Consider the following 288,358-nt stretch of genomic DNA (forward strand, 5'->3'; position numbering starts at 1 on the left):
GTGGTGCGGAACCTACGTACCGTACTCTTATGGGGAGGGAGGATGCCAGGAAATTTGCGAATGAATCGAAAGTGGCATTCTCTATAAGAAGAACGCTTCGCATAGCACAACACGCTGTTCTACTGTGTACCGTACATCCCTCCTAGTTTTCCTACAGAAACTACGCTATTTTAAAGCGAACACAATGGACACGCTACCAATAACACAGATGTTAAACTGAAGTATTGCTGTGAAGCAATGGTTATCGCTATCGGTACCGTACTGCAGTAGATCATCTTAGCCGGTCACGAAGCAATATATCACTCGACAAATGAGTCACCCGGCCGCGCTACCGTCTTCCCCTGACACACGGAACAAGCTATAAAATTGGCCCTGTATTATTCCCCTTTTGAATTAATAAAATACATTATCGAAATGAAAGGTGAAACCATCCCATACACATATACAGAACCAGACCTAAAGAAACAAAAATTATAATCCATTTGGTATCAACAGAAGGGCCATATCTCTGTCACAAAACAAGAAAGGCATAATCTTGTTAATATGACTGTTATTCAGTCAAATGCAGGAGAGACTTGGATTATAGATTACCGTATTGATCTGAAGCATTTATGGTAGTTACTTGATGAATATCCATATCTTGGTCATCATCCATACATCTCCATTATAGACTGTTATGCCGTTCAGTGTTCACTCTGCAAGCCTCTGTGAATTTACTAAATGCCTTCACAGTCCTCTATTTGTAACAAGTTCGGTTCTTTACCTCCATATCATGTTCATAATTAATCTAACCATCATCATATTGGTCTCCCTCTACCTCTCCTACCCTCCATGATCAAATCCATTAGTCTCCTAGGTAATCTATCATCATCCATTTCCCTCACATGACCCAACCACCGAAGCCAGTTTATGTGTTCAACTTCATCAATCGAATCGGTTCCTAACTTAATTTTCATCTCATCATTCTGAGTGCCTCTTGCCATTGTTCCCACATGTTTGTACCAGCGATCATTCTCACTAGTTTCATGTCTGTTACTTCTAACTTATGAAAAAGATATCCTGAGTCCACCCAGTTTTCACTCCTGTACAGCCAGGTTGGCCTAAAAACAGAACAATATAAAGATAGTTTCTTCTTTCTTACAGAATACTGTTGATCGCAACTGCAAGCTCACTGCAATAGCTTTGCTGCACCTTCATTCAATCTCACCATACTGCACAACCTAAATACTTCAAATGAACTACCTCTTCCAGTTTTGTATTTCCAATCTGGCATTCAATTCTCTCAGGTTTCATCCCTACTCACATCACTTTAGTCTTGAAAATTATAATTTTCATATCATACTTGCTGCACCAATTGTCTAATTCCAAGATATTCGATTGCTGGCTTTCAGCACAGACTACCATAAGACCAAGTCATCAGCACATGCCAGACCACATTTCCACCTAACTGAATCCCTACATGCCACTTCATAGCTTTCTGTAGATGATCCAGGTAAACTACGAACAACAAAGGTGAAAAACTCACAGCCTTTTCTAATGGCTGTAAGTACCTTGAGCGAAGAATTCACCCTGTTGTCAGTTCTCACTGTAACCCAAATGTCATTATAAATATGTTTTTGATTACTCTCACAATCCCACAATCTCTTAGTACGGCGAACATCTTTTTCTTCATACGCCTTTCTGAACAGCACCTTCGAGGTCTGAAAACACACAGAATTTCAACCACTGATCGTACCCTCCTTTCCAAAAAGCTAGTGAACACCTAGCCTGGTATACTGTACTTCTTCTTGTATCACTTTTTCCACACCTGTGGGGGGTGCAAACTGTGTTGCTCATGGGGACTTGGTCCTCCTTTACGGCCCGATGCCCTTCATGACGCCAACTCTATATGGAGGGATTTAATCACTGTTGTGTGTTTCTGTGCTGGTTGGTAGTGTGGTGTGTTGTGTGTTTCTGTGCTGGTTGGTAGTGTGGTGTGTTGTGTGTTTCTGTGCTGGTTGGTAGTGTGGTGTGTTGTGTGTTTCTGTGCTGGTTGGTAGTGTGGTGTGAAGAGGAGAGTGCTGGGACAAACACAAACACCCAGTCTCCGAGCCAGAATGATTAATCAGACTCGATTAAAATCCTTGACCTGGGCAGGAATCAAATCAGGGACCCTCTGAACTGAAGGCGTCAATGTTGACCTTTCAGCCAAGGAGCGGGACTAGCCTGGTATACAGATCAATGGAATACAGTTGTTGCAATCCTTCCTGTTGCCCCGCTTATAGAGAGGTACAGTTACTGTTTTCATCCAATCAGAAGGTACCTTAACAACTTTCAAAATTAATGCTATTTAGGGCCCGGATGTTGATGACCTAAAATTATTGAAAAATGACCTGTAGAATGCCCCTAAAATTCTCTTAAACTGACCTCAAGTTTTAAAAGTTTACGTAATAAAAATTATAAATTTCTTAATAATTGTCTTAGACAGATAATGAATACATGGTTGGAATATCTGTATTATATGAGCACTGCACAAAATACTTCAGGAACTGTACTCTGTTGTGTATAGCATTTTATTTTATATTTTATTGGAATATGTGACATTCATGTTTAGTCTAAGTAATGTTTTACATTGTACAATCATTATTGAGTAAGCAGGTTCATCAGCAGATAACCTAATTAACAGGTCTAAACCGGCCCCGTGTTTTAATGTGATTGAAATACTTTAGACACTTTATATAATAAAGTATTGATTAGGAGGAAAACTCTCATTCTTTATACTTGTGTGATCCTCCCAAATCTAACATATTTAATTATTGCAGAATACACTGAATTGTCACTAAGCATCGGCTCTGAATACTCAGAAAAAAGATGACCTTTCATCAAAATCTGGGCCCTACTCATTATGATGTAACCCTTCCTGCTTACCGGATAGAGTGGTGTTCAGTGAGCTCTCACCAGCGTTGTCTATCCATGTAGGTCTCTCCCTCCATGATGACCCTCCGGTCCCCTCCTCTTCTCTCTCCACCCTTGTTTGGGACCACGCTCCCAAGGTACCGGTACCGGTACTTGAATTCTTATACTGTTGTAATGTATCAATGATCTGCATGTAGGGCTGTCACCCAGGTGGCAGATTCCCTATCGATAGCTTGTTTTTTAAAGGTTTTCAAAGAACTGGAAATTATTTTAACCTTTCCCTTGATAAATGATTCGAATTCATAATTAGTCATTCTATGAGTTAATAATAAATGTCCCTCAAGACGTATTTGGCAACCAGTTTTGTCTCTATTCATTTTCATGGCAATGGTTTTGGTTTATCTTACTTTTAGTCTACCCATTTGATGAGCTGGTCTTGTACCTCCTTTTCTGCATCCCACAAATACCTACATCATCAGCAGACACCAAGGCATTTAACTCTCCAATTAGTTCTTTTTTCAAGTCTTTCTTTAGAGCATCTGACTGTCACAAACAGTAGATATGAAAGAGCACTTCCCTGTTGTATTCCTCAAGTTGTCTCAAACCATTCTGAATGATTGTCAGCAATTCTGTTGCAACAGTAGCATTTATTGTATAACATTTTGATCTTGCCAGTAAGGTAGTCTGGTACGGCTAGTTTTTCTAGGCTTCTCCAGATGACATCTCTTGGAACGCTGTAAAGAGCCTTTTCCAAATCCAAGAAGACCACAAATAGAATTTTATCCTGTACTTCTCCACGAGCACTTCTGTGAGATCTAAAGCCATATTGTTCTTCCTCTCAAATAGGCTCTAATATGGTTGAGAGTGTAGCTTCCCATGGGCGACCTGTGTGTCTGGGTGTCTGAAAATGAGACAGGGAGGGGGTGAAACCTGGTGTCGGCACGTAGCCTACTCCTGTTGAATAACACCAAGGCATCTGCTCAAAGCTTTACATCCCATCCGACGGACGAATTACTATCAACAGCGTCACATGCCCTCCCTCCATATAAACACTGGAGGGAGGTTTGGAATTGTATACCACCACCTCCCATATCCTGCTGGCTAACATTCTGATGGTGAATGGGACCCGAACTGACTAGCCAGGCTGTCAACGATGATGGCCACCAGGCAGGCTGTTACTTCATCCATTATAAGAATCTTCCAGCTGGCTTTGATTTACCCCGCAAGACATGGGTAGCCCTCAACAGAGTCCGTAGTAACCACGGGAGATGTGGTTCAATGATGTTTAAATGGGGTATGAGATCTTCCCCAGCCTGTGACTGTGGGGCAGTTAAACAGACTATCGACCATATCGTCACCGAATGCATTGGAAGGGCATTCGCTGGATCTAGCCAGGACTTTGTGGTGGCTTCTGCTGAGGCCATACAATGGCTAGAGAATTTGGATCTAAATCTTTGAACCCTTTTGCTTGCATGATTGTTTTCAATGTTATGTGTATATCTTATAATTATGTATATAATGGTTTGTGCTTACTGTTCATTTATATTTAATCTTTGTATTGTTTCGTGTACGTTACCATACGCTAATAATAATAATAATACCACTCTTCATCTGGTGTAGTTTTGTGCGTCTGGATGTAATCAGTACATCATTCCCAGTTATTCCTGACCAATCACCAGATTCTGGCTTTATTGGTCAATTTAAGAGGTTATCAAAATGTACTTTGATGACATTCCTGACGTCTTGCACATGCCTTGCTCTCTGTCCATCAGCAGTCTCTATAGCCCTAATGTCTTCCTGGCCATTTCTCTTACTTTTCACAATGCCATATAACATCATCATATTTCTAGAAAATAGATCTCAGAGAGTTAGAGTAGGTGAAGCTTTGTCTGACCCTGTAATAGTTGAGAGGGGAGTTCCTTAGGGCAGTGTTATCGGACCTTTGTGTTTTCTTATATATATAAATGATATGAGTAAAGGAGTGGAATCGGATGTAAGGCTTTTTGCGGATGATGTTATTCTCTATAGAGTGATAAATAAGTTACAAGATTGCGAGCAACTGCAACGTGACCTCGAAAATATTGTGAGATGGACAGCAGGCAATGGTATGTCGATAAACGGGGCTAAAAGTCAGGTTGTGAGTTTCACAAATAGGAAAAGTCCTCTCAGTTTTAATTACTGCGTTGATGGGGTGAAAGTTCCTTTTGGGGATCATTGTAAGTATCTAGGTGTTAATATAAGGAAAGATCTTCATTGGGGTAATCACATAAATGGGATTGTAAATAAAGGGTACCGATCTCTGCACATGGTTATGAGGGTGTTTAGGGGTTGTAGTAAGGATGTAAAGGAGAGTGCATATAAGTCTCTGGTAAGACCCCAACTAGAGTATGGTTCCAGTGTATGGGTCCCTCACCAGGATTACCCGATTCAAGAACTGGAAAAAATCCAAAGAAAAGCAGCTCGATTTGTTCTGGGTGATTTCCGACAAAAGAGTAGCGTTACAAAAATGTTGCAATGTTTGGGTTGGGAAGAATTGAGAGAAAGAAGAAGAGCTGCTCGACTGAGTGGTATGTTCCGAGCTGTCAGCGGAGAGATGGCGTGGAATGACATTAGTAGACGAATAGGTTTGAATGGAGTCTATAAAAGTAGGAAAGATCACAATATGAAGATAAAGTTGGAATTCAAGAGGACAAACTGGGGCAAATATTCATTTATAGGAAGGGGAGTTAGGGATTGGAATAACTTACCAAGGGAGATGTTCAATAAATTTCCAATTTCTTTGAAATCATTTCGGAAAAGGCTAGGAAAGCAACAGATAGGGAATCTGTCACCTGGGCGACTGCCCTAAATGCAGATCAGTATTGATTGATTGAAGCATGATATTACCTTTAGAGCCTTCCTCCAGTTTGTGTGTAAATTCATCTCAGCATTTTTTTTTTTCCTCACAAACAATTCATTTGATCTGTAATTTTATTTCTTGTTCACGTTTCTTCATTGTGATTCAGTTACTGAGTTTAGCTCTATCCCCGTCACACCTGCCTGCATTTCCCTTCTTTACAAGGGCGCCCATGCCCGGGGGCAAGGCAAAAATCTAATGTAGACAGGTGTTTTTCTTTCAAGAAAATGATTTAAAAGTTGGTATTACGTGGAATTGGTAGTACCGCCCCCCGCCAACAGGCATAGGATGCCGTGGGTGTTATTCTACAAGTCGCCATTCATCTTTCAAAATATTAAAAATACTACATAACCCCAGGTCTAGGCCCCCCTTACAAACTGTCATATGGGCGCCCATGCTTCTTTATTGCCTCCTTTACTTGGTTGTTCCACCATGAAGTTCTCTTTACATTAACAGTACTCTAGTGTGTGTTTCACCACATAGCTCGACAGCACTGCATATAGACCATTCTTCATTACCATTGGTAGTTTATTTTTTTCCTCTCTTGAACTGTTACTTGCTATTCCATTCCTCTAGTTTCCAGTTCTTAATCTTAGGTTTCCTTCTCCTACTTGTTGAAAACTACAAAATCGGCTAGAATTTATAAGATTTCTGGGGATATACTAAAGAAAATTGGTTAGGATTTAGTGCCATATCCGAAGTACTTATTTGATTATTGTTCGCATGAAGGAGCTATACCAAATGAATGGAGAGTTGCTATAGTAGCCCCTATGCGTAAAGGAAAGGGTGATAGACATAAAGCTGAAAATTACACGCCAGTCAGTTTGACATGCATTGCATGTAAGCTTTGGGAAGGCATTTTTTCTGATTATATTAGACATGTTTGCGAAATTAATAACTGGTTCGATAGAAGGCAGTTCGAGTTTAGGAAAGGTTACGCCACTGAAGCTCAACTTGAAGGATTCTAGCAAGGTACAGCAGATATTTTGGATTCAGGAGGGCAAATGGTCTGTATCGTGATTGACCTGTCTACAGCATTTTATAGGGTGGATCAATGGGAGATGACCGGCAAAAATGTGTGCAAGTGGACTTGACAAAAAAGTGACTGAATGGGTTGCTATATTTCTAGAGAATAGATCTCAGAGAATTGGAGTAGGCGAGACTTTATCTGACCCTGTTATAATTAAGGGGGGAATTCTTGAAGGCAGTATTATTGGACCTTTATGTTTTCTTATATAAATATATATGAATGATCAGTAAAGAAGTGGAATCAGAGATAAGGATTTGGAGGATGATGTTATTCTAAATAGAGTAATAAATAGGTTAAAGATTGTGAGCAACTGCAAAATGACTTCGATAATGTTGTGAGATGGACAGCAGGCAATGGTAAGATGATAAACGGGGTAAAATGTCAGGTTGTGAGTTTCACAAACAAGAAAAGTCTTCTCAGTTTTAATTACTGCGGTGGTAGGTTGAAATTTCCTTTTGGGGATTATAGTAAGTGTTAATATAAGGAAAGATCTTCATTGGGGTAATCACATAAATGGGATTGAAAATATAGGCTATATCTATGGGAATATCTATGTAAATCTATGGGAATCAACATGTATATCATAAGTGGTATGCTCTGAACTGTCAGCGGAGAGATGGCGTGGAATGACATTAGTAGACGAATAAGTTTGAGTGGTGTCTTTGAAAGTAAGAAAGATCATAATATGAAGATAAAGTTGGAATTCAAGAGGACAAATTGGGGCAAATATTCGTTGATAGGAAAGGGAGTTAGGGATTGGAATAACTTACCAAGGGAGATGTTCAATAAATTTCCAATTTCTTTGAAATTATTTAAAAAAATGCTAGGAAATAACAGATAGGGAATCTGCCACCTGGGCGACTGCCCTAAATGCAGATCAGTATTGATTGATTGATTGATTGATCACTTTCAAGACATTCACTTGGAAAGACTTTGATATCTAGCACTTTAGCTCCGCTACCAACGTCCTTAATAATCAGAGATTTTGATTTGCCATCCCAGCTGTATCTGGTCACCTTATGACTTTCTTTCTTCTGGAACCATGTTAAGAGTTTGTTTCTCAAGCATAGGTCAAGTAAAAGTTCTCCTTCCATACCCGAATGATTTCATGTTTGCCTCGTATACTGTTCTTTCTGTTCCTAACTGGGCATTACACTCCCGTATCATTATGAGGTTCCCTTCATCGATGTTGTCTTCCAATTGCTGTAGGAAATTTATCTTTTCTTCTTCACTACAGCCTTGTTGGGGAGCGTAGACCTGAACAATTGTAAGATATTCTTCATTTAAAAAACCTTTAATTTATTGTAATTAATCTTTCAATAACATATGTTACATCAGAAATATGTCACAACCCTTCCATTTTGTTTCACTCAGGCCTGAGATCGTTAGATGCCTGTGGTCCATCATATCAGTGATTTCATTGACTTTATTGGTCACGGTTAATATACTCAAGTCATAATTAATTCCAAATGTATCAGAAATGTTGGCCGCAGTCTGTGTTGTACTATTCTTTCCTCTCCGAAAACCGAAAAAGTAGTTAATTTCCGAGGCTCGTTTTTGTGTTTTCCATTTAGCGCTGCCACCCAGGTGGCAGATTCCCTATCAATTTTTCTTAAAAGTTCTCAAAGAACTTGGAAATTTATCAAACATTTAAAAACATTTGAAAGCAATCCATTTTATTTTCCTCCTCTGCGACTTGCTGGGTCTACCACAATCGAGGAATTCTCTGTCAGCGAGAACTCCTCTAGCCTTTAGTAGTCCTCTACTTCATCTACAAGGTAGCAGATTCATTTAGTGCACTCTTATTAATCCCCGAGTAATGGGCTGCCTCTTCCATCATCTCCACTATACCGAAGTCCATCTTCTCCACTGCAGATGTCGTAGAGGTTTTCATTCTTAACGGTCAGCTGGAACCTTACGAGATGCTACACACCGCGTCAGTGTGATCTTGGACTCACGTCGGCAGTAGAGCTGCCTCAAAGAGGGTCTCTACCCGCTACCCGTAATGCTATTACTCTGTGTAGCAATTTCATCCCAGCCTTCCCACTCCATTTCAAATTTTCAGCTCTAATTTCATCTATTCTTGCTGCTTTATGACAACGGAGTTTATTTATCATCCTTTGCAACTCCTTAAGCGTCATTGTACTAACCCTGTATGCCACCTGAACCAGTCTATTGCCTGTAACCCTTCAATAATCGTATCCATGTACTTCTGTCCAATTTCCTTGTCCAGGAGTTTCTCTGTTCTTGTTCGTCTGGGGACAGATTTTACTTTCTCTATTCTAGGACTAGAGGTACTTACTGTACAGTATAGAATCAAAATCTCAAAAAAGCTATTATTACCGCACTTAAGTTGGTTGACTGTCAACCTTTAACTCTCTATCGAAATTCGCTCAATGAGCATAAAAAACTTACCACTTTGTAGCATTTTTTCAGTTTCGATGTCTATACACCCCCCGCGCCACTATATCCCACAAACCCAGGTAAATTTTGTTGTCTGCACTTTTTTGCCTCCCCCCCCCCCAATCGCCGCTACTGGGTATGAGTGACGCTAGTAATGCCATTCGTTATGCAGCCAGTCCCTGTTATGTATGATGTGAAAATGTTGCTCATAGGGTCAGCTGGTGTATCATTTTCAGCAGGCTTGACAGAATGATATTTAATAGATTTAATAGGAATTCCTGACTCGGTGAGGAAAGCAACTGGAAACTAAAAATCTCACTTCTCATTTCCCTAGTACAACGCTTCAGTGACATCTAGGCCGTGTGTGATGGCTGACGGAGGAGCTATTAGGGGTTGGACCATGCTTCAGTCTGAATACTCAATAGACATGGATATTAAAACAGCTCTAGAGTTCTTCCTCGTTACTCTCCTCTGTTCTCCAGGTTAGAAGTGGCTGTCAAAGTCATCTGTTCCATAGGTTAAAGGTAGCCTATTTTTCAAGCACAGAATTAAGAGGACCGGGCGAGTTGGCCATGCGCGTAGAGGCGCGAGTCTGTGAGCTTGCATCCGGGAGATAGTAGGTTCGAATCCCACTATCGGCAGCCCTGAATATGGTTTTCCGTGGTTTCCCATTTTCACACCCGGCAAAAGCTGGGGCTGTACTTTAATTAAGGCCACGGCCGCTTCCTTCCAACTCCTAGGCCTTTCCTATCCCATCGTCGCCATAAGACCTATCTGTGTCGGTGCGACGTAAAGCCCCTAGCAAAAAATAAAAAGAATTAAGAGGAGCCCCGCTGTGCTGTGTTTGCCCCAAGAACTCTGAACGACTAGGGACAAACAACATTATATTAAACCACAATACAACAGACCATCGGCGCAGCAGCTCAGATTCCAGTTCTGAGGGTATGAGATGGGTATTATGGCGACGAGGGAATAGGAAAGTGCTAGTGGCTTTAAATCGCACCAGCACAGATAGGTCTTATGGCGACGATAGGATAGAAAAGGACTAGAAGTTGGAAGGATGCGGCTGTAGCCTTAATTTAGGTACAGCCCCAGAATTTGCCTGGTGTGAAAATGGGAAACCACGGAAAACCATCTTCAGGGCTGCCGACAGTGGGATTCGAACCCACTATCTCTCGAATACAAGCTCAAAGCTGCTTGCCCCTAACCACACGCCTAACTCGCCCGGTAATGGCCTTATTCATGGTACAGCCCTAGCTTTTGCCTGGTGTGAAAACGAGAAACCACGAAAAATAATCATCAGCGCTGCCGACACTGGAGTTCGAACCCACTATTTCCTGAATGCGAACCGCGCACTACGTGACCTAGACTGTACAACTAAATACGCGGTAAAACCATCTGCAGAGTTGCTGAGAGTGGAATTCAAACCCACGATCTCCCTAATGAAAGTTTACAGCTAAGTGACCCAAAACTCAAATACAAATATCTAAGGAGTTGTTCAATACAAATTGCGGCAGACCTGGTTACAAAAGCCGCAGATGTCCTCATGCTGACCGTCTAATAATTCTTCTTTGTCGTTTAGGCCTACTGAGGACCACGGGGCTCGTATCTACTCTTGGGTAAAGTTGTTGCTTTCTTCTTCTTCCAATACTCCTTCATTTGCTGACTATGAGCCAGCTTTCTCTCCTCGGTCCACTTAGTTCCTGTAGTCTTCTTACTTGTAAGGGACGTTGGGAAAACTCCGTGTCGGATGGCTTGACGGAACAGTATTCGGTCATGAGTTTGTCCCGGTGGGATATCTAGTTGTTCCATATCTGACTTAACTGACGTGATCCATTTGTTCTTAGAAGCCTTGCCTCTTCCTGTTACTGTGAATATCCTGTTGGTGAGTCTTTCGGAATCCAGACGGGCCAAGTGTCCATAAAAGGTCAGGCGCCTTTTCCTTATAGACGTGACGATGTCCTCCTGGTGTTCATACAGTTCATTTTTATGGCGGATTCTGTAAGTGCCTCCTTCCTCTCTGATTGGTCCTAATATCCTCCTCAGAGGATCTTCCTCTCTTTTAACTCCAGCTTTCTGAGTGGGCCCTTCCTAGCCATTACAAGGCACTAAGAAGCATACAGAACAGATGGTTTGACTACCGAGTTGTAGTGTCTGAGCTTGAGGTTCTTGGAGAGGCACTTAGATGAATAGATACTACGACACGAGTGATAAGCCCTTTCAAACTTGGTACATCTGGCATCTATGGCTGGGTTCTCGCTCTGATTCGCAGAGATCCATTCTCCCAAGTACTTAACCGCAGGTACTTTTCGTATGGTAGCGTCTGTGAGAGGAATTGTAGTAGGGGTCTCCTTGATATTGGTCATAAATTCAGTCTTCTGGATGCTGATTTTCAGACCAGTCTTAACTGCTACACAATAAAGACTCTGTAAGTTGTAGGTAGACTCCTCTATATTGTTTGCCAGTAGAATGAGGTCATCGGCAAAGGCAAGGCACGGGACAATGAGGTTGTCTCTCTTGTACCCAAGCTTCAGTCCAGCTCCCGGTGGTAGCATAGTTCTCCATTCTCTAATGATCTTTTCCAGGACACAGTTAAAGAGAATGCAGGAGAGACCATCACCCTGTCTAACTCCTGTTCTGATTGGAAAGCTTTCAGATAGTTCACCTCTGAACCTGACCTTGGACGTCGTGTTCCTCAGAGTGGCTTGAATCAATCGTAGGGTCTTCCCATACAGACCAAGTTCCCATAGTATGGAGAAAAGGGTGTCTCTGTCCGCAGAGTCATAAGCTTTCTGAAAATCTACTAGGACCACCACCCAGGGATGTCCACCTCGGCTTTTGTAATTGAGAACTGTTTTAAGATTGTGTATCTGTTCTGGACAAGATCTAGTCTTACGGAAACCAGCTTGGTATTCACCTAACTGTGAGTCTAGCTGTGTGGTGACTCTATTAAGCAGGGCTACAGAGAGGATCTTGTAGGTAATTTGTAACAAAGAAATACCTCTATAATTGTTGAGATCTGTCTTACTTCCCTTCTTGTGGAGGGGGTGAATCACGGCAGACGTCCATCCTTCGGGTAGGGACTCTGTTGTCCATATGTCCTTTATGATTTGATGGATGCTCTGCAAAGACTGGTCATCTGCATGTTTCCACATCTCGGCAACTATGCCGTCTTCACCTGAAGCCTTGTTGTTCTTGAGACCAGCGATGATGTCCTTTATTTCTTCTCTCGTAGGTGGTTGAGAATCAGGGTTCCTGTGTGAAGGCTCATGGAAAATAAGCTTTTCTTTAGGTTCCTCTGCGTTTAGTAGCTTCTGGAAATAATCTGCAAGAGTTTTGGTGCACTCTTTATTGTTCAGTTGAAGTTTTCCATCTGGCCCGTGGAGGATGAGGGTAGGAGCTGTGTACTGGGTCGTTTGCTTCTTAAGTCCTTTGTACAGGTCTCTTGAGTTGTTTCTCTGAAAATTATTTTCAGCCTCTTGCATTAGGCTCCTGAGGTAATTTCTCTTGGCACTGCGGATGGTGTTAGCTGTAGCTTTTCTTTGCATGAGGAAGGCTTCATAATTGGCTTCAGTTTTTTGTTGGTTCCACCTAGTCCAGGCTTTACGCCTTTCTTCTATAGCCTCATCACACTTTGAACTCCACCATGGGTGTTTGCCTTTGCTTGATGAGGCAGGGATAGTTTCTTGAGCGGCATCCAGCAACGCCTTTTGTAAGGCAGGCCATCCTTCTTTCTCTGTATTCTTCCTGAGGGTATCCTGAAAATCACAATCCTCATCGTGCAGTCGCAGAGTGTTGAACCTGGGTATCTTACGACTACTTTGGAGAGTTGGTGTTTTTCTAAAGGGTTGCATATTAATCTTAACAAGTGAAAGGTAGTGATCAGAATCTATGTTGGCTCCTCGTAATACCTTGACGTTCTGTATGTCCGTATGATGTTGCCGTGCTATAGCAACATGGTCTAACTGGAATTCACCAAGCATAGGATTTGGACTCCTCCATGTTTTGGCCTTTCTTGGTAGATGTTTGAAGGCTGTTGATTTCAGGACTAAGTTGTACTTGTCACAGAGTTCAATGAGACGTTCTCCATTTCTGTTTGTTCTCTTATGGGCTGGATAATGGCCTACTATCTTCCGGTACTTCCACTCCTTACCGACTTGTGCATTGAAGTCTCCCATGAGTATGATGGAATGGTGGGAAGGGATCATATCTAGAGTTTCTTCTAAGGTGGCCCAGCATTGTTCTACATTTTCCAGGTTTGAACGGTTGTGTCATTCGTGGGTGAGTGGAAATTTACGATTGTGTATGCTCTATTACGAGACCTGAAGGATAACGCGGAGGTCCTTCCGTTAGGTGAAGTGAAATCTAAAATATGGTCAACCATCTTGTGGTGTACCGCGAACCCAGTACCAAATTGTGGAAGTATCTTGATAACTCTTTCACCAGGTTTCCCCTTGTAGATTCTGTACACTCCGGACTCTATTGTATCCTCGTCGGTAAACCGAGTCTCTTGTAGCGCTGCTATCATAACCTTGTACTTTTCCAGCACGTCAAGCGTTTGTTTGAGCTTACCTACCTTCAGTAGGGAATTAATATTTATTGTAGCAAAGTACTCGATGTTTCTCTTTGGTTGTCGTTTAGCAGAATTAGATAGAAGTGGGAAGCATGAAGGTGCAGGTTCCCCAGAATCCGATGACCTGCTTGCCCCAGACTGTGTGGGGGTGGATTGTTTACCACCTGGGGTACATTTCTGAATATTCTTTGTCTCCATGTTTCGAGTATTACGAGAGTCGTAATGGTGGTTACCTAAAAGGTAACGGGTTTTTAACTATCAAGGTTGTAAGCCTTGAAGCCACCAGCACTGATCGGCTCACCGACCCAGTTTCCCGCTGGGATTGGTTACCCAACCTTCCACTGGGTTGCTCCGTTTAACAGGGACACCTCTTGTAGGTTACATGCTGGAGTTGGAGTGAAAGAGTCTAAGTTGGGTTCTCTTGCTAAACCCAATATGTTATAGTTGCAGATGACAAGCAACGACGCGTTTCACTCCCATTTGCCCAGAGCCATGTGATGACAAAAGCCACATGGACTCCTCCCAGGTTAATTCCTGGGACCGACCGTCTAATAATAATAATAATAATAATAATAATAATAATAATAATAATAATAATAATAATAATAATAATAATAATAATAATAATAATAATAATCTGTGTATATAAAAGCGAATGTGTCTTTGTCCCATATGTGTTCCTACACCATTCATCCGATTGCGATGAACCGTTGGTGAGTTGTTGTGCGCATGCCTGAGAAAGTTTCTGATTCAGACACTCTTAGCACCCCTAGGGGTTGGGGGGTGGTGGGAAGGGCTGAGTTATCAAAATAATCAAAAATAGTGTCGAATCCATAGTTTTTGGTGTTGCTGAAATGAATAATGACTCTCCAGATATCGTTTATGTGCAAGTTCAGCCCCTATCGGCCTTTTGAAGCGTGGGGGGGGGGGTAGAGGGTGAGAAGGGGTGAAAAAGAAAATGTTCAAAATGACAGAGATTGCAGATGAATGTGTTTATGTTCCAGAATAGCTCTCAATTAAACTTGGTAAAAATATGTCTTACTATCGAGAAGAAAATGCGTGAAGGCAAGAAATCCTAGCAACCATAGGGGAGGAGATAACATATGATAATAAATAGAAACGACTGGTATTAGTGTCGAATCCATTATTTTTGTGGTCACTGAGAGGAACTGTAACACTCTGGATGCCGTTTAAGTCAAATTTCATCCCCAATCGGAATGGGGGTTAGAAGGGGTGAAAAAGAAAATGTCCAACATGACAGAGATTACAGATGTAAGTGTGTTCCAACACAGCTCTCAACCAAACTTGGTACACATAAGACTTACTATCTGGAAAGAAAGTACTTGGGGGTAAGGGGGAGGGGAAGAAAGTAAGAAAACGACCATATATTAATGTAGAATCCAAGGTTATCGGGGTCGCTAAGATGATATCACTTTAGTCCAAGTTCGGTCCCCATAGGCATGGGGGTGAGAAGGGGTGAAAATAAAAGTAAAATAATGTACTTCATACAATTTACTTAAAAACGATGTGTATTACTAAATTTAAAAAAGTAAATACATGGTTCAAAAACATCTAACGGTTAAATTAATAAACGCAGGCAGAAGCTGGGGTACGTGCTAGTAATAATAACGTGAGGATGCTATTGGTTTTATGTCCCACTAACTACTTGCACGGTTTTCGGGACGGCAAGGAGCCGGAATTTTGTCCCGCAGAGTTATTTTACGTGCCAGTAAATATACTGACACGAGGCTGACGTATTTGAGCACTGAGCTACTCAACCCGGCGGCTTTTTTTTCTTTAACCCGGCAGTGGTATCGCTATGAAATGTTTCGTGAGTGGTATCGTGGGGTATGTGGTACCCACTTAAACAATTTACTGTACAACACATTTAATGAACAACAAAGATATTATGAATAGTACACAGTGTCACTAGGATCTTCTTGAATTGACACAAAACAACAGAAACAAGAACCATCTCATTGTAACAGAGTAACAATGTCTTATAAAATATGTCACAATTCATACAAGGGAAAATTCAGCTCACACTTCCTCTTCTCCCACGACCTGAATACACTGTACACACATGGGCTTTATGTGTTCCATACACAAGGAAACATCACACTTAACACACCTATAACGGGATTTTCGGTCCTTGCCTCGTGGGCAGTAGTGACAGCGCCGCATTCCTGAGGTCTTCTTCGCTGCCGGTTCTCCTGCACTTGGCGTATTGGAACTACTGCTCTTGACTTTACTGGCTAATTCCCGCGGCAGATTCGTCAATTGTTGTCGTTTCTGAATCTGTCCTTGAAGGAGCTGCAGGGAAAGGTTCTTCAAAAATATCCTTCTTACAACTTCTTGTTTAGAGTTGGCCTCAAATACAATCTTTGCATTTACTCCTGCTACGTTCAGCATTGAGAAAAATACTGTGAGAGGCCATCTTCTGCTGTTTCTTGCAACATTATATGTTGCTGATAGTTCATCAACAACATCTACACCACCTTTAGTTGTGTTGTAGAATGTATTCATTTCAGGTTTGGCTTTCTCTCCTGTCGAAGCATCGATACTGGCATCGTGGTGCATTGTAGACTACATGAGTACAACTTTACCCTTTTTGGCTACATATGACACCAGTGCTGTGTTGCCTGAAAATCCAAACATACTTGAATATTCACGTCTATTACTTGTACTGAGGAAGTCAGGAGGGATTTCTCTCTTGTTACGCCGTAATGTTCCTACCAAAATTACTCTGTGCTTTTCTAGTAATGTCTGAGCTAAGCTGTAGCTTGTAAACCAATTGTCAGTGCTCAGATTCCTTCCTGAATTTGATATAGGGATTATCATGCGCTCGACCAGGTCTTGGACCTTGTTGCTCTGCTGGAATGGGCCTTTTGGTTGCTCGCCCACATATATTTCAAGCTTTGCGGTGTAAAACATCCTTGCGTCTACTAATGCAAATACCTTTATGCCATATTTGGCAGGTTTATTAGGCATATAGACCCGAAATGGGCAGTGTCCTCTGAAAGCCTCAACCTTCTCATCCAGTGTTACATACTCTCCCAAGGAATAGTGTTTTTCACAATTGGCAACAAAAGTTTCGAAAACTCACGAATATGGGTCATTTTATCCATTTCTTTTCTAGCAGCCCTTATTACAGGATCATCAAATCTCAGTTGGCGAAGCAAAAATCGGAAACGGTTTAGGCTCATGACAGACCTGAAAATTTCTATGCCTGTTCCATCAGTTGCCCACAGTTCTTCTAGATTTACATGATTGGCCCTCTTTGTACCAGCTAGATAGAGAATACCGAAAACTGCCATTATTTCACATTCATCTGTATCTCGCGTGACCGATTGACATGTACAATAATTCTGTCTCTGATTGAGTATTCTCTTATTAGTGCAGATTACAATTTTTTGCATTATATCTGCCGACATAAAAAGTGAGAAACATTCTAATGGTGTTTTCGCCCTTTTCGCATCTCCTACAACCCCTGGTAAGTGAGTTACAATATTGTGCCTACGCGTTCAAACGTTAGGTTGGGGGCACTCTTTTTTCCATTTCGTAATACCATCTTTCCCTAGAAAATAGTTTGTAGAATTATCTTCACGTTCGATTTCTGACTCGACACCGTCCAGTTCTGATTCACTGTCATGGTCACTAGTATATACAAAATCCGCATCATTGTCTGAATCGGAATCAACTGCTTCCTCCTCCTCTTCCAACCACTTCGCAATTCTGTTTGCATGATCAGCACGGAGATCCATCTGCAAGTTTTGAAATGAAAAAGAAGTGATAACTGAGCGCGATATCAGGGGCGATAAGTGAGTAAAGTTATTGAATGATACAAATGAGGATGTGGTTTTATTTTGGAACTCCGTTTTGGTCAAATATATTGTGTGAAATTCACTAAACCCTTACCTTGCATTTGTCCTGTTTTACGGACGCGAGTGGTATCGTGGGGTGTGAGATACCCGGCACACGTTCAGACTAGTCACAAAGAAAGCTCACTTGAAACTAATTCCCGGAAGTACGATTCATATGCTCTCAAGGTCGCTGCCTGCAGCTATACAAGTTTTGATTCTAGCAGCTCCCACCCTCTGTGAGAAACAAATGAAACTATGTCCACCTGGGTATGTCACACCCCACGATACCACTGCCAGGTTAAATAACTACTTAAGGGAACCGAATACCAACCTACAAAAAGGAATCTCCACCCATGTAGGCCTAACTTATCTAAAGAGAAACTGTGGATTTTAACAAGTTCATATAGGCTACCCCAACTTATAATTTAATTTAATACATAGCATATTATACACATGCATCCTAAAGCATTAATTAGGATTAAAAATTAAACTAAATAGGACTACGTAATATGTTTATTCGTTGTTATGGGTAAAAGACGTTGCCCATTCGTGACATTTTGCATATTGGCATCACCCCATAAACGCAGTAATTAAACCTGAGAGGACTTTTCCTATTTGTGAAACTCACAACTTTACTTTTTTCATCGGGTTTTTGCTTTTTCAGATTGAGGCTCGCAAATCAGCTGTTTTCAATCAGTAATGGCTACTATACCCCACTCAGATCGAGCAGGCAGTAACCCCACTATATCCGATCCCACCTTCAACGCCTACGCCCCTTCCTAATCAACACCAATAACCGAACACTGCCGAACCTTACCACGTGTAAAGCCCACCAGGTAAACGTCTGTATTGATAGTTAATAGTGCAGTAGTTAGCTGGAGGTAAATAAATTATACCGGGTTTGTATTTATACGGTCGAGGAACAACACACTGGTTATAAATTGGTGAGGAGCCCTATTCACTATTTCCGGTTTCGTTTCGAAGTGGTTGGCTTGTTGTTAATTAATGTTCAAATTAATTTGTTTTGCACTGTGTATCTCGGACATACTGCAGCTTTTTGTGCAGATTTATTCTGTGGATTGTGCTGTTTCACATAAGATTTTCTACTTCAGGTAATTGCAGTTTCGTACGTTTTACACCGCGTCCAAAGAAGTCTCAGTCTTGTAAATCTCCATAAGGAACTTTAAACACGTACTTTACGAGATAGAAACTAAGGTAAGCTTTATTGTTCAGTTCGTATTTAAACATAAAAGATCATCGGCAAGATAATTCTGATTTTCGGCCAAATGTAGGCTGTCTACATTAAATATATCTCAGCTACCATTCTAAGTGATAAAACATGCAAGTTTATTTTCCAACATGGTACCGAATTGATTTTGAATAGCCTGCTCATGCGCTGTAGTATACACTGGCACCAAAAAAGTATTGGCACACCTACAATTATATACAAATTCCACACTAATAACGTTGATTAAAATGTACAGTAGTAAATATAAGGTTCTTTGAGTAGCCTATAATTGGTTTCTCACAACAAAAATACATATCTACGAAACAAAATCAGTTGCTCTGCACATCAAAAAAGTATTGGCACACCTATACACAAATGAAGCTAAAGTCTCTGTAATTCACATAACTCAAGTCTTGTAGCCTGTGTGCATACCGTTGGCACTGATGACAGCTTGTAGACATCTTGGCATGGAGGGAACCATGTTGCGAGTTATCTCTCCTGAGATTTTTGACCATTCCTCCAAGAACACCGTCTGAAGCCCGCGCTTCCCCGTAGAACGACATTTTCAAACTTGTGATTCCAAAGGTGCTCTATTGGGTTAAGATCAGGGCTCTGTGTGAAGTGAAAACTCCTCATGGTGCATTATAGTAACCACTCCTGCTTTCGCAGAGCCGTATGTTTAGGGTCGTTGTCTTGTTGAAAGTAAAAGATGCCATGAAGACCCAGTTTCTGGGCACTGCTACATTAGTGGCCTCACAACACATCGGCATATTTACGATGATCCATGACACCTTCAATAATTGCCAAGAACCAACACCAGAAGTTCCCATGCATCCCCAAAGTACCATGCTTCCTCCCCCGTGTGTTACTGTTGGTAGGGCATGTTGTGATTGGAGCTCAGTATTTGGTTTGCACCACACTTCTATATTTCCATCAGATCCAAACAAGTTAAACTTGGTTTCATCAGAAAATATCACAGAATTCCAAAATTCAATCGATTTATTGAAATAAACTTTGGTGAACTGGAAGTGTTTTCTTCAGTTAACTTACAAGATAAATGGTATCTTTCTGGGAGATCTCACATGAATATCAGCTGTGTTCAAAACATTCCTAATACCTTGAGAAATGACCTTTTTGTTGGAAGTTGACTGGATGTCCGATACAATCGACCTTGCATTTTAAAGGGCTCTTTCAGTGTAAGACGAACTATGCTCCGACACTCCCCACATGTAAGAACACTTAGATGCCTAGATCTGCATTTATTGTCTGTTGTACCAGTCTCTTGAAACTTCTTGATGATTGCCTGCACTGCTGAATAAGTAAGAGAAAATTCTTTACCAATTTCACAGTAACTTTTACCCTGCAAATGCAAGAATACCACCTTGGTGCAGAACAACAGGGAATGCTCCGTCACCTTCGGATTCATCATGGCAAGAGAATGACCCTTACAATGGCGTCAGGCAAGCGACTGATCTGTTTGTCAACTCCGATTTCACAAATCTGGTACGTACGGTGCTGTCTGTAAAGCTCAATAACAAACAACGTAGTGTGCCAATACTTTTTTGAGAGGAATTAAACCGTAATGTAACAGAATACATGTGCTCTTGTTGTGTTTAGAAAATAGTTTAATATACAAATTATTTCCTTTATTTAGTAAGGGTTAATGGTATACATATAATGTTCCTAGTATTTGTAAAATTGTATTAGATGCGAAGAAGTATCTGTGCCAATGCTTTTTGGTGGCAGTGTACATGCTGTTCCAACAGAAATTCAGAACTGCTTCTGAACTGTGAGCTCTCAATTCATGCTGTTCTACTTCATTCAGAACCATTTCAGAGGCAATGCCAGCAGTGCGTGTTCAATACCAGGGACTGCTTGTTCTATACATGCACATTTGATTCGACCAGTAAATGGTGTGATTACATGCCGTACTTCTCATTGGAACAGTGATTTTTAAGGCTTTAAAACAATTCGTAGAAGGTGTTTATACAGTTCACAAATGCATTTACTAATTTCAACACACCATTGTTAACAGTCAGTTCTGGAAGCATTCTGATTCATGTATGCTCATTAAAGTAATTTTGATAGTGTTCATAGCCAGTTTGGAACTGTTGTAACGAAGGAGTTCATAACCAGTTTGAAGCTTTTTGTTGTAATGGACATACAGTATATATTGTAGCAAAATCAGTATTGATTGCAACTTTTTGGATAAAGTAGCCAATGAGTACCTGGCTATCCTGTATCAAATAATTTGTTTAATCAATAAGGAATCTGGCTAAACTACTACTGAATTCAACATATTGTATGTTATCTCTTAAAGGGGCTGCTAGCCCGTGAGTAATGTGCGTTGAGAGAAGTCCTACGGCTATATCTGTGTAAGAAACTGGCTTATTAAAATACGTGTGGCACAGGGCTTACCCACAATTGTCATTAACATCCAGGATAATTTGCAAGTGTTATTAATAAGACTGGGTTCACCACTTATTATCTGAAGGTTTGTGGTTTGAAAACAAAACTGAATGTACTATATCAGAACATTCCTAATAGTGACTTTCAAATTTTATATTGTATCTGAATCACCACTGGACTCTAGTGTAAAGAGAGTGAGTTTTATATTGAGCAGTACAAAAGTTACACAGCCAATATAGCTAGTGGAGGGACAGGGCGTGGTAATTGTGTCTTCACAGTGGCTAAAAGCGGATCATTTTCCCTGCAAGTTGAGCAAGAAAAGATTAGTTTTGAAGATTTGTTTGTAGAATGTCTTTTTTTTGTTACAGTTCACTTTACTTTGCACTGACACAGATATCACTCATGGTAATGATGGGATAGGAAAGGGCTAGGAGTGCGAAGGAAGTCAGAGCCCTAGATACTGTTTTCTGTATTTCCCATTTTCACACCAAAGAAATGCTGGGACTCTACCTCATTCAAGACCAGATTCACTTGCTTTGCACTCCTAGCCTTAATGCCATAAGTCCTATCGGTGTCAGTATGATATAAACAAATCATGAAAAAAGAAGGTACATCAAACCAGTCATTAGACTCCCAGTGTAGTGGGTGATATGTAAGTTGCATAGTCACAGGCTTTTCACATGTGGTGTGCAAATGAATCCCATTCCTTGGGTGTGGGATGTTCTTTCATTGAAAATGTTTATCCCTGAGGTTCAGTTTCCAGGTAAAACTGGAGGTCCTGTGGCTATGAACACAATTTCATGTCACCTAAAATTACAGGCTTGACTACAAAACAGCAATAATACTTTGGTTTATTTTCCGGGTTGAAATGTGTTGCTGTTGTCTGTACATCACGTACAGTTTGCCAAAGTTTTGAGTACATTGCAGTATTCTTTGTCTAGGCGACTGAAATACCCGTACTCCATCCGAAGTAGTCAGTCTCCAAGGCAGCAGTCACAAGTATAAGTGTGGCCCTGACCTTGGTCTATTATATGCTAGCCTTCCTGGCTGACATAAACCTCTGGCTGTCTCGTGAGAATTCTGGGAGGTATGTGTAACAGCCTGGTAGTGGGGGCTTAGGCGCGCTGTTATGTAATTGGGGTTTCGGCCTGTGTGTTTACATAACAGCGCGGGCAATCCCCCACTACCTGGCTTTTACACATACCTTCCAGAATTCTCACGAGACAGCCAGAGGCTTATGTCAGCCAGAAATGCTAGGATATAAAAGACTAAGGTCAGGGCCACTCTTGCAGTTGTGACTGCTGCCTGGAAGACTGACTCATCACTATTTCAGTCGCCTTGGCAAAGAATACTGCAATGTATTTGAAACATCGGCAAACTGCATGGGATGTATTGCCAACAACACGGTTCAACCCGGAAATATAAACTAAATAATTCTTCACACCATGGAAGCTTCACCTCTAAGATAGCAATAATAGTGTTTGTTGGTCATGTTTTAGTGCAAGGTCTGTGGAAATAATCTACATCCCAAAGCTGTCTATACCTTCGCACACTATTTAAAATGGATTTGGAAATAAAGGTCAAAGAGGAACCAATCTTCTTTGAGGAAACTTCAATTACTTCATGCGTAAGTATCATTCCAGGTAACTATATAGTGATTACAATCAAACCCTTAGCAGTCATCTGAATTTCACTGGTTAAATAACTCTACTTGTAACTGATGTTCAGGAGATATATGAGAATCGTGCTGTCTACTCATCTTTTCTACAGATTAAAAATGTTTTATAACATTGATGTTCAACTTTGATAATTTGATTGTCCACTGTCACAATACTCTTAAATCTTTATGAAGTGTTGCTTTTGAGATTGCACAGGTGGATAAATCTAGGGGAGTACTATACGTATTTGCTGTTAGGGTGAGGAATTTACAGGGCACATGTGGATAGTGAGATGGTTAAATATTCCATTGAAATGAAGTGAAAAGTAATCTTATACTGCATTTAAAAACCAGTTAATGGCAAGATAGTTACCACTATTTTTCCACCATGATATTACAACACTGATATCACCTGACCTGATTGTGTGGCTGTAGGTACTGCAGCAGCTTTATTTATTATTTTTTAATGATATATGTTCAGGGCATCGACCTATAGAAATCTTTTGCCAATACTTGCACCATGTAATATGAACCTGCGTGTAATTGGAATGGAGGAAGTGTGGAGTGTTGAATGTGAGGAAAGGAACGTTAAGGATGACACAAACACCCAGTCTCCAGGACAGGTATATTAAACATTTACAATGAAAAACCCCTGACCCAGCAGGGAATCAAAACTGGGACCATCCGGTGACAGGCGGACACGTTGCCCCTTAAATCATGGGGCCAGCTTTATTAATGTTCTATGAAATCTAGCATAACTGAAGGAATGTTGTAACAACCTTATTATTGTTATCTTTTTAGAAACAATTTCCCGCAGGATTTCATTAATTTCGTTTAGGAGCAAGTCTAGAGGTTTAGAGTGATTGGGCAGGCCATTATGTTAATATGATAAAAGAATTGTAGTAAATATTAGTTCAGCTACAGTGCTATCCCTTAGACCTCTGAATGGGTGAAGTGCCCTGCCATGTTTACAGACCAAAAACCTAACATAACCTAGATATGGTGTAATTACATACTGTAAAGCTGTTTAGTTAAATGATCAATCGTTATTTTCGCCATAATTACATCGGAGTCTGTTAATACGAATGCCATGAGGGGAATAAATATAAATTTTCTGATATCCGTTCAACTCTGCACTAGTTGGAGAAGAAACTGGTAGGACAGGATAAATTGACATGGAAAGCTGCATCATTCTAGTCCATGGACTGATGAACCATGCATATTAGTAATGACTGTAATCTATATTTATAAACTGTAACAACTGTGCATCTGCATATTTATTATTGTGGCAGCATTTTCTTTTAATTATCCATTTCAGATGTAATAATGATACCTAAATATTTTTAGCTTATGGGTCTTGCCTTTCTTTTTGTTGTTGTTTGAGTTTTTGTAACTGAAAAATACTGGATGTATATGAACCCACATTTAGAATCCTCTTATCCATGGATTGTTTTTAGGTTCAATATCATTTCAGCATCCTTGAATTAACTGGAGATTTATGTGAAGACTTAAACAGTGATTTTACTCTGCCAAAAAATATACATGGCAACCTAATTTGAAATCTACCAACCTTACTGGAAATCTATTTGTAAAACTTTCTGCTCATGTACACTATTTTTGATAGAAGGATTAATGATGGAGATATCTTTTCAGTATGCCTTACAGTCTTAATTCCTAAAGCACATAGCCTGTGAGAAACTTTCTTTCTACCTGAGAGGAACTTCACATTTATTGTAAATCACTTAGATTTAATCAGTTTTTATATTCACATGAAACAGTAAACGTGCCACCAGACAACACAGCATCACACTCATCATATTAATTATCCTGAATAATTTTCTCAGTCATAGAACACAGTCTTTCTTCTGCTACTTTGCTGTGTCATATATTACTTGCAATCCCTATTGTTTCTCAACTTCTGTGTCAAGAGAGCAATGATGTTGGTGAAATTGTTTTTAAGGAATAGGAAAGGATCATAGATATACTCCATTATCATAAAGCAGCAGGAATAAATGTAATTAGACCTGAAATTGCGAAGTATAGTGGGAAGGAAGGGTTGGAAAGCCTTCATAAAATAAGTTTATCATGGAGTGTTAATAAGGTACCTTCAGATTGGATGGAAGCTGTAATTGCACCTACCTATAAGCAGGCAAAGTGGAAGGATTGCAACGATTATCAACGTATCTTAATAATCACTATACCAGGCAAGGTGGGATCAGGATAACTTATTCAAAATTTAGAAGTAACAGACATGAAAGTAGCAAGAATGATTGCTGGTAAAAACAGGTGGGAACAATGGCAGGAGGGTACTTGTTATTAAGAAATAAGCCTAAATTAGGAATGAACCCTATGGATTGAGCTGTAGTCTTGAGGCGTTGGTGGGTATTATGTGAGGCGAATGGAGCAAGATAGGTTAACTAGGAGAATGATGGTGTTGGTCATGGAGGGTAAGAGGAATACAGGGAGACCAAGGTGGTGATGATTAGACTCAGTTTCTAATGATATAAAGATAAGACATGTAGAACTAGTTGGAAATGGGGGATTATTGTGGTGATTAGTACATTCACAGAGGCTTGCTGACTGAACACCAAAAAGTATAACAGTCTATAATGAATGTGCATGTATGTATGTATCTATTCCTTTTCATAATGTGCTCATGGATAACAATTGCATTAGCGCAGTGTCCTTGTTTGCCACTGTTGGCAGCATGGTCTGAAGTTATCTGGAAGATATCTCTGTTCTTTATGCAGTACAAAATACTAAATGCATTCTTACATAAAATCATCAGTTTATTGCCTTATTACAAGATACTCAAAAATGCTACCTGATTTGATTGTTGGTTCACTTTTAGTTTACTCCTTGATGGTGATTTTTGATCAGTCAGCCCCATTAAGGAAGAGTCTTGCTATTAGAATAAAGAATGAAACAAAATTTTCATGCAATGGTCCTTCTCATCTAAATTTTTCCATTCAGAATATTGATGATGATAATAAACAGGCAAGAAGTGGACTGATGAAAGAAAGGAGGCTCACAGAACGAGAATGTGTGAATACTGGGGAAGAATTAAAGCTCAAGGATGCAAACGGTTGAAATAACATGGTCCACAGCAGGCTAAAACGAAGAAGGAAGGAGAATAATTGTGGCTGTTGCAAATTTTTTGAACTGACTCCTATAGAAAAACATGAATTTCTAAGCACTGTGGCAAAGAACAATAACTGCATCATATCTTCCATATTGTGCAATTCAACCATAATGATAAGTAAAGGATGTGTTTCATGTAGGCTCATTACACTGCACCACTCCACATGTGTCAGTGCTTGTGCACTACAAAATAATTATACCTTTATTGGGCTCTATTGGCTCCTCATATACAATACAAGATTAAAATTGCATTAGTGCAGTCTGTGTTTTTGCTCATTGTATCAGCGAAGTGACCTGGAAGTTTGTGTTGATTAGGAGCATGTAATAAAGTCTTGTAGGTATATAATTCAGTAACGCCAGTGCGGATATGAAGCTGATATTATGTAACACTGCAAAAGACGCAAATACTGCACATATTTAATTGATTTAGAGGTATATTTTACACACTATTAAGTTAAAAGAAGATATATGATGGTTCAACCATTCAGTACTATTAAAGTAAGAAATGCCGGGCTGAGTGGCTCAAACGGTTAAGGCGCTGGCCTTCTAACCCCAACTTGGCTGGTTCGATCCTGGCTCAGTCCGGTGTTATTTGAAGGTGCTCAAATATGACAGACCCGTGTCAGTAGATTTTTTGGCACGTAAAAGAACTCCTGCGGGACCAAATTCCAGCACCTCAGCATCTCCGAAGACCTTAAAAAAGTAGTTAGTGGGACGTAAAATAAATAACATTATTATTATTAAATAAGAAATGTAATTTTTGCACTCCTACATAATTATAATTGGTACTGGTTTTGACCATTATTCTTGGCCATCATCAGCCAATCGCAAATAAGTATAAAAGACAATGCTCAGATAAATAAAATGTGAAGTTTAAAAAATTCCATCAGTTGCTGTTTGTGAAGCACTAAAGCACTTTAGGGAGCACTGTGTGTTGAAATTTCAGCCAATTGCAAATGAGTATACAAGGCAAACAAAAAGCAAAGGCAAAACAGGTAAACAAAATGTGAAGTTTAAAAAATTCCATCAGATGCTGTCTAAGAAGCACCATAACAATTTCGGGAGCACTGTGTATTGGAAATTCAATGTTATGAAGAAGTCTAGGATCAAATATGTATTTTCAGTTGTAGTTCACGAAGTACACACATGTCTTGCTACTCTTCAAGAACTTGCTCCATACTACATTTACGTATTTGATCTACGGCTTCTTCATGATTTTGGAACTATCAACAAGCAGTGCTGATCCCAAAAATCATATAGGGTCATACGGCTGTGAGCTTGTATTGGGGAAGTAGTGGGTCAAACTCACTGTTGGCAGCCCTGAAGATCATTTTCCATGGTTTCCTGTTTTCATGCCAGGCAAATGCTGGGGCTGCACCTTAATTAAGGCCATAATCACTTGCAATATCCCTGTCAGTGGACCATTTGTACTCGTGCCTTCACAAGGAACACTGATGTCAGGCACACAGAGGCCCTCTATGACATTGTAGATAACCTATTGGAATAATTGTTTGTATTTTCTGTGTTATTTAGGGCTTATGTCCTTGATGACTTCCATATGAGGTGGCCTGCCCTAATCCATCTCTGGTGAGATACTGTGTGCTCAATACCTGTTGTCTTCTGGATTTGCCCAGAACAAGTTTGTCACTTGTATTTTGGGTCTCAGTCTCATCCTTGCCTCTTACAATATGAAAGTGACTGAAGTATGAGCAGTATGGGTAACACCATTCCTAATACTGCCAGATCCTATAGGAAAATTTGTGAAATAGTTGGTCTGTGTGCACAGTTCAGTGTGAGCATGAAAGACTGGTAAGTAATAGCACTGTCTGGCTGGAAGAGGAAAGCAATGGATAACTGCCTTACTCTTCATTTCCTTAGTTTGCCTCCTCAGTGACACCTAGCTCTCTATGGCAGCTGATGGTAAAGCTGTTGAAGTCCTACTCTGCCTTCAGGCTGAGCACTTCATATACAAGAGGAAATATGGAAGCTACATTTTCCTGCTGAGTTTTATTTCCTGGTACAGGATGTGAAACATAACAGTGATAAATTATGAAGTTCTTAATATTTCAGAATTGGTTTATTTATAATGAGCAGATTATTTGTATGTCTGTACATATTTGTGTTCATTCAGTGTTATTTTGGAAGGTTAGACATTAAATAATTGTTCTACTCTTCAAAAATAACTCTGAGCATTCAAACATGACATGCCTCCACTTCTGAAGGTCCCTTAGTTGTCGTGATTTTATGGATACTCGACATAAAGATTTTCTGACAGGTGATAATGATGTTTTGAAACTGAAACTGTCGCATTTACTAGCAAATGATGAATTGTTAACACTCATGTATAAATACATTTCTGGATATTTCTTAACTGTTCCACAGGACAATTACAAAATTATATCAGAAGAGATGCATTTGAAAGAAGAACCAAAATCAGAGTTAGCAGTGCCAAGAGAAACACAGGTAAACACATTTGAATTAATCTGATATTTTGAAGACTTTTTCTGATAATGAAAATTGTAACAAACTTCTGAATAGACTTCATTGAGCAATTCATCATTTTAAAGCAGATATTTTGCAGATCCTTGGAAAGATGTATAGGGAGATTTCCAATATTTTGAAACGATTTTCATATTTTCTTCATGTAGTTCAAAATATTATGCTAGGTAATACATAGCAGCTATTATTGTTCAAACTCCCTCCACTGCATTTCATCTGGCGGCTGGTTTCTTCACTGTTACCGCTGCTACCTTATCCTAACCACATTTAGCCTATGAGCATGGCTATCTTCCTTTTGTCATGTGCCAAAAAGCTCCAACCCATTCTTCAAAATATTGATCCGAGATGTCCGTCTTCTTCTAAGTCTTCTTTTGCCTAATTTTTTTCCTCAAAACATTACTCATAACAGATTGTCCATTTTAGGAGTCCTCATAATGTGATACATGTGTTTCAGACTCATGAGTTAAATTGTCTTGATAAGTTGAGGTCGACAGATGGTTGTTTGTGGCACCCCACTCTCCAGCATTTGATTTCAGCACAATTGTCATATGTTACTCCCTCGATATACCATAATTTTTCAACCTGTCAGCCTGTATATTGTACATGAGAAAAATTTCTAACGGTGTAGGTTACTTTTTTACATTGCTTTTGTTGTGTTGAGGTCAAAGTCACAATCTTTGGGTACAGCTTTTGCAAATTGTGGGGAATACTCATTTAAGTGCAGGACACAAAGTCACTGTATAAGAAGGTGACAAGGACTAGGTTCAAGCATACATAGGAGGGTATAAGTCAGGATATTGTATAATGTATGCCTTATGAAACATACAATCTCATCATAAATTATAGTATTCCTGTTAAGAAGCCTTTCACAAATACTTCCAATAATTACACACGTAACTGCACATTACACATAACTCGGTATGTTAATCACTTGATGGAAGACTATGGATCATTCACTGTCACTATATCTAGTCATACTAAAGCTCTTAGAGAGTGCCCCTCCCACTGCTTCATCATATTATGTATCCATGCCTATTTCACTTCTGCTGGGAGTGTCTGTGATTTTGTTATGAGTTTCTCTTGTGGTTTCAGTATTGTTTCCATTACTGTCACTATTTCAGTCCATTTCACTTCCCACGTTTCTGTTTACCGTGGTCCAATAAACCTTTGCATGAAATTACTGATCTTCAAATTTATTTACGTGCTCACAAATTTTAATTCCAGTCCTCATTTGTATTAGAAGCAATTTGTTCACCATAAATTATAGTGATGCTTCCATTCTGAACACCACATTTTGTTCAAAAATGCCATTCTGGACACTTGCCCATATCAACTTAATGGGACTCAATTCTGCGTGATATGGAGAAAGGTGTAATACAGTATGACCATGTTTGGCTTAAAGACAGTCTATTTTATAAGTGCACTTGACTGGCTTTTTCATCATGCTTAATGAATATAACCAGGTTCTCAGCATGTCTTCTTGGAAACGAATTGCAGTCTCTGTTAACCAGGACACAATTTCTCAATTGTTATTGTTTGAGAGTCATAAGTCCAAAGATTGGTTTGATGCAGCTATTCATGTGCCCCTATCCTGTGGTGTCCTATTCATCTCTAGATAACTACTACATACTACATCTGCTCTGATCTGCTTGTCATATTCATATCGTCTTCTACCCCTACTGTTCATACTGACTACACTTCCCTCAAAAACCAACTGAACATGTCCTGGGTGTCTTAAGATATGTCCAATCATTCTATCTCTTCTTGTCAAATTTAGCCAAATTGATCTCTCACCAATTTCATTCTGTATCTCTTCGTTCATGATTCGGTCTTTCCAGCTCATTTACAACATTCATATTTATCCCTATATTTCAGGAGATTCTACCATTCTTTCCTGAACTAGTTATCGTCCATGTTAGTCTTCCGTACACCACCATGCTGCAGACATATATGTTCAGAAACAACTATGTAATCCGTTTATCACTGTTCGAAAGGTGCAAATTTGTTTTCTGAAGTAAGGCCTTCCTTGCTTGTGCTAGCCTGCAGTCTGCATTTTATATTCTCATTACTTCTGCTGTCATTAGTTTATTTACTACCCAAGTAACAATAATCATCTACTACCTTTAGAAGTTCATTTCCTAATCTAATCTTTCCTACATCAGCTGACTTCGTTCTACTGCACTCCATTACTTTCCTTTGGGATTTATTTATTTTGATCTTATACTCCTTCCTTAAGACTCTGTCTGTAACATTCAACTGTTTCTCCAGATCTTCTGCAAACTGAGATAAAATAACAATATCATGAGCAAACTTCAGAGATTTTATTTCTTCTCCTTTGATTGCGATACCCTTTCCAAATTCCTCTTTGATTTTCTTTACTGCCTCTTACTTCTATATGAATGTTTTAAAGGAGGGGGGACATCCAGTCCTGCCTCACTCCCATGTGGAATACTGCTGCTTTCTGAAGGTCTTCGATTCTTATCACAGAGGCAGATTTTTGTGCAGATTGTAAATTAAACTTCTTTCTGGGTATCTGATAATGAATGCCTTTTGTTGTTCTACGGACACTATGTATGTATGCTTGTCCTCCTTAATTCAATCCTCTAAAATCAGATGTAAAGTCAGGATTGCCTCACGTGTTATTACATTTCCTGTATAGCCAAATTGATGTCCTCCAACTCAGTGTGAAATTGTCTTTCCATACAAAACTAATAGTGCGATAGTTTTCACACTTGTCAGCACCACTTTCGTGGGAATAGATATAACATCATTTGTCCTAAAATTGTATGGCAGTTCTCCTTTTCAATGCAAGTTGCACATTAAAGGGAATAACCTCACCATGCTAGTTTCCCTTGAGATGGTCAGTATTTCTGAGGATATGTCATCAGTTCCTGGTGCCTTGTTTATTCTTAGGTCTTTCAAAACTTCTCAAATTCTGACCTCAAAATTAGGACTCCCGTTTCATCAGCATCTTATTTTTCCAGAACCCTATCATCTACTTCTTTACCTTGATACTGGTGCTGGGTATGATCCTGCTATATTTCTGCTTTGTCTTTTTTTAAATCTGAGCTCTTGTTGAGGGGATTTGTTTGGATACAGTGGGAAAGATGCACATACGAAATGAGCCCAACCGTTGGACTGCAGTTTCATAGGATTATCAGCAAGCTGTTGCCTATGTTCCTCCATATCCAATCCATGGCCCATCACTACTCTTTCTTATGTAGTTTTCCTTTCCCCAACGACTTCCTTGATTTTCCTGCACGCAGTTTCTACCTTTCCTAGGACCTTGCATTTCTCTTTCAGCCTTTCTTCCAAAGATGGTTTTCTGTATTTTTCTACTTTTAAACCACGCAAATTCTCAAACTATACTTTTATTAACCCATTGGAACCTGACTAACATGCTGGGGCAGAAACCCGTGTCGTAATTTTGTATATTGAGGATTACATCTCAGGTTCATGAACTGTTTCTCGTGAATCGTCATGAAGCAGCTCTCCAGATGGAGTAGCCACCTCACTTCTGACAGTATTTTATGACTTTGGAGGGCCTAGAGGATGTTTCTTCCTTTCCCTTGAAAATGTCCCCATACATTTGCCGGAAGCTGCAGGTTTCTGTATTGATTGGGCGTTCTTTCTTTTGTGGTCCTAGGCAGGGGAGCAACATTCTGCCACAGTCGCTCGGCAAATGCTGTTTAATGCAGCCATCATGAATACAATGTATGTATTGACGATAGCCTTAATCAATAGATACAGCATTATCTTTTTATAACCCTTGATAGTATATCACGTTATGGGGAAACTTGCAAGGACTTGATCTTGATGATATACTGCATTAATTTTCCGGTTGTATCTTCGAATACCCTTGGGGTTTTTCACTACTTCCTCTCCTCCACCTCATTTTTTTTTTTAAATTTTCACATCAAAGTCCAAGTCCTTATCAACAGTTGAAAGTAAATGCACATTCTTTCTGTCTTTCCATTTTATGGCAAGAATACTATTAGCTGTCATACTAATAGCTTCACCTTTCGTCAGTTTTACTCTGTGGGACTCTGGAGGCCTGTTCTTTCCATTACAGCATACGGTACCCACAGCATGAATTCCATTCTCCAACAAGGTGTTAAAAAGTTCAGGAGAAACGTACCAGTTATCAACATAAAATATATGAGCTTGGTTCGAGTTAGCTTCCATTAGTTCTAACACTGCTGCTTTTTTCCTGGAATAACACCCTGTTTGCCTTGTCTGGTATATATTTTGAACTGGGAATGGTATCCAGAAGCACTTTCACTGAGTTTATAAATTTCAGTAACAAACTTGGCTTTTCTGGAAGGATTCTACTGCACAAATGGGAGTCCTAGAAATTTCATAACACTGTAATCAATGCCTGTATCTGTGTCAAGATTGTGAATATTCTGAAACTTTGTTTGCAAATAAGAAATAACTGGTGTGATTTTTCTTAGACGCTCATTCGGATCTGTAAACATGTCATCAGAGAAGTGCAGAAATCATGAAATTTGACAGAACAGTTCAAATGTCATAGTCTCTGAAAATATTTTACTTTCTGAACATTTCTTTTACACCAGCACAACTTGAGTTTAGGTCTTCTTACCCGACTCATGAGAATCATCAGAAAAAATATGCTTTTATCTCTTGAACCATGCAAGGATACCATTTACTGTTACATTTCAGATTTTTTCTCATCCAATTATTTGTCCATTTCTTACCCAACTCATGAGAATCATCAGAAAAAATATGCTTTTATCTCTTCAACCATGCAAGGATACCATTTACTGTTACATTTAAGATTTTTTCTCATCAAATTATTTGCCCAGAAAGCAGCATAGTCATTGGTTCCTATCGCAATCATTTCCCAGAACTCATCCCCAAGAATTTCTCAACACACATCTATTACACTCTTCTCAAAACAATGGCACTGAAACCAGAAACACCTGAGGATGGAATTGATTTTGATCTATTGGAAATGTTTTGTCATTTTCCATGTGGAAAATCTGTCTCGTAAAGCAGTCACGCCACCTCGGTCTTCGTTTACATCATTAATGCTGTCGTCATCACTAGAATCATTTTCCCTAACACTATCATAATTAGTTGTTGAAATAGCATAGTTTTGTGAAGAAAAATCATTCTCATTATCATTTTCTAACCACTTGAAAATATCTACATAATCATCAGCCATGTTTGTTTACTAACAAGCGCATAGCATTTCGTTTTTCATACAGTATACTGTTGTCTGGGAACTGTGGATTCCATTTACACTAGTGTCCAAAAGTTTAGCATAAGTTACGAGTAAGCAGGGCAACAGGAAATAGACCGCAAATCGAATACATATGCACCTATTCAAAGATATAAACTACAATACAATTCATATAAGATGAGTAAGATGTTTTCCAACAATCGGGAAAGGCTCGTATCAGAGCCAATCATTATAATTATTTCTGTAAACATAGAAGGATTATCAGCGTGTAAAGAGACTTATTACACAACCTTTGTTGTATCCAGAAATGTGATTTATTATATGTTCAGGTAACACACAGGGACATTCATCAACGGCGCTCTAAGATCCGGGGAATGAAATTAATGGCCGGAAGACCTCACGGCCAGTACGGTAGTGCCATCTTCGCCAAGCCAGATCTTAAGATTCTTACGACTTCCATCATAGAGCAAAATAACATTGAAATAAATACTGTAAAAGTTATTTTCTTCTGTTTACAAGCCTTCCCATGAGTTATTCTCATTTAATCCTGCTAATTTCAGCAGTCGGAAACCATCTGTTATTGTTGGTTTTTCAATAGTCATAGCACTGTTTGGGGCTATTCTCAAGATGATTCAAATTGAGGTGCCGTAGCAGAGTAGGTAGAACTTCATCGACTATCCTTCATCCATGATAATATACTTCCTCCATCAGTTAATAGTGGTAGATGACAACGTGGATACAACCCTGATCTTATTTTTGTGAGCGAGAAATTAGCTAATCAAGGCATAAATTCAATTTGTACACAGGTTCCTTACACACAACACCGCCCAGTTATGTGTCAGTTGTTACCAGCAATCTGCCCACACACTGTGCACTTCAGGGGAAGGTATAATTTCAAGAAGGCAGACCACAATGCTTGATGAGAGGATTAGAACAATTGAGTCCATTCCAGAGGCATATGAAGAGTTCTTGGAAGTCGTCCAGTATTGCTCCAGAAAAGCCATTCCCAGAGGATGTAGGACCAGTTACATTCAAGGTCTTGCCTCTGAAACATGCACTTTGGTGAAGGAATATTGAGACCTTTTCAAAATAGATCCTTTCAGTGACAAAACTATCCACAGCGGAGAGCTTGTTATTTCCTCCATTTCAGAATCCAAACATAACCAATGGATTAAGTTAATGGAAGAGCTGGATATGGGAAGAAACAGTTACAACATGTGGAGTTTACTTAGACACCTCAGTAATGATACAACTATGACCTTAGTACGTAGTAACCTTTCTGCAAATCAAATAGCTAGTCAGCTCGTGGAGAGTGGCAAATCAAATAAAGCTGGGAGAGGATCAAAACAAAAAGAAGAAAAGCCGACTAATCAGGGAAACAGCATTCTCTCTAACCAGTTTGCTATGGAAGATCTACATAGAGCGCTGAATAAATGCAAAAATGGTAAGTCTTGATGATATTTGTATTGAGCAACTCAAAATATTTGGTTCTATCAGTAAGCAATGGCTCTTGGATTTATTCAACAACTGCATCAAATACTGCAAGATTTCTAAACTCTGGAGAAATGCAAGAGTTATAGCAGTACTTAAACCTGAGAAGAACGCAAGTGGTCCGAAGAACTACCGACCAATCTCTTTATTGTGCCATTTATACAAAATCTTAGAAAGAATGATTCTGGTCAAACTATCTGAACTGATGGACCCACTACTCATACGAGAACAAGCTGGCTTTCGATCAGGGAGAATTTGTACTTCCCAAGTACTGCACCTCACACAATATATCGAAGACAGTTATGAAACCAACAAAGTCACTGGAGTAGTTTTTGTTGTCTTGACATCAGCCTACCATACAGTTAATCACCATATACTGCTTCGTAAAGTGCACAGTCGAACAAAGGACTACAAACTCACCCAAATTATTGAGTGCTTTCTACAGAAGTTTTTTCTTCAATTCCAAGGCCAGAGGAGTAGATGGAGGAACTTAAGGAATGGCCTTCCACAACGGAGTGTGCTAGCTCGTACAGGGAGTGTGCACGGCCTCTCTTAGCGCCTCTAGCGGAAGAAATCGGTAACGTTTCGGTGACCTTGTCTTGAGCGGTCAATCCAGGCTGTGTAACTGTGGTAGTAGTACTGTATCAAAACGCCTAAGTCAAATAGAAACTGTTGTGCAGTGAACTGCCACAACACACACAAAGAAACACGCATGGTAAAGGAATCACATTTCACACATTTTCCTGGTCGTCAATGGGAATCGGACAGACGCAGGAAGTCTATTTCGGCTGTACGAAGAATAAATTAAGTACAGTACCTTATTTCATTTGTGACGTAAATCACACACTTCATATCACATATTTCAAACATACCAGGTATGCCCATTCAAGAACACGTTCAATTAAGTACACTTTGAAATAGTACATTTCATTTCAAGTATGCATTGCAGCAGGTTCGTGCGTTTACATTCATGTCCTTCCATGTGCACGTGTCTTGACTACGCCGAATATTTATAATAATAATAATAATAATAATAATGTTCATAATGTTTTCCCGCATTTCAGTGCAGATGGAATTCCATGGGAACCCACAAAATGCTCCGTCATTTGCAGTGAACATTTTGTTGGAGGAAAGCCAAGTAATATTGAAAATCATCCATCATATATACCAAATGTGTTTCATGAGAGCTATAAAGAAAAAACCGAAAAGTGATGCGATGGATCCCAGTTTGAAAGGGCGAGTAAAGGAATGAAATGCTCAAATATGCAAACTTCTTCTAATCAGGAAACTCATGAATTTATTGTGAAAAGTGAGTGTGAAAACTACATAAGTCGGTGCAAGCAGCATTTCAGATTGAAAAAACGACATTCAAATTCACTTGTGTTTTTAGTGGGATTGATGTAGGCACACAGTGCAACTCAAGCACAGTACCTCTAAGTATTTCGGAGAAGGTGGATAAAAGTTGTGGTCCCAACACCTCCCTGGACATATGGAGAGGATTTCATGGATACCAGAGCATAAAAAGTGAGGCACAATTGAAGGATTTAAGAAATGTTTCATTTATAACATTGAATTTTTTATTTTCTTTCTTTGTTTCTAAAGTGTATATAATTATGATGTTGTTTACTCTTTTTAAAGAAAATGAAATTGGCATGAAAATGAAACTGCCTTGGCAGTCATATTTGGTGTACATCGCACTTCTGCTGCGCGAATATTTTTTACTGCTCTCGGAGTAGTCAAGAAACGCACTTCTAATTTTATTTTCTGGCCTATAAACTATCCGTGAAAAATACTTTGCTTCGGTTTTTAAAACATTTATCCTGGCGTGCGAGTTATAATAGACTGCACAGAAATGAAATCAGAAACACCAGCAAGACAATAGATGTGAGATGTTACATGTATTATTCCTTCAAACATTCATCACCTTCACTTAGAAACTATATCAAGTATTTCTTCTGTTGTTAGCGTAATATGAGAAGTCACTGGAAACAATCTCTCCAGAAGTGAACACTGTGGAATCGTCTTGAAGTTGAAGCAACTCGTTCATGAGTTTATTAAAATTTGTTCTTATGCCAATACTGACGCTATTGTAGCATGACTCTTCATACAAATATTTAGCTACCGATTCAGACTCTGTTTTCAGCTCCGCTCTAATCATTTCAGTCCAAGGCAAATTATCTACAGCTGTTTTTCCTAGTTCATCGATGGTAATAACAGCACCCTTGTCAGTTCTCGCCCACTTCTTGGGAAATAGATCTTCAGCCTTCTTCCCTTTCGCATATTTTACGGACCCCAGAAGATATAAATCTACACGAGCATTTAAATTTATTACATAATTAACAGCGATAATATTAGATACCAGATGTTTTCGAATTTGGTTTCCTCCATTCTTGTGGCAAATTTGTCTTACTAAATCCTGAATCCTGTCCTCCGTTACCAGCCATACAGTCGCAGTTTGATTCAATACTGTTTCGTTGATTGTCAAGCTGTAATAGAAATTCAAAGTATTACAGACTTCACTGAATCACATAAAATTAAATTATAAAATACAATACTGTATGTTTAACAATAATGAGCTAACGAAATTACCTCAATTGTAACCTTCTCGTCTGTCTTTTGTGACGAAGCCAATAAGTGTTCAACTGGAAACAGTTCGTCTTTCTCCAACTTGTAACACATGACCACTGTTAACTAGTTTCTGCGCTTTATTCACTGTTGATTTGCGACTATTTTGGAAGTGTATATACTCAAACCCATATTGTATTACAACTTCCATAGCACTACTTCATACCTTGACAACAAGATGCAACGACATTTTTTGCCGTAACTATGACACAAGTCTTCACTTCAGCGGAACGCACTCTCACCGTATTAATTCTCGGAACTCCACCAGAGCGCTCTGTTACCAGTACCGTGCACGCTCCCTATACTCTTCAACATCTACACCAATGATCAGCCTCGCACATAAGGGACAAGGAGCTTTATTTATGCCGATGATATCACTCTGGCAGCTCAAGAGGAAACATTTGAATTTGCAGAAGAGAAGCTTTTCCAAATTATATGTGGTTATTACCAAGAGAACCAACTAAAGCCAAACCCATCAAAAACACAAGTCTGTGCTTTCCACCTTAAAAATTGACAGACAGCAAGGAAATTGCAAGCGATTTGGGATGGTAAAATATTGGAACACGGCTTCACTCCCAAATATCTAGGCGTAGCTCTTGACCGAACACTAACCTATAGAACACACTGTCTGAACAACAAAAGGAAAGTATTTGCAAGGAATAATATTATCTGGAAATTATCAGGTTCAACATGGGGAGCGCATCCTCTCCTTTTAAGAACTTCAGCAATAGCTCTCCGTTATTCAGCAGCAGAATAGGCCTGCCCTGTCTGATGTAGATCTAGTCATGCTAATCAATTGGATGTTGCCTTAAATGAGACCTGCAGACTTATTACAGGATGTTTGAGATCTACACCTCTTGATAAAGTTTATTGTCTAGCAGGTATCCCACCTGTAGATATTTGCCATGAGTGTGCATCCAGAGTGGAGAAATCTAAAGCGCTGAACCTGACGACCCATAATTTATATAGGTACCAACCAGCAACCCAATGGCTTAGGTTAAGGGAATGTTTTCTCCATACAACTGAAAGCCTTACTGATCCACCATCGAATATCGGAGTGAATTCATGGCGTTCCAGATCCAGCCACCTTGCAGAATGGATGACGCCTTCTAAAGGACTTCCTTCAGGACACGAGCGGAGCTGGTCAACATGGAAGACGCTCAACAGGTTGCGTTCAGGGGTTGGAAGAACAAAGACCAACATGAGAAAGTGGGGTTTTGTCTGTGACACCACTCTATGTGAATGTGGTGAAGAACAGACAATGAGCCATCTTCTTGTTTGTAACTTGTGTCCAACTACTTGCTCTCTCTGGAATGTGATCAACACTACCGAGGAAGCATGTGAATTAGCCGCATATTGATCACACCACATTTAATTAAATTTGTATTTATGTAGAGCTTAATCACATTGTTACCTGCCATCATCAGATTTGTAATACACAGTACCCGATCACGTTACAAACCACTACCACACTGTTCATAGGACCCACCTTAAACAACTCCTCCCTCAACCCGCTCCTCCCCCTCTCCTTACCAGACATAACCTACCTCACTAAACTCTACCCGTCACTATTAGTCCATAACATCTCATAAAATGTAGCTTGTCAACACGCTGTCCCAGGTGAGCCATATATACTATATATTACATACACTTTAGCTTGTCCAGGTCCAATATACTTTAATACTTATAATGCCTTTGTTTTGATTTCACTTTACGCTGTTTCATATCCTTCCGATTGAACTGGGAAATTTTACTTCACCTGTGTTACATCAGAAGAGAAGATGGAAGAACAAGCAATTTCCATTAACTGTTTCTTACTTTATAATTTTATTAGTACTTCATTGTATAATTTTAACGAACACAGCAAGCCTTTCGATGCAACGAATGTAATGGGCAGGGAACGGATTTATATGTAAATACATATCTCTTTAGGAAGCTAATATTAATTATATATTGCATTATCTTTACGAATCATGACGTGTGGATTTGAAAAATGGAGTATTCATTTTACATATTTAGGAGTTTAGCACATACATTCCATATTCTTCGTCATTAATAACCAATGTAGTCCATATTTCGGCTAAAAAGTATTAAATTTTATAAAACTAGCAGTCCTCTCAATAATGGAGAAAAATTAAAAATCTATATTAAAAGAATTAATATTTTAAGTAGTGTGCAGGTCATTATCACACCTGTCCACATCTGGGCTGATAGAATAAGCTGGTAAGCAGTGCGAAGAAAGAGAGAGGGTGAGCTCGGAAGTGGTGGTGATCAGCCGGTCAGTACTGTGACTATCTGAATCACACAGCACTGATAAGCTGCATTACATAACATCGACTGTGTCTGTACCATAATTTCGTAACTAGGGAAATCTCATTCATCGACGAGGTGCTAGTGGTTTCCGGATTAGTTCGTGATTCAGGCATTCCCTTTGATTGCTTCATAACCCCATCTAGTTCACTACCAGTTATTCACTTTTTGAATTAGCAGTGAGACGGATCGTAGTGTTTTTGTACATTCAGTGTGTGTAGTTGTATATTGATATTCATTGAAGACATTAACGTTGTTACAATATGCCTAAAGTAGCTCAGTCAACGAGTTTAAAACTGAAAAGTTACATATCAGAATTTAAAGAAGATGGTTTATCAACTGACATTAAGATATTATTTTGTAATTTGTGTCATTGTACAGTGACATCTACTCAAAACTTCCTTGTGCAACAGCACGTTTCAAGCAGTAAACCCCAGGCTAACAAACAACGAGATTCCAAGCAGAGACAGTTGTTTCTGACACAACCAGTAACTCCCAGTGTAACGTCCGAGTTCAACACCGATCTCTGCCGTGCTGTCATCTCTGCTCACGCACGTCTCTTCAAGCTGAATAATCAGTGCTTCAGGGAATTCCTTGAGAAATGTACTAAACGATCCATCCCAGATGAGTCAACGTTCAGGAAAACGTTCCGTCCAGCCATATACGCTGAAACTGTTTGGAATGTACCGTACCCAGGGGTAAATACCCTCTAGGACGATGCCTCCATTCCTGTATGAACATCCGACTAACTCAGGGTTGGGCAGAGTGTGGGTTGGTTGTCGATTGGGTCAGGATAAAAGTCGAAGTTCTACACTAAAATAGCAATCAATGACAGGAAATGGAGGTATAACACGAATGAGAAACAATCATAGGGGGTAAGATGGATTTATTAACAAATATCCCAGGTCATATCACATGAAAATAATTAAATGAAGAAAAAATAAGAATAATTTGTAAAAAAAATGAACTCAAATTATTAGAAATAAGTCGAAATTAGAACGTTAATTGAATGATCATACAAATTTGACATTAAAAAAAACAAGTTCAACAAAGAACATTTATATAAATCAAGACTGAGTTTCTTCTTATAGTCCAATGTTCATATGGTATGGCAACAAGTGTACGCAAACACTGACATGTGGTATTTCCGTATGGAGTTTCACACTATCGCATCCCAACGATACGGTTTCAAAAGTTAAGTTAATCCCGAGAGTCATCAAACTATTTCCGTAAAATAAAAGTTACATAATAAAGAAAAGTTACGACTAAAAGAAAAATTATTAAGACGCACTGGATGCTATGTAAGTTATGCAAAATACTAGGGGCAAATCCTACACTGTATTTACAACAATTCAAATAATCAAACTAACCATATATATATATATATATATATCGGATATCGAGTAAAATCTTAAATGCTACACTGATTCTAATGTGAATCCCGGTTCACTGCAAAAGATCTAGACAGAACTAGATAAACCAACAATATTTCAGCATTCGAGCTGTTCCCTTTTAAAACAACGAGACAAGGTATACAATCACAAATAACGATGTAAAACATCATCCTGTAAGGGAAAAACATATGAATAACCCTTGATATCATGAAGAAAGCAATGGGCAACCTTGCCTCCTTCTGCTGCGTTTGAGCGCTCAACAGCGCGGTCATCCGTCATGTACTTCCGGGTAGATTACGAGCTGAAAGGAAATATTGAACTCCACTATGCTAAAGATTGGATTTTGTCTCCCGAGGCCGCCACAAGGAAATACTGTCTCCTTCACACTTACAGATAAACACAGGCCAGAAATCAGCTTGCCATGAGATAACGCCTTTCATCGGCTACACGGAAACTCACGTATATTCATTCCTTCTTAGCATGCTTGGGCCATTTAACAACATCAGACTCAATAGTCTGGAATTAACACTAGGCAGGCACACACATCTGCACAATACTCTTTATCTTGTCAGGCATACTATCAGCCTGCACCAATACATTATAATTCAGCATGCAATTTTTATCTCATTATTTCTCATGAATCCCACTGGCCTTTCCACATAATGAGACGCAGTTCGTGTCCTTGGCAGACCATCAGGCAAACAGAATCCAACTTAACTTCAAAGATCATATTTTAACAACGGCGTTCTGCAGCTCCTTCAATCAGCTTCTGTAAAACCATGCATCATGCAAAATAGCTATACCTGTCTCTCTGAATAACCGAAATAAAATGAACTAATACGTGTTTAACGTTGTATAAAAATGAACCTGTCCATCTAGCCCTTCTAGCATATATTTAAGGAAAACTCGGAATATCCTACGCTAAATAACATACACAAATAAACAACAACTGATCCAATCAATCCCTCATTTTCCGAAACATCTAATCATAAAGCAAAATGAAAATCAAATAATCATGCATTATTCTCGTATCCGAAACTATCATAGTAACAAAATTAAACAAACACACGCCGTCAGGCTTACTTTACATGAAAATTAAAAATCCTATCTACACTGCCCTAGTACCTTATCATAATTTACATATCATGCCATAAATAACACATGCGCCTTACTGTATTTTACATGACGACTCTCGAGATACCAGGATAGCAGCTTACATCCCCACTGATTTAGGGATCTACACCATGTTAATCACAGCATTAACATGTGGGAATGCACTTCCTTCCTCTGCAGGCGTATCCATCATCTTGCTGGAAAATAATTCATTGGAACACAGAAGACTATAGTTGATAATATCTTTGCTGCTTAATGCTGCGAGCCAAAATACCCTTTCCCTTTACAAGATCAGCTAAACACACTGATTCACATATATATTACACACTTCACTTAAAGGGTAAAAATACAGTTTGAAAAGCAGCGCACGGTTCGTTACGGAAGTTCCACGTGAAACGCGCCCGTCGCGGAATAGTGAAACAATAGCACGTTTCCACTACACTTGTTACTCAGCGGTCACTAAACACCGTCTTTATCAATTGAAAATAAACTCTGCCAAAATTATACTATTCCATTTACTCAAGTACAGTAAAATATAGCAACTGCACAATTTAAAGTATCATTGAGAACCAGTTACTATTACTGGAATAACACCACGTTAATCACGATCACCAATCAAAGTTTGTGCTTCCGCACTATCCAAGCATTTAACACAGAGTGACGCTCTCCAGAGCTTGGGTTACTGAGGAGGCTTCGGTGACGCCATTAATACTGGGGTTCCCGGGTGTCTGAACCAACCACCAATCAGAGAGTTCGTCATATATGATAACACAATACTTATTGTGATATATTTGCAAAACACAGATCAAACACTAGCAAATCTCTTCCACCAATTTTTATATTACATTTCCAAATATATCTGACTTCTGAAACTGTGGAAAACCGATTTCCTACAGAAACTGACTTTATCAACTGAGCACGTTGGTCATCCTGGAATTAAGATTTGGCGCGGTGTGGCCTCCAGGTTTGCCAAATCCTTAAGTTCCCATTGGCTGAAATATCTTGCTTGGTCAGCATCTAATACACGTGTCGATCCTTGCCAGCGCTTGGGTACGCTATCCTTTCTCACGGTCATACGGAAATATGAAGCAATATCCAGCGACTTACTGACTTGCTCAACATCCGGTATCAACTATCTTGGGATACGATGCTTTTACATGTTAGACTGTAACTTTTATGAATAAATTTTACATATCGGGTCAAATAATATTCTAATTATTATTATGGGCCGGCAGGATACGGCTCAATACGGTCCAGTTTGGGTTTCCATTGATGAGACAACGGACAAAGAATGCAGGCTAATTGGCAATGTAATCATTGGTTTGTTAAGTGAAGATTATTGTAAACGGATTCTCTTGCACTGTGATGTTCTAGAAAAGTGCGATAACAAAACTATAGCAAAACTGTTCAGTGAGGCTCTGGCCACATGGCATTAAGTATAATAAAGTGTTACTATTTATTAGCGATGCCGCACCTTATACGATAAAAGCCGAAGAAGCATTATGTGTTGTAAATCCTAAGATGACTCATTTAACATGTGTAGCACTTGCCTTTCATCGTGTGGCAGAAGTGGTAAGAGGCAGTTACCCCAAAGTAAATTTATTGATTTCCTCAGTGAAAAAAGTTTTTCTCAAAGCCCACAGGAAAGTTCATTTTTTTGAAAGAAATGTATCCAGAGATTCCATCGCCGCCTAAGCCGATTCTAACTAGGTGGGGCACGTCGTTGCAAGCGGTTGAATGTTATGTTGAATATATAGACTATATTAAGAACGTTCTGCATGCAATGGACTCCGAAGATGCAGCCTTATTTGAAGCCGCGAAAACAGTTGTCTGCGATACAAGTGTGAGAAATGACGTATCTTAAATTCAGTATAATTTTTCATGCATCACAAAAACACTGAAAAGTCTCCAAAACTTGCATCTCTCACTTTCTGGAAGTTGTGAAACTGTGAATAAAACTGTGGAACAACTAAATCGTGGTACAGGTAAAGTTGCAGATTTAGCAAACATGAAGAAGGCCACTGTACTTTCAAAGAACCCTGGATATGAAGAAATGATAAAGGTTTTTGCAATGCTGTGTGGAGATTTATGTGTAAAATTAACATTGGATTTAACCCCAGCAGATATTGTTAAGTTGAATTATGGCCCCATTACTTCCTCCGATGTTGAACGCAGTTTCAGTCAATATAAATCTGTCCTTAGAGATAATAGGAGAAGATTCACTTTCCAGCACTTAAAAGAACATTTTGTAATCCATTGTTTAACAACAGAGAAGAAAAGATTGTGTGTTCTTCAAATATATTAAAATTAGAAGTGCAACATTATGTTGCATGTTGATATAATTTTTTTTAGCTTTTTTGAACTTTGATATTAAATAGAAATTAATGTTGTATGTGTAATTTTAAGTCCATATATAATTCCATATTTCAATAGAATAACTAAATATATATGTACATATTTCAATAATTAGTACATATAAATCCGTTCCCTGGTAATGGGATATACTAACGCATATTTCTACAAGTTTTTTACATGAACAGGGGGTTATCAACTAAAATTACGTTTTCACTTTGAAGAAATTTGAAAAACAAGTGTCTTAAAAGACGGAAAATTTATCGCCAAAGATTCAAATGCGTTTCAAGAGACTTTAATACGTCGATAACATGTCAAAACTTTTAAATATTTTATTGTTAAAACGATGTGTGTATTTATGTATCATAACGTCAATTTTAATGCTCATGTCCTCCCTCAGTTGTGTGGTTAATGTATTTTATGGCTGATGATGATATTTAAATGTCGAAACTGGTACCGTTATTAAATAAATATTGTAAATAATATCTTATACAACGCGTAATTAATATTGAAGAGGTTGAACTTATCTCTGTGATATGCACCTGCCAACCGTACGTGTTCGCTCTGTATATGAAAGCTTTGACTAGCGGCGTAACGGCGAGGTGCCTCAGTCGTGTTTGTCCTGTTATAGTGTGCAGAGTGTTGTGAACGTGACAACATAATGGCACAACAATGCCATTTGGACCCCGTTTTGCAGGGTAGAATACTCGGTCGACTGGAAACAGGCCAGACACAGACCGAGGTCGCCGTATCCTGGAATGTGCCATAAAGTGTCATTTCCAGGCTTTTGAGACGATTAAGAGACTCAGGAGATGTTAGTCGTAGGCCAGCACCAGGTCGACCAAGGGTAACCACCCCACAGCACGACCGATATCTGGCCTTAACCGCCCGACGAAATACGAATGCATCTGCAAGACAATTGTTGGGGGGCTTTCAGCTGTCTCACAGGCTGCTGTTTCCTAGCAAACTGTGTACTGGAGGCTCAAATCAGCAGCCTTGTTCACGCGACGTCCAGCGGTGTGCGTCCCGCTCATTCCGGCACAGAGACGGGCCCGTTTACTGTGGAGCCGTTAACAACGAAACTGGACCATGAATGAATGGAGGCATGTGCTCTTCACAGATGAATCTCACTTCAGTTTGCAGAATGATTCCCGTCGCACATTAATCTCTAGAGAACCGGGTAGGCGATAAAACCACAGGAACATTGTAGAACAGGACCAGTATGGTGGTGGTGGCGTCATGGTGTGGGGCGGCATCATATTGAATGGACATATGGACCTGCGCATCTTCGTGGGTGGTCCGAGGAACACTGTTAACACTTTGAGAGACAAGGATGATGTACTGAGACCACATGTTCGACTCTTCAGAGGTGCGGTTGGTCCAGACTTCCTCTTAATGGATGATAATGCCCGACCGCACCGCGTTGCTCTGGTGGATGAATTTCTGGCTGGGTAAGACATTCATCGCATGGGCTGGCCAGCGAGTTCTGTGGATCTGAATCCTATAGAACATGCCTGGGATTCATTTCGCCTCCCCAATGCATCCCGTCAGCCTCCACCAATGACCCTTCACGACCTTTGGATTGCCCTTTCAGAGGAATGGGATCGATTTCAACAAGAGCTCTTGGACCATCTGATAGAGAGCATGCCATGTCGCTGCGAAGCATGTGTGGCCATTAGGGGTAACCATACACCCTATTAACAGCTTATTTTTTGTGGAAGACATAGCGAAGTTTTGTTAGTAGCTATCACAGCCAATCTGAAACTGGTTTTTTGGACATGTTGTGTGACATGGTGTGCAATTCAGCTTCCGTTAGTTCAGCAATCCGTCTGACATTCCTATCAGGCGGTATGGCCTCGTTTAGTGATTATGCCTAACTTTTGGACACTAGTGTAGAAGTTTCACTGAACTTCAAGAAGTAATCTACATGCGGCGCAAGACTTATCACTTGCTAGCAACTAAAACTACAAACGTTTATAGGTTGGTACGGACCAGTTCCGTATGTCGGTGTTCGGTCCAAATTGGCGGCGTAAGGAACTGTTCAATGAGTTAATGCCAAGGCTGCTTCCTTCCCACTCCTAGCCTACTCCTACCACATCATTGCCATAAGACCTATCTGTGCTGGCGCATCATTTAGCAAGTTTGAAAATAGAAACTTTTTGGACATATACGAGGGTTGGAACTTTAATAGTAGCAAATATTCAATTACAACTCATGCAAAAGATATGAATGTTATACCATGATTTACTGTCCTTAAGAGCAGTCAACAGCATTGTGTGCATCTTGTTACCAACAATGTGGACATCATAGGATATCTATTGCATCGCCTGTTATGTTGATAGTTCGAATGGAACAGTTTACTGCCTGACCAATCTCTGAAACAGTTCTGGAGCAAATGCCCTGAAGTGGTTCCTTCATATTGTGAATCAAGTCAAAGTCACAACGGCTTATAGTATACGGTACAGCAATTCCCTGCCCCATCGACCGAACAAATCAGCCACGTTTGCAATGTATTCGGCCGTGCGTTGTCGTGGAAAATAATGGGAAATATGCATTGATGATATGTTGTGGGGGAACATAGTGCATTAGGATAAGACCAGCACAGTCATACATGATTATAACGTTTACATGCCTGGGGTTCTCACGAATTCTCAATCTTCTTGGCTTCCCGTAATGATGCCATTATTTAGATCAGCATTTCAGCTGTGGCTCATACCGTTTAGCCCATGTCTCATCCAGCATTACGATATTGTACAAGTAAGCCTCTTCTTCGTACTTACAGTACTCCAAATGGTTACGAGCAGCATCGTATCGTAATCATTTCTGCATTTCCGTTAAATCACGCTGAACCCATTTTGATGAAATTTTTCTCATGCCCAGGTGTTCCTTCTAATATGAAGCAATGTCATATTGGCTAACCTGGTGTCGCGGGCCAGCTCACATACCAAATGACCGACCAGTGTCCATTAACACGGCAAGAGCATGCACTTCTCCTTCACTGACACTAGGATGACCTGGCTGACACGCGTCTGCACCTGATTGGCGTCCTTCGTTAAAGGCTATGCACTTTCGCTGCAAGCTTGTAGAAGACCTTAAGCACACTCTAGTGCTGTACGACCTCTGGCACAATCAATGTTGATCCAATTCCATTGTTCCTGTTTCTAAAACATCGTGACGCCACTGACTTAGATTGCCAGCTAACCCAAGGCTGTGTTCATTATGCCAGTTTACATGGGTGTGATATGAGAAGGTATGCTCTGAGGTAAGGTAGGTATACAACTAACGTGTTGTACCAGTAAATAGAGCCCGACTTTTTCATTTAATTTAAGATGGCATGAAGTATCTCTCAGCTAGGGGTTGGTACAGGAGGAAGGGTCCTATCTACAAGAAAACTTGAAAATTTACTACAGAATGAAGTTTTATTAAGATAAATTCATGTTGACTTGCATATCACCTTAATGTAGATATATGCCGTCTTCAACATCGCCTATCAGGTAACCCGTACTCCCAGGTCACCATGCGTAACTGCACGGGAACTCGTTCTGCAGGCCACTCTCGCTACGATGAAATAAAGCTAGTACACCCACGTCGGTCTGACATGGGATCGAACTCGAGCATCTGAAGTTATAGGCGGTCTTCGACGATGTTGTGGAGTAATCACTCGTCACTTTATTCACACGAGTGTCTCAATTTCACAGCCCCTGACACATTTATTTGGCATCACTGTTTAACTTAATATTGTCGTGATATGCAGTCGATCTCTACTAATCCCTTGTAGATAGAATTTAAATATTCATTAAAGATGCGGATAGCATATACTTCAGAAATAAATAAATCACAGTTCATGAACATAAGTTAAGAAAAATAATGGAACTGAAGATTTTTCACACATTAGGCACAGTTCGTGGTGGCTTTCCACTTAAATATTGTCGCACTTGATACTTAAATAAATGACTGCTCAGGAGATTATCCAAAGACACTGCTGTCAGCCACGCACTAATAAATTATTAAACACTGTTAGGAAGTAATGAGGTTAGCAACTATCATGCACAGTTCGTGGTTGCTTTCCAGTAAACTATGGGCGCACTTGACATAAAATGAAATATGCGACTGCTCAACAGTTTATCCAAAGACACTGCTGTCAGCCACGCACTAATTATTAAACACTTTGAAGACAGAAATAATGTTAGCAAGTACTATATAGTACTATACTATATACTATATACACAGTTTGAATTATCATTCAGAATTAATCACTTGTGTCGAAGCACACGAGTATGCATTTTTATAATCGGTAATCAATTGCATTTATGGTAGTGAAAATGTTTAAACACTTTCGTGAACACTCCTACGTAATCAAGAAATTAAGCTGAGTTTTTGGAAAATTCCACAGTTAATAATATAACGCAGTAGCGTGTAACGTTGAAATCCATAACACATGTTCGGAGACTAAGTTCCACAACGGTAACGTAGTAAGAAACCAAGTTCCACAATCATAAAGACCTGTCACATCTCGAAGTTTCTACACGCGTATAGATTCTAAATTCAACTCGACTATCAGAACCTACGTCCACTGTAATACTTGTTACAGTTTGGAGTTTCAACACGCGCACAGATTCTAAGTTCAACTCAACTGACAGAATGTAAGTCCACTATAAAGACTTTGTATAATTTGAATATATACTTGTCCCGACGAACAGCAATGATGCGGCGTGGGCTGCAAGCTGTGACTGAGTGATTTGGATCTATCCAGCCCGCCTTATATTCGGTTTGTGCTCCTACGTCATTAGATATCGTGGTATGTATGAAGTGGAATAGTTCGAGGATCCCTCTACAGATTTGCTTGAAACTCAGAATTAGACACGGTTCATGATCCTGTACAAAATGTCGTATCTCTCGAGTAGATTCGATCATGATCACAGGAGTTTTGAAAATCTCCAAGTCGAAAATTTGAGGTGTGACGTTTTCTTCTGGAACACGCCAGTCCATGCCGGGCAACACGTGGCATGTCCGGCGCGTAGCCTATCTTGCTCCTCCATCTACATCACTCACACACCTATAGCTCGCAGTAAATACCAAGCTCGCAGTAAATACCTTGCGTGATGATTAAACAATATTGCTCTCAAAACATACGGCATGTACCGCTCGTAACCCATACAGTGTACTGTCAGTGACACTATTAGATTCCATTTCATGGCGTCCTTCCTGCAATGTTGTCACTCTTAACGTTTCAACTATCTTATCTCCCATACTTCAGTTCGCCTTCATTTTCTACAGCTAATTAAACATCATTTCTGTCTTCATCCACCTGTGGCCTACTTAATCTTCATATAACCAGTCCATTGAAAATATTTTATGGATATTTCTGGAGAATCGCCTGTTTCAAGCATATTTCATCTCATGAAGTTAATATAGATTGTTTTTAAAGCTTTGTTGTTGTGAAAAAATGGTTGCCTTTCCGGTATAAAATATTACATTAAAGTCAATAAAATTCTACATGTGATCCGTGGCATATCCGCAGATGCAGCCGATCCTGAAGAGACTCATCTATGATGAATTGAGCCTTGAGGTTTTCCAGGGAAGTGTTACCCATGTGCTTTGGAGCCTTGATTTTCTTGCAGCATTTGCTACACAGGACAATGGGAGTTTCTTCTCTTTCGCTGGTTGTTGGTTTGAAAATATACGGCATTAGTTATGATCTTTCAACTGTATTTAGTAAGGTTTAGATTGATGAATTCATTTCAATATTGCTCTATTGAAGAAATAATCAATGACATTTAACTACATTGAATCCTTTCACCTTTGTTAGAACAGTGAAAGGTTGACTTATGAGGAAACGATGTGTAAAGTTTCTCTCTTTCCAAAAATCTGAGAGAGAACATTAAACTGACATTGCATACAAAGTCAAGTGTAGACTACTTCAGTTGAATGATCATTTAAAGAAAGGTTAGGCTGTTCTGGTCATGAATATGAAATATACGAGGTAGTTTTAAACTCTCTGAACAGAGTCCTTTTAAGACGAAGCCAAAACCTGTGGCTCTGTATCTCTGATGAATACTACCCTGTCATGCGTCCCCTGCTCATCCTGATGGCCTGCAGTTTATAAGTCGGTGTGTGGTGACCAAATCAAATTTTCTTCGCCATTATTCTTGGCTTTCTAGGCGAACGACTCTACCTCTCTATCAATTAACAACTTCTTTGTTCTCAGACAGCCTGACTGGACATGCAACTAGCCGTCATATTCTGATAGTAATCTCTGACTTGTCTAGCATTGAATTGTAAAATCTGAATGTTAATATTGTAAGTGTATGTTAATAAAGCCTTCAGATTGTTTATAGTCAATGAAAAGTCCATCAACTGACTGTTGTACGAACTTGAACATGGTAGGCAAGAGATCGACCTTTCTCAGGTTAACATCAGACAGTCAGAGTCATCCATGGGAACATGAGAAACAAACACGTGACCAGTCATTTAAGAACACATAAGAGGATGAACATGATGACAGGAGTTGTAGGAAGCTAAGAAAGAAATTGCAGAGATTACTGTCATCCGTCAAGTGTTTCTTCTTCTTTTGCTCCCTCTTCCAATGCTGTCCTCTTTATCTTGTTATGATTTCCTTTTCTTGTTCCTGTTCTTCATATAATATTGACTTGCCACTTGTTTCCTTGTTTCCTTTTTACACCGGGAGAAAAATTTTATATTTTTATTGTGCAACTATGCCATTTATTTTGTCAGCTATGTCATGTCTATTTATAAATTTTTACTCTAGTTATCTGTTTACTCTACATTTCTTACTTTGTTTTGTATATTTGTTCATTACAGCCTTCCAGCGATATTAAGAATGAAGTAACTGTAGATGAACACACAGTAGGTCAGTTGGTTGCTTGTTTCAAAGAAGAAGACAAGTAAGTACTGTTTAGCTTAATTTGATTTTACACCCCTAATCCTCGACATTATGGATTTTGCTATTTATATGTTGAATAGCTCCTTCTGCAGACAAGACGTGGAGTGAAGTCCTCGATATCCCAATATGTTGGGTTCATGGCGAACACAGGTCCATCCAGATCATTCTCGAATTCTGTCTCTTGTACTTCACTCATGGTTTGAACTTGTTGGTTTGATCATGGCTCGTGAGAAATTTCCACAAAGTCTGCCTGTTGTATCTAGTGATCAGCAGGCCGCCTAGTTGGCACCATCAACAAATTATTAAAAAAATTAATTTAAAACACCAAACTACATAAGGCATACAGACTGACGTGGAATTACTACAACAAAAGAGTCATATCGCGTAATGCAAAATTACGACACTACAAGACAGTTGTATTGCCCGAAGCTTTATATGCCTCAGAAACCATATGCTTAGGTGGTCACTCTAAAATTACAGAAATTGAAAAGCAGGAGCGGAAAATTCTCAGGAAAATTTATGGTCCTACGAGAGAAAATGGAATGTGGATTAAGAGGAAAACAGCGGACCTCTACTCCTTCACCGACAGGTTTACTGATGCTGTACGGAAAAGGCGCCTTAATTTCTATGGCCATATCTACAGAATGAACAGCGACAGACTAACTATAAGATTATTCAAAGTAATCAACTCAAAGAAGGTCAAAATAAAATGGCTAGAAGAAACTAAGGCGGACCTCCAAGAAATAAATATTACAGACGACATCATGGAAAATCGTGGAGCTTTTAGAGCCAAAGTAGCTAATCATAAATTTAGGGAGAAACCAAAAAAGACAACTGGTAGGAAGTGGTCGACAGAACGCAAGATGCAACACAGTGCATTCATGAAGAGATTTTGGGAGGATAAGAAGGCACAAACCATCAAACCAACTATCAAGTTCAAACGCGCTCTATGAATGGGCATAACGAAGGAAGAAGAAGAAGAAAACACCACCTAATCGATACTTTATTTCTTATTTTTTGCCCAATTATAAAAAATCATATACAGAACATGTTTCGACCACTTATTGGTCATTTCAGCTGTCTTTAAATAGCTTAGATGAAACAATTTGATTAGTAAGTAGGTTAAAATCTTAAAGTATCGATTAGGTGGTGTTTTAAATTAATTTGTTTAATAATTTTTTATTGAATTCATCGATGTGGTCATGAAGTGGACAGTTTGTAATACGAATGCTAACTAGCAAGAAATAGTGCAAACATCTATCAAAAACTAGAGATGAAACTTCCAAAAGTAAGTGAAGACATAACATTTCTTAAAGAATGCCTCAACCTGATTCCAAAATTTTTAAAATGGACTCACTAAACAACATATGTACTGTATTCCAAATTACAACACAAATAAAAATCAACCATCTTTGGATTAAAAGAGAAATCAAATTTATATACAGAAAGAACTTCCTTAAAAGGGAACTTTATTGCTGGGCTGAGTGGCTCAGACAGTTAAGGCGCTGGCCTTCTAACCCCAACTTGGCAGGTTCGATCCTGGCTCAGTCCGATGGTACTTGAAGGTGCTCAGATACGACAGCCCCGTGTCGGTAGATTTACTGGCACGTAAAAGAACTCCTGCGGGACTAAATTCCGGCACCTCGGCGTCTCCGAAGACCTTAAAAAGTAGTTAGTGGGACGTCAAACAAATATTATTATTATTATTATTATTATTATTATTATTATTATTATTATTATTATTATTATTATTATTGTTATTATTAGGGAACTTTATTTAGCGCACCTTTCAGCTTCAACAAACCTAGTACTGCTAGAATGGCATTCTGTACAAAAATACAGTAGAGATAAAATAGAGAGTCTAATGAAAAAGAAACAGTTCACATTAAATAAGAAACTAGAAAATCTAAAAAACAATGCTCCAGCAAAACAAAATACACCACAGCTTAAGGCACCCTTTAATAATGATAGACTCCCACCTCCTGTCAAAAATTTGTCGAACACGACCTTCACAGAAAAAGAATGACAAATGTTAAGAGAAGGACCAAATCACAATTCGCATAGTATCAATAAAAGTCAAGAACTAACTCAAACATTAGTAGAAATGGAAACAGCCAAACAGACCCTACCAATCAATATTGAAAATGATCTAAGGTATGAAGCTAGGAAAAAAATCCCTCGGTAACTAAAGGACTAGAATCGAATTCCGACAATTCAAAGATAGAGAACTTCAACGTAAAATTAGACAAATTAATGTTGTAATGAAAGCCAATAATGGAGAAACAGTTGTAATAATAAAAAAACCGAATTCATTAAGAAAATAAACTTTTTTCAATAACAACCAATTTAAGGTCATTGGAAAGACACCACCCTAAAAGTACAAAGAAACTTGAAAGGACTACTAAAGCAAAGTAACTTCCTCTTAAACAGCCAAGAAATACAGAAGCACATAAATATGAACCCAGGACTTCCCAGAGCAAGGGTTATGCCTAAACTACATACAAAATGACATACTTATTAGACCGGTAATTAACTTTCCGAAAAGTCCACATACAAAACCTCTCAATTCACTCTTAAATTTTAAAATCAAAATTGCATCTTTTACACCAAAACATCGATAAAACACTCCAAGGAGTTTTGCAAGGCTGTTAAAGACTTAAAATAAACTTCTTCCCATGCACCAAGTTATTTTGACATTAAATATATGTATACTAAATTTCCCATAAAATACACCATTAAGATTATAAGAAGGAACCTCTTGGAACAGAAACTAATTAGTAAACCGGAAATAGAAAATTGTATGATTATCCTGGAATTCGTACTGAACCATAATTTCATTTCTTTCTATAATAGAATATATCAGCAAAATGGGCTCCATATGCGAACTCCGGCTTCAGGGATTTGGCTAATATATACCTCGATTACCTAGAACACACTCAGATTGTAGGCCACATTAAAGGACTAGATCTCTGGCTACGATATGTTGATGATACTTATGCCATAATAAATAAAGAACAGTCACAACATTGTAAGTACTTTGAATAACTTAGGCCCAAACATTAAATTTATGATGAATATTGAATTTTCACGACCGCATTGTAATCGAAACAGACTTTCAACGTATTAGGTCGTGTTACGTACATGTAGTACATGTTGAAGAGATGTTAAGTACAGAACAAAAGTGGCCAGCCGGACACCAGTGGGATCCAAACCCACAACCTCCCGACTTCGTGTCGGTTGCTCTACCAATTGAGCTATGGTGGCCTAGGCCATCTTTGTTCTGTTTGAATGGATCTGAGCTACAGGTCTGGCACTGCTGCTGTTGAAAGTCTGTTTCGATTAAATTTACAGTAGAAGAGGAAGAAGAAGAAGAAGAAGAAGGCATACTCAATTTTCAAGACATCCAAACAATCCAGGAAAACAACCAGTTCCATTTTAGAATACACAGAAAACCCACTTTTACACCGACCAAACTACATAGCGACTCCTTACATACTATTTCACAAAAGAAACTCTCTTTTGTAAACAGGGCCTTTGAAATTCCATGAAAAAAAAAAGCAATCCCTTTTTAACAGTTATAGTTTGAAGTACATCAATAAAATCATTACTAAGTGCAAATATCAACAACAAATAAAACTAAAGAGGCAATCAGAGAAAGTGAAGTGGTACGTCAAATTCATCTTTAATAACCCGAGGATTTACGAGATAACGAACTTGTATAAGAAACACAACATCAAAGTAGCATACTGAACTAACAAGGACATGAAACATAGGTTATTCAATCATAATGAGATCAATAAATTTAAGGAGGACGAATTTCAGGAGTGAGGCATTTATAAGTTAATATGCAATCGGTGTAAAAAAAACATATGTAGGACAGTTAGGGAGAAGCTTTACAATTAGATATCAGGAGCATGTTAATGCAGAGAAGTACAGGACGTTCTTTGCTATGGGAGCTCATATGAAAGAGGCAAGCCATAAATTCACTAACATTAAGCAAGATCTTCAAATCATTAGAAGGATTATAAAGGAAGTCTCATGAACAACCTAGAAAATATCCACATTTTGTCGACAAATTAGAAAATAAAGAACGAAATTTAAACGGAATGAATGACCAAAATAACCTCCTACATGAGCATATAAGTAAATACGTAGAATGGGTAAACAGTAGTATAATTGGACAGTTCTGCGGCCACCACCCCCACCGGCTCCCAGAGGCCACCTCCACCACCACCACAGCCAGAGGCCTCCCAGATGCCTCCTCCACCACCACCACAGCCAGAGGCCTCCCCGAGGCCTCCTCCACCACCACCACAGCCAGAGGCCTCCCAGAGGTCTCCTCCACCACCCGCGGGAAATTTGAATTTGTAAACAAAGCCACGTGCTTTTTGACAGCTGTCATCGACAACAACGCATCGCTAACCTCACTGCTGCCATCTTGACGGGCCTAAACCTCAGTGGTACCAACTTAACCTAACTAGCGCGAGATTTGAATTGGTTAACAAATCCACGTGTTTTTTGACAGCCACGTGCTTTTTGACAGACAACAACGCATCGCTAACCTCAGTACTGCCATCTTGACGGGCCTAAACCTCAGTAGTACAAACTTAACCTAACTAGCGCGTAGTAAACAAAGCCACGTGCTTTTTTGACAGCTGTTATCCGCCATCATTAAACTACAGAGCACTGTGCTGCCCTCTTTATCGCAGTAGCTGCAAATTCGTCACCTGTCATCGGCAGTGCTGCCATCTTGGCGGGCCTAAACCTTAGTGCTACCAACTTAACCTCACTAGCGCGAGATTTGAATCGGTAAACAAATCCACGTGCTTTTTTTGACAGCTGTCATCCACCATCTTTAATCTATAGAGCACAGTGCTGCCCTCTTTAGCTACTTACCTTTGAAATGTGGTGGCGGATAATTTGAAAAATGCTTTTTGACAGCAGCCATCTTTGAGCACCGTGCTGCCCTCTTTAGCTAGATACCTTTGAAATGTGGTGGCAGACAATTCCACGTGACAGCAGCCATCTTTAATCAAGAGAGCACCGTGCTGCCCTCTATGTGGTTGCGGCAATTTGAAAAATTCTACATGCTCTTGTTTGGAAACAAACTCACGCGCTTTTTTGACAGCCGTCATCCGCCATCTTTAATCAACAGAGCACAGTGCTGCCCTCTTTAGCTAGATACCTTTGAAATGTGGTGGCGGCAAATTCCACGTGCTCTTGTTTGGAAACAAAGCCATGTGCTTTTTTGACAGATGTCATCCGCCATCTTTAATCAACAGAGCACCGTGCTGCTATCATGCGGGCAATTTCGTCAGCTGTCATCCGCCATCTTTAATCCACAGAACACCGTGCTGCCCTCTTTATGGCTACTACCTTAAGCACGTAGTAGCGGGCAATTTGAAAAGTTCTGTTAGCTATCATCCGCCATCTTTAATCAAGAGAGCACCGTGCTGCCATCTTTAGCTAGATACCTTTGAAATGTGGTGGCAGCAAATTGAAAAATTTCACGTGCTCTTGTTTGGAAACGAACTCACGTGCTTTCTTAATTTTTTCCTCAATTTAGCGGTCCCTTTCACGAAGTTTGTTTCTAATGTTGGCTAGGTAATGTACTGATCTAATTTGTCGAAAGCTTTAGAAAAATATGTGTATATTACGTCGACCTGTTCTTGATTATTCAAAACGGCATACACATATTGTATAAATTTCAATAGATTAGTCTAGTTGATCTACCTGTCAAAAAACCATGCTCATTAATATGTATACCAACCCTCACATGATTAAATATACGCGTGTACATTATTTGCTCAAATACTTTAGCCAATGCGCATAAAATACAAACAGGGCGATAGTTTTCAATATTTTTACTGTGGCCACATTTAAAACTGGACACACTTTCGCTATCTTCCATACATTTGGAAAGGTTTGCGTTTTTACCACAATGTTATATAAGATTCGTAAGGGGAAATCTAACGCATTCAAACACGCTTTCAGTAGGTACGGTAGTATTCCATCAACACCACATGGCCTGCTAGGTTTTAACTTTTTAATAGCCAACATATATTCCTTTTCATTCACGAATTCTAGAGATAACGGATAATTAACATATAAATCAGATGTGTCAGGAATATCGTAGGTTGCTGGAGGTTTCGAATATACCGATCCAAAAAAGTTTGCAAAGCCATCAGCTATAGTTTTGTTATTATTAAGTAAGATATTGTTAAATTTCATGCCCTGTTGTAAACTTTCCTTTGTGCTTCTTTTGCATTTCATATAGCTCCAGGACTGATTGACATCGCTTTGGATATTCTCTTCAAATCTAGATATATAATTCTTATACGATTTATTGTTCATATATTTCGTTACTCTCCTTAACTGGCTAAATATTACCCTACTATACTCTGAATATTTCCCTGGCATTCAGTGGATTTTCTACAGTTTCAGTTTATTTATTGTGTCTTTAGAAAACCATGGAGTTTTTTCTTTGTGTGAATATTCTTCATTGGTACCGTTTCAAAAAATACGGAGTGTACCTGAGCATAAAAACACTCAACAGCCTGGTCAGCGTTTGTAAATTCTACAATCTTAGGCCAATCCATTTGCTCAAACATTTTATACATTTGAAAGAAATTAGCCCCTATAAAGTCAAATAAATGCTTAGATTGTTTAGGTTGTTGTGAAAGATGGCTATGCTCTCTGTTTAATAGTAGTGTGACCACAATTTGAGGATGATAACGATCCTCCTTAACTAAGGGGAACTCATCTCTATGTACTGTTAATGTGTTAACATTCGTAATAATAAGATCAAGTGTATTTCCGTTTGCATTAAAAGTATTATTGACCAAGTGCAACTGATAGAATGATATGAACTCAGCTAGAGATCTATGTCAGGGCCTCTCAAATGCCCAAAATCTCACGCGTGTGAATTAAGGCGCAGAGATCCTGTGCACAGTACATCGGTCCCATTCGGCTTGGCTCGGACCAACGCTTCTTCTCTGGGCTACTCGGCTAAGCTCGGCTCAACTCGGCTCAACTCGGCTGGGATTTGGAGCGCTACAGAGCAAGTGAGGAAGGGGGTGACAGGCGGAGCGAAAGAGAGAGACAGCGCTGTTGCTCCAAATCGAGGAGAGGGGGTCTGCACTCTGGTCAACCAAGCCAAGTCGTCTTTTGCATGCACTCTGAGAGGCAGGTCCAAAATTTACAAGATTACTTTGCTCGCCAGGAATTAATGTCAAAGTCGCCAGCTATAATAAGATCTAAATTTAAAAATGACCTTATTAACTTCAAACAGCCTATAGAAGTACAAATATGTTTCCAATTTGGATGCAGGTGAAAAATACACTGACATGATTACATAACTGTGACCATTAAATATAATTTTTACAAAACTACCTCAGTATCACCAAAATCTAGCGCTATTTTTGTTGATACTATAGAACATTTAACAGCTATTAATGCCCCTCCTTCGTTCTTTGTTCCTATACGATCCTTTCTATACACATTAAAATCCCTACTAAATAGTTCGCTGTTAGCAAAATGAGCTTGTAACCATATTTCCCGTAATCAACATAATGTCGTACTCTCATTCACTATTGTTAATATAAAACTCCAAAATTTTACTGTTTAACCCTCTTACTTTCTGGTAGTAAATATTAATTACATTTAAATCATTTTTCTGAAAATACAATAGCTACACAGTCTCATTTAATCCATTCACATCGTCATGGGGTTTTAGATTAAACACCTGCCGGTCACCCTATCTTTTTGGAGTTTAATATTGCCTTCATGATCTAGCCATAGAAAAGTATAATTTCTCTCCTTAATTTTTCGAGCTTGTCCAAGGATCTTTTTTGTAGGGACATCAAACCGGTTTATATACACCGTCTCGTACTCATACAATCCGAGATGAGACGCATTAAAATCCCTTTTAATCGTGTGTTTTTGAATGAGTTCATTCTTGACACTACGGTGTAAAAACTTCACTGCAATGGCACCTGAAGCTTGATGAAATTGCCTCTTCAATCTATGACATGCACCAATCGATTCATTCTTGATCTCCACATTTAATACTCGACCTACAGGTTTAACAATTTCATAAATATCCTCATTAATCCGTTATATACCTAAAATTTCAACAGTGTTACGACGACCATACTGACCGAGTTCATCTAACTGTAGTTGTTTGTCCTTTAGTTGCTTCTTAAGATTTAAATTTTCTTCTCTCAATTTCTCCATGTTCTCCATGCATTGATTTATTACTTCTGACTGTTAAAAAAAAAATGTTGCATTCTCATCCAACTTTTCGTGAGCTAACTCCAAACTTTTGCTTAACTCTCGCTCAACCTCTACACTTGATTTCTTAACCTCTGCAATTTCTTCCTTCACCTCAAGTAAGAGCTGATAGATGTACCCAATAGATTGCGTTGTTGCTAGTTCCAAGGTATGTACACTATTTCGAGTTTCCTTTTCACAACGAGCACACTTTCAAACTTGAATTTCAGATTTTAAGAAATTTGATACAACGTCTCGTATACTAACACATTTGCAATGGAACCAACCATGACAGTTACTACTCTGAATGTTAGGATTTATATCTTGCCTAGAAACAGCCTTCTGACATGCTACGCAAGAGCTCATGGTGGTGAGGAATGGTATCACGATCGATATAGAAATCGATTGTGTAGGCTCAGGATAACTCCACTTCACTACTCTTAGGAAATATGTTCAAGTTTGTAGCACTTCACCTCAGTGTTAATATACACAGATTCGCCCCCAAATGACTTAAAACTAACCGGTAATACATCACTAATTAAGATCTAATAACAATCTAATACGTACATCAGTTTTTCACAGTTTCACTTCGTTATTCAATTTATGTACAACCATAATCACAAAATATTGAGAAGCACTACCGTCATACACCCTCTATTCAGCCATAACCATGTTGCCATATCTAGTTTGTATAGAATTAATTAGGCTGAGAAAATGTCATCTAATTCTCAATATCTTACAAACACCCATCCATCTTCCAGATTTGGTAAACTGGCTAGGTGAGGGGTAAGACTGTTGAAAACTGCGTGGTCATCAGCAATGAGCAGTCGGTAATGAGCAAGGGTCAGTTATGCATGACTTAATGAGCAGGGTCTAATAAGCAATCGCAAATGATCAGGGGGCAATTGAACAAGGGCATGTTAGCAGTTACTATTGAGTGTGGGCTAATGAGCAGTGACTGAAAAGTGTGTATTAATGAGGTGTGCATTACAAGTTTATTTGTACATTTTATGCAGCTATCTCCTTACAACTCAGCCAAGTTTTTATTTATGAATATTTGTACAAAAGCCTGTACAAAAACTTGAAAACTCAAGATCGACCAAAAATGATTAGAAATGTTACGTTTTACATCTTTAGTTATGTAGCATTTTTCAATAAAAAGACTACTAACGCTGTTATACAAGAATAACATTTTCCCCCTAAACGACCATTTTACCTAGCCTGCTATTTCGGGTGTCTCTCTTGCTTTATCCAGGCTTGAGACCTGCTCTACAGATAGAGTTGGAGATAACACCCTAAGAGATGTAGGTTATTGAAGAGTCTGCAACATTATAGTGTACTGTATGCTACAGAAAAAAGAAAGGTACTGTACTGACTGTATGTAAAATCTATTACATTACCCACACAATGTAATTCTTGCTCAATTTTTAGAATCTCTGCTTCATGCTTTGTGTAATGACAATCTTGATCCGCTCTTATCTGTTACAAGTGTTCTACGGGTAGGTTGGGATCTTGCATCTACATACGGAAACAGAGGCTTGTTAATGTTCCGGACTACGTGCAGACACTTGATATGTAGAAAACTGTATTTATCTTGCTTTGTTGATAAAAAGGAGTTGGGGCCTTCTCGGACGTCTTGTTTTTCATTGCCTTCTTCATTTTGTACCGCATCCTTTTGCTCTCCTTCTTTAGATGTTTGCACTGCAATACAAAATAAAATTAAAAACTCCGATTGTAAATACCATTCAGATTATCTTTTTCTTCCTCTTCTTTATCTTGCCTCTCTTCCTCCTGAGATGTGAGCATAGGAACGGAACTTGTTGTAAATCTAGACAATGAAGTAGAGTTTGAAATGTTGTTAAAGGTTTACTATTCATAAATAATAATTATCTGGTAGAATACTTTTGAGATCTTTAAACTTCTTTCTCGTTGGAGTCTCACTACAAACTTCTTCATGATGTTTGCCGTTGGAAGGATTGTAGAACAGTCTCTTACTGGGTTTGCACCGAAAAATTGCACTACGCGACTTCTTGTTGTAACCCCCAGAGGAAGGTTCTTCTACAATCTTTGCAAATATAAAATATTTTGAAACCGTATGCCTAGGTGACTAACTGTGGTTGTTACAGCAAGGGGTTTATTATTTAAGGTTAGAAAGTTTTGTAAGTGGGACGGTATCTACATTTACGATTAGGAAAAATATACATTTTTTGCTGACATTAATTTTGATTTGTCATAGACTGAGCCATTGTTCGAGTTCATTTAAGTTGGTTTTGTGACGGGGTTGCAAGGATCAGTTATTGGATTCCACAGCCAGTATTGCTATTTGTTCAGCAAACTGACACAATGAAAGTGGGGGTATAGGTTGGGTAATATTGATACAAAGGACATATAAAAGTGGTGACTGGGATACCTTGTTGTACTCCTGATTTAATTGGAGAGGTATAGGTGAATGTGTTTTGGATACTGATTTTGGCTAGGAAATTGGTGATTGTCATTGGAACTGGAAGATGATGGAATTTATATATCAGTCCGTTGAAAGGCAGTCTCAACATCAAGAATGGTAAGGGCTGCGCATATTTTTGTAGGTAAATATTTTGTGATGGATACATAGATATGAAAGACATGGTCATACATGGAGTGCTGAGGACAGAAACTGGCGTGATACTGAGGTATGAGACGTAGGGGGTCGAGATAGGTGTGTATACAGTGAGCTAAGATGATTTCTAAGATTTTAGAACACTCTATTAGAAGATTCGTGGGTCTATATGAAGTTCATTGTGATAGTAGCTTTTGGGGTTTTCAAAATGACAAATTTTTGGTATGTACCCAATTTGGGGGAGGGGTGGGGAAGATTCCTGTATGGAGAATTATGGTGTTTACTTCATTTTGGAGTTGTAGGAAGGGATGTGGAGCTTCTTTTATATGTCGGTAAGTAATTTGATCTAGTCTAGGGGCAGTGTTCTTTTTGGTCCTGAGTGCGTCTTTTATATCTTAGACTGTAATAGGAGCATTTAGGGGATGTTGGGAGTCAAGAACTGAATATTCCGATATTGCATCGTGGTCAGCGTGGTAGATATTGAGATCGGAAGATGGTGAGAAAATTACTTTATAATGATCTGCAGAAATGTCAGTCATTGTTTTGTTTTCACTGAGTGCAGATTTGTTATGCATTATTAGGTAATAGGGGTGGAATTGCTTTGCTTGTCTGTAAATTGAAGCTATTTTGGTTCCACCTTTTCAAAACTAATTTATTGATGTGAATTATATCATATGCGGTTCATAAAAAAGTGGTACTAGTTTCGACACTAATTACGTGTCATCATCAGCCAGTGATCATTTAAACAAAATACAAACATCCAAAAAGCAGTATCAAACTCAAGGCACACTTACAGTAGTGATTAAAAATTGGTTAAAATTTTGGTACCAAAATTTGGAACGAGATTACGGTAAAAGTAAAATTCTTTAATATGTAAGGTGAGAAACTCAGTTGTTAAGTCCGTACACACAGGAGAGATGATTCAGCTTGAAGCATATAAGTCATTAAATGTTTGTACCTTTGTCCTCTTAAAATAAAATTGCAAAACATATGTCATTCATATGAAGAATAACTCTTGTTTGTATAATGTGTGGCATTCGTCAGTCTTAACTCAGGTGGTTCCACAGAAAATACCATGGTCATATGAAGATCTTATTTTGAAACCATGCTTGATTCCCAGTTCGATATGGGACCATGGAAACCTGATGAAAGAATGAGAAAATGATAGCCAAATTGGTCATGTTGGAATTACAAACGTGGAAGGAAGAGTAGAAAAAGGTTCGAACTCTTCTCTTCCTGAATATTTGGGTCACAAGATCGAAGGTATGCCTTGTAATGTTCATGGGAATATTTTAGTGTTTGGAGTGCTCAGGGAGACAGGGGACGTTTGTATAGATGGAAGGTGTGGTGAGGAATGTGGAGTCGATTGACAATAGTTAGTGGGGATTATAATTTCTGAACTTTATCTTGTAATTCATGCTGTGAGGTAGGTGTTACAGTATTGCATATTATGTCTGATATTGTTTGTCTGTATGATACCCAATAGTTTCGTGTATACCGTATAACATTTGGGGATGTTGGTCATGTTGCTATGGGTTTGTTAGTACATTTTTATGGTTAGAAAGGCAGGGACATGGTCATTTCCCATTGAAGGCAGCATGGTGATGTCACACTTCATTGCTAGGTTAGAGCTGGGGATCAGAAATTCAGGGCTCGTATTTGATGTAGGGCGGGTTGGGGAAGGAAAGAGTAAGTATATCATGTAATAGTTGATCGTAAATGGCTCGTTGTGATGTGTATATGAAGTATTCTTAAAATCTGTGATCGTGTTGTAAATACTGTATTTACGATCAGTATTTCCTAAAAATTTCTGAGGTGCGGATAGCCAAAGCTATATAAAATGTAGCTAAAGCCATTAATTGATTTCCAATAGTGATTTCTATTTTTAAGTTTTCAGATAGATATTCCAGACGTGCCAAGTCTCCCGATTTGAGCGGGAGACTCCCGATTTTTCATCGTTCCTCCCGATCTCCCGATCGCCGGGTCCGATCTCCCGATTTTCAGAGCAATATCCGTAATTTTCGTATTATTTTAAACTCCCGCGTATTTCCTCGTTCTATCGATATATGGCTGAGTATGGCTGGTCGATAGTAGTTCTAATAATGAAACCAGATGGCAGTACGGGGCACGGTGGCTAGTCATGTGCTGCTCTTTGATCTATAATACAGTCATTCTCTTTGCAAGCGAGTCAAGCGAGTAACATTCTCTTTGGAGTAACCTAACCTCAGAAGTAGCACACCATAGTTGTTTTACCCGTAGAAGTGCTCGTGTTGTGCCTTAATATTTGTTTTGGCCAAAATGTCAAAAAAGAAATATGATGCAGTGTTTAAAAGTGCTTATAGGGAAGAGTTTCCGTGTTTGAGCGAATCCAGAAAGGGACCAACGTTCACATTCTGTACTGTATGTAGGTGTGAATTTTCAGTTGCACATGGCGGGAAATGCGATATACTCAAGCATATGCAAACGAAAAAACATAAGGAGAGTGTCCAGTGTGTAGAAAGAAACCAGAAACTGAACTTTTCATGTAAAAACCAAGATGTAAATCCTGTGACGAATGCCGAGGCGTTATTTACGTCATTTATAGTAGAACATAACCTGCCTGTAAATTGTGCCGATCACGCCGGGCCTTTGTTTCGCAAAATGTTTCCTGATTCGGAAATCGCTAAACGATATGGGTGTGCTAGAACGAAAACAGCGGCTATCATTACAGAAATGTGCATGGAAGAAAGGAAGAAAATTGTATCACATTTGCAGGTGAATGCATTTTCTGTTGCTACTGATGGTAGCAATAAAAGCGACTTGAAGATATATCCCATTGTTGTAACATTTTTTAGGCCTGAACTCAATGAAATTCAGAGTTGTCTACTCTCTGTGCCTAATTTAGAAGGGGATGCTACTGGAGCTAACATTGCCAATCTTTTGCTCTCAACTTTTCGGGAATTCTGCATTCCATTAAAAAACTGCCTAGCTCTTGGTGCTGATAATGCTCCAGTAATGGTAGGATTAAAGAATGGTGTGGCATGATGTTTGAAGCGGGAAAATGGTAACATAATCATCGTAGGCTGCTCTTGTCACCTAATTAATCTTGCTGCCGAGAAGGGTGCGGCGTGCTTGCCCGTAAATGTAGATGAAAGTATAATTGATATATTTTAATATCTGGAAAGGAGTGCAAAGAGGAAAGAAAAGTTCAGAGAATTTCAGACTTTACACAACACTGAGATCAGGAAAATTCTGAAGCATGTGCCTACTCGATGGTTATCACTAAGAAGGTGTTTAGATAGGATTTTGCTTCAGTGGGACCCTTTGGTTACATTATTCAGGAGCGAAATTGTGAGTAAGGATTCTCAGATGGGAACTTTGAAGACTTACAAAATTCCTAAGCTCAGTTTAAGTGCAGATGTGTCTTGTTTGTCTGAAAACATTAAGGAATGTCATAACATTTCACCTCACTCCTCAGTTAAAAGGAAAACCCAGTCATCAGTTTCACTAAAAAAAATGAAACTACTGATCACACTAAGAGCCATTCATTGTCACGTGAAGAACGACTTTTCATGTTCCTTTCATCAAATTTACATAAATCTTTTTGCCATTTTCTCTCAAGTGTTATGGATATCTTTGAGAATCCAAACGTAGTTCTTCAGTCAAGTATGCCGCACATCCACTTATTGAGGTGAGTTTTGGAGGAACTATTGAAGAATGTGATGGCAAGGTTTGTGAAACCAGACGTTATTAAAAGATCCTCCTCTCTCCTTGATGTAGATTATCATACTCCAGCAAATCAAAAGGATGATTGCGATTTGATGATAGGGAACTCTGCGTTTGTTTTAGTGAACACCTTGAAGTCTGAGGAAAAGTGCGTATTCTTTAAGTCTGTTAGAAAGTGTTTCTCTGCATCGTGTGACTACATGGTTCACAAATTTCCATTCAAAGATGAAGTTTTAATTAATGCAGAAGTTGCAAATATTTCTGCTATAAGTAAGGCATCATTTTCTAGCCTTAGATTTTTCATTAACAAGTGTCCGAACATTTTGACTAGTGAAACGGAACATTTGGATAAAGAAACTGATATTCTGCACTCCCAGTTCTGTAACTTTCAGCTCGAAGAAACAGACCTGGCAAAAGGAAGAATTGATGCTCAATGGGCATTGGTAGGTCAGATGAAATCAGCTGATGGTGTACTTAAATATGACAGACTCTCTAAAGTGATGCTTGCTATTTTATCAATTCCACATAGCAATGCAGAATGTGAAAGGATTTTTAGCAGAGTCACAAAGACAAAAACACAGTTCAGATCCTTACTGTCTGAACAAACTTTGGAGAAACTTTTAACCTTGAAATCAGTTCAGCAAGGCAAGTGCTTTGAGCAAAAATTTAGTTCCGAGTTTCTGAAGAGGGCTAAGTCAGCTACTGGTGTGTTGAACAACAATTAGTCATAATGTGAGTGATCACCATGTTGAAGGATGAGAAGTCACATGTTTCTACAGTTCAGGTATGTCCAGTATTTAGTATTCACATGTAAATGATGAAAAAAATATATATGGGCAAATAGAATTGTTAATGTATTGAATTATAATGAATTTGTACATGTTTTGCCATCAGTGATGTGTCGTAATACGTCGCGATTCGCTGCGAAATTTCTCCTGATTTTTCACATTTGAAAGTTGGCATGTCTGATATTCCTTTAAAGAATGATAATGTTGTTCTGAAGGGATGGATTTATGAGTACCAATTGCTACCCCTCCGTGACATCTATTGGGCAGCAGTCACTTGACCCTTAAAAACACACATCAATGTAATAAACATTCATTTACTACAACAGCGGACTAGGATCGAGGAGAAATAACGCACACTGCACTTACGTTCCAGAGAAGTTCCGTCGAAGTGAGTCTGGAAAATCAATTGCGCCGCTAGCTGGATCTGATACAGAACGTCTGGACGTTGGAATGGGACAATATTCTGGAGCTCCATAGTGATGATTTTCAGAATGGTCTCAGTGGAAGTAGGGGATGAGTGGGAGGGGAGGATGGGGCAGGAATGTCAAATGGTGTGATATGTAACACTTTTTCCAGGAGAGTGGGACAGTGTTGATGTTTACCCTCGCATTTAGCTGAGAAAGGTGGATGACCTTCACTGAAAATGTTGCATTTGAGTGATCCCTTTCTCGTGCACGCACTTGAGGTGTGTTGACCACTACAAATCGCACGTACATTTTGAAGAAAGCAGTAGTAGGATGATCATAGAATTGGAAGCGATCGCAGTGTCTGTGCTGTGGTCAAGATATCCAAGAGACCTCCACATCATGTCGCTTCACGTAGATCAGGAAACCATCCCTCAGAAGCTGGTTCATTGTTTCCATAATCCGGGACAGTATACGCATCAGCTACTACTCAATGTCCGTATTGAATTGTGATCACTTATATCTTAATGGTCCACATTTCCGATACTATATAGTCTATACACGTTCCTTAATATAGGATTGAATAGGTGGACCGTTAAAACAGAAGCTCAATTGTAATAGTGATACTGATCAAGAGTCGAATCTCATGATGAACCGATTCTCTTTAAAAAGATTATATCAATCCCAGTTTGCTAAGTGAATATGAGTGTAGTTTTTGTTGTAGTTTCTGGGGTTCAAATCTCTATCTCAGAACTCAGAGATTCAGCGTTTTTTCTTAATGGAGGAGGTGAGGAAGGCACTTATTTTGATCTGAATGGATGGAGTATAAATTTTAACAGCAATTCATTTAGGTCTATTCGATAAAGGTATAAGTTTGATTGTCTGTTAAGAGGTTCTAGAGATAAATCTGAGGTTTACTCAGTTTTGTAACAAAAACGAGTACAGAGTAGGAAGAGGTCATACAAGTAGTATAATGGGAGAGTTCGGCCGCCACCTCCACCTCAGGCTCCCAGTGGCCACCTCCACCTCCACCTCAGCCAGAGGCCTCCCAGTGGCCACCTCCACCTCCACCTCAGCCAGAGGCCTCCCAGATGCCTCCTCCACCTCCCGCGGGAAATTTGAATTTGTAAACAAAGCCACGTGCTTTTTGACAGCTGTCATCGACAACAACGCATCGCTAACCTCAGTACTGCCATCTTGACGGGCCTAAACCTCAGTAGTGCCAACTTAACCTCTCTAGCTCGAGATAAACAAAGCCACGTGTTTTTTGACAGCCACGTGCTTTTTGACAGATTTGTAAACAAAGCCACGTGCTTTTTGACAGCTGTCATCGACAACAACGCATCGCAAACCTCAGTACTGCCATCTTGACGGGCCTAAACCTCAGTAGTGCCAACTTAACCTCACTAGCATGAGGTAAACAAAGCCACGTGTTTTTTGACAGCCACGTGCTTTTTGACAGATTTGTAAACAAAGCCACGTGCTTTTTGACAGACAACAACGCATCGCTAACCTCAGTACTGCCATCTTGACGGGAATAAACCTCAGTAGTGCCAACTTAACCTAACTAGCTCGAGATAAACAAAGCCACGTGCTTTTTGACAGCCACATGCTTTTTGACAGCTGCCATCCGCCATCTTTAAACTACAGAGCGCTGTGCTGCCCTCTTGCGTCACCTGTCATCGGCAGTGCTGCCATCTTGGCGGGCCTAAACCTTAGTGCTACCAACTTAACCTCACTAGCTCGAGATAAACAAATCCACGTGCTTTTTGACAGCCACGTGCTTTTTTGACAGCTGTCATCCGCCATCTTTAATCCATAGAGCACAGTGCTGCCCTCTTTAGCTACTTACCTTTGAAATGTGGTGGCGGATAATTTGAAAAATGCTTTTTGACAGCAGCCATCTTGCATCGCAAACCTCAGTGCTGCCCTCTTTAGCTAGATACCTGTGGAAGCAGACAATTCCACGTGACAGCAGCCATCTTTAATCAAGAGAGCACCGTGCTGCCCTCTATGTGGTGGCGGCAAATTGAAAAATTCCACGTGCTCTTGTTTGGAAACAAACTCACGTGCTTTTTTGACAGCTACCATCCACCATCTTTAATCAACAGAGCACAGTGCTGTACTCTTTAGCTAGATACCTTTGAAATGTGGTGGCGGCAATTTGAAAAATTCTATGTGCTCTTGTTGGGAAACAAAGCCACGTGCTTTTTTGACAGCTGTCATCCGCCATCTTTAATCAATAGAGCACCGTGCTGCTATCATGCGGGCAATTTCATCACCTATCACCCGCCATCTTTAATCTACAGAACACCGTGCTGCCCTCTTTATGGCTACTACCTTAAGCATGTAGTAGCGGGCAATTTGAAAAGTTCTGTTAGCTATCATCCGCCATCTTTAATCAAGAGAGCACCGTGCTGCCATCTTTATCTAGATACCTTTGAAATGTGGTGGCGGCAAATTGAAAAATTCCACATGCTCTTGTTTGGAAACAAACTCACGTGCTTTTTGACAGCTACCATCCGCCATCTTTAATCAACAGAGCATAGTGCTGCCCTCTTTAGTTTGAAATGTGGTGGCGGCAAATTCCACATGCTCTTGTTTGGTAAACATAGCCACGTGCTTTTTTGACAGCTATCATCCGCCATCTTTAATCCAGAGAGCACCGTGCTGCCCTCTTTATCGCAGTAGATGTAAATTCGTCACCTGTCATACGCAGTGCTGCTATCTTTAGCTAGATACCTTTGAAATGTGGTGGTGGATAATTTAAAAAGAAAAATTCTACAGCAGTCCTCTCTCGACGCTAATTGCATAAGATGGCGGCTATACATGACTCCTTAAGGGTGCTTACGCAAGATGGCTGCTATACACAGGTTCTTATGAGACGCCCTTGGGATGCTTGCGCAAGATGGTGGTTATACAAGGCTCCTTATGAGACACCCTAGCGATGCTTGCGCAAGATGGCGGTTGCTCTTATGAGGCGGCTTAAGGGTCCTTGCACAAGATGGCTAGAGACGCCCTAAGGATGCTTGCGCAAGATGGCGGACACAAGATGGCGGCTATACACGTCTCCTTATGAGACGCCTTAAGGGTGCTTGCGCAAGATGGCTGCTGCTCTTAGCTTAGAGGCTAACGTGTCGTCCTAGTTCGATTCATTAAATTTAGGGCTTAAATGCAAAATGTTAAATATCTCGAAAGCAGTGCACCGTAGAGCAAAACGGACAAAATTTTTCTGCCTAATACCTAGGTTCGCAGTATGAGGAACAAGAAAATCATAGTCTAATGATGGGATCAACGGTTCGGTTCCTACTTAGGCCCTTTGGCATTTGCTCTGTTTTAGCTTGTATTGAAGCGAGTCTTCGTAACATGATCAGGTTTAGCTATGGTAGAGAGTATAACGTGCCGTGCAGGTTCGATTCATTAAATTTGGAGGCTTAAATGCAAAATGTTAAATATCTCGAAAACGATGCATCGTAGAGCAAAACGGACAAAATTTTTCCGCCTAATACGTAGGTTCGTAGTATCAGGAACAAGAAAAAACATAGTCTAATGATGAGATCAACGGTTCGATTCCTACTTAAGCCCATTGCCATTCGCAGCTATCTATTTCTACAAGATGGTGGCTGCTCTTATGAGAAACAAGATGCCTTGAGACGTCCTAGGGATGCTTACGCAAGATGGCAGACACAAAATGGTGACTATACATAGCTCCTTATGAGACGGCCTAGGGGTGCTCGCACAAGATGGCGGCTACTCTTATGAAGAAAGCTAGCTTAGAGGCTACTGCGCAAGATAACAGCTGCTGTTATGCATGTGGTGGAGGGCAATTTGAAATTCTATGTGCTTAATCAACAGAGCACCCTGCTGCCCTCTTTAGCTGAAATGTGGTGGTGGATAATTTGAAAAACTCTTTTGACAGCTATCATCTTTAAAAACAATGGCGACTATACATAGGCTGTTAAGGTCTTATCATTCTCCTCCTCCTCCTCCTCCTCCTCCTCCTCCTCCCCCTCCTCCTTCTCTACCTCCTTCTCCGCCTCTTATGTCAAGGCATAGCTTTATATCGAACAAGTTTAAACCTGCATCGCGAAGGCAAGCGTGTGCAGCGATAACATTATTGTGCATGTTTAGACTTTCGAAACATAAGAAGAGTAGAATCAAACGCTGTACTCGATACGACATGTGATCAGAACATTGATTGATGCGTTCAGAAACACAAAATAAGTGATCAAGACTAGAATCGAACAATGTACTCAATACATCATGTGTTTAGAATATGTCAGGGGATACGCTTGTTCTAAGAAGATCAGATTGAAACATAACAAGACTAGAATAGAACACTGTAATCGATGTTGTTAACTTCAACATGTGATCAGAACATTGATTGATGTGTTCAGAACACAAAATAAGTGATCATGACTAGAATCGAACACTGTACTCGATACAACATGTGATCAGAACATTGATCGATTTGTTCAGAACACGAAATAAGTGATCAAGACTAGAATCGAACACTGTACTCAATACAACATGTGTTTAGAACATGTTAGGGGGTACCCTTGTTCTAAGAAGATCAGAATGAAACATAACAAGACTAGAATCGAACACTGTAATCGATGTTGTTAACCTCAACATATGATCAGAACATTGTTTGATGTGTTCAGAGCAAAAGTACAATTTTGATGATTTGCTTAGTGTAAAATCAAAAACTATGGAAACACACTGTGCACATATCGCGTAGCTAACTCGCTCAGTAAGCAATATTGCAAAACTACAACTTCAATGATTTGCATAGTGTAAAAATCAAAAACACACTGTACCCATACTGCGCAGCTAACTCGCTCGGTAAACGATATAGCCAAAGTATAACTTCAAATTATTTACCTTCCATCATTCGTCTTGTGTGTAAAAATCAGTCGAACAAGTTATCGCATAAACATGGCTGAAAAAAATCGTGATAGGGTATGGAACCCAGGGGTTACATCTTATCAGAAGGGCAAAAAGGATGAAAGGACTCTTCCTCCTCCTTACCGCACATTCCTTAAAGGGCTAATTGGCTGAAGGGCTAATGGGCTAAAGGGCTAATGGGCTAAAGGGCTAATGGGCTAAAGGGCTAAAGGAGCAACAACCTCGTCGATCGCTATCAGCAAGAACGCTTGTACTTTGTTAAGTGTAGAAAATTAATCTTTATTTGTAAATGGTTTCATGTTCAGAACAAGGAATGGAAAATCCCCGAGGTGCGATGAGTTACGTTTTTCGAACTAGTGTTTGGAACACTGAACTTTTCAAGATGATAGCAGAGAGTTTAGCAATGTTCTGTTGTTGGATTTTAAATTCCGCGCTACAACATGCATAAGGTGGTAGCCTCGAGGTTTACCGCCGTAAAGATCGCAAGAGTGAGGTTAACAATGTTCTGTTGTTGGATTTTAAATTCCGCGCTACAACATGCATAAGGTGGTAGCCTTGAGGTTTACCGCCGTAAAGATGGCAAGAGTGAGGTTAACAATGTTCTGCTGTTGGATTTTAAATTCCGCGCTATAACATGCATAAGGTGGCAGCCTTGAGGTTTACCGCCGTAAAGATGGCAGCAGTGAGGTTAGCGACGCTCTATTGTCCTTCAAAGTGAGGTTAGGGTTCGTCAAGAAGACAGCTGTCAAAAAAGCACGTGGCTATGTTTACCAAACAAGAGCACGTGGTCGTGACGTCACGGTCACGTAATCAATCCTTAGCTCGACGTCGTTAAGAGCAGTATTAGGGTTAGCTATGCTTAAAAGTCTTAGGAACAGAGCAGCAGTATGAATTGCTATGTTTCAAAGCGTGTACACATGACCTATCGATTTTACATGCATCGACCATCGAACTAAACTTCATCCGCTAGATCGTGCTGCTATCTTAGCATGACTTTAAAGTACAATGAATAGCCATGTTTCAAAGCGTGTACACATCACCTATCGATTTTGCACACATCGACTCTCGTACTAAACTTCTTCCGCTAGATTGTGCTGCTATCTTAGCATAACCTATACGCGGGACCTTAAGGTACAAAGAATAGCCATGTTTCAAAGCGTGTACACATTACCTATCGACTTTGCATGCAACAAATATCGTACTAAACTTCTTCCGCTAGGTTGTGCTATCTTAGCATAACTTATACACATGAACTTAAAGTACAAAGAATAGCCATTTTTCAAAGCGTGTACACATTACTTATTGATTTTGCATGCATCAAATATCGTACTAAATTTCTTCCGCTAGATTGTGCTGCTATCTTAGCATAACCTATACCCATGAACTTAAAGTATAATGAATAGTCATGTTTCAAAGCGTGTACACATCAACTATCTAATTTGCATGTATCGACTCTCGTACTAAACTTCTGCAGGTAGATTGTGCTGCTATCTCAGCATAACTAAGACGCATGAACTTAAGGAACAAAGAAGAGCTATGTCTCAAAACGTGTACACATTACCTATCGATTTTGCAAGCATCGACTCTCGTACTAAACTTCTTCCGCTAGATTGTGCTGCTATCTTAGCGTAACCTATACGCATGACCTTAAGGTACAAAGAATAGCCATGTTTCAAAGCGTGTACACATTACCTATCGACTTTGCATGCAACAAATATCGTACTAAACTTCTTCCGCTAGGTTGTGCTGCTATCTTAGCATAACTTATACACATGAACTTAAAGTACGAAGAATAGCCATGTTTCAAAGCGTGTACACATTACTTATTGATTTTGCATGCATCGAATCTCGTACTAAATTTCTTCCGCTAGATTGTGCTGCTATCTTAGCATAACCTATACCCATGAACTTAAAGTACAATGAATAGTCATGTTTTAAAGCGTGTACGCATCAACTATCGATTTTGCATGTATCGACTCTCGTGCAAAACTTCTTCAGGTAGATTGTGCTGCTATCTTAGCATAACTAAGACGCATGAACTTAAAGTACAAAGAATAGCCTTGTTTCAAAGCGTGTACACATTACCTAATGATTTTGCAAGCATCGACTCTCGTACTAAACTTCTTCCACTAGATTGTGCTAAAATCGTGTAAGTGTGCTGCTATCTTAGCATAACCTATCGATTTTACATGCATCGACTATCGTACTAGACTTCTTCCGCTAGAGCATGTAGCAATCGCTTTTGTGTATCCCAAACCCCTGTGCACGAACTTAAAGCATAAAGATGAGCTATGTTCTAAAGCGTGTACACATCACCTATCGATAATGTATGTATCGAATATCGTACTAAACTTCTCCTGCTAGAGCGTACGAGTATCGCTTGTGCGTGCACGAACTTAAAGCATAAAGAATAGCAATGTATAAAAATCTTGTAAACAAAGCAGCAGCATTACGTATAGTCAAGATTAAATGCGTGCACACATCATGTATCCATGATGCACACAGTACTAAACTTATTCCATTAGAATGTACAAAGTTCGCATGTGTTTGTACTGCTATCTTAGCATAGCCTATGTGCATGAACTTAAAGCATAAAGAATAGTTATATGTAAAAAATCTTGTGAACATAGCAGAGTGTTAACTACGTAGGTGTAGACATTGAACATTACATGCTGAGGCAACATACTACGTGACCGTGACGTCACGACCACGTGCTCTTGTTTGGTAAACATAGCCACGTGCTTTTTTGACAGCTGTCTTCTTGACGAACCCTAACCTCACTTTGAAGGACAATAGAGCGTCGCTAACCTCACTGCTGCCATCTTTACGGCGGTAAACCTCAAGGCTGCCACCTTATGCATGTTATAGCGCGGAATTTAAAATCCAACAGCAGAACATTGTTAACCTCACTCTTGCCATCTTTACGGCGGTAAACCTCAAGGCTACCACCTTATGCATGTTGTAGCGCGGAATTTAAAATCCAACAACAGAACATTGTTAACCTCACTCTTGCCATCTTTACGGCGGTAAACCTCAAGGCTACCACCTTATGCATGTTGTAGCGCGGAATTTAAAATCCAACAACAGAACATTGCTAAACTCTCTGCTATCATCCTGAAAAGTTCAGTGTTCCAAACACTAGTTCGAAAAACGTAACTCATCGCACCTCGGGGATTTTCCATTCCTTGTTCTGAACATGAAACCATTTACAAATAAAGATTAATTTTCTACACTTAACAAAATACAAGCGTTCTTGCTGATAGCGATCGACGAGGTTGTTGCTCCTTTAGCCCTTTAGCCCATTAGCCCTTTAGCCCTTTAGCCCATTAGCCCTTCAGCCAATTAGCCCTTCAAGGAATGTGCGGTAAGGAGGAGGAAGAGTCCTTTCATCCTTTTTGCCCTTCTGATAAGATGTAACCCCTGGGTTCCATACCCTATCACGATTTTTTTTCAGCCATGTTTATGCGATAACTTGTTCGACTGATTTTTACACACAAGACGAATGATGGAAGGTAAATAATTTGAAGTTATACTTTGGCTATATCGTTTACCGAGCGAGTTAGCTGCGCAGTATGGGTACAGTGTGTTTTTGATTTTTACACTATGCAAATCATTGAAGTTGTAGTTTTGCAATATTGCTTACTGAGCGAGTTAGCTACGCGATATGTGCACAGTGTGTTTCCATAGTTTTTGATTTTACACTAAGCAAATCATCAAAATTGTACTTTTGCTCTGAACACATCAAACAATGTTCTGATCATATGTTGAGGTTAACAACATCGATTACAGTGTTCGATTCTAGTCTTGTTATGTTTCATTCTGATCTTCTAAGAACAAGGGTACCCCCTAACATGTTCTAAACACATGTTGTATTGAGTACAGTGTTCGATTCTAGTCTTGATCACTTATTTCGTGTTCTGAACACATCGATCAATGTTCTGATCACATGTTGTATCGAGTACAGTGTTCGATTCTAGTCATGATCACTTATTTTGTGTTCTGAACACATCAATCAATGTTCTGATCACATGTTGAAGTTAACAACATCGATTACAGTGTTCTATTCTAGTCTTGTTATGTTTCAATCTGATCTTCTTAGAACAAGCGTATCCCCTGACATATTCTAAACACATGATGTATTGAGTACATTGTTCGATTCTAGTCTTGATCACTTATTTTGTTTTTCTGAACGCATCAATCAATGTTCTGATCACATGTCGTATCGAGTACAGCGTTTGATTCTACTCTTCTTATGTTTCGAAAGTCTAAACATGCACAATAATGTTATCGCTGCACACGCTTGCCTTCGCGATGCAGGTTTAAACTTGTTCGATATAAAGCTATGCCTTGACATAAGAGGCGGAGAAGGAGGTAGAGAAGGAGGAGGGGGAGGAGGAGGAGGAGGAGGAGAATGATAAGACCTTAACAGCCTATGTATAGTCGCCATTGTTTTTAAAGATGATAGCTGTCAAAAGAGTTTTTCAAATTATCCACCACCACATTTCAGCTAAAGAGGGCAGCAGGGTGCTCTGTTGATTAAGCACATAGAATTTCAAATTGCCCTCCACCACATGCATAACAGCAGCTGTTATCTTGCGCAGTAGCCTCTAAGCTAGCTTTCTTCATAAGAGTAGCCGCCATCTTGTGCGAGCACCCCTAGGCCGTCTCATAAGGAGCTATGTATAGTCACCATTTTGTGTCTGCCATCTTGCGTAAGCATCCCTAGGACGTCTCAAGGCATCTTGTTTCTCATAAGAGCAGCCACCATCTTGTAGAAATAGATAGCTGCGAATGGCAAAGGGCTTAAGTAGGAATCGAACCGTTGATCTCATCATTAGACTATGTTTTTTCTTGTTCCTGATACTACGAACCTACGTATTAGGCGGAAAAATTTTGTCCGTTTTGCTCTACGATGCATCGTTTTCGAGATATTTAACATTTTGCATTTAAGCATCCAAATTTAATGAATTGAACCTGCACGGCACGTTATACTCTCTACCATAGCTAAACCTGATCATGTTACGAAGACTCGCTTCAATACAAGCTAAAACAGAGCAAATGCCAAAGGGCCTAAGTAGGAACCGAACCGTTGATCCCATCATTAGACTATGATTTTCTTGTTCCTCATACTGCGAACCTAGGTATTAGGCAGAAAAATTTTGTCCGTTTTGCTCTACGGTGCACTGCTTTCGAGATATTTAACATTTTGCATTTAAGCCCTAAATTTAATGAATCGAACTAGCACGACACGTTAGCCTCTAAGCTAAGAGCAGCAGCCATCTTGCGCAAGCACCCTTAAGGCGTCTCATAAGGAGACTTGTATAGCCGCCATCTTGTGTCCGCCATCTTGCGCAAGCATCCTTAGGGCGTCTCTAGCCATCTTGTGCAAGGACCCTTAAGCCGCCTCATAAGAGCAACCGCCATCTTGCGCAAGCATCACTAGGGTGTCTCATAAGGAGCCTTGTATAACCACCATCTTGCGCAAGCATCCCAAGGGCGTCTCATAAGAACCTGTGTATAGCAGCCATCTTGCGTAAGCACCCTTAAGGAGTCATGTATAGCCGCCATCTTATGCAATTAGCGTCGAGAGAGGACTGCTGTAGAATTTTTCTTTTTAAATTATCCACCACCACATTTCAAAGGTATCTAGCTAAAGATAGCAGCACTGCGTATGACAGGTGACGAATTTACATCTACTGCGATAAAGAGGGCAGCACGGTGCTCTCTGGATTAAAGATGGCGGATGATAGCTGTCAAAAAAGCACGTAGCTATGTTTACCAAACAAGAGCATGTGGAATTTGCCGCCACCACATTTCAAACTAAAGAGGGCAGCACTATGCTCTGTTGATTAAAGATGGCGGATGGTAGCTGTCAAAAAGCACGTGAGTTTGTTTCCAAACAAGAGCATGTGGAATTTTCAATTTGCCGCCACAACATTTCAAAGGTATCTAGATAAAGATGGCAGCACGGTGCTCTCTTGATTAAAGATGGCGGATGATAGCTAACAGAACTTTTCAAATTGCCCGCTACTACATGCTTAAGGTAGTAGCCATAAAGAGGGCAGCACGGTGTTCTGTAGATTAAAGATGGCGGGTGATAGGTGATGAAATTGCCCGCATGATAGCAGCACGGTGCTCTATTGATTAAAGATGGCGGATGACAGCTGTCAAAAAAGCACGTGGCTTTGTTTCCCAACAAGAGCACATAGAATTTTTCAAATTGCCGCCACCACATTTCAAAGGTATCTAGCTAAAGAGTACAGCACTGTGCTCTGTTGATTAAAGATGGTGGATGGTAGCTGTCAAAAAAGCACGTGAGTTTGTTTCCAAACAAGAGCACGTGGAATTTTTCAATTTGCCGCCACCACATAGAGGGCAGCACGGTGCTCTCTTGATTAAAGATGGCTGCTGTCACGTGGAATTGTCTGCTACCACAGGTATCTAGCTAAAGAGGGCAGCACTGAGGTTTGCGATGCAAGATGGCTGCTGTCAAAAAGCATTTTTCAAATTATCCGCCACCACATTTCAAAGGTAAGTAGCTAAAGAGGGCAGCACTGTGCTCTATGGATTAAAGATGGCGGATGACAGCTGTCAAAAAAGCACGTGGCTGTCAAAAAGCACGTGGATTTGTTTATCTCGAGCTAGTGAGGTTAAGTTGGTAGCACTAAGGTTTAGGCCCGCCAAGATGGCAGCACTGCCGATGACAGGTGACGCAAGAGGGCAGCACAGCGCTCTGTAGTTTAAAGATGGCGGATGGCAGCTGTCAAAAAGCATGTGGCTGTCAAAAAGCACGTGGCTTTGTTTATCTCGAACTAGTTAGGTTAAGTTGGCACTACTGAGGTTTATTCCCGTCAAGATGGCAGTACTGAGGTTAGCGATGCGTTGTTGTCTGTCAAAAAGCACGTGGCTTTGTTTACAAATCTGTCAAAAAGCACGTGGCTGTCAAAAAACACGTGGCTTTGTTTACCTCATGCTAGTGAGGTTAAGTTGGCACTACTGAGGTTTAGGCCCGTCAAGATGGCAGTACTGAGGTTTGCGATGCGTTGTTGTCGATGACAGCTGTCAAAAAGCACGTGGCTTTGTTTACAAATCTGTCAAAAAGCACGTGGCTGTCAAAAAACACGTGGCTTTGTTTATCTCGAGCTAGTGAGGTTAAGTTGGCACTACTGAGGTTTAGGCCCGTCAAGATGGCAGTACTGAGGTTAGCGATGCGTTGTTGTCGATGGCAGCTGTCAAAAAGCACGTGGCTTTGTTTACAAATTCAAATTTCCCGCGGGAGGTGGAGGAGGCATCTGGGAGGCCTCTGGCTGAGGTGGAGGTGGAGGTGGCCACTGGGAGGCCTCTGGCTGAGGTGGAGGTGGAGGTGGCCACTGGGAGCCTGAGGTGGAGGTGGCGGCCGAACTCTCCCATTATACTATTCATACACTATTCTGTCCATAAGGAGGAGGTCAAGCGCTACTTAGTCTTTGAGGAGAAGGAAGAGTCACATTACAGTGGCGTTATGTTAACCAGCTAGCTATGAAAATGTGAAACTACTTTAAAACAATATTCATAACTGCGGATTCAAACTTACCATCCCTCGGGCGGATATTCTTGGCTATGGGATCTAAAAACATGTAGCAAACTCGCTCCGTGGAGGAGGAAAGCACGCCGAATCCGGTTTGCAAATAGACTGATGCAGCATTGAGCGTTGCGACTCGAAAGTTCTCCTAAAGTTCTTTGTAATCCTACCCTGCATAGTGAAGTCATTATAACATTATCAATCGGATCCACTGATTCTTTTGAATTCATGCTAATTTTTCATCATCATTTTATTTAGATTCTTGTCAATGAATATTTATTGAAGTTTTAATTGTTTTATTTTTTTGCACCTCGTACCAATAGGGTCTGGTTACCAAGCGGGCTGGCCCCTTAAACCAGAATTATGATCATCATCATTGATCTAGTCGGTGACCGTGTTTAGTCCGACTATGTGAGGAAAACCATCGGTTTTCATTGCTTGTGAGTAGTACTGTAATCTGTGGAACACCATTGGTCTGTGTTACCTGTGAATGGTATCACATGCCATGTGTCTATATTACCTGTGATTAGTACAACCATATGAGGAAAATATGGTTCTGCTTTACCATTAATTAATACTATTGCAAGGTTCAGTGACATGGATTTAGGATCCTTTTGGACAACAAGCATTTTCTCTGAAAATAAGCCATTGTGTGTTGGATCCACTGATTGTCTTTGATTCATGGCCATTTTGTCATTGTCATATGTTTTAGATTTTATTTCACAAAACCAACAACAACAACAATTCCTTTAATTGCAAGTGTTGAAAACTTGATAATCATAGCAATTCTAATTGTAGAAAGTTCAAACAAACATTTATTATCGCCGCAAATTTATAAGGGAAAAATAACCTTTCGTATCTATATTTTTGCTTCTCATTTATCTAAATGGTGTAAGCAACACAAGTGCCCTCGGTTCAATGGACCCTACACCTTGTTGGTTTGTAAAAACAAACAATTCCCAATTATATAATTGTTAGAAGGTCTGCAATTGTGCCACCCACTGAAATATTTAGTTAAGTACAGCTTGTGTAGCGGTGAAGAACACTTCAGGGGAGGTTGTACTACTACTTAAAGATTGTTTGGACTGGGAGAGTCATTTGTCCTTAGTGTCTTGTAGTTTTTTTTGCTAGGGGCTTTACGTCGCGCCGACACAGATAGGTCTTATGGCGACGATGGGATAGGAAAGGCCTAGGAGTTGGAAGGAAGCGGCCGTGGCCTTAATTAAGGTACAGCCCCAGCATTTGCCTGGTATGAAAATGGGAAACCACGGAAAACCATTTTCAGGGCTGCCGATAGTGGGATTCGAACCTACTATCTCCCGGATGCAAGCTCACAGCCGCGCGCCTCTACGCGCACGGCCAACTCGCCCGGTGTAGTTTTGTTACAAAGCTTGGCATTTGTACCAAGATTTGATGGCTACCTATATTTGGTATAGGAAATACTGATGAATAGCCTGGATGATCCACATGCAAAATTGTTTTCTTCTCTAATGTATCAGATTAAACATTGATGTTGAACTGTGCAATTGTGAATACAACCACAACCTGACAGAAAATTGATTGTTCCAGTTGGTATATTGCTCGCGATGTCATTTTAAGTGTTAGGATATTTAAGCAGCGTTCTGCTACTTATATCTTGCTAAGAGCTGAAGTCTGCTATGAAATTTTGTCTTCTAGTACCTTGCATAAGAAAGGTTATCTCACCTTGTTAGTTGACCAAATTTGGTTGGGGGTTGTCAGTCACCATCCCTGAGTTTTGTGTTAAGAATTGCGCCACGGTTCGGTGTGCCAGGGGTATAATTCATGATTCTCTTCACACAAAATTGCAAAGGTCTTGGCAGCTTAATGGCAAATTTCCTATTCGCCCTGAAAGCCACCTGTAGCTCATCCTAAGCATAATGCTGTTAAAATGGATGAACACATTGAAAATACGTTTGCTAGAATTCCAGATTTTAACGAGCTGTATTTAATTTTCATGCGTGAATACTGTGAAAAGGGACACACGGAAAATGTACCCCTTGTGACTTCTAACTCATTATGCTTTCATATGCCCCATCATTGTGTGCTAGTCCGACTCCATATCTAAATGGTTAGCCTGCTGACCTTTGGTCACAGGGGTCCCGGGTTCGATTCCCGGCAGGGTTGGGAATTTTAACCACCCTTGTTTTATTTCTCTGGCACTAGAGCTGGGTGTATGTGTCGTCGTCGTCATCATTTTATCCTCATCATGACGCGCAGGTCGCCACCTGGCGAGCCGAACATATCCTCGGTCGGACACTCGCGGCACTAAAAGCCATACGCCATTTCATTTCATTTTGTGCTCAAAGATTTTAGCATCACAACTAAGCCAAGAGTTGAATTTGACAGATGTTGTGAATATTGAAATAGGATAGCTTTGAACTCTTTGTAAATGGCTGACCCTGAAATTTAGCCTTACTTCCTGTCTTTTGTTTTAAGGTTCATAAGTTATATTGTTACTCATTCAGCTGATATTCCTAAGATACTCAAATTTGTGTTAATACATCCTCACCATGGCATGAATCTTCTGATGAAGAGATCAAGGACTACCACCTTACTACTGTTACAAGTTCTGCCCCATTTGTTGCTCTGAGATTTCTGGTTCAACTTGCTGACGAACACGCAGAATCTCACCCTACTGCATATTCTTATTTTTACGCTGATGTGTTGACAGGTTGAAATTTCTGAGGAACTTTAGTCTCTTCCCGGCTTTAGAGTACACAAGTGTGTCACAGAAATTGGACGTCCAATTGTCCAGAAAACCTGGCCAATGTCCCTGTAGATGATAGGGAAATCTTGTCAACAAGTAACCTCACTAAGGATGAAGCTATTAAAGAATTAGGTGTTATTTGGCATCCTAAATGTGATGAGTCTCATTTAAAATAAAGTTGCAGAATGCACGTAAGGAAATCACTAAGTGAAGCATTCTCACAATAATTGCTCCCATATAGGACCCTCTAGAATTGTTTGGATGTGCTGTGCTAAAGTCCAAACTTATCATATATTCTATTTGCAATTGGAAATTATATGGGCTTATGAGTTAGAGCCTTCATCTGATATTATTGAGATTTGTTCTGCTACGTAATGTGATAAGAAGCAATCATGGTACATATATTGTGTTTACTTCAGTTTATTGTATTTGATTTTGTTATCTTAATCATAATATGTAATAACTTTTTTCTGTTTTCAAGATTTGTGAACGTTGCATTATTGAATGGAGGTCCAGAGGGTACATGTAACAGTCGGTGCAAGGTATTGAAAGAAGGAAGTGAGCTAAAGTGCATTTTGCCCACTCATAATGAATGCAACTTACACATGTTCTCTGACTCTGTTCCCATTAGCCAACGGGCTCTCCGTTGTAATGAATGTGGTTCTAACTTTTCTCGTAAGTCGTATCTTCGGCGTCATATGCTCACACATATTGAGCAGCGTCCGTTTTCTTGTATACAATGTGGTATGAAATTTTCTCAGAAGAGGGTACTTGCGCGTCATCTGTTTACACATACCGATCAGCGTCCACACTCATGCAAGCAATGTCGTAAGACGTTCGCAGCGAAGTGGCTTCTCAGGCGCCACCTTGTTATACATAGTGGTGAGCGACCGTATTCCTGTGGTGAGTGTGGTTCTAAGTTTACTCGAAAGTGGGATCTTCGTGAACACCTTGTTAGACATACCGGTGAGCGTCCACATCCCTGCCAGCAATGTGGTAAGAAGTTTTCTCAGAAGTCAAGTCTTCGTCGTCACCTGCTTGCACATACTGGAAGGCAACTACATTCCAAGTGATGAATGTGGTAGAAAGTTTATTGAGAAGTCGTATCTTCGGCAATACCTACGTATGCATTGTGGTGAGCAAGGCAACTATTCAGCAACTCATCCGTATGCATACTAAACAGAGTCCACGTTCTGGTAATGACTCTGCGAAGAATTTTTCTGTAGAAGGGATTTCTTCGACAAGAGCCGTTGACCCATACTCGGTAGAGTCAACATTAATATAATCAATGCGATACTTAGCAAGTCCACTCTGCGAGACACAAGATGTATTTCAGCTCATCGACTGTGTTGAGAACGATGTGTGTATAAAAGTTTTGGTCTATATTATGAGTTGAATTTGCACTTGCTTATGTATATATTACTTTCGTGAAAAAAGAAAGGGTGGTTAGACACGTCCACATCAGTGTGTTCAATGGGGTAATATTTCAACTGAATTGAATATTCTACAACACATTTTAGCACCGGGCGAGTTGGCCGCGCGGTCAGGGGCGCGCAGCTGTGTGCTTGCATCCGGGATATAGTGGGTTCAAATCCCACTGTCGGCAGCCCTGTACATGTTTTTCCGTTGTTTCCCATTTTCACACCAGGCAAATGATGGGGCTGAACCCTAATTAAGGCTACGGACGTTTCCTTCCAACTCGTACCCTTTTCCTATCCCATCGTCGCCATAAGACCTATCCGTGTCGGTGCGACGTAAACCAATAGCAAAAAGATACATTTGTGCGATTAATGGATAGCGTCCACATTTTCGTATTGGATGTGGTAAGAAATTTCTTAAGGAGTGCAAATGGGATATACAGTATCTTACACACACACACACACTGTAATATATGTGATGAACTAATGAAATCATTGATAACCATTTCCATATGAGTAAAATAATCAAAAAATACCTAAGCGCCTTATGCTGGTCGCTATTTGTAATATAATGGTATTAATTTACCATTACAATATTATTAAAATAAAATCAAATATGAATAAAATAATCACCTCACGCATGGGCGTCAAATGAAATCTACCTGAATAAATTATTAACATAATTAAAATAAAATAAATTGATAAAATAATATCTCGAAATGTGCGCATTATAAGCGCCTGAGTTCACCAGAATGGATCCCTCGAATTTTAATAGAGCATGATAATACCTTCTCTCCCAGGGTGTGTACATAAGGCTGTGTACTGGTACATCATCTTCAGGCCTTCTGAAAACGAATTAATAGGTAGGGACTTCAGCCAGCTTCATCAATAACTCAACTGATTCTAAAATAATTAACTATATTCTGACAAATACCGTGATGGGTACCTCACCAACACTCCAAAATATACATAAAATACACTCATAATATAACGTTGGAAGACTCCATATTTACACAATAAGCAACAACAAAAAAGATAGGTAACCAGACGCGAGGACCAAGCATTGAACAAAGCACATATGTAGATAAGTACCCTTCACTGTCTGTGTATGAACACAACTTGCATATTCTCATTATTGGCAGTTGTTATATCACACTGATACTGTGTTCACTGACTTCTTTTGCTAATGGCTTTACATCGCACCGACACACATAGGTCTTATGGCGACGATTTCACTGACTTTAACACTTTGTTTAAAGATACATCACTCGAGCATCACACGCTATTTGTTCCATAACATAAATTGTGGAAATTCTGAAATACAGCACCCCATACCACTCACCAACATATAATACAAAGCTGCCTTAAATGGTACAATACCAGGTGCCTAAGCAATCCACAGTTACTGGTTATTACCATACTTCACAAACACTAAAACCAGGTTCCTACAAGTTACATCTCCTGTCCTCCGCTGTTTAAAGTCAAGTCTTCTCCACCAAAGTTTGAAGTCCAGGCCATTATGAAGCCAAGGCCTGTATGCTTCTCGCCGTTTGATCACATGCCTATATAGACCCCTTACATGATACGTCTAGATTGATCCTGGCAATCCAATCACGTGTAGAATATCTTGTCAAGACCACGCCCCGAAACTCTTCCGGATCTCATGGCATCAACAAGGCCACCTCTTCATACTCAGGGCTATTTACATGACTCAGCGATACTTTCCGACTACAATATCAACAAGGTCACCTCATCGGACTCTGTGATGTTCGCATGACTCATACAAATTTCCGAGATGTAATTAGCACTGTTTCCCATCCGTTTGTACAAAACAGATTACTCGTATCACATGTGGATGTGGATGTGGTAAACGGTTTCGTACTTAATGAACAACTGCTTAAAGACATTTTAGAGCCTCCGTACTCTAGTGGTGAGCGTTTCCCCTGATATCTCGTCTTCAAACACACCTGCCCACGCATATTGCTAGGCAGTTACAAATTTGTGAAGAATGTGTCAGTAAGTAATTCAAGAAATCTAATTTTCGAACGCACAGGGTCACTTATAAGGGGAAACGTTCACACTGGTGTAACCAATGAGCATAAAAGTTTTAGAGAAGAGGCAATTTGGAAAACATCCGGTGAGTCATCTCAAGCAACAGTCACAATGTTGATGTCAATTTGATGGTAAATTTTCTCAAGCGCTCAATAAAACTACATATGCTGACTTGTGGTGTGAAACGGGGACGCGCTTCTGAAGAATTTGGTGGAACCTCCCTCACTCCTGTAACGAGTGTGGTAATTTGTGTAAACACCTCACTCAGTCTCCAGAATAGATGCTTCTGTTTTATAAGTGCGGTAGTGGTCTTCGTACAAGTTTCATCTTAAGAAGAACTCACCCGCTAACACTGCAGAACGATCAAGCCATTTTCATAAATGAATTAAAACATTTTCCCGCAGGAATAATTTACAGACAGACCCGTGTAGCTCACGTTAGTAAGCATCTACATTGATGTTATGTTTGTCGTTTGTTCTTTTTGTAAGTACATTCGTAAAGAACACAAATTTTGACCATATCGGTAACGTCCATGTTCTTATATGGTACTTTTACACGTTATTTTCTGGAATTCTTACATTTAGAGAAGATTTTATAGTACGGCTACACCCTTGTATTCAACGTGCAGATATGTTTATGTCTGAAGTCTGATCTTGTTTGATTATCAAACCCTGACCCAGATTATGTGATAACAAGAAATATTTAATCCAACAGCTTTACATAATTGTTCTGATACCTAGCCCGAATGTTAATGTTACGATGAACGCCCATCCATAGCGATGTATACAATAGTAATTTTTCAGTGGTAAAATCGTCGATGTTTCCAGTCCACTAACGCACTCTTCTCATGTATACAGTGCCATGTTTTTCTAACAGGTCTTTCCTTAAACAACAGCCGGGATGTGTGGCTAAGTAACATTATTGTTATTATTACATAACAGTCTTATCTCTCTCTGGAGAAGTGTCGTGGAAATTTGCTGTGCTTGAAAGTTTGTTTGCCCAATAAGTTCCCCTTAGTGCCCTTCTATATACTTACTGTGGAGTATGGCTGTTCAGATGTTTGATTTGTAGAAATATCTTTAAAAGTGTAATTATGAGAAAACAACAGTGGAAGTAGACCTTTGCTTCGTTGTATGAATAGAATAATATTGTTGCCGCTCAGCGACCTATAGTTGCACACTTTGAGCTCGATGACACTCCAAAATACTGTTATGCACGTGTATTTACGCTATAATAGTGCTCCGTGCACTATTATAGCACCAATTATTAAGTTTTCTGACGTCTATTAAATGTGTAGTCACCTGTATTGTTTGTAATTGTGATGTACAATATCATGAGGGGCGGCACGATGGGCACAAGCAGGTAATTCTTGTTTAAAATGTTATGTTTGAAACGACATAAGAGGAGTAAATACCCCCGTACTGCAGTAGATGAGAATTTCAAATATTAGAGATTTGGAATTCATGTGCATAAAAGCAAGACAAATGCGATGACAACTTGAGATAAATGAGCAATAGAAATTACACACAAGGATATTACTATTTACTTGCCACTAGTCGTACACAATTCATGTATACTACCAGTCACCGCGGGCAGACATTTTAAATGTAATATCATGTCACATAAAATTTACATCATTACATCTGTAATTGATGGTAACTTAAGATATCAAGAGGTAAATTGTAATTCTCAAAGTTATCCAACTTATTTTCCATTTTGTATTTGTTTATAAAGAAGTAAATCAGGATATGTGGTGCAATGGCTATTGAATCTTTTATTACCTCCTAACTGTTTCATAATTTATTCTTTCCCAAGTAGTGTTACATTAATTTTATAATCTCGAATAATTTTGTCGTTGACAATTATTATATTTCCGTTCCATGTAACATTATGTTAGATATTTACCGCCCTTTTTCTTCAAAATACCCTGCATAGCTTTCTGATTACTTGCAAGATGAGGAATGTAGCTGTTAATAGTAAGCTTTCTTACTGTAGTGCTAAGGGTTTTTGTCATACCTTAGTTTTTTCTGGGTAGCTTTCCTTTGGGGAAGAGCTTAAATTAGGTTTAAATACTTCAGTCTTAAAATATTAGTGTGTTTCTGAGTTTCCTTCCACTGAAATTACATTTTCTGCTTGATCATCATGGAATGTTTGATTCGGTTAATGTTACCTTGTTGATACTTGAAGCCTGAGACGTTTTTGATCAGGCAATGAATAGTCTATGACAACATATAAATAACTTTTTCCTTATTAGTTATAATATTTTCTAAACTACAGTAATTTCTAGTCGACTGAACATAAAGCATATACGTCTCTACACTCGCGATTACTAATATTTACTACGCATTAAATAATACTCACTTAGGCAATCTATCAACCATAGGAGGACATGCATTAAACCAATTATATACTAGGTAATTAGGAAACTTAAAATCGCCACAATGAATCATAAGTGATTGGGCTATTTAGTAATTGATCACTTACACTTCTCCCAACTAGCAGGCCGCAGGCAAGTTATGGTACACTTTTACCGCGAGACACTCGATCTCAAGAGCTCCAGCTTTGAAAAAATACCAGCTAGTGTTTGGTGTGCTAAGTTGCCTCAGTGGAATTAGTCCGTCCACTCTTAAACAGATATTAGATAACACCTAATGGTCAGCTGGGGCCGATTACCTTAAATGTTAAGACCCTTTAAATAACAAGTATCATCACCATCATGGTCTTAGTTCGTACGATCGTAAGTACATATTCCTTAGTACAAATTTTATAAGCTTGTCTAGTTCAGCGCCCACATTAACGTTTGCAATTCTTATTGAATCTATTTATAAATCCACTGTTACCACCTCTAGGTTTTCCATATTAATTACTGGATCCTATTCTCTAACCGCTCTGAACGAAGAGTAAAATGTACAACTCACAAAGAGCTCCGACTTCTCGACAGGCGACACGCACTTCTAGCAAAAACTCTGGATACAAGAAAGGTGAAGCATCGCACCCTCATGTTTTGAAGTCACGGCCCCTCAACAGACACTAATAAACACTTCTTTCTGAGGGCAGCCGACTTCCCGTTATTGGTTCGCTGTAATTTCCTAGCTTCTACCACGTTGATAAATTAAAGCATGATTGGGCTTGGTTACATTATTCGATTGCCCAGTACGAAAGAGTTACAAATCAAAATCTATGCTTTTCAGGATAAGAGTATTTGCGGTTTACATCATTGCCTCTCAAAAATTGACGTGTTTCACAATTTTTATAAAAATTGGTGTGTACGCGAATATTACGCGGTTGTTATGATGTAGAAAAGAGTTATAACTCATAAGGCTAGCCTTTTTAATTACGTAAAGCGACGAATTCCAGAACAGTGATAACTGTTGGAAGTGCTTGCTAAAGTGAATTCACCAGATGTGGTGTTGTTACAATTCCCTAGGTAGTAGATGCTAAACTTTGACAGAAAAATCTCAAAAATTCGTTTTTTGAGTTGTTACTCTTTCGTTCTCATTCACCGTAATTGTATCTTGGCTGTTTTTCCTTTTTATTTCGCCCATATCTGGTGCCCGTGCTGGATAGAAATCAGTTGGGTGGGTTTTCCAACGTTGAAGCATCTCATATTTCCCCCCTCACAATTCACAATTGTATTTCCCCGAACAAATTGAACAAGCCTGGATTATTAAATTTCTGTGACGGTCTCGCTTGCGCGTTTCTCTCTCACACAGTTGCGGGCCCTGCTTTTCTACCTCGCTTGAGAAACGGAGCCTTCCCTCGTTGTGGGCTACTGGTTCACGGACTGGTAAACGAAATCGGCGCGATAAAAGCACTCCGTATTAAGTCCTTGGATCGTTGTCTGGTAGGGTTCAATAAATTCATTAAACTTCTATAAATATGACGTAATTTTCTCTTGGTGAATAACGAAATTTGCTCTTTGCTTCCATCCAATTTTAATGCCGCTTATTAGTAAGGGCATCCATATTGAATTGTCCGCGTGGCATGGGGCTCTGATACAACGATGCGAGATACCACCTCATCGTATAGTTACAAGATGAGGCGCTTGGTTTGAAGCTAAGTTGTAATAGACAGAACTTACCAGTAGTATAATGGGAGAGTTCTGGCGCCTCCTCCGCCGCACGCCTCCGCCCGCCTCCTCCTCCGCCGCCGCCTCCGCCGCCGCCGCCCGCGGGAAATTTGAATTTTGGCGGGAAATTTGAATTTTGGCGCGAGATTTGAATTTGTAAACAAAGCCACGTGCTTTTTGACAGCTGTCATCGACAACAACGCATCGCTAACCTCACTGCTGCCATCTTGACGGGCCTAAACCTCACTAGTACCAACTTAACCTAACTAGCGTGAGGTAAACAAAGCCACGTGTTTTTTGACAGCCACGTGCTTTTTGACAGACAACAACGCATCGCTAACTTCAGTACTACCATCTTGACGGGCCTAAACCTCAGTAGTGCCAACTTAACCTCACTAGCGCGAGGTAAACAAAGCCACGTGTTTTTTGACAGCCACGTGCTTTTTGACAGATTTGTAAACAAAGCCACGTGCTTTTTGACAGCTCTCATCAACAACAACGCATCGCAAACCTCAGTACTACCATCTTGACGGGCCTAAACCTTAGTGGTACCAACTTAACCTAACTAGCATGAGGTAAACAAAGCCACGTGTTTTTTTGACAGCCACGTGCTTTTCGACAGATTTGTAAACAAAGCCACGTGCTTTTTGACAGCTGTCATCGACAACAACGCATCGCTAACCCCAGTACTGCCATCTTGACGGGCCTAAACCTCAGTAGTACCAACTTAACCTAACTAGCGCGAGATAAACAAAGCCACGTGCTTTTTGACAGCCACGTGCTTTTTTGACAGCTGTCATCCGCCATCTTTAAACTACAGAGCACCGTGCTGTCCTCTTTCGTCACCTGTCATCGGCAGTGCTGCCATCTTGACGGGCCTAAACCTTAGTGCTACCAACTTAACCTCACTAGCTCGAGATAAACAAATCCACGTGCTTTTTGACAGCTACGTGCTTTTTTGATAGCTGTCATCCGCCATCTTTAATCTATAGAGCACAGTGCTGCCCTCTTTAGCTACTTACCTTTGAAATGTGGTGGCGGATAATTTGAAAAATGCTTTTCGACAAGCAGCCATCTTTAATCCAGAGAGAACAGTGCTGCCCTCTATGTGGTGGCGGCAAATTGAAAAATTCCACGTGCTCTTGTTTGAAAACAAACTCACGTGCTTTTTTGACAGCTGTCATCTGCCATCTTTAATCTATAGAGCACAGTGCTGCCCTCTTTAGTTTGAAATGTGGTGGTGGTAAATTCCACGTGCTCTTGTTTGGAAACAAATCCACGTGCAGCTGTCATCCGCCATCTTTAATCAACAGAGCACTGTGCTACTATCATGCGGGCAATTTCATCACCTGTCATCCGCCATCTTTAATCCACAGAACACCGTGCTGCCCTCTTTATGGCTACTACCTTAAGCACGTAGTAGCGGACAATTTGAAAAGTTCTGTTAGCTATCATCCGCCATCTTTAATCAAGAGAGCACCGTGCTGCCATCTTTAGCTAGATACCTTTGAAATGTGGTGGCGGCAAATTGAAAAATTCCACGTGCTCTTGTTTGGAAACAAACTCACGTGCTTTTTCGACAGCTACCATCCGCCATCTTTAATCAACAGAGCATAGTGCTGCCCTCTTTAGTTTGAAATGTGATGGCGGCAAATTCCACGTGCTCTTGTTTGGTAAACATAGCCATGTGCTTTTTTGACAGCTGTCATCCGCCATCTTTAATACAGAGAGCACCGTGCTGCCCTCTTTATCGTAGTAGATGTAAATTCGTCACCTGTCATCCGCGGTGCTGCCATCTTTAGCTAGATACCTTTGAAAAGTGGTGGCGGATAATTTAAAAAGAAAAATTCTACAGCAGCCCTCTCTCGACGCTAATTGCATAAGATGGTGGCTATACATGACTCCTTAAGGGTGCTTACGCAAGATGGCTGCTATACACAGGTTCTTATGAGACGCCCTTGGGATGCTTGCGCAAGATGGCAGTTATACATGGCTCCTTATGAGATACCCTAGGGATGCTTGCGCAAGATAGCGGCTGATCTTATGGGATGGCTTAAGGGTCCTTGCACAAGATGGCTTGAGACGCCCTAAGGATGCTTGCGCAAGATGGCGGACACAAGATGGCAGCTATACATAACTCCTTATGAGACGCTTTAAGGGTGCTTGCGCAAGATAGTTGCTACTCTTAGCTTAGAGGCTAACGTGTCGTGATAGTTCGATTCATTATATTTAGGGCTTAAATGCAAAATGTTAAATATATCGAAAACGGTGCACCGTAGAGCAAAACGGACAAAATTTTTCTGCCTAATACCTAGGTTCGCAGTATGAGGAACAAGAAAATCATAGTCTAATGATGGGATCAACGGTTCGGTTCCTACTTAGGCCCTTTGGCATTTGCTCTGTTTTAGCTTGTATTGAAGCGAGTCTTCGTAACATGATCAGGTCTAGCTATGGTAGAGAGTATAACGTACCGTGCAGGTTCGATTCATTAAATTTGGAGGCTTAAATGCAAAATGTTAAATATCTCGAAAACGATGCATCGTAGAGCAAAACGGACAAAATTTTTCCGCCTAATACGTAGGTTCGTAGTATCAGGAACAAGAAAAAACATAGTCTAATGATGAGATCAACGGTTCGATTCCTACTTAAGCCCTTTGGCATTCGCAGCTATCTATTTCTACAAGATGGTGGCTGCTCTTATGAGAAACAAGATGCCTTGAGACGTCCTAGGGATGCTTACGCAAGATGGCAGACACAAAATGGTGACTATACATAGCTCCTTATGAGACGGCCTAGGGGTGCTCGCACAAGATGGCGGCTACTCTTATGAAGAAAGCTAGCTTAGAGGCTACTGCGCAAGATAACAGCTGCTGTTATGCATGTGGTGGAGGGCAATTTGAAATTCTATGTGCTTAATCAACAGAGCACCCTGCTGCCCTCTTTAGCTGAAATGTGGTGGTGGATAATTTGAAAAATTCTTTTGACAGCTATCATCTTTAAACAAAGGCGACTATACATAGGCTGTTAAGGCCTCCTCCTCCTCCTCCTCCTCCTCCTCCTCCTCCTCCTCCTCCTCCTCCTCCTCCTCCTCCCCCTCCTCCTTCTCTACCTCCTCCTCCGCCTCTTATGTCAAGGCATAGCTTTATATCGAACAAGTTTAAACCTGCATCGCGAAGGCAAGCGTGTGCAGCGATAACATTATTGTGCATGTTTAGACTTTCGAAACATAAGAAGAGTAGAATCAAACGCTGTACTCGATACGACATGTGATCAGAACATTGATTGATGCGTTCAGAAAAACAAAATAAGTGATCAAGACTAGAATCGAACAATGTACTCAATACATCATGTGTTTAGAATATGTCAGGGGATACGCTTGTTCTAAGAAGATCAGATTGAAACATAACAAGACTAGAATAGAACACTGTAATCGATGTTGTTAACTTCAACATGTGATCAGAACATTGATTGATGTGTTCAGAACACAAAATAAGTGATCATGACTAGAATCGAACACTGTACTCGATACAACATGTGATCAGAACATTGATCGATGTGTTCAGAACACGAAATAAGTGATCAAGACTAGAATCGAACACTGTACTCAATACAACATGTGTTTAGAACATGTTAGGGGGTACCCTTGTTCTAAGAAGATCAGAATGAAACATAACAAGACTAGAATCGAACACTGTAATCGATGTTGTTAACCTCAACATATGATCAGAACATTGTTTGATGTGTTCAGAGCAAAAGTACAATTTTGATGATTTGCGCAGCTAACTTGCTCGGTAAACGATATAGCCAAAGTATATCTTCAAATTATTTACCTTCCATCATTCGTCTTGTGTGTAAAAATCAGTCGAACAAGTTATCGCATAAACATGGCTGAAAAGAAATCGTGATAGGGTATGGAACCCAGGGGTTACATCTTATCAGAAGGGCAAAAAGGATGAAAGGACTCTTCCTCCTCCTTACCGCACATTCCTTGGCTAAAGGGCTAATGGGCTAAAGGGCTAATGGGCTAATGGGCTAAAGGGCTAAAGGGCTAAAGGTGCAACAACCTCATCGATCGCTATCAGCAAGAACGCTTGTACTTTGTTAAGTGTAGAAAATTAATCTTTATTTGTAAATGGTTTTATGTTCAGAACAAGGAATGGAACCTAGGGGTTACGTCTTACCTAATAAAATCCCCGAGGTGCGATGAGTTACGTTTTTCGAACTAGTGTTTGGAACACTGAACTTTTCAAGATGGCAAGAGTGAGGTTAGCAATGTTCTGTTGTTGGATTTTAAATTCCACGCTACAACATGCATAAGGTGGCAGCCCTTGAGGTTTACTCCCGTAAAGATGGCAAGAGTGAGGTTAGCAATGTTCCGTTGTTGGATTTTTAAAATTCCCCGCTATAACATGCAAAAGGTGGCAGCCTTGAGGTTTACCGCCGTAAAGATGGCAGCAGTGAGGTTAGCGACGCTCTATTGTCCTTCAAAGTGAGGTTAGGGTTCATCAAGAAGACAGCTATCAAAAAAGCACGTGGCTATGTTTACCAAACAAGAGCACGTGGCTGTGACGTCACGGTCACGTAATCAATCCTTAGCTCGACGTCGTTAAGAGCAGTATTAGGATTAGCTATTCTTAAAAGTCTTGGGAACAGAGCAGCAGTATGAATTGCCATGTTTCAAAGCGTGTACACATCACCTATCGATTTTACATGCATCGACCATCGTACTAAACTTCATCCGCTAGATCGTGCTGCTATCCTATTATAACCTATACCCATAAAATTAAAGTACAATGAATAGCCATGTTTCAAAGCGTGTACACATCACCTATCGAATTTGCATGCATCGATTCTCGTACTAAACTTCTTCCGCTAGATTGTGCTGCTATCTTAGCATAACCTATACGCGTGACCTTAAGGTACAAAGAATAGCCATGTTTCAAAGCGTGTACACATTACCTATCGACTTTGCATGCAACAAATATCGTACTAAACTTCTTCCGCTAGGTTGTGCTGCTATCTTAGCATAACTTATACACATGAAATTAAAGTACAAAGAATAGCCATGTTTCAAAGCGTGTACACATTACTTATTGATTTTACATTCATCGAATCTCATACTGAACTTCTTCCGCTAGATTGTGCTGGTATCCTAGCATAACCTATACGCATGACCTTAAGGTACAAAGAATAGCCATGTTTCAAAGCGTGTACACATTACCTATCGATTTTGCATGCATTGACTCTCGTACTAAACTCCTTCCGCTAGATCGTGCTGCTATCTTAGCATAACCAATACGCATGACCTTAAAGTACAAAGAATAGCCATTTTTCAAAGTGTGTACACATCACCTATCGATTTTGCATTCAACAAATATTGTACTAAACTTCTTCCGCTAGGTCGTGCTGCTATCTTAGCATAACTTATACACATGAACTTAAAGTACAAAGAATAGCCATGTTTCAAAGCGTGTACACATTACTTATTGATTTTGCATGCATCAAATCTCGTACTAAATTTATTCCGCTAGATTGTGCTGCTATCTTAGCATAACCTATACCAATGAACTTAAAGTACAATGATTAGTCATGTTTCAAAGCGTGTACACATCAACTATCGAATTTGCATGTATCGACTCTCGTACTAAACTTCTGCAGGTAGATTGTGCTGCTATCTTAGCATAACTAAGACGCATGAACTTAAAGTACAAAGAATAGCTATGTCTCAAAGCATGTACACATCACCTATCGATTTTGCATGCAACAAATATTGTACTAAACTTCTTCCGCTAGGTCGTGCTGCTATCTTAGCATAACTTATACACATGAACTTAAAGTACAAAGAATAGCCATGTTTCAAAGCGTGTACACATTACTTATTGATTTTGCATGCATCAAATCTCGTACTAAATTTATTCCGCTAGATTGTGCTGCTATCTTAGCATAACCTATACCAATGAACTTAAAGTACAATGATTAGTCATGTTTCAAAGCGTGTACACATCAACTATCGAATTTGCATGTATCGACTCTCGTACTAAACTTCTGCAGGTAGATTGTGCTGCTATCTTAGCATAACTAAGACGCATGAACTTAAAGTACAAAGAATAGCTATGTCTCAAAGCATGTACACATTATCTGTCGATTTTGCATGCAACAAATATTGTACTAAACTTCTTCCGCTAGATTGTGCTGGTATCTTAGCATAACCTATACGCATGGCCTTAAGGTACAAAGAATAGCCATGTTTCAAAGCGTGTACACATTACCTATCGATTTTGCATGCATTGACTCTCGTACTAAACTTCTTCCGCTAGATTGTGCTGGCATCTTAGCATAACTTATATACATGAACTTAAAAGTACAAAGAATAGCCATGTTTCAAAGCATGTACACATTACCTATGGATTTTGCATGCATTGACTCTCGTACTAATCTCCTCCCGCTAGATTGTGCTGCTATCCTAGCATAACCTATACGCATGACCTTAAAGTAAAAAGAATAGCCATGTTTCAAAGTGTGTACACATCACCTATCGATTTGCATGCAACAAATATCGTACTAAAATCTTCCGCTAGATTGTGCTGCTATCTTAGCATAACTAAGATGCATGAACTGAAAGTACGAAGAATAACCATGTTTTAAAGCGTGTACTCATTACTTATCGATTTTACATACATCGACTCTCGTACTAAACTTCTTGCGCTAGATTGTGCCGCTATCTTAGCATAACCTGTACGCATGAACTTAAAGTACAAATAATAGCCTTGTTTCGAAGCGTTTACACATTACCTAATGATTTTGCACGAAACGACTATCATACTAAACTTTTCCTACTAGATTGTGCTAAAATCATGTAAGTGTGCTGCTATCTTAGCATAACCTCTCGATTTTACATGCATCTACTATCGTACTAGACTTCTTCCGCCAGAGCATGTAGCAATCGCTTTTGTGTATCCCTAACCCATGTGCACGAACTTAAAGCATAAAGATGAGCTATGTTCTAAAGCGTGTACACATCACCTATCGATAATGTATGTATCGAATATCGTACTAAACTTCTCCTGCTAGAGCGTACGAGTATCGCTTGTGCGTGCACGAACTTAAAGCATAAAGAATAGCAATGTATAAAAATCTTGTAAACAAAGCAGCAGCATTACGTATAGTCAAGATTAAATGCGTGCACACATCATGTATCCATGACGCACACAGTACTAAACTTATTCCATTAGAATGTACAAAGTTCGCATGTGTTTGTGCTGCTATCTTAGCATAGCCTATGTGAATGAACTTAAAGCATAAAGAATAGTGATGTATAAACATCTTGTGAACATAGCAGAGTGTTAACTACGTAGGTGTATACATTGAACTTGGCATGCTGAGGCAGCATACTACGTGACCGTGACGTCACGATCACGTGCTCTTGTTTGGTAAACATAGCCACGTGCTTTTTTGACAGCTGTCTTCTTGACGAACCCTAACCTCACTTTGAAGGACAATAGAGCGTCGCTAACCTCACTGCTGCCATCTTTACGGCGGTAAACCTCAAGGCTGCCACCTTTTGCATGTTATAGCGGGGAATTTTAAAAATCCAACAACGGAACATTGCTAACCTCACTCTTGCCATCTTTACGGGAGTAAACCTCAAGGGCTGCCACCTTATGCATGTTGTAGCGTGGAATTTAAAATCCAACAACAGAACATTGCTAACCTCACTCTTGCCATCTTGAAAAGTTCAGTGTTCCAAACACTAGTTCGAAAAACGTAACTCATCGCACCTCGGGGATTTTCCATTCCTTGTTCTGAACATGAAACCATTTACAAATAAAGATTAATTTTCTACACTTAACAAAGTACAAGCGTTCTTGCTGATAGCGATCGACGAGGTTGTTGCTCCTTTAGCCCTTTAGCCCATTAGCCCTTTAGCCCATTAGCCCTTTAGCCCATTAGCCCTTTAGCCCATTAGCCCTTCAAGGAATGTGCGGTAAGGAGGAGGAAGAGTCCTTTCATCCTTTTTGCCCTTCTGATAAGATGTGACCCCTGGGTTCCATACCCTATCACGATTTTTTTTCAGCCATGTTTATGCGATAACTTGTTCGACTGATTTTTACACACAAGACGAATGATGGAAGGTAAATAATTTGAAGTTATACTTTGGCTATATCGTTTACCGAGCGAGTTAGCTGCGCAGTATGGGTACAGTGTGTTTTTGATTTTTACACTATGCAAATCATTGAAGTTGTAGTTTTGCAATATTGCTTACTGAGCGAGTTAGCTACGCGATATGTGCACAGTGTGTTTCCATAGTTTTTGATTTTACACTAAGCAAATCATCAAAATTGTACTTTTGCTCTGAACACATCAAACAATGTTCTGATCATATGTTGAGGTTAACAACATCGATTACAGTGTTCGATTCTAGTCTTGTTATGTTTCATTCTGATCTTCTTAGAACAAGGGTACCCCCAAACATGTTCTAAACACATGTTGTATTGAGTACAGTGTTCGATTCTAGTCTTGATCACTTATTTCGTGTTCTGAACACATTGATCAATGTTCTGATCACATGTTGTATCGAGTACAGTGTTCGATTCTAGTCATGATCACTTATTTTGTGTTCTGAACACATCAATCAATGTTCTGATCACATGTTGAAGTTAACAACATCGATTACAGTGTTCTATTCTAGTCTTGTTATGTGTCAATCTGATCTTCTTAGAACAAGCGTATCCCCTGACATATTCTAAACACATGATGTATTGAGTACATTGTTCGATTCTAGTCTTGATCACTTATTTTGTTTTTCTGAACGCATCAATCAATGTTCTGATCACATGTCGTATCGAGTACAGCGTTTGATTCTACTCTTCTTATGTTTCGAAAGTCTAAACATGCACAATAATGTTATCGCTGCACACGCTTGCCTTCGCGATGCAGGTTTAAACTTGTTCGATATAAAGCTATGCCTTGACATAAGAGGCGGAGGAGGAGGTAGAGAAGGAGGAGGGGGAGGAGGAGGAGGAGGAGGAGGAGGAGGAGGAGAATGATAAGGCCTTAACAGCCTATGTATAGTCGCCTTTGTTTAAAGATGATAGCTGTCAAAAGAATTTTTCAAATTATCCACCACCACATTTCAGCTAAAGAGGGCAGCAGGGTGCTCTGTTGATTAAGCACATAGAATTTCAAATTGCCCTCCACCACATGCATAACAGCAGCTGTTATCTTGCGCAGTAGCCTCTAAGCTAGCTTTCTTCATAACAGTAGCCGCCATCTTGTGCGAGCACCCCTAGGCCGTCTCATAAGGAGCTATGTATAGTCACCATTTTGTGTCTGCCATCTTGCGTAAGCATCCCTAGGACGTCTCAAGGCATCTTGTTTCTCATAAGAGCAGCCACCATCTTGTAGAAATAGATAGCTGCGAATGCCAAAGGGCTTAAGTAGGAATCGAACCGTTGATCTCATCATTAGACTATGTTTTTTCTTGTTCATGATACTACGAACCTACGTATTAGGCGGAAAAATTTTGTCCGTTTTGCTCTACGATGCATCGTTTTCGAGATATTTAACATTTTGCATTTAAGCCTCCAAATTTAATGAATCGAACCTGCACGGTACGTTATACTCTCTACCATAGCTAGACCTGATCATGTTACGAAGACTCGCTTCAATACAAGCTAAAACAGAGCAAATGCCAAAGGGCCTAAGTAGGAACCGAACCGTTGATCCCATCATTAGACTATGATTTTCTTGTTCCTCATACTGCGAACCTAGGTATTAGGCAGAAAAATTTTGTCCGTTTTGCTCTACGGTGCACCGTTTTCGATATATTTAACATTTTGCATTTAAGCCCTAAATTTAATGAATCGAACTATCACGACACGTTAGCCTCTAAGCTAAGAGTAGCAACTATCTTGCGCAAGCACCCTTAAAGCGTCTCATAAGGAGTTATGTATAGCTGCCATCTTGTGTCCGCCATCTTGCGCAAGCATCCTTAGGGCGTCTCAAGCCATCTTGTGCAAGGACCCTTAAGCCATCCCATAAGATCAGCCGCTATCTTGCGCAAGCATCCCTAGGGTATCTCATAAGGAGCCATGTATAACTGCCATCTTGCGCAAGCATCCCAAGGGCGTCTCATAAGAACCTGTGTATAGCAGCCATCTTGCGTAAGCACCCTTAAGGAGTCATGTATAGCCACCATCTTATGCAATTAGCGTCGAGAGAGGGCTGCTGTAGAATTTTTCTTTTTAAATTATCCGCCACCACTTTTCAAAGGTATCTAGCTAAAGATGGCAGCACCGCGGATGACAGGTGACGAATTTACATCTACTACGATAAAGAGGGCAGCACGGTGCTCTCTGTATTAAAGATGGCGGATGACAGCTGTCAAAAAAGCACATGGCTATGTTTACCAAACAAGAGCACGTGGAATTTGCCGCCATCACATTTCAAACTAAAGAGGGCAGCACTATGCTCTGTTGATTAAAGATGGCGGATGGTAGCTGTCGAAAAAGCACGTGAGTTTGTTTCCAAACAAGAGCACGTGGAATTTTTCAATTTGCCGCCACCACATTTCAAAGGTATCTAGCTAAAGATGGCAGCACGGTGCTCTCTTGATTAAAGATGGCGGATGATAGCTAACAGAACTTTTCAAATTGTCCGCTACTACGTGCTTAAGGTAGTAGCCATAAAGAGGGCAGCACGGTGTTCTGTGGATTAAAGATGGCGGATGACAGGTGATGAAATTGCCCGCATGATAGTAGCACAGTGCTCTGTTGATTAAAGATGGCGGATGACAGCTGCACGTGGATTTGTTTCCAAACAAGAGCACGTGGAATTTACCACCACCACATTTCAAACTAAAGAGGGCAGCACTGTGCTCTATAGATTAAAGATGGCAGATGACAGCTGTCAAAAAAGCACGTGAGTTTGTTTTCAAACAAGAGCACGTGGAATTTTTCAATTTGCCGCCACCACATAGAGGGCAGCACTGTTCTCTCTGGATTAAAGATGGCTGCTTGTCGAAAAGCATTTTTCAAATTATCCGCCACCACATTTCAAAGGTAAGTAGCTAAAGAGGGCAGCACTGTGCTCTATAGATTAAAGATGGCGGATGACAGCTATCAAAAAAGCACGTAGCTGTCAAAAAGCACGTGGATTTGTTTATCTCGAGCTAGTGAGGTTAAGTTGGTAGCACTAAGGTTTAGGCCCGTCAGGATGGCAGCACTGCCGATGACAGGTGACGAAAGAGGGCAGCACGGTGCTCTGTAGTTTAAAGATGGCGGATGACAGCTGTCAAAAAAGCACGTGGCTGTCAAAAAGCACGTGGCTTTGTTTATCTCGCGCTAGTTAGGTTAAGTTGGTACTACTGAGGTTTAGGCCCGTCAAGATGGCAGTACTGGGGTTAGCGATGCGTTGTTGTCGATGACAGCTGTCAAAAAGCACGTGGCTTTGTTTACAAATCTGTCGAAAAGCACGTGGCTGTCAAAAAAACACGTGGCTTTGTTTACCTCATGCTAGTTAGGTTAAGTTGGTACCACTAAGGTTTAGGCCCGTCAAGATGGTAGTACTGAGGTTTGCGATGCGTTGTTGTTGATGAGAGCTGTCAAAAAGCACGTGGCTTTGTTTACAAATCTGTCAAAAAGCACGTGGCTGTCAAAAAACACGTGGCTTTGTTTACCTCGCGCTAGTGAGGTTAAGTTGGCACTACTGAGGTTTAGGCCCGTCAAGATGGTAGTACTGAGGTTAGCGAGGCGTTGTTGTCTGTCAAAAAGCACGTGGCTGTCAAAAAACACGTGGCTTTGTTTACCTCACGCTAGTTAGGTTAAGTTGGTACTAGTGAGTTTTAGGCCCGTCAAGATGGCAGCAGTGAGGTTAGCGATGCGTTGTTGTCGATGACAGCTGTCAAAAAGCACGTGGCTTTGTTTACAAATTCAAATCTCGCGCCAAAATTCAAATTTCCCGCCAAAATTCAAATTTCCCGCGGGCGGCGGCGGCGGAGGCGGAGGCGGCGGCGGAGGAGGAGGCGGGCGGAGGCGTGCAGAGGAGGAGGCGCCAGAGCTCTCCCATTATACTACTCTTACCAGTTAAATCTCACAAGTTGTTCACTGAATGCTGGATATACAGCTGCCATTGCAATCGTACAATAGCTGAGTTCAATCCCAGCGTATCAGTAATACATGGAAACGTATGCATGTTTGTTGTGGAAATATGGTGGACAAATTTAAAGATGACATGGAAGATGAAACGAAAGTATTAAAATGTAGGAAAATTTCGAAGAGTATTCATCATCCTGCTCAGCCTGTAGTTACTACATGAGGCAACTGAGTTAAAGCTGTCTTGTATTAGGCAGAACATTACAGTAAAATCACGCAAACTATTTATTCATTAACTTTTGAATATCCAGTTGCCTTTACAAAGGTACAACCCATGGGTTCAGAAAATTTGTATGACAAAGATCGATTATGTATATTTGCCATAACCTATAATGCGACTGGAAACGCCTGGAGTTATAATTAACATAATTGAGTTAGCAGTGAAGAAGTAACACGACACCGGATGTGAACATATTTTGAAGTGTTGTACAATGTGGTCCGTGAAGTGACTAACTCTTAAATTACGGTAATGGACCTTTCACTTTCATAAATTTAATTTGTCTTGATGTTAACACAGCAGATTTCCTTTGTTAACATACCTACGTACGTACTTATAAATCGTAATTCTTCACCATGATGGAGACGATTACAGTGACACAGCTATGAATTCGAGGACCGTGTGTACGAGGACCTTAAGAATGAGATATAAGTGTACTTTATCGAGATATTTCTCCTACTTGCAAAGCTTCTGGAGAGCACTCCCGAGTTCCCTACACTCATCATAGAACACCCAAGTCTCAGTTAACCTGGAATGTTCAGGCATGCTGTCAAGTGATGATTAACAGAGGACGAGTAATTGAACCTTCGATATTTTTCAGTGAAGTTATGAAGGTATCTATCATGTATGTATTAAGCTTTACTATTTAGTTTGGGGTAGCTTTGGGTTGTTGATTAGCAATCCATCACTGCGAGTTAATACGTGTTTTAATTCAAACATTTCAGGTAGCAAGAAAGCAGATCACTCCATCCCACTATAACAGCCAAAACGGCAATGAGAAAATGAATAAACTTATGTACTTTCTACAGCGGGTGTAAATTCCGGCAACTCGGCGCCTCCGAAAACCCTAAACGTAGTTAGTGTGACGTAAAGCCAATGATATTATTAAATTATTTTACTCGGACAAATTGTAGTTGACTCCCGGGGCCCTGAGTTGAGACACCAAGCCTGCGAACATAACAGATCATATCCTAATAGTTGGCGAATCTACCCATAAATATAAACTTTATTCCCGCAATCTTGTGCGAGGAGGTTTGATTACCCGGAAGAACGTATGATTCATCATTTCTCTCTTATAGGATTTTGTGTTAAGTTTCAGTGCCGTGTTTAACATTCAAGCTGACAACTATTGGAAATGTAGTCAGATGTCCGAGGAAAGAACATGAGAGTTTCCGTGAGAATGGATAAAATGAACACTCGTTCTTTTCATCTTGGATTTTGGGATAAAAACCTGCCACTGCATGTTTCATACGGCTACTTTGCATTTATGGTGTGACCAGCTTTTACACTGAGAAATAAGTATGCAATTATTGCTGTCTGGAAAGCAATTCCCAGCGTGATCATTTCCTTGTGTCCTAGAATTTTAAGTCTTGTTTCTAATTTGTTGGTATTAGTTATTAAATTATTCCCTTTCGAACAGTAATTGATGCAATTTCATTTATTTATTTATTTGGGTAAATGGCTCCTCGGAAAAGAAGGCCTGATTGTATCGCTGTCCACAAGAGCTTTCCTCCAGTCGTGATGTATATAGTAGATAATATGTCTATTTTTAAAATAATTAAACTAGCGTTCAAACTTTTTTGATTTGCAAATTGTAATTTCGGCCCTGTTTCAGCATGCACCTCCATAGTAATACCTTTTTTGATCGATAAACTTCTTCATGAAGAGATATTTACTTCTTTGCAGACAGCACGATTGTGTAAACACGCTAATATAGTAAGTTGTGTGTGTGTTTCAAACTGAATACAGTCCGCAAACAGCAAGAGAGTTCATTCTGTAAACGTAATCTGTTATCCAGCTTGTTTATCAAGACGTGCAGACCTTGTCTCCCTTGATCCTGTTTCTACGCCTGTAGGCACCACGTTCTCTTTTGTTATATTGTACTTTGTTGGCTTTGAGAAATGACATACTTGAATTAATGTGGATTTTAAAAACATTCATATTTCGGACAAGCACACGACGGCAGGTCTCTCAAACCAACTGACTCAGTTTGGCACTGCTGCTCGGCTATTTTACTCCCCCATCACATCTGTCACGTTCAGTCTTATCAAACTTGCATCTTTGCTACATACACAGATCAACCGATGTGGTCTTTTTGATCATTAATGTTAGTCTGCCGTGCAGCACCGATGATCATGTGCTGACACTATATTGAAATCTGCAAACAAACGAACGTCCGCTGCCCCTTCATAGTAAGTGGTTCGATAATAAAGAAATGTATGATTATTACTTTGTCCAGAACTATGTGGGAATGGATAGCTTTAGGGAATGTAGAGAGTAATAATAATAATAATAATACACTGGCGGAAAACATTTCCAAACACAATGAAGTTAGGAATGTAGCATACGGAAATGTTGGCAATATATTTGTCAAGGTAACATATTAAATTGATTTTAGGTACAAGACTATATGTTAATATCCGCGCGAGAAAAGTCATCGCAAATATGCAATGTTGGTCCATTAATAATTGGTGTAATCGCCTGAAACGTGAATGCAGGCATGCAAATGTGCATGCATTGTGTCGTACAGGTGCTGGATGTCAGCTTTTGGGTTGGATTTCCATGCCTTTTGAACATGGTCGATCAATTCAGGGACGGTTATTGCCGGTTGTGGGTGACACTGAAGTTGTCGTCAAGTGATGTCCCATACGTGCTCGATTGGGGGCAGATGGGAGGATCCAGCGGCCAAGACAACACCTCGACACCTTGTAGAGCACGTTGGGTTACAACAGCAGCCTGGCGGCGTGCATTATCCTGTTGGAAAACACCCCAGGGAATGCAGTTCACGAGCGCCAGCACAACGGGTCGAATCACGATACGGACGGACGTAAAGTCCTCCCCACGTAAGGCCATACACTATGGGTGCAACCTTACCCTTTCTCCCCTGTAATGTTAAGGTAGTGATTTATAGTTACTTTTCTTGCTGTTGGGCATTTTGCTGTTATTTTTCAGTGCCGGTAACCATACAGTTTAGGGACCCTACTTGTCGATACGACGACTTACATTTACCGTTAATCTGGCACATTTGCAACGTTCAATCACTGTTCTAGCTTGAATTGCGTATTGCCAATGTTTTACTGTTAAAGCCACTAGTGATACATTTGCGAGTACAGTACACTGACTTAGCAAATGTCATGGGATAGTCATCTAATAGCGTGGGGGGCCTCGTCTGGCTCCGCGAACTGCAGTGAGACGCCGTGGAAGTGAGTCGACAAGTCCCTGGTAGCCCTGTGGACGCAGCTGACACCAAATCATTTGCAGAGCGGCCGCCAATGCTGTTCTGTTCGTGGGTTCAGGATCCATGGCACGGAGCCTGCGTTCCAGGACATCCCAGATGTGCTCGATAGGGTTCATATCGGGGCTCATGGGTGGCCATGGCAGTCGTTCGACCTCCGCTGCATGTTCCTGGAACCATTCCCGCTCGACGTGTGAGCGATGTGGCGGCGCGTTATCATCTTGAAACACCGCAGATTCGTCTGGGCGCTGGAAGGCCACAAAAGAGTGGGGATGTCTCCGAGCAGCTCAACATACCGCGTACCATTCAAAGTCTCTTCCAGAACAACTAGGGGGTCATTCCATACCAGAAAAATGCACCCCAGACCATAACAGAGACACCAGCGCCCTCGACCACACCATCGAGGAAGGTGGGATCCATCGCTTCATGTGGTCTGCGCCATACACGGTGCCTCCCATCGGCATGTTGCAGTTGAAATCGTGATTCGTCCGACCATATCACGTTACGCCATTGTTCCAGTGTCCATCCCTGGTGACTGGCGACAAATGGGCGTCGTTGTGCCCGGACGTTGGGTTAACAGTGGCACCCGTATGCGGCGCCGGCTCCCATACCCCACAGAACGCATGTTCCTACGGATTGTCCACTGGGAGACGTGTCTAGCACGGCCTGTGTTGAACTGAGCCGTCATTTGTTGCACGGTTTCCCGTCTGTCACTATTGACAATCCGTGTCAGATGTTGCCCGTCACGATCATCGAGGGTGGCTGGACGGCCGGTCGTTCGTCTGTTGTGGACGGTGACACCCACATTCAACCATTCACGATGCATCCTGGACACGGTTGATCGTATGAAACCAAATTCCCGCACCACTTCCGAAATCGCACTTCGCATCCGTCGGGCACCTACCACCATACCCCGTTCGAACGGTGTCAGCTCACGACGACGTTCCATGTTACACCTGTCACATGCATATCCACTGCTCACAAGGTCTCCTATACAACTGCCCCTGGCACAGGGGTCGTGTGGTGCGCAGACAACACACCTGCGCATCAGTGCTCCGCTATCACATGACATTTGCTCAGTCAGTGTACAGTATATTTAAAGCATATTTTTTTTCTGTGGGATTGTAAATCCATTTGGCTAATGCCAGGTAAGTCGAATAATTGTGATATGTTCGGATAATGCATTTTATAACATAGTTTGTGTGAAATGGTGAACACATCAAGTTTTTAATTACGTTCCTATTTCGTCCCATGCATACGTACAGAATTCGATTGGGATGTCTAAGAAGGAAGAAAAATCTGCAAGAACACCTCCCAAAAGGACAAGAGTTTCACAATTAATTGGGGGTAAGTGTTTATTTAAATTAAATTTTGTTCCTATGATAAGATTCTGACAGTGGGAATCAGTTGACATTGAAAATATTTCGTTTTGAACCTAACCTAACCTATACATGTCTTGTCTCGACGTCAATACGGTTTACAGACCCAGCCTTCGTGTATTGACATACTGCATATGTGTATGTAATATGTTTGCTCATATGTATTAACTTAACGTGGTTTCGTTTCAGATTTCTATTCTGTTAACCAGGTAATATCTGCCACCTGGGTGACTCTCCTAAAGGTAGGTAGGTAGGTAGGTAGGTAGGTAGGTAGGTAGGTAGGTAGGTAGGTAGGTAGGTAGGTAGGTAGGTAGGTAGGTAGGTAGGTAGGTAGGTAGGTAGGTAGGTAGGTAGGTAGGTAGGTAGGTAGGTAGGTAGGTAGGTAGGTAGGTAGGTAGGTAGGTAGGTAGGTAGGTAGGTAGGTAGGTAGGTAGGTAGGTAGGTAGGTAGGTAGGTAGGTAGGTAGGTAGGTAGGTAGGTAGGTAGGTAGGTAGGTAGGTAGGTAGGTAGGTAGGTAGGTAGGTAGGTAGGTAGGTAGGTAGGTAGGTAGGTAGGTAGGTAGGTAGGTAGGTAGGTAGGTAGGTAGGTAGGTAGGTAGGTAGGTAGGTAGGTAGGTAGGTAGGTAGGTAGGTAGGTAGGTAGGTAGGTAGGTAGGTAGGTAGGTAGGTAGGTAGGTAGGTAGGTAGGTAGGTAGGTAGGTAGGTAGGTAGGTAGGTAGGTAGGTAGGTAGGTAGGTAGGTAGGTAGGTAGGTAGGTAGGTAGGTAGGTAGGTAGGTAGGTAGGTAGGTAGGTAGGTAGGTAGGTAGGTAGGTAGGTAGGTAGGTAGGTAGGTAGGTAGGTAGGTAGGTAGGTAGGTAGGTAGGTAGGTAGGTAGGTAGGTAGGTAGGTAGGTAGGTAGGTAGGTAGGTAGGTAGGTAGGTAGGTAGGTAGGTAGGTAGGTAGGTAGGTAGGTAGGTAGGTAGGTAGGTAGGTAGGTAGGTAGGTAGGTAGGTAGGTAGGTAGGTAGGTAGGTAGGTAGGTAGGTAGGTAGGTAGGTAGGTAGGTAGGTAGGTAGGTAGGTAGGTAGGTAGGTAGGTAGGTAGGTAGGTAGGTAGGTAGGTAGGTAGGTAGGTAGGTAGGTAGGTAGGTAGGTAGGTAGGTAGGTAGGTAGGTAGGTAGGTAGGTAGGTAGGTAGGTAGGTAGGTAGGTAGGTAGGTAGGTAGGTAGGTAGGTAGGTAGGTAGGTAGGTAGGTAGGTAGGTAGGTAGGTAGGTAGGTAGGTAGGTAGGTAGGTAGGTAGGTAGGTAGGTAGGTAGGTAGGTAGGTAGGTAGGTAGGTAGGTAGGTAGGTAGGTAGGTAGGTAGGTAGGTAGGTAGGTAGGTAGGTAGGTAGGTAGGTAGGTAGGTAGGTAGGTAGGTAGGTAGGTAGGTAGGTGCGTGCGTGCGTGCGTGCATCTTATCTTAGAGCTTGAGTCTGCAGTTAGGGCAGTGGCAGATTCCCTGACGTTTTCACTGCGTTCCATTAGTGGTTCTTGAATTTGACTTCTCCACTCTTAAGGGGTCTGTTGGTTATGAAAAAAGACGTGTAGTTATTCACTTTAGGGCAACGATTAACTTTAGAGATGCACTTCAATTAAACCAGTGTATGTTCATGTAATATTACTGGATATTGGTATCAGCAAATTACTTGTATTCTAGGTCTATTTATTAGGTTCATTCTGTATTGACATTATCCACCTGAACCAATGTATATCTGACTGTTGCACACCTTCTGAGCTTCCTATTTCTTAGTGCTTGATATAGTGTTCGTAGCATTTACATTTCTTCTAAAGTACTAAGCATGAGTGGTTCTAGTAATATCATTAATACAAGTGATCATGGACTTATAGTCCAGATATACCATATTGATGTTAAATTACTCTATCAATATACTAGATACACTAATACATGATAAATTTTAGCATAGAGTAGTGTAAGTAGCAATTCATTAACTTCATTCACTTCATCCTCAGGTGACTGTTGCATTGTAATTGCTTTCACTTTATATAAGACATCTTTTTCAATCATTCAACAGAAATAACAATTTTTCTTTGTTAATATCCCTGAAGAAGGTGGTTTCATATTTTTTTCATGCTAAAACTCAAAATGTTTACAGGTGCTGATTTGATATTTGCCACAAATTTGAAGAGAAGTCAAAATTATCGTGATGCTAAGAACAGTGAGAAATCTCAGATGTGGGTGGAAACACAATTAATCGTAGGATTAAGAAATATAGGACCCTGTGCATTGTGATGGATAACGTAGCATATCTCTGTAAGCTTTTGGAGCATCAACTGACAATGAAATGGAGGAAGGATCAATTAGTGGTAATTATAATAGACTGAATATTTTCTACTACTGAATTATATTTAATGGTGTTACAGAATTTTATTTTTACTTTTCCTTTAATTTACAATTATGGGTGAGGCACAATTGGGGTGGCTCCACCACAAAACTCAACAAAAGATGAGCTGCAAAGGATGTGTCATATTAATCAATGTCACATAATGAGGTACAGTAGCATCTAAACATAACTTTAAGTAGGTTAATTTTGTTTCATGTATGCATAACAATATTTCTCTTTCTTTAACCATGTATATTGTTCATGAAATTCTGCGCAATGAAGGCCATACTGTGAATGAGTGGAGGACGAAGAAGAAAGAAGAGAAGAAGTTGAGGAGTTAGCTGTACCGTTGTAAGAGCTATTTCATGAGATTGAGGGTTTTCCAACTTTGCTGGAAATTAATACATTTCTAATTGCCCTGTCCTTTCGGATATAACAGCGTTACATTTGAGAATTGTAGGGAAAAGTTACCTTTTTTGGTAAACACAGCTATTTTATGCTGGTACCCCAGTCAAAGTGTACAGTACATGCACCTTTTAGTGATACATTCACACCCTAGTGCTGAATCGGTCGACCTCGGTTATCATCGAGATTCGTATTGGCAACCTTTGAAACACAAACTATGAATCGCTTAAGCATCGCTATGCGACATCTGGCGTACGCTTTACGTACTAGTACTGCTGTTGTTTACACAGCAAAGCCAAACTATAGAATTCATGCTAGGAACAAGATTGGCATCGAGAAATGTTTTATAATGTTAAGTAATGTATGTGTGACACAGTTGTTGGCGTAAGATAATAAATGTTTAGAAAATTCATATTGATCGTTCATACTATCAATTCTATTCAGATTTCGTTTCCATTCAGTTGGCAGTATAACCAGAACCGGGAGAGCTCTCTCCTTACTCTTCACCCCGTACAAAATAATATCGCTAAAAGGTGCGCGGACTATACTACGCCTGGTTCTTATTAAGTGTTATGGTACAGTTACAATAAAAATTAACTTTATTCCTTTCAGAATAACATTAAATCATGTTTCGTCCTCATTGGAGAAAATCTTCAGCCATCAAAGTTCAAAGAAAAGGAAAAAGAACCGGTCGAGTTGCCCCTGCGGTTAGGAGCGCGCAGCTGTGAGCTCGCATCTGGGAGATGTTGTGGGTTCGAACCCCACTGTCGGCAGTCCTGAAGATGGTTTTCCGTGGTTTCCCATTTTCACACCAGGCAAATGCTGGGGCTGTAACTTGATTAAGGCCATGGACGCTTCCTTCCCATTCATAGGCCTTTCCCGTCCCATCGTCGCCATAAAGCAAAATAGGAAAAAAAGAAAAGAGAACAAGGTATATTTAAACTTTGAGAGACACTGAATTTTCTAGGTATCTGGTCCTGTCTATTTGCTCTGATCAAAATTTATCACATTATTACACATGCATCTAGTTTTTTGTAGCATTTTCCTGGTATGAAAATGGGAAACCACTGAAAGCCACTTTCAGGGCTGCCGACATTGGGTTTCAAACCCACTATCTAGCAGATAGTGGATACTGGCCGTACTTAAGCAACTGCAGCTATCGAGCTCGGTGCGTCTAGAATGGTGGTGCTTGGATCACCCGATAGATAAATTTACAACTACACAGTCAATACCGTGTAACTATCCTGTTCCTTACCAACCTCTGTGCTCTTCTCGAATCAAATCACTACTGATCTTCGTTTAGGGCAGTCGCCCAGGTGGCAGATTCCCTATCTGTAGTACAATCGCACTCTTTTTTCCAGTAGTCTCCCATGATGCACCCTGTCAAATGCTTTAGGCAGGTCAATCGCAACACAATCCATTTGACCTCCTGAATCCAAGATATCTGCTATATCTTGCTGGAATCCTACAAGTTGAGCTTCAGTGGAATAACCTTTCCTAAACCCGAACTGCCTTCTATCGAACCAGTTATAAATTTTACAAACATATCTGTTATAATCAGAAAGAATGCCTTCCCAAAGCTTACATGCAACACATATCAAACTTACTGGCCTGTAATTTTCAGCTTTATGTCTATCACCCTTTCCTTTATACACAAGTGCTACTATAACAACTCTCCATTCATTTGGTATAGCTGCTTCAAGCAAACAATGATCAAATAAGTATTTCAGATATGGTACTATACCGCAACCCACTGTCTTTAGTATATATCCCAAAACCTTATCATTTCCAGCTGCTTTTCTAGTTTTCAACGTTTGTAAATATCATTGTTATCATAGGTAAATGTTATACTTCTTTAGTATTAGTCGCCTCCTCTAAACCAATACACTCTATTCAAATAACACCATTGTAAAAACATACAGCATACATAACACACATTCTACATGTATAAAAATGCATTGTGGTGTTAAATTGATATCTATCGTTAATGGACTATAGTTGGAAATTCCTAATATTGTATGTAGTAACACATAAAGTATAGGTTAGTGTTTGTTAAAATACAGTACAATTATCAATCAATTACCTGAAAATAAGTCATAAAATATGTGTTCAGCACTTTTGATGAAGGCTGTGGCTCCTATTAGATTGGGCTAATTTCGAGGGGGAACATTTCTTTGAAGTTTTGAAAGCTGAATGTTGGGCTTGGTTTCATAAAGACATTAAAAATGACGGAGTATCATCGTTAGTCTAGCATCAGCCTGGCTAGCCTGTGTGCCACATTGAGTTGAACTGCATGGTGAAAGAAAGATGTACCATGTGCGTTTATCATGATTTAATGCCGTTCTGAAAGGAATTAATTTAATTTGATTCCCTATCATCTGCATGAACTATGACTTGCCGATACATTTCAGCAATATCTGCAGTGAAGGCAAAGGTATGCGTTCTAAAACTTAGAATGACAGAGTAAAGATCCTCTTGTATTGTCGTTCCAACCATTAATATATCATTCTATGAAATATTGTTAGTTATTTTAGCAGATACAACCCTCGTTTTTGTAAGTGAACTACGAAGCTTAAGAACTGTATGATGGAGTAGATAATAGCTTCCACCTTCATTCCCTGACCTTAACCATGTGCCCCATGGCCTCTTACTCATGAAGAAAGTTGGTACTCGTGCTTAAGTGAGGGCTATGTACCGAAACCCAGTTCTAGTTGAGTTAGTCTTGATATAGCAAGTTTGAAGGAGTTTCCCAGAACCTCAGGTTTCTGCTTGAGGGGTAAGCGAACTATAAATCTACTGTAGCATCCCTAGCGGTATTCTCTGTAAAGTGCCTTTCTGTGGCTCTCTCTTCTCTTGTCATGACTCCAGAACTCTGTAGCTGGGTATCTAACCTATCCTGTGACTTCAAGAAACATGTGATTTGAGTAAGACATTTCTCTTACCTCTGGTGCTAGTGTCCAGCAATAATCCATCCTAGTTCAGTGTCTTTAAGAATTGGACAATCTGGTGATCAAGTTCTCTGACCAAGTTTCAATAATGAAAAATGTTGTGCATTTATTAATAACTCACTGCTGGAAGAACTTGGGGTCAGCAAGTTCCAATGCTCATAACCACTCTACCCCACCAAGTGCCAAAGCCTTTACCTTTCACCCTTCCAATGGCCTTCATGGCTTGTACGGAGATGACTTTACTTACTCCATGGCTCTACGGTCCTTTAAGGACCTTGGCCTCCTTGACCACAGCTCTCCAGTCGTCCCGATCTTCAGCATGCCTACACCACTTCCTGAATCCAACGGTCCTCAGATCAGACTCCACATCCTCCATCCATCTCATCCGGGGATGACCTCCCCTTCTGCCTCGAGGGTGCCGTGTCAGTGCCTTCCGTGGAAGTCTTCCCTCCTCCATCCGCTGCACATGCCCCAGCCATCCAGTTTATTCTCATTTTGACTGAAGTCACCAAGTCCAACTCCTTATACAATAATGTAGTTTCTTCATTTGTTCTGATTCTGTATAAATCTCCCTCCTTCACTGGTCCAAATACCTTCCACAATAATTTCCTTTCCCACACATTTAATCTCACGTCTGTGGCCTCAGTCAATACCCATGCCTCACTCCCATACATAAGTACGGGTTTAATTTTTTTTGTAGAGAGTCAGTTTTAAAATTTTTACTTCCCAGAAGAGGGTACAGTGTTATGTAGGATCTGTTGGCAGCCTTAATACGATGTACAATATCTGTCTCAACTTTATTTTCTGATGTTATTACTGTGCCTAGATATACTGCTTCAAAGGTGTAATCGTCCACTTGGAGTTTTTCGGTGTTCCATCCACTTCTATTCATTACCATATAGGCTATTTAGATTTAGCCTTACTTATCTCTAAACCCAAAGATCTAGCCGCATCTTTCAGCTCCCTTAAGGCAGTTGTAAGTGCCTCGTTACTCCTAGCAATTATCACCACACCATCTTCATAAGCCAAAACTCGGATCAGTCCTATAAATATTACCACCCGGATTAGTAGTTATTGATCTTGCAGCTTTCTCCAGCACTATATTAAATAATACCGGTGATAAGGGATCTCCTTGCCTTAGGCCTTCATCGGTTCTGAAAGATCTTTACAGACTTCCCTGTACTTTTACCTGACTTCTGCTGTTCTCCAGTGTCATCTTAGTCAATTTTATTAACTTCTGTGGGAATTTAAAATACTTCATTGTTTCCAATAATATCGATCTCTTTACTTTGTCACAGGCTTGTTTAAAATATATAAAAATATATAGTCGAACGTTGTATTTGTATGTTTTTTCCAGCGTCATTCCGTGGCGAAAATATGGTCCGTCGTCGATCTTCGAGGTCTGAAACGAGCTTGATACTCCCCTATAATTCTTTCTCCTCTACTACCAACTCTATTTGTTATGGCTGTAGAGAGGATTTCGTACTCTATACTCAGCAAAGATATACCTCGATTTATTTATTTATTTATTTATTTATTTATTTATTTATTTATTTATTTATTTATTTATTTATTTATTTATTTATTTATTTATTTATTTATTTATTTATTTATTTATTTATTTATTTAGCGTATGGCCCATACAATCAAGTTGAGTTCAAATATAAATTATATACATATTTACATAACAAGAAAACAATGAACAAGGAAAGGCTCCCTACAACTGAATGTCAAGATCACTGATCCACTGTATTGCTTCTGGAGTTGCCTTCAGAAAATCCACTTTGCTGCCTGTGTATGCCCGCGTTTCACACTCTCTGACAATATGATGTATGGTTTGTCGTGCAACTCCACAGTCACACGCGGGTGTCAGCAACTTGTTCCATTTAAACAGCATGTCTCTGCATCTGCCATGGCCTGTTCTTATTCTGTTCAGAGCAGACCATGTTTTACGTGGTAGTTGGAATCCACTTGGAAGTTTGGCATTCGAGAACATACTGTGCAGGTGCGTCTCCGTTGCTGCTTCCCATCGTCTTTTCCACTCTGTACTTGGGTTGTAGCCTCTAGCAAACATGTCTAAGGCGTTGCGTCAAGTTGGATGGCGTGAACGTAATCTGTTTTGTTTGATAGTTCGTAGATCTTCATGTACAGGTAGATCGTGGTTCATTAAGATTTTACTGAATTCCTTGATGAGAGCGGTGGATCTGCGTAAATCAGATGGCATTCTTCCAGATAGAAGCGGGAGCCAATGAGTTGGTGTAGATCGAATTGTGCCAGTTATTATGCGCATAGTTGAATTCAATTCAGTATCAATGAGTCTTGTGTGATGACTGTTCATCCATACTGGAGCACAGTACTCAGCACTTGAATATACCAAGCCTAAAGCTCAAGACTGTAAAACGCTTGCCGAAGAACCCCAGGTAGTTCCACAAAGCTTATGAATGATGTTGTTACGTGTTTTCAGTTTCTGTACAGAGCCCGGTCTCTATACTCTTCCTCCTTCTTCTCATCCCTTAACAGCTCTACATTATAGACCTTGCTCTGCACAGCTCTGTTCCTGGGTTCTAATTGCCAGTCTTTCTTGGAACTTTATCTTCACTAGTATGTGATCTGACTCACTATCTGCACCACGTATGCTTCTCACATCCGTAATATTGGAGACATGTCACACATCTATCAGCACATTGTCTATATGGTACTTTGTCAGACCATCCGGTGATATCCATGTCACTTTTTGGATCTCCTTATGGGAAAAACATGTACTCTTAATCACTGCCTGCGTGGCTCCTTCTTATGTATAGGACATGTATTTGCTAGTGTACAGTCCTCTGGCATTTTACCTGTTTCCCATACCTTTTAAATTATATTATGTATTCTCCTCACCAACACTTCTCCAGTTTTACTATTTCTGCAGTTATGAGGTAATTTCCTTGGGGCTGTCAGAAAGTATTGTTTCGAAATGTTTGACCATCGTTCCAGAATTTGTTCTGTCCGAACAATCAGTCTGTCAGTCTCATCCTTAAGCATATTCACTCTAGGTTGATATCCCCTCTTTACTTGTCCAACCCCTTGGAAGAATTTTCTACCTTGTTTATTTTCAAAATTCTTTTACACTTCATCGAATCTCTTCCTTTCTTCTGTTCTTTTCTTGTTCCTTATCAATGTATTTGCTATTCACAGTTTCTCTTTAAAAACTGCCATATAATTTCGAGTGGGTCTCTGTAGCATTCTTTATCGGACCAGATTTCTCTCTTCTAGGAACCTTACCCAATTCTTCGTCATACCATTTAATTCCATTCTGCTTCCTTCTCTCCCCATGTACTTCCTGCGCTGTTGTATTTATTGCTAGCTTGGTTTCTTCCCACATTTTATTGATGTTCACATTCCCGTTTCTGCCCATCTGAAGTTTTCTTTGTAGCCGGTCTCTATACTCTTAATACTCTTCCTCCTTCTTCTCATCTCTTAACAGCTCTACATTATAGACCTTGCTCTACTCAGCTCTGTTCCTGGGTTCTAATTGCCAGTCTTTCTTGGAACTTGATCTTCACTAGTATGTGATCTGACTCACTATCTGCACCACGCATGCTTCTCACATCCGTAATATTGGAGACATATCACACATCTATCAGCACATTCTCTATATGTTTCTTCGTCAGACCATCCTGTGATATCCATGTCTCTTTTTGGATCTCCTTATGGAGAAAACATGTGTTCTTAATCACCAGCTCCTTGCTAAAGGCAAAATCAATCAAATTCCATCCGTTCTCATCGGATTCTTGGTGTTTACTGTGATATCCTGCCACTGGGTGGTTTTATTTCTCTTCGCCTCTTTTGGCATTGTAATCCCCTAGGACAACTTAATATCATATTTGGACAACTTGTCATATACTTCTCACATTCCATGTTCCAGTATATACATATCGTTGCCATTTAGCACGCTTTAGTCATCGAAAGTTTAGGACCGTCTGGTTATCTCTATTTGGTTTCTGAACAATACGTAGTTCTGTGGCGGTGAAGTTGTTAGCCCCCAACCTGGAGGACCAGGGTATCACTCTTAGCCTGGATCATCACTTTAGATCTGTCCGGCTTGTGTGGCCCTACCAGGAGCATATGCTCCCGCCCCAACCTGGAGGACCAGGGTATCACTCTTAGCCTGGATCATCACTTTAGACCTGTCCGGCTTGTGTGGCCCTACCAGGAGCATATGCTCCCGCCGGCGAAGCTCTAAGGATCATTTCAACACGCAAGCCTCCAAAATACACGGTCAAGGTGGTGACACCATCGGGAGGACGGAGATGGCTTTGCTTTTTAAACACAGTACTCATTCATACCCTCTGCTTTGTAATTCAGCTCTTCATGTGTAAATTACTCTATATTTATTTTGTATTCCATACCTTTGTTGTTGTTATTATTATTACTACATATCCCTTAAAATGTAAATTAACTGTTATTTAATCTAGTAAATTATGCTTATTTCATGTATTTCATTGCATATTGATATTGCTATGACAGCATGGTTTCTGTATGATGTAGATACAGTATAAAAGAATTTGTTCCCAAATAGGTTTGTTATACACCCCCCATGGATGAGGGACGCAGGTGAAGAATACACCCACGGTATCTCCTGTCGGTTGTAAGTGGTGACTAAAAGGGGCAACGAAGGGATGATTGTATTAGAACCATGAAACTACTTGTGATTAGTACTATCACGTGGGGAACACCATGGGTCGCCTTTACTTGCGAGTAGCACCACTATGTTGGGTACACAATAGGTTTATGATTAGTAGCAACATAAGGTGAGTGTATAGGTTTACCAGTACCCGTGATTAGTACCATTGTGAGAAACACCACGTGTTTGGGCGTTGCCTGTGATTAGTACCACTATATCAGCGGCACCCTGGGAGGAACACCATGGGAATACCGGCGCCCGTGATGAGTACACCTAGGTGAGAAACACCACAAGTCTGCGTTACTTATACAAAGTAGAATACTTGTGAGTATTACCATAATGTGTTGAACACTGTGAGTTTACACTATATCTTATTAGTACCGCAACATGACAAATACCATGGTTCTACTTTACTAGCGATAAGTACCATAATGAGGGGCCATTGACCTGAATTTTAGACTGCTTTAGATAACACGCATCCTCAGTTCAGGATTGTGCTTTAGAAGTACTCCCTTCGTCAGTGATACTATTGCTTATGATAGTTCCTGAACTGGATCCATTGATCGTTTTAAATTCATATCCATCCATTCATTCTTAATCATCATGTTTCTTTTCATTCTGGTCTTTGGATTGTGAACTTTTAAATTGTCATTGCAATTCGTCTCATTTTGTACCATTAGGGGCTGTTGACCTAGATGTTAGGCCCCTTTAAACAACAAGCATCATCATCATCATCAGTGTTCTGCCAAACGGCAGGTCTTCACATAGCAGCTCTCCGCGCAATCCTGTCTCTTGCCGCCCCTTTTTTCCTCATACTTGTATTCTATATTTATACTGTCCAGCATCTGATATCTTCTCCTTCCTCTTTGTCTTTTTCCATTTACCGTTCCTTCTATAGCATCTATAAGCAAGCAATCTCTCCTCATCCAATGACCGATCCAATTGTGCTTTCTCTTCTTGATTACTTTTAATATATTTCTCTCTTCCCAACTCTTCTCAAGACTTCTTCATTCTTTACTTTTTCTATCCATTGTATACTTTCCATTCTCCTCCAAATCTACATCTCAAATGCTTCCAGTGTTCTTTCGTCTTCTTTTATCAATGTCCAAGTCTCAGCTCCATACAAAGCTTTTCACGAATCGCTTCCTCCATTCTCTATCCATGCCCCCACAAAAAGTCTGCTCTTCTTATTAAATGCTTCCTTCGCAATCGCAGTACAAGTTTTCACCTCATGTCCTCTGTTATTACACTTCCCAATTATTTGAAAGCATCCACCTGTTCTATTATTTCCTGCCCTAACTTTATAGTTGTCTTCACCTTTCTTGTTCTTATCACCATACATTTTGTCTTTTTCTTATTATTTGTCATTCCAAATTCTTCACAGACAGCATTTAGATCTGTTAGCATCGCCATCATAGTTCGTTCACTCTCTGCCTTTATGACCATGTCATCAGCAAATCTGATACATTCTATTCTCCTACCACCAACTTTTACTCCTCATTTTCCATTCATCCATTTCTGGATAATCTCTTCCAAATACATGTTAAAAAGTATGGGGGAGAGGCAGCAGCCTTGTCTTTCTCCCCTTCTAATTGTAGTTTCCTCTGTCATCTCATTCCCTATCTGCACTCTTATCTTCGGCTGTAGATACAGATTCTTGATCAGCCTTCTCTCCTTCCAGTCAATTCCGTTCCTGCTTAGAATGTCCATTAACTTTTTCCACTGTACTCTGTCAAAAGCTTTTTCCAGGTCAATGAGCACAGCATATATTTCTCTTCCTCTTTCAATGTATCTCTCTCCTGTTACGAGATCTTTTTTTTCTCTTACCTGATGATATTTTCTCCGCTCCGATTTGGTGCTCCTTATACTACGCGGCGATACGAACTGTCTGCTTGTCAACATGTCTTACTACTGCTCAGACAGTAGCCTTTCCTTGCGCATCCACCGTGACGTCATCGGCCTCTAGTATGTTCTAGATAGCGCTCCCCTGCCATATATATACTCCCCGTTTACTTCTTTCGCCGATCAGCTGTGATTCAACTTTGTAATAGGCAGTGGGAGCTGGACCTCTGGACGCGGCTGGACCGTGGCGATTTTAACTTACTTCGTGCATCAAAACTGACTGGGTGAGCAGATACCTTTTATTTCTATCTCATTTTCATAAAAGGCCCTATTTTCCTGGTTTGTGCTTTGCCACATGGTGTGGATTCGAACATTAGTCCCTTCAGGACTTATCATAGCCTTGGCGCACTTAACCTTGCAATTAAGACATTATTATTTGGAATGTGGTGGCCAAAGTGCTCTGGACTGGCAATATAATAGTGCTCCCTGAACTTCACGTGTGGTGTGGTGAACTTTGTTTCTCGTCATTTCGTGCTGGGGACTCGGCAGCCTGATCACTGCTCGATTTCCCATCCCTTTGTTCTTATTTCCTTATTTTTCTTTTCCTGCTTTCCTTACCCCCCACTTTCCCCTTTCCCTTGTTAGTACAACTTAATCAGATTGTATGAGAAACACTGGTATATTTCTGGTCTGATAAAACTGTTGTATGTCTCTTGATTACATTTCGAACTTTCTGGTAATTGCCCCTTCCCAGTGCGTGTGCTAATGCTTTGCAGGACAAAATGTTATGCTACCTGTTCGCTCGTTAGTCCAAATGCATCCCTTGTTCCTTTACCTCTCATGAAGCCATACTGTTCCTCAGAGATACAGTTGTCTAGCCTACCATGAAATCTTCTGTTCAGTACTCTCAGTAATACTTTGGCTGCATGTGTGATCAGACTGATGGTTGTAAAATCTTCATATCTCTTTGAATTCTTTTTCTTTTCAATCGGTACCATTACTACTGAAAGAAAACCATCTGGCCATTCGCCGCTTTCATATATCTTATTACAGAGAAATGTTAGCTCTTTCACACCTTTATTTCCAAGACTCTTAAAAAGCTCTACCGGTAATCCATCAATTCCACTTGCTTTGCGAATCTTCATTTATTTCAGAGCTTTTCCTACCTCCCCTTCCAGAATGCTGTATCCTTTTTCATCTTCTATTACTCTTGTCTCATCTTCTATTTCTATACCATTTGTTATTTGATCACACTCATATAGGCACTCGACATACTATTTCCACCTTTCCCTTACTTCTTCAGGTTTATACACCAATGTGCCATTATTTCTTTCTATTTCCATACTGGTCTTGCTTTTCCTCCCTTCAAATACCAGTTTTGAAGCTAATTCATACATCATTTCATATTTCCCTTCCTCTTCTAGTTTCTCTATTTCCTCACATCTCTCTTTCATCCATGTTTTCCTTGCTTGATCTGTTTCTCTCCTTAATTCGTTCTTCAGTTTTCTGTACATTCGTTTCCCTTCCTCAGATCCTACATTCTTCCATTTCCTTCTTTCCTCCATCTTGCTCAGCATTGTATTTGTGACCCATTCTTTCCTTATTCTTGCAGATGTCCTTTTCCCAAATACTTCTTCTGCAGAATCCGTGAGGATTTCTCTCATCATCTTCCATGTCTCATTTGCACTTTCTTCAATAGAACCTCTATTCCATTTTGACATAAATATGTCTTCCAGCTCCTTATCTTTACCACATTCCTTTATAATTTCTAGGTCAAAATATTCTCTTGGTTTACCCTTTCTCACTTTTTTCAACCGCACTTGCATATCTCCCAGCACCAAGTTGTGGTCTGAATCTATATCTGCTCCGGGGTACGCTTTGCATTCTTTAGACAGTTTCTGTACCTGTTCTGTATGATAATATAATCAATTTGATACCACTCCCCATTCAGCCTGGATGTCCATGTGTAACGCCGTCTCTTGTGATGTTCGAACAAGGTGTTCCGAATCACAAGTGAGTTTTCTTTGCAGAAATTAACCAACATTTCTCCCCTGTTTTTCCTGGTACCCAGTCCGAATTTTCCAACTACTTCTCCTTTTCTTCCTTCGCCAACCACAGCATTACAATCCCCCGTTACAATAATGCAGATATTTCCCTTCTCTTTTACCATAAGTTCTTCAATCTTTTCATAGTATTCTACTTCCTCATCCTTGTGTTGGCTTGTTGGCATGTAAACTTGTATTAGAACTGCATCCTCCTCGTCACCCTTTAATCTAATTATCATCAATCTATCATCTATAAGTTATAATCCACCTTTAATATTTTGTTCTTCAGCCGATTTCCTATCATAATTGCCACGCCATTACTACCACCAGTTTCATTTCCTGAATAAAACAACCTGTAGTCTCCACTTTCTACCTCACCACAGCTTCTCCATCTTACTTCACACATTCCTAAGGCGTCCAGTCGATTTTTCTTCATATCCTGTTTCGCATTTTCCATCTTGCCACCTTTTAGCAGTGTTAGAACATTCTATGTTCCAATCCTTATCTTCTCTTCCTTCTACCTAACCTGCTTTGATCTTCCTTTCTCATCTTCCTTCAATTTATCTTTCGTTTGTCCCATTGTTATCCCCTCTCGTAGGTCCGATTGAGGTGAAGTTTTACTTCTTGAATCATTTACACAACGAGCTATACCATGTGTTTCCTGGGAATTATAATGTGGTAGTATCCCGTTACTTTCCACAGAGGCAAGAAGCTGCCCAACCTAATGTGACCGAAGATGTTCACGTCCATTGTAATGGCGCCAACAAGTGCAGACTCCACTTCCTAGGCAACGCTGGTGAGAGCATGCAGAGTGCCCGTCTTTGTCATTGTTTCCATAGCATTGATGGCAAATAAAACAAAATGGGTGGCACTTAGGGCAAATGCAAATACAGTAAATAAATACATCGAGTGTCCCTCTTAGTAGTGTAATCTATGGAATGGAGACAAAACAAGATGACTAACGCCTACGGCATAAAAGGCACATAGACTTATGTTATAAACCAATATAAATAGATCACAAATTCAGCAGACAACATCAACACACACTCAATATATGCCACAGTTTCACAAACACTACCAGAAAGCCGCTAACTAAGCACAGTTCCCCCTCATAAATGGATATATGATGCACTAACATCACACACGATCCTGCGTTTGGCAGCCATCTTAACAGACTAGGGAAGTATATTTTATTAAGATACATAATGTTCTTACATATATGTATAATTGAATGGCCATTTCTTGTAGTGGCATAGCTGTAGAGTAGAATGTATTGTTTCTTTCATAATGAAGTGACGTAAATTTAAACAACTTGAGTGACCTAATGCGACTATCATTTAGTGCCCGGTTACTTGTGATTACGGTTATGTCCGAGGTTATAATATTAAGATCATCTATTATACGTAAGATTTAGCTTTTAAATACGTGTCTTACCGCGAGTTACTCGGAATTTTCTTCACGTTTACGGTGAATGGAGGAATGCAGTGTCTTCATTAGTGAACCATAATTGTATTGCACGAATACTTCGTGAGGTGACTTTATTTTAGTATTTATTTGTAGAAGGTCTTATGCATGATAATACAATACGTGTTGATTGCGTAGTGGCGAATGTTTCGTGGAATTAGTGTTGCGTTGATTGCGATACATTGGTGATGATAAAAGAGATTCTTTGGGAATGCTTGTGAATTCTCTTGGGTAAGTAAGTGTGAATATGTATGATGTGATTGAATATGGTGAATAATAAGGACAGGGTCGTCCATGAAGTGTTTTATGATGAATTAATATTGTTATGGTAAGTGGTTCGTTGAAAAATAGATAATGGGAGTGTGATAAATAATTATTAAGATTTAGCGATGGATTTAAACGCTCGTCATACAATTAAGAACCCAAAATAGGCAAGCAATTGTGTCGTTGTTATTTTTGCGGTGTAAGATGTCCGAAGGTCGAGAGTAGGGTTGTCATATGATCCTCGAAACACTGTTTCGCGACGAGATACGATGCAGATACCATTTAATTTGAGGAAATGGTCACTAATTAGACGTCTTCAACATTTAATAAGCATATATGTGTGAACTGGAAGGTCGGACTTATTGAATTATTGTCACCTGGTAGTGGATTGTATTCTTGCGTAGTTGCTTATAGTATGTTTCCTGTAGATAGTGCGCCTTCAAGAGTTTCTTTCAGGAGGGCAGTGCCGATGGAAGCAGTTACTGTTAATCATTCTTTTGGATCATTAATGATTTTGTAGCGGCTAGATATTGTGTTCTATTTAGGTGGCTGATGCGGATTCCTGGGACATGCTGTTGTTGATTGAGTTATGTCGTTATGAGATTCAATTATTATGTGGGTTTTTTACACTGTGTGCACTTTATGGATACTTATATTGAAACTGGTCACCATTAGAGAACTCAAGTTGGTTAGCAGTTAGGTAATTTCTGAGATAATGGATAAAATGTAGGGTATTTTAAGATTGAAATCTTGGATAAGTGAAGATAAAAGCAAGTGTAGTATTTTAAAAAATTTTGAATGAAATGTTATTCGATCCTATTATTTATTGCGGGCGGACAATTAATGATAAATAATGATGATTTGACTTCAGCAAGTTCTATATTCGTTTCCATCAAATTAGTATTTTCAATCAAGATTTAAACAATGATGGTTTTTAAGTATTTAGCCAACAGAGACTTTCTTTCGTCCATCTAGCTATTATCCAATCATCATACAATGTATTATTATTGTATTAAGTTAGGTTTTGATTTCATTAAATTGGAAAAAGGTCCTTCCAAGAAACTAACATTCGTTTTTCTTATTTTAATGAGATATATTTAGCCTTGCGTAGATTATTGAATACTATTATTACTATGATCATGAACGTCTTGCGTCATATGCTAGTCAAACTGCATAAACAGTAGTTGAATGTCCATGCCCTGGGTGGAGAATTATGCGTCACGACTGACTATAGCCGAGGCTTATCACAAAAACCTACGAACCTTCTATATCCCCGGGCAATGGACGGGTGTAATGTATATATTTACAGAACACATAAGGAAGAAATGAAAACAGAAGTGTGTTTGTACATTTGAAATGACCGATGGAAGTATAACTTTCACTTACCAAATGCACAGAACAAGATACATAAGATGTCTGCGAATTTCACTAGCTGCCGAGTGAAATACATCCACCATCCCGTTGATTTCATTCAGGGAACTTAGGGCCTGCATAAACCAAGAGTTCCTGTGTGATTCCGTTCTGCACCTGGGTAAGTGAGGGGAGACAGCCTGTCGGGTGTTGCGGGAACATGAATTGGTAGCAACTGGAGTAAATTACTGGTACATTTGTGTATGAATCGTGCGTTCACATACCTGCACTTAGTTCTAAGAGACTCAATACACATTTTTGTCGATGACAGCGTGATACACAAATACTTTTACGGATCCATTTTGAGAATCTGATCTGTACTCGCTCTAAGGCATTAACTAAGTATTGTTGTGAGGGCATCCACACTTCAGCGCAGTACTCGAGACTATGTCGTATAAGCGAGAAATACAGGGTTTTCAAAGGGACAACATTTAAAACTCCTGCAATTCCTTTTGAGGAAGCCTAACATTTTAAATGCCTTGTTAACGGCATTTAACACATGCGCATTGACATATAGATCATTTTGATTGCTAAAAATAATAGCATGATCGTTAATTTTATTAACACGCTTCACTTCTTGATCTTTTATATGATAATTGAACACATTTACTTGCGATTTTCCGGTCAAGGATATCGCACTGCACTTTGAAATATTTAGTGTTAAATGCCACTTTTTGCACCAATCACTAATATTATTTATATCAGACTGTAACAATGCACAGTCACACATCTTTTCAATTACCCTGTAAAGTTTAAGGTCATCAGTATAGAGCAGGTAGCTGCTGGAATGGATTTGTGATGGCAGATCATTAACAAATAGAAGGAAACTCTAAGGGCCCAGGAGTGAACCTTACGGAACGCCATACATGCGCTGATAATGACGAGAAAAGATACCCTCGTATTTTGCTGAATACTTCCTGTCGTAAAGATAGCACTTAAACCATTCAAGCAAGCTTCCATGAATGCCATATCCTGACAACTTAGTCAGAAGAGCATTATGCTTCACAGAGTCGAAAGCCTTCGAAAAGTCCATGTACAAAGCATCAACCTGCTTGCAATTGTCCAGAGCGCTAGATATGAAGTGGGAGTACGCAGCAAGATTGGTGGTAGTTGAGCGTTTCTGGACAGAACCGTGCTGGTTAATATTATTTAAACTGCTGACTGCACTGTACAAGGCTTTGTACTTGACTTTCCGCTACTTTGGAAATGAGTGAATGAAGAACTACTCTTCTGTAATTGACAAATACAGGTCTGTCACCTTTCTTAAGGACTGGAATAACATAGCCTTCCATTCGGACAGGAAATTGCCTGTACGAATAGACCGTTTGATTATCGTGGCTAGTGGGGTTGCCAGCTCCTCAGCACACTTATGTAACACAATTCCTGGAATGTGATCTGGACCACATGCCTTATCGTATGTATCGACTTCAAGATGTTGCAGAGTTCCAATGCCGAAGTTACTACTGATGATAAGTTAATTTCCCCTAATTGTTCGGTGTGAGAATTACAGGGAACACTGGGTGGATGGAATGTTTTGAAAGTGTCAGCAAAATTATCCAGAATTTATTTCAGTGAGCTAATTTCCTTGTCTCCATTAATCATCATAGAGAGTAGCCGCCTAGATTTTGATTTGCAATTGATAAATTTCAAAATCTTTGTGGGTGTCTGATAATACACCCCTCAACAGACCCGACATAATCCCTATACTTTATCCCCTGCGTTTCTTTGTATTCCCTTCTTAGCGTCGCGAATTCGATGTAATCTGGGAGAACTGAAGACCTTGCAGCTTGTTTCCTTGCTCTTTCCTTTGCCCGCATTTTGTCTGTAAGTTCGGAATTATACCAAGAGGGAAGATGCCAAGTCTTCATTATGCGGGAATGTACGGCGTCCTGAAGAGCGCTGTGCAGTATGTTATAAAACAAGTCAACTGCAGCATCAAGAGATGGACAGGATTCGAGCAAGTTCCACGGACAGCGAGATAAGATATTTCGTAGATGAGAAAAGTCTGCTTTTGTCCATACGAATAATGCTTTTGTAGTCTGCGGTAAACGAGGAAGACGGGAAATATGAAGTCTGAGCTCAAGCGCGGAATGATCTGATTGTACTAATTATTTTGTAGCTTCACACAGGGGATTATTATTGACTTTTTCAGACACGAAAGCCAGGTCCAATAAGTTATTTACTTGTGTTGAAAAACTGCAAACTTGTCATTTTGTTTTGCTACGCGATTGATTCGAGCCACAGTTTCTCGGAAGTCTGTCAGCCGTACTTTCACCTCGTCCGTGGGCAGGTAACAGCAGACTATGTAAAGCGCTCGCCCAGGGGAAGGGGTTGGCTTTCACAACAACACACTCCCAGTTTCCCGCTAGGTCGGATCGTTGCACTGGCCCGTAAGCAGAGTTCACCTCAATTAAAACCCAACCTCTCTTGCTCCCACTAGTAATGATATTTTGCTTATCTTGGCGGAAAGTAACATAATTGTGGTGCAGTTTGTCACTATTGTCGATTGAAGAGTCGAGCAGTCGTAATGCATGTCACTCAGAGCGACGTTAAAGTCCACGAGTGATTTGTTAAGACGACAGACATTCTGGTGGTAGATGCTAAGGCTGGTATTTACCTCACTATAGACATTCTGGTGGTAGATGCTAAGGCTGGTATTTACCTCACTATAGACATTCTGGTAGTATATGATAAGGCTGGTATTTACCTCACTGCAGACATTCTGGTAGTAGATGCTAAGGCTGGTATTTACCTCACTATAGACATTCTGGTGGTAGATGCTAAGACTGGTATTTACCTCACGACAGACATTGTGGTAGTAGATGCTAAGGCTGGTATTTACCTCACGACAGACATTCTGGTAGTAGATGCTACGGCTGGTATTTACCTCACTACACACATTCTGGTGGTAGATGCTAAGGCTGGTATTTACCTCACTACGGACATTCTGGTAGTAGATGCTAAGGCTGGTATTTACCTCACTACAGACATTCTGGTAGTAGATGCTAAGGCTGGTATTTACCTCACTACAGACATTCTGGTAGTAGATGCTAAGGCTGGTATTTACCTCACTACAGACATTCTGGTAGTAGATGCTACGGCTGGTATTTACCTCACTGCAGACATTCTGGTAGTAGATGCTAAGGCTGGTATTTACCTCACTACAGACATTCTGGTAGTAGATGCTACGGCTGGTATTTAGCTCACTACAGACATGCTGGCGGTAGCGGCTTTTCAGGTGCATCAGGTACAGCCCGGCTGCACTAACATTTCTCAAAACAATTGTCTATCATTTTCTGCATCCCTATATTTTCTGTTTAAAACATATTCGTTGAAAAAAACGAAGAGTGCGCTCTATATGTTGTGATTACTCAACATGCGTAGCGCTCATAGTTAAGCAAGCACCGCTGTTCGCTTCACTAACGAGTGCAGCCCTCTCAATGCTCAAAGCAGTGCGGGCTGACTTGTGACGTGTAACACAACGGTTGCCATGACAACGCTCAGGACTGTCATGAGTACGCATACGGTTGTATTTTGCGTGGTGCAGCCCAGCGAGTCTCTGGGATATTCGGCTGCTTGGCCCGAGCTGGGACGATATTATCCGAACCCAACCGAACGTGTAACCCGCCCTCTCTGCTTAGGTTGAACACATGCGGGCTCCTACAGCATTGCTGCCAATATTGGTATCTCAATCTCACGCTAAAACACAATCAAACAAAGACATATTTACCAGTATATTTTGTCGCGAGAGTTGTGGCTACTGTTACACCAGCTGTAACAAAAAGCTTGTTATAAATTTGAACGTGTGGTGCACGGAGTATTCTTTCATAGTGAAAATAAATGTCCGTTGTTATAATGTGAATCGTGGCCGTGTGGCGGATTAATTGTGAGTGAACTGTAAATAACATAAGCGCATTTGAAGAGCATTTAGTAGCACAGCTCACACGGTGAGCTTTTGGCGTTTTCATAGTTACTATGTGAAGCGTAGAATAATTATTGTCGTATGGATGTTTGGAGAGGAAGTGCGTTTGAAATTCATTAAGGATATAAATATGTAGTATTATAGTATTTAAATCTTTTCTTATAGTGTGAAAGAATAGTATTCCCTCCAAAGCGTGCTTAACATGGAATCCTCTGTGGATTTAGTTTGTATTTTAAGAGAAACTCCGTTTTCGAAATGGAAGGAGGAGGATAACAGAGAAATTTTATCAGTCAATCGTCCCCAGCCAGATCTGACATATCAGAAAATAACAGGTACTGCCTCCGGAAAGATACACACACGAACTTTCCAAGTACCTTGGTATAGTAGTTATCCGCGGTTATGCGGTAGTCATTATTTGCAGAAACACTTTTGTTGGCCTTGTCTTATTGTTGGAGTGAAACAGGGAGTCTGGAATCACACAGGATTTGAAAATATGTCCTGTGCTACTAGGTCTTTCCAAAAGCACGAAGGTTCCCCGGAGCATATAAAAATGCCGTGGGATTTAAAGAACTTGAGAAGAATCAGAATCAAATTGCTGGTGCTTTAAGAAAAATGCTCGTCTATACATCACAAAATTTAATGAGAATGTGAGGCTTAACAGACTTTTCATGCGATTGCAAATCGATGCAATTTTATTTCTTTCTAAGCAGGAAATAACATTTAGAGGCCATGATGAGAGCGGTGACTCCTTAAATAGAGGGAATTTCAAAGAACTGTTGAAACTTCTAGTTTCCAACAGCTCGTTTGAAATGCAGGAGCATTATGCTTCTATAAAGAAAGTTTTTAGCGCAGAATCGAAAACTATACAATGTGAGTTGATAGACTGCATCTATACCTTCATTAGGGATGCTGTGAAAGAAGAAATTTTAGAAACCTCTTTCGTTTCACAGTTCAGGTCCACGATACAACTGATATCACAAAGAAATCGCAGTGTTCGGTGATACTTCGGTATATTATCCACAAAGGTGCGCTAGTTACGCTTTCTTGGTTTTTTGAAGTTAGTTCAAACCGTACGGCGATTACTTTATTCAGCTTGCTGCAGACTGTATTGAGTGAAATTTCCTACAAAACTAAATTGATTGCTCAGTGTTATGACGGAACTAGTGTCGTGGCAGGTCATCTAAATGGTCTTCAAACTTAGGTCAAGGAGGATGCCCCTCAAGCATTATTTGTACATTGTTCGGCACACTGATTAAATCTAGTGGTACAGCAGAGTATTACCAACATATCAGAGTGCCGTCTTTTTTTTTTTTTTTTGCGAGTCTTGGTGGTATTCTTTCATTTATTAATTTATCAGCCAAAAGAACTTTCGTCGCTGATTCAGTAATTGCGAAGCGAATACCATCTCGTGTGGATACACGTTGGTCGTCACATGGGAAACTTTTGAGAGTGGTTGTCGAGGAGTGGGAGGGATTGAAATACATTTTTGAAAGACTCATGTACGATCCTCAGTCAGACGAAGAAACCATTCGCCAATCAGAGGGGTTGTTTAATAACTTTAATAGCTTCCAGTTCACATTTTTATCAATAGTATTCAATGACATTTTGAGCTTGCTAATATATTATTTAACGTGATCCAAAAGAAGTCTCTGGACGTTTAGTTCTGCCTCTCAAAAGTAAGACCCACACGGTAACTGATACCAGGTAAAAGGAATGAAGAAACATTTAATACCAGTTTTCGTACGGCTGAGAAGGAAACCAAAATTGAAGTAAAAAGACATTGTGGTTTAAAAACAGAAAGTGAAATTTTTCTAAACTATCGAGTACTTTATTTTCAGATACTGGAATTAGTCTCCGTAGAGACTGATACAAGATTTCAAGATATGCAGAAGCTCCAATTAAGGGATAGCTCTAAGTTTGAAGAATTTTCTAAAATCCTCCCTCTTGATGGTCTAGAGAACTTAAAAATGTCTTTTCCCACGACATTTGACAAACAAAGGTTAAAAAATGAACTTCAGTTTATCTATTCTGATTCCACCTACAAAAATACCAGTTTGGAGGAAATAATTCTGTCGCTCAATAAAAATGAACTCACGGACGTTTTCAAAGAAGCGTATAAATTATTAATTAATACTTACCATACCGTCTACCAGCTCCTCAGTAGAAAGAAGCTTTTCGTGCCTTAAGCGGATAAAAACCTCCTTAAGGAATTCAACATCGCAGGAGAGGTTGACTGCGCTGGCAACCATATCCCTGGAGAAGTCACTGCTCAGCTACTTGATGGATACAATGCCCTTTTACGATGATATCATTGATACGTTCGCTGCTTCAAAGGACCGAAGAATAGATTTCACGTAAAAGCAATAGACGTTACCGAATGTAATATTTGTTTTTTAGTTAATGTTATAGTTACATTGTGCTTTTTAAAGTAACTGCATGAAAATTACACAGCGGATATTTGTAGACCATTATCATACCAAAAGATCTCCCCGATCCCTTATTTCCTCCTAGCTAGATTATCGAACACACCTATTCAAAATGTAGGCTACACATTTACTGCAGATGCGAGTGCTAGGCTGCACCAAACTTACAACCCACGAGCCGCCACTGCATTCTGGTAGTAGATGCTAAGGCTGGTATTTACCTCACGACAGACATTCTGGTAGTAGATGCTAAGGCTGGTATTTACCTCACTACAGACTTTCTGGTAGTAGATGCTAAGGCTGGTATTTACCTCACTACAGACATTCTGGTAGTAGATGCTAAGGCTGGTATTTACCTCACGACAGACATTCTGGTAGTAGGCTGGTATTTACCTCACTACAGACATTGTGGTAGTAGATGCTAAGGCTGGTATTTACCTCACTACAGACATTCTGGTAGTAGATGCTAAGGCTGGTATTTACCTCACGACAGATATTCTGGTAGTAGATGCTAAGGCTGGTATTTACCCCACTACAGACATTCTGGTAGTAGATGCTAAGGCTGGTATTTACCTCACTACAGACATTCTGGTAGTAGATGCTAAGGCTGGTATTTACCTCACTACAGACATTCTGGTAGTAGATGCTAAGGCTGGTATTTACCTCACTACAGACTTTCTGGTAGTAGATGTTAAGGCTGGTATTTACCTCACTACAGACTTCTGGTAGTAGATGCTAAGGCTGGTATTTACCTAAATACAGACATTCTGGTAGTAGATGCTAAGGCTGGTATTTACCTCACTACAGACATTCTGGTAGTAGATGCTAAGGCTGGTATTTACCTCACGACAGTCCGGCTCCATAGCTAAATGGTTAGCGTGCTGGCCTTTGGTCACAGGGGTCCCGGGTTCGATTCCCGGTAGGGTCGGGAATTTTAACCATCATTGGTTAATTTCACTGGCACTGGGGCTGGGTGTATGTGTCGTCTTCATCATCGTTTCATCCTCATAACGACGCGCAGGTCACCTACGGTGTCAAATCAAAAGACCTGCACCTGGCGAGCCGAACATGTCCTCGGACACTCCCGGCACTAAAAGCCATACGCCATTTCATTTCACCTCACGACAGACATTCTGGTAGTAGATGCTAAGGCTGGTATTTACCTCACTACAGACATCTGGTAGTAGATGCTAAGGCTGGTATTTACCTCACGACAGACATTCTGGTAGTAGGCTGGTATTTACCTCACTACAGACATTCTGGTAGTAGATGCTAAGGCTGGTATTTATCTCACTACAGACATTCTAGTAGTGGATACTAAGGCTGGTATTTACCTCACTACAGACATTCTGGTAGTAGATGCTAAGGCTGGTATTTACCTCACTACAGACATTCTGGTAGAAGATGCTAAGGCTGGTATTTACCTCACTACAGACTTCTGGTAGTAGATGCTAAGGCTGTTATTTACCTCACTACAGACATTCTGGTAGAAGATGCTAAGGCTGGTATTTACCTCACTACAGTCATTCTGGTAGTAGATGTTAAGGCTGGTATTTACCTCACTACAGACATTCTGGTAGAAGATGCTAAGGCTGGTATTTACCTCACTACAGACATTCTGGTAGTAGATGCTAAGGCTGGTATTTACCTCACTACAGACATTCTTGTTGTAGATGCTAAGGCTGGTATTTACCTCACTACAGACATTCTGGTAGTAGATGCTAAGGCTGGTATTTACCTCACTACAGACATTCTGGTAGTGGATGCTAAGGCTGGTATTTACCTTACTACAGACATTCTGGTAGTAGATGCTAAGGCTGTTATTTACCTCACTACAGATATTCTGGTTGTAGATGCTAAGACTAGTATTTACCTCACTACAGACATTCTGGTAGTAGATGCTAAGGCTGGTATTTACCTCACGACAGACATTCTGGTAGTAGATGCTAAGGCTGGTATTTACCTAAATACAGACATTCTGGTAGAAGATGCTAAGGCTGTTATTTACCTCACAACAGACATTCTGGTAGTAGATGCTAAGGCTGGTATTTACCTCACTACAGACATTCTGGTAGAAGATACTAAGGCTGGTATTTACCTCACTACAGACATTCTGGTAGTATATGCTAAGGCTGGTATTTACCTCACTACAGACATTCTGGTAGTAGATGCTAAGGCTGGTATTTACCTCACTACAGACCTTCTGGTTGTAGATGCTAAGGCTGGTATTTACCTCACTACAGACATTCTGGTAGTAGATGCTAAGGCTGGTATTTACCTCACGACAGACATTCTGGTTGGAGATGCTAAGGCTGGTATTTACCTCACTACAGACATTCTGGTAGTAGATGCTAAGGCTAGTATTTACCTCACTACAGATATTCTGGTAGTAGATGCTATGGCTGGTATTTACTTCACTACAGACATTCTGGTGGATCGAATCACGAATGAAGAGTTACTGAATCGAATTGGTGAGAGGAGATCGATTTGGCTAAATTTGACGAGAAGAAGAGATAGAGTGATAGGACACATCTTAAGACACCCAAGACTTGTGCAGTTGGTTTTTGAAGGAAGTGTAGGTGGTAAGAACGATAGGGGTAGACCAAGGTATGAATATGACAAGCAGATTTGAGCAGATGTAGGATGCAGTAGTTACGTAGAAATGAAAAGTTTAGCACAGGATAGGATGGCATGGAGCGCTGCATCAAACCAGTTTATGGACTGATGACTCAAATAAGATGAATACCAAGGAGGGTTCAGAAAAGGTCGCTCAACAGCTGAATAGATCCAAAATCTGAAAACGATCATCAGATATTGTACACTAAGATCCAAGCAGTATGTGTCTGTCTTTGTGGACATTAAGAAAGCGTACGACTCCATTGACCGGGAAGTCCTGCTAAACATCTTAAATTAATTTGGAGTTGATTTGAAACTGCTGGCATTAATTAGAGCCACCCTGACCGATACAAAATCCAAGGTGAAGTTCCACGGTTGTCTCTCGCATTCCTTTGACATCAAAACAGGAGTCCTACAAGGTGATGGGCTATCCCCGATACTCTTCAACTGTGTTCTTGAAAAGATCATCAGAACCTGGCGGGTGAGATTACAGGAAACCAACTACAGTCCATTGAGAATAGGAACCAAATCCAAGGGGATCGCAACAGACTGCTTAGCATTTGCCGATGATATTGCTGTTCTCTCAACCGACATAGAAACCGCTAGAGCTCAAGTTGAAATTTTAAAGGAAATTGCCGAACAAACTGGTTTGCAGATATCGTTTGTGAAAACAGAAGTAATGACTAACATCTAAGAGGCTCCACCAAAACTCCATACTAAATACGGGGATATCACCTGAGTAGACAAATTCAAATACCTGGGTGAGATCATCATGAAAAATAGACTGGACAAAGAAGCACTTCAGGAGCGAGTACGCAAACTGGAAATAGCCTACCAAACATCCCGCACAATCTACAACAAAAAATGCCTTTCCCAAAACACCAAGATACGTCACTATGAAACAGTTCTGAAGCCAGTAGTTCTATATGCAGCCGAAACCCTATCTTTAAATGCCAACAAAGGACTACTTGAAGAACTGGAGAAAAGAGAACGCAAAATTGTGAGAGGAATCTTGGGATCCAAGTACAGAAATGGAATCCATCAAAAGAGATCCAACAAGGAAGTCTACAGCAAAATAGAGAAAATTACTGACACAATCAGGAAAAGACGGGCACGATTTTACGGTCATCTGAAAAGAATGGCAGAATAAAGTTAACTAAAGAAATCTTTCACTTTTTTGATTCAAACCCCAAAACCACAATTCCCTGGTTTAGAAATACCAAAGAAGACCTGCAAATGCTACATATCTCAGCTGAAGACGCCTTTAACAGAGATCTCTTCCGCAAGAAAATATTGACGAACGGGCTAAACCGAGACGAGCAACCGAAGAGAAGACACGGTGCCCCTTGGACAGAGGAGCGTAAGCAGGCCCACTCACAAAGAATGAGGGAAATTTGGGCTCTAAAGGAGGCCAAGTTCAGTATCAAATGCAACAAGACTTAACGTGGTCCTTGATGGCCCCAGCGAATTATATATATGTATAATAACAATAATAAATAATAATAATAATAATAACTGTACGGTTTAATTTCTATTATACGACGAATTGGATCTTTAAATTCAGCCAGTTGATCCCTCCTTCGATGGCTGTCCACGAACGTTACGAGTTATGGACCGGCTGTCGTATTATTTTTCTCCCCTGCAACAACTAATGACGAATTTGTGTATTGTGGTCTGTTTATACACGGAGAGGTTAATTTTCTATTATAGATCCTCTGTGGGCTAGATATAGCCGGACATTATACCCAGTACTTGGGAGTTGTTAGCGGTAATACATCCTTTTGTAAATTCAGCCTATTGTCCTGAATGATAGAAATTAAATTTGTACTACATTAAAATCATCGGTTTTGTTTCGAAGTGTGAGGTAAGTTGTTATATGAGACGCGTATTGGCCAGTTGTACAGCTTATTCCGTTCATTGTGTTAAATATTTTCTTTATTGAGGAATCGTGATTTCTATCATTTTACACTGTGTTCACAACCTCTAACGTATTGTCGGTAATGTTGAAGTTTCAATAATTTACTTTTGCCGAACATACAGATCTCAGCTGAGAACCGTAATAAGTTAATACTAATCTTTCTGTTTCAGCATTCCAGCCTACATTTTTTTATATTTAGTACTTTTGCCCGGTTTCACCAACCTTCGTCAAAATGTCTTGATGATCATCAAATATGACGGTCGATCAAGGTTTGACGATTCGTTAAAATGAGAAGCGTTTCACCAACGCAGATTGGCTTTATTTGAGGCTTCGTCAAATATGACGCTTCGTCAGAATAATATTTCGGTTTCCATGACAAATTAATGTATGTTGGCCTTTCTGATTCGCTCGTAAAACAAAAGAGGGTTAGGAAGCAATATAATTCAGTTCCCGCGAGTTATGTTATGTTTCTCTATTGAATTAACTCATATCTAAAAGTTAGTTATTTAATATTGTTTTGATAACTACTAAGAAGAAATGGACAAGAAAGAAACTTTTAAGAAAAGGGGAGAGAATTTCTCCAAAGAAGAGAAGGCATTAATGGTAAGGTTAGTTGCTGAAAAGAAGGATGTAATAGAAAATAAGCGAACTGATGGTGTGACTGTAAAAGAGAAGGAAAGAGCTTGGGAACAATTAACAGACATGTTTAATGCTAGAGATTTTGTTAAAAAAAGATCTACGAAGCAGCTGAAGTCATTTTATGACAATTTTAAGCGCAGGTCGAAACAACAGAAGGTCCAGGATAAGATCAACATGTATAAAACGGGAGGTGGAGCAGCTGAAACCTCATCATTAGATGAAACCTCTTCTCAACTATTATCTATTATCTGTGAGCAAGTGGAGCCCATTCCTAACGAGTTTGACTGCGACGCTTTCTATATAGATAAAATAGATAATACCGGTCGCGAAGGATGTTGTGGAGATGAAACAAGTGCGACACATAACCTCTCTGCTATGTCGGAGATCACACCTCATGAAGAATCAGTGACGTCAGCTGTTTCTCCGATTCCTGTTTCTACCGAGCAAGTACTGATATCGCAGCTGACACCAGTGTCAACTACTTCGAAGAATCCATGGAGTGCAAGGAATAGGCCCAAATTAAATAAAGTGAAAAAGACAGAAGCTGCCAGAGCCCGTGAGAAACTTTCCGAACTGTCTGAAGAAAGACGAAAACTGTGCAACCTAGAGTTGAAGAACTTAAAAGAAAAACATGATTCAGAAATGCGGCTTCTTGAAATGCAGAAAGAAACTGAACACATGAAACAAGAAAATGAAAAGCTTAAAACATCTGTGTTGCAAGCAAAACTTGCCAAGTATTTGAACAAGTAATTATTTATTAGTAATGTAGTATCGGTAGTATTTAAACTATTTTTTTTATTTTTCTCTCGTCCAATACAAGGGAGTGCTAGAGAACAATAATTTGCATCTCTGCATTATGTGACAAAATACATATCGGTGAAAGTGAATTAACAAAAATTACATTGATGTAGACACAATTTAAATTGCCAGTAAATTGAAAGCAAATTAGTTAAAATGTAATAAAAATAAGTTCATATCATTGTGTAAGAACATTTCATTAAAATGCTCGTGAATTTGTTTGTTTAACTTGACTACTTTCTTAGAGGAAATGAGTTTCGACAATCCTTTCACGAACAGCAGCAGGCGCACCGTCACGAAGAACATCTACCGCATCAAATATAAGATAATTTCTGTCATGAGCTCTTTTCTCTTGCAAATACTCACGAAGCTCTTGATCATCGGGGGGATCCTCCTCTCTAGTTTGTATTGCAATATTGTGAAGAACAGCAGTGGCTACTATGATGGTTAATGCAGTTCTTACTTTTGTTCTTAATCCTAAAGATAGAACAGGAAACCTCCTTTTCCACACCCCATACTGTCTCTCCACAGTGTTTCTTGTCTCCACATGAGCTTTGTTGTAGTTTTCTTGACCTTCAGTCCTTGGATTCAAAAAGGGAGTTAGAAGATAGGGGGCTAAACGGTAACCATTATCACCCAATAAATGCCCTTCTGGTATTCTTCCTGTTTCGAACATCATTCTGATTTCTGAGTTATCAAAAATGAAGCTATCGTGTACCGAGCCGGGCCATCGTGCTACTACATTTCTAATCAGTAGATTCGCGTCAGAAATGGTCTGAACGTTAATGGAAAAATATTGTTTTCTGTTGCGAAACATTTCCGCATTATGACCGCCAGGAGACTGTATTGGTACATGTGTACAGTCAATTGTCCCTATTACACCCGGAAAATTACATATACCATAAAATTCCTGAATAACAGCACGTACTTCATCTGCGCTAGGAAAACAAACATAGTGATGTCTTAAATAGGCGATTGCTTCAGACACATTCTTGATACCGGTATATCTACTTATTGTAGCTTTTGAAACTCCATTTGTATCTCCAATTACTATTTGAAAAGAGCCAGTAGCATAAAAACGGAGTGTCAGAAGCAGTTGCTGGATAGGAGTGAGTGGTCTATTCCTATTAGTGGGATATTCAAGCCTTACTTCAATTTGTTCTAATAATTTCAAAGTCACTTGTTTAGAAAGCCTGTACCTCATAACAAATTTCGAATCGTCCATCGTGTGGAAATGGTCATTTCGTTCCATAATTACTCTTTCAGGTCCAAGATTCTCCAACAGTTCTATATACATAATCTCAGCGTCGAAATTCTCTCCCATTTTGCACTACGAGTTTTAACATATAAATGAGCACAATAATAATTGAAAAGAAAACCGGTTTTTCACTTAGTGCACTCATGTTCTCAAGTAAAATTAAGAGAGGAAAAACATAGAACGACAAATAATTAAGGAGTAGATACAGTACAATATCAATGTCCAGAATAAAACTATCGTATTCCTCCACTTTACAAGGCACTATTTAACAACACTCCAAATGACGACTATTCTCACTTCATATGTATTGCCGATGCGCAATACCGAAGTAATAATCATCCTCCGTTGGAGCTGTAGTCATAAAGTTTGCTGTTGAGATATGCGATATGCAGCGGGCCTTTTCTTGACTTCACTTGTGGTAGCTCACCTCGACTTAACGACAGCAATGTTGTTAGTTATTTATTTCGCCTGATCACACTTCCTTGAATTTACATCAAGTCTGTGACCGTTCGTCAGTTTGACAGGAGTAGATATGTCTAAATTGCAATGAACATTACCATATGTTTACAGCATGGTAGCCATTTTAATTAACTTGAGGATCGTCAAGTGAGTTAACGAACGAAAAACCATTCTTCAAAGTTGAGGAAGGATTTGATGATCATCAGTGAAAATGGATGTTGGAGAAACGTAAAAAGTGGATTTGACGGACCATCAAATATTTGACGATCGTCATCTCCCTTGACGAAGGTTGGTGAAACCGGGCATTTAATTTTTCTTAAATTTTACGCTTACTTAAGCATTAAAAGTGTATACTTCTGTAACTAGCTTTCTACTTGAAAACTCATGGCCTTTGCCTTACAAGTGCCGGCAAGTCATGTGTTGTAACAGTGTACCGTGCAATTAAATTTAGAGGAATGAGGAGCTACGCGGATGATAGTTTCAGAAAGAAATTACAAGATGTAGTGTATAATTTTAATTATTGTGTTAATGTGTTATTTATCTCTGTGTGCGATTTGAGTTTTACTTTACACTGTCGGCTGCGAAAGATGGTATTAGGGTTCGAAATCTTGAGATTTGTTCCGTTTAGGATATCTGGAATATTATCTGAATATGTAAAATTCTTGGTATATACCGGTAAGTGTTGTTATGGAGATTCTTCTGTATCACATCATTAGGTAGCCTACTCCACAACACAGCTGTATCCAGTAATTAGTCCTTATGTTTTATTTATCAGTAGAATGCCTCTCCTTCTAAACATATTTCCTGATAATTATTGGTGTGTAAAATATCTTCTTCAGGGGTGAGTGGCGGTGAGATTGCATGGGTTCGAATTCCGCGATGGGCAGCCCAGAAATTGCTTCCGTGGTTTCCCCATTTTCTCATTAATTAACCTTAATTAACTCTCCTATCTTCCTAACACCGAGCTCGATAGCTGCAGTCGCTTAAGTGCGGCCAGTATCCAGTAATCGGGAGATAGTGGGTTCGAACCCCGCTGTCGGCAGGCCTGAAGATGGTTTTCCGTGGTTTCCCATTTTCACACCAGGCAAATGCTGGGGCTGTACCCCAATTAAGGCCACGGCCGCTTCCTTCCCATTCCTAGGCCTTTCCTATCCGATCGTCGCCATAAGACATGTCTGTGTCGGTGCGACGTAAAGCAAAAAAAAAAAATATCTTCCTAACCTTAGCCCTTTCCCTTCGATATGTTAGTGCACTAAATTCAGGCTCTGGAAACTGTACAAGGCAGTTACTTGCTAGTAAAACCAGTAATATATTAATAGAATAAACAGTGATGGCCAGAACAAGTAAACGTGGCACACTTTAGTTGTGGCCCCTACGTTGCAATATACAAAGTACAATTGATCATAGTTTCCTCAATAGATGTGAAGTCTGTTTCCTGGTAATGAGTAAAAATTTACGCAGTTGGCCACAGGAACGAAGGTCGTATTACATGTGTGAAACATTGTAGTATTCATTGTTAGGGCAGTGTGTTTACTTTTACAGTAAGATATCATTGACTAACAAACATTACTATTGAGTGAAATGAATTTTGTGAGGCATCCCTCAAGGTATTCAACACAGACAAGTTTTGTACCACCTGGGGAACAAAAACCTGCTTAATATTTAAACCAATTGTTTTGCACAGAACTCCTTTCAAGGGGTGCACTGGTAAGCTCCCCTAGGTCGTAAGACATGACATGCACAGACAAATAATGAAAGGACACTTAAGTAAAGGTTGGTGGCATTATTCAATGAAATGAGCTAATAGCAGTGTTGTATAAATTTGTGTCTTCATTTCAACAGATTCCTTTTCTTCATTTTCCATTTCCAGTCTTCTGGGTAGACTTGTGAATGAAGGACATCCTCAGGTGTGTATCTCTCCTTTACCATGTCCATCCACCTCCTTCTGGGCATTCCCTGATGCCTTTCTCCTATTATTTTCTGTGTAAATACTCGCTTTGGAACACTAGCCTGTTCTATTCTCACCATGTGTCCATACCATTTAAGCTTACTGGTCTCTATCTTGTCTTGTGGTTTAGGGATTCCAATTCTCTCCCTGATTTCTGTGTTTCTGATTTTATCCCTTCACGTCTTCCCTGTTATTCATCCAAGGAATTTCATCTTGGCCTGTTGGATTCTGCCTTCATCATGATTTTTTCTTGTTGATGTGTCTGCAGCATATATCAAAATCGGTGTGTAATACGTAGGGTGCAATTTTTTTTTTGCATTCCTCTGGTATGCTCCAGTTTCAGACTATACATCTCACACATTGATAAAACACATTGGCTTGTTCAGTTCTTTTTCCAATTTCATAATTTTTCTCTCCATCTTCTGCTATTTTTCTTCACAAATACTTGAAACTTTCCTCAACATCTAATGGTCTTCCATTTAATTCAATATTTCCAATTTCCTTTCTATTACCTCTTGTCATCACTCTAACCATGAACTTCTCCCCACTTATTTTATTACCATATTCCTCTATCTCCTGATTCCATACAGTAACTTGTTCTTGTACTTCCATTTCATCTTCTCCCCATATTACAAAGTCATCTGTAAAGAGTGAGGCCTTTGCCTCATTGGTTCCCACTTGTGGATTTCATCCATGACTGTAATGAAGTGTAGAGGGGACAATACACATCCTTGTTGAAGTCATGTTTCTACTTTCAACCATTTTGTTTGTCATATAGTTGTCTTCATATTGATTTCTCATTTTTCATTTTTGGCTTTTATAATTAGTTCTCCTCTCCCTGCCTTCTTTTTTAATAGTGCATCGAAGACAACTTGTGGTACACAGCCATATGCCTCCTCAATATCTGTAAATGTCATCACTAAATCCTGCCTAAACTTGCATCTTTTCTACATCACGTTCTTTAGATCAATCGGAATGAAAACCTTAATAACTATGTTTGCGCTGAGGTGAAGGTGAAACATGGAAAATAAATGGTGCCGAGAAAAACAGAGTGGAAGCCTATGAAATGCTGTGTTATCGCAAGTTGTTGAAGATCAGATGAATAGAACAAGTCTCAAATAAAGAGTTAGTGAATCAGCTTGATGAGAGGAGAATGGTTTGAGAGAATTTGATCCTAAGAAGGAAAGTTTTGATAGAACAAATCTCAAGGCACTGGAGCACAGTTCAGAGGATAAAAATGGTAGGAAGTTTCCAAGATATGGACCAAAGAGATCAGAGTGATATGCAAACGAATTAGTCACTGAATTCTTCAAGAAATTTTGTGAATTTCAATCACAATCATCGTATGTTGGATTTTTAGAAAGAAAAGTCAACATGCTGTGGTTTCAGTTCTATATGAAACTGTATATTATATAGCTATAAATAAGAAAAGTTTTAAAGTAAAACCAGGGGACTATGATCTCGATATCGACAGATATGTTAAATTAGATATCCTATGGAGGTGATCATTGTATTAGAAGTCATTTAAAACTGGAGGTCTTTAGCTATGATCATAACATCCGTCATAGAAAACTTGGAAGTCCCATAGGTACGATCACGGTCTCAACAATCATTCAAAATTTTGAGTCTTTTTGGTATAATCATATTGTTGACAGTCATATAGAATTACAAGTTTGTTGCTTAGTCTGTTGACAAATAATATAAGTAGCAATGACAGCAATTAGGAAATATATTTTTCTGGCCTGTGTTTCAGTGTAAGGTCATTGAAAGTAATCAACGATCCCCAGTACCTTCTAACTACTTCAGTGGCAGTGTAAAATGGAGCTGGAAGTAAACATCAAAGAGGAACCAGCCTGGCTTGAAGGAACAAGAAATGCATCACTTGTAAGTCCCATTCCAGATAAATTTATAGAGATCAGAATTTAACCCTTAGTAGCTGAATAAATTTGGTACCACATAACACTGTGTAGTAAAAGGGAAAAGAGCATAGTTGACTACAGCAAAGACTAAACTGCCTCAAGCATCTGTAAATCGCAGTATGTTGTGTGACAATGTTTCATGCTTACTTTGTAACCTTGAAACCTATTGTTGCATCCAATTATATGGCCACCTGGCTGCAATAAATTCTTATTAATAAATTTGGTCAACTCTTAGGAATTACAAACAACAGTAGTCGTGGCATAAGCCCCCAGATTAGAGCCGTTGAGTGGACATTTGGCCTCTAGCATTTGCTAGTGGACGGCAGTGCATTCTTTGTTTGATAGTGGCAAAAAGCTGAATTATTGTTGTGGGCTTGATAGTGAAGGAGCCTAGGTTAGGTCCAGGTAGTGACAAATTTGTGATAGGCATTGTCTCAAGATCGAGTCTTCAGGGCATTTCTTGTGTTAAGTACCCATTGACTGACTCTGTGTTGTTTAATTGTTTACCTCTGTTGTTTATTGAAATTGATTTCTGAGAGGTGTATGGTTATGAATTTATTCTGCATGGTATGGTAATGAAATCTTTGTGGGATTGACATCATTTCCTGTCATATGTCAGCCAATTGCAGTGCTAGTAGTTGCTGAAGTGATGGAAAATGGTGAGTGCTAGATTGAATTAGGTTATGGACAGTAGATCCCTGGCTCGCATGGTGAACATAATGTTCCTCCAAAAAAATTCCAGATAAGATTTGCATCATTTAAACTTCTGTACAATGTCACTAATGTTGGGTGAGCATGTAGTAAATTCTGCCGTGGCCGTTTGCTATGAGTATAGCTCGTCTAAAGGAAACACGCTGATAAAGGCAGAGATGCCGTGGAATTGTTTTGAGAAGAAGCAAGATATTTTCATCATCTTTCCTTGCTTTGTCTGTTGCTACTCTAATCACAGTCCATTGCTATCCTCTGAGTGTGGATTTCAGTTCAGTGGCTCTTCATCTGATAGCTCAGATGGTAAACTGATGACTTGCTAATTTCGTGTTGGCGAGTGTGATTTGGGTTCCGTCTAGAGGTATGTGAAGAAGCTGTATTATCACAGCACATGCCTGTAGTTGTACTAGCATGAAAGTGAATTCCTGCGCATCATTCTGGCACCTCAGAGTCTTCGAAAACCTTGAAAGTTGGAAGAGAGATGTTCAGTGAATAACTGTGACTTGACGGTGATAATTAAAGTCAAAATTCTTTAGTTAATGCACACTATTGTCAGAATAAATGTGTGTTTGTTGAGTTCTAATTTACAGGCACTACAGAAGGTAAAGGTGTGAAAATATCAAGGATGTGAGCATTTTGCTTTGTTATGTTCTGTGTCAAACTTGAACCTGGCATATGAGCGCACTCCTGATGAAGAACTCTAGGTTTGATAGTTCTTATAATGATACTGCTTCAAAGTTGTACAGATCTCAAAATGATGTTAAAGAAATGTGTGCTATTATCGGAAACTGTTGGTGAGTGTGTTAATGTTTGGGTTGGATTAGTCTGTATTGTTTTTCTGTCTGTATCAAATGTACTTTGTTTTAGTGGTCACACCTCTTCTATTTTCCCCTCTGATTAAAATAGAGGATGGTTGGCCCAGTTTACTTTTTTAAAATAATATCCTCCAATACTACTGCTCCACCATTATCATCACATGGTAAAAATTATTACTCCTGTCTTCATTAGTGTAGTTGAATCACATATCTTTCGTCAGTGTTTTTTGAGACTGGATACATCAATCTGCTAAACAGAATGTCAACACAGATATGATTACTCTGGGTTACCCTCACATCTACAAACTGCTGGAATATATTTGTGTTAACGAAAAAGGAGATTTGCCTATGGCATATAAGAGTTAAAATCTGAATGTGATTTCTTTCAAAATAAGTATTTTTCTTAGACATTGAATTCATTTAGAAAGGCAGAATAGTCATTAGCTCATTTTATTTCTCAAATACATGTCTGTGTCTAAGTTACATAGAGAACCATGTCTAAGGGATCTAGAATATATGATATCTGGGAAAATTCAATTTAATGTGACCCTTCATAGTGGGCTCCAACTCTTTGAGGATTTCTGGCACATTAAAATAACTTTTCTTTCCTCTTTGTAGTTATTTTCCTCCCTACTTTGTGCATATTTTTCATCCTTTATTTACATCACCTACTGTTCTCTTTCTTCTATATTGAATAGGTTAAGTCAGTATATTCTAGAATTTTATACTTGAATACACTTTTATTAATAAATTAACTTACATTAGAATGTAAGCTTTTGTTGACACTCCCTCCCCCACCTCCTTTCATACCGACGAGGTTTTATGAATCCATGTGAGATTAAAAGGTCTCGTGAGAGTTCATGGAAGATCTGAAACTGCTGATGTACACTACAACACTGCTGATGGTGTTCTCTTCCCCACAGTTCTTCACAGAACACTGCATACCATACTTGAAGTAGTAAAATGTTTCATTTGTAGTTGCTTTGAGTTTGGGCTATGTCACATCTTTCCCTGCTATATGACTGTGATGAGCCTTCTTCTTGCATGTTCGTTTTTTATTTTCACACTTGCAAGCATTGAAATATGCTGTTTGAAACAGAATTGTATCAATGCAGCATGTAGCCCCTGTGATCTCAGCAAAACCACAATATTTAGAAAACACTGTAGGGAAAGTTTCCATATTGTCAAGTGAAGGGAACTTAATTTGAATTGAATAATTTTCTCTTTTCCTGTAACTCAAATGAGTTCAAAAAGAATTTTAAGAACTTTTGAAGGAAGGAAGAGATTGTACTTTCAAATGAAATTCATTTTGGAATCACAGACATTTGCCACAATTAATTTGATATTAAAACTTCAAAACAGAAGTGAGTCCATTTGTTAACATATTTTTCTGCAAGTCTTACTCAATGAAATGAATAAATTTTGTCTTAGAATTCGGCTATTATTTCGATCACCGTATACCTTTCTCTGTACCTCCTCCATAAGGACCGTTAACCCATTGTGGAATCTCATGCCCTTCTTCCTTATTCCATATCTTTTCCTGGTACAGAGAGGGAAGGATATAGTCGGCTCCCAGTGAATGGCCTCGATTTGTATTGATGTATAGATGGCGCACAAACTTGATTTGGAGCTGCGACATGCAAAGTAATGCAGGTATTAAGTGGAGTTACATGAATAACTATGAACACGAAGTAACATCAACATGGACAGATTTTTTTCCAACACTCGAGCGCAAAATTGATTACACCTTAGTACTTCGTGCTATTGGAGCTTCATCAAACTTTAAATATTTTAAAGTGGTTAATCACTTCACTTTGTTCGTAGCCATTGGAGCACTTAGGCTGAGTATTATTGACCAAAATTCCAAGATAGAATTAACACTCAGATGGTGGTGTCCAGCACACAGTTAAATATTAAAATTGATCAATCCAATGCTGAGATGGAAGAATTAGCTATCCAAGAAATTAACACCAGTGAAAAGATGGAGCCTAGGTTTGTGGAAGGTCAATCCGCTCGAGAGAGGAGGTTTGCTGAAGTAGACAAGACCATTAATAATATGCTCAATGAATCAAATACCAACTTAGAGCAAAGATTCGAGGAAGCAGGTGCATGAATTGAGAAGAGATATTCTGACTCCAGTGGTAAAGTAGAAGCCAAACTCAGTGAATAAAAACCCTATTTCTTGAGAATCTTGAAATTCTCGAGGAAGAAATTAGAGCACAGGATGTAGCACATATAAGATGGTCTGGCATAACCACAGGCTTCATAGCCTGAGCCACGCCATATTAAAAAAAAGTCAATAAATCAATAGAGTCTGTAGATTGTGACATTAGAACAGTTCTTCTATCAGTTCAGTCGTTCGCTTCCGAATGAAAGGAACTCATATCTGAATTTCAAGAATCACACAGCCACATATTGCAAGGTCAGATTAAAATGGCCCAAATTCAGGAAAAATTCAGCGAATCATTTAAGTATGATATTAGTAAAATCAATAGCGAAATACGACTTATTAAAACTACCCAAGGAGAATTTGATAAGCGTTTCACTGGACAGTTAGAAAACACAAATAACAGAAATGTTAATGATCTCTACAAGCTGAAATCAAAACCTGAGACACTGTATTTCAGTCTAAAGTAAAAAGTCTATCTGAAGAGATGACACAAATTAAGCAAAAGGAAAACATATCATTTTCATCAAGCCGTGCTACTTAAAAGGATATGTCATATACAACAACTCTTATTAAGATCCAAGACGACAAACCAACAAAATTTTCCGGACGAGTTGAGTACACAGCCCGGGAAATTTTACGAAACTTTGAAGATTATTTACAGTCTCTAAGTTACTGGAAGGCAGAGTTCTCTCGTGGTTCATCGCATTTAAGAGTAGTTTTGATACCTACGAGGATTTTAAGAAAGCTGTTCTAAACTGTTTTTTGGATACGGAAACCCAACATCTTGTAAAAGTGCAATTATACTCCAGAAAGTATAATTCTTAAGTCAATACGTCCCGATACTGTGATTATCTTCTCATACAACTTAAGAAAATGCAATTTCTGGATGCTCCACTGCCGGATAAAGAGCTTATCCAGATCATGACTTTGCAATTCCCGTCCCATGTACAGGAGATACTTGTAACTGCTAACATGCGGACCATAGAACACTTGGATGCCACAATAAGGAGACCTGACACTGCTAACAACCAGTTAACTCCTAAAGGGGGCAGGACTAAAGATATTTCTACCAATTCTGCCGAGATTAGGACGCCTGATTGAGAGAACGTAAAACCGAGAGAAGAGAGGCGGAATAACACAACCTCTCTCAGTAGGTATCATGGATTTCCAAGACGCCAGAATCGTGGTGAAGTTCCCTATAGGAACAGACCTTCTTGGAGAAAACGGGAGGAAGCTCCAGAAGAAAAAAAAGTATTATAGAAGAGAAGACCTAGAATGCAGGTGGAAAGAAACGAGAGAATACGTCAGAGAAAGAATCAAACCTAACGATGACCCTGGAGCAACTTCGTTGGAATACCAGCAGCATATCAGAGCACAAGAGAAGTCTAGTCATGATATTAAATGTAATCACTTTAATTGACTCTGGAGCGCAATCCTCACTTATATCTGACAAACTGATGGAATCTTTGAAGAATAATAACGACATTTTGCTAATGCCAGTTGCATAACTGAAGGTCCAAGGAATAATTCCAGATAAAATATCAAATGTAGGATGCAAGCTTTCGTAGAATTTTACATCAGTGGAAAGTCATTTGAGTATATTCTTCTTGTAATAACACGTATCAACTATAATATTACTTTAGGGTCAGACTTTATGATAAAATATAGAGGAACCATAAATTACGACGCCAATCTTGTAAGTTTGAGCAATGCTGATTCTCTAGAGCTACAGCTGGTGGATCATGGGGACATAGAGACTGAAGAGATTGGAACCCCTGCCGGAGAGGTCAGTCGTGACTATGTATTACCCGCTGAATGCGAGGATGCACTAGCCGAAGCAATGGTTGTTACGAAGGGTGAACCAGAATAGGACAAAGAAGAGTCCGTACTTGACGAACACTCCATAGTCGGTCCCTAGAATTTTATATCCTTATCCAGTGTGGCTGAAGACCCAGAACTCGTAGCCGGATTAGGGAAAGCTGGACAAGAGGTATTCAATATCTATCGAAGTGTATTTGATGACCAACTAGTTGAAATTAAGGGTTTCGTATATCACCTTATTGTAACTGATCGTTCCCCTTATAATAGAAAGCCGTATCCGATTCCGAACAAGTTTAGAGACGAAGCCAAAGTCCTTATCCAGCAAATGAAGGAAGATGACAACATTTCGCCTTGCGTTACGCCTTATATCAACCCAGTGGCAATTGTTCGCAAGTCTAACGTTCGTATTAGGTTATATCTTGAGGCTCGCGTCTTCAACGAGATATGGGTTCTCGAATATGATCGTCCTCCTCTATTGAAAGACATCATCAGACGATAGCAAGGATGGATGTTACCCTAGGGGGTATATACAAGGTCTCCAACCTCAAGATATATGTCCAGAAACAAAAACGAGCAAAAGGAAATCCTTCGAGTTTTCTTTAGCCACTGAGGGAGGAATATGTACTAGGAAGAATTAACGGCCTGGAACATTATTGTGTAATGTCAAATAACTGCAACGATACGGCCCGACGTGCGAAGAACTGCAACGGCACGGCTCAGGCAGGCAAACAGCGAGCTATTAACGTCAGAACTTCCACGTTGGAGATTGACGTCATGATCACGTGAACAACGCATGATTGCTTTAGAACATACGAGAGGTACTTTCACTAACATTTTATCCCGTGGAGATATCAAATAATGACATACACGATCTTGTAGTCCATGATTTAAACATCAACATGTGGAAATTTTATTAAAATTGGCCCTCGGATTTAAAAGTTATTCCACAGTAAAAAATGGAATTTTACCGGAAGGGGAGGAAAGCTAACACAGCTGCACGATATATAAGAACAGCAATCACGTACTCTGCTTCAATTATCTTCGGACTTGTAGTCCAGTGAACAGTGTCGGACTTAGAATTTTTTAAATTATTACTACAACTTGGTAATCTCATCATTTTTAAAGTGTTTAACAGTGCTGGTGATAGTAACTTACCTTACATTTTGGACTTTAACTCGAGTGAACTGGACTATGTAAAACTGTTAATTTTCTTCTAGGCAGAATAACTTAAAACATTTACAACTGATAAACGTGTGCAAGTTAAGGACATTTTCTTGTAAAATAATGTCTCGTTTACTAAAGCAGGCTATCTCATAATAGTGCTTTAATATACACGTCTAATGACAATTTTGAACTATCAACGTATTGAATCTTTCGTCGCGAGTGCGTGATGTAGTACCGCAATCAGGACTTGTAAACAATCGCGAGATACAACATTCCGTCATTTGAATAGACTGTGATCTCAGTGTGAAAACACTTGTACATATCCTCCCACTGCTATTTTAAACGACGATTTTCAGGACAATAATTATCAGCAATTTACTGCTGGTGTGCACTTAAGACGATACTGTGTTCGTAGTCTGAAGCAGGTCAGATAAGACGCTCGGTAATTTTTACTAGTCAGTTGAACTGTTTCGTGTTTTATATCCAGCCAAAAACGCGTTAAAACCTGAGTGTCAATTATATTCATGTCTACCTGTCAATGTGGGATTGATTACATGGGACATGGGACGTGGTCTCAACTAGGGAGTTTAACGTGGTACCATGGGTGATGACATCACGACACCGGCTGTCAAACATGCTATTCGCTGAACCGCATATCTTCACAAACCATTCCTGAATTCCAGATTATTGTTGATATGAGTGTTTTTCGGACTCTTTTTGAATTCCACAAGACTATCTTTTCATTGGTGGAATATTAGAATCAGTGGTTTAGATAGCAGTTCAACAAACAGTTTATTCACTCTTACTGGAAATCATAATATTCCAACAGTATTATCAGAATATTTAAACTTCTATTCGTAAAGAAATTATAAGATCGAACTTTGTAAGACGAATCTCTTTGCGATATCCATTTAAGTGTTAAATGTTTAAAGAGACTCTAGTGGAGACTTGCACAATTTTAAGTGTTAATCATTTAGAAAACACTGTAGGGAAATTTTCCATATTGTCAAGTGAAGGAAACTTAATTTAAATTCAATAATTTTCTCTTTTCCTATAATTCAAACGAGTTCAAAAAAGAATTTTAAGAATTTTTAAAGGAAGAGGTTGTACTTTGAAATGAAATTCATTTAGGAATGACAGACATTTGCCACAATTAATTTGATATTAAAACTTCAAGACGAAATTGAGTCCGTTTATTAAAGTATTTTTTGATGAAGCAAATAACAGGGAAAATGCAAGTCCTACTCAATGAAATGAATAAATTTTGTCTTCAAAATCAGCTATTATTTCGATCAGCGAATACATCTCTCTGTACCTGCTCCATAAGATCCGTTCACCCCTTTGTTGAATCTCAAGCCCTTATTCCTTATTCCGTATATTTTCCCGATACAGTACATACGATTTAGTGTTAATGACTATGGCAGCATCCTTCCAAATTCTGTGCGAGATGGCCCCAATTCCATCTCTTCTAGGATATCTTCTGATATGACTAGAAAATATATCTAATTTTATATTTGGTTTTCAGTCCCATTCTTTCTCTGGCATAAGGAGCGAGGAAGGATAGTGAGCCCATTCTCAGTACAGACTTTGGTATTAACAATCTTCTGCCGCTAGAAATCTTTCTTAAACAGTAGTGAAATTTTGAAAGTAACTGTAACACTGGCAGGTAATGAATTATCATGTTCATTTGTTGGTGACTGTATTTGTAGATACGTGTTATATGCATACGTAATATGCCTTATTTTCCACAGGAAAATATTGAACATGTATCAGATATGGTAGTTCTGAAAAATGAAGTTAAATCAGAGTTAACAGAGCCATGGTCAACACAGGAAAATACTCTTGAGGTAATGTACATAATTTGATAATCCATCTACAGGTAATGAAAATAGTTTAAAAATGGCTCAACAGATATCAGTTGTTAACCCTTCATTTCAATGCATACGATTGATAGTCCTATGGAAAATATACTTTTTTATGAGATTGACTGTTTACTTCGCTAATTTTCATTTTCCTTCAAGTTGTTCCACGATCTTGCTTTATGTATTGTGTAGCAGTTAGGATTACCCGAAAGACCAGTACCGTGTTATCACTTGTGACCTGGTATCATTCTTACTAATACTTTTGACTTCGTAAATATTTTCGAACACAGAGTTGCTATAAGATACATTTTGTTTTTACTCTTACTGGATACTTTACTTGTTGCATCCAAATGAAACACCTTTGTAATTTTATTGATTATATTAATTATTGATTTCTAGATAATACAATTATTTGTAGGTATAAGTTGCATGGGATATGTTTGCTTACTATGAGCTATCACTTTTATACTACACATATTGTAGCCATCTCGTGGCAAGCAAAAAATATTCTTATTCTTCCTAATATGGTCTGTGGTGTTACTAGTGTATTGTGACTTATAGTATTACTTAAACTTGCAATGAATAAATAAACGCTTCACGAATGAGAGCCTTTCTGTTTCATACTTCATAATGGATACTCTTTGTGAATAGTCCTTGTATGTTGACCGTTACTCACCTGAACATTCGTTACATGAATGAATCCGTCACAACTAGGATACCCATTTGATCACTGCCATCAACCACTTCATTGCCTGTGTGTCATCTTCTTTCAGTATGACTATGTTGTTATGGGGTATTTCAGTGCCCATTTTGCAATGGGCCAAGGACACAAATATGAATACAGTAAAACAACAAGAAACAACATCAAAGCACAAAACTACTTATTTGGAGCAGCAGCATATGAACATAAAGCATTGAAGGGGCCCAGGATAATAGACAGTTAAGAGGGCAAGATCTTAAATTACCACTTAACTAGTTGCCAAGTCGAAGTAACCAGCACTAGCAAATGAAGAGACACAATTAGAATTGGAGTTAAATATTTACTTAATGAATAAAGATTTAAATTTCATGAATATCTACAATTGAATTACCATTTTAAATGAATAAAATTACAAGAAATTTGATAACTAATAACTTTAAATAAGTTACTAAATAATATAAAAGTTAACCAATTCTATAAAACAATAAGGATACTGAAAGGTCGATACCTTTATAGATTATTACTATAAACCTGAGACCATTTAAAAAAATTAATATTTAATTTTAAGATATACCTTTCTAAAAAAAATAGAATACTGGCCTGTAACTAAGTATTAATCTGATTAAATTGAACTTTGTTTCAATTCATTCTTACATGAATGTTTAAGCAATTACGGAAACACAGACACAAGCAAACTCAAAATGTGACTCGAACAGCAAATAAAATCACATGTATAAATAAATAAATTTAAATGAAAATAATAAATGGTAGAAAAATTTCCCAAACCAATTACAATATTACAAGGGAAAAACATATTAATGATCAACAATTAACAGAACAATGTTACACGAACTGAAGCATACAGCTACCCGAGCCAATCTATCATTAATCATTAACAGGCAAGGCCTGCCAAAATTAAAGCATCCACAAGATAAGGGATAAGAACTTAGTGACACAACAAATAAATAATGGAAGGTAAAAAAACAAAACACGGATGTGAATAAGACATGTGAGCATGAACCAAAGGAGAATAAAGAACAGGAGAAACAAATTTCAGTTCCCTAGAATGGCCTAGTTACAGAAGATAAATAAAAATAATTATTAATACATTGAATGATAGTTGGATTTACAGAGTATTTAACAGGTGATCAAAATTGTTATAACATTTAAAGTGAGGGGCTTTGGAAACAGCATGATGTGTATATGAGGGATAATCAAAATTAGACCCCAGAACAGCGAAAAGAATGATCCCATAATGATAAATAAACCAACACAGGGCAAAACACAAATTTACAGCACGATTGGAGATCACATAACAAAAACAACAAAAACTAGAATGAAATACACCAGCCAAAATTTAATAAATATAACAATAATAATAATAATAATAATAATAATAATAATAATAATCAAAACCATGGAAAAATATGGAGGCGAAAATTTAACACAAACAATAATCTTAATGAAACAATTAGAATGACATTAACACTCATAGGCACAAATTACCTCTTGGTTTGGTTTTGATAAACATCTAGACATGTTAATATGATATTTTTAACCTAATTACAATTGTTTGTTTCATTAGGTGGACGTAAAAGTTGTTGCCGAAATTTCCTACGATCGGTAGGCCTAATATTAGTAACGTCACATGATGATCGATGGCTTGTTACTTCAATTTATGGTAATAACTTCAACTAATCCATGGCAGCAGATATTCAGCATGAGTTTGGGAAGTCAAATTACTTACATTTTTACTGTAGACTATCCAAAATAATGTTATCCAAAATTAACGTATTCTGGTCTCATTCAAAAGTACACACAGACAGCAATTTAGTGCTCACATGGCTTTAAATAAAATAAAAATTGAAAGGTAATAACTGGAAATTAAAAAAAATTAAGGCTTAGCCTTAATCTTCATGCACATTAACCTGGAGAATTTAAATCCATTCCCCAGATACTCCAATATGTCTTCCAACAAACACGACATGGGCCGTCCATCATGGAGCCCGGCTGAAGCACAATTCAGTGGCTAGCCGGAAGCTCCGCGCGCCGGTATTGATTTTCTATGCAACTGGTTGTGATTATTAATAGTCAGCAATAAAGACAGGAAATGATATTGTTACTAAATAATCTAAATCATACGTACCTAAATATGCTTCAAGCTCTATCAAAGGAATGGGCCTATAGGTTTTCCTTTATCTACAAAATGTTTCCACTCATGTATTTTCCAGCATTTTATGAAGGACGAGTAACTTCACTGCCAACATCTGGGAATCACCTGTCCTCTGAAGAGCATATCTCGTGGGTCCAGGGGCAGTTCTCATTATGTTACCCAATCTGGAATACACATAATTGAAATGTACGTTTCTCTGAAGTGTTATAAATATAACCTACTGAAATCTTGATGAGCTTATAGGCCTATAGATATAGGTTGTACATAATGTAAACGAAGCAATAACATAGTCCATATTACTGTAGAATGCTGATTTTGCGTGACCTAGATTTAGCATAAACCTGCATTTAACAGAAGAAATTTCCAGTACTGAAAATTATTCCATAAGCGCAATATAATTTTATATTCGATTTCACGTCATTCAAAATGGGCAAAACTCGCTTTTAGCGTTTAGGAAATGCTAAAATTCTCAAATATTTATTTCTATTCATTTTAGTTATGGGAAATTAAGAACCTGTGCAAAAGACGCTATAAGCTTGCTAAGCATGGTTCAAGCAAGAAGAGGAATTTAGAGACGGGCACTTAGGGCTGAAGTGAGATGTTGGACTCCAATACCCATCAAACCGCGGCCGTTGTAGTAGAAGAGAACCCCCGTTTTAATAACAGTGTTATTATAACCTTCAAAAGTTCCTATATTATTCTGTGCAATTTCTGCCGGTTACAATGAGAACCCTTATACTCGTTCATCCATTATCACGGGCAAACTCGGGCATGTTAGTTTTTATCCGTTATCAGTATTCGTACACTCTACTCCAGCGTTTATATTAAATGTGATCAATCATCTCCCATATCGATTCCTCGCTACGTGCGAGCGAATCGATCTTCTCACAACTGCGACTGGTGTACTATACATCTCGGGATAACATGTTCTTGCAATAACTGCAATGACAGCAGTTGTTAACTCCTTAGAAATAAACGCGTAAGTAAATGATTTCTTAATTGTAATACCATGTACTGAAATAAAATAAGAATATGATACTTCTCCTTCTGAAGATACAGTGTTGTGTATAACCAATTTCATAGGTTAGGTTATTATTACAAGATATTAGAATCATTCCGTATTGACGGTTTTCACTTTACAATGGTGAAAAATGAAAGTATCCTCCTATTCAATACATCATATATTCCGTCATTAGACGGAGTAAACAAGTTCAGACATGTTTCGGCTCGTTTGAGCCATCTTCAGTGAAAAAATTAGGGGGGTTGGAAAAATTTACATAATATGAGTTGAAAAAATGCTATAAAACATAATGAAAGCGCAAATGAAAAAACAAACAAAAGAGAGCCTAGACGGAAACAAAATAGTACAAATATACAATATTTACATCAATATGCAGAGCAAAAAACAACTTAATGCGACAAAATTCAGTGAAACAGGTGTTAATTTGAAATAATAATTGATACTAAAAACTGCGTTAACCTAAGAAACAAGGGAATGAGAAAACAAATGATGCAGATGGAAATGAATAATAGTAGCACATGGTGAGGTTGTGGACCTCATAGTTTACAAATTATTAGTTTATAAAAACGACAAAACAGTTTGAAATCGCTGTCAAAATCCTAGTGGAAACCCATCACATAAAATTGGTCAGGAGGAGAGCGGGAGCAAACATTTTGAGAGAAACCAAGCCTGAATTAACCTGCAGGCGAAAAGCCTGTGATAAGGAGAAAAAACACCTTAAATTTAAGGCTTCAGAAATAGCAGCATTCTTAATATCTTCTCAATCTAGCGGTCCCTTTCTTCATTATTGTTTCATAATGTTGGCTGGTGTTTTGCCTTATTATAGAGGGGTCAGAAGGGCCGCATATAAAAATATGAGAAGCTGTGTTAGGTAGAAGACAGATGCATAGTAAATTGTAGTAATCTAGTGGAAACCGTCAATGAAGTTCTAATCTGTAATGGAAAAAATGAGGTTGTATGAGAAACATGGGTTGATAAGTAAAAAGTGTGGAATGGTTGTGAAGAAAGCTTAAACTTACGGTGTGCAGTAGGTGGTTGTCCTCTCTAGTGGCCTGGCTTTCTCAAAGTAACGGTCTCGTTCGCGTGATCGAGTCTATTGTTGGTTCGGCTGTGTCTGCTAGGATGGAAGGAGCGGAGGGGGAAGGGGAGGTACAGGGCTGGTTTGAGGAAGGGAGGGGTGTTGAGTTGGAGAGATGGAGGTGGGTTTGTTTGGCAAATATAAAGAATGAATGTTTCAAGAGGATGTTAGTTTACTCGCTGACTTCTAAAGCTCGAATGGTGTGGCCTTCTTAAAGTGACGGTCTCGGTCGCGTGATCGAGTCTGTTGTTGGTTGGCTGTGTTTGTTAGGTTGGAAGGAGCGGAGGGGGAAGGGAGGTGCAGGGCTGGTTTGAGGAAGGGGGGGGGATGTTGAGTTGGAGAGATGGAAGTGGGTTTGTTTGGCAAATATAAGGAATGAATGTTTCAAGAGGATGTTAGTTTACTCGCTGACTTCTAAAACTCGAATGGTGTGGCCTTCTTAAAGTGACGGTCTCGGTCGCGTGATCGAGTCTATTGTTGGTTGGCTGTGTTTGCTAGGTTGGAAGGAGCGGAGGGGGAGGGTTGGTGTGAGGAGGGGGGGGGAGTGGTGGTGAGTCGGGGAGATGGAGGTGGGGTTTGTTTGTGTTATGGAAATTCTGACAAATGTATGGAATGAATGTTTTAAGTAGAATGTTCTTTTTCTCGCTGACTTCATTTAAATTGTGAGTGGGGTTCATAAACTGATCTAAATCGATTTGGATGCTCTCGAGAATGTTGAGCAAGGTGCCTTTTTGCTCATAATGCAAGATCTTCACGTCTTTGTCTATTGAAGTGTATTCGTGGCTGGATATTTTTTGGTGTTCGCTCATAGCTGAAAAACGATTATATTTGAGAGCGTTGCGATGTTCGGCGTATCTTATGACAAAATTGCGGCCTGTTTGACCTATGTAGCTGGAATTACAGGATTGGCACTTTAATTTGTAAACTCCGGAGTTCAAATATTTGTTGTTGATGTTGTTATTGTTATTGTTGACAGTGTGTGGATTGAAAATGAGTTTGGAGTTGGTGTGGGAGGTTCTGTAAGCTATTTTGATGCTGTGTTTCTTGAAAATATTAGAAATTTGGTAAATGCTCCTATTATTGAAAGTGAATGTGGAAAATTTTTCTTTTGGAGCAGAATCTTTTACTAGGGTAGTCTTGGGTCTGCTTTTGTATCTATTGATGATTCTGCTGATGAAGGTTCTATTGTAACCATTGTGTTCTGCAATGTTGTAGATGGTATTAATTTCTTTTTTGAAATTCTTGCGAGATAAAGGGATAGTTAATGCTCTGAGGACCATGCTATTGTAAGCTGCTTTTTTATGTATGTCTGGGTGCACAGAGGTCTGATGGATGGTATTGATGGTGTGGGTGGGTTTTCTGTATATATTGAAGGATAAAGTGTTGTTGCTGTTGCGCATAATGGTTAAGTCCAGGTAATTAAGGGCTTTATTGTTTTCTGACTCTATGGTGAATTTTATATGTGGGTCAATAGAGTTGAGAAATCCAAGTACTGTGTTGCTGTTGGTAACGTGGGAGTCTAAAATAACAAAGGTGTCATTTACAAAGCGTGTCCAGTGTTGAATGCCATTGATCTTGCCAATGATGTGAGAATGTTCTAAATGATCAATGTAGATGTCTGCAAGGATTCCTGAAGCTGGTGACCCCATGGGAAGACCTATCTGTTGGTAAATGACATTATTGAAAGTGAAGAAATTGTTGTTCAAAGTAAATTCCAGAATTCGAATAAATTCATCTATTTCGCCTGTACTTAAATTGCTGAATTTGGAGAGATTGTTTTTGATCAATTGTACGGTGCTGTTAACGGGAACATTAGCGTACATGTTAGTAATATCAAAAGAATGAAGAGTGTGGTGTTTGGATAAATTAAAGTGTTTGATCTTATTGCAGAATTCTAAGGAGTTCTTTACTGATGTGTTGGCTTGAAAACGATAGTGTGACTTGAGGAATTTGTGAATGAAACGAGATACTTCATAGGTCGGACTGTTTCTGAAATTGATAATGGGTCTTATGGGGATGTCTGTTTTATGGATCTTGGGTAGCGCTTTGGCTGTGGGAAGTTTCGGATTCATGATAATCATTTTGGATTTTTCAAGGTCATTAAACAGAAATGAAATGTTCTTGATGATGGTTTTTAGGTCTCTTTGTATTTTATTAGTTGGATCTTTTTTAGAGGTTATGAAGTTGTTGTCTGCAAAAAACGTGTGTGCTTTATTAACATAGTCACTTTTGTCCATGATTACGGTAGCATTCCCTTTGTCGGCTTTTGTTATAATTAAGTCGTTTTGTTTCACTTTTCTCTTAAGTTTGTTTACTTTAGCTACGTGCACTGTGTTGGGTTTAATGGTTTGTTGTTGATTGAGGATGGAAGATAGCTTGTGTTTGACTTCATATCGGACCTCTTCTTGTATATTAATTGGTAATTTATTAATGGCCAATTCAGATTCAGCTATGGTGGAAATTAAATTATCACGGTTAGAAGGATTACCCCAATTATGTTTAGGTCCCTTGCTCAGCACATCAAGATCATCGGCATCAAGAATGATTTTACTTAAGTTTACTACAGGTTGGTGAAAATCATTAGACCTTGTGTTATTTGAGTTGTTATGTTTGCTAAGTATTGTTTTTGTTTTTGAAAGAGCATTCCATTTCTTGTCAAGTGTGTTTTGTTTCTTTAACAAAGTGAGGTTAAGTTTGTTGGAGACGTGGAATTGAAAGGACGTCCATTCGAGGGGGCAAAGGAGAGTGGAAACTTCTAAATGAGTTTCATATAGTTTGTGGTTCAGGAGAGATTTCTTTTTATGGAGAAATTTGATTTCCTCTTTAATCCAGACTTTATCGGTTTTAAGTTGAGTCGCGCGAGTTTTTGCTGTATTTCTGTGAGTTTTCTTGGTAAACTTTAGAAAATTGGGGGTTATGTCATTAATCAAGCATTTTTTCAAAAAACGTAAGTCTTGCCCTAATTTGGCGACCTTTATTTTGAGATTGCAATAAAGGTTGGCTTTCTTCTTTGCCTGGATGGCATTTCCATTACAAGATATTAGAATCATTCCGTATTGACGGTTTTCACTTTACAATGGTGAAAAATGAAAGTATCCTCCTATTCAATACATCATATATTCCGTCATTAGACGGAGTAAACAAGTTCAGACATGTTTCGGCTCGTTTGAGCCATCTTCAGTGAAAAAATTAGGGGGGTTGGAAAAATTTACATAATATGAGTTGAAAAAATGCTATAAAACATAATGAAAGCGCAAATGAAAAAACAAACAAAAGAGAGCCTAGACGGAAACAAAATAGTACAAATATACAATATTTACATCAATATGCAGAGCAAAAAACAACTTAATGCGACAAAATTCAGTGAAACAGGTGTTAATTTGAAATAATAATTGATACTAAAAACTGCGGTAACCTAAGAAACAAGGGAATGAGAAAACAAATGATGCAGATGGAAATGAATAATAGTAGCACATGGTGAGGTTGTGGACCTCATAGTTTACAAATTATTAGTTTATAAAAACGACAAAACAGTTTGAAATCGCTGTCAAAATCCTAGTGGAAACCCATCACATAAAATTGGTCAGGAGGAGAGCGGGAGCAAACATTTTGAGAGAAACCAAGCCTGAATTAACCTGCAGGCGAAAAGCCTGTGATAAGGAGAAAAAACACCTTAAATTTAAGGCTTCAGAAATAGCAGCATTCTTAATATCTTCTCAATCTAGCGGTCCCTTTCTTCATTATTGTTTCATAATGTTGGCTGGTGTTTTGCCTTATTATAGAGGGGTCAGAAGGGCCGCATATAAAAATATGAGAAGCTGTGTTAGGTAGAAGACAGATGCATAGTAAATTGTAGTAATCTAGTGGAAACCGTCAATGAAGTTCTAATCTGTAATGGAAAAAATGAGGTTGTATGAGAAACATGGGTTGATAAGTAAAAAGTGTGGAATGGTTGTGAAGAAAGCTTAAACTTACGGTGTGCAGTAGGTGGTTGTCCTCTCTAGTGGCCTGGCTTTCTCAAAGTAACGGTCTCGTTCGCGTGATCGAGTCTATTGTTGGTTCGGCTGTGTCTGCTAGGATGGAAGGAGCGGAGGGGGAAGGGGAGGTACAGGGCTGGTTTGAGGAAGGGAGGGGTGTTGAGTTGGAGAGATGGAGGTGGGTTTGTTTGGCAAATATAAAGAATGAATGTTTCAAGAGGATGTTAGTTTACTCGCTGACTTCTAAAGCTCGAATGGTGTGGCCTTCTTAAAGTGACGGTCTCGGTCGCGTGATCGAGTCTGTTGTTGGTTGGCTGTGTTTGTTAGGTTGGAAGGAGCGGAGGGGGAAGGGAGGTGCAGGGCTGGTTTGAGGAAGGGGGGGGGGATGTTGAGTTGGAGAGATGGAGGTGGGTTTGTTTGGCAAATATAAGGAATGAATGTTTCAAGAGGATGTTAGTTTACTCGCTGACTTCTAAAACTCGAATGGTGTGGCCTTCTTAAAGTGACGGTTTCGGTCGCGTGATCGAGTCTATTGTTGGTTGGCTGTGTTTGCTAGGTTGGAAGGAGCGGAGGGGGAGGGTTGGTGTGAGGAGGGGGGGGGAGTGGTGGTGAGTCGGGGAGATGGAGGTGGGGTTTGTTTGTGTTATGGAAATTCTGACAAATGTATGGAATGAATGTTTCAAGTAGAATGTTCTTTTTCTCGCTGACTTCATTTAAATTGTGAGTGGGGTTCATAAACTGATCTAAATCGATGTGGATGCTCTCGAGAATGTTGAGCAAGGTGCCTTTTTGCTCATAATGCAAGATCTTCACGTCTTTGTCTATTGAAGTGTATTCGTGGCTGGATATTTTTTGGTGTTCGCTCATAGCTGAAAAACGATTATATTTGAGAGCGTTGCGATGTTTGGCGTATCTTATGACAAAATTGCGGCCTGTTTGACCTATGTAGCTGGAATTACAGGATTGGCACTTTAATTTGTAAACTCCGGAGTTCAAATATTTGTTGTTGATGTTGTTATTGTTATTGTTGACAGTGTGTGGATTGAAAATGAGTTTGGAGTTGGTGTGGGAGGTTCTGTAAGCTATTTTGATGCTGTGTTTCTTGAAAATATTAGAAATTTGGTAAATGCTCCTATTATTGAAAGTGAATGTGGAAAATTTTTCTTTTGGAGCAGAATCTTTTACTAGGGTAGTCTTGGGTCTGCTTTTGTATCTATTGATGATTCTGCTGATGAAGGTTCTATTGTAACCATTGTGTTCTGCAATGTTGTAGATGGTATTAATTTCTTTTTTGAAATTCTTGCGAGATAAAGGGATAGTTAATGCTCTGAGGACCATGCTATTGTAAGCTGCTTTTTTATGTATGTCTGGGTGCACAGAGGTCTGATGGATGGTATTGATGGTGTGGGTGGGTTTCCTGTATATATTGAAGGATAAAGTGTTGTTGCTGTTGCGCATAATGGTTAAGTCCAGGTAATTAAGGGCTTTATTGTTTTCTGACTCTATGGTGAATTTTATATGTGGGTCAATAGAGTTGAGAAATCCAAGTACTGTGTTGCTGTTGGTAACGTGGGAGTCTAAAATAACAAAGGTGTCATCTACAAAGCGTGTCCAGTGTTGAATGCCATTGATCTTGCCAATGATGTGAGAATGTTCTAAATGATCAATGTAGATGTCTGCAAGGATTCCTGAAGCTGGTGACCCCATGGGAAGACCTATCTGTTGGTAAATGACATTATTGAACGTGAAGAAATTGTTGTTCAAAGTAAATTCCAGAATTCGAATAAATTCATCTATTTCGCCTATACTTAAATTGCTGAATTTGGAGAGATTGTTTTTGATCAATTGTACGGTGCTGTTAACGGGAACATTAGCGTACATGTTAGTACGGTTTCCACTAGATTACTACAATTTACTATGCATCTGTCTTCTACCTAACACAGCTTCTCATATTTTTATATGCGGCCCTTCTGACCCCTCTATAATAAGGCAAAACACCATCCAACATTATGAAACAATAATGAAGAAAGGGACCGCTAGATTGAGAAGATATTAAGAATGCTGCTATTTCTGAAGCCTTAAATTTAAGGTGTTTTTTCTCCTTATCACAGGCTTTTCGCCTGCAGGTTAATTCAGGCTTGGTTTCTCTCAAAATGTTTGCTCCCGCTCTCCTCCTGACCAATTTTATGTGATGGGTTTCCACTAGGATTTTGACAGCGATTTCAAACTGTTTTGTCGTTTTTATAAACTAATAATTTGTAAACTATGAGGTCCACAACCTCACCATGTGCTACTATTATTCATTTCCATCTGCATCATTTGTTTTCTCATTCCCTTGTTTCTTAGGTTAACGCAGTTTTTAGTATCAATTATTATTTCAAATTAACACCTGTTTCACTGAATTTTGTCGCATTAAGTTGTTTTTTGCTCTGCATATTGATGTAAATATTGTATATTTGTACTATTTCGTTTCCGTCTAGGCTCTCTTTTGTTTTCTTTTTCATTTGCGCTTTCATTATGTTTTATAGCATTTTTTCAACTCATATTATGTAAATTTTTCCAACCCCCCTAATTTTTTCACTGAAGATGGCTCAAACGAGCCGAAACATGTCTGAACTTGTTTACTCCGTCTAATGACGGAATATATGATGTATTGAATAGGAGGATACTTTCATTTTTCACCATTGTAAAGTAGGTTAGGTTATGTTCTTATGCATCTTGTTAAATTTCGAAAGGCTGTTTCCATGTAAATTAGTAGTAAAAATTGTATCATTATTCTACAGGGAGCTTGAAATATGTTTTCATAATATGTGTGTGGTAACCCTATGTTAGGTGACGCCGTTTGGAATAAGAGAATGGAAATATTTGCCACAATCCTCTGGATTGGTACTATTACAATTCTTAAGAATGTAATGGAATATGTGTGTTCAGACTATTTTAATTTGAAAATACGTGCCAATGAATAAGCTGCTACTAGAAAGACATCTGCGAATATGTCTAAACAAACCCATTGCTGTTTCATACCAATGTTAATGTGTTTTTTGCAAGTGTACCCTTAAAATGTGTTCATATCTTTAAGGCGCTTGATATTAAATTAACGAGCATGGCTCTTATCCTAGGGAGTGGCTTTATCATTGGAGTTGGTACAGAGAGGGGTATTGTTATCAATTTTAGAGATTCTTTTGATAAATTGAGTTTATTGATCATCAAAAGCAAGTTCATATCACCTTCGTACAGCAGCATGGAAGTGTCGTGGCTGCTTGGTACCTCCAAGTCCTGGCATGGCGTTGGACATCGCCTGGGCAGGGACCACGCTTGCTCGGATGAGGAGTTCTGGAATGTCTCGAGGTTCTGGAATGTCTCGACGTTCTGGAATGTCTCGACGTTCTGGAATGTCTCGACGTTCTGGAATGTCTCGAAGATTGGCACACGTTCCTGGGTTCGATTTGAGACGTAATTCACACTTGAGTTTTCTGCACGGCACTCCACACATTCATGGCACTGTCTGAACAGATATGACCTTTTAATTATGGTCACTGCACTCTAGATATTAAATCAAAACGTTCTGGAATAATCACTCGAAGGACAAGATGATTTCGACTTCGTACCGGTAGAAATGCAAGTTCATAATGCAAGCTTACTGTAAATTGGAATGTTCTAGAGGATTATAGTCACCATAGTTCTTAATGCATAGTTTCTGAAGATTTAAAACACATTGGCTATGAACTGATAAATAGCACTCGGAAACTGTCTTGTTCCGTCAATAGGCGAAGTGAATAGCCATTAAAGAAACTAATATCTGAAAGAAAAAGTCTGATTTCATAAATTATGGATTCACTCAAAATACTGGAAAGTTCTAGGCTTTCTGGGAACGCGATATGCGTATTCTGAATTGTCACAGTCTTTAATGAGGATAAGAATAAAAACACAAGTCCCAGTGCAGCACTTGGAAAGTATTGCATATTTCACAATTAAACGTAATGTTGAACGTCCCCTAAGTTCCACAGTCTTTACAAGACGTAAATTCAATGAGGCACTTGGGAAAACAAGTCATATCGTTCACACGAAAGTTTATGTTGGTAGGGCACAAGTTCATCCTGCACGCTCGGAAAATGACAATGTTCCAGAAATTGATTCACAAAATACAAGTTCGAATAAGTTCGAAACGCAAGTTCAATGTGGTACACAACACTCGTGAAAATTCAAAGTCCTTTCAATCCTCGTCGAATAACTAAGTCCCAATGTGTCACTTCAAAAAATAACAAAGTTCCAACGTGTAGAAATAACAAAGTTCCAATGTGTCAAAATACTAAAGTCCCAACACGACACTCGAAGAAAATAAAGTTCCGACGACAATGTTCCAGTATGTCACCTTAAGAAAATAATAAAGTCTTACCGTGACACTTGGCGGAAATAACTAAGTTCCAATGAGACGCTTCAGAAAAATAACAAAGTTCCTATATGGCACTTTAAGAAAATATCAAAGTCCAATCACGACACACGAAAAATAACAAAGTTCCAATGTGTCAATATGACTAAGTTCCAACACGATTCTCGCAGAAAATAACAAAGTCCCAATCAGGCACTTCAAGAAGATGATAAAGTCCCGACACAACACTTAGAGAAAATACCGAATTTCCAATACTTGGATTTCGAAGACTGTCAACTAGAAGTTCGACACACACAATACTCCTCCTGTCACCCGTGTCACAGAGACGGCGGAGTGACAGATACTGAATTCGTAGGTCGGGTGGTCCTCCTTTTACACACGTTCGCATGGAAGTGTCTAGAACCCGGGTATTATCTGCCCTTATAACTTCTATAATACTCGGTGGATTTTCTTGAAATCTTGACAGATGACGTCCATTGTAATGGTTTTTAAGATGGCAGTGTCGAAATAGCGATAAAGTAGCGCAAAATGTACTTTTGAGGGTAAGCTGGAACATTACCATATATGGTTGCGGATAGCTGGCTTACGACGGCCACGTCACTCGCTGGGTACGTCACTGCGTTCGGCGGGCTGCCTACCTTCCACCTCGCGCGAAGTTCAACAAACATACTTCGGACTTCTCTCGTAGCGGCGTTCCCGGTACAGTATATTTCCCTTCTTTTATGGAAAATCATGTATAACGCTATAAGGAAAACGTTAAACTGAAGCGATTTGCATTTCCTGACAAAAATGTGTGAAATGAAGCACAGACTGTAACTACAATACAGTATGTAGAATATATAATTATATCCTCCTTTTATTGCTCTCATTGTGCAAGTAATGTATTGAACCCTTGAACTTACCATTCCATCGTTGGTCGGCCACAGTTGCTACAGTAGACCAATATATAACTCTTAAATCATGGGTCGTTGCGGGAAGAAATTCGGTCACGATCTTAACCAAACGATGGGATTCAGAAGAGAGCCTAACTACTTGAAATGAGGAGCAAATATGTGCTTACTGACTTTTATTTGGCACGACAACATTGTTATTTTAATATAAATCCATGAAATAAAAAATTATAAATCATTTATTATTGAAGTTTCAAACGCAGTCACATTGCATAGCGTTGATTTATTTCTCACAATTATCGAGGAGAAAGTAATAAATTAGCGGACAGCGAAACTGAAAAACTGAAAAAGGAAAGACCAGAAAACCGGGCACCTATTACTCCAAACGAGAACTGAGAATTAATCCACACGATCCGTGGAAAATCTGACTTTCAACAAGTAGAACGCCTGATTTCCCCTCAATTAAGGTTATCCACCAGTCGAATACGCTTGCGGATACGGAACACCCGCCGAATGGACCCTTAATCGAACCAAATTGACTGTCTGTTTCTTTGGATAGTTTGCGAAATATTATGGGAAAGCATGGTGTTCACTACGAGTTAACAGCATCATTCACAATTGAAATAAAATTCCACCATGTATTTGTCATTCATGACACCCTTAAGTGATAAAATAATCCCGATGCTAAATTTGCATCACCCAAACAGCTGTTCGGAAGGAACCAACAACATGATCCGCGAGGATCTTACGTTACGTCATGCGAAATGCAGGAAACACTTATTCATCACGCATTTGGAAGAAATGCTAAACACTGAAGTTAATTAAAAAGTGGTAAATTACTTGAAAAGTATTATTATCGAACCGATTTTCAGATTAGAAATGATTATGTTACGCTTAATAAAATTAGCAGTCCACATTGAAAAATACAACAAACTTAAGGAATTCTTTCCTTTTTAAACAATGACTACCATTACAGATCCATCTACTTATTGTTTGTCCCAACACACTACCTACAAAGTTAGCACTTAATCGAACTCAACTACGTATAAAGATGAAAGAACGACAAAGATTGAAAATGAAAATAATATTACTGGCTGACGAATCGAAACCACATTCGCAACTCAAGTCTCACACTAATACATTGAGTGTCAATATGCACACTATCAAAACGAAACGGACGTCAGAACGACAAAAGAATTAAGTCCGTAAAACAAAATAAAATATCAAAGTTATTTTAACTCAACACGCATGGAGAATTACAGTAAAATATTTAATCACCATCAGGTCGATATCCAATGTTGGGCAACCCTCATTCGCCGATAACGGTCCCATATCTTAGGGAGCACCTTCCAGCTGTTGGAGCTGTGCACAAGTTGGCCTCATTATTACCGATCTAACCCTCTTCATATTTCGTATTTTACTGTAGATGCTACCTTCGCCCAGGTCACTTCGCAAAAACAAAAAAAAAAAGACATCTAATCTGAGACTTGAGTATGTACAGCGGGCAGGGCTCTTACCGGAGTTCGAAATCACGTTCCTTCCACAAGGGATGACAAATAACATTTTCAGGGCTAGGAAAATATGATCGTACTAAGCAGTAATAGCAAAAATTAGTGACGTGCTAAGTGACGTATTTTTTATGGATTTAATACGATGAGCATTGGGACTTCGAATTTACGTCGTGCTAAGTGAGAAAAGGTGTAAATGGGGAACGCTCTAACGAGGTTTCACTGTAATACTTTGCTTCAGTTACATTACTATTTGGTACTGGATTTATGGAGCTTATCATTTTTGCCTCCAGTAAGTCTTAAAGATCTTAGAAGCCTTTTATATATGTCACGTCCATGTACGTGAGACAGCCACTCTTTGAGAGGATGGTTGTGTAGTTGTACTAACTCGTAAAAAATCATTCACCACTACTACCACATTCCTTATTTTAAACCATTAATCCTGAAGTTCCTTAGAAATGTTGTAGTTTTTATATGAATATTCTCATTTTCTTCAAGTAGTTCCTCTGTCTTCCACATAGTACTGTAATGCACTGCTAGGTATTGTGTGACATCTGGCTTTGTTCCAAGGCCACGCAACTGCTGATAGCGTTCCAAAATTCTTTGCCATATACATAATGTGTGGACGTTGGTATCATTGCTACTTGCGGTATATTGCAGGAATTGCCCATTTCAAACCGTGGCATGTTAGCTGCTTGTTAGGACAGTAGAGTGAATTTTGTGCAAGTTCTTTCAGGCTTTGCTGTTACGAATTGAGGGAGTTATCTTTACTATATGAAATTCCTGTACTAATGGGTAATACAAGGACATCCCCATCCATGTTGTCATCTGACAAGGAACAGGTTTGGTGGGACTAGACCGAATGCGATGGAAACTGTTAGGATTATGACTGAAGAGAGTAATCCTGCAAGTACTTGAAAGTAATGTAACCTAGAGTATCAAAGATATCGATTGTATTGAAACTACTGGTCGAGTTGGCCGTCCAATTAGAGGTGCGCAGCTGTGAGCTTGCATCCGGGAGATAGTGGGTTGGAGCCCCAATGCCGGCAGCCCTGAAGATGGTTTTTCATGGTTTCCGAATTTAACGCCAGGAAAATGCTGGTTCTCTACCTTATTGAAGGCCACAGCCGCTTCTTTCCCACCCCTAGTCCTTTCCTGACCCATCGTCGCCATAAGATCTATCTGTGTCGGTGCGATGTAAAACAAATTGTAAAGAAATATATTAAAACTCAGTAAGGTGCTCGGTGGAGACATCTAGACATCACCTAACTCCTGTAATTGTTACACATTTGTCTACAGCGTGACAAAATTAAAGATTTTGAACACTCTTTGTGTTGTTTGTACTAATAAAATGTTATCTTAATAGCTTGCATGTTTATATATTGCCCCAAACTACTCTGCACCTAATTAGTGAAGACAAGGAATCCAGAGGTGGACTGTTTGTGTTGGCAACACTTAAATGTTTGTGGCATATTCAGATGTGACGGGACTTGGAACACGTCTGGCAAATGACACAAAGTATAACAGGAGACTACATCACTGCTCAAAAATCACAAGAATTACAATAATTAGGTCTCTTGATGTTCAATAATAAAGTCTTTTTTGAATTTTAAATCAACACTCACAAATTTCTACTGTATAAGTATATAATACTTTTGAGATATTATTCACTGTCCTTGGAATGTATGGAACGTGGTTTATGTAACACTGAAGGAACAAGATATTAGTAGATACTATTCACAGGTTCGCCAGCCACCGCCACCACATGCTCCTTTGCCTCACGGAATATGCTCAGTAAGAGTGTATGCTTAACTTCACATGACCTTACTTGGCGGGGGATTTAAAAATAGTTCTTGGCTAAGAGTGCAAGCTTAACCTAACAAACACAGATTCGACTCGACGCCTAACCTCACAGGTCCTGGATTCAACCCTAGGCTTAACCTTGCAATGGCGTTAGCTTTACAGGCTCAAGATTGACGCCCAGGAGTGCTAGCTGAACCCAACTGCCAATGTGATTAGGGACAAGCATGGATTTGATGCCCACCGTAACCTTACAAAGGCACTACCAACTACTGTTTGAGATTCGATCCCAGGCTTAACCTAACTAGACAATTGAGACATGGTCCAGGGGCTTTTGAATCTGATCTTGGAACAAGATAATGGCTATTCAAATTGTTTTAATATTACTGGGGAAATAGTGTAAGGCTAAATACATATGCTTTATTCATTTTGGTCAAAATGTTCGAAGGCGACGTTAGTTCATGGAGCTGAGAAACTGCGAAAGGGTCGAAGGACTAAAGAGAAAATGTGTTAAATTACTGAAGGAATAATTGCCTGCTGTGAAGTTAACATCACTTGGCACCTAACAATAGAGCTATAAAATCCCCAGGCCGTATGGGAATCAAACTCGGCACACTTTCCCTTGAACAAATATAATAACTAAAGGAATGTGCGTTAAATTCGAAACATACATCATTCGAGCTAAAAGAAATTAAAAATCACCGATGAGACAAGGAATCGAAACGGTGGCTCCTTTACTTGGGCAAGAAACAAGCATGCTAACTAAATGGGTTTACATTAAAAGCTTGTGTGTTTAACTGAAACACTTCAAGTTCGACTATCGTTTGAGTGGGAAAATTACAATAATCGCTTTACGTCTTACTAACTACACTCCAGTTTGCAAAAAATAATAAATACAATTGTTGAAGGTCCAAGCTGCTTTCATGTCGCACAATCAACATACATGCACACTGTAGCCGTCAGCCATTCTACAGTCCAATTACATCCGTCATCGGCAACTATTCGTTGAGAACCGTTAATTAAACTGCAGTCATTTGTAAAGTAGAATTATATTGGAATCACATTAGTTATATTAGAATATCCTTTATTATTTTAGTTATCAGGATAGGAATGTATTATGTGTTGTTGCTATTTGCTTTACGTCGCACCGACACAGATATGTCTTATGATTACGATGGGATAGGAAATGCCTAGTAATGGGAAGGAATCGGCCGTGGCCTCAATTAAGGTACAGTCCCAGCATTTGCCTGGTGTGAAAATTGGAAACTACGGAAACCCATCTTCAGGGCTGCCGATAGTGGGGTTCGAACCCACTATCTCCCGATTACTGGATACTGGCCGCACTTAGGCGACTGCAGCTATCGAGCTCGATATATTATGTATTGTAATGTGGTCAATATGTTGAGACATGTGTTATTTCATGTCATGTTTGTGTAAACGGAAAAGTTATTCTTGAAGCTGGGAATTTGCGATGAGTCACCGGGTTTAACTCAGGAGTACTTGATTATACAGCGACCCGCGCAAGGCTAGAGCTGCGTGCCTACATCGTAGACACGCCCACTGGTTACCCGTGAAGAAGCAAGAAAGGGAAAGATCTGATATGAGTTCAAGGAATCCGGTGCTTCGATGGAAAAGAGAGCAGTTACCAACGGTGGGGATGTCTCGTGTATATTATTGTGAACGGAGCAGTCCTGACACACACAGTACAGTGAGTTACCATCGATATCGTGATGCTGTCGGATAAGGGTGAGATGGAGTTGTACCCTGCGTGCGATTTATTTATTTATTTATTTATTTAATGACTGTAGCAGTGGCGAAGTTTTGGCTCGTGGCCCTCTCTTACACTTAACCACATAATCAATTTACAGATAATACATATATATAGGAAATGTACTATTCTAGTATAAAATCAAAGATAAGCTAAAAATTACAGATATAATGAAGAAAGAAAGCAAAGTTCAACAAATAAAATAGAAAAAAATTCGGAGCGTAAAGACAATAAGAAAGAGACAATGCCTTAATGAAAAAGTAAGATACAAACTCAAAGAATAAGCTTTGCATAAAGAGAACACAATAAGTAATAAAGTAAATGGAAATATAAGTATGGCCATAAAAGTGATCTATGTACATGAGTTAGAAGCTAAATATTATGTATATTATACTGTAATAATATATATTTTTACACTATAATAATAATGGTCATAATAATAACCACAATCACACAACGTCGTCATACACATGAAATAATCAGCGGTATTCAACAGGTAATCTCTACATGCAGTCCTAACTTTTGATATTGAGTTTGAGTACCTGACAGCAGCTGGGAGTGAATTCCAAAGTCGTGACCCAGCCACAACGAATGATCTGTTATATATTGAAGAGTGGTTGACGGAAATAGCGAGGGAAGTGCCAGATCTTGTGTTACAATTATGCAATGAGGATATTAAATGGAATTTTGAAGAGATGTATTTGGGTAGATTTTCCTTCTGAGTTCGATATATCAACGTGATTACGTGGATTTTCCGTCGCCTCTCGAGTTTCAGCCAGAAAATAAATGTGTAACTATGGGTTATGTGAGCATCGTAACTCAAGTTAAAAACAAATCGAAGACCAGAGTTCAATTCTCGTTGATGTTTCATAGTTTGTTCACGGGTCGCATCAACGAGGACAATGTCACAGTAGTCATGTATTGGTAGTATCAAAGTATGGAGTAGTTTTATCTTAACGTCTTGTGGCAAAATGTCCTTATGTCGTTTCATAGGGTGTAACGTCGCGTGCATCTTTCTACACGTGTTTCTTATGCGTGCAGGCAAATCAAGAGTTTCAGTCAGGGTCATACCTAGGTTCTTCACTTCTTTACTGAACGGGATTACGGTGGCATTTAATGTCACCGGAGGAAAAGCATAATTTTTATACATGATGTTTAATAATTTCTGAGAACAGATTATGATTGAGTTTTTTGGGGGGGTTGAGGAGGAGAGAGTTTTCACTGGCGTACACACTGAGTTGTTGAAGGTCGGAGTTAATATCACTTATTGCATTCGATATATCATTTATATTAACGTGGCTGTAAATACGGAGGTCGTCGGCAGAGAGGTAATATCTATTATACTTAATTTTGGAGGAGATATCATTAATATAGAGGACAATCAAAACGGGACCAAGAACAGAACCTCGGGGGTTCCTGCCTTCCAGAGTCGCCACTGAGCAGCGGTATCTTGTACTATAACACGTTGCATACGGTCTGTAAGATATGGGGTGAACATTTTTAAAGCAATATTACCGAAAAACGATTTGAGCTTCATCAGCAATGTCTGGATGTTTATCGTGTCGAAAGCACTGCTGAAGTCAAGGAGTGTGAGTGTTGTCACTTGTCTTTCGTCCATCGCTTGTCTGGTGTCCTCAGTCACTTTGAGTAAGGCAGTTGCTGTGCTATGACCCTTCTTGAAGCCAGATTGAAGCGGGTCAAGAAGAGTTTGAGCCTGAAGGTATTCCAGTATTTGCGCATGTGCCAACCGTTCTAAAGCTTTGGAGAGAGCAGAAAGAATCGAAATGGGACGGTCATCGGATGGGAGTTTCGAATCTGGGTTTCTAGGAAGTGGAATTACATTGGCGTACTTCCAAATTTTCGGTAATGTGCCGTTCTTGAGCCAGTAATTAAAATATGGGTGAGAATGGGTAGAATAGCGCCAATAATGTTATGTGTGAGAGTAATAGGAGTTTCATCGACACCACTTACTTTGGATATAATAGAATACAAGACTTTCTTAACTTCATTAGTGCTGACGGTACGAAAGGCGAAGCAGGGGCGATTTTGTGGGACACGTGCTGAGACGTTATTTACGTGTGGTCTGTTAAGTGGATTAGACTGAGCTCTCTCTTCCGTGAAATACTCATTTAAATCTTCGAGAGGAATATCAGTTACCTGAAGCTGTTCATGTGTTTTTCCTATGCCCATGGCTTAGAGATGCCTCCAGACACTAGCCGTATTTAGGCTTTTTATTTACCGATTCGCGAACATATTTAAAATTGAGTTTACGGATGATTTATTTAGTTTTATTCCTAATTATTCTATAGTTTTCATAGTCATTTGGGTCCGGAGTACCCTTGTAATGTCGGTAAAGAGCATCACGTTGAGACATCATATTTTTAAATGCATAGGTTAGCCATGGATTAGGTTTGCGGGATATTCTGATCTGTTTTTCGGTGCATGCTTGTTGTATATATTGTGTATTAACGAATTATATGTATTTATTTTTGCATCAATGTGTCAATATTTTTCATATTCCTGCACGTCATATACCTAGGTTTGTATTTTGGTACGCGAAGTGAGTAGGCAAGAAATATAAGATCGTGGGTGGACATGGCCGGTACTGAAATTTGTCTGTGGGTTACCACTTTGTGAGGGTTGTTAGTCACTTTGAGGTCTATTAAGGTGCGGAAAATGTTGTTTGCAGTATGTACATGTTTTTTAGGGTCAGAGGGAAGGATAGTCAATTCACACGAGGAAAACAAGTCTTCCAATTTCTTAGTATCGTATTTCTTCGTAAGTAGATTAGTATTGAAGTCCCCTGATATAATGATATGTTGCTACGCTGGTAGCAAGTTAAGTAGGTGCGTTTCAAACTCGGTCAAATGAGATACTTTAGGTGGTCGGTAAACCACTCCAGTAAGTATTTTCTGTCCACTAGCAACTACTTCGACGAACATAAACTCCGTCCTCGGCAGTTCACCGGTCGATGAGGTACAAATGATACGGCTCTTCACGTCATCTCTACAGCAGGGAACATGTACGATCATGGCGGTAGAAGTTATATCCGTCAAGGCGAACCATATTGTTCGGAATGGATGGCGATAACCACCTTTCACTAATAGCAATCAAATGGACGCTATTTTTGTTAAATATAGCTGAATTTCGTCAATGTATGCTGGCAAACTTAGGCTGTTCAAGTGACAACACTGGAGTATGAGGATATAGTGAAAGCTCTTGTTTCAAAAGGTTGCCGGCATCTATGTTCTGGGAAGGAGTGAGGGGTGTGCTATTCTTAGAGTGGTCAATGTCATGAGGAAATGTCGTAGCTACCTGACTAAAGGGCATACTCTAACTGAGACCTAAAATTTCTTACCTGTATTTCCTGAAGAAATGGACTGCTGACTGCTTAAGGCACCACATACACCCACACACACACACACACACACGCGCGCGCGCGCGCGCGCGCGTAAACCTATTGATGATAATAATATTTTGTATGCACATCACAATGGTCATATCACACTGATGATCTACCTAACCGCCTCATATGTAAGTTCATGAGGTGAGTTAATGTAGAGCTTTATTCCATCTTCTAAATGAACGATAATTCGGCCGTCCTGCGTCGAAACCCGCCGCAAATCCCAGAAGTCCCGAGCCTTACGCAATACTTCTTTCCTTGTGGAAGTCAGAGATTCGGTGATTAATAATTTAGTACCTTTAAGAGCTTGCTTGCCGCGCCAGATGCGGTCTCTTTCATTCTGCCTGAGGAATTTAATGCTGATCGGCCTATTATCTGCGGACACCACCTCAGCTGCTGTCCTCTTCACACGGCCCAGTCTATGACATAGATCTATACTGTCTGTAGAAAATTCGACGTTCCGTCTGTTTTTTAATTTACCCAGCGCCACAGCGTACGTGTCCTCGTCGGCGGTCTCACCGACACCATGAAGGAGCAGGCAGTTCCTTCGGCTCTGCCCCGTCAATCAGGACGTCCTGCTTGTCGAGACGTTCCTGTACATGACTTACCTCCTTCTTCATTTCACTTAATTCCTCTGAAATTATTTCCCGAAACGCCTGCAACTCTGAAGCGAGGCCGCTTAGTGTTTCGCCTGGGTTGGCAGCACTGGTCGCACCAGCAGCCATGGCTTCCTCCAAGCGTGCTTGGAATTCTGTCATTCGCTTCTCGAACTTCGAAAGACTTTAAGATGCTATACATGGACAACAGAGATTGTGTACGTTGCGCTCTCAGCTTCTCAGTGCAGCTTGGTGTACAGCAAGGTTCCGCTCTGTCCTCAGCATGAACACACTCACATGGGACCTGCAAAGGAGTGTTCCTACGACTCCCTTATATGCACGTGATGTTGCACTTGCTGATAGACCCACAACGGGACTGCGGCTTCAAGGTGAAGTTTGGAATATCTATTTATAAAAATATGACCTTAGAATGAACTTATTGACTGGTAGATACTTCTGGAATGCCTACGTTCAGTTCAGTACTGGAGTTTTAATCCAGGTACCTATGCAGGGGCACCACAGGCAGGAACATCTGTAAGTTGATACTTCTGACACGAATAAAGGAAAAGGATGAGCATAAACAACAGTGAATACCTGGACTCTTGGCTCCATCCAAGTTGATTCAGGTATCTAGGATCTCGCCTACAGTCTGATAGTAGGATAGTTGTTGAAGTGCGAATTATGATAAAGTCGCCATGGATCACATGAAGAAGTCACAGGCATACTGTGTGACTGGAGGATTCCACTAATCTGAAGTCCACAATATGTCCTGTTGCTGTGTGTACAGTGCTGAATGTCGACGAACTGAGAAAGGTATGGAGTACCAATTTTGCAACATGGGAATGTGTATACTCCATTAGTCGATGGGTATCGCAGTCCTGCATCACGTAAAAAAGACACCATTCGCCAGCAAATGGGCATCGTACCCATCACTCGCGAGGCATAGGACATGTCACCAATGTATGGTCATGTCCTTTTGCTGCACCTGATGCAGTTGAGAATTTCACTTAATCCTTTGAAATTAATTTGCAATGTCCACATGGGTCTACAATGTTTAAAAAGATTGAAAATGATCTACAAAAATTTAACACTAGAAATGCTGCTGGGATTGGTAAACTTTCTGGGGATATACTAAAGTCAGTTGGTTGAGATATAGAACCGTATCTGTAGTGTTTATTTGATAAGTGTATGTATGAAGCAGCTATACCAAATGAATGAAGAATTGCAGTAGTAGCATCCTGTGTATAAAGAAATGTGATAAACATAAAGCCAATAATCACACACTAGTGATCTTGGCTGGTGTTGCATGCAAGCTCCTGGAATGCATTCTTTCTGATTATATTATACACATTTACAAAATTAATAACTGGTTCGATAGATGGTAGTTCAGGATTAGGAAACATTATTCCACTGAAGCTCATCTTGTAGATTCCAGCAAGATATAGCAGATATTTTAGATTCAAGAGTTCAAATGTGTCATGATGTACATACCTAAGGCTTTTGATAAGATAGATATTTGGAGACTACTGAAAAAATTAAGTGCAGTTGGGCTAGGTAAAATTGTGACTAACTAGGTGGCTATATTTCTAGAAAATAGGACTGGGAAAAAGGGCAAAAGTCTGTCCCAGTCGATAAAGCACATGTATTAAGCCTTACACCACTCTTCCTAAGCTATTAGTAAAATGTGTAGTCGCTATGTCCCTATGGATAAAGCATAAGTATTAAATCTTCCACCATATTCTTCCTAGTCCCGCTCCGAGTTCAATTTCTAAACCCTTTTGCCATTCAGATGAGGAAGAGGAGCCCTTTTGCCAGCCAAATGAGGCGGAGCCCTTTTGCCTTAAGGGTGAGTAGGGGTCCATTTTCCAGGCAAATAAGGAGAAGCCCTTTTGCCATTGGGATTAGGAGGACGAGCCCTTTTGCCAGGCAGTGGGGAGGAGCCGTTTGCCCTTTTGCCATACGGATAAGGAAGAGAAGCCCTTTTGCCAGGAAAATGAGGAGGAGCCCTTATGTTTAAAAGTGAGCCCTGGGTTCCATTCACTATCATGTGTGTAGCACGAAATGTTCTGGTTCTTAACACAAAGTTTTAACTCATGACCATTAGCACGGTGAACTTTTCGTTTTTAGGACAAAACAGTTTCCCGTGCACTTGTAGTAGGAATTATACAAATGTTAAGCAGCTTAGGTTGTAACTGTTCATAGTAGAAGGGCTATAACAAAACTGTAAGTCTGGTAGACCATTCAATGCAGTTTTTCGTTGAATAAAAAACACATTTATACACAACTATACAGTACTGTTGGACCTTTACGTTTTCTTATATATATAAATGATATGATTAAAGGAGTGGAATTAGAGGTAAGGTTTTTGCGGATGATGTTATTCTGTATAGAGTAATAAATAAGTTACAAGATTGTGAGCAACTGCAACGTGACCTCGATAATGTTGTGAGATGGACAGCAGGCAATGGTATGATGATAAACGGGGTTAAAAGTTAGGTTGTGAGTTTCACAAATAGGAAAAGTCCTCTCAGTTTTAATTACTGCGTTGATGGGGTGAAAGTTCCATTTGGGGTTCATTGGTGTTAATATAAGGATAGATATTCATTGGGGTAATCACATAAATGGGATTGTAAATAAAGGGTACAGATCTCTGCACATGGTTATGAGGGTTTTTAGGGGTTGTAGTAAGGCTGTAAAGAAGAGGGCAATATAAGTCTCTGGTAAGACCCCAACTACAGTATGGTTCCACTGTATGGGACCCTCACCAGGATTACCTCATTCAAGAATTGGAAAGAATCCAAAGAAAAGCAGCCCGATTTGTTCTGCGTGATATCCGACAAAAGAGTAGCGTTACAAAAATGTTGCAAAGTTTGGGCTGGGGAGAATTGAGAGAAATAAGAAGAGCTGCTCGACTAAGTGGTATGTTCCGAGCTGTCAGCGGAGAGATGGCGTGGAATGATATTAGTAGATGAATAAGTTCGAGTGGCGTTTATAAAAGTAGGAAAGATCAAAATATGAAGATAAAGTTGGAATTCAAGAGGACAAACTGGGGCAAATATTCATTTATAGGAAGGGGAGTTACGGATTGGAATAACTTACCAAGGGAGATGTTCAATAAATTTCAAATTTCTTAGGAATCATTTAGGGAAAGGCTAGGATAACAACTGATAGGGAATCTGCCACCTGAGATATAGTACAAATCCTGGGCTCTCGGAAGTAATTTTAAGGCATTCCCTAATCTAATAGGGGCTGAGCTTCTGGAAGGAGAATTTTGTGACTCAGCCCGTGACACTAGTCACTTCCTATCACATGGAGTCGTAGAGGCAGCACTAGAATTTGAAAAGATGGTGTGCTGTTACTTAAGGTGCAATTCTTAGCAAGATGGGAAAATGACCCGCACTTGAAGCAACCTTGAGACGGACCAGCTCCGTTCCTGGTTCAACTAGATTTTATCAAGGGACATTTGTTTCTAAGATGTTCCCTTGATACACATGCGAAACACTTGCGTGTAGGAAATGTTCGGTGAGGTGGTGGCCGAGAAGAGTTAGATGACTCGTAAGGTGTCAGCGTACCTTACTCCTTCGGCTGACACTGCCATTGCTTCTAATTCCGAGAAGGTTTGGGGCCGAAATGCGAAACATATGTACGTGTTATAGGGCGGAGAGATTCCTTCTACTGTAGTTTGGACAATTTGATCTTCTGGGAAATGAAGAGCGAATACCCTCGTATGAAACTTTATATCTTAGATAAAGTCAACAAGGTTCTCGTCCAACCTCTCTACTGTGAAATAGTACTTCTGGATTAAAGATGACATAGCTCTAGCATGAATGAAGTTAGCCAAAAGATGGACATGGAAATCTTCTACTGAAGATCTATCAGCTATTGCTCTTACAGTTTTGTCCGAGAAGACACCTGCAGAAGAGGGGTAAATTATTTGAAGTATTTGGGAGTGAGAGATGGCAAACAATAAAGCATGGTCTTGAAATTCGACTAAAAATCTTAAAGACGCAATGACTTCAATAGTTGAGTTAATGGATAACTTGGATATTCCTTTAAGCAACATGGCTAAGTGGTGGGGCAAGCTGCTGAAGCCGTGCGACATAACAGGTGACGGCATTGGAGGTTGGTAGGTTCAAACACTGCGTTTCTCAGAAAGAAGGGTGGAAGTTGTCTTAGATGGTCCGACACTTGTTCCGATGGGGTAGATGGTTGTTGAGCATCAACAGATTTCCTACTCTCAATCGCTCTACTAGATTCTTCCTCCGTCGACAAATTTACCATAGGAACCTTGTCGCTTTTGGGAGTAGCTTCCCCGGACAACAATTGACTAACTCTATTCGACATTTCAAACAAGTGTTCCACTAGATTACTCGCCTCCTTAGCATGATCATCCTTCAATTTCAGAGAAAATAGATCTCTAACCCTATTATAGAAGTGAAACAGTCTAGCCTGAACTCCTTTAAGTTGATTACCAGAAGGACCGCTTACTTCAAAAACACTAAATACAGAAACTAGCTCGGTGGTATTATCCGTGATAGTGGATAGAGCCTCATCAATCTCTTTTTTCCCCCCAAATACCGGGAAACAAATAGGAAGTTCTAAGGATTCCTTAAGTTTGGCAATATCTACCTCAACCGTGCCTCCAGACTGGACCTTCCCAATTAGAAGTTCATACATCAATACCTCCTTGCGCAAATACCCGCTTGCAAGGACTTCTCGAGGACCAGACATGTTGATAGAAAATGATAGGAATTTTGAAAATTTCCAGTAACCAAGAACATTTTTAGAGTTCTATGTACATTTCTATTAGTAGCCGTCAAAATTGGCTTTATCTAGACCCATTCAACCACGCTCTGCTAGCACTTGTTTGCGTGGAACAGAGGGGTGAAAAAGGTGCAGGCATGAATGGGTCTATCTCCGTCAATCATAAGATTAATTAAAAGCTTTAAAATCAAGGTTATATTTCCTTTTGGCTGTTTTCTTATTTTTTCAAATGTCCAATTTTAACAAAAACGTGAATCAGCGACAGAACAAAATTTCAGGTACATAACTAGCACGTTAGCTTAGATACAAGGAGGGGAAGTTAGAAAATCAACAAAATGTGTCAATCATCTGAGCTTTAAGCTCCCAATTTTACAAATGTTTTGGAGCACTGTGGCTCCATCCACTTAACATAAATGGTTGAATTTTACAGGAGTATCGAAAACTCATTCTACCGGGCCTTTGTGTGGGAAAAACCACAGGTTAAAGTTACTGGCCCAAAAATTAAAATGATGCCCAGGCGGACACTTGCACTGCTTGGAACTTACATTTAGAAAAAACCCAAGTTGGGCTCATTGACCGACGTTAATCCTATACTACTGAGGTGACTAGAGGGAGAAATTTTAAGTTCCAGATAGAAAACGGTTACAAAATCATAGTCTCCTCGAAGTCAAGTTGATAGAGAACTCGAGAGGGTTTCACACTCTCTCTTCCCGAATTTAAGCTAAGTGATTTTCGGATGGTTTGAAATTCATAGTGGAAATCTACATTTTTGATTATTGGAAATGTATGGTTACATTATTAGAGATGGGAAACCTTCCCCTTGAGCTAGCTTTCAGAGGCTATCACATAGATATTAAATAGCTGCCATTATCTTAATCTGCTGTAAAGTTCGATGAAGGGCGAGACGCCCCCGCCTCCTCAATTAGCACACACTCAGTAAACTTGACTATCAGTAGGTCAAGAGAGCTTGAAAAAGTGCCAGCTTTTATACCCAAGAGGATGGTTCTGGTGAACTCTGGGCTAACGCCCGTCACACCTGCAAATTTTATTTGATAATCAAATGTATACAAGACGGTTCCTGTTGGCTAATTAAATAGGTAGAAGATGATTGTTACTGGTGAAAAAATACATATTCAAAATTTCCTATTGCTCAGTTTTGAGGTTGGTGGGGCGTATTTTAAGTTTTGACAATCTTGACACACAAGAAACAAGGAACAATCAACTCAGTGTAGTAAACTCAAAATAAAGAATGTCTTCACACTAGAGGGCATAATGCAAGTTTTTCTTGGTAGAGACATCTCTAGTTGTTGCAATCACTATATTGAAGATGGCGCTTCATTGTGAGTGACTGCAAAAGACCTTGACAATGGTATGATGGTAAACAGGGCGAAAGGTCAGGTTGTGTGTTTCACAAATGAAAAGAGTCCTCTCTGTTTTAATTATTTTAATTATAATATTTTGTTGAAGGGGTGAATGTTCCTCATGGGGATCTCTGTAAGTCCCTAGGTATTCATAATAAAGATAGAACTCCATTGTGATAATCACATAAACAGAATTCAAAATAAAATTTTCGGATCTCTTAATATGATTATGAGTTCATTTAGGGGTTTTAAAGGATAGGACATATAAATCTCCAGCAATGCCACAGTTAGAGTATGAGACCGTCACCAGAATTACTTCATTAGAGAACAGGAAATAATCTACAGAAACAACTCAATTTCTTGTGGGTGATTTCACACAAAATATTTGTGTTACACAGATGTTGCAAAGTTTGGGCTGGGAAGACTTGGGGAAAGGAGACAAGCTGTTCGACTAAGCAGTATATTCTGAGATGTCATTGGAGAGATGGCTTGGAATTCAAAAGGACATACATTGGCAAATGTTTGCTTATACAAAGATGATTTAATGATAGAAATAATTTACTAAAGGAGTTGTTTCATGAATTTCAACAACCTTCTTCTACATAAACAACTGAGAATCAATCTTCCACCTGCTTGACAGCCCTAAATGCTGATCAATGGTGATTGATCGATTTTATGGTTGATTGATTGATTGATTGTTTGTTTGATTGATTGATTGATTGATTGATTGATTGATTGATTGATTGATTGATTGATTGATTGATTGATTGATTGATTGATTGATTGATTGATTGATTGATTGATTGATTGTCTTAATGTGATGTACAGAGAAGGATGATCGATATTTCTGTCATTACTTAAGCTATTCGAGGACGGTTATAACCTCCAAGGATATTCCGCCAATATCCCGCAGAATTTCCGATTGACGTCTCCCTTGTTTTCTACCCAAGGAACAACCACGAATTTACAGGAATGGTGACGAAAATGGCAGTACGTTACTTCCCTGCTGGCAAGCAGTCAGAGACGTTGCCAAGGTAACCTGTAGAATCGTTGTCGGTCTGTCGGTCACTCATTACAGAGCATGATACCCGCAGAAAATAGTAAATCTTCCCGTCATTTGAAGAGTAAGATAAATTATGAACATAACAAAAGTTGTTTATAATGAAGAGACGTTTCACATACAGTCCACGGAGTTTACAGGAAATCAATAATGTAAGAGAAAATGGAGAAAACCGTTCTGGTTTTCCTATAAATCCTCCATCTATTCAAAGATTTTAAAATGATATGCATATGAAAAGCTACCCCGGGATGAGTATACACTAAAAATGACGTTTGGTCAAATTCTATAAAGCCGTCTCACCGTTATAGTGGAACAGACAAACGGATAATTATCTGAAAAATCGGCAAAACAAACGAAATTATACACAGCGGCCCCCTACAACTTTAATTATATAGATGTAGGAGCATGGAAAGTAACAAAGAGATGACAAGTTAATTCATGTATAGAATGATGGGAACAGGGGAACGTGAATATAAGAGGATAAGGATAATAGGTAGTCAGTTTGGAAATAGGGATCAGCAGAAAGAGAAAGAGCATGGTGTTGGGTAAGGATTTGGAGATTATATTTATCCTTTCATGTTCCTCCCTTCTATCGCTACCTTGTCTACTGCTATACTATTCTACGTACTTTTCATGTTCTTATCTCCCTTATCACTTATCTGAAAAGCAGTGGCTCTGGTTATGACGTAGCAGGTCGTTATGCTAGTTAGGTTCCAAAAAGGGTAATAAATAAATAAATAAATAAATAAATAAATAAATAAATAAATAAATAAATAAATAAATAAATAAATAAATAAATAAATACATTGTAAATTTTAATCTTGTAGCAGTTGTATAGTATTATTTTAAGTCATTCCACGTACTGTATATGAGTTGATTATATTTGTATGTGCAGAAGATGTTATGAGTAGAATTTTTTAAATGATATAAATTTATGAAATATGAGCTTTGTAATTAATAAAAAAATTGTTAGTGTAAATTGTATAACACTGTATTTTAGGAAAATATCTTCTTTTCTTGTCAATTTAAAATTTAGTGCTTGATAATAATGCAGTTTAGTGTGCCATTTGCCACCGAGGTAGACACCTCTTTTCCAAATAATGTGATTTTAATTTGATTGTTACTTTCCATTCTTAAATGTTTATATTTTAAATTGGGAGATAAATTAATTATACTCTTATTTTGCCAATATGAAATTTATATTCTCACCCGATTCTTGTTTAGGACTATATACTCTTTTTTTATTCCTTTACTTCTTTATTCTACTCCTCTTATTTATAGCAGTCCGAAGATATTAAGAAGGAAATATTCATAGAACAATATACTGATGATCAGCTGCTGGCATACATCAAAGAAGAAACAAGGTACGTACACACAAACCCTATACAATATGGAATATGTTGTACCTATTCCCAGTTGTGTTGAGCAGTGGTTGTTTTATCTTTGAAACTTACCATTTTTATCAGTTTAATCTTGTCTTTACAAAGTTACATTTAAAATACTTATATCTTAAAATTCTATTTGTTAAAATTATCTGACACCGAGCTCGATAGCTGCAGTCGCTTAAGTGCGGCCAGTATCCAGTATTCGGGAGATAGTAGGTTCGAACCCCACTGTCGGCAGTTCTGAAAATGGTTTTCTGTGGTTTCCCATTTTCACACCAGGCAAATGCTAGGGCTGTACCTTAATTAAGGCCACGGCCGCTTCCTTCCCACTCCTAGCCCTTTCCTGTCCCATCGTCGCCATAAGACCTATCTGTATTGGTGCGACGTAAAGCAACTAGCAAAAAAAAATTATCTGAAATATTAAGAAATTTTGAGATCAAATTTTTTGTTCCTTCATGTAGTTTTGTTGAATATATATGTACAAAAAATCTCTAGGACTAGATATTTTTGTGTCAGCATGACGTAAAGCAACTAGCAGAAAAACAATACCTCTAAGCAACTGTGAAAAATGTATTCTTTCTTTCACTGTCACTGCTTCATTTGTTCATCACATGCTTATCATCTGAAATGCCATCTGCCACTATTGCCTCCAGATATTCTCAGTAATTTTTTACGTATGTATCAACAGTGACACACAGAAAAATGCATGTTTGTAGATTATAAACTAAATCCACAAATTGAAATGTTTTTATGTACATTGTAAACAATGTAATAATTTCGGACTAATGTAATTTAGTTTCATTAATCAGTTCAATAGTGTTATAACTCAAATATTGTCAGTTTTCGAATTATTTATTTGGTTAGATTCCTCTTTTATGATCTTTCCGGTTCTATTTTGTGTTAAGTAATTTCACCACTTGTTCCAGTGTTGCTGATTGCCGCCATTTCCCACTTTTCGCTTCAGTACTCATTGTCAGTCATGTGCTTGTACTTTGTTGTTTGCAAACGTATTTACACAGTTATTATAAACTAATAACTACAAGAGAAGTTTTAAATTTGTGCAGGTTGCCTAAAGAACATTCCAGAATTCTTCAAGTAGGTGAATTTATTATCTGGCAGGAGTAGTTAAATAATGATGTAATCATAGAATATTATTTCCGAATTGTTATTTTTATCAGTGACATAACAGAGTATTGCTAGTGTGTATCCTGTTTTAAAATTTTTAATGCAGTAGTGTTTTTGAACTGTAGTTGTGCCATTGGACTACTTGCTAATTCATTTTTTGCTGTCACACCTTTCTTGGTTACTGTGTAGAATGATCTTTGATAATCCCTGGGGAACCATTGTATAAGGTCGAGTTTGTGCTCTTAGCTTCACTCTTGTATGAGCACGTTCTGGAATGCCTAGTCATAGCCTAATATTTGACTTCAAACCTGATTGATGGAAACTACGAACGGTTTATTTGATTTTGTTAGTGATTAGAGTCCTCTCATGTGTTATGTGATGCTTTGAATTGTTCCTTCTGTACATTCACAACTAGTGGCAAGAAATATTCATTTCAGTCCTCAGAAATGCCCTCTATCAGCTTACACTCTCTCATTAGTCAGAGTAGAACCATGCATACAACTGAAGAACGCAAAATACGTCATCTCTTCTAGGTTGAAATTCTGCTGTTTCTTTGTAATTCTTGTGTTACAGGACACAATGAGTCACGTTAGAGAACAATTTTGTAATATAGCCACCAATAAAAATATTGCTTATGAATACTTTTCACACACAAAATGAATATTACTATTTTTGAATGGAGTTTAATTTAGCTTTGTTCTTAAACGTATCTTGTGCAGGGGCTCTCTCGAACCAGCAAAGTGACACGCCTTTTGTGTATTATTTTATATCTCACCTCTGGCGCTGTGTTATCCGGACTGTCATTTCAGCAGTTTACAAATATCATGCAGCAATGATTTCTTTCAAAATGTCTAAGAGGTTTGCCATGTCAGTTTGGTACTGAATTACATAAGAACAGGTTTTAAGATTCATGAAATTTCCTAATTGCTGACTTGTGGAAGGACACATATTCCTGAGCTTACCAGTTAGTGATGAGGTTAACTTCCATTTGTGAAGAGACACATCGCCATGAGATAAATAATTAGTGAAGAGGTTAACTTCCGTTTGTGTAGGAGCAAATGGCCTTGAGCTGAACACTTTGTGCCACTCCTCCATCGTTTTCATATTTATAGACTTGATCAGGGTGAAAATAAATTGACTGATCTGATCATCTGCTATCTTTAACGGATGTAAGCAGAAATATGAATTGTGAAATTCCATTCAGACACTCTTGTTGGTACCCATACCATTTCACTGGATATACAAACTGTCACTCCCGATTAATACAGATAATACTGAATTTTTTATTTGGTTGAGTTATATATTTTTGTATAAAATACATTTAGTGCAGTCACTTAAACACGAAATCCAAAAGCGTTCTATCATTCAAACAGTATTTTGTGAAATTAAGTCATTTATAGAGATTGGACATAAGGCTTTAGGGGTGAGAATTGGAACTTATTAAGTGGAATGCTACAATGTGTAACATATACATTGTATCCGATTTTTCACAATAGAATATCCATCAATCTGCTTCTTGTTATTCTACTTCTTTAGTGTTAGTCCTGCGTCGTGTTGTGATACGTTTTTTCCAGTTAGATCGGTCTCGGACCATGTCTGTATGTACTTTCGCAGATTTCGGGTCGCTGTGCACTGTATCTCTCCTTTGCTGTCTAGTTCGTCCCTTGCGCCTCTTTCCGCTTACTTCCTGTGTATATACTGACTCTCACAATATATTACCCTATGCACGCAACAATTGCCCAAATCAGCGCACACGCCTTTCCTCAATTTTCTTCTGGATCTGTGCAATGCCAAGACATTTGCTAATAACATTATTTGAAATGCGATCCACTCTAGTTATTCTAGCCTTCCACTTAAACATCTTCGTATCCATGACGCTTAGTTGTCGTTCTACCTCCTTGGTAGCTGGCCAGCTTTTGTTGCTGTGGAACACGAGAGGACAGATAACACTTCGGTAGATAGTCGATTTAAGATTGTTCTTCATCCGACTGTCGCAAGGGTGCCCTTTGTCATTCTCCACATCAGCCAGGCTTTGTATACCTTAAGTTGAATTCATCAGAGATTGTGGAGCCAATATACTTAAATTTCACCACTCGTGCTATATCTTCACCGTGAACATGCATGGTTCCAACTTCTCGACGATGTATTGTCATGCATTCTGCCTTCTTTTTGTTGAGGCGCGGGACATATTGCGCTAGTCGATTGTTCCAACCTTCTGTTTGGCGCTGCAGATCAATCTTATTCTCTGCAGCCAAAATGACATAAGCATAGAGAAGTGTCCGTGGTATTTGCTTGTGCAGGTCTGATATAATGTTTTCCATCACAAGAATGTACAGCATTGGTAATGCAACACGGCCTAGGTGGACTCCTACAGTTATGCGAAAGTCATCAGATGCCCCTGCGGCAGCTTGGACATAACTGCTTCATTCTACGTAGAGCAATTGCACCCTCTCTGCAAGGTGCTCTGGAATGCCACGTTCTTGTAGCGCTGACCAGATAAGGTCACGAGGTACCCGTTAAGGTCCAGAATGTCGAGATGAAGCCTCTTATTCTTTTCACAGTGTCTCTCAGCTAACAGCCGTGCGGTGTGGCTCTTTGTAATTTTGGCTAAATCGCTAATCCTATTATTGAGGATTTGTTCGAAAACTGTCATTGCGTAGGTCAGAAGTGTGATATGGCGGTAATTATAAAAATCGACAGGGTTTCCCTTATTTTTGAGCGGATGTGATTGGTACTGGTAGATACGGAAATCCCAAGATTGAAACTTTGTCGAAGTAGTTCCGCCAGCGTTCTCGCGCTTCCCGCCAGTCGAGTAGCAAATCGTCTGTTCCCTTATTGATGCTGTAAAAATGTTTGATTTGTTCCGTTTCATGATGCCTCGATTTGACTAGCTGTTAAATATCCCGCTCGTATTCGCGCATGTCTAGTTTCACATGTAGACCTGCATAGCTGTTTAGTTTTCTTAGGCATTCCAATGAACTAGAAACTTGTCGAACAGCTGTTCCTTCCACGTTAATGCATCCTGAACATTGTAATTCCGAAGCCACGTGTCATTGCCAATCCGTCGTCGTCGCCCTCAGTTAGTTGTTCCAAGAATAGGGCGTGCAGCGTCTTACAGTTTAGCCCGGCCTACTTCAACTGTGGTGATTGGTGGCAGTGTAATTTTTGCAACGTCAGCCTCCTTTAGTGCCACAATTCGATCCATTTTGGTCCATTTCCTGTGAATTTGTCTGCGACATCTCTGAGATTATACATTGTGAGTCGGATGTTAGCCACTAGATGAGTATCACGCTCTTTAGTTTGTGCATTATCGGGAATTCGTTGGTCGTGGTCATCGCTCTTCTGACCGCAGTGAGCTCTGTGCTCTTGTTTCCTCCGTCTGACGTCCATTCAGATCGCAGGCAACAATAAGGTAGTCAACGGTATTCTTGTCAAGCACTGCCCAGAAGGCACCTTTGCTTTCCGTGCCCAGGCCAGTTTGTGGAGCGTTGCACTGAAAAATGGGATTTTCCTTCTATCCCGAACGTAGACATGTTACATAAAGCGATTGTCATACATTTGCACCTCAGGGACTAAACAGTCTAAATTTTGCTGATAAAACAATGCCAACAAAATTAGTTGTTCTTCAGTTTCCGTTGTACATCATTTAGTATCTGCACCCCATTTCGCATGGCTTTTCTCCACTCCATCTTTTTTCCTGCACCTGCAGATGCCTATATGCATTCTGTCAAGTGCTGTAGCTAATTCGCTACTTCGTCCAGACGTAGTTCAGTGATGCGATACAAATGGGGGTTCTCGCTTGTTTAGCCCTTCCAGGGGACGCCCTAGGCTTGGTTCCGATTCCATGAGACGTATTTCCATTATTCCGTTATATGACGGCCGGCTTATTATGAAGAGTTTTAGAGCTCAAGACAGCAGGTAGTTACGCCTCTCCGGACATGAACAGACGCCTTTTGCAGCCCTCCTCTAGAGAAGGAACCCTACGCTCGTTTCTGTATTAACTTCGAAGAAGGAAGAGTACCTCGTCTGCGAACCGCTCCGTACTGAACGTCTCCATCTCCGCCAAAGTTGTCATTAGGAACTTTGTGTGTGTTCGGTCTACGAGAGCAAATACAGTTTATTTCGCTCAAGACTGCCGACAGGCCGATTGGGAACCCGTATCCGTTACCTGCGACTACCCATGTGTTATTGCAATGCACAAGGTAGTTGCCTCTGTGGGTCCGTGGTAGAGTGTCGGCCCCCGGATCCCGGATCAAACCCGGCAGAGGTAGTCGGATTTTTGAAGGGCGGAAAAAAGTCCATTCGACACTCCATGTCGTACGATGTCGGCATGTAAAAGATCTCTGGTGATACATTTGGTATTTACCTGACAAAATTAATTAAATCTGAGCCATAGACGTCCAAGAGAGATCCGGTTTACTCTAGGTCCGCTAGATGGCAGACAGAGTAAACCGGAACGTCGAAATTGACGAGCAGACAGCCAGATGGCGTCAAATCGAAATGTCTGCAAACGGTAGCTGAGGCCATACGATTATTATTATTAATGCACAAGGTTCGTGGAGGATATTCGTCAATAAAAAATGAAATACCATTTTACTGAAAAAACTAATTGAGAACCTGATAAATCACTTGTAACGTAATCACGTAAAGAAGAATTGTCGCACAGTAATGCACCTTTTCCTTGCTGTGATATGACACAAAATGTGTGACATACAAACCAGTGTCATATTTTCTGCCACGTGTTGTCTTGTGGTGGCCATATCAATATATTGTGTGATGGTCAAGTGGTCTAGCCTGTCTCGTCTGGAATCATTGCCCTCTTTTTTGTTTGTCCACTTATTTTCTCCTAAGAGTGCAATAACAACAAATAGTCGAGCCTTCCAGTACTTTGCTTGCGAGGAAGTCATGCATTCCTCTGGTAGATGTGAATTCAGTGCATACAGCATGAATTGGGAAGTCCCACTTCACGTTACGATGCATTTTGTCCTGTGTGATCGACTTTTCCCATGTGCCTGTTGCAGGCGGATATCACATTTAGGCAAGATATTTGTATTTCTCGCTCTTCTTTCCTAGGATATATAGAACCACCCTGCGGAGGGGACACAGGTATAGATTTGGATGCTATTCAGCGATGTTATCATTCTACTAAAAATAACACTTGGTCCATGAAGTTATTGAAATAAAATGAAATTCATTCTTTCCGTTACATTACAGCAGTATGGAAAATTCTAAATTCCCATGGAGGGAATTAGATATTTTTCACCAATAGAGCTTGTCAAAAACATATCAGATGTAAGGCTTTTCTGGCGTTTGCTCTATTAACCAGCGTTTCGTCTTAGGTCTGACACTAGACTCGTCAGAGCAAACACCTGAAAAGCCTTACGTCTGATACATAGCAGCAGTATCCCCTTCGTGCAATTCAATGTCGTGTCATCTCGAATTCTGGCTCAAGTTTTGATTTTCATGCTCCTTTTAGGTGTAGTGTTAAAGGAACACTCGTAAGAATATTTAAGGACATGATTGCTTGCATTTGCGTTCAAATATTCCAGGATATCAGAACATTGTAATAAAACGCTACAACCTGAGCCATATTCTTTGTCGCCATCATAATATCTATGACAGCAGTATCTGTAGGTCAAATGAAAGCACCGGGGTTGGGGAAAGAGCCATCATCTGCACGTTATCTTTCAGCTTTTCGAGCATTTCATCAGGAATTCATCAGGAATAGTTGTTTCTAGATTGCCAATGGCCTCTGTTAAAGACAGCAATTAAGGGGAAATTGAAATCCCTTTTTGTGAAAATATGACTTTTATTTGCCTCAAGTTGTAGCGGGGTCTTTTCTGCTCATTTTGGTGCATCATTTGTTAAATTATGATGGTCCTAAATATGTTTAAAGTAATATAAGAAATATGGCTTACATACCGCAACACTTTATTCTAAAGCTTATCTCAGAAATTATTTTATGTGTAAGGACATGGCATATTCATTTGTTTTAGTTTGGCACGATTGCCAAAACAGATGACATGGTATATTCATTTATTTTAGGTTGGCAGGATTGCCAAAATAATAATGGAGGACATTTGTTTATATTTATCGTAAAGAGTGTGCATTATCCCTGTATTTTTACTTTCAGTATTACTTAGTTGTGGTGTGAAATATTCATAAGTTACTTAGATTCGTATATTCTATTGCAGTGGTGACAAAAAAGCTGTCCATCAATCAGCTGGTAAACAAAACTATGAAGGTACGAGCAGGGGCCTGTTGACAGCTGCAGTAAAAGCTATTTTCAATTGCTCTGAACAAGCTCGAGGGGCTCGCTGTGTCCAATACCTGGGACATGGAGACTCTAAGACAAAGTGCTGTGTGTAGGCTACTTCCAAAAGAGAATGGGGACACATCTTCGCAAACTGAAAGCACAATATGTGGACAAAAAGGTGTCAGATGGTACAACCAAAAAACATTCTGGAAGGCTCACTGAGAAGATGAACTACAAAACTACTACGGCAAAGTAGTCACAGAGAATAGCAATGTTTTTACAGGCTATGAGAAGAGCAGTTTGGGCCACGTATTTTCATAAGGGTTCTTCTAATGAGAAATCAGTTCACCATCTGTGCCCTTCTCCTCCAGAAACCTGGTGCAAATATAGGAGAGCTGAGGCAGCTGGAACTGCTGACACTTACCACGACCAGAATGCATTGCCAGAAGCTGTTATGGAAGCAATAAAGCCAATATACCGTGATCTGGCAGCAACGGAACTGTTAAGGAAGTGCTTACATGGGAAGACTCAGAATCCCTACATGTCATTTAACAATTTTGTGTGGTTTCGTTTTCCTAAAAATGTTTTTGTTGGGAAGAAAACATTACAGTTGGGTGTATGGGATGCAGTAGTAAAATTTAATGGTGGCAATGTTGGAAGGCTGAGGGTCCTACAGGAACTTGGTGTCAGGATACTCTCAGATGTTTCGATCACGGATAAAAAAGGCGGGAACTGCAGCTCAAACCATGATCAAGAAAGATTGGAGAGAAAGAAGAAACTTGGTGTGGAAGATAAGGAACAGGATCCAGACTGTGGACCAGGGTGCTTCTAGCAATTGCATAAACATTTATTATAATAATCATATGTTTTTCTTGTACAAATAACCTATTATCTCAGAAACGATAACAGATAGACACTTGGAATCTTCAGATATAGGTAAGTAACATTTGTTAGTACAATTGCATTTATATCTTGAGAGTTTTGTTAATAAACGTTCCAAAATTTTGAAAAAAAGGTCATTTGTAAAAAAATTGAAACACATTTCCCAACTAAGCTGCCTTTTTTTTAATTCAATAATTTCTCTAAATACTGGGCCCATGTACTATAACTTATATTGGTCCCCCCAGAGCCCGACTTCTTCTTGGTTATTTGATTTATTTTATCCCATACTTTCCTACTGTCATTGTCCTTGCACTTTTTATTTATATCTGCAGCCAACTTTTGTTGCCATTCCAACTTCGTCTTTCTTAACAATTCTCTGTATTCTTTCATTTTTTTACAAAATTCGTTTCTAGCTACTTGACCACCATCCACCCTGTATATCCTAAGTGCCTTCATAACTTGTGACTTTTTCTTTACACATTCTGTATTATACCATCCACCTCTTATTTGCGTTTTACTTAGATTTTGCCTCATGCCTTTTCCTGCCATTCCTATTAAATTTTCTATCCTGGTTAGGGCTTCCTCCACTCTATTCTCTTCTATCAATTTTACAATACCTATTTTCCAAATCTCAAAATTTTCTCCATTGAAGTACTCTCTGAATTCATTTCCTAATTCTTCTCTCCAACGATACCTAGCTATTTTCCTCTCCTGTACGCTATCGTAAACGATCTCTTGCGCTCCTATCTCTTGAATAATTAATTTTATAGATACTGGCATATGATTTGCCTCTGCCCAATCCTTAATGCTTATCTCTTTGATAATTTGCAAACTATCCCTACAGCATACAACTAGGTCAATAGTACTACCCCCATTTTCTACTATATAGGTTAGTTTTCCACTCTCATCTCCAAGCTCCTCTACCGCGCATAACTCTAGTAGTTTTTCTCCATTTCTGTTACATTCTTTATCCTGGCTATTTCTATTAACTAGTAATACCCCGTCCACAAGTTGACTATAAACTGGTTTCTTGTCCCCTATCCTCGCGTTAAGATCGCCCATAATAATAATGCTTGCCTGATCATACGTACTTCTCATTCGTCTGATTTCTGTCGCTAAATTCTCAAAAAAATCATTCTGCGCAAATGGAGAGCTCAAAGATGGATTATATATAAAAGCTATACATATTTCATTCCTCCAATTAACCCTATCTAATATTCTTATCCAGATTAATTCCTTAAACTCAGATTCTAACCGCTGTATTCTATCTTTTAAGTTGTTTTTATAACCACTGAAATTCCGACCGATATCCTTCCTCTATTGGATCTCCTTGATCCATATTGACTCCATATGATACACCCTTCTATCTTTAAGTCTTTCTTGTAATCAGCCCAAGTTTCTACAAGCCCAAGGATGTTCATTTCTTCCAGTAGCTCTTTAAAGTCTTCGTTACCTATTTTGCTCCATACTCCTTCAATGTTAACACATGATACCTTTAACTCTAGTTATTTTTTACTTCTATGTTCTAAACTCCCTGACTTACTTCTAGTTATTCTAGATCTTTCCACTTCCATTATACTTTCCTCCGGAGAGCAAATAACGTCCTTCTCAGATAGTTCTTCTGTGAGTTTTAATCTACTACCTGAACCCATCCCCTTCTTCTGAAAAAAGTCTTTTAGACTCACTGACCTACGCCTGAATGTATCCTCAGCTCCTCCACGCGGCGCCGCTGTTGACATCCGGCTCGCCTCGTCGTTCCTCCCACTGTTATTTAACTCCGCTGGAAGATCTTTCCCAGCCAGAGTCTTGGTTCTGTCATCAGGTGTGCCGCTACTTCCTGGATTCGTGTCGACTCAACTGTCAGCTGTTTGTCCATCCTCCTCCACTAGGTGTTCGTCCCTCTGCCGTCTTCTGTTCCTCTGTAGGGTATGCAGATCGCTGTTGTCATCAGATTGTACGTTATCAGCCACTGTGCAGGCAGCTGACTGACACATTCCTTCCTCTACAGGCCGTTGCACTTCCTGGTGTGATGAACTCAACTGTCTATCCATTTCTCGTAGCTGTGCAATTGACCAGATACGCGACCAGTTACTGTCACCTACTATAAGACGTTTGCCTCTTATGTATGCTTTTAGTCCATAGTTCCTAGCTTTTACTAGGTGAAATCGCAAGACTCTCTGTTCCATGATTGTCTCTTTATCCATATCTCTTCTTACCCAAATCCTTTCTCCTTTCAAGTTCTTCCCATTGAGGATAATTTTGTTCGCCTTCAAAGCAGAAATCAACTTAACCTTAATAGGCCTTTTCCCTTTGACTCTCCCCAGCCTATATATTTCATCAATATCTTCTTCTTTACAATTTATCTTGATATGGTTATTTATAATATCCAACACTTTATTCGTTAGATCATTCGAATCCTCCTTTTCCTTCTCTGGAATGCCGTATATGAAAATATTTTTCCTCTTTGCGTCCTGGATAGTCATTTTCAGTTGCCACTTTAATTTATCAGTTTCTCCTTCAATCTCCTTCATATTCGACTTCAATAATTCTATTTCCCTAGAGTTTTCCACCACCTTTTCTGTCATAATTCTTCTCTCTTTTATACAGTTTTTCATTTCTGTCATGTCATTTCTCAGCTCGCGAATTAACTCCCTCGTTTGCTCACACTGGCAAGCATCTCTGACTATTTCCCTAATCTTATCTATGTCCTCACAGCTCAATGAACCCGTTGGTCCAGGGTTCATTTCTATGCCTCCTATTATCAGAAGAATTGCCACCACTGCTGCTACCATCATAGTTCCCTCAAGCCCAGATTTTCGTAAATGCACCTTATCACTTGGCGTACACACACACTTCACCCGCCCGTGCTATCGACCTATGGCCGCGCGATATTGCTCTAAAGCAATATTCATACTTCTCACTCAGCACTCACTGTACAATACAACCTCTCGCTTCGCTAGCTCGATTACAACTGATGAACTAAGCTGTCGTATTGAGTGTAGATCAGTGTACATTATGGGTACTCAATAACCTTCAGTAAAAATTTCAAGTCTCTACTTGAAATAATTTATGAGAAAATGGGTCATCAGTATGGTAAATATATATATTGAACCCATAATTCTACGGTGAGAAAATTTTTTTTCTCCCAATATTTATTTGGTATTAAGAAACTACTGTATGTTTGAGGGCAGCCATGTTGCGCTCCTAAGAGCCCCGATGCCGCGTGGGAAGGAACTCACGGCAAGCTCGTGAATTGCCGGGACACCTCGGTGGGACTCGAGTGCCCGACAATTCTTTAAATTCATGGAATTCTGCACAACGAGGGATTTTGACAATACAGTAAAGAAAGAAATAAATAAGCAAAATTATTCGTAAACCCTACGTGAAGACAGAGCCCTCAGGAACAAACCTTAAATGCAGTTAAGCCTAAGTACTTGTTAGCGTCAGAGCAGTGAATCAACTACACGTGCCAAGGTCAGGGGAGGAAGAAAACGCGCGAAACGCACGGGCAGAAACAATTTATTTCCCTTGTTGTGAGTGTAGAAAAATTATAAAATTAACATCTAAAATAAGTGCAAGTCTGTCCGGAGTTCTGGGACAAGTCTCATCAAAATCGGTCTATTAGACGCAAAATTGGCAGATTACACAATCAAGCCTCATAGAGGGGATAGCGTCCCTCCTGAGATTATAAAAGAAACCCCCCTCCGTGGATTTTTCAGTGTCGATCTGGAACTTGAAGCCGCGGGAGCTTGTGCCCGTCGTCATTGGAAATTCGCGCCAGATTGACCGACAAATAATTAAATACATGTCCGTGGCTAAGGTCCATATACTTGGTTAAGAAGAGAAAGTGATTGGAAAGGTTCTGAACGTTTGCCGACGGACTAGGAAAGTGTAGGCTGGTTGAAATATACACAGCAGGTTTTATTTATATCATCTCATGTACACTTGAAAGTGAAGAGGGTCTGGGGGAAGCTGTTCAGAGTAGTTCTGCTCCCTTTATCTGCTGAACACCTGTTTTTATTGAAGTAACGGAGAGAAACCACTCTGGGAACGCATCAGACAGTTGTAGTCGACTGCAGAACGAGGGAAGTTCGTGGTGCAAATTACAGAGAAAGTGCCTGATTTATGTGGTAATTTTAATATCGTGTGTGTGAAGGGTAGTGTTTGTATGAGTGAGATTTTGGAAATGAAAATGTTATCTGTGAAAATGAGCGGCTAAGCCCGAGGTCAGCTGGTGACGATGTAACCAGAATGCTGGGAATGTCACCATTGTGCAGGTCTGTCTATTTTATATTATGTTGTAGTTAGTTAGTTATTGTTCTGTCCCAACAAATTTTTCAAGATGATTGTCGGGTTGATATTCGTAATTATCAGGCGAAAGGTGTTGTAATTTTTGGTCAGCGTGTGAAAATTTCAGTGTGTAAAGTTCATGTCAAGAACGGTAAAATGCGACGCTTAAAATTTTGGTGTTAAATGTTCGATGAGATAGTGTCCAAAGCGTGGATTTTTGGAAAGTTATAAGTGTAAATTAGTCGTGGCGAATATCTTAATCTCAGATGTCAGTTGAATTCAGAAATGTTGGTCGATAATAATAATAAAATAATAATAATAATAATAATAATAATGTCTACCGCGGGATAAGGAAATTTTTCTATGTTAAAGTGCATTTAACCAGTATATTTTTACAAGGATCGCAGGCATATTTAGATGATTTCGGTGAAATTTGTTAGAGTCACATTTAGTAATGGGAAGGAAAATTTTGAGACATCGTGTATATCAATGATACGAAAAGTCGCGGTTTGCTCTTGGATTCTCGGGGTCCGGAAGTCGTAATAATAGTAAAGTAAGAGATGTGTTTAATAATGGTTGTCGTTTTCACCAGGGGATCGAAGTATGAAAAAGAGTCTTGAAGGAAAAGGGATTGAGAGCGACGAATTTATATGTATGTGGAGATGAGAGAGATGGATGAAATGAAGCTCGGATTTTAAGTGATACCGCTGGAATAAAGCGAGGAGAAGGAGTTTGAGATAAGCTATATTTTTGAAGAGGAAGTATTTAGGAAACAGGCTGTGTTGAGGCAGGCTGTATTGTTTTCCGCAATCAATCCGAATTTGAGACGACTATGGTGTGAAGCATCGTAAATTTATAGAAAGATCCCAAGTGAAAACGACTCTAGTAAAATGTTAAAATATTGGTAGTGAACGTCCAGTGATTTTGTTACGTAAAGCCCGTATGGATAATAAGATAATGAGCGACCTCAAGGATCAAAGAGCACTTTGGACCCATGGTTGGGTTGTACTGAATTTGTTCACTGGATAGGTCATTGATAAAAATAGTTGGAATTGATGATAGGCGATTTGAGAATTTCGAATGCGGTAGTGATGATTATTATTTTGAAGGCATCCACTAAATGGTCAACGTGTGTTGGGAATTTTCATTTGCTTCCCTAACACTTCAGTGCACAGGCTGAGATTGTGTTCGAGGTGGAGATTTGTTCGTCACATATATTTATTTTGGAGTTTACGTATTGTAAGGAGGTAGAGACTTACTGTATTTTTCGACTTGCATTCATTTGATAGTAAGAGACGTGGTTCCGTCGTGCGTATTTTGTCTGACCAGATTTAGTATTAAATGTCAGAGTTGTTTGAAATTTGCTAGTTCGCCTGATATGTTAAAGGAGGCGTAGTACGACCCACTTTGACGCCCGACGATAGGATTAGGACGTTACATGTTATCTTTGGAGTCACTGATGATGAGACGTCCTAGTGTACGCCCGACGATAGAATTTGGAAGGTATCATGTACATAGTGATTAGTGTTAGGATGTACAGATTTCAAGTGAGCCCGACGATAGGTCTGGGATGGCAGCTGTACACACTCAAGTCTCAGTTTAGAAGTTTTCGTTTGTTTTTTTGTTGAAGTGGCCTGGATGAAGGTAGCATCTACAGTACGATATGATTTATGAAGAGGGTCAATGCGTAGCTCTCCATTGAGATAACGGGACCGCTATCAACGAGTGAGGGTTGTCCAAGTGTTGGATATCGGCTCGATATAGATTAAATATTTTTACTGTGATTCTCCGTGCGTGTTAAGCTTTAATGACTTCGAGATGTTAATTTATTTTTACGGACTTTATTGTTTTCTCGTTTTGACGTCCGTTCTCGTTTGATAATATGCATATTGACACTCAGTGTATTAGTGTGAGACTTTAGCTGCGAATGCGGTTTCGATTCGTCAGCCAGTAACTATATTTATTTTCAATCTTGTCATACTTTCATTTTTATTCATAGTTAAAGTAAGTAAGTAATCACTTTACAAGTAGTGTGTTGGGACAGACAGTAAATAGTGATATCTGTACTGGTAGCATTGTTTTCACCGGGTGAGTTGGCCGTGCGCGTAGAGGCGCGCGGCTGTGAGCTTGCATCCGGGAGATAGTAGGTTCGAATCCCACTATCGGCAGCCCTGAAAATGGTTTTCCGTGGTTTCCCATTTTCACACCAGGCGAATGCTGGGGCTGTACCTTAATTGAGGCCACGGCCGCTTCCTTCCAACTCCTAGGCCTTTCCTCTCCCATCGTCGCCATAAGACCTATCTGTGTCGGCGCGACGTAAAGCCCCTAGCAAAAAAAAAGCATTGTTTTCCAAGGGAAAGAATTCCTTAAAGTTGTAGTAAATTTTAGCGTGGACTGGTAATTTTATTAAGCATAACAAACCCATTTCTAACCTGAAAATCGGTTCGATAATAATACTTTTCAAGTGACTTTCCACTTTTTAATTATCTTCAGTGTTTGGCATTTCTTCTAAATGCATGATTAGTAATTGTTTCCTGCATTTCGCAGTTTTGTTCCTTTAGAACGACATAACGTAAGATCCTCACGGATCATGTTGTTGTTGGTTCCTTCCGAACAGCTGTTTTGGGTGATGCACATTTAGCATCGGGATTACCTTATCACTTAAGGGTGTCATGAATAACAAATACATGGTGGGATTTTATTTCAATTGTGAATGATGCTGTTAACTTGTAGTGAACACCATGCTTTCACATAATATTTCGCAACCTATCCAAAGCAACTGATAGTCAGTTTGGTTCGATTAAGGGTCCATTCGGCGGGTGTTCCGTATCCGTGAAGGGTATTCGACCGGTGGATAACCTTAATTGAGAGAAAATCAGGCGTTCTGCTTGTTGAAAGTCAGATTTTCCACGGATCGTGTGGATTAACTCTCAGTTCTCGTTTGGAATAATAGGTGCCCGGTTTTCAGGTCTTCCCTTTGTCAGATTTTCCGTTTCGCTGTCCACTAACATATTAGCTTCTCTGAAGCAACTCTTCGACATTGTAAGAAACAAATTGACGTTATGTAATGTGACTGTGTTTGGAACATTCAAAAATCAATAATTTTTTTTTATTTTTATTTTGCAAGAATGCATATTAAATTAATGATGTTATCGTGCTATTTCAATTTAATAATAGTTAGTAAGCACATTTTTGCTCCTCATTTCAAGTAGTTAGGCTCTCTTCTGAACCCCATCGTTTGGTTAAGATCGTGACCGAATTTATTCCCGCAACGACCCAGGATTTAATAGTTCTAAATTGTTCTACTGTAGCAGCCGTGGCCGACCAACGATGGAATGGTAAGTTCAAGGGTTCAGTAAGAAGTGGCGCCCAACGTGGGGCTTATGTCACGATAACGATGAGGAGCCCAAAGTCACGATAACGATACGATGCCACGATAACGATAATGAAATTATATATTGAAAATAAATGTTAGGAAAATATAAAATAATGTTGAGGCCTAAGCCACATTATAAATAATACAAGCGGGTGAGAACTATGGCTGAGCCCCAGTTAAACGAATTATGCCCAATGAGAATGCTAGATATTATCACGTTTAACGAGGAGCGTAACTACTTGGTAGATAATAATAATAATAACAGTCACAATGCATTTTAGGAAACCAGCACTTAAAGCTTTATTGAAGCTTATGTCATGTTGCCAATATGAATTTTGGAAGTGGTAACGCTGAATTACATTCAAAGTTTATGCGTTAACATGTTCTTTGTTTAATTAATTTACGGAATCGAAACTATTTGGGATATTCATCCAGAGTAACTTATTAACTTGAGAATTTTCTTTTTATTAAACAATTTTGTGATACCAGCCAGGTAAACAAAATTTTATAAGACAACTGTTGGAATGTTGTCAGTTTCGGTATTAAATTATAATAGCGTTTGTATGTGAAAACGCAGTAGATAGTGAATTCTTTCCTTAGTAGTTTGGAGTATTCTGGTTGCATCAACAGCCAGCGTACTCATTATTGTATTCTTTGTGGTATTGTGACATGGAGGATAAGGCGGTGATGGAGATGCTAAAGCAGATGAGGGAGGACATGAAAGCCATGAATGATAGTTTAAATAGTAAGATGGAGGACGCGAAAGTCCAGAATGAGAATTTGGATAGTAAAATGGAGATTTTAAATAGTAAGACAAATGAGAACTTGGATAGTAAGATAGATAGTTTGGATAGTAAGTTGAGAGAGGACACGAAGGTCCAGAGTGAGAATTTGAGGGAGGACATGAAGGCTCATAATGAGAATTTAAATAGTAAAATAGAGGATATCAAATTTCAAAGTGAATGTTTGGCAGCTAGTTTGAAAGACACTAGTGAGGAGTTAAAGAGTAGTATTGAGGATACCCAGGCTAGGTGTAAAGAGTCTAGTGATGAGTTGAAGGCTGGATTGAAGAACGTAGTTCATGAGACACACACTATGTGCACCGAACTTAAAGAGGAAGTTAGGGGTGAGATAGGTAAACTCAACCAGCGTTTTGATGATAGCCAAGTGGAAATTAGGAATGAAATTGATAAACAATTTGCGGAAGTGCAGGTCAATTTAAAGAACGATTTTGATAAACAGTTTTCCAAAATCCATGACAGTTTAAAAACCGATATGGACAAACGTTTTGACGAAAGCCACGACATGTACAGTAGGTTATGCGATAGTCAGGAGGAGATGAGGAAGGAACTTGACAAGCATTTACTGGAAAGCCAGGCAGCGCACAAACAGCTGATCGACAGTCAGGTCGAATTTAAGGACGACATTACACAACAGGTCGTAGAGATGCGGATTTCCATTGATAAGGAAAAGGGGAAAACGCTAACCATAATAGAGGAACAACGTCAATTATTATCTGCGGACATTAAGTCACTGAACAACAAGGTAGATAAAATTAGTGTGGAATTGGATAGTCAAGTATTGTCAAAAACCGAAACCATGGAGAAGAAACTGTTGCAAATTAATGAGGAAGCAATTAGTAAACTCCAAGTGGCTAATGAGGACTCCGAAATTTTAATTAAAGAAATTCAAGAGGAGTTAGTTGAAATGAAAAAGGAACATACCCGGGAATTCAACGACAGGCAAAATAGTATAGAACAGGACTTAAGGGAAATAACGTCAGCTCAGGAAGAAACGGACAAGAAAGTTGGGTACATTAAGAGCGAGGTGAGCAGTTGGATTAGCAGCGTGGTAGATATGCAGTCCAAGGTGGACAAAGTATTGAGTCAAACCTCGACAGCTGTTAACTCTGACCTCAGTGGTCAATTGCCAAATATCAGTCATGTGAATAATAACGGTCAGAGCTCGAATGTAGATACCAGTCGATCTCAAGGTTCAGGGGTCACAAACGTTATTAACATGATTAAGTTACATGAGGACCAACCTAAGAAAATGGAGGTCCACATACCACGCCGAAGGGATTTCTTAAGGATCTCAGGGAGTACATCCGGGACGTCAAGATTCCTGAGGAACGTCAGTTAAGGGTAGCTGAAAGATATTTAGAGGGGGCACCACTTTTTTGGTTCAAAGGCTTCCGATACCACTTTGACACCTTTGATGAATTCCAGAGGGCGTTTCTAAATAAATTTTGGAGTACGGAAATTCAGCAGAGTCTCAGATTAGAACTATACTCACGTCGTTATACAGCAATAGGCCCTACTAAATTCAGCGAGTACTTTATTGCACAAATGGTAAAGTTCAGAGAACTTGAGGCGCCGCCCTCGGAGCAGGAATTGGTCCAGGCCATCCAAAAGCAGCTACCTCCCGAAGTACAAAGGATGCTCATTGCATCAAAGGTAGAGACCCCCATGCAAGCAGAAATGATCCTTAGGCAACTGGATCATACCCATAATCAAGTAGCACCCAGAGGGGGACGATCGCACGAGCAACATGTAAACACTGTTAGCCAGGTTCCAGAGGGAAGTCAAGAGGCACCTGAGCAGGGGAAACCACAGCCGACTGAGCGGAGGCGTGAGTTTCGCAATAACTGGGAACCCTCGCATCCACGAAATGAGGATTGGAAAAGGCGTAGGGGTAATTGGAATTATCCGCAAAGGAGGAACCCTTACTGGAGGCGATACGATGGGGGCGGAGAAACACAGAGGAATTTCCGAAATGGATATAATAACCGCAGGGACTGGGGAAATAATCGAACCCAGAACTTCCGCCGTGATGATGATGAAAGGTACCGCGAACGTGTTCAGTACACCGACGGGTTAAGGAAGGACCACGAAAGGGAAAAATGGAAGGGGGCTATACAGCGCCAGAAAGTCAACACCGATTGTTTCGGGGCTGAAAGTCTGGAATTCCAGAAGGCACATAGGCAAGACCAGCGAAACTCCGGTCTGAACCCGTTTGCGCCGAATTTTGAGCAAGAGTCAATGTCGACTCTTGATAGAAAAAAAACCTTCAAATTCCCAGTAGGAAATGTTTCAGAGTCTTTCATCCCAGATTCTGAAGGAGAGACGTCAGATGAGTGGGTGGTCGCACAGATAGATTCGTGGATCATTACCTCTGATGACTTGGTGGAAGACCACTTAAAACAGGAGAGCAATCAAGTAAAGAAACTGCCTTTAATAAATGTCCGCATCTGTAATTTTCATGTCAAAAGTTTGGTAGATACCGGGGCCAGTATCAGCATCATCTCCCAAGCTCTTTTTGACGATTTGAGACAACGAAATAAATTGCCAATTATTCCGGTGTCAAATGTGAAAATTCGAGGGGTCATTCCTGACAAAATTGCTGTTTGTAAGGTACAAACTTATTTGGACGTACAAATTAGAAATTCCACTTTCGCTCATGCATTCGTAGTCATGTCTAAAATGCACTACAATGTAATTTTAGGGGCTGATTTTATCCGTGAGACCAACGCAGTCATTGATTTGAGCAGGAACCAGATAAAGCTCAGGAAAGAAGAGGGAGCAGAAGTCGTTACCCTAAACGAGGAATTGGGAGAAGATAGAACATTAGAATATGGCGAAGAGGAGGCCCAATGTGTAGACTTCGTAAATTCATTAGAGGGAGTCGCTGATGAAATTGACAGTGTAGATGACGAAGGGATTCATCATGAGGAGTTATATGACGTCTTGGAAGCTGAGGTTGACACCGATTACGAGGCCTTAATTGGGTTAAAGTTCGCGGAATGCCCTGGTACTGTAGAAGAGAAGGAAAAACTTAGAGCTCTCTTAATGGAATTCATATCTGTGTTCGATTCCAAACCGGGTCTAATCCCTAATTTCACATATGCACTAGCTGTTACGGATTGGACACCGTTTAAGAGGAGACCGTACCCTATACCGGACAAATATTACGCTCAAGCTGCAAAGATTATTAAGGAAATGGAGGAGAACGGGCTAATTTCCAAGCAGCCCACTCCATATTTGAATCCGTTGGTCGGGGTTCAAAAACCGGACGGGTCTCTGCGCGTGTGTTTGGACGCACGTGCTCTCAATGAGCGCTTAGTCGCCGAGCATGACCATGCCCCTCCTATTAAAGAGGTTATCAAACGTTTCAGAGGAAAATCACGTTTTATTAGCGTAGATTTGACATCCTCGTATCATCACATCGGTTTGGAACTCAAGTCTAAATTATTTACTGGCTTCATTTTTGACCAACAGACGTATGTTTTCAAACGTCTCCCATTCGGATTGGAAAACGCCGGTGCAGCTGTCATACGCGCCCTAGATCGATGTCTAACTGATGAAGTTAAAGCCGCTACAACTCGGTATGTCGATGACATCTTGCTAGCTTCATCAAGTTTTGAGGAAAATATCAGGGATTTGAGGAAACTACTGGATAATTTAAGGGCATCAGGTTTCAAAATCAACTTGAAGAAATCGCATTTTTGTCAAAAAGAGGTCCTGTTTCTCGGCCATGTCATTGATGGTGAAGGAGTTCGCCCAAACCCGGTGAAGCTCCAAGCCATAGACAAGCTCCCAAGACCGCTCAAAATTAAGAACGTCAGGCAATTCCTTGGAATGTGCAACTTTTTTTCGGACCATTGCATGAATTACACGGAGGTTGTAGCCCCACTTCAGAGCTTGCTTCACAAGAACAACAGGTGGAAATGGTGTCCCGAGCACGAGGAGGCATTCAGAAAGACCAAAGAGCTCCTGCTAAACAGCGTTAAGCTAGGGTATCCGGATTTCGAGAAACCCATTATCGTACAGACTGATGCATCGACCGTAGGAATCGGGGCACTCCTATACCAGGAATGTTCGGACCAGCCTCATAATAGGAATTATTTGTATTTCTACAGCCGAAAGTTGAGATCACACGAAGTCAAATACAGCGTGACCGAATTGGAAATGTTGGCTATTGTTCAGGCATTGCAACATTGGAGGAAAATGATTTATGGTTTTCACATGATCATTAAAACCGACCACAAGGCACTGACATTTATAATGAAAACAGCTGTCGCTAGTGAACGAGTGGCTAGGTGGGCCCTGTTCATACAACAATTTGACTTCGAAATTGAGCACTGTTCCGGAAAATCGAACATCTTGGCGGACCTGTTAAGCAGAAACCCTAATGAGGAAGAACACGTCGTGAATCATTTAGACTTAGTCCAGGAAGACCACGATTTCCTATCAGAGTTGAGACAACTGGGAGACTTGCAATTGAGAGATCCTTTCTGCGGAAAAATGATTTCTTTTCTCCGAGGGACACTTCCGGCTGACGATCCACGGTACTTTGCCATCCAGAAATTGTCAAATAACTACTTGTTCGTGAATAACACGTTGGTAAAATTCGTGGACAGCGATCACGTGAAATCCCGAATTTTGGTACCACCGCAGCTTCGAAAGGGATTAATCTGGCACGTACACAGGGTTATTGGTCATGGAGGGATTGATAAGGTTGTGTCAACCATCCAAGAAACGTTTACCTGGGTGAATCTGAGGGAAAATGTCAGAGACATCATCATCACATGTGATACATGCCAACGGGTTAAGGCAAACCCTTATCTGATCAGGCAGGCGCCTATTCCTCTCTTACCTTCGCAACCCAAAGAGCTGTTCGCGATGGATATCTATGGGCCACTCGTGAAAGGAAAGCGTGGGAACAAGTTCGTGCTGGTAACCATCGATGTTTTCTCCAAGTATACGACTCTGTTTCCCATGCAGAAAGCTAGCACCAAGCTAGTCTTGAGGTGTATTTCCCGAAATATCATTCCGGAAATGGGCACACCAAAATTCCTTCTGACAGATCATGGTCCCCAGTTCACCTCTGCACAGTTCAAAACTGCCCTTCAGAATATGGAAATTCATCACATCCTGAGCAGCGTGAGACATCCTGAGGGAAATCCTAGCGAAAGGGTAATGCAAGTAATTGCAAAATTCTGCAGAATTTATTGCGCCCAAGAGCATTTCAAGTGGGTTGATGTGCTACCCCTAATAGTAACTTGTGTAAATAACACCATACACGAATCTATTGGGAGGATTCCCTCTATCGTGCATTTCAATAGATATCCTGTGAGATCCTGGCATGGTGTCATCCAATGTCCCATCGATCCCCGCCCGTCACAGGAGTTATGCATTCAAAGTACGGCAGAACATCTACGTCGGCAGGCAGACCGCCGGTTACGCAGGGTGAGGAACCGGAGATTCCACCGTCCCTTAGAGGAAGGCGAATTGGTGCGTGTTAGGAGACCCATGATGTCAAAACCGCAGGAAAACATCTATGCTAAATTTGCTCCATTATATGTTGGGCCTTTCAAGGTGGTCAAAAGTTTCAGGAATAATTCCTATAGAATTCAGAGTCTGGATGGCAGCAGCGAAGCTATATTCAATGCAGCCAATTTAAAGGTTTATCATAGAGCAGAAGAAAGAGTTCCACTACAGGATGACGCAGCCTTACCAGCTGGGGAAATGGTCACCGAAGAAGAAGAAGAAGAAGAAATGCAACCCGTAAATATGATCGTCACGTCGAGAGGAAGACAGGTCGAGGCACCACTCCAAGGACAGGCAAGCAGCGGGAGTAAAGAAGAGGAAGACGCTGAATGTTTACAATGTTCATTCTTAAGAGAAGACTTTATTGATGACATCTGTAACGCAATTCTATTGTTGGAAGAAGAAAACAGGGAAATACGTGAAAGTAACAGTGAACAGTCAAGAGTGAGATCGACTGGGAAATTTTACGTAGAATCATGGTTCATTTGTATCAAAATTCCCATGTACAATTCAGAATTTTGAAGGATATATCTGTTTAAATATTTCTCCTTTCTGGGTAAACATTTCGTCGTTGTAGGTGGATTATGAACCCATAATTCTACGGTGAGAATTTTTTTCTCTCAATATTTATTTGGTATTAAGAAACTACTGTATGTTTGAGGCAGCCCCGATGCCGCGTGGGAAGGAACTCACGGCAAGCTCGTGAATTGCCGGGACACCTCGGTGGGACTCGAGTGCCCGACAATTCTTTAAATTCATGGAATTCTGCACAACGAGGGATTTTGACAATACAGTAAAGAAAGAAATAAATAAGCAAAATTATTCGTAAACCCTACGTGAAGACAGAGCCCTCAGGAACAAACCTTAAATGCAGTTAAGCCTAAGTACATGTTAGCGTCAGAGCAGTGAATCAACTACACGTGCCAAGGACAGGGGAGGAAGAAAACGCGCGAAACGCACGGGCAGAAACAATTTATTTCCCCTGTTGTGAGTGTAGAAAAATTATAAAATTAACATCTAAAATAAGTGCAAGTCTGTCCGGAGTTCTGGGACAAGTCTCATCAAAATCGGTCTATTAGACGCAAAATTGGCAGATTACACAATCAAGCCTCATAGAGGGGATAGCGTCCCTCCTGAGATTATCAAAGAAACCCCCACCGTGGATTTTTCAGTGTCGATCTGGAACTTGAAGCCGCGGGAGCTTGTGCCCGTCGTCATTGGAAATTCGCGCCAGATTGACCGACAAATAATTAAATACATGTCCGTGGCTAAGGTCCATATACTTGGTTAAGAAGAGAAAGTGATTGGAAAGGTTCTGAACGTTTGCCGACGGACTAGGAAAGTGTAGGCTGGTTGAAATATACACAGCAGGTTTTATTTATATCATCTCATGTACACTTGAAAGTGAAGAGGGTCTGGGGGAAGCTATTCAGAGTAGTTCTGCTCCCTTTATCTGCTGAACACCTGTTTTTATTGAAGTAACGGAGAGAAACCACTCTGGGAACGCATCAGACAGTTGTAGTCGACTGCAGAACGAGGGAAGTTCGTGGTGTAAATTACAGAGAAAGTGCCTGATTTATGTGGTAATTTTAATATCGTGTGTGTGAAGGGTAGTGTTTGTATGAGTGAGATTTTGGAAATGAAAATGTTATCTGTGAAAATGAGCGGCTAAGCCCGAGGTCAGCTGGTGACGATGTAACCAGAATGCTGGGAATGTTACCATTGTGCAGGTCTGTCTATTTTACACTGACTGACAGAGTAAAAGCAACACCAAGAAGGAGTGGTCAGAACTTTATGCCAATTGCAGGGTAGACTGACGTCACTGAGGTATGCTCATGATGTGAAATGCGCCGCTGTGCTGCGCACGTAGCGAACGATAAATGGGCACGGCGATGGCGAATGGCCCACCTAGTACCGTGATTTCTCAGCCGACAGTCATTGTAGAACGTGTTGTCGTGTGCCACAGGACACGTGTATAGCTAAGAATGCCAGGCCGCCGTCAACGGAGGCATTTCCAGCAGACAGACGACTTTACGAGGGGTATGGCGATCGGGCTGAGAAGGGCAGGTTGGTCGCTTCGTCAAATCGCAGCCGATACCCATAGGGATGTGTCCACGGTGCAGCGCCTGTGGCGAAGATGGTTGGCGCAGGGACATGTGGCACGTGCGAGGGGTCCAGGCGCATCCCGAGTGACGTCAGCACGCGAGGATCGGCGCATCCGCCGCCAAGCGGTGGCAGCCCCGCACGCCACGTCAACCGCCATTCTTCAGCATGTGCAAGACACCCTGGCTGTTCCAATATCGACCAGAACAATTTCCCGTCGATTGGTTGAAGGAGGCCTGCACTCCCGGCGTCCGCTCAGAAGACTACCATTGACTCCACAGCATAGACGTGCACGCCTGGCATGGTGCCGGGCTAGAGCGACTTGGATGAGGGAATGGCGGAACGTCGTGTTCTCCGATGAGTCACGCTTCTGTTCTGTCAGTGATAGTCACCGCAGACGAGTGTGGCGTCGGCGTGGAGAAAGGTCAAATCCGGCAGTAACTGTGGAGCGCCCTACCGCTAGACAACGCGGCATCATGGTTTGGGGCGCTATTGCGTATGATTCCACGTCACCTCTAGTGCGTATTCAAGGCACGTTAAATGCCCACTGCTACGTGCAGCATGTGCTGCGGCCGGTGGCACTCCCGTACCTTCAGGCGCTGCCCAATGCTCTGTTTCAGCAGGATAATGCCCGCCCGCACACTGCTCGCATCTCCCAACAGGCTCTACGAGGTGTACAGATGCTTCCGTGGCCAGCGTACTCTCCGGATCTCTCACCAATCGAACACGTGTGGGATCTCATTGGACGCCGTTTGCAAACTCTGCCCCAGCCTCGTACGGACGACCAACTGTGGCAAATGGTTGACAGAGAATGGAGAACCATCCCTCAGGACACCATCCGCACTCTTATTGACTCTGTACCTTGACGTGTTTCTGCGTGCATCGCCGCTCGCGGTGGTCCTACATCCTACTGAGTCGATGCCGTGCGCATTGTGTAACCTGCATATCGTTTTGAAATAAACATTAATTATTCGTCCGTGCCGTCTCTGTTTTTTCCCCAACTTTCATCCCTTTCGAACCACTCCTTCTTGGTGTTGCATTTGCTCTGTCAGTCAGTGTATATTATGTTGTAGTTAGTTAGTTATTGTTCTGTCCCAACAAATTTTTCAAGATGATTGTCGGGTTGATATTCGTAATTATCAGGCGAAAGGTGTTGTAATTTTTGGTCAGCGTGTGAAAATTTCAGTGTGTAAAGTTCATGTCAAGAACGGTAAAATGCGACGCTTAAAATTTTGGTGTTAAATGATCGATGAGATAGTGTCCAAAGCGTGGATTTTTGGAAAGTTATAAGTGTAAATTAGTCGCGGCGAATATCTTAATCTCAGATGTCAGTTGAATTCAGAAATGTTGGTCGATAATAATAATAAAAATAATAATAATAATAATAATAATAATAATAATAATAATAATAATAATAATAATGTCTACCGCGGGATAAGGAAATTTTTCTATGTTAAAGTGCATTTAACCAGTATATTTTTACAAGGATCGCAGGCATATTTAGATGATTTCGTTGAAATTTGTTAGAGTCACATTTAGTAATGGGAAGGAAAATTTTGAGACATCGTGTATATCAATGATACGAAAAGTCGCGGTTTGCTCTTGGATTCTCGGGGTCCGGAAGTCGTAATAATAGTAAAGTAAGAGATGTGTTTAATAATGGTTGTCGTTTTCACCAGGGGATCGAAGTATGAAAAAGGGTCTTGAAGGAAAAGGGATTGAGAGCGACGAATTTATATGTATGTGGAGATGAGAGAAATGGATGAAATGAAGCTCGGATTTTAAGTGATACCGCTGGAATAAAGTGAGGAGAAGGAGTTTGAGATAAGCTATATATTTCAAGAGGAAGTATTTAGGAAACAGGCTGTGTTGAGGCAGGCTGTATTGTTTTCCGCAATCAATCCGAATTTGAGACGACTATGGTGTGAAGCATCGTAAATTTATAGAAAGATCCCAAGTGAAAACGACTCTAGTAAAATGTTAAAATATTGGTAGTGAACGTCCAGTGATTTTGTTACGTAAAGCCCGTATGGATAATAAGATAATGAGCGACCTCAAGGATCAAAGAGCACTTTGGACCCATGGTTGGGTTGTACTGAATTTGTTCACTGGATAGGTCATTGATAAAAATAGTTGGAATTGATGATAGGCGATTTGAGAATTTCGAATGCGGTAGTGATGATTATTATTTTGAAGGCATCCACTAAATGGTCAACGTGTGTTGGGAATTTTCATTTGCTTCCCTAACACTTCAGTGCACAGGCTGAGATTGTGTTCGAGGTGGAGATTTGTTCGTCACATATATTTATTTTGGAGTTCACGTATTGTAATGAGGTAGAGACTTACTGTATTATTCGACTTGCATTCATTTGATAGTAAGAGACGTGGTTCCGTCGTGCGTATTTTGTCTGACCAGATTTAGTATTAAATGTCAGAGTTGTTTGAAATTTGCTAGTTCACCTGATATGTTAAGGATTAGGACGTTACATGTTATCCTTGGAGTCACTGATGATGAGACGTCCTAGTTTACGCCCGACGATAGAAATTGGAAGGTATCATGTACATAGTGATTAGTGTTAGGATGTACAGATTTCAAGTGAGCCCGACGATAGGTCTGGGATGGCAGCTGTACACACTCAAGTCTCAGTTTAGATGTTTCGTTTGTTTTTTTGTTGAAGTGGCCTGGATGAAGGTAGCATCTACAGTACGATATGATTTATGAAGAGGGTCAATGCGTAGCCCTCCATTGAGATAACGGGACCGCTATCAACGAGTGAGGGTTGTCCAAGTGTTGGATATCGGCTCGATATAGATTAAATATTTTTACTGTGATTCTCCGTGCGTGTTAAGCTTTAATGACTTCGAAATGTTAATTTATTTTTACGGACTTTATTGTTTTCTCGTTTTGACGTCCGTTCTCGTTTGATAGTGTGCATATTGACACTCAGTGTATTAGTGTGAGACTTGAGTTGCGAATGCGGTTTCGATTCGTCAGCCAGTAACAATATTTATTTTCAATCTTGTCATACTTTCATTTTTATTCATAGTTAAAGTAAGTAAGTAATCACTTTACAAGTAGTGTGTTGGGACAGACAGTAAATAGAGAGATCTGTACTGGTAGCATTGTTTTCCAAGGGAAAGAATTCCTTAAAGTTGTAGTAAATTTTAGCGTGGACTGGTAATTTTATTAAGCATAACAAACCCATTTCTAATCTGAAAATCGGTTCGATAATAATACTTTACAAGTGACTTTCCACTTTTTAATTATCTTCAGTGTTTGGCATTTCTTCTAAATGCATGATTAGTAATTGTTTCCTGCATTTCGCAGTTTTGTTCCTTTAGAACGACATAACGTAAGATCCTCACGGATCATGTTGTTGTTGGTTCCTTCCGAACAGCTGTTTTGGGTGATGCACATTTAGCATCGGGATTACCTTATCACTTAAGGGTGTCATGAATGACAAATACATGGTGGGATTTTATTTCAATTGTGAATGATGCTGTTAACTTGTAGTGAACACCATGCTTTCACATAATATTTCGCAACCTATCCAAAGCAACTGATAGTCAGTTTGGTTCGATTAAGGGTCCATTCGGCGGGTGTTCCGTATCCGTGAAGGGTATTCGACTGGTGGATAACCTTAATTGAGAGAAAATCAGGCGTTCTACTTGTTGAAAGTCAGATTTTCCACGGATCGTGTGGATTAACTCTCAGTTCTCTTTTGGAATAATAGGTGCCCGGTTTTCAGGTCTTCCCTTTTTCAGTTTTTCCGTTTCGCTGTCCACTAACATATTAGCTTCTCTGAAGCAACTATTCGACATTGTAAGAAACAAATTGACGTTATGTAATGTGACTGTGTTTGGAACATTCAAAAATCAATAATTTTTTTTTATTTTTATTTTGCAAGAATGCATATTAAATTAATGATGTTATCGTGCTATTTCAATTTAATAAAAGTTAGTAAGCACATTTTTGCTCCTCATTTCAAGTAGTTAGGCTCTCTTCTGAACCCCATCGTTTGGTTAAGATCGTGACCGAATTTATTCCCGCAACGACCCAGGATTTAAGAGTTCTAAATTGTTCTACTGTAGCAGCCGTGGCCGACCAACGATGGAATGGTAAGTTCAAGGGTTCAGTAAATAATAAGAGTTTTGTCTGTACATTGCTCAGAATTTGAAAAGAATGGTATTTTTGTATCGGTCATGTCTACAGTAACAAGGAAATGCATTTTTTACTTTTCCGTAATGTCTGTCTGTCTGTCTGTCTGTCTGTATGTATGTATGTACACGCATCACGAGAAAACGGCTGAAGATAATTTAATGAAAATCGGAATGTAAAATCGGGTGATGAACCGCTTTAATCTAGGCTATAACTTATTTATTCACGCTGAGTGAAATGGTAGTTTAGGGGAAGGCCTGAAATTTAATTCTCAAATATTTATGTATTTGTGGTCCTATCTTAATGAAAATTGGTATGCAAAGTCGGGGTAATAAGTTGATATAATCTAGGCCATAAATAATTGTATTCACGCTGAGTGATGGCAGTTTAGGGGAATGCCTAAAATTTAATTTTCAAATATTTATATTGTTAGTGGTCGTATCTTAATGGAAATCGGTAGACAGAGATGGGAAATAAGTCGCTACAATATAGGTTATACATAATTGTATTCACACTGAGAAAATGGTAGTTTAGGGGAAGGCCTAAAATTTAATTCTGAAATATTTATTATATTTGTGGTCGTATCTTAACGAAAATTGGTATACAAAGTCGGGGAGTAAGTCGCTATAATCTATGCCATCAATAATCGTATTCGCACTGAGTGAAATGGTAGTTTAGGGGAAGGCATGAAAGGTAATTCTAAAATAAATTATTTATGTTATTAGTGGTCGTATCGATGAATACTACATAACTAACATAACTTTAGTTATGTCGTAAGTTAGTAGTAGTTATGTAAGAAGTTATTAAATTTCCGATCACTTATGTCTCACATTGTTACCGTACTGCATATAATCACGGAGATATTCATGAATTTGGATTTTTTGTTACTAAGCCCATATCAGCGCCGAGTCACGAGAAAATGGGTAAACAGAATTTAGTGAATATAGGTATGTACGATCTGAGAATAAGGAACTACAATCTACGATATAAATAATTTTTAAGACGCCCTAATATCATAGAGTCGAAAGATAACTAACGTGAAGGCCTGCAATATAGAAAGCTCATAAACTTTATCAACAATAACATTACATTGACCATTGTTTGTTGTGATGTGCTTTTTGTCTTCTGTTTCCACTCATCCCCGATAGATATGATTACTGCAGCGTACCGAAGTTTTTTTAATTTGCTTTACGTTGCACCGACACAGGTAGGTCTTGTAGCGATGATGGGATAGGAAAGGAATAAGGGTGTGAAGGAAGCGGCCTAGGCTTTAATTAAGGTACAGTCTGGTGTGACTGGTGCGAAAATGGAAAACCACGGAAAACCATATTCAGGGATGCTGGCAGTAGGGTTCGAATCCACTATCTCCCGGATGCAGGCTCACATTTGCGCGCCTCTTACCGCACGGCCAACTCGCTTCGTCGTACCGAGTGTAACAGCCTGCCTGTATATTGGCGGGAAGAACCTGGGGAGTTAAATAACTTTCTTCTTTAGCATGCTATTCCTCTGGTTCATACATTTTCTGATATTACTGGTACGTAACACACTGGTTCATCATGGCAATCGAGCTATTCAATCTCTCCTGAGGCACTGATTGGAATGAGTAGTGCGCATATTTAACGGAATAATGAGAGGGGAGTGTTCACGGCAGTCTGCTACCTGGTTATTCCAGCTCTGAAACTTTGGACTGTTAGATCGGCACCGTAATACTGTTCGTTGAAAGTGAGAAAATGTGCGGTTTTTCATTTGATCGAGTATTTTATATGATAACATTGCTTTCAATCGCTACATTCCTACTTACGTTTTTGTAATGACCTATGTTTAATTCAGTTAAGAAAATCACCAAGTCAGTATTTCTGAGAATCCCGTAGCGAAGCACGGCTATATCAGCTAGTAACATTATAAGCATAGGGCTTTTAGTCTCCACTTAAAACGTAGACTGATGTAATACATGGTAGTAGTACGAACTTCCTTGTATGAACCTACTGTCCTTTATTTACTGTATGTCGGATCTGATTGCACATCAAAGCTATATTATTAGAAATTGCCACACTGATATTTTATAATGCTGCACTGGTATGAATACAATGTACAAATACAATAAGTATATTTTCGGGAGAGTAAATAATATTTATAAATGATTTGCCATGGTTCAGCAGATCTTGCAGACTGTCGGCAAACAATGTTCTCGAATTTATTAATATCTATAAGACTGAGATTCTTTGAAACAATTGCAAAAAGGGCTTCTACAAAATTATTACTCGCCTGCCACAAACTGCAGAGTGGTTGAACAAGATCAAATCATATGCCGTCCTTTATCTAGGAGGACAGACGTATACGGATTTAAATACATACATATTTACCGGATTAAAGACCTTGTACTTTTTTTAATGGACCATTTCTCATGAGGGCTACGAGCTCGTGCATTTCTATATCGTCAGGAGTTTCTTGCGCGTAATAATGTCATTCGAGAGAAGGGTCGCAATATGTCCTCGTAACAAGTGACAGATTTTCAAATTTATTACACCCTGAATTTGACCTCACATGATGTTTACTCTCAGGAATGTGATGTTCATGAGTAACATGTGATGTCAGTGAGTGGAATGTTCAGTAGCTTTTCCTTAGTGTGAAAGTTGTAGCGGAGTTGACTGTTATATAATTCTTAACATCGTTTTCATCTTTTCACTGTAGGTCGAAACAAGAGGTGAGCTGCGCAGATCATCAACCTCCGGATAACGGAGGAACTTATTTCAGGTGCAATATCTGTGGAGAATTCTTCAGCCACGAAGTCAATCTGAATCGTCACATGCGGACTCACACGCGCGATAATAAACATTGGTGCAATGTCTGTGACAAATCCTTCAGAGAGAAAGTCCATTTAATACTCCACATGCGGACTCACACAGGCGAGAAGCCACACTTTTGCAATGTCTGTAGTAAATCGTACAGCCTCAAATGTCTTCTGACGCGTCACATGCGGTATCACACGGGCCAAAAGCCGTATTGCTGCGATGTCTGTGGTAAATCCTTCAGTCAGAAAATCCATTTAGGAGATCACATGCGAACTCACACAGGCGAGAAGCCACACTTTTGCAATGTCTGTAGTAAATCGTACAGCCTCAAAGGTACTCTGACACGTCATATGCGGTCTCACACGGGCCAAAAGCCGCATTGTTGCAATGTCTGTGGCAAGTTCTTCATTCAGAAAAACCATTTAGGAGATCACATGCGAACTCACACAGGCGAGAAGCCATACTGGTGCAATGTCTGTGGCAAATCCTTCATCCAGAAAATCCATATAGGAGATCACATGCGGACTCACACAGGCGAGAAGCCGCACTTTTGTAATGTCTGTAGTAAATCGTTCAGCCTCAAAGGTACACTGACGCGTCATATGCGGACTCACACGGGCCAAAAGCCGCATCGCTGCGATGTCTGTGGTAAATCCTTCAGCCAGAAAATCTATTTGAGAGATCATATGCGCACTCACACAGGTGAGAAGCCGCATTGTTGCAATGTCTGTGGCAAAGCCTTCACCCAGAAAATCTATTTGAGAGATCATATACGCACTCACACAGGTGAGAAGCCGCATTGTTGCAATGTCTGTGGCAAAGCCTTCAGCCAGAAAAACCATTTAAGTTATCACATGCGGACTCACACAGGCGAGAAGTCATTTTTCTGTAATCTCTGTGGTAAATCTTTCAGCATGAAAAACAATTTAAGCGATCACATGCGGACTCACACAGGCGAGAAGCCATTTTTTGCAATATCTGTGGAAAATCCTTCAGCCTCAAATCAATGTGAATCGCCACATGCGCATTCACACGGGTGTTAGCCACAATGATGCTGTGCCTATGGCGAATCCTCCAGCCTGAAAGTCCGTTTAATAATTCACATGCGGACTCACACGGACGAGAAGCCGCATTGCTGTAATGTCCGTGTCAAATCCTTCATCTAAAAAGTCCATTTAAGACTCCACATGCGGACTCACACAGGCGAGAAGCCACACTGGTGGAATGTCTGTAGTAAATCGTTCAGCCCCAAAGTTAATCTGAATCGTCACATGCGGAATCCCACGGGCGATAAGCCATAATCCTGCAATGTCTGTGGCAAATCCTTCAGCCAGAAAATCTATTTCAGAGATCACATGCGGACTCACATAGGCGGGAAGCCAAATTGTTGCAATATGTGAGGTAAATCCTTCAGCCTCAAAGTCGATCTGAATTGTCAAATGCAGGCTCAAACGGGCGATAAGCCATAATGCTACCATGTCTGTCGCAAATCCTTCAGCCAGAAAATCCATTTAAGAGATCACATGCGCACTCACACAGGCGAGAAGCCATATTGCTACAATATCTATGGTAAATCCTTCAGCTTCAAAGTCCATCTGACACGTCACATGCGGACTCACACAGGAGAGAAGTCACATCGCTCTAATGTCCTTGGGAAGTCGTGCAGCTAGGAAGTCATTTAAGATTTCACATGTGGACTCACACGGGCGAGAAGTCACAACGTTGGTCACGATTTCCTGGATCTCTTAGGGTCTGAGTTACTTATCGTTCTAGAAAACTACGTTGGCTGAAAGGAATAAAGCTAGAATAGGCATCAATAGTTTTAACTTCGGAAGTTGTGTGGCACTCGAATTGGATCACCACCTTCTATGGGTATAAAATCTTCCCAACATAAAATTGGTGTCAAATTATTAATGCCCACAACGGTATGAGTCCACATGAGATCTGTTACACCGACTCTGTGGCCTGCTGCAGTGTCGGTGGCAAATCCTGCAGCCACGACGCTATTAGGCCTACCATTTGGTTCGAAGTTTTCCATATGAATGCACTTGACAGTAATAGAGCAACAAGGGTTCTAAAATGGGAGCTACGTCGGAATTGTCTCACGAGGTCATTGTCCCCTTGCAAGGTCATTGACCCCCATGACGTCACGGTCACGTGCTCACGTCGTCACGGCCACGAATTATTGTTTACAAACAAGGCCACGTGCTCGTGTTTTGACAGCTGTCATCTTGACGGGTCCTAAAATCATTTTTTTGAGCTAGTAGTTAAACATTTTCTTCAATCAGGGAAAGCTCTCCCCACCTGGAAGTGAACCGGTACGTACAGTATAAAAGCAATCTTAGACTAAAATGAACAATAGAAGGACCACTAGGAAATGTTTACTTCATTATATTGAATGTAATTGGTGAGAAACTGTACTGTTTTAATTTTTGAATTCTTTGTGGACGAACGTACTAAGTGCTTTCATACTGTGATACGGAGTTCGTTTCTTCCCAATGACAGAGCTCTTGTTTTCGTTTATACAGTAACGTGTACATACACATTTTATGCTGTTTACTGAAAATCTCCTGAAAAAATTTCTCTGCATGTGAATTTTAGATTTACAAGGTTTCCATATACTTAAACATTTAAGTGGAATAAATGATACGAAACGAACTGTTATGTTGGTTAGAGCTTCCGAGGTACCCGTTTTATATACCTACAATTTTTAATTGTCACCAACTGATTACATTACACTAAAATATAGGTAATATGTACAGTATTTGTAGTCTTCACTGTGTTTTTTCCTTTACAGCTGTTCATTATGATACACACGGAAGCAGATCGTGTTACATACCCTCCTCGGTTTCACATAATTCGTGTGATTCGATTCTGGAACGCGATCGTTTTCTTGGTATGTAAACTTTCCACCCTAGGCACCCTTTCCGTAACAAGGAGTTCTCATCAACTGAGACGATGCCATCAGTGGTAAAAGCTTCCAAAAATTTTGATACCACGTGGTCATGTACTGGCTCTATCTTTTATACTTTGGGAGGAATTTGTTCATTATACGCCTCATTGTCAGATAAATGTGAAAAGATGTGGAGGAATATCTAATAATATTAATAATGGCTTTACGTTTCACTAACTAATTTTGTGCTTTTCTTAGACGCTGAGGTGCTGGAATTTAGTCAAGAACTTATATTCCGTGCCAGTAAATCTACTGATACGGGGCTGATGTGTTCGAGCACCTTGAAATACCACCGGACTGAGCCAGGTTCGAACATGCCAAGTTGGGGTCTGAGGCCGGCCAGCGCCTCTACCGTCTGAGCCACTCAGCCTGGCAAGATAAAATGACTTCCGTTTCACCCGCTCATAGGAGATAGGAGTTGGTAGTCAACCAGCAATTGCAAGAAATGTAATGACCTTATTTAGTTTTCTGTACAATCCCTCGTGGCAACAATATGCCCATAAGAATCTTTATTTCGTCCCTATTTGTACGGACACGGTCTTGACTTCTACCCCTTCGTTTTTTCCTACTAAACTGAGTTTTATATGCGATTTTCTTCTGGGTACTTTTTGTATGTTCTGGCATAATTCGTGATGAAAAAATCAAATATTTCGCTCGGTTTTGTTTTCCCTAAACTCTCGACCTTTTTGTATCATGATGGAATTTTGGGTCAAAGTGGGGCCTTCCTTGTCCACTTTAGGTCCAGGTTGACGAAGAAGTTACACTGATTGGACTGTTATCAGTATTATCGTCACCACCGTCACTGTCATGATCGCTACTTGAACAAGAATCGATCACGTGTTATCTCTTGACTGCAAAATTTTCGCATTAGCTGGGCCCGAACTCTGTACATTCCAGGCTGCAGTACTTATTCCATGTACATTCCTGTCACGAATTTCCCTGCGGCAGAATTGCCTTCACTAAGATCACTATCGCCCACACTAAATATCAACATTTCGTTTATGATGATCCATAAATCATCTTCCTCTAACGGTGGGGACTGATGATTTCTTTCAGACATTTTAGCGGAAGAAATGTAAGAAAAGGAAATGAATAGAACCCTTGTCTCAGCAGTTGGGAGGAAATTAATGAATTGTATTACAGAACACATGCGTACGATAATAAATGTTGTGCAACTCGCAGTAAACGCACACTCCAATCGTGAAGAATGAACCCAACCCAAGAACTCAGTCACAGTTCTAAAGTAATACCAGAGAGGTCTCTTGATTATCACGATCTCCAGAAATACCTTCTAAGGCAATATAATTTCATCCAAGAGACGATTAGGCTTCGGCGCGAGGGTATTGGGCTTCAGGCCGTTCTTGCCCAGACGTAAGTTGCGTTCTGTATCATCCAACTCTTGGATGATACATTGGAATTGGGGGAATATAGATTTAAAAAATCACATCAGAGGGCAGACTCATCCAGGATACGCTACTGAAAAAGAAATAAACTTCTGCAGGCAGGTAACTGAGAAAAATATATTAATTATGGGCGGATACTTTTTATGGCGATAAAGGAAAGGAAAAGAACGTGGCTCCTGTTGGGGTATAGCAACAGCATTTGCCTAATTTCAAATGTTAAACCACGGAAATCCGACTTCAGAGCTGCCGAGAATGGGGCTCAAACCCACTATCCCCCGAACGCAAGCCCACTAGTCACCGAAAACTTAACGGAATTGATTGTACATCATCTTGTAATTTATAAAAAAACGTAGTCCACATTCTCACTCACGAGAAATGGGGTTATGTTTGGTTTACGCACCTCCGCTCTAAAACACTGAGAACTATTACTTAAATCTTACATCATTCTTGCACCATCACTTAAAATCATTTTCGTCTCTCAATCATAACTCTTGGTCACGATTTCCTCGATCTCTTAGGGACTGAGTTACTTATCGTTCTAGTAAGCTACGTTGGCTGAAAGGGATAAAGGCAGAATATGCATCAATAGTTTTAACTTCGGAAGTTGTGTGGCACTCGAATTTGATCACCACCTTCCATGGTTATAAAATCTTCCTAACATAAATTTGGTATCTAATTATTGATGCACACAACGCTATTAGGCCTATCATTTGGTTCGAAGTTTTCCATATGAATGCGCTTGACAGTAGTAGAGCAACACGGGTCTAAAACAATGGGAGCTACGTCAGCATTTTCTCACGAGGTCATTGTCCCCTCCCAAGGTCATTGACCCCCATGACGACACGGCCACGCATTATTGTTTACAAACAAGGCCACGTGCTCGTGTTTCGACAGCTGTCATCTTGACGGGTCCTAAAATCACTTTTGAACACGTGCTTGTGTTTTGGCGCGGGATTTGATTAAGTTAGTGACCCTAACCTTACAAACGTCATCTTGAGAGCTTCTAACCTCACCCCATGTTCTTTTGACAGGTGTGAGGAGCGGAATTTGAATAAGTGTGTGACCCTAACCTCACTGCTGTCGTCTTGACGGGACTTAGAAGCACACCACGTGCTATCGACAAGGGTGAGGTGCGGAATTTTAAAAAAGAGAAGCACTCCCACCTCACAGCTCTCATCTAGACGGGACTTAGCCAAACACCACGTGCTTTTGGCAAGGGAGATGTGGGAAATTTTGAAAAGTAGAACGATCCTAACCTCACAGCTGTTATCCTGACGGGACTTAGCCACACACCACCTGCTTTTAGCAGGTATGTGGCGCGGAATTTTTAAAAAGAGAAGGACTCTAACCTCACAGCTGTCACCTTGACGGGACATAGCCACACACCACGTGCTTTTTTGATTGACAGCTGTTAACACGACCGCGTGCTGTGGCATGAGTGCAAGGCTAACCACACAGACGCTACACAGGTCCTCTTGCTAGATCTACCTTCCCCGACACCATCTTCGAGGGGCCTAAACTTACAGGGCCCGATTTTTAAGGCCAGATGCACTTCAGACGCCATCTTGCCAAATTCCCCTTCCCGACAACATCTTGGAGGGGTCTAACATTACAGTGCCTTAGTTTTAAGGCTAGATGCCCTTCCCTTCGCCATCCTGCTAGGACTTAGCCACACACCACTTGCTTTTGGCAAGTATGAGGCGCAGAATTTTGAATAAGTGAAGGACCCTAACCTCACAACTGTCATCTTGATGGGACTTAGCCTCACACCACGTGCTTTTGGAAGGTGTTGGGCGCGGACACACCACGTGCTTTTGACAAGGGTGAGGTGCGAAATTTTAAATAATAGACGCCACCTCCCTTATGTCATCTTGGAGGCTTCTATTCTTACAAGGCCCTAGTTTTACGGCAATATGCCCTTCCCGACATCATCCCGCCAGTTCCCCATTCCGACACTATCTTGGTAGATTTACGTCTAAATCCGATGGACAAATAACTATGATCACACCTCCTCTTCCTTTACCTAAAACGCATCTCTACTTAGTTGCACACCTGCGTTATCGTAAGGTCTGATTGAGGCTTTACGTCCCCATCCGACACATAGAGGGCCTCCTCATCGTCTGACCCACTCCCTCCTTCTCCCTATCGTCTCTCCCTAGGTGCCTTCCCTCCTCCGATGCCTTTTATAACGCAGGGATGAAAATAATATAAAATGAATAATGTAAGCCACCAGCGCAGTTAAGTCACCACACTAGCGGTTAGCAAACAAACACCGGTCGGTACAGCCTATGAATCGGTGTGAAATAGACAGTTACCAAAAGCAAAATGAAAGTCAGAAACAAGATAGGAAAATTACACCAATCAAGTACTTACCATGCGGCCCATAAAATCACCCAGAGGAAAAAAAAGGCTAGATCCCTTGTTTTGGCGTTCAACCACTTAGATAATTAACTTTTCAAAAACTTTAATCAAGGAATGAAAACTTATCATTTAACCAAAACTAACATCGTCCCATCTGAGAGAATAAAAATTGTTTCGTTTGAAAATAAACAGTGAAAAATAGAGAATAACACAGACTGAAAACGCAGGCCTATCAGGTAATAACACTGATGGAAATCATTAACTTAAAAAGAAATGGCTCAAATTTATAACACCAAATTCATTACAAGAAAAGGTTCGGCTTGATAACCTTACTATTACAGACAATTATACGAATTAAAACTTAAATTGACTACAGAAAGTGTACACGGGCCCGTTTGTTATGAAATTAAAACTAAACCTTGGGAAAACCCACTCATTTGATCAGTTTAATTGAAATATGAGGCTTCGCAGAAACATAAAACTCTAGCCCAATTAATAAACTGCGAGGACAAAAATCCAATCCACGAGCGATAATCACACAGGAAAACAGGAGGAAAACAAGAAGAGACCAAGCGAGGATAGGGAAATCTTTCACATCAGTCGAAAATACATCAGTAATCTTAGGTCACACAACCAACACGCAAAACCCACCGGCAACAATCAACAATCACGCCCAAAAAGAAAAGCGTTGCCATGGCAACCCAAAAAACACGCCGCGTCCCACAATAAGGTACAAGGCACAACGAAGGCGAGAAACCCAAAAAAAACTAGAAATTCACTAAACATAAAATACCGGAAAAAGATTTCCTTAAAAAGAACAAGGAAACTAGAATTATATGCTACTGCAAAACCTCGCACAGAATAAAGGCAACAGAGTGCCGCGACACAATTTGAATTTACATGATTAATTAACGGGTGAAAATGATGGTTAATAAGTAAAATCTCCTTATTTTCATAGTCTTTACATGCCTATAAGCTTGATATTTTAGTAGAAATAACCACACGACCGTCCGGTTTGTAGTTTCCAAAGAAAAATTAATTTCACAAACTTCCACCATGAAATAGTTAATTTCAAAACACGGATCACATGAATTTCCTCGCAGTTTCATAATCACAGGATATAACTTGCCAAATGATGAACCACTTACTTGGGTGAAGCAGACGCTCAGCGAAGATGAGTTATATCCTCACATACTTACAGACGCTTACTGAAGAGTTTGGTTTCCCACGTCAGAATTAGTTAAAACCATTTACTAATAGGACGATGCAGAAGATGAAGTAAAACGGGTTTCAAACCCATATCTCAAGTTCCTCAGCCGGGGTCTATTCTCCAACATGACGCCAACATCTTGAGAATCCCATTAACGCAACTGCACGCCATGACTCGCAGCAACGAATTGTTTATAGTACATAATGGCGAGGTTTGCTCCCTCGGGCAGTAGCCGCGCTCCAATAGGTAGAAGAGCGCGCGGGGAGGGGAACTCTATTGTGGGTGATTGACGGAAGATAGCAGCACATATTAGACGAGGAATGAAACAGTCCACACCATACAGAAATGCGAGAATGTATTGACGTTGTCATTAGTCCACAATAAGGCATATAAATAATGTTCAATAAGTATCACTAAAACACTTAGTGTAGGAGGAAAACCATACGCTTAGTCGTATAGAATAATTAAGTTTTCTTACGGCGATGTTGCCAGTTCAAAATAGGTTCCCAGGGTAGGGTAAATTGCGTTACACCGTAACAACCCTCCCCCCCCCCCTCGAAGCCTAGTGTATTCACTGATATAGCTTCCAGTTCAGTTTAGTGGTCAAGAAGTAAGCTAAATTTCAAATCATGTCCACATTAGATAGAGACCACAAATGACGACTTCATGTATGAATAACAATAACGCGCCGACCTTGAGTCATTTTAATGTCACAATCCTCACTTCAGTTCAAGTTTGTGGTGGCAAGAGTTTAGTAAAGAAATCACGCTTCCCTCAAACAGGGTTCCATTTACCTAACGTTCATACCCATTAGATTCAATTGAATTTTCGCACTCTAGGCGGTGCGCCTCTAGTTAAGCCAGTTACACATTACTATTCACCCGTTTAAAGAAAATTAAGATTAAGTTCATAATTACAGGTTAGAGAATAAATTTTCTCTAGGTTACCAAGAAATGCACTATCTCGCCCATTTCCTTTTGACATAATAGTCAAATATGTAAGCAAAAGAAAAGGAAAAATCACAAGGAGAGAAACAAGTCCGGTGATACATACAGTAAAGAAAATTTATAAAATCAATAATAAATCACACATAGCTTAAGTTAGTAGAAGGCGGACTCAAGATTAAATCGTACCAATTGACCCACCAAACTAAATTACACAAGAAAACAAATTAGGTTTAACTAAAGTAGGTACGAACCAAATAATCTACCAGCACCCAAAAATCACAAGATTACTACACATAATAGATAGACACAGGCAAAGGTAATTTTAACCCACCCTACTCCAAAGGTGGAACATAAATGTCAAGCTTACAGTACTTACCTCAATGTACCAAATGGTTCAATACACTAAACTTAAACGTTGGAGGTGAATGAGAATAATGGACGTAACGTCCACTAAGGTTCCCTACCTATACAGGGAGCCACAGCGAGAATAATCAATTCACGTGCTCCACCGGAGAACCCTTACCACTATAACAAAAATGCCCAAAACCAGCAATATACCAAGATACAATCCCCAAAACACAGCTTTACTTAAACACCCACAGACGGATAAGATGAGTAAGAACCCCCTTAAAAAAAACAGACTGAGATCTACAGAACGGTGAGCCACTGGTTCATTAATTTTTAAGAACCCACCATAATTCAACCCAAATAACTAATTAGACCATAAAGAATGGCAGATTTTAAATCATAAGTAATTGACCTCGCATAACCCAGAAGAAGAGATTTTTCAAAAGGACACATCAAGCAGAGCAACTACCGACCAGGGCACAAACATTGTGAAGCCATAACTGCCTTTCCAAGCAAAGGAAACCCTAGGTAGAATGAGTTGGAGACCTCTAGTACTATCAGGTGTAGGGAGCGCAACAGTTTGTCATCGACAATCATTCCGCGGGGGTACACTAAGCAAGGAACAAACTAGCACAGAGGTAAGTACCATTCAAGAATTGATGGATAAGGCTTCAGGAGGACATAACACGGAGTCACATAACCAACCCACATTGGAAGAGGAAATACTGGAACACCTTCCACAATAGTACACCCAATTAAAACAGAAAAGGTGATGAGATACCTCAATTAGATGACTACTGGGGACGTGATGGGCAATAACCCAACATCGCACATAACTGATAGCCCAAAGAACCTCGCCACTACGCGGTTATTTAAAAATAGGTTATATCCGTAGATACACACTGCTGCCCATGAGCAAACAGGACCACTTCCTCACCAACAGGAGAGTGGAAATATTACATATACACTGACTGACAGAGCAAATGCAACACCAAGAAGGAGTGGTCAGAACTTTATGCCAATTGCAGGGTAGACTGACGTCACTGAGGTATGCTCATGATGTGAAATGCGCCACTGTGCTGCGCACGTAGCGAACGATAAATGGGACACGGCGTTGGCGAATGGCCCACTTCGTACCGTGATTTCTCAGCCGGCAGTCATTGTAGAACGTGTTGTCGTGTGCCACAGGACACGTGTATAGCTAAGAATGCCAGGCCGCCGTCAACGGAGGCATTTCCAGCTGACAGACGACTTTACGAGGGGTATGGTGATCGGGCTGAGAAGGGCAGGTTGGTCGCTTCGTCAAATCGCAGCCGATACCCATAGGGATGTGTCCACGGTGCAGCGCCTGTGGCGAAGATGGTTGGCGCAGGGACATGTGGCACGTGCGAGGGGTCCAGGCGCAGCCCGAGTGACGTCAGCACGCGAGGATCGGCGCATCCGCCGCCAAGCGGTGGCAGCCCCGCACGCCACGTCAACCGCCATTCTTCAGCATGTGCAAGACACCCTGGCTGTTCCAATATCGACCAGAACAATTTCGCGTCGATTGGTTGAAGGAGGCCTGCACTCCCGGCGTCCGCTCAGAAGACTACCATTGACTCCACAGCATAGACGTGCACGCCTGGCATGGTGCCGGGCTAGAGCGACTTGGATGAGGGAATGGCGGAACGTCGTGTTCTCCGATGAGTCACGCTTCTGTTCTGTCAGTGATAGTCACCGCAGACGAGTGTGGCGTCGGCGTGGAGAAAGGTCAAATACGGCAGTAACTGTGGAGCGCCCTACCGCTAGACAACGCGGCATCATGGTTTGGGGCGCTATTGCCTATGATTCCACATCACCTCTAGTGCGTATTCAAGGCACGTTAAATGCCAACCGCTACGTGCAGCATGTGCTGCGGCCGGTGGCACTCCCATACCTTCAGGGGCTGCCCAATGCTCTGTTTCAGCAGGATAATGCCCGCCCACACACTGCTCGCATCTCCCAACAGGCTCTACGAGGTGTACAGATGCTTCCGTGGCCAGCGTACTCCCTGGATCTCTCACCAATCGAACACGTGTGGGATCTCATTGGACGCCGTTTGCAAACTCTGCCCCAGCCTCGTACGGACGACCAACTGTGGCAAATGGTTGACAGAGAATGGAGAACCATCCCTCAGGACACCATCCGCACTCTTATTGACTCTGTACCTCGACGTGTTTCTGCGTGCATCGCCGCTCGCGGTGGTCCTACATCCTACTGAGTCGATGCCGTGCGCATTGTGTAACCTGCATATCGGTTTGAAATAAACATCAATTATTCATCCGTGCCGTCTCTGTTTTTTCCCCAACTTTCATCCCTTTCGAACCACTCCTCCTTGGTGTTGCATTGTCACTGTCAGTCAGTGTACATAGTAGGTAACGATGTTGGTGATAATAATTTACTAGACAACATGCAGAAGAAAGGATAAATTCCACTAAGGGATCATCAAATTAATAGGCAGGATGACTCCAAAAGGTGATAGCACATAGGTAAGCAATAACACGCTCAACAATCCAGAATGCAGAACGATAAGCAGACAAATCAACAATAACTACTAATGTTAGCAAATTAACCAAAGGAAAAATAACCATAGAAGGTAGGATTAACAAAATTGAACTTTACAATATTATAAGTGGAAATAAGGATGACATCAGGGCAATAGGTTTTGCGGGTAATTACAATTTTCACTCACCAAGTCCATAACATACCATACGAGTTGCAGGCACAAACTGCCTAATTAATTTCCATCTTCACAAAGACACAATGGTTCAATCAAAGGTGCTTAAACACCCACCAGAGTGCAATAACACAACTAATATTGACTCACAGAATCCTTACAGGAGCAATGGTAACCAGCACTAAGAGACATTGTAACAGGGTCCCTCTACCACCACATGCCACACAGCATCTTAACCAATTCATGGTGCAAAACCACACCACCACCAAATTCAGGACTAGGAAACCAAGCACAAAGGTAAAAGAAGATAACTTCTCAGGCTTCAAGTCCATGTATTGACTTCTCTACTCAACATAATATCAATAGATGGAAGATGGTACTGTCAACACCCCAACATACACTCCACAACTCGCACAGAACGATAAGAACAAGAAGATGGTAAATTCAAGAAAATATTTCAGTAGTGTGGCGATAATAATAATGCGTGGAATAAAATACCACAAGATCCATGAACATCATAAAGGACAACCTAATATCACCCATAGAGGAAGAGTAGTTTTTAAACAGGACAAAATTTCAAAACAATGGGATAATATATTCAACCAAAGGAAAACCATAAGCCAAGTAAGGAATAAATTGAGATTACTAAGAATAGAGGTACTACTGTCAGTTCTCAGAATAATTATCAAAGGGCAACGCAGCATTAGAAATGAAGAGGGACTGAAACCAATAGCTACAGATGGAAAAACCATAAAGATCCAAGATCCATGCACGAAGCAAACAGTCTACCAACTCCGACACAGGTTAACAGACCACCCCAAAGGATTTCACCAAAACAAAAGGATTGCAGAAACTGATCAGCGGTAAGTAACTGTGTTAATCTTCGAAGCTTAAACAAATGGCACTCAGGGACAGTTATTATTGACAATCGATAGTAGCCCACAAATAAGATACAGAATAAGATATTAAACCTAATTTCAAAGAGATAAATAATGATAACATCACCAACACCAGAAACAAGTCTAGGATATGAACAAAATATCCCATGATTAAATCAACCACCAGATAGTTAAAACTCAACCAATTTTTTTAAAATATATTTTAGAACAATCACCTAAGGTGACCAAATTACAACGAGCAACCAATAGTCCAGAAGGCTACCAAATACATACCCTGCACAGGAGGATAAATACATATCAACAGGACACGGTCATAACATTTTTGCTATACCACAGTATGAGCAGCAAGGATGACGAAAGGCAGACTCGAAGAATTCATTATCAAATCCTACTCACAGCCAAGGCAGAATTGACATGATAAATAAAAATTTAAACCCAGAAAAGGTAAGACATTAGGTGTACAGCTCAGGAAACTTATTGGTAACAAACCCCAAGAAACAGACATGTGACCACCAAACCACCACGTTCACCTCTGAAACATCGGCAGTCCCAAAACAAATAGAAACATAACAAACTTAGGTTCAAAAGTCACAGAAACATGTACCTAAATGAACCTGACAAGTACACTTACAGTAAACAGTAACGTGTTAACGGTTTAATTAGCTCACTGAAATGCAGGTTCTCAGTTGTATGTTGATTCCAGCACCCCAGGTGCTTGACAAAACAGAAACCCAAAGGAAGGGAAACAGTAGAACAGTACAGTACATCAACCAGGTTTAATTTGAGACAGATGGACACGCCTAATTCTTTTAGCAACCGGGTCACTCACTAACATAGATACCGGGGACAGAAACAATACGGTGCAAGGACCTTGATACCTAGGCGCCAGCTTGGCAGAAAATTTATTAACAGCTTTACTGATGGAATAACATTTAATGAAGACTGTATCGCCAACCTTCACTCTAGTTGATTTCCTACCCAAATTGTACCTTATCTTGGCTTTCTCATAATACACGGACAGGTTTTTCTTTGCTTCGTCCCAAACCTTCCGAACACCATGTGGCTTAGAGAGATCAGGCAAAAGATCATCAATAGCAAGCACATTTGACATTCGGGAATATGGAATGTAAGAAAACATAAGGGACATGGGCGTTTTTCCATGAGACTCATGGATCGCAGAGTTGAAAGCATGGGCTAACGAATGCAAACAGGAGTCGCACTTAGATTGATTATTGTGATGATAGGCTATCAACGCAAACTTCAAATTTCTATTTACTCTTTCAGCATAAGATGGGTTTGGATAATAAGGAGTGGTTGTGACATGTGAGATACACAACTCGAAAAGGTACCCTTTAAACAGATGACTAGTGAAAGCAGTGGCATTATCAGAAACAAGGAACTTGGGAGGGCCGAAAGGAGCAAATATATAATTTAGACAGTTAATAGTAGTCCGAGAAGTGGTAGACCTAGTAGGAAAGATCCAAGTGAACCGTGAGAACGCATCGACACACACAAAGATATGAGTGTTCCCCTGAGAAGATCGAACCATTGGTCCCACGTAGTCGATGAATAGTCGCTCCATCGGGCGAGAGGCTTGTGAGGATGATAACAAACCTACACGGTTGTTCAAACTAGGTTTACTGATGACACAAATTTTACATGACTTAATCATGTTTCTGATGTCACAGTCCATCCTTTTCCAAATGAAAAACTGCCTAATTTTCTGCCTTGTCCTCAACATACCTAAATGACCTCCAATTGGACAGTTGTGATAATACTTGAAGATAATCGGTATTAGCACCTTGGGCACAACAATTTTGAAACTATGGTCTCCTCGACCCTTACAACACAGGACACCCTTGACAAGAGAGTAAGGCTTCACTAGAGTTCCATTATTAATTTTGTCGATGATCTCACTTAATTCAGGGTCAGATTTCTGATGATCTTCAAATTCATGGTAAAGTAAAGGTAGATTAGTAAGGATGGCACTAACTCCAACGACATTACTTTCATCAAAATTTACAACATCAGATTTTTCCTTAGGACAAGGTTCCCCATCAAACATTCTGCTTACACTATCGGCGATGACATTATCAGTACCTCTGATATGCTTAACTTGAAAATTAAAGGCAGAAATCCTAAGTGCCCATCGAGTGGTCCTCCCATTTTTTTTGGGCTGGTTCAAAACCCACGACAAAGCCTGATTATCTGTCTCCAGGTCAAAATTTACATGTTCAACAAATGGCCGAAACTTTTCGAGGGCAAACAGGACTGCAAGGCACTCCAACTCGTAAACAGAGTATTTACTCTCAAGATCAGTTAGGACACGGGAGGCATATGCAACAGGTCTGCGTCCATCCTCGTACTCTTGCATGAGTACACCAGCAATAGCCTTTCCAGATGCGTCGGTCTGAACAATAAAGCGTTTAGAAAAATCAGGTATGGCCAAAACAGGGGCGTTCGACAGAGCAAGTTTCAATTTCTCAAAAGCTTCTTGTTGAAGAGGACCCCAGAAGAACTTCACATCTTTCCGCCTTAAATGATTGAGAGGAGCAGCTACCTCAGCGAAATTGGGAATAAATTTCCTGAAAAAGTTAACCATTCCCACAAAACGGGCAATGCCTTTGACATCTTTAGGAGGCTGGAACTCACGAATGGCCTGTGTCCTGGATAGGTCAATGGAAACTCCATTTGAAGAGACAACGTGTCCAAGAAAGGACATACTCGGTTGGGCAAAGGCTACCGTAGATAGCTTAACGGTGAGACCAGCTTTCCTCAAGCGCTCAAGAACTTCCCGAACATGGGTCTCATGTTCTTCAAAGGTTTTCGAATATATAACGACATCATCAAGATAGTTAAAAACGCATTTAAATTTGATATCAGAGAAGATAAAATCAAGCAAACGAGTGAGAACACCAGCATCAGAATTCAAACCGAACGGGAGCCGGAGAAATTCATACAAATTCCAGTCAGTAATGAAGGCAGTAAGAGGTATCGACCGCTTAGATAAAGGAATTTGATAGTAGGCCTGGTTAAGGTCCAGTACTGTGAAAAACATTGCCCCAGAAAACCACCCAAAGCAGGTGTGTAGGTCAGGTAACGCATAAGACTGAAGAACCACTTTCTGGTTTAATTTCCTATAGTCCAGAACAGCACGGAAGCCACCAGAGGGCTTGGGTACAAGGAAAACTGGAGAGGCATATGGAGAGGTAGAAGGTCGGATAACCCCTTCCGCAAGCATTTTCTCAATAATCTTTTTTAATTCCAACATACGCGGAGGAGAGAGTCTATACGGGGGAGACCTCACAGGTTTGGTATCAGTTAGTTCGATATCATATTCAAGAACATTAGTTAGCCCTAATTTACTGGCGAATACTTCAGGAAATTCACTACAGAGAGCACGGATTACCTCAGCCTTTTCTTTACTTAAATGATCAAGTTTTAAGTTTTCAATACCACTACTTTCATCTCGTACAGACCCAGATACACAAGAGACTTTAAGGGTACCCCTAGAACTCTCAATCAATTTAAATTTACAGGTGGGAGAAAATTTAAAAAAGAACATTTTGTCCTGAAGATCAAGAACTAATCCCGTTTTTGACAAGAATACAGATCCTAAAATTACATTGCAGGATAGTTGGGATGCCACTAGGAAGGTAATTTTCCAAGTGAAATTTCCTATTCTTAGTTTTACTCTCACAGTTCCCAAAATATCCAATTTGTTACCATTAGCTGCAACACATTTAATGCCAACGGGTTGCAATTCAGAAAATTTACAGGCACTCTTAAGACAATTATACCAATCAAAATCAATCAAATTCACCATACTACCCAAATCCACCAATGCAAGGACAGGTTCATTATTTACTTCCACCTTAGTGAAAGTACCATGGGAAGAAACGAGCCCATATATTTTATTACATTCAGGAGGACAGAGAACTTCATTCACATCGTTTGAATTCACGGAATTTTGAAATGCAGATAGTTTACCATTACCCTTTTGTCATTTGCTACGTCTATGGAAGGAGTTAGGGCAGGGATTTTTGGAATGTTGACGAGAACCACACAAATAGCAACAAATATCCAGTTTTCTGTTCTTGGAAAGGCAAGAATTCCTAAGATGCTCGACAGAACCACATACAAAACATGTTTTAAGATTAGAACCATTACCAGTTTTAGAACCCACTGGATAACTGGGATTAATAGGGGGAGGTAGGTGTACCGATCTGGACGCATCTCCGTGCTTTACATCTTCTGCGAAGGAACACGCGGCCTCAAGTTCACTGAAATGAGTAGGACACCTCATAAGGGAAAGCTAAGACCGATAGGCAGGAGATATCCCTTTTAGTATACGAGTTACCATTTCTTCTTCAGGGACCGTAATTCGGAACACCTTACAAAAGAATTTCACATCAACAATGTATGTTAGCAAATTCTCATGAAGGTACTGAGTCCTGAAGCAATGTTGTGGAATGAGACTCTGAAGGGCTAAGGAGGGAATAAATTTATCAAGAATTAGTTCATGAAAATCATCAATTTTACACTTCTGAGAAATAGCCTCAGCAATTTCTCTCTTTAAAATACCCTCGCAATGGGAAAATAAGGCCCTATACATGTCCAGATCGTCAACAGAGTATACACAAGCGGATTCCTTGATTTCTACAAGGAATATTAGGAATCTTAAAGTTTCTTCGATTGAATTCACAGGAAAATTCTTAACTCCGTTAAACAGTTCCTTAGGGGAATTATGAGAAGGGGTAACGTTTAACCTAAAGATGAGGCTTTCTAACACAGAAGTAGGAACACAGATAGACTCTTGTTCATTAGTATTGGAAGCAACTCGGTTAGGATGGTTATTAGGGTTAGGACACAAAGGACCTTGTCTGTCAACCACAGATACTTTTCTACCTCTCTACACGCTAACATCAGGTCTAACTCAGTTGAGATACTAGAGGCGAGACATAACAAACGTGTTAACTCACTAACATTTTCTGCAGCAGGTTTAATGGTTAAAATGTCTTGAATCCGCCCACAATAGTGGAATGATCTAGCCTTGAGCCGATCTACTTGGGCCTTGGTAGGCGTCACCTCAATAAATTCATTTCTGAAGGATTGAATCTCCACTTTTAATCTCAAGAATGGACTCACCGGAGTTGTTAACTTCTAACTTAGATAGATCAATCGGAACCTGGAGATGGGATGACAAACGAGCTGCACATTCAGTAGCAGTGCCGTCAGTCTCCAAGCCACGAACCTGGAGCTCATACAGGAGTTTGGCTTTCCGCAAATGATATGGAAACAACACCGCTCGGGACATGATGAATGAACATGAACAGAGTTCAAAAAAAATTAGGAAAAATACTTGCACTTCTTTTCACAATTATGCATATAGTTATCATACATAGTCCTCCTTCATAATCCAGCCATTTAACGCCGTCACAAGTACAATTACCCAGGGAAAAAAGGGGAAAAGAGGACAATGGTTAGCAGCGCCCTCAAGAAAAAGAAGGCAACCAGAGCTTTCTGCTACCACTTTACTAAGCCACCAGCGCAGTTAAGTCACCACACTAGCGGTTAGCAAACAAACACCGGTCGGTACAGCCTATGAATCGGTGTGAAATAGACAGTTACCAAAAGCAAAATGAAAGTCAGAAACAAGATAGGAAAATTACACCAATCAAGTACTTACCATGCGGCCCATAAAATCACCCAGAGGAAAAAAAGGCTAGATCCCTTGTTTTGGCGTTCAACCACTTAGATAATGAAAGAAAACTCTTGATTAACTTTTCAAAAACTTTAATCAAGGAATGAAAACTTATCATTTAACCAAAACTAACATCGTCCCATCTGAGAGAATAAAAATTGTTTCGTTTGAAAATAAACAGTGAAAAATAGAGAATAACACAGACTGAAAACGCAGGCCTATCAGGTAATAACACTGATGGAAATCATTAACTAAAAAGAAATGGCTCTAATTTATAACACCAAATTCATTACAAGAAAAGATTCGGATTGATAACCTTACTATTACAGAAAATTATACGAATAAAAACTTAAATTGACTACAGGAAGTGTACACGGGCCCGTTTGTTAACGTAACTAAAATGAAATTAAAACTAAACCTTAAACCTTGGGAAAACCCACTCATTTGATCAGTTTAATTGAAATATGAGGCTTCGCAGAAACATAAAACTCTAGCCCAATTAATAAACTGCGAGGACAAAAATCCAATCCACGAGCGATAATCACACAGGAAAACAGGAGGAAAACAAGAAGAGACCAAGCGAGGATAGGGAAATCTTTCACATCAGTCGAAAATACATCAGTAATCTTAGGTCACACAACCAACACGCAAAACCCACCGGCAACAATCAACAATCACGCCCAAAAAGAAAAGCGTTGCCATGGCAACCCAAAAAACACGCCGCGTCCCACAATAAGGTACAAGTCACAACGAAGGCGAGAAACCCTAAAAAAAAACACTAGAAATTCAGTAAACATAAAATACCGGAAAAACAGAAGAAGCAAGATTTCCTTAAAAAGAACAAGGAAACTAGAATTATATGCTACTGCAAAACCTCGCACAGAATAAAGGCAACAGAGTGCCGCGACACAATTTGAATTTACATGATTAATTAACGGGTGAAAATGATGGTTAATAAGTAAAATGTCCTTATTTTCATAGTCTTTACATGCTTATAAGCTTGATATTTTAGTAGAAACAACCACACGACCGTCCGGTTTGTAGTTTCCAAAAAAAAAAAAAATTCACAAACTTCCACCATGAAATAGTTAATTTCAAAACACGGATCACATGAATTTCCTCGCAGTTTCATAATCACAGGATATAACTTGCCAAATGATGAACCACTTACTTGGGTGAAGCAGACGCTCAGCGAAGATGAGTTATATCCTCACATACTTACAGACGCTTACTGAAGAGTTTGGTTTCCCAGGTCAGAATTAGTTAAAACCATTTACTAATAGGACGATGCAGAAGTTGAAGTAAAATGGATTTCAAACCCATATCTCAAGTCCCTCAGCCGGGGTCTATTCTCCAACATGACGCCAACATCTTGAGAATCCCATTAACGCAACTGCACGCCATGACTCGCAGCAACGAACTGTTTATAGTACAAAATGGCGAGGTTTTGCTCCCTCGGGCAGTAGCCGCGCTCCGATAGGTAGAAGAGCGCGCGGGGAGGGGAACTCTATTGTGGGTGATTGACGGAAGATAGCAGCACATATTAGACGAGGAATGAAACAGTCCACACCATACAGAAATGCGAGAATGTATTGACGTTGTCATTAGTCCACAATAAGGCATATAAATAATGTTCAATAAGAAGATAGCAGCACATATTAGACGAGGAATGAAACAGTCCACACCATACAGAAATGCGAGAATGTATTGACGTTGTCATTAGTCCACAATAAGGCATATAAATAATGTTCAATAAGTATCACTAAAACACTTAGTGTACAAGGGAAACCATACGCTTAGTCGTATAGAATAATTAAGGTTTTTTTACGGCGATGTTGCCAGTTCAAAATAGGTTCTCAGGGTAGGGTAAATTGCGTTACACCGTAACAAATGTAATGAACAATAATTTACATCTAATTTTACGGTTTTTGAAAAAACGAACATCATAATTTTTTATTAATAACAATTCGGGAGCAATCTGATGTCGATGCCCGGTCTAGTTTGCAAAGAATAACGGATGAGATGATTAGACTGAAAAATTTAGTAAATTATCATTACATGTTAACTATACATTAATAGCACCTATTATCCCGTTTTTCTGCAAATATACTTACGTTACTGTTATGAAATTAACGCGGAAGCACGGTGTAGAGTACCGTCGCCATCTTGCTCAAGGCTTTACGTCTCCATCCGACGACGTCATAGCGTGACCTCCCTCTCCTTATCAAACTAAACATGTCGACAAGCAATCTCTACAGGTTCAATCCTGTTACAGTAGAGTGGAAATGTGCCCTCTACTAAGAGCAAGATGGCAACAACTTTGTGTTTAGAACATGCTGTTGCTATATTACCTTACTCATAAATTACAAATATACATGTATGTTTGTAACAAACAATTAAATGCATGGACTCGAACTCAGAAGGTGAACGTCAAACTACCTCTGGCCTTATTCTTCTAGCTCACAAACACATAGTGTCCGTAACAGGGCAAAATATCTCTATAACAGGCATGGATTCGATGCCTGACCTCTCTGTTTAACGCCAAAATCAAAAATCACTATTACATGCATTATATGGTTACCGTAACAGAGAAAAAATCTCTACTATAGATATGGATTCGAACCCTGATCCCTCTGCTTAATGCTTGAGTAAAGAAATTACTAAAACTACCTCACTCCTTATTTCATGAACTGTCTGCACATGATTCATGGCACAAACGCGTAGTCAATGTGACAGAATAAAAAAAGTTACTATTACATACATAGAATCGAAGATTGAAACTCTCTGTCGTATACCTGAAAACAATGTGTAATTAATGTGTGAGATAACAACAGACTATACATGATGACAAACGCACTGCATTAGGTGAGAAAACTACACCACTTCTTATTTTCGTTAGTACACTTCTTTAGTGTAATACGCGCTTGCAGATATTTAATTTTGCTTGCATTCTCTAACGTAAAAAACACGAGGCACAAAATACGGATTGTGCGACAAGCAAATGCTGTGAGGTAGCCCTTACACACGGACATATTTTAATACTGCACGCAGTAAAAATAACTTAGATATAGCATACACACGAGATTAATTCTTCATTCACATTTTTTGTCTACCTGAGATTACCAATATCTACTTACATGTGAAGAAAAGGGGAATGTCAAATAAATTTTAAAAATATTTTATGTGTGTGTGCGCTTTATGTGAAGCCATCAAAAGATATGAACGAGATACTGCGCTTACCCCTGTCTGCCTGCATGTCGTTAGAGGCTAGACCGGTTGTATGACTCGGCATACACATGCAAGTACAGCACCTTTCACTGACCTACAGTACCGATTACATACAGTACTGAGAATTATATTAAAATGATTATCACATTCGCGTCGCGGTGTTATCGAAAAAATGTGAAAAACATAAAAATTAACAATATGACTACCTGTTGTGTTGTTAATCGACTCTGACACTGTTCAATTTCGATTACCTCTCTATCGGATATCCTGACCTGCCCAGGGAATTAAACCCCGAGACCTGACCGGAGTCGCTATTTTACTATTGGTGGATAAATCTATAACTGAATAGTTTCTGTTATGTACAGTCTCTAGTCCCTTCAAGCAATCAATCAATCACTACTGATCTGCATTTAGGGCAGTCGCCCAGGTGGCAGATTCCCTACCTGTTGTTTTCCTAGCTTTTTCTTAAATGATCGCAAAGATATTGGATTTCCCTTGGTAAGTTATTCCAATCCGTAACTCCCCTTCCTATAAACGAATATTTGCCCCAATTTGTCCTCTTGAATTCCAAATTTGTCTTCATATTGTGATCTTTCCTACTTTTAAAGACACCACTCAAACTTACTCGTTTACTTATGTCCTCCCACGCCATCTCGCCACTGACAGCTCGGAACATACCACTTAATCGAGCAGCTCGTCCCCTTTCTCCCAAATTTTCCCAGCCCAAACTTTGCAACTATTTTGTAACACTACTCTTTTGTCGGAAATCACCCAGAACAAATCGAGCTGCTTTACTTTTGATTTTTTCCAGTTCTTGAATCAAGTAATCCTGGTGAGGGTCCCATACACTGGAACCATACTCTAGTTGGGATCTTACCAGAGACTTATATGCCCTCTCCTTTACATCCTTACTACAACCCCTAAATACCCTCATAACCATGTGCAGAGATCTGTACCCTTTATTAACAATCATATTTATGTGATTACCCCAAAGAAGGTCCTTTCTTATATTAAAACCTAGGTACTTACAATGATCCCTAAAAGGAACTTTCACCCCGTCAACGCAGTAATTAAAAGTGAGAGGACTCTTCCTATTTGTTAAACTCACAACCTGACTTTTAACCCCGTTTATCATCATACCATTGCCCACCGTCCATCTCACAACACTATCGAGGTCACCCTGCAGCCGCTCACAATCTTGTAACTTATTTATTACTCTGTACAGAATAACATCATCTGCAAACAGCCTTATCTCTGATTCCACGAGACCGCATGCTATTATTATTTAGAAAAACTATTTTCGTTATAAGAATAATTGTAAACCCTCTAATTTCGAGCCGTTTTCAAACTCACTTGCAACGGAATCTTTATAAATCAGCGGGCATGTTCTCCATCTGTAGGCGACCTGCGCGTTGTAATGCCCATTACCATACTCCATAGCACTTTACCCTTGAATGGCCTTTGGCCTACCAAGCGGCCGCCGCACAGCCTCCGAAGGCCTGCAGATTACTAGGTGTCGTGTGGTCAGGATGATATATCCTCTCGCCACGTAGCACTTAGCCGCTGCAGAGCCCCCTGAAGGCCTGCAAAATTACGAGGTGTGGTATGGTCTGCACGACGAATCCTCTCGCCCTCATAGCACTTGGTCGCTGCAATCGACTCTGACACCGCTGGATTCCATCGTTCGAATTCCTAGTTACTCTACGAGAGATTTGTGTGGAGGCGGAGGATAGATACTCCCTGTAATCTTCCAGCTTCGATTTATGTTCGATCCCGACAAGGTCAGGAATTTTCACCTGTAACTATAGGGCTGCTTATTCTCTGATTGTGAGATAGTGGCTCCGGTCTAGAATAACAATCGTCGTGCTGACCCCGGTCGAAAACGGTTGCTAACATGGGGTTTTATGGCGTAATCGTTAGCGTGGTTGTTGAATCAACCTCAACATGGCATGCTAGCTACCTACTCGGGCGTTAAAGAAAACAGACCAGGCCTTCTCCGAGGGGAGGCTACATGCTATTATTATTTAGAAATTGCATCACGATACGACTGTAGTGAACACAGGAAACAACGGGAATCCTTCTTTTGAGCTAACACCCCGGATGTTGCTGGGCAGTGATTAATGACTGGCATGTTATTGGAGAGTGTTGCTGGAATGAAAGATGATAGAGAAAACTGGAGAAAAACCGTCGTGGCTCCGCTTTTGTCCAGCACATTCCGTAACCAGGATTAGAGCCACGGAACCCAGCGGTAAGAGGCTGGCGCGCTGCCGCCTGAGCCGCGCAGTCTGGTTTAAAAAACGTAGTACGCTGCAAATATTAGGTTTTAATACAAAGGCCTATTGCTCCATAACTGAATGGTTAGCGTGCTGATCTTTAGTTCATCGGGTCCCGGTTTCGATTCTCCCAGCCAGACCTTTCTTGGTCAATTCTAATGGCTCGAGGCCACACACCATTCAATTATTTAGCTACAAAGGCAGAGTTATCGCATAACCAGTTTTCTTCGTACTGTACATTTTCCCGCTACGTGGACATGTTACAAGACGAGAGAGCGAGCATCCTTTGACTCCAGCCACAGGGAAAGAAGAATGGCAAGGCTTATGAACTGTAAGAAATTAAAGGACATTCTAGGCTTGACAAATATTATAATTATCATTATTACCGTTATTAATATTGTCTGCCTCTTACCCGGAGGCCCCAGGTTTGATGCCTGGCGAGGTCAGGAATTTTTGTCTGGACCTGAGGGCTGGTTCCAGGTCTACTCAGCCTACGTGATTAGAATTAAGGAACTATCTGAGTGTCAGATAGCGGCCCCGGTCTGCAGTTACACGACACCTCGTAATCTGCAGGCCTTCGAGCGGAGACGCGTTCCCTTTGTACAGCAGGTGTGTATTTAAAATTATTAATTTATAGACCCGAATTTAATACACAGGTATTCTGGTAGTTTTGTACAGCGTGCTGAGCACACAGTAGCAGCAAGCAGGAAGAGGGCATGCTGGCTTTGCAAATAACTTTGGTATGGCCGACCGGATGTGACTCTCTTAGGGGCGCACAAAACTGCATTGGACTGACGACTGCACGCGTGTGTGTAAAGCCAGAAAAAAAACAAAACAATAAATTTAGTTAGTTATTTTTCGAGTGTGTGCAGACCCTTAAGCGGAATATATAAATTATATAGATAGTCTCCTTGCCTGTAGACGTTATGCATGTTGTAATAAGATGAAATAAGCAGGAGGGACATCTAACCGTAAAACCTGCGCACAAGGTACCGTAGTAATTGTGTATAGTTGGACTACTATATCAGTGCAGATCTTTTTATTTAACGTCTCGTAGTTGTCGTGCGTAATAAGGATAACTCGGAACGCTGGATACCTATCCGTAAAACTGTGCCCACAAAATATTTGATAGTGCGCGTTGAGTTGGCTGTGCGAATAGTGTAGATCTGTAAGCTTGCATTCAGGTTTTAAACCGTACTGTTAGCAGCCATCAAAATAGATTTCCGTTGTTTTCTGTTTTCACTACGGACAGAATGTAATGATAATTAAGGAGCAATTGCATGTTGTAAATAAAGATAACCCCAACAGATACTTTTCTAAAATAGTGCGCCTAAAATGATAATTGAGTGCAGTTAGGCCCAGGTCTTTTGAATTGACTCCCGCTGGCGTCCTGCGTGTCGTAATAAGGTTAGGCTGGTTATCTACCCACAAAATTATGCCCCTCCCAAGATCGTGAATTTTGCTTGTAGGTAGGTTCACCCTATAAATTTCCGTGGTTTACTGTTTTCACTGCAGTCATATGAAAATTGCGCTAAAAATGGTAATTGAGTATAGTTAGGTCTTTTGAATTGACTCCCGCTGGCGTCCTGCGTGTCGTAATAAGGTTAGGCTGGTTATCTACCCACAAAATTATGCCCCTCCCAAGATCGTGAATTTTGCTTGTAGGTAGGTTCACCCTATAAATTTCCGTGGTTTACTGTTTTCACTGCAGTCATATGAAAATTGCGCTAAAAATGGTAATTGAGTATAGTTAGGCCCAGGTCTTTTGAATTGAATTGAAGGATTACATGGGCGAGTTGTCCGTGCGGTTATGGTCGCACGGCTGTAAGCTTGCATTCGGGAGAATGTGGGCTCGAATCCCACTGTCGGCAGCCCGGAAATTGGTTTTCCGTAGTGTAAGTTTAAAAACGGCTCGTAAGTTGTTGTGCATCCTATGGGCATTACAACGCGCAGGTCTCCTACGTGTGGATGACATGCCCGGTGATTTATGAAGTTTCCGTTGCATGTGAGTTTGAAACCGGCTCGTTAGAGAGTTAACAATTATTTTTATAACTATAAGTTCAATTTCTAAATAATAATAATAATAATAATAATAATAATAATAATAATAATAATAATAATAGAATGTGGCTCGGAGAGACCGTACATAACAGAAACTACTCGGCTAGAGATTTATCCATCGATAGTGAGATAGCGACGCCGGGGTTTAATTCCCTGGGCAGGTCAGGATATCCGACAGGGAATTAATCGAAATTGAACAGTGTCAGAATCGATTAACCATACAACAGGTAGTCATATTGTTAATTTTTATGGTTTCCACATTTTTCTATAACACCGCGACGCAAATGTGATAATTATTTTAATATAATTGTCAGAACTGTATGGTATTGGTCATGTAGGTAAGTTACAGGTAATGTACTTGCATGTGTATGCTGAGTCTAGCCTCTAGTGACATGCAGGCAGACACGGGTAAACGCAGTATCTTGTTCATTTCTTTTTTTAGTGTGATTATTTTATTATTGTAAAATATTTGTGTAGTACTGGTGTAGTAGAGGTATCCGTAGAAACTCTTACTAAAATACTGTTGTTGTAATTAGAATAGGCTTAATTGCAGTTTGGAATGGTGTAGTTCTTGTGTAGGCTATTACTTTCGATATTCAGTAATTAGCAGTTTTTATCCTGTCAGGGGTTGTAGGATAAAACAAAATAGAGCACGACTAAGTAGTATTGTAGGGTAGTCGTATATTAATGACCTTATTGTTGTGTACTATCCCAGGCAATATATCCCTCCGTTCATTTATTTTTGCAAATAAGTTATTTTATTTTTAATTTCATTTTTTCCCCCGTAAAGAATGGCTAAGGAGCGCGAGTGTACTTTCTGTGGATGTGGCGAGGCATTGAGGGGTATGAGGGAGGAGTTGGAAAGTTTGAGGGAGATAATTAGGATTCTCACAGAAGACAGGAAGGAAGATAGAACTCCCTCAAACAATGTACAGGTTACAGTAGGTGTACAAGAGGGAGGGGAAGGAAAGGGAGGAGTTGTAGAAGACAGGTGGTCTAATGTTCTAAGGGGAAGGAGATTGCAGGCTAAGGGCTCTATTCAGGATCAGAATTCAGGACAGGTGTCTGTGCGAAATCGGTACGAGTCACTCCAGGTAGAACAACAGAGGGAAGATGAGGGACAGGCAACTGTTGCTGAGATGTGTGGAAGTAGGAGGAAGGGAAAAGGTAGGAAAGGAAAATGTAGAGTAGAGGATAGGAAACGACAGGTGGAACAGGGTCATGGGAAGGAGGAAAGGGAGGAGGAAGTAGCTTCTGCAGCTATCAGGAAAGATAGGTCTGACCAGGAGGGGAGGGGATCAAATGAGGTGGGTAGGGTTGAGGCTCTGGTCATGGGGGATTCCATCGTTAGACACGTGGGGAAAGTGTGTGGAGGAAAGGGTACCAGGGTGGAGTGTTATCCAGGAATTAGGTTGAGGCAGATGTTCAGGAAAGTAGAAGAGAGGGAGGAGGGGAAGGTGAAGGTGGTAGTGTTTCACGTTGGTACCAACAATGTAAGGCAAGCTGATATAAGTACCAACATAGTTGGAGATGTGTGGGATCTGGTAAATGCAGCACAGGTGAAGTTTAAGAAAGCGGAAATTGTTATTAGTGGAATACTGTGTAGAAGGGATACCGACTGGAGGGTGATTGGGGATTGAAATGTGACTATGGAGTGGGTATGTGGGAAACTGGGAGTGAAATTTCTAGATCCTAATGGGTGGGTAGGAGATAGGGATCTGCGCTCAGATGGCCTTCATTTAAACCGCAGTGGTACGTATAAGTTAGGAAATTTGTTTGGAAGGGAAATAGGGAGGTACATTCAGGGAAACGGGATGGCCTAGGGAACGGTGATAAAGGAACAGGGAACTGGAAATCAAGTAGGGATGACATAAAATTGTTAGTGTTGAACGGTAGAAGTATTGTAAGGAAAGGAATAGAATTAAGTAATTTAATAGATATATATTTACCAGATATTGTAATAGGAGTTGAATCATGGCTGAGAAATGATATAATGGATGCAGAAATTTTCTCACGGCACTGGAGTGTGTATCGTAGAGATAGGATAGGAAGGGTGGGAGGGGGAGTGTTCATTCTGGTGAAAGAAGAATTTGTAAGCTACGAAAAAGTTAAAGATGAGACACATGAAATTCTAGGTGTAAGGCTCATTTCTAAAGATAATAGGCAACTTGATATATTTGGAGTGTACAGATCGGGAAAGGGTAGTACTGACGCGGATTCGGAATTATTTGATAGGATAGTCAGCTATGCGGGAAACGACATGGAAAGAAATGTGATTGTAGCTGGAGATCTGAATTTGCCAGATGTCAATTGGGAAGGAAATGCGAACGACAGAAAGCATGACCAACAAATGGCAAATAAGTTAATGTGGGAAGGACAGCTGATTCAGAAAGTGATGGAACCAACCAGAGGGAAAAATATCCTGGATGTGGTGCTGATAAAACCAGATGAGCTCTATAGGAAAACTGAAGTAATAGATGGTATTAGTGATCATGAAGCTGTTTTTGTGGTAGTTAAAAATAAATGTGATAGAAAGGAAGGTCTTAAAAGTAGGACTGTTAGGCAGTACCATATGGCTGATAAAGCAGGCATGAGGCAGTTTCTAAAAAGTAGCTACGATCGGTGGAAAACGGTAAATGAAAATGTAAACAGACTCTGGGATGGGTTTAAAGAAATTGTTGAGGAATGCGAAAACAGGTTTGTACCATTAAGGCTGGTAAGGAATGGTAAAGACCCACCTTATTATAATAGAGAAATAAAGAGACTAAGAAGGAGGTGCAGACTGGAAAGAAATAGAGTTAGAAATGGCTGTGGAAGTAAGGAGAAATTGAAGGAACTTACTAGAAAATTGAATCTAGCAAAGAAGGCAGCTAAGGATAACATGATGGCAAACATAATTTGCAGTCATACGAATTTTAGTGAAAAATGGAAGGGTATGTATAGGTATTTTAAGGCAGAAACAGGTTCCAAGAAGGACATTCCAGGAATAATTAATGAACAAGGGGAGTGTGTATGTGATGATCTTCAAAAGGCAGAAGTATTCAGTCAGCAGTATGTAAAGATTGTTGGTAACAAGGATGATGTCGAGATAGAGGAGGAGACTAAGGCCAAAGAAGTAATAAAATTTACGTATGATAACAATGACATTTGCAATAAGATACAAATTTGAAAACTAGAAAAGCGGCTGGAATTGATCAGATTTCTGGGGATATACTAAAGACAATGGGTTGGGATATAGTACCATATCTGAAGTACTTATTTGATTATTGTTTGGTCGGAGGAGCTATACCAGATGAATGGAGAGTTGCTATTGTAGCCCCGGTGTATAAAGGAAAGGGTGATAGACATAAAGCTGAAAATTACAGGCCAGTAAGTTTGACATGCATTGTATGTAAGCTTTGGGAAGGCATTCTTTCTGATTATATTAGACATGTTTGTGAAATTAATAACTGGTTCGATAGAAGGCAATTCGGTTTTAGGAAGGGTTATTCCACTGAAGCTCAACTTGTAGGATTCCAGCAAGATATAGCAGATATCTTGGATTCTGCAGGTCAAATGGACTGTATCGCGATTGACCTGTCTAAAGCATTTGATAGGGTGGATCATGGGAGACTACTGGCAAAAATGAGTGCAAATGGACTAGGCAAAAGAGTGACTGAATGGATTGCTATATTTCTAGAAAATAGATCTCAGAGAATTAGAGTAGGCAAAGCTTTATCTGACCCTGTAATAATTAAGAGGGGAATTCCTCAAGGCAGTATTATTGGACCTTTATGTTTTCTTATATATATAAATGATATGAGTAAAGGAGTGGAATCGGAGGTAAGGCATTTTGCGGATGATGTTATTCTCTGTAGAGTGATAAATAAGTTACAAGATTGTGAGCAACTGCAACGTGACCTCGAAAATGTTGTGAGATGGACAGCAGGCAATGGTATGATGATAAACGGGGTTAAAAGTCAGGTTGTGAGTTTCACAAATAGGAAAAGTCCTCTCAGTTTTAATTACTGCGTTGATGGGGTGAAAGTTCCTTTTGGGGATCATTGTAAGTATCTAGGTGTTAATATAAGGAAAGATCTTCATTGGGGTAATCACATAAATGAGATTGTAAATAAAGGGTACAGATCTCTGCACATGGTTATGAGGGTGTTTAGGGGTTGTAGTAAGGATGTAAAGGAGAGGGCATATAAGTCTCTGGTAAGACCCCAACTAGAGTATGGTTCCAGTGTATGGGACCCTCACCAGGATTACCTGATTCAAGAACTGGAAAAAATCCAAAGAAAAGCAGCTCGATTTGTTCTGGGTGATTTCCGACAAAAGAGTAGTGTTACAAAAATGTTGCAATGTTTGGGTTGGGAAGAATTGAGAGAAAGAAGAAGAGCTGCTCGACTAAGTGGTATGTTCCGAGCTGTCAGCGGAGAGATGGCGTGGAATGACATTAGTAGACGAATAAGTTTGAATGGCGTTTATAAAAGTATGAAAGATCACAATATGAAGATAAAGTTGGAATTCAAGAGGACAAACTGGGGCAAATATTCATTTATAGGAAGGGGAGTTAGGGATTGGAATAACTTACCAAGGGAGATGTTCAATAAATTTCCAATTTCTTTGAAATCATTTAGGAAAAGCCTAGGAAAGCAACAGATAGGGAATCTGCCACCTGGGCGACTGCCCTAAATGCAGATCAGTATTGATTGATTGATTAATTGATTGATTTGATGGCTTCACACAAAGCACACACCCGCATACAAAAGTATTAAATTATTAAATATCAAAATATTAATGTATGATTTTAAATTTCCCTTATATTTCCATATGTAAGTATATATTGGTAATCTCAGGTAAACAAAACATATGAATGAAGAATTAATCTCTTGTGTTTGCTGTATCTAAGATTTTTACTGCGCGCAGTAATAAAGTGTGTACTTGTGTAAGGGCCAGCTCACAGCATTTGCTTGTCGCACATTCTCTTCTATGTAACAATCAATTCCGTATTTTGTGTGTTGTGTTTTTACGTTAGAGAGTGCAAGCAAATTAAATGTCTGCGTGTGCGTATAACACTAAAGAAGTGTACTAACGAAAATCAGAGGTTGTGTAGTTATCTCACCTAATGCAGTGTGTAGTCTGTTGTTATATTTCACATCGTTTTTCACTACACAACAGAGAGTTTCTGAGTTCTATTCCATGCATGTAATAGTAATTTTTTCTTCAGTCACGTTGACTATGTTTTTGTGCCATGAATCTTGTTTAGACAGGTAGTTTCAGAGATTTTTCTCTAGCATTAAACGGAGAGATCAGCGTTCGAATCCCGTGTCTGTAATAGAGATATTTTCTGTGTTACGGTGACAATGTTTTGCATGCAATAGAGATTTTTATTTTGCCACTTAACAAAGAGGAAAGGGATCGAATCCATAATTATAATACAGATTATTTTTTTATTCAGTTACAGTGACTATGTGTTTCTGAGGTCGCGAAATAAGGAGAGAGGTAGTTTGCCGCTCAGTTTCAGTGTTCGAATCTATGCATGTAATTGTTTATTGCAAAATACACTGACTGACAGAGCAAATGCAACACCAAGAAGGAGTGGTCAGAACTTTATGCCAATTGCAGGGTAGACTGACGTCACTGAGGTATGCTCATGATGTGAAATGCGCCGCTGTGCTGCGCACGTAGCGAACGATAAATGGGACACGGCGTTGGCGAATGGCCCACTTCGTACCGTGATTTCTCAGCCGACAGTCATTGTAGAACGTGTTGTCGTGTGCCACAGGACACATGTATAGCTAAGAATGCCAGGCCGCCGTCAACGGAGGCATTTCCAGCAGACAGACGACTTTACGAGGGGTATGGTGATCGGGCTGAGAAGGGCAGGTTGGTCGCTTCGTCAAATCGCAGCCGATACCCATAGGGATGTGTCCACGGTGCAGCGCCTGTGGCGAAGATGGTTGGCGCAGGGACATGTGGCACGTGCGAGGGGTCCAGGCGCAGCCCGAGTGACGTCAGCACGCGAGGATCGGCGTATCCGCCGCCAAGCGGTGGCAGCCCCGCACGCCACGTCAACCGCCATTCTTCAGCATGTGCAAGACACCGTGGCTGTTCCAATATCGACCAGAACAATTTCCCGTCGATTGGTTGAAGGAGGCCTGCACTCCCGGCGTCCGCTCAGAAGACTACCATTGACTCCACAGCATAGACGTGCACACCTGGCATGGTGCCGGGCTAGAGCGATTTGGATGAGGGAATGGCGGAACGTCGTGTTCTCCGATGAGTCACGCTTCTGTTCTGTCAGTGATAGTCACCGCAGACGAGTGTGGCGTCGGCGTGGAGAAAGGTCAAATCCGGTAGTAACTGTGGAGCGCCCTACCGCTAGACAACGCGGCATCATGGTTTGGGGCGCTATTGCGTATGATTCCACGTCACCTCTAGTGCGTATTCAAGGCACGTTAAATGCCCACCGCTACGTGCAGCATGTGCTGCGGCCGGTGGCACTCCCGTACCTTCAGGGGCTGCCCAATGCTCTGTTTCAGCAGGACAATGCCCGCCCACACACTGCTCGCATCTCCCAACAGGCTCTACGAGGTGTACAGATGCTTCCGTGGCCAGCGTACTCTTCGTATCTCTCACCAATCGAACACGTGTGGGATCTCATTGGACGCCGTTTGCAAACTCTGCCCCAGCCTCGTACGGACGACCAACTGTGGCATATGGTTGACAGAGAATGGAGAACCATCCCTCAGGACACCATCCGCACTCTTATTGACTCTGTACCTCGACGTGTTCATGCGTGCATCGCCGCTCGCGGTGGTCCTACATCCTACTGAGTCGATGCCGTGCGCATTGTGTAACCTGCATATCGGTTTGAAATAAACATCAATTATTCATCCGTGCCGTCTCTGTTTTTTCCCCAACTTTCATCCCTTTCGAACCACTCCTCCTTGGTGTTGCATTGTCACTGTCAGTCAGTGTACATGTATATTTGTAATTTATAATTAAGGTAAGATAACAACAGACTACGTATGTTCTAAACACGAAATTGTTGCCATCATGTTCTCAGTAGAGGGTACAGCACAACGCATTTCCTCTCCTCTGTAACAGGGTTGTACCTGTACAGATTGCTTGCGCTCTGCCGACATGTTTAGGAGAGGGAGGTCACGCCATGACGTCGTCGGATGGAGACGTAAAGCCTTGAGCAAGATGGCGACGGTACTTTACACCATGCTTACGCGTTTAATATAATAATATTGTAAGTATATCTGCAGCCAAATGGGGTAATAGGTATTATTAATGTGTAGTTAACATGTAATGATATTTTATTAAATTATTGGGGATCGGGTATATTTATCAGATAGCTCTTCAATTGTATTAGTAACAAAATTATGATTTTCATTTTGTTCGAAAACCGTGTGACACTTAGAGCAATTAAAGGCATAATTACCCCAAGTGACAGCACCAAGGGTCTGACCGTGTACCCAAGGCACGGTTCAGATAGGTGGAAACGTGCTAGACAAAGACAAATAAAGGAAAAAAAAGGCACTTACCATTAGAAAATAAACCAGGGCCCCCAAAGGAGCGGATAAAATACACCTGGTCATATCAAATTATCACCCCTTTTAAAGGAAAACACCAACCCCTTGGGGAACAAAGATATTTAATCAGCATAATTAAGTAATAAACAAATAGGAAGGAATATCCTCGCTGGAAAATAATAAAATTAAAAATTTAAAAATTTTAAACTCAAACCAAAACCCTACGGTCGACCGTTTATAAGGAAAATAATTATTTAGTTCTAAAGGACTTAGTAAGATAATGTAGATTTATGAAACACCTCATCAACTCTCAAGTTTTCTTACAACCAAAAGTTTTCTTTGTACAGTACCAAAGTTTTTTTAACATCCTTTCAACCGTGAGAAACAACCTTGACAGGAACAGTTTTTAATATTGATACTGAAAACCCCTTTTTAGGATGTGTCAAACGACCCCCTGCAAGGATGGGTAGGTATTACGTGCACTTTTCACGAAATTAAAATAATAATAATAATAATAATAATAATAATAAGCACCGAAACACCGGGAGGAAAAATGAGCAGAAGGCAAAATTAAAATCTCCAAGAAAAATTAAATGGCCCAAGGTAAACCGCGCACAAGGCAGAATTCATCACGGGCACATCAAATACAAATCATCAATACCATCACAACAACATCAACAACATTAGCATTCCCATGGCAACGACCAACAATGGGTCAAGGGAAGGAAGGGCAGATCACAGCCCGCAAACAACAATAGGCGAAAACTAACAAAGGACCAAGAAAACAGACGCAGAAAATAACCCAAAAACCCAAAAGGAAGAATTAAAAATTAAGTAAAATTAAAATAAAAATTAACCAGAGAAGCAAGAAAGAAAGGTACCGGGACACACTGTACACGTAACACCCACATCCCTGAAGCGACTCGCTTGTTAAATTATTCCAGTTATACAATAGCCTTTTATCACAAAACTTTTAGGCCTAGAAAAGCTATGAATAAACACTAGGTTACCCAATTACGATTTCGAAGAATCCAAAACGTTCTTTCACACAGTACGCAAGCCCCAATTTAACAGACATAATTACACATGCTATAAGTTCCAATTAACAAGCCGAAAATTTGAAATTCCACAAGGCAAGACTTAGTCTTTAGATGACGCCAGTTGCATAGTGTCGCACACACTTTCTTCACATAGGAAAATTTTCAGGTCTTTCACCAAAAATCAGAAAAGGTTTAGTTGTAACAACACTTACAGTTTCATCCAGATGAAAGTTGTGAGGACGGCTTCGGTAGTATATGCTACTTACTTACTTTGAAGAAAAACATAACATGCAAATTCAAGACGAGGAATAATAAACCAAAGCAAGTTGCAGAATTCACCAGGGCAAAAGCCCTACGTATGTAACCTTAACCAGGCTCGAACATTTTCGGAGAAATCATCTCCTTAGGGAGAGAGAAGCCACACACGTCCATCTCTTCCTTTTCACTAAACAGCAATGGCGACTTCCCGAGATTCCGCAGTGCACGGCCCCAACGATCACATGCGCACAGAGGGTAAGCGCCTGAGTGGTAACGTAGCTCGCGAGGTAGTACATACCTACGCCACTAGAGTGCAGGAGAATACAGTCAGGCACAGACAGGACGTGCATACAGTCAGCCGGGCAACGAATAACCTTCTCAGCGGCGAAGTTTCCAGTTATAAGTTTTGAAAAGAAGAAATAACGAAGCGGCGAACCACTTCTAAGAACACAGTTTTTCCACAGCCATGAGGCTAGTTCAAAAATATTTCCCAAGAGGGAAACATTGTTACGCAGGTAACAGTCTCCCTCCCCGAAACTTGACATGTCCAGCACATGTTTACCATCATAAGGCGGTGGTCTTGAAGCAAACAAAGTTTTAGGTAGAATAGTCCGAATGTGAAAATGACCACCAATCGCCAGCCTCAGTTTATGCACCACCAGCAGAACGAGTCCAACAGTCACTAAGAAGCCAAACACATTTGATTTAAATTAGAGAAACAGTACAGTTCACTTACACGACACCAAATGTCTAGCCACTTTCAATAATAATGAAGTTCCATGCACCAAACTGTGCAACACCCAAGTCGCAGGCAAATTATTAATGGTCCAGATCACAGGGAACACTTATTCTCTAGATTTCTTGCTAAACTTTAATGCGAACTATTAACTTCCGCAAGTTCGTATGCGTCATCTGATCGGAGGTTACGCTACCTTGTGGTACATACACACCTTTAGGTAAAGTTCATAACTATTTGCTTTCAGATCATTAGACCTTCTAGGTCTTAACTGCACCCGATCACATACCTAGACTTAAATCACTACATGTTTGTCAAATTTGTAATTTTATAGGACTTGCGTTAGATAAGAAACTCCTTCATTTGGTTTCCACCCTTTTGTTTGGATGGTAACGACAACCCCAAAAAGGAAAAACGCCCAGAGAGAGAAGGGAAGAGAGAAAACAACATTGGTGAGCGTAAAACACAATCACAAGGTCCAACCGGAAAATACTTAACCTAACCTTAAACTAGATTAACATGACTTAAGATTACGGTATGGCACAGGAACAGAATACGATTATTATTTAAACAATCCATACCCAAAAACCCAAATTACATTACTTTCAAGGTATCATGCCAACTAAAATATATGGCCAAGGATACAATTTTCAATACACAAGGAAAACAATAACCTAGGAAACCAAGATAGTTATCTCCACAAAACACCTTTCAATGCATAAACCAATCCTACCAGGATGGCTGCACAATAACGTCACCATTGACAAACAGAAACCAGGAGGCAAACGTTACATAGAAAGAAAAACTTACAGACAAGCACCAACTCAAGGGTGCTGAATGATTGCCATAACAGAAATGCTAAGAGAAACTCCCTTCCATACATAATATTACGAAACCAAGACCCAGACCAAGGAAAAGGATGTTGAAAAACGTTACACAGAACTACAAGTTAATTAAGCTTACAACCTCCCTTAAGTTAAATTTAAAACGGAATAGAACCAGCAATCAGTGAGCCAATTAACAAGACATAAACCCATCAAGTACATGACCAAGGTCAAGAAATAAATTTAGCAATAAATCAATTTTAATTCCACGTATACACTCCATGCAAAACCCAAATAAACAAGAAATAGGATTGGATATAGTTTACCCCCTTTTTTAATATTACCATTAAGAGAAACTTCCAGAAACAGGATACTAGGTAAGGATCAAAATTCATGGGTCACAGTAAATAATTACTCAAGACAAGATGAATGTAGAGGCTGCAGTCGGAGACTTCAAGATCTTTCAGAACACTCGCAACCTAGGGAATCGTGTCACCAGAAGTTGGAGACAGAAGGCAGTGAAGACTGTGAAGTCCATGCCGTAAAGACAAACAACCAACCACCACCAATTCCGATAGACAGAGTTCCGCCATTGCCATTACCCACATCCAATCCAAAACATAACCAAAATGTTGATTCATAGTTCACATACAGTAGATAAATGCATCATGATTACGATGAACTCCCGGAATTATCTTCTTCAAAAGAAAATTAATTTGCAAGTTCTTGGGTATTTTCTTTTACCATAATCACATCACCTCTTTACCAGAACATGTTTCAGTTAACGAATGGAAAATTCCCGAACATCAATTTTAAACCTTTTGAGATAGTAATAGAGATATTCTCAATCTTAATATCAGTTTTATATATCGAGTTCCCATTTACCTACTAAGAAATGCAATCTTCTTGTTTCAATTTCAAGATAAACGAAGATTACCACCCGAAAAGGAAGGAACGCAAGGGAGCAAGGAACAGGGAACAAGAAAGGATCATAAATTGGTGTATGCAGAACTACATGATACCCAAGATCCAAGTATTAGCTTTAATTTAAATTTTTAACTTGCGCTTGATTGAACTAGGGCACAAAAATACCCCAAATAATGCATAACACAAGCAGAACCAAGGTAACCAGAACTAATTCCAACAAGTAGAACAGAACAGAGGCTGACCTTCAACACAGCGAGGTCGCAAAATTCCAAATTTCACAAATACACCAGAAAAGATGCAAATGAATATCCAACAAATGAGGTTCAACATTCCATATACACCATACATAACCAAGATGAACAAGAACGAGGAGAGGCAACCAATACACAGTCAATTAGCAAAGTTTCAGGTAAGCGAAAATAGAATATAAAATATGGAAAAATCCAAGGCTAAAAAGGTAAACAAATTCATAGCAAGGGAAGAGTAGGTAGGATCGGTTGGAGACCTCTTAAAGCTCATTTAGATGGAGGGTACGCGTTTCAGTTTGTCATCAACAACAGATCAACCAACAAACACCGAGCTACCAAAACTTACAGATCAAAATTAAGTACAACACAGGACCATAATTAGCTCCATGGAAGCAACAGGACAGAAATAGGGACAGGAGAAACACAGGAGGGAACAAAATCTGGAATCAGGTAACTAACCTACTGCATGGAAACATAATCACAATTCATTCCACAAAGGGACACCCAATCAAATTAAAAGGAAATTTAAAACCTCAGATCAGAAGACCCCAAAAGGAAAATAACGAGCACTGACCAACACAGCGTACACTACCGGTTACCCAATAGGGTCTCAGCATTACCTGGTCTATAAATACGTGACTTTCCGATCACACTGTCGCTCTACAGCCAACAGGTGCCTCTCCCTATCTCCCAGGGGAGTCAGGCAAATAAAACATAAGTGGCGGAATACGAGGCAAGTCCATGGAAAATGCTCACAGAAGCATGATGAAGGCAGTTCTCAACTAATAGACCCCATAATCTATTAGCAGGACGATTCCAGTACCGACTAAGAGAATCCTAATCCGTCCCATACCAGAGTAGCAAACTCAAAGCACGGTAAGATGATCAACACCAATGTCAACAGACACCAAAGAACCACTGAGAGAAGAACACCATAGAGTGGCAGATAAAATTTAAAATGAGCATTACAGAAGAACCAAAAACAGATACGATGACATCAGATCAACCAGAAATGCAGGGAGACAGGAAATGAAGGAACCAGGAAACACGAAACCAGCAAGTTACAACAAGGTAAGATAGTTCCAAACGAGAAATAAATTCATGCGAAGGGTTATTCCCAAATCTACAGAGGCACAAGGTAAAACATCAAGGCAACACATCGCCAATACCTGACATGCCATAACCACAATTACACACACTACAATAATAATAGTAAAACCATAATGACTACCCCAAGCCACGTGTTAGCCCTTAAAGGGATAAAAGGAATACACCATCCTCAACAACATGCTCAGTAAGCAATATGCAAATCCCAAAATCAAACTTACGGTACCGTACTCTTTCCTTCAAACACAGGATCACGACCAAACCATTACAGGTTAAAAGGAACTCAGTCCTCAGGTGTGATGACCCTACTGCATCACTCAACTCCATAACAATAAGTAGATAAGGTAAAGGGTTTCACAGAACTCACAACTCGAAATGGAACTAGGCAAATAAGGATAGGTTGAATGAATTTGCAGAAGAAATATACCTAGACACATAATGACTTCAACATGGTACCAAGTCAGATATGCCGAGAAGTACAAAATACAAGAACCTCCATATATGATCAAAAATTTACATCAGGATGACAACAAGGTCACAACTTTCAGACAGAACGAGCTGGTTTAATAATTCTACCATAAACAATTCATCAGCAGGAACACTTGAGGAAGGCCGCACCGTACAAATACTTCCAACCAGGTAACAAATACAACCGATAATAGGGTACCAAACACAATGAAACAGAGAACCACATGCAATCAATAGTTAGGAAAAGGGTAAACAAGCAAAGACACTAAAATGTCCAGGCACGTGGCCAACAAGTCACCAACCCAATCACCGATTAACAGAGTTCAACTATAGCCCCATAACTACCCAATAACAGATGACATAATGTAACATGCCTCCGTCCACCACCTAACGACACACCAAACGGACACCAACAGCAAGACAGGGTAAAAATGGAAACCACTCATGCAAAAAGCACAGCAAGTCTCGCAGCTAGCTCAGATCAGCAATCGCACAGCAAACATGGAAACACATCACCACCGACTGGTTAAATAAAACATAAATGATGACTTCCAAGTAGATATAAGGCTCTACACTTTAAAGTCAAGTTCCGCTCGCGACTAATGGTAACCAAACAAGATTAGGAAACATTTACCAGACAAAGTAATGGTAAAGATTTTCGAGGTAACAACCGGCCCAATGTAAAGAAACATCACAGGCAGGATTAATTTCAAAGTTCAACAATCATCAAGAATTAAGTACTCGAAAGAAACAGGTACAGGCATGCACACAATCCCACTTAGGCCAAAGTAGGTAGCAAGGCATAATTTCAATCCCACAGAGCAAATAACAGTAACACATACATGCCAACCACATAAACCAGAAAAAGTTTAAAACGGGTTCATAGACACTAACGATGGGAGGATACGATGAAATGCCAAACAGTTCAGCAGTAAATCACACCCATACTGACCAGGCACAAGGTAGACATGCCAACAGATTAAGTACATGCAGGGTTCACACGCTGTTAGCAACGCAGTAGGTAAAATCAACAACGATAGTTTCTCGCAGAATGTCAGGTAAAATAATAAGAATAACAACAAACCTGGGAAGCAATATAAAACGTCAGGACAGATAATGTAATAAGTTCCCAGAGTACAGGTCAACGATCATAATCCAGTAAAACAAATAACGTCACACGCAACATATCCGAGCAAAAGCTATAACTCGATTAAACGCAGTTAATTCCATAACCACAGATTAAATCATTTTCGCAGATAAAAACTGAAAATACTGAACAAATAACCACCAAGAAAATCACAGAGCACACAGCAAACTGTGGTACACTCGTAGCTCAAAGCCAATCGATTCATGCTCAAGTGTCGGTCATTTCACAATTTTTAAGATAAAAGATAACAAACTCAGAATCTAGAGTAATTGAGTCCGAAAGCAATACTGAGGAATCAAACATTGCAAAGCTAAGGAAGGAATAAACTTAGACAATACAAGTTCATGAAATTCCATAATGGTTAAATTATTTGAAATTGCTTCAGAAATTTCACGTTTCAAAATTCCCTCACAATGAGAGAATAGAGCTCGGAAAATTCCCAAGTCATCAACAGAATACACACTATCTGACTCTGTCATTTCTACCAGGAACCTCAGAAACCTGGTACTTTCTTCAATAGAATTGACGGAGAAATTTTTAACTCCGTTGAAAAGATCCTTTAGTGAAGAGTGAGAGGGAGCACAATTTAAACGGGCTAACAAATTTTCAAGAACTGGGGAGGCGGCACAACATGAAGCTTGATTATTAAGTGAGGCATCAGCATGACTAGAAGGAAATGAGGTTTCCCTCTCAACAACTGATAAATTCTCCATATCCTTACTTGCTAGCATTATATCTAGTTCAGCAGAAATACTAGAAGCAATAGTTAACAGCTTAGTACTTTCAGAAACAAGACCAGGTTGGGGACACATAGTAATCAAATCTTGGATGCGGCCTAAACAATGCCACACCCTAGCCTTAAGTCTGTTAATCTGCCCCTTAGTGGGGGAAGTTTCAATGAATTCTTGTCTGACAACCTCTATTTCAGTAAGGGAATCCGTAATTAAGTTTAAGGACTCACCAAAGTTGGGAACAAGGCCAGAATTCGCCGGCACAGCTATGACGACATACTTGCGGGACCTCCTGGGTAGGAGGGGTTTCGGGTGGGGAGACCTCAAAAGATACTGAAGAACTCTCACCTTGTATTTTCTATCCCTTCACTTTCTTTCAGCCCTCGCCTGTAATTCACCGGCATCCATTTGACCTATTTTATACGTAGTTATTCCACTTATATATTCGCACACTAATCTAATTTTACTTACCTGTTATAAATTCCTGACGATAGGCCGTCTTGAACCAGCGATCTTCAACTCCGTAGTCCATCAGCTTATCCACTCAGCTAACATGTTACTTGATAATTTGAAGTGTAAACGATGTATATATAGATTCATATAGTACATTACCAGTAATAGAGATGGCATTGCAAAGTATTTAATATTTACCCCAAAAGATGACTCTGTCGTCTCTCAATTGTTGCCAACTTAACTTCTACGAGGAACAAAAATACATCAAACTCAAATCACGAGTTTCATTGCCAGCAGTGTGATTATTGTTTGAAGAGGGAGTACAACTAGACGAAAACAAACCAGTCGTGTGTCCAGCTATGTTACAGTCGTGATTACTGTCTTAAGACGAGGTAGGCCTACAACTAGACGAAAACAATTGAGTTGTGTGTCCAGCTCTATCATAGTCGTGATTATTGTTTTAAGAGGAAGTATAAATAGAGAGAAACTTTCGAGTCGTGTGTACAGCTCTGTGATAGTCGTGATGATTATTTTAATACGAAGTACAACTAGCCAAAACAATTAAAACTCCTGTCCGGTGGTGTATCCATACTAGTAATTATTATTTTAAGAGGGAGTACATCTACTCAAACACAAGAAGTCCATCTTCTGTCCACTCCTGTGTCAACTTATGGTGAGTACTCATAAATTCATACCCTGTCTCAGTGATTGCAATATACTCGTATGTATAGTGTTCCTTTCCCATTCGTGATGTCATCACCAAAAGTGTACTTCCAACAACAGTCGCTCAATTAGGAATGCTGTCGCACCTAACCGAACCTTACCTAACATGTCACCACCAGTGGTTTTCGGTGAATCACAACCTAACCTGTCACTATCAGTGGTTTTCTTTGGATCACCCGGCTAAATTAGTAATGCTGTCGCACCTAACCTAACCTAACCTAACGTGTCACTACCAGTGGTTTTCGGTGTATCACAACCTAACCTGTCACTACCAGTGGTTTTCGGTAGATCGCGACCTAACCTGTCACTATCAGTGGTTTTCGGTGCATCACAACCTAACCTGACACTGTCAGTGGTTTTCGGTGGATCACCCGGCTAAATTAGTAATGCTGTCGCACCTAACCAAACCTAACCTAACGTGTCACTACCAGTGGTTTTCGGTGTATCACAACCTAACCTGTCACTATCAGGGGTTTTCGGTGGACCACAACCTAACCTGTCACTATCAGTGGTTTTCGGTGGATCACCCGGCTAAATTAGTAATGCTGTCGCACCTAACCAAACCTAACGTGCCACTACCAGTGGTTTTCGGTGGATCACAACCTAACCTGTCACTATCAGTGGTTTTTGGTGGACCACAACCTAACCTGTCACTATCAGTGGTTTTCGGTGGACCACAACCTAACCTGTCACTATCAGTGGTTTTTGGTGGATCACACCGCTAAATTAGTAATGCTGTCGCACCTAACCAAACCTAACCTAACCTGTCACTACCAGTGGTTTTCGGTGGACCACAACCTAACCTGTCACTATCAGTGGTTTTCGGTGGATCACAACCTAACCTGTCACTATCAGTGGTTTTCGGTGGATCGCAACCTAACATGTCACTGTCAGTGGTTTTCGGTGGATCACAACGTAACCTGTCACTATTAGTGGTTTTCGGACCGGGCGAGTTGGCCGTGCGGTTACGAGCGCGCAGCTGTGAGCTCGCATCCGGGAGATAGTGGGTTCGAATCCCACTGTCGGCAGCCCTGAAAATGGTTTTCCGTGGTTTCCCATTTTCACACCAGGCATATGCTGGGGCTGTACCTTAATTAAGGCCACGGCCACTTCCTTCCCATTCCTAGGTCTTTCCTGTCCCACATATCTGTGTCGGTGCGACGTAAAGCAACTAGCATAAGAAAGTGGTTTTCAGTGAATAACAATAGCTTTTGTAAGGGATGCTAGAGGCTGTTGGCCGCTTCGCGGCCCTAACCTGGGTGCTTACGTCTCCAGACCAATGGTTTTGCCACTAGCCGGACCTAACCAAACCGGACCAATGCTTTTCCTACTTGCCGGATGTACATAATTTTCGTAAAGTTTTCACGAAATCAAGTCAGACCCATCATATCGCGCCGTTAATATCTATTTCACGAACCAACTAGTCAAGTTGTAAACCAATTTAGTGCCTGTGAATTGTGTTACGCAGTCTCAAACAGCTATATATACCAGACCATTAATTCATACATTTAGCGGCCGCTACACGTTCCTTCGAATTATCCGCCATGTTTGCAAACATCAACTCCCTAAACACGTCATACATGACGTCATATAGACGCTCGAGCAGCAGCCGCGGAGCCCGTGCTCGCCCGTGCCGGCGGATTCTGGACTTATACCCAAAGTTGCAGCACATCTTTACAGAATCAAGATTAATAGGAGCCTGGACATGCGATGTCAGCAAACAAGCGCACTCGGCAACAGTGTTAGCAGGATTGATACCCCTGATAGTGAGCTCATAAACTAGCTCTGATTTCCAAAGCTGGAATGGGAACAGCACAGCCCTCGCCATAGTTGATGTACATGAAACAATAAATCAAAAAGAATTAATCCAAATAAAAGCGTTCCTTTCACAGTCAGATACTTTACAAGTTTCAGTTCTTACACTCTTTGAAACCTCAAGTAATTTAAAGTTCCCCAATGACCAGGTTTTTTAAAGGGACAATGCAAAAAACCCAGGTGGTTGGCACAAACAAAATAGAAAAGCTTAATGAAAGGGAGATAAAGCATATAGTTCACAGTGCAAAATAGATTAAACGAGGATGCAACAGACCGACGACTAGATCCAAGTAAGAGGCACACAAATCAATTAACCAGAGCTCTGCTGCCACGAACTGTGACACTTGCAGCACATCTTTACAGAATCAAGATTAATAGGAGCCTGGACATGCGATGTCAGCAAAGAAGCGCACTTAAAGGCATAATTACCCCAAGTGACAGCACCAAGGGTCTGACCGTGTACCCAAGGCACGGTTCAGATAGGTGGAAACGTGCTAGACAAAGACAAATAAAGGGGAAAAAAAGGCACTTACCATTAGAAAATAAAACAGGGCCCCCAAAGGAGCGGATAAAATACACCTGATCATATCAAATTATCACCCCTTTTAAAGGAAAACACCAACCCCTTGGGGAACAAAGATATTTAATCAGCATAATTAAGTAATAAACAAATAGGAAGGAATATCCTCGCTGGAAAATAATAAAATTAAACATTTAAAAATTTTAAACTCAAACCAAAACCCTACGGTCGACCGTTTATAAGGAAAATAATTATTTAGTTCTAAAGGACTTAGTAAGATAATGTAGATTTATGAAACACCTCATCAACTCTCAAGTTTTCTTACAACCAAAAGTTTTCTTTGTACAGTACCAAAGTTTTTTTTAACATCCTTTCAACCGTGAGAAACAACCTTGACAGGAACAGTTTTTAATATTGATACTGAAAACCCCTTTTTAGGATGTGTCAAACGACCCCCTGCAAGGATGGGTAGGTATTACGTGCACTTTTCACGAAATTAAAATAATAATAATAATAATAATAAGCACCGAAACACCGGGAGGAAAAATGAGCAGTAGGCAAAATTAAAATCTCCAAGAAAAATTAAATGGACCAAGGTAAACCGCGCACAAGGCAGAATTCATAACGGGCACATCAAATACAAATCATCAATACCATCACAACAACATCAACAACATTAGCATTCCCATGGCAACGACCAACAGTGGGTCAAGGGAAGAAAGGGGCCGATCACAGCCCGCAAACAACAATAGGCGAAAACTAACAAAGGACCAAGAAAACAGACGCAGAAAATAACCCAAAAACCCAAAAGGAAGAATTAAAAATTAAGTAAAATTAAAATAAAAATTAACCAGAGAAGCAAGAAAGAAAGGTACCGGGACACACTGTACACGTAACACCCACATCCCTGAAGCGACTCGCTTGTTAAATTATTCCAGTTAAACAATAGCCTTTTATCACAAAACTTTTAGGCCTAGAAAAGCTATGAATAAACACTAGGTTACCCAATTACGATTTCGAAGAATCCAAAACGTTCTTTCACACAGTACGCAAGCCCCAATTTAACAGACATAATTACACATGCTATAAGTTCCAATTAACAAGCCGAAAATTTGAAATTCCACAAGGCAAGACTTAGTCTTTAGATGACGCCAGTTACATAGTGTCGCACACACTTTCTTCACATAGGAAAATTTTCAGGTCTTTCACCAAAAATCAGAAAAGGTTTAGTTGTAACAACACTTACAGTTTCATCCAGATGAAAGTTGTGAGGACGGCTTCGGTAGTATATGCTACTTACTTACTTTGAAGAAAAACATAACATGCAAATTCCAGACGAGGAATAATAAACCAAAGCAAGTTGCAGAATTCACCAGGGCAAAAGCCCTACGTATGTAACCTTAACCAGGCTCGAACATTTTCGGAGAAATCATCTCCTTAGGGAGAGAGAAGCCACACACGTCCATCTCTTCCTTTTCACCAAACAGCAATGGCGACTTCCCGAGATTCCGCAGTGCACGGCCCCAACGATCACATGCGCACAGAGGGTAAGCGCCTGAGTGGTAACGTAGCTCGCGAGGTAGTACATACCTACGCCACTAGAGTGCAGGAGAATACAGTCAGGCACAGATAGGACGTGCATACAGTCAGCCGGGCAACGAATAACCTTCTCAGCGGCGAAGTTTCCAGTTATAAGTTTTGAAAAGAAGAAATAACGAAGCGGCGAACCACTTCTAAGAACACAGTTTTTCCACAGCCATGAGGCTAGTTCAAAAATATTTCCCAAGAGGGAAAAATTGTTACGCAGGTAACAACCGTAAAAGTAGATGTACATTATTGTTCATTATATTATTAATTTTATCTTATTATCTTCCTTGCGTTATAAAGAGCATCCGGTAGCCTATCTGTAAAACTAGGACAGATGATGAGAAGGAGGAGGGAGGATGAGGGAAGGCATCTAGGGACTGACGATAAAGAGGAGGAGGTAAGAGGCCAGACGATAAAGAAAAGGACGATATATCTCTGTCGGATGGAGAAGAAAAGCCGTAAGCACACCTCACGATAACGCAGATGCACAACCAAGTAATGATGCGGTTTTGGTAAAGGAAGAGGACGTGTGATCATAGTTATTTGCCCGTCGGATGGAGACGTAAAGCCACAAGATGGTGTCGGGAAGAGGATCTGTCAAGATGACGACGGAAATGACAACTGCCTGTAAAATAAGGGGCCTTGTAAGATTAAGACCCTCGAAGGTGGTGTCGGGAAGGTCATCTAGCAAGATGGCGTCGGGAAGGGATCTTACCGTAAAAGAAGGTTAGGCCCCTCCAAGATTGTTTCGGGAAGGGCAACTAGCAAAATGGCTTCGGGTAGGGCATCTGGCCGTAAAACTAGGTCCTGTGTAGTTATGCCCCAGCGTCTGTGAGGTTAGCCTTGCACTGTTGCGCGCCTTAGTTCCGTCAAGATGACAGCTGTGAGGTTAGGGTCGCCCACATATTCAAATTTTGCGCTTTTCACCTGTACAAACAAGTGTACGTTGTCAAAAAGTGACGTTAGGAGCCCTCAAGATGACAGCTGTGAGGTTAGCCTCGCCCACTTATTCAAATTCAGCGCCCATAACACGAGCACGTGTTCAAAATCTGGTTAGTACCCGCCAAGATAACAGCTGTGAAGACGACAGCTGTCACAACACGAGCACGTGGCCTTGTTTGTAAACAGTAGCACGCGGCCATGACATCATTAGCACGTGACCGTAACGTGATGATGTCAATGACCATGACAGGGGTCAGTGACCTCGTGGGAAAATGCTGACGTAGCTCCCGTTGTTTTAGGGTCTGCCTTACAAGGGCTGCACACGCCTAGAAAACGCCGCACGAAATTATACATAATGCTTCCCTCGCGACAGCCCTATGGTATTAGTTGTCTCTAGGGACGGGCAGCTTATTTATCTGCATACAGCATTTTGGTTACATTTATAACCTCGGTGAGCCTCCGGGAGTGAACTAGGTTGAAAAACCCTCCAGCGAAACAATACCTAGCCTCCACACCTGTGTTGTTCGTAGCTTGTCAGCCGAATATAATGCAAATAGTGTTGTATCAATAACACTCCCCTGTTTCAGTCCATTAGATATAGAAAATTCATCCGAGATCCTACTCTGATGCCATCATGGAGAGGCTGAATCAGATCAACAAAACGCTGAGGACATCCAAAGTGTACCATTACCGCCCATATAACAGGTCCTGGAAGAGAGTCAAATGGATTTTCCAGGTCATCGAAGACTAAGACGGCAGGATACTGTTGCTCTCTGCATTATTCCTGATGTTGCCTTGCACATAAGATCAGATCAGTTGTGCCTGTGCAAGTTCGAAACCCACACTGAATTATCTCCTGAGGGAAGTTTTCTGGGCCAGATGCCTTTCTGGGTTTCAGATGATTGAGAGCTGCACTGAATTCTTGGTAACTTGGCGGAACTGCCAAACTGCCATTCATGACGTTTGGACTGTTGAGGCACATCACGATGAAAGTATTCATCAGCGGTAGAAGGTTGATTTAGAAGGGTGGAGAAATGCTCCTTCTAACGCTCCAAGATTTCATGGATGTCAGTAAGAGTGGTAGAGTTAACAGCAGTTTACAGCATACCTGCTGAAGAGCGAGGTGGACCACACAGCTCTTTTTTTTTCCTGCGTACAAGTCCCTCAGGTCCCAAGTATTAGATCATTTCTAAAGTTTCTGAGCTTGCTGTTGCCACCAGGTATTCTGAATTTCTCTGACACGTTCTTTTGAGTTTTCTTTGTGATGGTTAAATGGTGCCTTTTGGAAGGCGGTAAAGTTGTGGTGGAGCAAAGTGCTCTGAGAAAGATTTTCCTTGCAAATTCTCTGTAAAAGAAATTGGGAGGTCTGTCTCCTTGATGATTGAGTGGATGGAGTCACAGCGCTCAAAGGACATTTGTAAAATTGGGAGCTGTAATCTCAGACGATTAAGTGACAAATTTGTTGATTTTCTTATTTTCTCCAACCTTGTAACTAAGTTAACAAGCTAAATCTGTACCTTCAAATTTTGTTCTGTCTAAGAACGACTTGTTTGTAAAAAAATTGAAATTAATAAAAAGGAGCATAAAAGGAAGTAAAACTTTGATTTTAAAGTTTTAAATCAATCTTTGAATTGCTGTCGTTAGACCCATTCAAGCCCGCACCTCTCTGTGACCCACAAACTCCGTAACAAGTGGTACCAGAGCGTGGTTGAATGGGTCTGAATTTAGCCTCTTTCGTCGGCTACTAATTGAAATCTACATCGAAATCTGAAAATTTTCTTGGTGGCTGGAAATTTTGTAAATTTTTACATTTTCATATCACGATATCTGGCCCTCGCGAAGTCCTTTCACCCGGGTAACTGCACAAGGAGGAACTGATTTACGAGCTTCTAATTAGGAAGGTCCAGTCTGGCGGCACGGTTGCTAAACATATTGTGAAACTTAAAGTCGTTTTGAGCTGCCCCATTTCAAGCGTTTTCTTTCTGAGTGATGATTATTATTTTGGTTGTGTGACCTGGATCCTGTCGTTCGGTCCTGAGTGCTCCTTAACTTGTGTAATTGTTCTTGCTTTACCTATCGGTCGCCACTTTAATGTGTGGTTTGTTTCTGTGGCAAGGTCGTTGGGTACGCCCGTGGGCTAAATTATCTGGTGTAGATCTACTCTTCTGGTTCAGGCGCGGTACCTTTAGACCGACCGCTCCTTGAATATTTTGCTAAGCTTAATCGGTCTTCGTTTCTAATACGTACTCATTTCTGTGCCGAACCAAGCCTGCCTTGGTGGTGCACTTCCTTTATTCCTACTTCTCCTTGACTGTCGTTGTCGCCATTAGCGATAACATTACCCGAATGCGACGTGAAACTTATAGTTTCTCATTGAAGATGGCGCTCTTGCCATCTGTGTTTATACACAGTCTCTTTGACACGGTCTGTCTCTCGCTCTGCGAGTGTTAAGTTGGTCTGCTCGCGATGCCAACAATGGTCGCATCAAACGTGATAAGCAGACTGGAATTTAATATGCTTCTTGATCTGCGAATTGCTATTATCGTGGATTTACTTGTTTCAAGGCTCGGTTCTCTGCTTGAAGTTTTTATTTTGATTGAGGTATATATTTCGAGACTCCTGATTGCTGCTCCCAGGTATTCATTCATTTTATTTCATTTTCATGCCAGTTACAAAAAACTGTTCTGTGTGATTGTATTTCGGTAGTCTTTTATCACCTGTCTTTGCAGGCTCTTAATTACTTCATTTTATGTGTGTGCTTTAATTTTTTCTTTATTTGTGTGCACACGCGTGGGAACGGAGAGTGTTATTTACCTATCTGTTTGTTTGGGCCTGTGTGTGTTTGTGGGTTTTGAGACCATGCATTTTTGTTTACTCATCATTTGAAATCATGGCTGAGCATTGGTGTATTGTGTGATTTGATGCTACGGGGTTTAATTCATGTTTGTCCGCGTGAGGCAATTTGGATGTCTCGTGTAGCGGGTCGACGAGTGTTGTGATAGCTACGATTATATTTGGATCAGCCTTGCCTATATTTTGCGGCGGTCCAGCATTGCATCTGCGGTGTTCGAACCATGCTCATGAGCCCATGATATCCTTCGCTATCCTGTGCGATAGTATACGTCGCGTACCTTTACACTCCGGCCTGATCTGGGTCGATTTTATATTGGGTCTCTCTTCTTGTTCATACGTGTGTGTGCGTGTGTGTGTGTGTGTGTGTGTGTGCTTGCGCGCGCGCGCGCGAGCCTGTGGTGTCTGCTTGTGTACGGTCTATAGTACTCTCCGTATCTCGTAATTTCAATTTTAATTTTTCTTTATTTTACTTTTCGTTTTTGTTGGCCGATTAGGGCCATGTGTAGTGTGCTATTTTATATTTCTAGGCCGTTATTTAGTCCATTGTCAGCGATTAGTTTTTGTTTTTGTAACTGTGGCAACATCTTTTTCTCCTTCGCTTCTGCTCCTTTTTGGAGGCTGTGCTTTGCTTTTGTTAGGACGCGCTGGCATCGAATGGACGCTCGCTTGGAGCGCGGATGCAAACTGTAATATGTGCGCGGCCCGTATTACCGCGACTGTATTATTCCTTTAGTGGTTCCATTTTCTGATTCCCTCGATGATGTGTTTCACGTCACATTATTTTTCTCAAACCAATTTGTTAATTATATGCAGTCATACGTAGGTGTGTAGTGCGATCGTGTGTACTGTTACACGAAACTTACTATGTCACTGAACGGGATACTACTTGATGTTTCAATTTTCTACAGTTATGTAAGTAACTTTTAATGCAGCCTCACATTTCTGTTCTCATTCTAATATTATGTGTGTTTATAATAAACCCCAGTTTCTTTGATCCATTCTTTTATTCATGGGGGTTACGGGTTCATGCCTTTCTGTCCTTTCGCTTCCCTTTGTCTATGCACGGATCCAGCTCCGAGCTGTTTTAGCTCGTTCCAGTCCATCCACTGCAATTTACGAAGAGAGGTAAGCGAGGTAAGTATCTGCGCGTATATGTCGTGTACTGTGTTGATGTGTAATGGTAGCAGGGTATGGGGGTGGTGATTTCCTTGTACGATTTGCTTTTAGAATCGGGCGTTTTCTCTTCTCATTTCTTGCCTTTGATGCCATATATATATATATGCAATCCGTAATTGCTTTCTCTTTTGAATGGATATTGATTATCCCTTGTCCCGTACCCTGTCCTATGCAGGCCATGTTCCGATTCTATTCTCTGTGCTGTATCGCAGTTTTCTCGAATTTCGCGTCACATGGCGCATTGTAGGTCTGGTAATGATTTCAAGGTGCACAGAATGAAGTATGTGCTTCTTGTGGTTAAGTTCTGCTACTCGTCCTCCTGCTGAACCCACTGCAGTTGGAGATTGCTCATATGGGGTAGTTCCTCTAGCATACTTAAACTGTTCTTAGTTATGCTTACTACAGTTCTCTGTCTTCCTTTCTGTCCCCTCCTTTTGATAGGACCAGCATAACACCGGAATTCTTTTTTTTCATTCCAGATGTTTTTCTACCCTAATTTTCGACCCGCTATTTGGTCTTCTTGACCGGTTCACCCATGATGTCCTTGTATCTTGATTAGTTATAGGATTATATTTTGTATAATATGAGATTTTGTATGGAGTTCTAGGCTACTTTTCGATACGCATTTTCTCTTTTCCGAATAAGGGTATTTATGAAGTGAGAGGATGAGAGGATGTTTCTGGAGTATGTTGCTCCTTTTAGGGTATTGATACATCTTCTCGAGATTTTTTGGTGTATATTGTGAAGTTGTAGTGCAACCTATTTTCTTGTATAATTAGTGTTTGGTGCTTTGTCCTTTTGACATGGGTGTATTGAGGTCATATCGGAGTGATTATCCCTGGTAGTACATTTATATCGGTATCAGGCGTGTTTTGGCCTTTGGATTTACCCATGAAGTCCTCAGTGTGAATTATTCACTTCATGGGAGTTATCCTGCTTTAATTCTGGGAAGTATTTATGCGGTAGTAAACCACCTTCGTTGTTGATATGAGGTTTATCTGTATGAGGTTCTCGATTTTTTCTATCTCTCAAGAATTCCTCCTCGGAAGTATATGCTATTATCCTTTTTATTCTGTCATGAGTTAAACGTGACAGCCTTCCCTCATAGCGTGTTCCGGAAGTGTTGTACCTTTTCGATTTTCTGTTTCGATGTGTCCATCTCATCTCAGCCTTGGTTCTCTTTCTTTACTTAGTAACATTACATTTGAGATATGATTGTGGACGGAAGCCATCCAATTTAAAGTTTGGAGAACAAGTTATGGTTAAGAATTTTGTTCCTGCAGGCAAGCTTACCCCCAGATTTCATGGACCGTGCATCATTTTGGATTTCTTAACGCCAGTCACACTTTTGGTGAGCAACCCCGCTACTGAGATAATCTTTAGGGTACAAATCTCACAAATTAAGCCTGTATAAATTTCTTATTTTGCAAGATAGGCCATTAAGTTATGGCAGTAAAAAATCGGCTACATTTCCTTCCTCTGTTGCTCAGTAATTAAACATTTTTACTTGAAGGCATATTTGGAGGCTTTCTGCCCCGCCCATATCCATCTAAGCAAACATGTACAACATTCCCCTCTTGCACCCTCGCCTCGCCTCCTCAATGCCGCCCGCATCATCCCAATAAACAACTCTCGCTCTCCAAAAAAAAACAATCTCTGTCGCCAAAGAATTGACTGTTCCTGTACCCCCTCTCTCTCCTGCGGCCGTGTCACAATATCTTGCGAGCGATGCTGGCGTGGGTATGGGCCCACTCTGCTCTGGCCCAGTCTCTTTCATAACGGCGTGCTGGAGCACCATCCTTCCCGGCAAGGAATGAGGTGCGGCAATTCAACCGCCTACCCATCTTGCGGCTTTATCTCTACATCTGGTCTGCGGCGACCATCACCATGGAAACCCCTTTCATAGTAGCGGGAGAGGCGTATCTTAGGGTACTTGGGAGGTCCGGGGGACCCATCCGGTTATCGGCTGCGGCGGCCGCACTCGCTGTCAAAACTGAACTATACATCCTGTACTTGGGCGGCTGCAGGAAGACATCAAGATTGGTTTCCAACATAATTTATTCAAAAATGAACTGTCATCAAGAAATATTTTGTCTGTTGAATCAAACTTAATTTTTTCTAACATGAAATTCCTCTATCTGTCACTGTGAGGAGAGACTTTGGGAGGGGGGGGAGGTCTGTACCAGGAGGTACAACTATTGCAAGAAATGTGAACTTAGTCAACAGATGTCTTTACTTAAATACTATGTCCATGCCCTCTGGTGTGAAGAGGAAACAGTAAAATTCTCAGGAAATTTATTATTTCTAGGTTTACTACACTGTGTTGATTATTCTTTGTTTTGGTATGTTCAAAGGTTTTCAACACTTCCGTCCCTGCCGCAAACTTTAAATATTAACCAATAGCAAAATTATATATTTAATTGTCAACCAATAGGCGCTTTCTTGTACCTGTGTAAATTTGCGGGGCGTGCCGGGCCTCTCTCGAGTCACTTTGTGTTGATCATCGCTCTGGTCTAAGGTGTTTGGAGGTTCATCGAGCTTTCCAGCATATTAAGGTAATGATCTTGTGATAGTCTCTCTCAGCTACCTCGAGGGGAATATTTCCGGACCTAAACATGTGACTTAAAATGTAAACTTCTAACAGCTGTAAAGAACTTAAACTTTATCTGGGGATAGAGAGTGAGCTACACTCTCGAATTCCCTTTCAACTTGTTGTGGAGGTGACTATGATTTCGTAACCGTTCTTTGTAACTTGTAACGTAAATTTTCTCCATCTAATCAGCCTCTGTAACTTAGGGCAAGTACCCCAAATAGGGTCTTAATGATTTTATTGCAAACTAGTTGTAGTACCCGGCGTTGCCCGGATAGTTTCTGAATATTTACCTCTAAGATTTGCATTACCAGTTAGTTACGTGTGTAGTGAATTTTTATAGAATTCCTTTTTGACTTGCAGATTGATATGTTATGATCTATTATGTAGTTTTAAAATTATTTAGATGTGTTTGATTTCAAGTTTTAGATTATTTAGTTTTCGAGTAAAACTTCGTCCTTATGGAAGCTCGAATAAACTGGGAAGTATTTGATCCTGTCAAAAATTAATAAGTGATAACTATATGTATTTAGCCGTCGTACTATAGATACGGTGTACAGGATTTCAACTGTCAATGAGACTGTCCCCCTCCCGCCCTCCACCACTAAGAGATATAAAATCTGGATTGTCACCATTCATCTCAGTGACCCAGGAAAATGTACATTCGACACTGTTTTCGATTATTTTTATATCTCATTCCCCCTCACCCACACCCCAAAGGGGGCTGAACATGAATTTTTAAAAAATCGGAGTGTCACTAATTATTTCAGCTACCACGAACACTATGGATTCGATAATATTCTAGATTATTTTTATACCACGCCCCTCGCCCCCTGCCCATAAGGGTGCTAGGGGTGTCTTACCCTCACGCGGTTTGTCTCCTGATACTAATTGATAAGTGTACCAAGTTTGGTGAAATTGCTCCAGTGGTTTAGGAGGAGATGTGTCATTTACACACCCACACCCGCACACCCACACACCCACGCACACACATACATCAATTTTTATATATAGTAAGAAGAAGATAATATTTTTATATGTAGTTTTTCGATTAATTTTATATCTCACCCCATCCGCTCCCCACTTGGACTTGCAAAAAATCCGGGGTAATACTACTCATCTCAGAGACCCTGAAATCTATGGATTCGAAACTGTTTTTAATTGTTTCTATATCTCACCCCCCCTTGCTCCCCACCTAAAAGGGGGCTGGACTTTAAAAAATTCTAGAGTATAACTTTTCAACACAGCGACCCCGAAAACTATGAATTCGACACTATTCTCGATTATTATTGTAACCACCCCCCTTAAGGGCGCTAGGGATGGCTTACCCCCCACAGTGCTCGTCTTCCGATAGTAAGTAATACGTGTGCCTAGTTTGGTTGAAATTGCTCCAGTGGTTTAGGAGGAGATGTGTCATTTACACACACACTTCCATTTCTATATATAGTAAGATTTTTATACCCGTACTTCATCTCCTTTCCATCCCCGCCCAAAGGAGTCCTATGAGTGCCTTCCACAACAGTATATTTTTTCCACATATTAAGTATTATTTGTACCAATTTTGGTTGGCAGCTATGCCCAAACGTACATATATAATCTCACTGCTCTAGAATCCTGGAGCTGACGTCGCCATGGTTACGGCAGTTCATTTCTTTATCCGATTCCTAGAGCAGGGGTAGTGTGATGCCAATATCTCCGTAACGCTTGGTTTTAGGGCCTTAAACATGGTTTTCGGGCCCGTAAGGCTTACCGAGTTTTGTTCTTTGCATCAAGAGGATTAAGTTGAGTTTTGTCTCGTCCTTATACGACAAATTCGATATTTTGCCTATAATAGTATAAGAGAAAATAAAACCGTTGTGGTTTTCCTATAAAACCCCCGTCTTTTCAAAGATTTTAAAATGATATGCATATCGAAACCTTCCCCGGGGTGAGTATACTCTAAATATGAAGTTTGGTTGAGATCTATCCAGCCGTTTGGACGTGATGGTGGAACAAACAAACAGACAAACAAACACGAACAACTTTATTTATAAGATTCAAGGAGTGCAAGTGATCTTGGGCCAGTAACCTTAACCCGTGTTTTTCCTTTCTTCTCTCAAAGGCCCGGTAGAATGAGTACTAGGTACTCCTTATTATTATAATTAATCATATACAGTCGTATCAGCACACTAAATTTTATTTCGGAAACGGTTTTCGGACTCTAAGGTCCATCATCAGTGTTGAAATATTTTAAAGCATTTGATTTTAGATGAATGTGTGTCACTTATAGTTTCAAAGCAGTTAAAATAGAGCCCTCTTTGGATCGACTGTAAAATAAGAAATAGAAAAGTGTAAGACTATGCATAAAACACATATGAAACTGAATTTTGATGTGAAAAATATGTGTGCCATACCATAGGAAGGGGAAAAGAATTTAAATGAAAGAGTCGCAAGCAACATATTGTTCACAACCTTAAGGTGACGTAGTATCATGTGCTTCCAGCGTGCCCCGTACTTAAAGCTGAACGTTTGTCTAATTCTAGATCACGACGATAATCCACGACGATAAGAGGACAAGGGTGATTAACCTTTGTTGACTCACATTCAACTAGGTATGGGGTGACTAAAGTTTATTATCCTCTAATATTATTAACACTCTTTTCGTATTTAATGTTTATCATTTAGTCGCCCTGGTGTAGAATAGGCTTTATCTAGACAGTCATTCAGTGAAACACTTTCTTCTGCAAGATGCGTCGAAGACTGGACGAACAGGAGTTGTCAAGCTCGTTAAATTAATTATTGGCCGATGAGGAAGATAATGGCAGCATCTTTTTAATTCTTTTAATTCTTCCTTCGGTACCTCTTCTATGAATCCTTCTTTCTTCCAATCGGTGAAAATCTGAACGTAACCGGTGAATAGGTTTGGCTTCATCAGCATGTCAGTCGTAGATTCAAGTCTCTTCTCTGCAATATCGTTTTTGCAACCGATCTCGCATTGACCTTTTCTCCACGGAAGGTTTATTATATAGGGACCATTGCCATATCTTTTCAAAAGGAGATTCTGTTTGACCTCTTCAGTCGTTTTGTCTTCTACCTGATCAGAGATACCTATAGTCTCAAGGTTCCAAAGCTCAGAGATGGCGAGGCTACTCATACTAACTTCAACAGATTGGTCTTGCCTCTCACCAGCCAAAGTGCACCCGAGTTTCCTTTTCACGGCTAGGAGTTCTTCAACTGAACTGCCATTCCTATGAGAATCTTGGCGTATATATCCATTACTATGAGGAGCTCAATCTCGGTAAAACCATTATTTGTCCATCATTTCATCCTATGTTGATTTTATATCATTTGTGTTTAATGCTGGAAGTTTGATATCCGCCAAGCAAAACAAGGGTTACTATTTCTTCTTCACAAAGTTCTAGCCTCAACTCTTTAACTGTACTATGATGTAGGTAATTTCGTTGTGAACCACAGTCTATGAATGCTAGTACCGTTTTCTGTTTACCATTCCCTTGTAATTTGACAATCAGTGTTTGTAGAACAACTTGATTGATACAAGTATGGTTAGCTAGGTCGGATGTAACTTGAGATTGCTGCGTTTCCTTCTCAATCTTTGATTCACTCTTCTCAGCTTGTGATAAATCAGGACACATAACAGTAACACAAAGTAAGCAGTTCTTAGCTAAGTGGTTAGCTTTTGTACACAAATAGCAATGACCTTTTACTTTCATTTCTGGTCTCCGGTCTTCTATACTCATTTTCCTAGTAAAATAACACTTATCACTTTCATGAGATGTATTACAGAAAATCCGTGACACTGAAGGACTGTTGTTGAAAAGTGCAGCAACAGTAGGAACGGGTTTATCTACAAGATCTTTATTATTTTTCGTCTCTGTCCTGGTAGAACCTAACCTTTCCTCATTCTTACTTTTCACAGCCAAATTACTAAATCCTGCTTGAGCTAATATAATCTGTTGCTTGTTTTGGACTTCAGTACGTAGAAATTCCATGAGGCACTGAAGTCGAGACCCAATTTCTCCATTTGTACTTCCTTCTTGTTTCGAGAACCGACTTCTTTGCCAGGCTCGTAATGTCTCTTCTGGGAGGCTAGATTCGACTGATGGAAAGAGCCATGTACTTGGGTCTGCAGATGCTAGATTCAAACTACTGAGGGATCGAAAGTGAGATTCTAGCTTGATTAAAAAGGTGGGTATTGGAAGCTTGTCCTCCTGTGTCGTATTTGAAATCACTAACGTTAGTAATTCCCTTACATACACTTGTAATAGAAGATTCGCTCTTCGAAATCGTTCTTGTAGAGTTTGAATTACCTTCAGGTAATTTTCTGACGTCTGTGTATAACTAAGCACAGTTTCATGAGGTTCAGTTCCTATTTCCATAACTTGCAATAAATACTGAAATTTGTCACTACCATTGCAAACTAACATCTTCGTGAATCTTCCGAGAATTAAACCAAAAAGTTAACCAATCACGTAATTAATTTCAATCTTGGGAAGTTTTTAAGTTCTCCTCCTACCCTGATTATGGCATAATGCCTCTTCATGTGCGTCACTTAAGGAACAGCCTGATCTACGGGACGTCAAAACATAATTCGCCTGTACCCGTATAACCTCAAATTCGTCGTTATACTTCTCGGAAGTTTCTTCTTCTGATAAAATTACAGACATATCATTACTACTGTCTAAAAGTGCTGTCTAATTCACAAAGGTCCGACATTAATGCCTCTAAACGACTGAAATTTGAAGTAGGTTCATCATTAAAATGAGGGGACATACCTGTTGCGAGAATTCCCTTTATGACATTTATCTTCTTTGTGAAGCATTTTCTAAGAGGTATCCTACCTTTCTTCAGTTTCTCTAATTTTATTCCTTCTCGACTTGGAAAAAGTAGTGACTCGGAACTACGCGCTATTGTACCGTACTTCAGATTCCTTTTCTTCTAGGAAAGGAATAAACTCACAGAATCTATCACGTTGGTGGTCACCAAAATATAGTAATACTCTCGATGTAACTCCATACATTCAATATACTTACTGTTTAAACTCAATAACAACACATAATCGTGATAGAATACAGACTTGTTCAACAACAATTAAATTACTGATCCAATAATAGCCATGATACACAACCAGAAAAGAAAGGAATAAAAGTACTAAACAATTCAAAACAAAGCAGTACTTCTGCACAAAAAAGGAGATTCAACAGAATGCTTCAATTACAGAATACTAAGTCTTGTTTCACATGCAGCAAAAATATTCACATGCATTTTAAAAAACAGAATCAAAATGAAAATTGAGCAGAATCTAGATGATGATCAGATTGGGTTCAGAAAAGGAGTAGGAACGAGAGAAGCTATTATAGCACTTAAAACCATCTTGGAGAGAAGACTGGAGCTTAACAGAAATACATATACAGCTTTTGTAGACCTGGAAAAAGCTTTTGACAATGTTCAGTGGAAAAGACTATTCAAAATTATGAAGGACATTCATTTGGACTGGAAAGACAGAAAAGCAAAACTTAACCTCTACATCAATCAAAGAATAAACATCGAAAGTAATGATAAAGTATGCAAGGTGAGAATTAGGAAAGGAATAAGACAGGGGTGTTCCTTATCACCATTTCTATTTAATCTGTACATGGAAGAGGCCATGAAAATTTTTAAATCCAAAACACCTGGCATTAAAATAAGTGGAACAACTGTACACTGTATTAGATTTGCCGACGATATTGCACTTCTGGCTGACAATGAGAACAACATGCAGATCATGCTCAACAAATTAACATCCATCTTAAAATATTTCCAACTTAACATTAATGTAAATAAAACTAATGTTATGGTTGTAAGCAAATCTAAAATGAAGCCAGAGGCACAGCTCAGAATTGGAAATATTTTAATAAAACAGGTGCACAAGTTCTGCTACTTAGGATCAGTTATTACCGATGACAATAGATGCACTGTGGAAATAAAAAGAAGGATTTCCCTGTGTAAGAAAGCCTTTGAGGAGAAGAAGCAGCTCTTAACTAATAAATCCTTAAATACTGAACAAAAGAAATTGTTTATCAAAACGTTCATTTGGAGTGTGCTGCTATACGGCTGTGAAGGATGGACTCTCTTGAAGGAGGACGTGAAACGACTAGAGGCAGTGGAAATGTGGCTATGGAGGAAGATGACAAGAACTAGCTGGATTGAGAAGAAAACTAATGAAGCAGTGCTTAGAGAAATAAACACCCAGAGACATTTAATAACAACGATAAAAAGGAGAAAAGCGTCAGTTTTCAGTCACATTCTCCGGCATAATAACTTCATAAAGAACTTGTTCGAAGGCAAGGTGATAGGAAAGAAAGGCAGAGGGAAACCAAGGAAGAAGATCATTGAAGAGGTAGTTGAGATGATGGGATGCCAAGGTTATGGAGAGATGAAAATGATCGCAGAGAGAAGAGATCAATGGTTGCAGCGACAAGGCGAAGCCTTTAGATAATGATGATGATGATGAAATAATAATAATAATAATAATAATAATAATAATAATAATAATAATAATAATAATAATAATAATAATAATAATAATAATAATAGTAATAATAATAATAATAATAATAATAATAATAATAATAATAATAATAATAATAATAATAATAATAATAATTCTTTCTTCGTTTCGGCCTGCTGTGGACTACGTTATTTCAACCGTTTGCATCCTTGAGCTTTAATTCTTCCCCAGTACTTACGAATTCTCGTTCTGTGAGCCTCCTTTCTTTCATCAGTCCACTTCTTGCCTGTTTTCAACTTTGGCCTTTCTTGGAACCTTTTGTGTCCCTGGAGCTTTTTCTGGAGAGGAGCACGTTTCTGGATGTCTTCGAGTGTGATTCCTATTTCTTGAAGGTCTTTTTCAACTTCGATAAACCAGGGTCCCTTGGTTTTCTGGTTAAGAAAGTAGGAAAATATCCTATTTGTCTGTTTCCGTGTGCTCATGCGTGCTATATGGCCATAAAAATTAATCCTCCTTTTCCGAATCGTGTCCGTTATCATCTCCATATGCTGGTACAGATCGCTGTTGTGTCGTCTCCTGTACTCACCATTTTCTTTGATTGGTCCAAGAATATTTCTCAGGATTTTTCTTTCTTTAGATTCTAGCTTCTCCATCAGACCTTTTCTGTTCATTGCAAGGCATTCTGCTGCGTACAGTGCTTCCGGGCGTACAACCGAACAATAATGCCTAAGCTTGGCGTTGATGGACACTGATCTTTTGTTGTAAACATTCCTAGTCAGCTGATATGCCACCTCCATCTTGTTGATTCTGCACGTGATTGCTTCTTTCTCAGAGTTGTTAGGTACTATCCACTCGCATAATTACTCAAACTTTTCCACCTGCTTGATTTTTCCCTGTTCCACAATGAGCTCTCTTGGTTATAAACTCTGTTTGTTGGAAAGAGATTTGGAGGCCAGCATTTGCTGCTTGGATTCTCAGTTGGTTAATTTGTTTTTCAGCAGTATCTAGGGAATCAGGAAAGATCGCTAGGTCATCTGCAAAAGCTAGGCAATCTATGATAAAATCACCTTTCTTATATCCTAATCTAAGGGCATTCTCAACCTCTTCCTTGCACATCTCCTTGCGCCATTCACGAATGATTTTCTCCAGAACGCAGTTGAAGAGAAACGGTGATAGTCCATCGCCTTGCCTAACACCAGTCTTTATTTCGAAGACGTTCGAAATTTCTCCCCTGAATTTCACCCTGGACGTAGTGCTAGTTAAGGTCTGTTGAATGATAGCTCTCGTGTTGTTGTCTAAGGCCATTTCCTTCAGAATGCGAAGGAGTGTGTGTCTATCTATGGAGTCGTAGGCTTTCTGGAAGTCAACAAAAGTAACTACAAAATTTTTATTCCTGGATTTTAGGTACGACAGGACAGACTTAAGGTTCATGACCTGCTCTGCAAAAGATCGTCCTTTTCTAAAGCCTCCTTGGTATTCACCCAACTGTGAATCAAGTTGCTCTTCTGCCCGAGTTTGAAGGGCTTTGGAGAGAATTTTGTATGTTACTGAGAGAAGGGAGATGCCGCGATAGTTGTTTACATCTGTTTTGTCACCTTTCTTATATAGGGGATGAGTCAGGGCTGCTGTCCAATCATTTGGGATTCTCTCTGTTTTCCAGATCTCGCGAATGATCTCAGTTAGTTTATCGATCGCCTTTTCACCTGCAGACTTCCAGAGTTCAGCAATTATCGCATCTTCTCCAGGTGCTTTGTTGTTCTTTAATGACGTAATTATCTTTTTGATAATAATAATCTTCTATATAAATAAAATCGTAATGACCGTGTGTCTGTATTGTCCCCGTCAAATTTGATCATCATTGGATTATTTACGACAGGTCGACATTGAAAGATTTATTGTTCGCCAAGAGTCGGATTTATCATTAGGAAAGCTGTGTGAGCGCACCAAACTAGTTTTTTCTGTCATTTCAGAGGGACAAAGTATTGATCCGTCTTCGATTGAGTGCAGGTTTAATCACGTGACAGACTAGTGTCCCCAAGTGAGGCACGCGCATGCCGACAGCGTTGCGAGCAGACGACAAGCTTCCAGAAACAGTCACGACCAATTATAAGAGACCCCGTGAACCAATGATCGTCTCCGGGAAAATGCCGGAATGACGGACACCAACCTGGAATCGAACTTCAGCTAAACTTGATTACCATTTTAACTGCCTGATATCTTTCTCATCTATGTAAAACTAGATGATCGTTCTTCCCCAGATCGTAGTTCTATTAGTTTTTGCAGTAGATTGAGTTACTTTCATTTATATTTCTCAAGGTAGTTGAGTTACATATGTGTGACTGAAATTTGAAATCTATTAGTCTAGCTGTTGTAGTCTGTCCTTGAATGAATTCTCGTGTGTAGGATTTAGATATATAAAAAATCACTGACCACGCGATAAACTTCATTTGCTTACGTGTGATGTTGAAAATATCGTGATATGGAGTTGTACGTAATTTTTGTGAAATAGTGTCGAATTGAGTGTCATCTAAGTTCATTTGCAATTCTTTAGGATCGTGTCATTTAATTTCACGACATTTCAGGAGGACTGATAGACCTAATAATCACTAAAAATAATAATAAATTTAAGTAGAAGACCGGGTTAAGAATGTAATTAAACGGTCGTGGGCTATAAGGTGTCTTAGAATTCCTCATATATGATATTCGATGTGCTCAGTTCATGATTGCGCCTGGAATATTGGCAATCCTGAGGGATATTAATTGAATAATTTATTATTGAATAATCTGTTGCTTGGGTCCTTTTGAGCACAGTGTGAATTATATTAAAATGGAGCACGTGTTGAATACATTTCATGAATAGGGAGTAATAATAATGTGATTAAGGCCCACAAACGCTACACTTGCTACTTGAAACCCATGTGATGGTGTGATGGTGATGATTATTGAACTCTGTTAGGATCTTCAGGTTAATCTCTGAAATTTACATGGATCTCCGTTGTTATTTAAAGAGTATTTCATTTCAAGTGATAACACTATTTCGATCACTCGCCACTAATTGAATTGAGATCGTTACCAGACATGAGTTCATCTTCCGGATCTTATTGACGCGACCATGTTAAAAATAATTAAATAATTCAGAATGGCAGGATTCGTTGTAAATATTGTGTATATAAAATACTTGTCACCTTGTGTGTGTGATGTAACTAGGAATATTTTCACGTTTTCGATTATTCAGTGTATTCTAACCTGGTCGTGCGTACATCGCGACGGCACGGATTATTTTCAACGTTGATTTGCCACCATGATGATTTGTTTAGTGTACTTTAAGGAACAATTTGCTGAGAATAACGTCAAGTAAGACTAGGCTAGGATTTAATTTTCAGTTATCACAGATTTAGACGAAAGATCGTCTAGTTCATTTTCAGCAAAGGCAAGCGATTTATAAATTAATCCTTAACTAATTCGCACAAGGTTATGTGAAATTTTTCAGTGCATTTATATTAAAATTTCCAAATATTTTCAAACTGATTCGAAACTTTAAATACTGTGCAAGTAAAATATAAATGTGCACAAACGGCATAATTAATTTGAACTTAGGAGATAACGAGTAATAATGATAATAATTAATTGATTAATTAATTCATTCGCAAAATGTGTGTCATAATTACAGTGAGAATTATTTAGTGAAATACACCAATTTGTAAACAAGATCGTGTGATGATCAAAGTAAATGTTACACAGATAATACTGGAAATTAATAATAATAATTAATTAATTATGATCTTAGAGTCAACTCAGATTTCCATCAGAATTTCTACTATTGTCATTAACGGACGTTACATACATTAGTTAACGAAATTTATCAGTATCTAACCGTGACTACATGTTGAAATTGTAATAAATTAATGGAAAATTCAGTTTAACTTTGTTATGGAAATAATAAGCGAGATAGCTGCCTGCTAATTTCTTTTGTGAATAATTAGGGGGCTCAGGATATATTTTCATTTAAAATATTTTCCTTTTAATAGGCAGTAAAGACCAAATTTTTAAAAATTTGGTTCCAGAATTTAACAATAGAGATGGAGGATGAAGATTAATTTTGATCCATTGTAAATTGATACTGGAAGATCAGACATAATCTCAGCAAGCATATTTTGTTGATCAATGATACTTGTGTCAATAAATGTCAGAATGTTTTTTTTCAATTTTTTTTTGCTTGGTCGTCACCATTATTTCCTTAAATGCCTCTAGAAAACAGAAAGCCATGAACGAAGCCATGGAATCTCTCGCTCACTGGCTGGGCTTAGCTTGGCAATATTGACTATTTTGGCGAAATTTCCGTACAGTTATCAGTTTCAGGTGTAATAATGACCATCTGCGTAATTTTTAGCCCTGGTGTCTGTTTGTCTGTTTGTCGGTTTGTCTGTTTGTCTGTCTGTCCTTCTATAAATTGAAAACTACTGGATATATTTCCACCAAACGTCGTATTTAGAATCCACCTATCCTTGGGTAGGTTTTAGTGCAAATATTGTTTCTAAATCCCTGAACTGAGTGGGGATTTTTATGAAACCGAAACCGTGATTTTGCACTCCCTCAAAGTATACACAACCGAACTTAATGGAAATCTACCTGCCTTGATGAAAATTAATTTCTAAACCTTTTTTTCTCATGTGTGTCATTTCGATAACAGGATTAATTAGGGAGATATCATTAACGGACCGTTTTTCGGTACATGTCCCAGCGGACTTAACGCAAGAGCTGGTGCGTGTAAAGCGTATTTCTTACAACTTGAAAACTACTCAAGATATTTGAACCAAACTTTATATATATAGCATCCATCTGTCCAAGGGCAGGTTTCATTGGTGTCTGTTAGTTTTTGTTCGCTTGTTTCTTTGTTTGTTTGTCTGTTTGTCTGTTAATCTCTCTTTCTATAACTTGAAAACTACTGGATATATTTCCACCAAACTTCATATTTAGAATCCAATTTCTTTGGGTAGGTCTTCGGGCAAATAATGTTTCTAAATCCCTGAACTATTTGGGGGTTTATACGAAACCGAAACCATGATTTTGCACTCCCTCAAAATAAGTACAACCCAACTTAATGGAAATCTACCTGCCTTAATAGAAATTAATTCCTAAACCTTTTTTTCTCATGTGCATCATATCGATACCAGGGTTAATAACGGAGTTATCATTAATGGACCGTTTTCGGTACAAGTCCCACCGGACTTAACGCAAGAGCGGGTGCGCGTAAAGTGTGTTTCTTACAACTTGAAAACCACTGAAGATATTTGAACCAAACTTTATATTTAGCATCCACCTGTCCAAGGGTAGTGTTTAAGGTCAATAGCATTTCAAATTCCCGGAATGGACTGGGGTTTTATAGGGTACCGTAATGGTGATTTTACTCTCCCACAATATGTAAAGTACAAGACCAACCTGAATGGAAATCGATCAAACATTTTGGGAATCCAATTCTAATTTCTTTTTCTCATGTGCATTTTTCAACAGGAGGATTACTAAGAGAGATAACATGAAAGGTCGGTATCTCAGGCTAAGTCTAGCAGACATAGCCCAAAAGGTGTCATACGTGGAGCAGATTCCTTATCTATCTACATAAGTCATATCATAACGACCGTGTGTCTGTGCATTAACTATTTTGGCGATTTTTTTTACAGCTTTCCGTTTAAGGGGTAATGATGATCATCTACATATTTTTTAGCTGTAGTTTCCTGGAAATCCTAAATTTGACCCCCTCGCCCAAAATCAAGATTGCCTCACAATCTGCCACACGGGCTGAAAAATTGAAATTAAGCAAAATTACACGTTTTAGCCGGTAACCTACGGTAAACTTCCAAGATCTTTAAATATTTCACATTTTATGTCGAAGAATATCGAAATATAGGCAATTTAATGACGGTGCAAACCCTCTTTTCGAGGTATTTTGCGGTTAAACGGTAAGTCCTATCACAAAACGGATGGCACAATCTCCGTTCAGTTTCGAGTGATCTACAACTTTGGTCCTGTGATATTTTGTCCTCTCTCTCTCTCTCTCCCCCCTTATAGCGTAGATTTGGCTGCATATTTCGATTGTTAGTAAATTTTGTGCTTTTGACACGTTTGTTACTTAGATTGACACACATATAAGAATCGAATCGAAGAATCGAATTTGGCACGCACATTGACACGGCCAATGGCTATGTGGGAACAAAATTTCATGATTCTAGCTTCCACATAAGTATGTGAAAAATAATGTAAAATTATAAAAATGTACCCAAATTTCACCCCATTCAAATAACGTAACTCAATTGAACCCATAAATATGTGAGATACGAGAAAATGTTGTAACACCAAACATGTAGAGCGATTAAAACGACGTCTGCGGGTACAAACCGTTTGTTGGTATGATGTACCGTTTGGGAGCAGTAAATCTCGAAATGAAGGTTTGCACTTACAAACGTGCCCATGCTTATCTGCCATCTATATAAATATAATTGTAACGACCGTCTGTCTCTACATTGAATATTTTGGCGGAATTTCCGTACAGTTATCCGTTTCAGTTGTAATAATGACCATCTGTATATTTCTTAGCTTTGGTGTCTGTTTGTCGGTTTGATTGTATGAGTTTTTTAAACTTGAAAACTACTGAATAGATTTCTACCAAACTTGATATTAAGAATCCACCTGTCCTTGTGTAGGTTTAAGGGCCAATATTATTTCAGAACACCTCAATTTACTGGGGGTTCATCCGAAACCGGAACCATGATTTTGCACTTCCTCAAAATATGCACATCCGAAATTAATCGAAATGTACAATCCTTAATGGAAATCCATTTCTAAAACGTTTTTCTCATGTGAATTTTTCGACAGGAAGATGAATAAGTGAGATATCATGAACGGTTTGTTTTGCAGGTTAAGTCCAGCGGACGCAGCCAAAAGGTGTTGTATGTGCAGCAGATTCCTTATCTATCTATATAAATAAAATCGTAACGACTGTGTGTGCCTGTACATTGACTATTTTGGTGAAGTTTTCGTACAGCTACCCGTTTGAGGGGTAATAATGATCATCTGCATATTTTTATTTAATTTCCTAAAAGACCTAATTTTTACCCCCTCACCCAAAATCTAGATTGCAGCATAATCTGCCAGACGAGCAAGAAAATTTAAATTAGGCAAAATTATACGTTTCGGCCTGTAACGGACGAAAACCTTCCAAGATCTTTAAATTATTCATTTTTATCCCCGAAGAATATCGAAATATGGAGAAAATTTTAATGATGGTGCAGACCTTCGTTTCGAGGTATTTCGTGGGATAAACGGGAAGTCCTATTACATAACGGATGGCACAATCTTCGTTGAATTAAGAGTGATCTTCAACCTTGATGTTATGACTTTTTGTCGTATCTGTATCGCTTATAAGTTAGATTCGTCTCTATTTCTCGATTTTAAGTAAATTTGGACATTTTTACCTGCATAATTCATACTTTCAGTCACTTACAGGAAAGGTAGTATCATCAAACTCTACACGAACATTGGCCCACCAAATACCCATACGTGAGCCAAATGCTGTCACATGATTATCGGAAAAGTAATGCAATGTACGATATTCTTACACAAATTTCAACCTATTCAACGTTTCTGACTCAATCTGACCCATGAATAGATGAGATGCGAGAAAATATCATAAGACCAGCCATTTAGATCGCTAAATACTGCGCCTTACGGTACAATTCTTTGTCGATATGACGTACCGTTTAGCAGCAGTTAATCTGTAAATGAAGGTCTGCAATATTGTAAACATGCATATACTTTCGTATGTCCATGTATATATATTCATTGATGTCGATTTTTAGCGATCGAGAAAGGGTGTGTCTGCTATTGTAATCAGTACTCCCTACACCGACTGTGACTGGCAGTAGGAATGGGGTTCTTCCCCAACTCCTGTGTAACTGGCATTAGTAAGGGGGCCTACCATTGTAATGAATAATTCACTTCTCGATTTGTCTTGCAGAAGACAAGGGAGCATGCAGTTTTGTTAAAAATTCCCCTACCCTATTGTGTTTGGCTCTAGGCCGGAGTACCCGCCATTATAAACAAATGCTCCAATCTAAAGTGTGACTAGCATTAGGCATAGTAGCCTGCTATTTTCATGGAAACTCACTAATTCTGTGTGACTGGCAGTAAGCTGGATGGCAGCAGGAAAAATGGCCGGTCATTATAGTGATAACTGCGCAACTCAATTTTGACTGGTTGTAGGGAAGTTGCTTGCTATTATAATAAAAGTTCCTCAACTGTAATCTGTCTGAAAGTAGGAAAAGGGCCTGCCATTGTAACTTAAACTCCCCAAATCGATTGTGACCGCGCCGTAGTCAATTGGGCCTGCAATTATAATGTAAACTTGCCATCTCGATTGTGAATGGCAGTAGGCAAGTGAGCTTGCCGTTATCATCACAACTCTGCAACCGACACTTTACATTGGAAACAACGTATGGGCAGGGACGAAGCGTCAGGGGAGACAGGGTAGACAGCGTGTACCCTGAAAATTTTGTGAACGAGAAATTGTCTAGTAAATTCAATTATTTTTAAAGAACATTAATTATTTCCAAATACAAGCCATTATTGTATTCCCCGCTTTACTTATTTTCGACTCACTGCGGCAATGCTCGGGCTCGCGTCAGTTACACGAAGCACGTAGATAAAAGTAGACGCTGCCCACTCTGTGTATTTTCCCTTTGATTTTCAAAGCTTACAGATGGAGCAACACTAACGCTATCTCTAGATGCTGACTGTGGAACTATTACTTTCCTATAGCGAGATTGCTCCGCCCAGTAGACAGACTTACCAGCGTCTCTTCTTGCTATCATTGGCTAGTATTTGGACCTCAGTTATAAAGATGCTCTTATTGGCTACCATCTCAGGCATACTTTAAATGTAATTAATTTGAATTTACTTTATTATAAGATACGTCTAAAAATAAACTAATATAATGTTCAAATACGAAATATAGCAAACATGCACCTAATAAATAAATGATAGCACCAAAGCCCTTCAAGTGCATACATTTTCTTGCCCGCCAGTATCAGTTACGGTACGGCAATATAACGGAAACGAACAGTTACAGTTTCAAAGTTACGAATGTGGTGTGAGACGTGAGAGCAAGTGGCTAATATGGTATGCGTGTGCTAGTGTCTTATAATACAGTGATAGGCCTAAGTGTTAATGTTTCATTACCAAGGAATGGTGAATAGTTACAGGTGATAAAATATAAAGTGCAATTCTTGTTTTCTCGTGTGACATTTTGTGTTTTTTGATGATAGGCCTATCGTGGCTTCTGAATTTAACAGACCTGACTTCGATTCAGTTGTGTACTTACTTAACAATGGTATTTCCTCCTTGTCGTTAGAACAAAATATTACGATACAACTTTACAGAAACCGCCTGACCTAACACCATCACAACAGGACGGAAAATTTGTTCGAGAATTCCAGAAAAGCTGGTATGATAAATATCAATGTTTGTGTGGACTGGTAAAGGTCGCGAACAAAATGTATTGTGTTTTTATTGCTTGATGTTTGGCGTTTTCGAGAAAAAACTAAAAAGCACGCGGCATCAGTAGTATAATACAGGGATTCGGCGGCCACCACCACCACCGGCTCCCAGAGGCCTCCTCGACCACCACCACAGCCAGAGGCCTCCCAGAGGTCTCCTCCACCACCCGCGGGAAATTTGAATTTGTAAACAAAGCCACGTGCTTTTTGACAGACAACAACGCATCGCTAACCTCAGTACTGCCATCTTGACGGGCCTAAACCTCAGTAGTACCAACTTAACCTAACTAGCGCGAGATTTGAATTGGTAAAAAAAATCCACGTGTTTTTTGACAGCCACGTGCTTTTTGACAGTCAACAACGCATCGCTAACCTCAGTACTGCCATCTTGACAGGCCTAAACCTCAGTAGTACCAACTTAACCTAACTAGCGCGAGATTTAAATTTGTAAACAAATCCACGTGTTTTTTTGACAGCCACGTGCTTTTTTGACAGCTGTCATCCGCCATCTTTAAACTACAGAGCACCGTGCTGCCCTCTTTATCGCAGTAGCTGCAAATTCGTCACCTGTCATCGGCAGTGCTGCCACCTTGGCGGGCCTAAAACTTAGTGCTACCAACTTAACCTCACTAGCGCGAGATAAACAAATCCACGTGCTTTTCTGACAGCTGCCATCCGCCATCTTTAATCGATAGAGCACAGTGCTGCCCTCTTTAGCTACTTACCTTTGAAATGTGGTGGCGGGTAATTTTTACGTCACAGCTGTCATCCGCCATCTTGCATCGCAAACCTCAGTGCTGCACTCTTTAGTTAGATACCTTTGAAATGTAGTGGCGGCAATTTGAAAAATTCTTTATGCTATTGTTTGGAAACAAAGCCACGTGCTTTTTTGACAGCTGTCATCCGCCAACTTTAATCAACAGAGCACCGTGCTGCTATCATGCGGGCAATTTCGTCAGCTGTCATTCGCCATCTTTAAACCACGGAACACCGTGCTGCCCTGTTGCGTCAGCTGACATCCGCCATCTTTAAACTACAGAGCACCGTGCCGCACTCTTGCGAGCAATTTCGTCAGCTGTCATCCGCCATCATTAAACTACAGAGCACCGTACCGCACTCTTGCGGGCAATTCCGTCAGCTGTCATCCGCCATCTTTAATCAAGAGAGCGCAGTGCCGCACTCTATGTGTTGGTGACAAATTCCACATTCGCCATCTTTAATCTACAGAGCGCCGCGCTGCACTCTGTGGTGGCGGACAATTTGTAAAGCTGCCAAGAGAGCATCGTGTTGGCATCATTATTCTTTGACATGTGGTGGCGGCAAATTCCACATCCGCCATCTGAGAGCACCGTGCTGCGCTCTTGATCGTAGTAGCGGACAATTTAAAAAGAACATGTCAAGGAATACCTTTGTTCCAAAAGAAAACAAGACTACAGTTCTGAACGGCTTGCGTAAGATAGCGATTGTTATAACCTCCTTTTCCCAGCTCTGTTAAGGTGTAGCTTTATCTAACGTACAACGCGATCTTACACATAAGACAGCATGCATATCGCGTACCTGCAAGTTTAGACTTGAACACAAATACTGTTTATAGTTCGATGTTGTTGAACACTGCACTGCAAGACTAGAATCAAACACTCTTTAGAAAGAAAAAACTATCTTCTCAACATACTTACTAAGCTGCTCTTCTTCCTCTGTCAAGGTACATCTCTATCGAACATGCATTGCAAAAGCAAGAGTATTGCAAGCTTAGACTTGAACACATACTACCGTTTATAGTTCGATGTTGTTGAACACTGCATTGCAAGACTAGAATCAAACACTGTTTAGAAAAAGAAAAAAAATTCTCTTCTCAACATGAGCTAGACAATAACATACTTACGAATCTGCTCATCACCTTCTTTCTTGCTTTTCTTCTTTGAGTAATAAACGAAACTCTATCTTGCAAATAAGGAGCGGGAGGAAGGTAATACCTAACCTAAAATAAAAGAATATGCCAATTCTACATTATTTATTTACATCTTGTTTGTACAAGTTTTATCTCGAATTATTTTACCCTAGTGATGTTTGCGTACTTCTCCCATTCTCGACACAATTCTTGTATGTACAAGTTTAAACTTGCCGTACTACGCTCTCAGCGTACCTCTCCATATATTTATACAATATGTACAGTGAATTGTGATGTAAGGCAGCTTAACGTATATATTACAAAGTACACACCTCTAGCATAATGTTTACACACATCTGCTTTATGTAAAGTAGTACCTATCAATACTACTATGCCCCAGGCTAGAGTGTTGGTAGAATTTGGAATGACAAACCGTTTGCAATCACCATTATTAAGGACTACCTTACTAATTAAATGAGTGTACAACTGGTGCTTCTTGCTTCTAATGACAGACATTTGCTTATGCAAAACAGGTGAATTACTTTTAATGCAATTGTTATAGTTTTCAAAACTTAGCTGATTCTGAACGACATTCTTTTAAACCCCCTTCAATCTCTTTATTTGTAGTTCATTTAAGAGTTTTATGCAATATGACTTGGATTTAGTACCTACAAATGAATCGATAATATTCCCAGCACATTCATCTTTCATTTTACCTAGAACCTTTTTGTTCACTAGCGGTAGATGATATTGATTATTTGCAGGATAGTTACTTGTATCAAACCTACCCAAGTCTGGCTTTATATCATTGTAATAGTCATCAGTTTTGATTTGGTAAATAAAGGAATCGGTATCTGTGTAGAGCAAATGCGCATTACGCGCGTACTTCTTCATCATATAATCGTAATGGAATTCATACATGAGTGTTTTAGCCAATTCAAGTACTGCAAAGCCGACGTAGGTAGGTTTGTCATACTTAACCTTAACACGATTCATCTGTATAATAACTAAATTCTCATGTATGATAGTGCAGCTGTGGAAATTTGGTTTACTTATTAAATAGTTAGCACCATACATTTTCTTAATATTTTCCCAGTTTGTAATCAATTTTACATCAACGCGTTTGTCAACATTTTCCATAGTCTTACCAAACACACTGTTTTTCAAACTCGTTAACCGCATTCGTTCTTAAATTATTGTTCAGATCGATATATGGCTTTAGCCTCGGTGACTGATTAAATTCTAGTACGCGATGAATTTTGGATAACTTCACACTATGCTGCAAACACTGTTTTAAATTTCGGTAATGAATGATATACTTAGATTTATCACACAAATTAGCAATTAGCATTTTCGTCGGTGATGCGATGTACGGGGACTTCATATTTTCAGGGCAGAACGGTAAGTCATTATGAGAAGTGTGTAACTCTTTAGGATACTGTAAGTCAACTTCGAGGAAATAGCCTTTATCAGCTTCATCGCCTAGGGCGTGCAGATGTAAAGCATCAATTTCGCACTGCGTTAGCCAGCGTAAAACCACTCACCGGTAGATGCTGACTCATTGCCCACCCATACTGATTGTTAGCATCGAGATAAACAATATACTGAGATTCCTGACTAGAATTGAAACTCGGCATGTACTTATTATTTGCCTTAGAATACCGCCCACTACACTGACTTAGACCGCCTTGAGTAGACGATTTTATAAAGTGCACCATATCAATATCAGCTAGCAGTTCCAAATTCACCTGCGTGTATTTTTACATCGCATCCCAAATTAACCCAGGCGCTGTAAAATACTGACATGGATCAAGGCTGTAGGTTTTCTTGCAAACACAGCGAAAATTTTCAAAAACATCAGCTAACTAAAGTACATCCGTCTTTAAATATAAGTCGGATTATTCACCCAGCGTTTGAATGTGGAACTGCTCCCAGATATGTTGTGCATGTAAATAGTCATCATCACTAATATCCGCTGAATTCAGCGAGCTGTAAAAGGATTGTTTCGATGGTAAAGCACGTTCTTCGAGGCGTTCTAAGCAGTCAAGATATTCATAACAAAAAACACCCTTACGCCGAAGTAAATTAAACTGCGCTTCTTCAGGAAAAACGCGTCAAATATCCGTAAATTGTTCTGGCTGTAAATGGCTAGAAAGTTTATCGAGGCTACTCGCTAT

The 288,358-nt window shown here is 39.9% G+C and overlaps 1 protein-coding gene across 1 annotated transcript; it reads left to right on the forward strand.

Moving 5' to 3' along the window:
- Nucleotides 1–18,743: 18,743 nt before the first annotated feature.
- On the forward strand, nucleotides 18,744–190,687 carry LOC136881991 (uncharacterized). The gene is made up of 8 exons (XM_068229349.1): nucleotides 18,744–18,772; nucleotides 22,797–22,924; nucleotides 28,478–28,558; nucleotides 51,908–51,990; nucleotides 142,614–142,744; nucleotides 151,209–151,304; nucleotides 183,090–183,172; nucleotides 190,513–190,687. The coding sequence occupies exons 5-8, from the start codon at nucleotides 142,679–142,681 to the stop codon at nucleotides 190,685–190,687; spliced, it is 420 nt and encodes a 139-aa protein (XP_068085450.1). The 5' UTR covers nucleotides 18,744–18,772; nucleotides 22,797–22,924; nucleotides 28,478–28,558; nucleotides 51,908–51,990; nucleotides 142,614–142,678.
- Nucleotides 190,688–288,358: the final 97,671 nt, after the last annotated feature.

The sequence above is a fragment of the Anabrus simplex genome, chromosome 10 (assembly GCF_040414725.1).
Source record: "Anabrus simplex isolate iqAnaSimp1 chromosome 10, ASM4041472v1, whole genome shotgun sequence".
Taxonomy (NCBI): Eukaryota; Metazoa; Arthropoda; class Insecta; order Orthoptera; family Tettigoniidae; genus Anabrus; species Anabrus simplex.

Coding starts and splice junctions, on each gene's coding strand:
- LOC136881991 (XM_068229349.1), top strand. CDS start 142,679: ATGGAGCTGGAAGTAAACATCAAAGAGGAACCAGCCTGGCTTGAAGGA. Junction 142,745..151,208: donor GAACAAGAAATGCATCACTT/GTAAGTCCCATT, acceptor TATTTTCCACAG/GAAAATATTGAACATGTATC. Junction 151,305..183,089: donor CACAGGAAAATACTCTTGAG/GTAATGTACATA, acceptor TCTTATTTATAG/CAGTCCGAAGATATTAAGAA.